General features: G+C 55.2%; 6 protein-coding genes across 14 annotated transcripts; 3 read left to right on the top strand and 3 right to left on the bottom strand.

Annotated features, from left to right (window-relative positions):
• Nucleotides 1-22,696: 22,696 nt before the first annotated feature.
• STK25 (serine/threonine kinase 25) lies at nt 22,697-32,525 on the top strand. 3 transcript variants are annotated; one of them, XM_061412932.1, is made up of 12 exons: nt 22,697-22,839; nt 23,286-23,409; nt 27,091-27,321; nt 27,857-27,913; nt 28,501-28,609; nt 29,100-29,257; nt 29,368-29,553; nt 30,006-30,151; nt 30,285-30,399; nt 30,573-30,644; nt 31,748-31,884; nt 32,012-32,525. In XM_061412932.1, the coding sequence occupies exons 2-12, from the start codon at nt 23,380-23,382 to the stop codon at nt 32,049-32,051; spliced, it is 1,281 nt and encodes a 426-aa protein (XP_061268916.1). In that variant the 5' UTR covers nt 22,697-22,839; nt 23,286-23,379; the 3' UTR covers nt 32,052-32,525. The 3 variants fall into 3 exon arrangements, with proteins under 3 accessions (XP_061268916.1, XP_061268917.1, XP_061268915.1); XM_061412931.1 differs by having other exon boundaries at nt 22,811-22,901; XM_061412933.1 differs by lacking the exon at nt 23,286-23,409 and having other exon boundaries at nt 22,778-22,839.
• Nucleotides 32,526-32,631: 106 nt separating this feature from the next.
• FARP2 (FERM, ARH/RhoGEF and pleckstrin domain protein 2) lies at nt 32,632-130,937 on the bottom strand. Of its 4 annotated transcripts, XM_061412926.1 has the most exons (28): nt 130,836-130,937; nt 117,455-117,668; nt 86,739-86,843; nt 85,356-85,398; nt 84,154-84,232; nt 81,909-82,006; nt 79,952-80,066; nt 73,055-73,202; nt 64,527-64,622; nt 62,711-62,874; nt 62,330-62,398; nt 61,713-61,770; nt 59,935-60,169; nt 52,350-52,513; nt 49,939-50,028; nt 49,239-49,372; nt 44,360-44,441; nt 43,129-43,378; nt 42,226-42,356; nt 39,238-39,306; nt 38,654-38,743; nt 35,774-35,794; nt 35,505-35,587; nt 34,733-34,845; nt 34,371-34,534; nt 33,582-33,689; nt 33,327-33,478; nt 32,632-33,117 (listed from the first exon to the last, which is right to left on the bottom strand). In XM_061412926.1, exons 2-28 carry the CDS (start codon nt 117,641-117,643, stop codon nt 33,048-33,050), a joined length of 3,120 nt encoding a protein of 1,039 aa, XP_061268910.1. In that variant the 5' UTR covers nt 117,644-117,668; nt 130,836-130,937; the 3' UTR covers nt 32,632-33,047. The 4 variants fall into 4 exon arrangements, with proteins under 4 accessions (XP_061268910.1, XP_061268912.1, XP_061268914.1 ...); XM_061412928.1 differs by lacking the exon at nt 35,774-35,794; XM_061412930.1 differs by lacking the exons at nt 117,455-117,668; nt 130,836-130,937 and adding an exon at nt 97,423-98,104.
• Nucleotides 130,938-132,304: 1,367 nt separating this feature from the next.
• SEPTIN2 (septin 2) lies at nt 132,305-161,582 on the bottom strand. 3 transcript variants are annotated; one of them, XM_061412936.1, is made up of 13 exons: nt 161,514-161,582; nt 153,469-153,498; nt 152,071-152,191; nt 144,182-144,268; nt 142,898-143,021; nt 141,853-141,987; nt 141,599-141,716; nt 139,372-139,473; nt 138,670-138,815; nt 138,110-138,193; nt 137,230-137,287; nt 136,407-136,509; nt 132,305-134,098 (listed from the first exon to the last, which is right to left on the bottom strand). In XM_061412936.1, exons 2-12 carry the CDS (start codon nt 153,475-153,477, stop codon nt 136,408-136,410), a joined length of 1,086 nt encoding a protein of 361 aa, XP_061268920.1. In that variant the 5' UTR covers nt 153,478-153,498; nt 161,514-161,582; the 3' UTR covers nt 132,305-134,098; nt 136,407. The 3 variants fall into 3 exon arrangements, with proteins under 3 accessions (XP_061268920.1, XP_061268919.1, XP_061268918.1); XM_061412935.1 differs by lacking the exon at nt 161,514-161,582 and adding an exon at nt 160,239-160,343; XM_061412934.1 differs by lacking the exon at nt 161,514-161,582 and adding an exon at nt 159,179-159,556.
• Nucleotides 159,192-190,331, top strand: LOC133245239 (collagen alpha-1(I) chain-like). The gene is made up of 13 exons (XM_061413186.1): nt 159,192-159,318; nt 159,546-159,927; nt 160,149-160,230; nt 160,796-160,931; nt 167,738-167,794; nt 168,012-168,245; nt 168,511-168,551; nt 168,926-169,163; nt 169,515-169,540; nt 170,401-170,612; nt 181,068-181,176; nt 189,424-189,698; nt 189,809-190,331. Exons 1-13 carry the CDS (start codon nt 159,192-159,194, stop codon nt 190,329-190,331), a joined length of 2,442 nt encoding a protein of 813 aa, XP_061269170.1.
• On the top strand, nt 160,454-218,892 carry HDLBP (high density lipoprotein binding protein). Of its 2 annotated transcripts, none has more exons than XM_061412924.1 (28): nt 160,454-160,621; nt 193,564-193,625; nt 194,691-194,803; nt 196,634-196,791; nt 197,532-197,747; nt 202,541-202,747; nt 202,994-203,209; nt 203,626-203,832; nt 203,955-204,062; nt 204,759-204,863; nt 205,138-205,216; nt 206,495-206,634; nt 207,280-207,384; nt 207,506-207,619; nt 208,346-208,432; nt 208,567-208,698; nt 210,760-210,978; nt 212,873-213,094; nt 213,177-213,395; nt 213,703-213,841; nt 214,761-214,915; nt 215,604-215,708; nt 215,877-216,011; nt 216,902-217,045; nt 217,611-217,796; nt 218,085-218,201; nt 218,303-218,431; nt 218,521-218,892. In XM_061412924.1, exons 3-28 carry the CDS (start codon nt 194,728-194,730, stop codon nt 218,605-218,607), a joined length of 3,807 nt encoding a protein of 1,268 aa, XP_061268908.1. In that variant the 5' UTR covers nt 160,454-160,621; nt 193,564-193,625; nt 194,691-194,727; the 3' UTR covers nt 218,608-218,892. The 2 variants fall into 2 exon arrangements, with proteins under 2 accessions (XP_061268908.1, XP_061268909.1); XM_061412925.1 differs by lacking the exon at nt 160,454-160,621 and adding an exon at nt 189,591-189,698.
• Nucleotides 218,893-222,641: 3,749 nt separating this feature from the next.
• On the bottom strand, nt 222,642-241,020 carry ANO7 (anoctamin 7; the record flags this gene model as incomplete). Its single annotated transcript, XM_061413185.1, is given in 39 exon segments — nt 222,642-222,694; nt 222,697-222,881; nt 222,987-223,179; nt 223,182-223,234; nt 223,516-223,547; nt 223,550-223,776; nt 223,779-223,937; nt 225,346-225,435; nt 225,438-225,498; nt 226,480-226,572; nt 228,089-228,143; nt 228,619-228,645; nt 228,647-228,723; nt 228,858-228,989; nt 229,115-229,205; nt 230,679-230,902; nt 230,985-231,072; nt 231,646-231,713; nt 231,715-231,789; nt 231,862-232,264; nt 232,702-232,781; nt 233,042-233,205; nt 233,208-233,322; nt 233,697-233,788; nt 235,010-235,105; nt 235,108-235,186; nt 235,440-235,507; nt 235,690-235,857; nt 235,983-236,091; nt 236,532-236,684; nt 237,674-237,786; nt 238,381-238,453; nt 238,676-238,756; nt 238,895-238,967; nt 239,274-239,410; nt 240,007-240,119; nt 240,497-240,608; nt 240,783-240,833; nt 240,835-241,020. Coding segments are annotated over 39 exon segments (4,449 nt in total), but the record flags the coding sequence as incomplete, so codon positions are not given.
• Between the last annotated feature and the right edge of the window lie 1,587 nt (nt 241,021-242,607).

Raw genomic sequence — 242,607 nt, 5'->3', positions numbered from 1 at the left:
TGTAGAGTAGAGAAAATAATAATACCTACATTGTGTGGATGGAGTCAGTTAATCCACGTAGGAAAGAACTTGTCATATAGTGACGGCTCAGGAAAGCAGCCCTGAATATGCATGGGAAGGACTGTGCTGAAGCTGAAGCTCCAATCCTTTGGCTGCCGAGCTGACTCATTTGAAAAGACCCCGATGCTGGGAACTACTGAAGACAGGAGGAGAAGGGGACGACAGAGGATGAGATGGCTGGATGGCATTACTGACTCAATGGACATGAGTTTGAGTAAGCTCCGGGAGATAGTGGAAGACAGGGAAGCCTGGTGTGCTGAAGTCCATGGGGTCAAAGAGTCGGACATGACTGAGTGACTGAGTACATAGTGATATTTGGGATTACCTGTATTTTATAGATGAAAATACGGAAGCTCAGAGCAGGAAGGGGACTTGCCAAGGCACCAGTGCAGGACTGAGCATAGCTGGACCGTGATCCCCGGGCCGATGGACTGGACCTTTGACCGGGAGGAACCAGTGCCTCCCCCAGCATGTGGCCTCGGGCAGCTTCCTGCTCTGCTCGAAGCCGTTTCCTCCTGCCAGAAATGGGATCCTGAGGAGGGACTCGGGCCCTGACCCGGGAGCTGTGGGCATGCCTGTGCAGCACGGCCCCTTCAGGACGGGGCCACGTGCCCGGGGATGGAGAAGCCCGACCCTGAGCCTGTTCACGCATCCTCGAACCCTGAGACTTAATCAATCACAGACGTGGGAGGCGTCAGCCCCCCCGCCTCTGACAGGGTCACCTCCACCCCACTGCCCCGCAGATCCAGCCCTCACCCGGGAGGCCTCTGAGAGCCTTGCAGGGGACACGCAGGGTTTCGGGTCAGAGTGGGCTGACTCTCAGGGGTCTCCTCTCGTGCCTCTGCGGCCCCCACCCACCCCAGGGACTAAAAGGTGGGAGCTGCAGCCTGGCTCCCATGCGGCTCCTGGTGTGCTGGGGGTTCTGCTGCTGATGCTGGGGGACCGGAACCCCCACTGTCCCCTCCTCAGAGCTGTGTGGGCACGGAGCGGGCCCTGCTCCTGAGGACGCTGCCTGGGGGGCGTCAGTCCCGCTTTCCGAGGGATTGGAAGGGCTGACAGCGATGGGGCTGCCCCTTGGTGCTGGGGCACCGGCAGCCCCTCCAGGCTTTGGGCTCGGGGGCAGGGGTTCCTGGGGGCATCAGCACCATCGGCTCAGAACCATCCAGGGCCAGCCCCACCCTCACCCTGTCTGTTTTCTGCCTGAAGCTCACTCTTCACTGGGAATCAACGCCCAGGCCAGAGGGTTTTGTATAAACTTGGAGGAGAGCGAGATAAACAGCGTAGGAGCCTGCAGCATACAGGGCAGAATGGCCAAGGGAGGGGTCCATGTGCCCGGCTTCCCAGTGCCCCCGCCGTGCGCAGGGGGCGCTGGCAGGGTGGGCTCCAGGGCGGTGTGGCCTACTGCCCCGGGCCCCCTGAACCAGCCATGCCGTGCCTGCCCCGTTCGGCAGCACCCTGGGGTAGTTGTAAGGTAAAGCCGTTTGTCTGCAGTGTGACAGGCGTCCTGTTCTGTGATGTGCTTGCAGGCCCCCAGCAGCCGGTGGGGCCCAGCACCTTCCCCTCCATCGCCCTTCTGAGCCTCAGGACTGCTCCCAGGAGGGGTTTTTCTCGGTTTCTCCAGCCTGACCGCTTTCTCTAGTTGGCTGGGCCCTGTCTTTTATTTTCTGGGTGTTAATCTCTTGCCTGCAAGTGTCCCCCACCCCCACCCCGCCTCCAGGGCTCCTAAGCCAGCCAGCCAGGCTTTGTTCCTGGCCTTCTGCTGTGCTTTTTAAAAATCCATTTTTGTGACTGTTAAAAAGACGCTTTTTCTTTTTCTTCCCCAAATCAGGCTGGCAGTTGGTCTTGCGTTTCCTGCTGGAGACGCCTGTGCTTTTCCAGGACTTGACCCCCGAGCTGAAGCGGTCTGTGTCCCAGACCTACCTGGCTTCAGGCCGCCACCCTTCCTATTACTTTATCATGTGAATCGACATCTGGCACAGGGATTTCAACTCCAGGCATTTCTGTGTGCATTTCTTGTGTCCATGATCGAAAGAATCCAGTGGTTGGGGGTGATCTTCCACGACCAGCAGGTGTCTGGAGACCACCTCCCAGGCGAGCACTTTGCAAATCAGGGCTCATCCAGGCACCTCCCGAGTGCCTCTGCTTCCACTGTCATTCCCCAGTGGGCGCCTTCGGGGCGGGGTGCAGGGTGGCGAAGGAACTAGCTCCCCCAGCCACACTCCTACTTCCTGGCCCCTAGCTTGAGTTCCCTGGAGGTCCAGTGGCTACGACTCCATGCTCCCCGTGCAGGGGCCCTGGGCTGAATCCCTGGGAACTAGACCCCACGGGCCACAACTAAGACCCATTGCAGCCAAATAGATGAAGAAATAGGTTTTAAGAATATTGGCGTAGAGCTGACGTGCAGTGTTCTCGTCTACACTCTCTTCCATCGCGGTGCAGCACAGCACGCCGCATCGCTCCCTGTGCTTTACGGTGGGACGCGCTTCTCCGTTCGCCACGTAATAGTTGGCACCTGCGGGTCCCACACTCCCACTCCACCCTCCAACCCCTGCCAACAGCAGTTTTTCTCCGTGCCTGTGAGTGTGTCTGCTTCGTAGGGGAGACCTTTTGTGTCATATTTTAGAGTCCTCATGTACGTGGTAGCGTAAGGTATTTCTTTCTTTGACTTACTTCACTTAGCTTGCGGCTACAGATGGCATTGCTTTTACGCTTTTTGAATGGATTAGTAACATTCCATTTTATATACATACATACATACATACAAACCGCATCTTGTTTATCCACCCATCTGTCGATGGACGTTTAAGTTGCACCTTTGTCTTGGCTGTTATAAATACTGCTGCTGTGAACCCTGGGATGTATGTTTCCTTTTGAATTATAGTTTTGTCCAGATACATGCCAGGCTTTCCTGGTGGTTCAGTGTAAAGAATATGCCTCCAGTGCAGAAGACCCGGGTTTGATCCCTGGGTCAGGAAGATCCTCTGAAGAAGAAAATGGCAACCCACTCCAGTATTCTTGCCTGGAGGATTCCATGTACAGAGGAGCCTGGCGGGCTGCACTCCCTGGGGTCACAAAGAGCTGGACACGATGCAGTGACTAACAAACAACCAACACGCCCCGGAGTGGAGCTGCTAGATCATATGGAAACTCTAGTTTGAGTTTTTTTGAGGAACTGTGCTCCATAGTGGGTGTACCAGTTTATATTCCCACCAACAGTGATTCCCTATTCTCCACACCCTCTCCAGCTTTTACTGTTTATAGACTTTTTAATGATGGCCATTCTCACCAGTGTGAGGGGGTAGCTCATTGCAGTTTTGATTTGCATTTCTTTAATCATTACCAATGTTGAGCATCTTTTCATTGGCATCCTGTTGGCCACCTGGATCCCTTCTTTGGAGAAATTCTGGTCAGGTCTTCTGCCCATTTTTCAATTGGGTTGTTTGTTTTTCTGTCACTGAGTCACATGCGCTATTTGTATATTTTGGAAATTAAGCCTTTGTTGGTCACATCCTTTGCAGTCATTTTCTCCCAGTCTGTAGGCTCTCCCTTTCTTTTGTTTATGGTTTCCTTTTCTTGTGCAGAAAAGGCAGAGGAACTAGAGATCAAATTGCCAACATCCGCTGGATCATGGAAAAAGGAAGAGAGTTCCAGAAAAATATTTATTTCTGCTTTATTGACTATGCCAAAGCCTTTGACTGTGTGGATCACAATAAACTGTGGAAAATTCTGAAAGAGATAGGAATACCAGACCACCTGACCTGCCTCTTGAGAAATTTGTATGCAGGTCAGGAAGCAACAGTTAGAACTGGACATGGAACAACAGACTGGTTCCAAATAGGAAAGGGAGTTCATCAAGGCTGTATACTGTCACCCTGTTTATTTAACTTATATGCAGAGTACATCATGAGAAACTCTGGACTGGAAGAAGCACAAGCTGGAATCAAGATTGTTGGGAGAAATCTCAATAACCTCAGATATGCAGATGACACCATCCTTATGGCAGAAAGTGAAGAGGAACTAAAAAGCCTCTTGATGAAAGTGAAAGTGAAAGTGGAGAGTGAAAAAGTTGGCTTAAAGCTCAACATTCAGAAAATGAAGATCATGGCATCTGGTCCCATCACTTCATGAGAAATAGATGGGGAAACAGTGGAAACAGTGTCAGACTTTATTTTTCTGGGCTCCAAAATCACTGCAGATGGTGACTGCAGCCATGAAATTAAAAGACGCTTACTCCTTGGAAGGAAAGTTATGACCAACCTAGATAGCATATTCAAAAGCAGAGACATTACTTTGCCAACAAAGGTCCATCTAGTCAAGGCTATGGTTTTTCCAGTGTTCATGTATGGATGTGAGAGTTGGACTGTGAAGAAGGCTGAGTACCGAAGAATTGATGCTTTTGAAATGTGGTGTTGGAGAAGACTCTTGAGAGTCCCTTGGACTGCAAGGAGATCCAACCAGTCCATTCTGAAGGAGATCAGCCCTGGGATTTCTTTGGAGGGAATGATGCTGAAGCTGAAACTCCGGTACTTTGGCCACCTGATGTGAAGAGTTGACTCATTGGAAAAGACTCTGATGCTGGGAGGGATGGGGGGCAGGAGGAGAAGGGGACGACAGAGGATGAGATGGCTGGATGGCACCACTGACTCGATGGACGTGAGTCTGAGTGAACTCCGGGAGTTGGTGATGGACAGGGAGGCCTGGCGTGCTGCGATTCATGGGGGCGTGAAGAGTCGGACACAACTGAGCGACTGATCTTTCTTGTGCAGAAGCTTGTGAGGTTGATTACTTTCAGTTGTTTGTTTCCTGCCTGTTTACTTTCGCTTTTATCTCTGCTGCCTTGGGCGGCTCAACTCAGACGGATTTCAGCATTTGGTAGATTTATGTCAGAGCATGTTTTGCCTGTGATCTCCTCTAGAGTTTTATGGTGTCTTGTCTTATATTTAAGGGATTTCCCTGGTGGCTCAGACGGTAAAGCGTGTGTCTACAATGTGAGAGACCTGGGTTCGATCCCTGGGTCGGGAAGTTCCCTGGAGAAGGAAATGGCAACCCACTCCAGTACTACTACTACTACTACTACTAAGTCACTTCAGTCGTGTCCGACTCTGTGCGACCCCACAGACGGCAGCCCACCAGGCTCCCCCGTCCCTGGGATTCTCCAGGCAAGAACACTGGAGTGGGTTGCCATTTCCTTCTCCAATGCATGAAAGTGAAAAGTGAGAGTGAAGTCGCTCAGTCGTATTCGACTCTTAGCGACCCCATGGACTGCAGCCCACCAGGCTCCTCCGTCCATGGGATTTTCCAGGCAAGAGTACTGGAGTGGGGTGCCATTGCCTTCTCCAACTCCAGTACTCTTGCCTAGAAAATCCCATGGACGGAGGAGCCTGGTGGGGTCGCAAAGAGTCGGACACGGCTAAGCGACTTCAGTTTCTTTCTTTCCTCTAGAGTTTTATGGTGTCCTGTCTTATATTTAAGCCTTTAACCCATTTTGAGTTTATTTTTGTGTATGGTGGGAGGGAATCACTCGTTCACATGCAGCTGTCCAGCTTTCCCAGCACCACTTGCTGAAGAGAAGGTCTTTTTCCTCTTGTATATTCTTGCCTGTTTGAGAAAGACTAGTTGTCTGTAGGTGTGTGGGTTTATTTCTGGTTGCTCTCTCTTTCTTTTTAAAATTGCCAGGTTCTTCTTTCCAGTAGGCTGCTGGAGGGTTCTGCTCTGTGTAATAGATTTGGAGTCATGCTCACAGTTCTAATTTTCTAGGGGCCTTCCACGCACCCCACAGTCCCCACAGGTGCGTCCGAGCACCCAGGCTTCCCAGGACTCAGGTGCTCCCCCCACAGATGACAATACCCAGCGTTCATGGGCCTTCATCCCACGGCCCCCTCACTCTCCCAGGACTCCCTCAGGACCACAGTGTTGTAGGCTGCTGTTACCCCATCGTGCTTTTTCCCCTAAGATTTATTTATGTGTGAATTTCTTGGCTGTGGTGGGTCTTACCTGATGCACAGGCTTTGTCTCTCTGTGGGGAGGGGAGGGCTGCTCTTCCTTGTCCTGAGGAGGCTTCTCGTTGCAGGGGCTTCTCCAGTGGAGCACGGGGCTTCTGGGCCTAGAGCACAGGCCTGTGGGGTCCTCCTGGAGCAGGGATCAGACTGGTAAGCCCGACTTGGAAGGCAAATGCTTAACCACTGGACCACCAGGGAAGCCCCTTATTCTGTCCGATGAAAGACAGGGAAACACGGAGCAAGCGTGTGCAATGGTGCTCTTTAATTATTCAGACTGAAGGTGTTCCTGGGACTGCAAGGGATCCAACCAGTCCATCCTAAAGGAGATCAGTCCTGAATATTCATTGGAAGGACTGATGCTGAAACTGAATCTCCAATACTTTGGCCACCTGATGCGAAGAACTGACTCATTGGAAAAGACCGGATGCTGGGAAAGACTGAAGGCTGGAGGAGAAGGGGACGACACAGGATGAGATGGTTGGATGGCATCACGGACCCGATGGACACGAGTCTGAGTAAACTCCAGGAGTTGGTGATGGACAGGGAGGCCCGGCGTGCTGCGATTCATGGGGTCGCAAAGAGTTGGACCCGACTGAGTGACTGATCTGAAGGTGACAGCCCCCACAGTGGGCGAGGATGGAGTCTCCCCACCCACCCCACGTCCCCTGTCCTCCCAGAGTGACCACGTCCCCGTGAGCCTTGGCTGCAGCCGTGTCTGTACTGTTCGCTGCTGAGTGGATTAGACGCGCGGAAGGGGTATAGTCGCTGCCTCCCCCTGCATCAGGCACATCACGGCCCTGCAGAAACATCTCAGCCGCTTTTCCAGATGGTCGGGCAGCGTCGCCTCCTGGAGGCCTCCCCCGCGCCTCCTCGCCGGTCCCCTGGCCTCTGACACCTCCTCCTACTCCTTGATTGCTGCCTCAGCAGAGGACCCTGGGCTCCATTTGGGGAACTCCGGGGACTGTGGCTCCAGGGGCTTGCCGCAGCTGGTGTCCAGGTCTCCTGCTTGGTCCCCGTTTCTCCAGCTCTTCTGTGTGATTTGGTCCCTCCCTTTGGGGGCAGGGGTGGCATCCTTGGCTGTGTTTCCACGAGAACAAGAGGGTGCAGCAGGTCCCCGTGGGGTCTGAGCAGAGCCTGGCGACTGGTGGCCTCTTCCTTGGGGTCCCTGAAAGGGGGTCCTCTTCCTGGGCAGCTCGAAAGCTTGTGGCTAGAGTGGACTCCGGAGCGCCCTCCGCTGGCTTCACACTCCAGGTGTGCCCACCAGCCTGACTTTTGTGCCCTCCCCCTCATGCCCACCCCCGCCCCGCCCTGCCCTTCACCCCTTCCTCAGCTTCACAGAGCCAACCCTGCTGGGTGAGAACAGCATACACCTGTCGTCCCCCAGGTCTGGAGACCAGACGTCCGAACAGCCAGGCATGCCAGGGCCGTGCCCCTATGGGCGGTGGGGCGGGGGTGTGCTGTGCCCGCTGCTGCGTCCTGGCACCAAATCACTGCCCTGTCTGCCTGGCTCATCCCGTGGCCCCTTGGCGTCCTCCTCATGAGCATGCCAGTCACTGTATTTAGGACATCAGGGCGACCCCATCCTAACTCGGTCACATCCGCAAAGTCTCCACTTCTGAATGAAGTCAGGCCCACTGGCGAGGGGGGCCTAGGGCTGCAGCTTCCTTGTCGGGGGTACAGCCTCCAATCCACAGCACCCATCTCCACTTTGTAAAGCGTTTCGGCCCAGCCGCCTGGCGCGTGGGATCTTAGTTCTCTGACCCCAGATCCAAGTCGTGCCGCTGTACTGGAAGGGCAGAGTCCCAACCCCTGGGCCTCCAGGGAAGCCCCCTCCTCCGTTTTGAGATTTGTCTTTATCTTTGGAGTTGTGACATTTTTCTATTGCATGTCAGGTCAAGAGTTTCTAACCTGAAGGCCCACATTTCCTTCAGTTTTGGGGCAGCTTCCCCCAGTGTGCTGGGGTGCTTCCCCGCCCCGTCCTTGCCCCTGGCCTCCTCCTGGAAGGACAGGCGCCTCCCCTCCGCAGCCCCTGACTGGGCTTCTCTGGGCTCTGCCTCCTGCAGCCCGGTGTGCTCACTGCAGAGCCACAGTCCCTTCCGCTGGGCTCTCCACCTCCCAGGGTCTCCCCTGGCTGCTCCTCAGTCATGTTTCCCAGGCTTGGGGAGCTGGTGTTTTCTGCCATCCTGGCCTCACTCCAGGGCAGAATGACACCCTGAGGGTGGACTTGTGCCAGTTCCTGAGACGCAACACCTCCCCCCACGGCCCCGAGCAGGCGGGGTTGAATGAAGGTCTGGAGTGGGAGAGCATCCTGATGTTCAGGTGGGCCCAGGGCCGTCGGGAGGCTCCTGTGACAGGGAGGAGGGGTCGGCTCAGAGGGCGGGAGGATGGGTGACAGAGACCCTGTCACAGGCGGGGGGAGGGCGCAAACCAGGGCACGCTGGCACTTCTAGAAGCTGGAAGAGGCAGTGAGCAGACTCTCCCCGAGTCTCCAGGAGGACTGACCCTGCTGACAGTTTTAAAGCCCCCAGGGCCGGGCCCCCCCACCGCCCCCCGCCGTGGACGGCTGTCTGATAAGCCTGGCTTGTCTTGGTCTGGAGCTGTTTGTGGTGATTTGCAGCCCCAGGACGTGCAGGAAACACGCGCCTGTGGTTTCATCTTGGTGTTTAGATGCTGCCGCTCTGCCGGTTCCTCAGCCTGCTGGGGGAGGGGGCTTAGAGCCCTGCACTGCAGCCTCCGACCCCAGGAGCTTAGTCATAAAACTCACACTGGTTCATTTGATACATTCTGGAAAATATAGAAAAAATGTTAAAACTTTGCACTGAAGACTCATGCTCTGGCTCAAGGGCAGCCACGGGAGGGGGAGGGGAGAGGGGCCAGGGGGAGGGGAGAGGGCCTGGGGGGAGGGGAGAGGGCCTAAGGGGAGGGGAGAGGGCCTGGGGGGAGGGGAGAGGGCCTAAGGGGGAGGGGAGAGGGCCTAAGGGGAGGGGAGAGGCCTGGGGGGAGGGGAGAGGGCCTGGGGGGAGGGGAGAGGGCCTAAGGGGAGGGGAGAGGGCCTAAGGGGAGGGGAGAGGCCTGGAGGGGGGAGGGGAGGGGCTTCCGCACCGTGTTCCGCTGGATGGGCCTTTTACTCCCTTAGTCACTTCACTGGGTTTTGAAGTTCGCATGTTTTCACGGTTGAGCTAAATTGTGCGTCTCTGGTCATTTTCTTGGCCTTGATGCCCAGCATCCCTGCACCAGCAGGAAGGGGCAATTTGAAAGCTCCGCCTCTGGGCCATGCTGTGGGACCCCCTGGGAGGTCTGTACCAGGATCTGAACCTAAACAGGGCCAGCAGGTGGGGCTCTGTCCAGCGGGCACGGGACAGTGGGCCCTCGGGCTGGAGCCCGACCATCTCTCTCCAGAGAGACAGTGCTGGCAGCGTTCAGGAGGCAGAGGCTGGTGCCAGTCAGGAGGCACCGGCTTCACCAAACTGAGTTTGACCATGTCCAAATATCCTTCAATGATTTGGCCACCTGATGCGAAGAGCCGACTCACTGGAAAAGACCCTGATGTTGCGAAAGATTGAGGGCAGGAGGAGAAGGGGGCGACAGAGGATGAGATGGTTGGATGGTGTCACCGCCTTAATAGACATGAATCTGAGCAAACTCTGGGAGATGATGAAGGACAGGGAAGCCTTGCGTGCTGCAGTCCATGGGGCCGCAGAGAGTCAGACACGACTTAGCGACTGAACAACAGCATTCTTCAGCATTGGAAGGTGAAGCTGGCCGCCTGAGGCTGGAGAAGGCGGGCCAGGCCCCGGGGACACCTGTGGAAATGGCTGTCGGCGCCGCTTGCCCCTTGGCTGTCCTGGCCGCTCGTCCTGACAGGTCTGCAGGCCGCCTGCCCGGGGCAGGACTCCCTGGGGTGCAGACTCAGGAGACACCGCGCACCCTCAACGCTCCAGACGCAGCGCCCACGTGGGCAGAAAGGAGCGAGGCTCAGTCCTGGTCGCCAGGAGGCCAGGTTGTCCCCCTGCACCCCACCCATCATCCAGCTTGTTCTGGGTGTCCACTCAGGGCCACCCTGGGCCCTGCAGGCTGGGTGCTGAGCTCCCACACGGCCTGGCTGACCTTTGGCCAGTGGACACTCATGGTTGAACGGCTCCTAGGAGAGGCCAGCTGAGGCAGGTGGGGGAGGGAAGACCTGCCCCTGGGACCCCGCCCGGCCCCAGTCTCAGAACGAGGACTCCAGGCTGCTGCGAGGCTGGGCCCAGGCTGAGCTCCAGAGAGAGAAATGGGCTGGCAGCCCTCAGGGGTGTCCGAAGGGTCAGGTCCCAACTCTGCCCACCTGCCCCGGGACTGGCTAGGGTGAGGAAGGGCTCTGGGAGGTGGGCAGGGGGCATCTGGTGACCTCTGCACCTCCTCAGGGAGGGTCAGAGGTGGGAGGAGGTGGGGCACCTGCAGAGTGGGAGGGGGCCCAGGGGTGGGCAGGCAGGCCCCCCAGGGCAGGGCTCTGCAGGGGGCAGGGACAGAGGCTGCCTCTCTCCCTTTCAAAGTTTCCACACTTGGGAGGATCCAGTGAAGAGGGGGCCCTGACCCCTCCACCCCCGGCTCCAGGGGCAGCAGGGCATGCTGGGGCCCCCCTCCTGCTGCCCAACCTCCTTGTGGAGCTGGAGACCAGGGCGCCCCCCTCCCCCACCCTGACCTTGACCCTGCAGCCAGCCTCACACCCGCTCCACCAAGGCCATAAACTGTGGATGACTTTCCTCTTGTCTGCGACAAACAAATTAACCACAGGTGTGGACCTGCCCGCCGGGCGCCAGCAGGGTGGACGGGTTGGGGGTAGCCCGCATGAGAAGCCCACCCCCGTGGGCCCAGGGGCAGCCAGGGGCCCCCGGCCCGCAGCTCACGCAGCGCAGAAAGCAGCAGGGTCCTCGGGCGGCCCCGGCGACAGGGGCAGGCGTCGAGGGCCAGACAATCACTGGGCCCTCTTCCTCCTCTCGGGACAATCCCTTTTCCCGACAGAAGTTCTTTTTCTTCCGTTTTTTCCCCCTTCCTGAGGTCTGGAGGCCCTCTTTATGCACAAATATGCTATTTTGAAGCGCTCTGCATTGTTCTGAGATTTCAAAGTCACGGCCAGCAGCCAAAGACAACATACTTTTCTGACTGTAACAGTGAATCCTGGTCAGTAAGTACACTTGGAAAACGAGCAAAGTGCAGAGAAAGAAAAGTTTCGCTTTATGCTGCTGTCAGAGACCAGGACTGATTTCGGCCCGCCCTCACTTCCAAGCAGCACACAGGCTCGCCAATGGCTCTGAAACCATGCTTTGCCCTCCGAGGGCCAGCTCCCCTGGCACCCCTTTACTGCCTGGAGGCTGTGGGCTTCCCGTCCCATAACCAGAGGCTCCTGCCTCACCCATGAGGCGAGCCTGCCTGGGAGACCCCTGCCTTTGCAGGCAGTGTCCCCCCAGCTCTGGGAGTTGGGGGGGGCATATCACACTTGGCAAGACCAGGTCTGCCCGGGCTCTAGACTTGAACCTGCTGCAGGGACGGGGCACTTGGGCTCCAAAGAGAGCTTTCTGGTCCCGGGGACCCACCGGGGTGTGTGTGGCTGGGAGACCTCTTCTCTTGGCCAGGGGCCCACTCACCGTCCCGGCTGGAGCGAGGGGAAGCTGAGGCTCAGCATGGGCGTGTGTGGGCAGCAGGGTCAGAGTCTGCAGGTGGGCAGCGACCCCAGGGTCCGCAGTGCCTGCAGGCCTGCGTGCTGGCCGGCCGGGGTCCCAGAAGCCCTCTGCCCCAAGGTGCCCGCTGCCTGGCTCCACCCTGCGCCCACCCGGTGCCACCCCAGGGTGGACAGCCCTGTGGACCCTGTGGCGCCGCCCATCGGCGCCACCGCTGCCCACTCACGCTGTGCTCTGCTCCCACAGCACCCACTCCTGCATCCCTGCATCCACGGGTGGTGCTGGGCGGACCCCGGGCGTGGCCCAGCCCTCTGCACCCCCTCCCAGGCCAGAGGGGCGGGTTCAGCCCCGGGAGAGGAGGCCAGGCCAGCCCCGCCACTGCCCGCCCAGCACGGCCTCTGCAGCCTCGCTGCCCCTTCTCCACAGGGCCCACCTCCAGGCTCAGCCCTAGGCCTGGCGGTTCCCCTCAGGGACCCGCTCCTGGGTCTGGGAGGCCCCACTGGGCAACTGTCCCCACTCAGGATGCATTGCTCCGACACCCCAAGGTGAGCCGGGCAGACCCCAGTGTGTCTGGAAGAGGCCACCCTGTGGATCAGAGGCAGGGCACCGACCCCACCCCGAGGCCCCAGACCCAGGGTCCCTGCAGAATTCTGACGCCAGCACCAGGCTCACCTGGCCGTTGGAGTCACGCAGGCCACGGCAGCCCAGACAGCCCAGGAAAGGGGGCAGGAACGGGAAGTACGGGGCCTCCCGGGCACCGCCAGGCTGGGCCTCGCCAAGGACAACATGAGGTCTGGTGGCAGAGAAGCCCCCGCCAAGAGGGCCAGCACTGGCATCTGCCCCGGGACCCCTCCCTGATGAGTGTAGCCTTGTGCGGAGGCCCGGGTGCTGTCTCAGCCTTCCGTGGAGTTCACGAAGACTCAGCAGCATTTTCCCACGCACAAGTTCGGAAGCTGCTAACTTCCAGATGCACAAGCTGGATTTAGAAAAGGCAGAGGAGCCAGAGATTAAATTGCCAGCATTCATTGAGTAAAAGCAAGAGAATTCCAGAAAAATACCTCCTTCTGTGTCACTGACTACGCTACAGCCTCTCACAGTGTGGATCACAGCAAACTGGAGAATCCTTCAAGAGGCGGGAATACCAGACCACCGGACCTGCCTCCTGAGAACTCTGTATGCAGGTCAAGAAGCAACAGTTAGAACCGGACATGGAACAACAGACTGTTTCCAAATAGGAAAAGGAGTTCGTCAAGGCTGTTTATTGTCACCCTGCTTATTTAACTTCTATGCAGAGTACATCATGAGAAACGCTGGGCTGGAAGAAGCACAAGCTGGAATCAAGATTGCTGGGAGAAATATCGACAAAGTTAGATATGCAGATGACACCACCTTAATGACAGAAAGTGAAGAGGAACTAAAGAGCCTCTTGATGAGGGTGAAAGAGGAGAGTGAAAAAGCTGACTTAAAAGCGAACATTGAAAAAACTAAGATCTTGGCATCCAGTCCCATCACTTCATGGCAAATAGATGTGGAAAAAATGAAAACAGTGACAGACTTTATTTTCTTGGGCTCCAAAATCACTGTGGTTGGTGACTGCAGCCATGAAATGAAAAGACGCTTGCTTCTTGGAAGGGAAGCTATGGCCAACCTAGGCAGCACATTAAAAAGCAGAGACGTCACTTTGCCGATAAAGATTCCCATGTAGTCAAGGCTGTGGTTTTTCCAGTACTCACATACAGGTACGAGAATTGGACTTTAAAGGAGGCTGAGTGCCGAAGAATTGATGCTTTCAAACTGTGGTGTTGGAGGAGACTCTTGAGAGTCCCTTGGACTGCAAGAAGGTCAAACCAGTGAATCCTAAAGGAAATCAACCCTGAATATTCACTGGAAGGACTGATGCTGAAGCTGAAACTCCAATACTTTGGCCACTTGATGTGAAGAGCTGACTCATTGGAAAAGACCCTGATACTGGGAAAGGTTGAAAGTGGGAGGAGAAGGGGACGATAGAGGATGAGATGGTTAGATGGCATCCTGACTCAATTGACATGAATTTGAGTAAACTCTGGGAGTTGGTGATGGACAGGGAGGCCTGGGTGCTGCAGTCCATGGGGCTGCAAAGAGTCGGACAGGAATAAGCTACTGAAGAACAACAGCAATCATTCTGACTCAGGGTCCTCCTGGTGGCGCAAGCATCAGCCAGACGGGAGTCCAGGGGAGGATCATGGGAGCTTGGTGGTCCCCTCCCTCTCTGGCCCCTCCCAGATTCTCCTGGTGAGTCCTCACAGGTCTTCCTATTGAGAGATGACTCAGGCCAGCAGGGCTGGCTGAAGCAGGTGGTTTCGGGTTTCAGCCAGTGGATCCCTACCAGTTCCCCATCGTGGGGCCTGGCAGTCTAGATGGCGGGGAGGAGACCCCACAGCACTTTCCCTGAGTGACCTCGCCGCGGGCTCAGGCCGTCCCCACGGGAGGCGCCCCTGCCCCTCCCCTGCCCTCCACGCCCGCCTGCCCGCCATTCCTCTAGAATCCTGTAGATGAAATTGTGCCCCCCAAGTTCTTATGTTGAACCCCAACGTGGCGGTGTTTGGAGCTGGGCCCGTGGAGGTAATGAGGGTTGGTGATGTCCCCAAGATGGGATTGGCACCCTTTAAGCAGAGACCCCAGAGGGCCCCAGCTCCATCTGTGTGCCTGTCCGTCGTGAGAACACAGCAGAAGCGGAGCCGCCTTCACGCTGAGAAGAGGGCTCTCCCGGGAAACGTCCTCCCAGCCTGGGCCCTGACCTGGCCGCCTAGCCGCCAGCTGTGGGACATACCCGTCCACCCTCTGAGCCACCCGGGCTGTGGGTCTGTCCTGTGAGCCTGGACTCTCCGTTTCCGCGTCACGGTCACCCAAGCGTGCCGTGTGCCCCAAACCAGAGGCTGAAGCCCGACCCCCAGGAGGGCCGGCTGGGCTCCAAGCTTCAGGTCCGCCCCTCCAAAATGTCGCCCCTGGGGGCCAGTGTGACAGCCCCGTGCTGACGCGCTCAGGACACAGACAACAGGAAAGTGGAGATGCGTTCTTGATGTACTCATTCTGAGTGTTTGCTTAGTTTTTCGTAACGACCGCATGTAATGCTCGGCTCAAAACTCCTGAAAATTGAAGGACAAGCTCTTGGGAGCTCCTCGGTATTTCCCAGCTTCCCCTGGAGGCTGGATCCCCAGCCTTGGGACGCACGTCCTCCACCCTCCCCCACCGTCCCCCGAGCTCTCGCCCTGGGGGTCTTCTAGCACCTTCTCCACCTCCCTCCGTGTGGCTGCAGAGAAGTGAGGCACAGGGTCGGCGCTGCAGGGATGGCACGGGCCCTGGACCACGCCCGGGGCCAGCCCCTCTCCCGTTGTGGGCATGCACTGTTTATGGTTTATGTGTGAGTCTGCTCCTTGGACAGAAGTGCAGGCTGAAGGACCAGGTAGGACCGGGCGGCTCCCGAGGTCTGGCCTTCCCCAGCCTGGGGTCCTGATCTCTGAGCTCGCGAGCATCACGCTGCCTGCCCTGAGGTCTGGCCCTGGACAAAGGTCCATCGGGAGGCTGGTTGCCTCAGAGCCAAGTGAGCAGGCCCAGGAGGCCGCCGGTCTGCCCTGAGCTGTGGCTCTGCTGACCTGAGGTCTGGGCGCAGGTGGGAGGGTCGTCCAGGGTCCAGGGCCCTGCACCCTGGCTTTGGGGCAGCCTTGCTTCCTCTGTCTCCACATCATCTTCTCCTCTAGTCTCTCAGGGTCCCACACGAGGAGGCCCCGGGGGTACAGCCTCCCCAGCCACACTTCTGCACCCCTTGGGGTACTGCCACGCGGCTGTGGTGGGGCTGGCTTGGGCGGTGCGGCAGGGCTGGGCATCTGGGGGGCTCCTCAGCACCCCAGGCTCCAGGACTTCCCAGAGGGACATGCTGGGTCCCCTCCACTTTGCGGAGGGGGGTGGGGTGGGTGTGCCATCTGATAAGGGTGACTCGCACCTGCTCACGGAAACCAGGGGCCTGGAGTCCCCCGTGAGGTCCCAGGAGGGGACAGTGGCAGGCAACGTCGGGGGGCAATCAGCAAAGTGCAGCTTGGGGGCCTCCATAGAACAAGGGGCCCCGGAACGGTGAAGGGAAAGGGAGACCAGAGACAGGGCATAAGGCAGGGGCCTCCCTGGAGCTTGATCTGAACAAACTGCGTGTGGTCACATACATGAAACCACATCATATGGTCACACACATGTCTGTGACATTTGAACACGGACTCTATATTTGATATTAAGGAGTCAGTGTAAAACATTTATCGGGGAAAACACGCTAGCGCGGTCTTTCTAATGTAGAGTTCTCCGTTCTCTGAGCTTCTCTTACGGACGTGAGTGTGGGTCTGGGTCCCCTCCAGCACAGGCAGGACGCCGAGCAGCCCCATGGCCCGGACCCGCCACTTGATGCTGCGCTGCCCAAGGGAGCCCTGCGCCTAACACTAACCCTAACCCTAATCCTAGCCCTCACCGGGCCTGCGGCCTTTCGCTGCCGGTCCCCTTCCCCCCCAGGATGCCCATCGCTCCCCACGGTGCTGAAGTACCAGCACTTCGTTCCTGCTTCTTGCCTGGATGCTCCACGGCGGGGATGGACCCCGGTCAACGCACTCACGCCATTGATCCATCTGGGTTGTTTCCAGTTTGGGCTGATTATGAACAGACATGCTGTAGACATTTACATACAAGTTTTTGCGTGGAAATAAGCTTTCATTTCTCCAAGATAAATACCCAGGAGTGGCAATCTGGATCATATGCAGAATCTCTGCTTGACTTTTTAAGAATTGCCACATGCTCTTTGGGGTGGCCGCACCATTTTGCATTCTCAGCATCGACGGCCTGAGTGACCGACCACCCTGCCTCCCCAGGACCTAGGAGTTTCCCGGGACAGGGGACTTCCAGTACTGGAACTGGGAAACCAAGGTGGTTGGCCACCCTATCTTTGTGAGCACTTGGTATTCTCAGTGATTTTTATTTTGTTGTTGCTGTTGTTGTTCAGTCAGTAAGTCATGTCCGACTCTTTGCGACCCCATGGACTGCAGCACGCCAGGCTTCCCTGTCCTTCACCATCTCTCGGAGTTCACTCAAACTCATGTCCATTGAGTCGCTGATGCCATCCAACCATCTCATCCTCTGTCACCCCCTTTTCCTTTTGCCTTCAGTCTTTCCCTTTCCCTTCATCAGGGCCTTTTCAAATGAGTCGGCTCTTTGAATCAGGTGGCCAAATTATTGGCGCTTCAGCTTCAGTTCTTTTGGGACTTCCCTGGTGGCTCAGATGGTAAAGCATCTGCCTACAATGCGGGAGACCTGAGTTCAACCCCTGGGTCAGGAAGATCCCCTGGAGAAGGAAATGGCAACCCGCTCCAATACTCTTGCCTGGAAAATCCCATGGATGGAGGATCCTGGTAGGCCCCAGTTCATGGGGTCGCAAAGAGTCCGACACAACTGAGAGACTTCACTTTCATTTTCAGCTTCAATACAGTCCTTCCAATGAATACTCAGGGTTGATTTCCTTTAGGATTGACTGGTTGGATCTCTTTGCAGTCCAAGGGACTCTCAAGAATCTTCTCCAGCACCACCGTTCAAAAGCATCAATTCTTCAGTGCTCAGCCTTCTTTATGGTCCAGTTCTCACATCCATATATGACCACTGGAAAAACCGTAGCTTTGACTACATGGACCTTTGTCAGCAGAGTGATGTCTCTGCTTTTTAATATGCTGTCTAGGTTTGTCATACTTTTCCTTCCAAGGAGCAAGCGTCTTTTAGTTTTGTGGCTGCAGTCACCATCCAGAGTGATTTTGGAGCCCAGGAAAATAAAGTCTGTCAGTGTCTCCATTTCCCCGCTTCTATTTGCCATGAGGTGATGGGACAGGACGCCACAATCTTAGTTTTTTGAATGTTGAGTTTTAAAGCAGCTTTTTCACTCTTCTCTTTCACCCTCATCAAGAGGCTCTTCAGTTCCTCTTCACTTTCTGCCACTGAAGTGGTATCATCTGCATATCCAAGGTTGTTGATATTTCTCCCTGCAATCTTTTTTTTTTTTTTTTTTTAATCCCAGCAATCTTGACTGAAGCTTGTGCTTCATCCAGCCTTGCATTTCGCATGATGTACTTTGCATATAAGTTGAATAAGCCGAGGGACAACATACAGCCTTGCCTACTCCTTTCTCAGTTTTGAACCGTTCATTGTTTCTTGTCACGTTGGTTCTTGACCTGCATACAGCTTTCTCAGGAGGCAGGTAAGGTGGTTTGGTGTTCCCATCTCTTTAAGGATTTTCCACAGTATGTTGTGATCCACACAGTGAAAGACTTTAGTGTAGTCAATGAAACAGAAGAAGATGCTTTTGTGGAATTCCCTTGCTTTTTCTACGATTCAATGAATGTTGACAATTTGATCTCTGGTTCCTCTGCCTTTTCTGAATCCAGCTTGTACATCTGGCAGTTCTCAGTTCACGTACTGCTGAAGCCTAGTATTTGAAGGATTTTGAGCATTACCTTACTAGCATGTGAAACGAGCAAAACTGTTCAAATGGTGGCTTGAACATTCTTTGGCATTTCCCTTCTTGGGGATTAGAATGAAAACTGATCTTCTGCAGTCTTGTGGCCATTACTGAGTTTTCCAAATTTGCTGACCTATTGTGTGCAGCACTTTAACAGCATCATCTTTTAGGATTTTAAACACCTCAGCTGGAATTCTATCACCTCCACTAGCTTTGCTCATAGTAACGCTTCTTAAGGCCCACTTGACTTCTTATTCTAGGACATCTGGTTCTAGGTGAATGACCATACTGTCATAGTTATTTGGGTCATTAAGACCTTTTTTTTTAAACAGTTCTTCTGTGCATTCTTGCCACCTCTTCTTTCTCTTCTGCTTCTGTTGAGTCCTTACCATTTCTGTCCTTTAGCATGCTCATCCTTGCATGAAATGTTCCCTTGATAGCTCTAATTTTTTTTTGAAGAGATCTCTAGTCTTTTCCATTATATTGTTTTCTCTCTTTGCTTTATTCATTTAAGAAGGTCTTCTTATCTCTCCTTGCTAGTCTCTGGAATTCTGCATTCAGTTGGGTATATCTTTTCCTTTCTCCTTGTCTTTCACTTCTCTTCTTTCCTCAGCTATTTGTAAAGCTTCCTCAGACAACCACCTAACCTTCTTGCATTTCTCCTTCTTTGGAATGATTTTGGTCATTGCTTCCTGGACAATGTTATAATCCTCCACACATAGTTCTTCAGGCACTCTGTCTACCAGATCTAATCCCTTGAATCTATTTGTCACCTCCGCTGGATAATCCCTATAGCTAAGATGGTAAAGAATCCGCCTGCAATGCAGAAGACCCAGGTTCAGTCCCTGGGTCGGGAAGATCCTCTGGAGAAGGGAATGCAATCCACTCCAATATTCTTGCCTGGAGAATCCCACGGACAGAGGAGCCTGGTGGGCCACAGTCCACTGGGGTCGCACAGAGTCGCACACGACTGGGTGACTGACTACCACCACTGTAGTTGTAAGGCATTTGATTTAGGTTGTACCTGAATAGCTAATAGTTTCCCCTACTTTTTTCAATTTAAGCCTGCATTTTTCAATAAGGAGCTCATGATCTGAGCCATAGTCAGTTCCAGGTCTGTTAAGAACAATATTGCATAGGAACCTGGAATGTTGGGTCCGTGCTTACGCGTATGCATGCGTGCCCAGTCGTGTCAGACTCTGCAGCCCCGTGGGTTGTAGCCCACCAGGCTCCTCTGTCCATGGGATGCTCCAGATAAGGACACTGGAGTGGTTGCCATTTCCTACTCTGGGGGATCTTCCTGACCCAAAGATCGAAGCTGCGTCTCTTGCATCCCCTGAACTGGCAGGGGATTTGCAAGGCTAATCATTCAACATCACAATACTCCAAGTTTATGCCCCAACCATTAATGTTGAATAACCTGAAGCTGAACAGTTCTATGAAGACTTACAACAACTTCTAGAACTGGCAATAACAACAAAAAATATGTCCTTTTCATCATAATGGATTGGGATGCAAAAGTTGAAGGCCAAGAGTTACCTGGAATAACAGGCAAGTTTGGTGTTGGAGTACAAAATGAAGCAGGGCAAAGGCTGATAGAGTTTTGCCAAGAGAACGCACTGGTCATGGCAAACACCCTCTTCCAACAACATAAGAGATGACTCTACACATGGACATCACCAGATGGTCAGTACTGAAATCAGATTGATTTTTATTTTACCCCTTCTAATATGTGAGTTGGAGAAGGCAATGGCATCCTACTCCAGTACTCTTGCCTGGAAAATCCCATTGACGGAGGAGCTATCTCATTATGGACTTAACTGCCATCTCCATGAGAGCTGTGATTTGAGCATCTGTTCATGTGCTATTTGCCATCCATGTATCTCCCTGGTGAAGTGTCTGCTCGACTACTCTCAATTTTTTCTTACTGGGTTTAAAAACGTGTGTACTGACTTGGCTGCCTTGGGTCCTAGCTGTGGCACGTGGAATTCGAGGGGGCACGGCCTCTCGCTAGCTGTGGTGTGCAGGCTCAGGAGCTGAGCGGCACGGGCTTGGGTGCTCCGAAGCATGTGGGGTCTTAGTTCCCTGACCAGGGATCAAACCCTTTCCCCTGCACTGCCCACTGGATTATTAACCACTGGACCGTGAGGGAAGTCCCATGGTTTTTTTAACTGTTGATTTTTGAGAGCTCTTTATATATTTTCAGTACATATAGTCAGATTTGATTTGCAAATTTTCTCTCACTCTATAGCTTGCCTTTACATTCTCTTAAAATGTTTTTCTGAAAGGAAAATTTAAGTTTTTGATGAAATCCAACTCATCATTGCTTTTTCAAAATTTGTGGTAAAATACAGATGACAAAAAATTTGTTGCTTTAACCGTTTTTAAGTGCACAATTCACTGACATTAAGTAAATTCACTATGTTGTGTAACCATGATCATTATCTATTTCCAGAATTGCGTCATCACTCCAAACAGAAACTCCGTACCCACTGGGCAGTATCTCCCCACTTCTGCATCCCCCAGCCCCTGGAAACTCAACTCCACTTTCTGTATCTTGGTCTGTTCTCGATACCTCACCTAAGTGGATGGATTAGGAAATGGCAACACATTCCAGTATTCCTGCTGGAATAATCCCATGGATAGAGGAGGCTGGTGGGATACGACCCACAGGATTGCAAAGAGTCGGGGACAACCGGGGGCACACGCCTGAACGGAGCCATGTGGCACTTGTCCCTTTGTAATGGGCTTGTTTCCTTTAGCGTGGCATTTTCAAGGTTCATCCATGTTGTAGTGTATGTTAGAACTTAATTTGTCTTTCATTTTTAGCTGTGGTAAAATGCAGATCAAATACCTCCTGAGAAATCTGTACACAGGTCAAGGAGCAAGTTAGAACTGGACATGGAACAACAGACTGGTTCCAAATTGGGAAAGGAGTACATCAGTGCTGTATATCGTCAACCTGCGTATTTAACGTATGTACAGAGTACATCACACAAAATGCCAGGCTGGATGAAGCACAGCTGGAATCAAGATTGCTGGGAGAAATATCAATAACCTCAGATATGCAGATGACACCACACTTATGGCAGAAAGTGAAGAGGAACTGAAAAGCCTCTTGATGAGAGGAGGGTGAAAAAATTGGCTTAAAACTCAGCATTCAGAAAACTAAGATCATGGCATCTGGTCCCATCACTTCATGGCAAATAGAAGGGGAAACAGTGGAAAAAGTGACAGACTTTATTTTGGGGGCTCCAAAATCACTGCAGATGGTGACTGCAGCCATGAAATTAAAAGACGCTTGCTCCGTGGAAGAAAAGTTATGAACAACCTAGACAGCATATTAAAAAGCAGAGACATTACTCTACCAACAAAGGTCTGTCTAGTCAAGGCTATGGTTTTTCCAGAGTCATGTATGGATGTGAGAGTTGAAATATAAAGAAAGTTGGATTGTTCCTTTTGAATTGTGGTGTTGGAGAAGACTCTTGAGAATCCCTTGCACTACAAGGAGATCCAAAGGAGTCTAACCAGGAGATCAGTCTTGGGTGTTCATTGGAAGGACTGATGTTGAAGCTAAAACTTCAATACTTGGCCATCTGATGTGAAGAACTAACTCATTGGAAAAGACCCCGATCCTGGGAAAGATTGAAGGCAGGAGGAGAAGGGGACGACAGAGGACGAGATGGTTAGATGGCATCACGAACTCAACGGACATGAGTTTGGATAAACTCCGGGAGTTGGCGATAGACAGGGAGGCCTGGTGTGCTGGAGTCCATGGGGTCGCAAAGAGTCGGACACAACTGAGCGACTGAACTGAAAGGAACAGATCACATAAAATTTACCATCCTAACTGTACATTTCAGCAGCGTGAAATACATTCTCACGGTTATGCAGCCCATCTCCAGATGTCTTTTCATCTTCCCAGACTGAAGCTCCGTCGCCTTTAAACACCCTTTCCCCCTACACTCATGCTTCGCCTTTCTGTCGATGAATCTGGCCACTCTGGGGACCTCATACAAGTGGAATCAAACCGCGTTTGTCCCTCTGGGTCTGCCTTCTGTCACGCAGTGCCACGTCGTCAAGGTCCACCCAGGCCGACCTGTGTCAAAAGCGTCTTCCTTTTTCAGACTTAGTAACATTCCAAGACACTTCCAGGCCCGGACGCCGCGGGAGTGAGGCCTGCAGGACCGGGCGGGAACCCGGGGCCAGGTCCGCCCAGGTGCGGACGGGCGGCGGGAGGGCGAAGCGGCTCCACCCGCGGCCGCCCCGCCCCGGCGCCGCCTGGCCCCGCCCTGCCCCGCGGCCTGCCGGGAGACGTAGGCCCGCGCCTCTCAGGAAGCCGGACTCCGAGTCCCAGCGCGCCCCGCGGCGCGCTTGCGGGCCTCCACTGCGCTCCAGCCCGTGGCCTGCCGGGATTTGCAGTCCGCCGCCCGCGAGCGCCCCGGCGCGGGGCGAGCGAGGGACTCGCTGTCCCAGAAAGCCCCGTGCTGGGCCGCGACGCCGCGTGCCCTCGCCGCCGCCGCCGCCGGGCTTTCTCCGGCCGCCACCGCCACTGCCGCTGCTTCGCGAGCTGAGGGCCTAGGCGTCCACGGGCGAGTGGAGGCTGCGGGTGGGAGCCCTCGCGGGCACCGCGGAGCGGGCCGGGGGAGGCCGGGATGGAGCCCCCCGGAGGTGGGCGCGCCGCCGGGCTGGCCCGCGCCTGGGCCGGTTGGGGAGGGGGCCGGGCGGCGCGGCCGTGGGGCGGGGCCGGGGGTGAGGCGGGGCGAGGCGCCCGGGGGGCGGGTAGGGGCGGCCCTGGCCGGGGTCCGGGGTCTGAGGACGGGTGGGGGCCGGGGAGGTGTGCGCGGCGTCGGGGAGCCGGGTGTCGGGGGGCTCCCCGGGGAGGCCTGAGGCAGGGTCGGGCGCGGAGGGTGCGCGGCGGAAGCCCTTCGGGGGACCCTTCTGACTCCAGCTGGTCCCCAGATGGTTGGAGGAGGGGGCTGCCGCCGGGCCCCGGGGGACGGGGAGCCCCGCGTACCCGGAACAGGGCCCCGAGCAGGTCTGCTCTCCCTCCAGTTGACTGAAGCGGCCTGAAGCGGGTTCCAGAGCCTCCAGGCAGGATCTCGGGGCCTCCCGGGGGCGCGGCGGATGGTCTGAGGGCCGTGCAGACATGGCTCACCTCAGGGGATTTGCCAACCAGGTAAGGGTGGGCGTCTGGGCGGTGCGCGGGTGTGCCCGCTGCCTGGGACGGAGCGCCGGCTGCAGAGTTCGAGAAAGGCCGTTTCACCAAGGACTGTCTTTTGAAAAGTGGTCCGGGGGTCTCAGAAGAGCAGCCCCTCTTAGGGCGAGTGTGGAGGAGGGGTGGAGGCCCCTGATCCGCAGCCCTGGGCAAAGCGGGAGCAGTCGCCAGGTGCTCAGACTCGGTGGGTGCAGGGCTGACTGGGGTCCGCCCGCTGGCAGCGTCCTGTGGGGCAGGAGTCCCCCAGCTTGTCAAAGCGTAGCCTCAGTGCAGGGTCAGCCGGAGGTGTGCAGAGACCGATGCTGGCACAGGGCTGGGCCGCAGGAACTGGGTCTGTGCACCTGGAGGGCCGCGGAAGGTCAGGGTACACGAGCACCTCGCCTGGCGGGACAGGGGCCTCGTCGGCCCTGGCCAGGCCTGAGGGGGACGAGGCGGCTGGGCGTGTCCGTGTGCAGGGAAGGCAGAGGACACGCCTGTGCATTTCTCTTGCTGGGTGCACAGGGCTGCCACTGGGCTGTCGGGGGCCTGCCTGGGAGATGCCCACTGTTTTTTGGCTGGTTGGTTCTCGAAATTACCAACCCCACAGCACTTTGAGGGGTCTGGCTCTGTGCAGTAACTGCCTGAGTCCAGGGGACCCTCCGCAGCATGCCCTGGGGCTGATGGCTGCAGTTAGGAGGGTCGGGGCAGCCGCCATCAGGGCTTGGGGGCCACACTGCCCCCCCCCTTCTGTTACTGCAAGGCAGGTGTGAGTGGAAGCTGCTGGGAAGCAAACGCCCCAGCTGGTGCGGAGGTCCTTTGTCTTAGCTGTTGGGTTTTGCTCTTCTTAACTGGTCAGCTCTGGTGCGGTTTAGGCTGAGGGCTGTGAGGTGGTGGGAGTGCCTCTCGAAGAGAATTGAGCCCCAAGGCTCACTCCCGTCAGCCCAGTTTGGGAGGACTGGGAGCCTGGGAGGAACAGGAAGTGTGTGTCCTCGCGGGGGAGGAGGAGCTGGAGACCAGTCGGCTCTAGACGCCTGGGCTCTTCCCAGAACCCCAGAACCCCAGGGCGCCGCGCCCGTGCCGCACGTGGGCCGCTGCCCAGGCCGCTGGGCTCACGCTCCCCTTGGACACCGGCGTCTTCCAAGTCCCTCGACTAAGATGCTGGGAGAGAAGTCTGGCTCGAAGTCAAGGGCTGTAGGAATGGCTCCCGTGTGCGGACGTGGAGCTGTGAGCGGCCCCTCACCTGGGTGCTGGTAGTGCTTGCAGCGGGGCCTGGGTGGCTGCGTCTTGGCCGGGGATGGAGCGGGGCTCAGAGGAGCTGAGGAAGGGACCCCAGAGGAAGGAAGCCCCTTTTGTCCTTTCAGGGGTGGAGACACTTGGTCTTTGTCAGTGACAGGAAGCCTGACAGGACGTTGTTTTCCTTGAGATGGTTGTCACCGTGGTCCTGCGAGGCGGTCCCTGTGTGCATGGGCCGGTGGCCTGCTCCCCGCGGGGGAGCCTTGGGCGTTGGGCCCCCGCCGGGCTGTGACTCCTGCCCAGGCCTGTGCGGCTGTGGAAGCACCCTATGCAGGTGACTGCCACCTGTCGTGGGGTGCATGGGGGCTGCTGGCCAGCCCTCACTTGGGGGCTTGATGCTAGCGGCGGGCGTGTTGCTAAGTGGATGTGCAGGCGGGTGAGCGGTGACCGCAGACCCAGCCGCCCCAGGGCAGGTTCAGAGCACGGCGGTCTGGGCTGAGCGAGCAGCCCAAGTGGCTGTCCAGACTCGGGGTCTTGGAAGGGCCGCCACAACCCGGCCCTGGGCCCTGTCTCTCCGCTCCCCCGCGGGGCTGCAAGCAGGCTGTCCCGGGATGCGCCGTGGGGGCTTCTGTCCATTCAGGTGCCCGGCCTGCAGCCATGGGGACCTGAAGAGACCGAGAGCTGGGCCAGGCTCCCTGCTCCCCTGCCGGGCCTGGCCTCTGGTTAGGGGTCTGCCCTGTGCCCCACTTCGAGGCTGTGGAGAGCTGGGCGCCCCCCCTGGGGCGTTTCTGGTCAGGACACTGAGGGACCGGACCCGACTCTGGCCCAGCCTGGGGGCAGGGGGTGTCACTGGCAGAGGCCCGAGGGTGGGAAGGGAAGGCCGAGGGAGCGCCGGGGGAGACAACAGTGCCCTTTAGTGCTGACAGGCCTGCCCGCCCCGCGTCTGCCCTGAGGCCACCTCGGAGGGAGAGGAGCCTGTCTTTGGAGCACAGGCTGGACCGGAGGTGTGCTCGCGGCTGAGACAGCGTGGGCTCGGGCAGCGCCAAGGGGGCCAGGAGGACGAGGGCGACAGGAGGTAGCTTCCTGGGCTCCCTGGCCCGGGTCTCTCTGGAGGCTGCTGCCTGTGCCCTCTCCCGCTCGCCTGGCACTCTGAGGTTGGGTGAGCTCTTCCCTGCTGGCGACAGCCCTGGGAAGGCAGCTCTTGGCCGTTTCAGGTTGACATGTCTTCTCGGTCTGGAGCCAGTGGGCCCTGAATTGTGCCCTGCCCTGGGGGAGGCCTGTGCCCCTGGACTCTGCTCAGAGCCTGTGAGCGGCCGCCCTGGTCTGGCCCCCTCAGCGCCAGGGCACTCACATGGACGGGTGGGTATGGTGCCATTGGGGTGCCCAGGTGCCCTCAGGGCGGTGCTGCGGTCTGGAGGGAGCTGTGTCTGGTGGACTTGCGGCCCAGTGCGCTTGGGAGACCCTCTCTGCCCCTGTGTGGACCAGATGCCAGGCTCCCCGCCAGCCTACCAGCACCACTGGGGTCCTGGGTCTCTAGCGCCTGCAGTAGGGGTGCAAGGTGACCTCGGCACCCAGGGGGCCACGCAGGTAGGGGTGAGGGATGCCCCACTGTCCTCCACGCAGCCCCACGCTGAGCTGTCTCAGGCCTGGACACTGAGGGTCAAGGTCGAAAGCCAGATTGCTCCGTGGACGCCCATGTGCTGCCGTGTCCTGGCACTGAACCTGTCTGAGGCTCCGCACCTTGTCGGGTGGGTCTGTGCTCCAGTCTGAGGCCCAGGTCGGGAGGGTGGTTTTCTGTCCATTTGAACGTCCAGGAGAGCGTGGGTTTCCAGCTCCGTGCTGGGGTGAGGGCGTCACTGTCTTGAGGACTCTCTGAAAGGGGTGTGGCTTCCAGGTGCGCAGGGAGAACTCAATACCTGTTATGTTTTTTTCCTTTGATGAATAGGCTTCACTTTTCAGAGCAGTTTTTGGTTTAGAAAGCTGAGTGAGAGAGCTCTTTGCACCCCGCAAGCCTTCCCTGGAGTTGGTTATGACTGCTGGCCCACCATGGTCAGGCTGTTGCCCACGAAGCCAGTGGCCTGCGAGGCTGGCCCCGTGTGCTCACAGCATCGCCCAGCGCCGTTGTCCAACTGCCCCCAGATCCCCGTGCTCCAACTCCTTGTTCCTCCTGATGCATGACTTGCCTCCCCGGGTCCTCCCCACGCCTGGGCTGTGGGCTTGGAGGGGTGAGCTGCATGGCCCATCTGCCTTCCTTGTGGCCCTGGTTTCTTGGCAAGAGCCTCGGTCTCTCAGTCCTCTCTGGGGACGTTTGCTCCTGTGTGGAGGTAACTTTAGGTTTTCTGAATAAAAAGGGACATAAGAAGTGTGGAAAGGATCAGGGGGGCTCCCTGGCCATCCGTCCCTGACCAGGCTGCTCGCCCACGTCCCCAGCACTCGCGAGTGGACCCCGAGGAGCTTTTCACCAAGCTGGACCGCATCGGCAAGGGCTCCTTCGGGGAGGTGTACAAGGGCATCGACAACCGCACCAAGGAGGTGGTGGCCATCAAGATCATAGACCTCGAGGAGGCGGAGGACGAGATCGAGGACATCCAGCAGGAGATCACCGTGCTCAGCCAGTGCGACAGCCCCTACATCACGCGCTACTTCGGCTCCTACCTGAAGGTGCCGCGGCCGGGCGGGGGCTCTGGCCCCCCCGAGACGGGCACCCCGCCCTCACAGAGGGGGCTGTGAAGCCCCCTGTGGCCAGAGTGGGGACTGGGCTGGCGGGCCCTGTCTGCTCAGGAGACCTGGCTGAGTCTGCCCTCCATGGGCCTGGTCTGCAGGGCAGGGGTCCCCACAGGAGGACCCATGGACTAGGCCCCCAGGGGTCGACCGTGCCCAGGGCCAAGGGCCCGGCCTTGTCCTGAGGGGAGCCCCGGGGTGGCAGGGCGTGAGCAGGCAGCGGCCGGCTCTGGAGTGGCCCGTCTGTGCCCCTACTGGGGCAGGGTGGGCCCCCTGGAGCCAGAGCCCTTCCCAGGGGCTTTGGACAGTGGGCTCGGCCTGTCTGCAGGGTCTGTGCAGGGGTTTGGTGGGGGGGGAGCCAGGTGGGCTGCCGCCACTGCTCCCAGTGGGCATCCTGGCTGAGTCAGTGCAGCTGAGCGCGTGTTGGGGCCCTACGCTGCCTGCTGCCACGTGCTGACTTGCTTCTCTGCCCCAGAGCACGAAGCTGTGGATCATCATGGAGTACCTGGGTGGCGGCTCCGCCTTGGACCTGGTGAGCTGGGGCCCCAGTGAGCTGGGGGACCCTGAGGGCTGGGGGGCCCAGGGGGCTGGGCAACCCGGTGGGCAGGGCCAGACTGAAGAAGTTGTCTGGGGGTTGCCTTGGACCCTGGGTTCCTGTGGCCTCCCTTCCTTCCCTATCTTGGTGATTGGTTGTTCCTCAGGACCCAGCTGGTGCTGAGGGGTCCGGGTCCTCTGCTGGCCTGTGGGGAGGAGGTTAGGCCCCCAGCAGGAGGCTCCGGAGTATGGCCAGCTCCCCCAGAGCCATCTAAAACTTTAATTTCAAAAGTGGGTGAAGAGGGCTTCCCTGGTGGTCCAGTGGCTAAGACTCCACGCTTCTAGTGGCCTGGGTTCAACCCCTGGTCCGGGAACTAGATCCCACGTGTTGCAACCAAGAGTTCACATGGTGTAACCGAGACCTGTGCAAAGCACAGTGGGTGAAGAAATAGGAGGCTCCCACGTCCAGGGGGCCCCCGGTGCCGAGGCGGGCGTGCTCAGGGTCAGTGCTGGGTCTTGGGTGGTGGGGAGGGGGCGTTTGGCTTCGTGGGGAGGCCTGAGGCCCTGCTGGCCCCTTGTCTGTAGCTGAAGCCGGGCCCCCTGGAGGAGACCTACATTGCCACCATCCTGCGGGAGATCCTGAAGGGCCTGGATTACCTGCACTCGGAGCGCAAGATCCACCGGGACATCAAAGGTGCCTCAGGGCACGTGGTGGCCTGGGCGTGGGGCCAGCTGTGCCCAGTGCTTACCGCAGCCCCAGAGACCTGGCAGTCCCGCTGTTCCCAGCGCAGTGTCCTTGTACACGGCAGAGCCGACTCTGCACGTAGGGTGGGGGCCCCTGCTTAGCCTGTGAACGTGAGGGGTGAGAGCGGCCGTGCTGCTGGACGTGAGTGGCCAGGCCAGCCTGCAGGGGCGTGACTGGCAGAGCAAGGGAAGTCAGGGTCCCCCTGCCTGTTGAGCGACCTGGTGGGGAGAGCGGTTCCTGTGCGCAGGGTCTTCAGTGGTGGTGGCTGCTGGGGGCGCTGGGGCCGGCTGAGGGCGCGTGTGCGCTGGGCCCACGGGCACCCGCCAGCAGTGTGCATGGCCTTGGGGCTGAGGGCGGACCTCCCTGGGAGACTGGCTGGAGGCTGGGGGGCACTTCCTTGGGCGGCGCAGAGGGTGACGCCCGCGGTCCTGTGTCGCAGCCGCCAACGTGCTGCTCTCGGAGCAGGGCGATGTGAAGCTGGCAGACTTCGGGGTGGCAGGGCAGCTGACAGACACGCAGATCAAGAGGAACACTTTCGTGGGCACCCCCTTCTGGATGGCGCCCGAGGTCATCAAGCAGTCGGCCTATGACTTCAAGGTGGGCTGGGTGGGGGGTGGCATGCAGGTGCCATGCGGGCGCCATGCAGGCGCGGGGGCCGTGGGGCTCGGGCGGCCTGCGCTGCAGCAGCTCCGTGGCTCTCTGTCCAGGCTGATATCTGGTCGCTGGGGATCACAGCCATCGAGCTGGCCAAGGGCGAGCCCCCCAACTCCGACCTGCACCCCATGCGCGTCCTGTTCCTGATCCCCAAGAACAGCCCGCCCACGCTTGAGGGCCACCACAGCAAGCCCTTCAAGGAGTTTGTGGAGGCCTGCCTCAACAAGGACCCCCGATTTGTAAGCACCTGCCCCAGCTCACGAGTGGTGAGGAGGCCTGCGTGGCTGAGTGTAGTTGGGGCCCCTGGAACTGGGCCCCAGAGGACAGCAGGGGTGTATGTGTGTGTGCGTGTGTGTGCACACATGCGTGCATGGAGGGGCATGCTGTCTGTCTGTAGTGGGAGCTCAGAGGTGGCAGGGCTGGAGGCCCCTCCGCTGTGCCAGGGCAGGCTCCTCTGTGACCCCGGCCCAGGCCAGGAGGGTCTGGAGGGAGGCCCTTCCGCTGGGGAGGACAGTGTGCAGCCACCCAGCCTCCTGGGCGCCCCTGCTACCTGGGGTTCCCTGACCAGGCTCCCAGTGGGGGCAGCGATGCTGAGGCCCGGCTCAGCCCAGGCCTCCTTGCTCCGAGCGCCAGGGATTCCCCAGGCAGCGCTCGGCTGCCGGCGCCTGGTGACCCGTGTCGTCCCCGGCAGCGGCCCACCGCCAAGGAGCTCCTGAAGCACAAGTTCATCACGCGCTACACCAAGAAGACCTCTTTCCTCACCGAGCTCATCGACCGCTACAAGCGCTGGAGGTCGGAGGGCCACGGCGAGGAGTCCAGCTCCGAGGACTCCGACATGTAGGGCCTGCTCTTCCCACGGGGCTGAGGCGGGCTCTCCGGGGCAGGGGTCGGCCTCTGGGGCCATGAACCAGTGAACCTCGGGGCCTTCCTGACCCCCAGGCCCCGTGTGACTTCCCACCGTCCCCTTCAGAGATGGAGACCCTGAGGATGGAGAGCAGGGGCCCATCTGGACGTTCCCCCCAACCATCCGGCCGAGCCCGCACGGCAAGCTGCACAAGGGGACGGCCCTGCACGGCCCCCAGAAGGTTGGCCTGGCCCCGGGTGTGCTGCAGGGAGCGGGCTGTGGGGGCACCTCCTGGGCATGCCCGCTCCCCTAGGGTGGCTCTTCAGGAGACCAGAACTGGGCAGGCGGGGGCTCGCAGCTGCCCGTGCCCCACTGCCTCTGCCCTGCTCACCTCCACACTCTCTGCGTTTGTAGTCGGCGGAGCCTGTCAAGAGGCAGCCGAGGTCGCAGTGCCTGTCCACGCTGGTCCGGCCCGTCTTTGGAGAGGTGAGGGCCTAGCTGGCACAGCACAGGGTGTCTGGGTCCCTCGGGGCTCGTGAGGTTCGCCCCTTGGACCCAGCGTTTTGAGCGGAAGGACGAGATGGCTGGGATCTCATGACCCTCGAGATCGTGAGCCAGACCCTCGAGATCTGGGGCCCCAGGGGGGCTTTGAGTATGAGCTGCTGTCCTGGGACTTTTTACCTTGACCCACAGACACGGGGTGATCCTCAGTCTAGAGAGAGCCTGGGAGATTTTTGTCTGGGCATCAGGCCCTGGACAGGGAGCCCTTAAGGGCCACTCCCCAGTGGTCACGTGACCCAGCGTCTGTGTCACTTGCTCAAGGGCAGTCGGTAGCATCCCCAGGAGTGAGTCACCAGCAGTGGGCTGTGGCCGGGTTCACACCCAGGGTGACGCTGGCTCTGGAGCCCGGGAGCAGGGGTGGATGTTGAGAGGAGGCAGCGGAGCCACGCCAAGGGAGGTGGGGGTGGGCAGGCTCCCACCCTGGGCGCGCAGTGCCCGGGAGGGGAAGGGGACCGGTTGGGGTGGGGGAGTTGGCAGGGGTGGGCTGTCCATGGGCATGTGGGGTCCTGGGGCTGGCACTTTTGGGGTGTGAGGTGGGTGGCAGGCGTGGCCACACCCTGGCTGGCTGGGCCCGCTTTGGGTTCCAGTTCTGTGGGCTGGCCTGTCAGGCTGCTGGGTGGGTGTCCAGGGAGGTATGTGCCCCTCGCCCCTTTGTTCTGTGTGCTGGGCGAGCAGGCTGACCCGTCTCCAGCCCCGCGGCCAGGCTGTCTCCTCCTGGGGCCTCCACAGCCAAGGGGTGCGAGTGGGCCCCTAGTCCCAGCGGCCAGGCTGGCGGGACTGGCCAGGCCGCTCACGCGCATCTGGGCTGTGGGCTTCCGGGACCGGGGTCAGGAGAAGGCTTGTGGTTGGAGGAGCGGGGCCCGGGGGGCAGGGCCGGCTGGGAGGCCCCCGCCAGTCCTGGGAGCCCCTGTTCGGCACTGGGAGGGGGGGCCTGGGGCAGCGCTGCCTCCTGCTGCGAGTCCCAGGTCGGGTGGGGTGGGGAGGCGCCCCCTTGGCCTCCAGTCAGGTGCCTGGGGGTGTCTGTGCAGCTCAAAGAGAAGCACAAGCAGAGCGGCGGGGGCGTGGGGGCGCTGGAGGAGCTGGAGAACGCCTTCAGCCTGGCTGAGGAGTCCTGCCCCGGCATCTCGGACAAGCTGATGGCCCACCTGGTGGAGCGGGTGCAGAGGTGAGGGCCTGGGGGCGGCGGGCTGCTGTGGGTCCTCCTCGCTGGGTGGGGCTCGGCTCTGCAGGTCCTGAGCCCCCGGCCTGGCCCGCGCCCAGGGTGGGGCAGTGACCAGGCCTCTGGTCTGCAGGTTTTCCCACAGCAGAAACCACCTGACCTCGACCCGCTGAAGCCGTCTCACCCGGGAGGAGGGTCTCCGTCTGGAGCCGTGTGGTTGGGACTGTGCTGACCAGGGCCCTGTGCCATCCTGGCCTCGCCCCGCGGGCCGCGCCTCCGCCCCGCAGAGGGCTGTCCCCTCCCATGTCCCCTCCCGGCTGGGCCGAGGCCGCAGAGGTGGCAGGCTTGGTCTCCTTGAGGCCGGGCTGGCCCCTGGGGCTCCGCTCGCTGCCAGAGGAGGGGCAGGGACACGCGCAGGGCAGACCTTCCGCCTCCCGCCTGGCCCGCCCGCCCTTGGAGGCCGTAGATTCGCCCTGTGCTGTTGGAGCAGGTACTGTGTCTTCTCATAAGTACTCGTGTCAGCCAGATTGTTGTTTTTTTAAGAAAATGAAACTTCCTTGCTTCCCTAGGTATTTTGAGGTTAAGGTGTTAGTTTTCATAGCATCTTGAGAGGCTCCTGCCACTTTCAATAAAGACCTGAACTGAGACGTGCTGGTGGTGGGCGGGGTGCTCAGGCTCCCGTGTCCTCCTCACCCAAGGTGAGCGCGTGTGGCCGCTGGCTGGAGAGCGGGCGGGGGGAGGCAGCACATGGGACCAGGGGAAACCCTTTATTCTCAGCCACTCGGTACGTCAGCACCATACACTCCTTGGGATGATAAATTAGTGGGGCTTGCTGTCTACTTTGCAGAAGTGTGGGCTGGGGGGCACCAGAGAGGCTTCTGTGCCTGGACCGCCCACATCACCCAGCCTGACGGGAGGTCCGGCCTGGGAGGAGGAGGGCAGGTGGGTGAGGGCGGGGCAGCGCCAGCCTTGCCCGCGCAGAGTGGGCCTGCTTTCCCTGCACGCTCTCCCGGCGCCCCGCAGAGCCCAGGTACAGGCTGTGTCCCAGGGCAGCACTCTGCCGGGTGTCGCTGGAGGCCCACCTGCCACCAGTCTCCTGGGGGACGAGCAGTTGTGGGGTGCGTGCTGGCCTTGCTTGCTCGGCTGTCTGCATCTGGGCAGGGTGGGCCTCAGGCCTCCTCTTCAGGGGTCCCGGCCCTCCCAGCTGAGGCGCTGGCTTTCTCTATCACCTCCATCCACCTGAGAGGAGGTGCAGAGGTCAGAGCACCCCACCAACTGCTCACCTGGGAGGCAGGGTGTGCTCCAGCCCTCAGATTGGCAGGCTTGTGCCCCAGCACCTTCCTAAGAACGACCCCAAGTCAAGAGGGAAGGGCGCCTTAAGCCCCAGCAGCAGCGCTCGGCAGCCCCTGCAGACCCAGGGAACGCGCGGCCGGTGCCTCTGCAGTTACCTCCGGAACATGTACTTGCTCTCAGCCCGGAAGAAGTAGACGTGGGACTTGAACTGGAGCTTGAAGACGTGCTCCTTATGGATGCCGTCCGTGTCCCTGGGCAGGCTCACACTGTAGCCCAGCAGCGGGAGGCTGGCCAGGGGGTGGTCGTCCTGGAAGGTGGCAGGGCGTGCTCAGTCAGCAGGCGCCCAGCCCCGCCCACCCAGAGGCGGGTTCTGTGAGGCCACAGCGCCCACAGGCGGAGCCCCCGCCTACCTGATGAGTTTTGTAGAAGAACAAGCAGAAATTGGTGAAGACCACCCAGAGCTTCTGCCAGCCACTGCTGTTCTTGAACTTTCTCAGCAGATATCCAGAAAGCTGGTTCTGAAAAGAAATGTCTGTGGACGTGTGTCCCAGGACCACCGGCCCCAGAGGGCCGCCTTCCTGGTTCCGTCCCGCAGGGTTGCCCCCAGGCTTCCCTGTGCTCTGCGGGGTGGTCAGGGCTTTAATGGTCCCAGCGCCTCCGGTGGCCCTGCCACTGTCATAAGTGTCCAGCGGGCGGGGAGAGGGTGGACGAGTGCGGCGCTCCTTGTCCCCAGTGTCCCGTGACAGACGCGGGGATTGGCCGAGGCTTCCGGATGAGGGCTGAGGCTCCACGGGACAGGCCCACAGTGGTGTCTGCCCGGCAGGCTGGGGGCGTGGGGCCTGCATGGCCTTCTGCGGCGCCCCTCGCGCTGCCTGCTGGCGCCCCATCCCTCTCTGGGCATTGCGAGCATGGCCCCCAGGCCTGAGCCCATGGATGGCACAGGCAGCTCCTCAGGCCGGGGCCCTGCACCTCTGACCCTGGGGCTGGCACAGATGGCAGAGGGGCACCCAGGTCCCCTCCTGTCCAGTGGGTCCCCGCGAGCTGGCCCGCTGCCTGCTCACTCCCCAGCCTGGCCCCCGTCTGTTCTGGGGGTGCGCCCACGGGCCTGGCAAGCCAGGCTGCATGCTGAGGGGCGCAGCAGCCAGCTGGGTGCTGCCGCAGGGAGGGATTAGAGGAGGGGCGCCCGTGCTCAGCCGCACCTCGACAGCTGCGCTGTGGTCGGCCCTGGACACGCTGCTCTGGCGGCACCAGCACACGTGCGCGGTGGTGCTGGCGCGGTGCCGGCCCGTTCCCGCCACGGAGCCCCGGGCCCCGCCAGCCTCGTCCTCGGACTCTGGCTCCAGGGAGGCCTCGTTGGGGGACCCTGGGGAGAGGCCAGCCCTGGCTGAGGACACGGGAACCCTTACCATGCGCTGCCCTGCCAGGTCGCCCACGCCCGCCACCCCCCAAACGTGCCCCATGGAAGGAGGGCGTGCGGGCGTAGTGGGTGGGCTGGCCAGGCGACCCCCAGCCCCACCCCCAGAAAGCCTCCTCGGTGTCCAGGGGTTCGGCTAGCACTCACCGCGGGGCAGGGGGCACAGCACGCGGGCCGGGGGCACCAGGGCGCTGCCAGTCTTGGCCGCGTTGATGGCCGCGTTCAGGTCATGCAGCCACTTGGCCTTCTCCAGCCGGGTGCTGTGGGCAGGTCTCAGGCTCAGCCGCTGGGCAGGGCCCCCTCCCGCGGTGGGGCAGGGAGTCGGGGCGCCTGCTCCACCCAGGCATCCTGTGCTGCGGGCCCTGAGGGCTGGCAGGGCTGCTGACGGCCCAGCCTGACCCACCGTGCTGGCTGGGGCTGGCCCACATTGTGGTATGTTCCTGAATCACGAGATTTTAAGGCTCTGGTACTGTGGTGCGGAAATGGGTGCCTGGAGCCTGGGTCACAGTTAAGCCGCCAAGGTCTCCTGGTGGGAGGCGAGTGCCCCGTCTTCTGACGCCAGCCAGGACCCCACAGGGTGCGGCAGGACCCAGGCCCTCCTCTGGGAGGCGTGAGGCTGGGCACAGCTCAGTGCCGATCCCCATGGAGGGCCCGCACAGGCCATCGGGAGCCTGGGTCTCCTTCCTGGGGATGGGACCTGGGGCAGGGAAACGTCCACTGGTCCTGCGCTGTGGCCCACGTGGCCTCTTGCTGCCCAGCCTGCGGTGCCAGGCAGTCCTGGGGATGGTCTCAGCAGCCACACGCTCCCACTGAGGGTGAAGCTGCTCCCCTAAAGCAGTGTTCACCGGGCCGTGTGTCCTGGTGACTGTGACATGCAGGGCACAGGGACCCACAAGCAGACGGGAAGGACGGCCCTCACCTGGCCGCCACCACGATGGTCTTCTGAGCCGCGTAGATGGTGAAACAGTGTGGCACAGACCACTCACTCTCCTGATCCTCCACCTGTGGGCGGAGAGGGGAGTCTGGACCAGGAGCGGGGTTGGCGGGACCCGAGCTTGCAGCTGGACACGGGTGTGCACCAGGCCCCCGCTGACTCTACCAGAGGCTACAGGGGGCACCGGGATGCCCACGGTGGAGCCCTGCCACCCAGGTGGACGACCTGAGGGCCACAGGCACCCGACTACTCACCGGTGGGTCCAGCACTATCAGCTGAAAATCAAGCACAGGAAGAGACGGTGAGCGTTTTGTTGAAAAGAGAGTCGGACAATTCATGATACAAAGTGGTACCAAAACCTAACAAAGACTCAAAGAAAAACCACACAGACTAACCGTGATGATAAGGGATTAAATAACTCCAGAAAAAAGTATTCCCTAATTGGACCTAAAGGCAGAGACAAGACATCATTCTATACCAAGCCAGGTGCTTCCAGAAATGCAGGACGGTTTGACGCAGGAAGCTGACTGAGAATCCACTGTGTCACAGAGACGGGGAAGAGTGGCTGTCCCCATTGCTGGAGCCTCTGCCCAAGCCCTGCGCGGCTGATGAGACCGCGCGGAGACCAGCAGAGGGCACTGTGCCGACAGGGAGAGACTCCACCGGCCAGGCCGCCAGCCTTCCCTCCAGTCAGGTGTGAGCGCGGTGTCTGTCCCCAGGACTAGCTGGTTACAGGTGACCGCCCCCCACCCCCACACACATGGGACGCCAACCAGGGTGCCCCACGCGGGATTTGCAGGTCAGAACCTAACACGAGCAGCGGCAGGCAGCAGGACAGCGTTTATCAGGATGGCATCTCCTCTCAGTTAAATATGGTTAATACAGTTCAACAGAAACCTCAGTTGTGTTCCTTGAAGGAATTCATCCAAATGATTCCAAAGTTGGCTTAGAAAAATTAGACGCTTGAGACTAGCAAAGAGCTTTTTAAAAGGACAGATACAAGAAGGAACTTGCCGATGCGGTGACTAACCAGTAATGAGAAGAGTGTAGACAGATGCAAGGACAGAGAGAAATGGAGCAGAACCTCCAGAAAGAACCCAAGTATAAAGACAGAAATGTTTTATATGATCAAGGCAGCCTTGGGGTCAGTGAAAAAATGAAGGACTCAACAAATAATGGGAAAGCTGACTACAAAAAGAAAATGTTACTTCTCAATCTAAAACAACAAATTTTAGGCAGATTAGTTAGAAAAATAAAACACTTCAGTGTACCAGGAAAGAAGCTGGCAACACAATCTTGGTGTGGGAAAGACTCTGAGCCCGTGGCAAGGACAGAAACCCCAGAGGAAAAGATGGACAGACAGCCTGACTGCAAACAGCGACCTTCACTCCTTCAACAAGTAGGGCCTCCGTGCCACGTGCGGTTCCAGATAAAGACAAACACGATCTCTCTGGATGGAGTTTAAATTCTCTGAGGTAAAACCAAACTGAAGACAGAGTGAAAGGAATGACTGACCTGGCGAGCACCCGAGGCCTGGAAGGGTTTAGAAACGCTCCACACTGTGGAAGGTGGGGCGATGCCCAGGGCTGGGGCAGAGGCACCTGGTAGGAAGGTTACCCAGCCAGCTGCTTCTGCAGCCGCGGAGCATTAACGGTCAAGAGTGGCCCTGGCTCACACAATTTATCTCGAGGATGTAACTAAGGATCTGTAGAAAGACAGAAACGGTGGTGCTGTTTCTCATCCTGAAAATCTAGACATTGCAAGGTGTCCAGTGCAGGGAACTTGTTAAATGAGCTGGGTCCTGGCTCCCTGGTCAGTGCTCAGGACTCCGGAGCCAGTGGTGAAAGCAGAGGCTGTTGAGATGAGCTGCCGAGCAGAGCCAGCACCAGTCACAGTCTGCGGCGCACACTCCCAGGTGACGGCCAGAGGCCCACAGAACTCCCTGCCGGGTAGCCCAGCAAGCAGTGATTTCCACTCAGCAGTTTCAACTTTTTTCTATAATGAAGACGTTTTATACTTTTATATTTCACTTTTATACTTCAGAAGAGGGGCTGTGCTTCTAGGGATGGCGGGTGAGATCATTGGAACTGACCCCTTCATGCTGAGAATTGGAAAAGCTGAACAAATGTCAGAGGTTCTAGCACTGTCTGGAAGGAGGTGTGTGCCTGGCACGCAGAGGGCGGCAAGAAGGGCCAGATGCCATGAGGGAGAGCATGGTGGAGGACAGAGCACACACCTGGGGACCTGGACCAACACAGGAGCCCACCCACCTCCCACAGCGGATGGGGCCTGGCGGGGCCGCAGCAAGAGGGGCTCGCTGCCCGACAGCATGTTCTCACGGCAGAAGCCTGAACTCGGCTGCCCACGTTTGCTGGTCCCAGGGTGGGTTCCAGGTTGGAGGGAGGTTCACACGGTAGGGAGTCAGTGTCTGCGGGGGTTTCTCACCACAAAAACCAGTGATCGCGGAGAGGACAGACTGCGTCATGCCAGGACGAGGCACCTTGCTCGTCAGACAGCGTCCACGCCCCATGCTGCCCTGTGACGGCGGGCATGCGGCGTGGACGCAGCACGCGGTGCGGCCCAGGCCCGTGACAGCACTGGGCGTGGGGCCTGTGCCTCGTCACCTGGCCGCGTGCAGGACTCGTGGGCGGCCACTCGGAGCGGCCCCGAGCCCAGTGCTGGCCTCGGCCCCCCCTTTCCACCCATCCAGGTGGTGGCATCTGTGTCACCACCTTAACACTGTGTCTGTGAAATAGCAGGTTATGGCGCCACAAGGAACCAAAATGGTCCGTTTGAGAGAAAAGATTTACGAATAAAATCAAGGAAGTAAAGCATGCAGCATCTTAGGGATGAGAGGTTTAGCTTTCTCCCTTAGACGCGGTGTCAGCCCCATCCCTCCAGCCGCGCTGTGGCCCCAGCGCCCGGCCCAGGCTTTCCATGGGCTTTCCGGCCAAAGGGCAGGACTCCTTGGGATTGGCAGGTGGAGTGCTGGAGGACCAGGCCTGGTCCTGCGGGTGCTGGTGGGCGTGATGGGGGGGTGCGGCCATGGATGCCCCGAGGACAGCAGCCACAGCGGGGTGAGGGGACCGAGAGGAGCGGCTGTGAGCCAGGCCCGCCCAGCGCCGCGCACTCACCAGCATGCCGCGCAGCGGGAGGAGGCCCCGGATCCGGAAGTGGCTGCTCCCCCCGGCGTCTCTGCTCGTGTACAGCAGCATGTCTGAGAACTGAGGGGCCAGAGCTTTAGGTGAGCAAGTTCTAAAAACAAGCATCCATAGTCAGACCAGCTCCACTCTGAGGGCTCGTGTGTGGTTATTCAGTTTGCTGGAGATTTTTTCTAAGAAGGGATTTTTTTTTGTTCCACTCCATTGTCATTTTGACCAGAGGTGACCAGTAGCCACGTGAACAGCAGGCCTCTTGGGCCAGCACCTGCTGTGCCAACGGAGGAGTGGGTTGGTGGTCCTGAGAGGCCCTCCCGCAGGAGAGGGCGAATCCACCGATCAGGCAAGAGAGAGGCGCTAGTCAGCGGGACCCGTTGGCAGGGACTCCCGGAGGCCTCAGGCCCTGCGGCTGTGTGGGTTTCTCTACCTTCCTGCTTTTGCTCAGCCTGCACACAGGTGCCCAGTGCCCAGAACCAGGAGGGGGGCTGGCCCAGGGCGTCCCCGCGTCCCTCATGGCCCCTGATGGCTCGGCCCCGCCCGGACGGTGCCTGCCGACCTACCAGGAAGAACATCCTCTGCTGCAGGCCCTTCCTGGAGAGCTTGTGGAGGCATCCCTCACGGATGAGCTCCTGGAAGACAGGGGGTCCTGAGTGCTGGCCCAGGGCACCTAGCAGATGGCTGCTCACCCTCCACGCTCCCCGAACCCCTCGCGGCCCCGCCGGCCCTTCCATGGTGCCCTCCTGCCCGGGAGCCCGCCTGCCGCTCCAGCCTCCTCCCTCCTGTCTGCTCCCCAGGGTCCCCTGCGTCCTGTCTGCTGCCGGCCAACCCAGTGTCCCATGCCTGAGCCGCCGCAGGTGGCTGTGCTGAGGGCTGGCACTGCTGTGCTTCTGGAAGGTTCTGCCATGGAGATGACCCGAATTCAGCTTTGGGGAAAGCTGGGCGGGGCAGCTAGAGAATGGCAGGGAGGAGCACGGGCCACCTGGTTCCCACCAAAGATCATGGGACTCGTGAACGGTCGCCCTGGGGCCTGACCAGAGGATTCCTCCATGAAGGCACCGTGGCTAGGGCAAGACCTTCCAGTGGTCCCGCAGCCCACTCCCCCAGGACTTGGGCCCCTCACCACCAGGCCAGGCCCACACCTGCCTCGGGGGCACAGGCATCAGACATCCCTGACTGCCTGCACCATGGCTGGAGGGTCGGCCTGGGGACCCTGGACGGTCGCTGTGGACTGTTTCTGGGGGCAGTGTGGGCTATGACCCGAGAACATCCTGAGGACTCCGGCCTCAGCAGCCCTCAGATGCACTGAGCAAGAGTGCAGGAAGGAGCCCTTGACCCAGAAACCCTGGCCCCAGCCAGAGGCCAGCCCCATGGAGGAGGAGGGGCCCCCAGCAGGCCTGCCGTCCTGCCTGCAGAGCAGCCCCGTCGCCCCTGAGGGCCCAGCAGCCTGTGTCCTGGCGCTGGCGGGCGGGCCCGCCGCAGTCCTGCGCCCTGGCACTTTGCGCACCCTGGGGCCTCATCAGCCACATCCAGCCCACAGCCTTGCTTCTCAGATAAGCGATGTGCTGTCCATCGGGGAGGCCAGGCACCCCAGTGTGAGGAGAGCAGGTCTCTGTCACAGCAGCAGGGAGCCCGCCTTCGCCCCTGCCCTGTGGGCTGTTCCTGTTCATGTGTCCGTCTAGTCAGTTTCTTGGGGGCATGCAAAGAAGCCCCAGGAACAAGAGCCCCAGCCCTGTGAGCAGCCCCGGGGAGCCGGGTGGCCTGTGTGTGTGTGTGGGAGGGAACAGCGTCCTGGCTGCAGTCACAGCCCGGCTCCAGGAGAGCAGGACCTTCCCTTTCAGCCTCAGTCCTTAGGTTCACGGTCCCACATTCTCAGGACCTTCTACCGAGGCTAACAGAAAACAGGACTTATACACCCATGCTCTCATGTGTGTGTGGAGGCAGAAAACACCCCCATGCAACCCTTGAACACTACTGTGAAGGTGAAAATCATGTCCGACTCTTTGCAACCCCATGGATTATACAGTCCATGGAATTCTCCAGGCCAGAATACTGAAGTGGTAACTCTCCCATTCTCCAGGGGATAGTCCCAACCCAGGAGTCAAACCTAGGTCTCCCACGTTGCAGGCAGATTCTTTACCAGCTGAGGCATGAGGGAAGCCCAAGAATACTGGAGTGGGCAGCCTATCCCTTCTCCAGCGGATCTTCCTGACCCAGGAATCGAACTGGGATCTCCTGCATTGCAGGCAAGTTCTTTCCAAAGCAAAAGCTATTAATGACAAAAAGTAAGCAGCCCAGTAGACATAGAGACCCATAGAATTAAACAGAAAGTTCAAAAATAAAGTCATTCCACGGCCCATTGATTTTTGACTAAGGTGTGGAGAGCGCTGGGACACCTGCACTCCCACCTGGGAGGGGTGAAGGGGGACCCCTATCTCACACCACATACACAAGTGAGCTCAAAATGGGTCACGTCTACATGCAAGAGCTAGAACATAGGCAACTGTTAGGAAAAACAGGTAAATCTTCATACCTTGGATTAGGCAATAGTTTCTTAGCTATGACACCTAAAGCACAAGCAACCAAATAAAAACAGAGAAATTAGATATCAGCTAAATAAAAACTTCCATGTTGTAAGTGATGCCATCAAGAAAGTGAAAAGATAACCCACAAAATGGGAGAACATATTTGGCAAGTCATATTCTGGTAAAGATCTGTCATTCAGAGATGAGAGGGAACCTCACAACAGTAAAGAGACAACCCAATTAAACAGTGGGCAAAGGACCTGGACAGGCACTTCTCCGAAGGAGGCACAGACATGGCGAGTGAACACGAGGAAAGATGCTTGTGTTAGCCATCAGGGGAATGCAGATCGAACCACGGGGAGATGCCACTGCGTACCGTCAGAACCATACGGCTAACTCAGAAAGACAAGATACGGAGGAATCAGAACCTTCACGTGCTCCTGGTGGGGGTGTAAAATGCTGCAGCCTCTGGGGACAACTTCGGCAATTTCTCAAAATGTTAAACACAGAGTGTTCATGACCACGTGACTTGGCACTTACACTCCTAGGTATATACATGTGTGCCCAGGAGAACTGAAAACACACGTTCACACAGGACTTGCACACGGTGTTCACAGAACCACAACGGCCAAAAAGTGGAAACAACCGAGGTGTCCATTAGCAGATGACAGAGAAACAAGCCGTGCCACCTCCAGAGACGGAGCACTGCTCCTCAGCCACAAGAAGAATGAGGCCACCACCCCCAACACGAATGAGCCTGAAGACACTGTGCTGAGAGAGAAGTGAGACGAAAGGCCACACACTGTGAGGCTCCTGAGGGGGGAGATCCAGAGACAGGAAGCCGGTTAGCTGCCGGACCAGGGATGGGGTTTCTTTCGGGGAATGAAAATGTCCTGGAATTTGTGGCGATGTGGCACAACCTCATGAATACACAAAAAACTAGGGAATCATACACTCTGAATTATGTCTCAGTCAAAAACAGTGAAGTAACCAGCTCAAAAAACGTTCTTAAACGAAGCCACTCACCCTGCCGGGAGCAACGAGACTCTCTATGCCCACCAAGTCCCGCTGCAGCTCCGTCAGCTTCTGCAGGTTCTCCAGCTGGACCAGGCTATGCTGGAGCATGGAGGTCACTTCCGTGATGGCCTGGAGGGCATCTGCGTGGAGAGGTCCCTCAGTACAAGCAGGGGCAAGTGGGCTGGGGTGGCAGGGACAAAACCCTCCCCCGACCAGCTTGTGACATTTTAAAGGTGGTTTTAATTCCAGGAACACTGCGCTCAAACTCCTCACAGGACTGCCAGGGAGAGCAAGTGTGGGTCCTGAAACCTGGACTCATGCAGCCCAAACTGCTCCGGGCCAACACCCAGGCTCGGTGAAGAGACAGGACAGTCTCTGGAAATAGCTCTTTAATGCTGTGGGTCCTCATCTGACATGGGCTCTTCTTTCACGGTTCCCTTAAGATGCTTAGAGCCATAGGAAAATCGTGTCCTCTCCTTTTTAGCAAAAACACAACACTTGCTCTCAGGAAGGAGAGGAAGGGCACTGTCCGCACCCTAGGGTCCGTTTTGTGCCTTGTACATCAGAAAGCATCTGTTCTGTCCTCAGGACGTGGGAGACCCGAGGAAGGACGGGCTGCCGAGCTCTCTCCAGCATGTCTGGTGACAGTGGTGACTTGACCTGAGAGGCAGGGATTTCCTGCTCTAAGTTTACCCTGCAACTGCGAGTCCTATTTGGAGGTCACAAGCATCAGGGTTTATTCTTTGGTCCTTTTAACAAGTGAGAAACGGCAGAGTCAACGGAGTCAGATGCTTCGGTCAGGAGCATGTTCCCCGAGTTTGTGGTTTAAAAGCAGCCGCCCTGCCCTCCCCTGCCCCGGCAGGCTCGAGAAGGGCCCCGCCGGCGAGGGCCGGGGCGTCAGGCGGCACTCACCGCGGAGGTCGGCGTGGTCCTGGCCGTGCGGGTCGGGGTGCCCGGGCACCGAGGCGCACAGGCGGCGCAGCAGCAGGCGGTAGTGGCGCAGGCGCTGCAGCGGCTTCAGCAGGAAGGCGTTGAGCGGCAGGTAGCAGACCTTCTGCAGCTCGAAGTCGCGGCGCAGCGCCTCCAGCCTCCGCAGGCGCCGGCTGGCCGCCTCCAGCTCCGTCAGGACCTCGTGCAGCCGCTGGAAGTGGCCGGTGAGCGCCTGCGGGCGGGATGGGCTGAGCGGCAGCGCGCGCCCCGGCTCCACCCGGTCAGCCCCTCGGAGCCGCGTCCCCGTGGGGGTTGCCCCTGAACCGGCGTCTCAGCGGACCGCACAGGCGGCCGCCGGGCCAGGTAAGCGCCACCAAACGGTGCGCGCGCGTGTGGGCCTAAGCTCACGCCGCCTCCGGACGCGCTCACAGCCCGCCCTGAGAACCGAAACCCGGGAGGCGCGTCCGGGGGAGACGCGCTCACCTTAAGCCTAAAAGGGGCGCCTGGGCCACTGCGGGGCGGGGCCTCAGGGGGCGGGGCGGAACCCGACGAGCCCGGAGGAGCCTCTGGGCCGGGCGGAGCCTCAGGGCGGGGCGGAGCCTCAGGGCGGGGCGGAGCCTCAGGGGCGGGGCAGGAAGCCTGGAGGAGGGGCACTTAGCGAGTCCCGCGAGAACCAGACTCCCAGCGCCGGGAGCGCGGGCGGCGCGGCCGGAGGTAAAGCTGGTGCCTCGGGCTCCCTGCATAGGGGCGCGAGCGCAGCGGAAGCAGCTGCACCGGCCCCACGGCTCTGAGGGGCGCGGCTGAGGAACCCTGGCCGGGCAGGAGGCAGCCCTGTGGGGCGCTGTTGATCCTGAGGGGCCTGTGTCCTGAAGAGAATGCCTTTGGGGTGGAGGAGGCAGCTCCGAGAGGACCTGGCCTGAAGGGAGCTCTGTTCTGTGGGGGCACTGACCTGAGGAAAGCCCATTCTGGTGGAAATAGCGCTCCTCCGGAGAGGAACACGGCTCAGAGGGCTCGTGTCCTGACCGAGAGGAACGCGGCTCAGAGGGGCTCGTGTCCTGACCGAGAGGAACGCGGCTCAGAAGGGCTCCTGTCCTGACCTGAGGGGAAGTCTGTCCTGCCTTTTGTCGTTCTAAGGAGAACACTGTCCTGAGGAGGAAGCTGGTGTCCTCGCCACCAGCTGCTAGGCCCAGAGCTTCTCACAAGCCCATGCTACCTTTAACTGAAGCATGTTCCTGAGCAGGATGTCCCCGATGCGCTGGTGACTGCCTGTGGCCTGGGTGCTAGAAGATTCCTCCCTGGAGCAGAGGGACAAATGAGGTCAAAACCTTGGACCGCTTGTGAGAAATGCTCCTCTCGCTGCTAGTGTGATGGTGAGTCCCCGGCTCAGAACAGCACCCAGAGGCTCTGAGGGGGAGGCCATGCTTAACAGAGACTGTTATCATATCTCGATCATATTTGAAATGGTAGTGACCAGGCAAAAAAGGATCATCTCCTGAGACTGGAGATCTCTTCAAGAAAATGAGAAACACCAAGGGAACATTTCATGCAAAGATGGGCACAATAAAGGACAGAAATGGTATGGACCTAACAGAAGCAGAAGCTATTAAGAAGAGGTGGCAAGAATACACAGAACTATGCAAAAAAGGTCTTCATGACCCAGATAACCACAATGGTGTGATCACTCACTTAGACCCAGACATCCTAGAGTGTGAAGTGAAGTGAGCCTTAGGAAGCGTCACTACAAACAAAGCTAGTGTAGGTGATGGAATTCCAGCTGAGCTATTTCAAGTCCTAAAAAATGATGCTATTTCAAGTCCTAAAAAATGATGCTGTGAAAGCATTGCACTCAACATGCCAGCAAATTTGGAAAACTCAGCAGTGGCCACAGGACAGGAAAAGCTCAGTTTTCATTCCAATCCCTAAGAAGGGGAATGCCAAAAAATGTTCAAACTACTACACAATTGTGCTCATTTTACATCCTAGCAAAGTAATGCTCAAAATCCTTCAAGCTAGGCTTCAATAGTACATGAACTGAGAACTTCCAGATACACAAGTTGGATTTAGAAAAGGCAGAGGAACCAGAGATCAAATTGCCAACATCCATTGAATCATAGGGCTTCCCAAGTTGTGCAGTGGTAAAGAATCTGCCTGCCAATGCAGGAGACACAGAGCTGTGGGTCAGGAAGATCCCCTGGAGAAGGAAATGGTAACCCACTCCAGTATTCTTGTCTGGAAAATTCCACGGCCAGAGGAGCCTGGCAGCCTACAGTCCACAGGGTCGCAAAGAGTCAGACATGACTGAGTATGCACCAAAGCATATAGTATACTATAAAATGTATAGTTGGATCATAGAAAAAGAAAGACAATTCCAGAAAAACAAATGCTTCACTGACTGTGCTAAAGCCTTTGACTGTGTGGATCACAACAACTGTGGAAAATTCTTAAAGAGATATGAATACCAGAGACCTTACCTGCTTCCTGTATGCAGGTCAAGAAGCAGCATTTAGAACTGGACTTAAAACTATAGACTGGTTCAGAATTGGGAAAGGAGTATGTCAAGGCTGTGTTGTATATTGTCACCCTGCTTATTTAACTTCTATGTAGAGTACATTATGTGAAATGCTGGGCTAGATGAAACACAAGCTTCAATCAAGATTGCTAGGAGACATATCAATAACCTCAGATATGCAGGTGACACCACCCTAATAGCAGAAAGTGAAGAGGAACTAAAGAGCCTCTTAATGAGGGTAAAAGAGGGGAGTGAAAAAGCTGGCTTAAAACTCAACATTAAAAAACTAAGATCATGGCTTCTGGTCCCATCACTTCATGGCAAAGAGATGGAGGAAAAATGGAAACACTGACAGACTATTTTCTTGGGCTCCAAAATCACTGTGGATGGTGGACTGCCACCATGAAATTAAAAGACGCTTTCTCCTTGAAAAAAAGCTATAATAAACCTAGACAGCATATTAAAAAGCTGAGACATCACGTTGTCAACAAGGTCTGTATCAATTTAGTCCCTGGGTCGTGTCTGATTCTGCAACCCCATGGACTGTAGCATGCCAGGCCTCCCTGTCCATTACCAACTCCCAGAGCTTGCTCAAACATGTCTGTCGAGTTGGTGATGCCATCCAGCAACTCATCCTCTGTCTTCCCCTTTTCCTCCCAGCTTCAATCATTCTCAGCATCAGGGTCTTTTCCAATGAGTCAGTTCTTTGCATCAGGTGGCCAAAGTATTGGAGCTTCAGCTTCAGCATCAGTCCCTCCAATGAACATCCAGGACTGATTTCCTTTAGGACGAACTGGTTGGATCTCCTTGCAGTCCAAGGGACTCTCAGGAGTCTTCTCCAACACCACAGTCCAAAAGCACCAGTTCTTTGGTGCTCAGCTTTCTTCATGGTCCAACTCTCACATCCATACATGACTACTGGAAAAACCATAGCTTTGACTAGATAAAATTTTGCCAGCAAAGTAATGTCTCTGCTTTTTAATATGCTGTCTAGGTTGGTCATAGCTTTTTTTCCAAGGAGCAAGCATCTTTTAATTTCATGGCTTCAGTCACCATCTGTAGTGATTTTGGAACCTAAGAAAATAAAAATTTCTATTGTTTCCCCATCTATTTGCCATGAAGTGATGAGACCAGATGCCATGATCTTCATTTTTTGAATGTTGAGTTTTAAGCCAGCTTTTTCACTCTCCTCTTTTACTTTCAAGAGGCTCTTTAGTTCCTTTTCATTTTCTGCCACTAGGGTGGTGTTACCTGCATATCTGAGGTTATTGATATTTCTCCCAGCAATCTTGATTGAAGCTTGTGCTTCATCCAGCCCAGCATTTCACATGATGTACTCTGGATAAAAGTTAAATAAGCAGGGTGACAATATACAACACAGCCTTGAGTACTCCTTTCCCAATTTGGAGCTAGTCCATTGATGCATGTCCAGGTTCTAGCTGTTGCTTCCTGACCTGCATACAGATTTCTCAGGAGGCAGGTAAGGCGGTCTGGTATTCACATCTCTTTAAGAATTTTCCACAGTTTGTTGTGATCCACACAGCTAAAGACTTTAGCATAGTCAATGAAGCAGAAGTAGATGTTTCCCTGGAATTCTCTTGCTTTTCCTGTGATCCAATCAATGTTGGCAATTTGATCTCTGGTGCCTCTGCTTTTTCTAAATCCACCATGTACATCTGGAAGTTCTCCGTTCACATATTGTTGAAGCCTGGCTTGGAGAATTTTGAACATTACTTTGCTAGCATGTGAGATGAGTGCAATTGTGCAGTAGTTTGAACATTCTTTGGCATGCCTTTCTTTAGGATTGGAATGAAAACTGACCTTTTCCAGTCCTGTGGCCACTGCTGAGTTTTCCAAATTTGCTGGCATGTTGAGTGCAACACTTTAACAGCATCATCTTTTAGGATTTGAAATAGCTCAGGTGGAATTCCATCACCTCCATTAGCTTTGTTTGTAGTGATGCTTCAAGGCCCCTTTGATTTTACACTATAGGATGTCTGGCTCTAGGTGAGTGATCACACCATCGTGGTTATCTGGGTCATGAAGATCTGTTTTGTATAGTTCTTCTGTGTATTCTTGCTACCTCTTCTTAATATCTTCTGCTTCTGTTAGGTCCATACCATATCTGTCCTTTATTGTGCCCATCTTTGCATGAAATGTTCCCTTGGTATCTCTAAGTTTTTGAGACCTCTAGTCTTTCCCATTCAACTGTTTTCCTCTATTTCTTTGCGTTGATCACTGAGGAAGGCTTTCTCATCTCTCCTTGGTATTCTTTGGAACTCTGCATTCAGATGGATATATCTTTCCTTTTCTCCTTTGCCTTTTACTTCTCTTCTTTTCTCAGCTATTTATAAGGCCTCCTCAGACTGCCATCTTGCCTTTTTGCATTTCTTTTTCTTGGGGATGGTCTTGATCACTGCCTCCTGTACAATGTCATGAACCTCTGTCCATAGTTCTTCAGGCACTCTATCAGATCTAATCCCTTGAATCTATTTGTCACTTCCATTGTATAATCGTAAGGGATTTAATTTAGGTCATATATGAATGGTCAAGTGGTTTTCCCTCCTTTCTTCAATTTAAGTCTGAATTTTGGAATAAGGAGTTCATGATCTGAGCCACAGTCAGCTCCCGGTCTTGTTTTTGCTGACCATATAGAGCTTCTTCATCTTTGGCTGCACAGAATGTAATCGATGTGGTTTGGTGTTGGCCATGTGGTGATGTCCGTGTGGTGATGTCCGTGTGGTGATGTCCGTGTGGTGATGTCCGTGTGGTGATGTCCACGTGTAGCATCATCTCTTGTTGGAAGACAGTGTTTGCTACGATCAGTGCGTTCTCTGTGCAAAACTCCGTTAGTCTTTGCCCTGCTGCATTCTGTACTCCAAGGCCAAACTTGCCTGTTACTCCAGGTATCTCTTGACTTCCTACTTTTGCATTCCAGTCCCTTATGATGAAAAGGGTATCATTTTGGTCTGTATAGTCAAAGCTATGGTTTTTCCAGTAGTCATGTATGGGTGTGAGAGTTGGACCATAAAGAAGGCTGAGCACTGAAGAATTGATGATTTCAAACTATGGTGCTGGAGAAGTCTCTTGAAGTCCTTTGGACAGCAAGAAGATCAAACCATTCAATTCTGAAGGAGATCAACCCTGAATAGTCACTGGAAAGACTGATGCTGAAGCTGAAGCTCCAATACTTTGACCTCCTGATGTGAATAGCTGACTCACTGGAAGAGATCCTGATGCTGGGAAAGATTAAGGTCATGAGGAGAAGGGGGTGACATATGATGAGATGATTGATAACATCACCGACTCGATGGACTGTGAGTTTGAGCAAACTCTGGGTGACGGTGAAGGACAGTATGCTGCAGTCCATGGGTTGTAAAGAGCTGGACACGACTGAGTGACTGAATAACAAAATTCTCTCTTCTGGAACGGGATAAATGAAGGCAACTTATGTATTTACTAACATCTGTTTCAATGAAATAATGACTCCTGTGAAATACTTCCCGGAGCTGGAAAGCTCCTGAGAGCAGTGATGATGGGAGGTGCCAGGGGAAGGGGGGGCGGGGGGTGTGCAGGGCATTACCAGAGTGCCAGCCTCTGCTCCACCTCACGAAGGAAGCCTCTGTGGAACTCGTAGATGGGGTCAATGTTGGAGAAGAGCAAGGTCATCAGGTCTGCAGGCATGGAGTCCGCCTTGACCACCGCGCTCCGGAACCACTGCCGGAAGAGCTCAGGGTGACCCAGGAACCTCACACCTTAGGACATGCGGCACTGACTGCAGAGCCCCCATGAGGACAGCTCAAATCAGTGCTATAGCCAACCTCTTGGCTGATCACCCCAGTTTTCACAATATAAGAAAACGGTTCTGGATGAAAAGCTTCCAAGGAATATGTTGCCAGGTTTACAAAGATTGGACCCAGTACTGACCTGACTAGAGATGTTTTAAGGCAAATATATTTAACAGAACATATATGGCTCAGCTGGTAAAGAATCCACTTGCAATGCAGAGACCTGGGTTCGATCCCTCAGTTGGGAAGATCCCTTGGAGAAGGGAACAGGCCAGTATCCTGGCCTGGAGAATTCCATGGACTGAATAGTCCATGGGGTCGCAAAGAGTTGGATATGACTGAGCAACTTTCACACTTTGCACACTTCACACACATAGACATGCATACACAGATTTCGTGACGGCCAAGAGCAGTTTATCAGGAGGGATTCTGTCTCTGACCTAGATTTAAGAAGTAGTCAGAAAATCAAAGTAACAAAGGATTTAGGTTTCATACCACGGTAATAACTTCTAAATCCTTCAGGTATGTTCGTTCCGTAGCGAGAATCTCCTTTGCTATGAAATATGCCTCGTCCGTGGGCACGCACTGCAAAAGGCGCAGAGAGTGTGAGTGAGCATCTGCGGCCATGTCACCGACGGTCCTAACACACCGTCTCTTCTGCTGACATTAACACTGTTGTGTGATCTTCACATGTAATTCCCGAGTCACTTCTGAGTAAAAATATAAGCCCAGTTTTATCTCCCTCACATGTTTTTCTCATATTATGTTATTCTTTTTGAGAAAATAATTGCTGCTTAAACAGTGGCATACCCTGAAACTAATTATTCATTTTGTGATGAGATTATTGTTCCGATATCACTGCCAGGACTGCAGCTGATTAACACACAAATATAGGCAAACCTCAGAGAAACTGTGGGTTGGGTTCCAGACCGCCACAACGCGGCAAACGTTACAGCAAAGTGGATCAAATAAATGTGCGGGGACAAGTCCACGGCGACGAACCCTCCCGAGCGGGGAGGGCAGGGCTGCACCCCAGAGCGGCCCAGGCCTCGTGCCCGCCTGGGCCGGGGGCTGTCTCGACCCTGCAGGGCCCCAGGCCGCCCCGAGCAAGCCAAGGTCTGCGTGGCGGCCCCCCTCCACGCTTCCCCCTTGGCGCTCACCCAGCCCACTCCGTCTCTGCATGTTCACCCTCTGCTCCTCCACCAGGCGGAGGACTTGGGGCTGTCCCTCCTGTGGCAAGCGTGGCCACAGGCACCTGGGGTGTGCCAAGTGCAGAGGCTCCTGCCCTTGAGTGCACAGCCTCCCGGAGGAAACAGGTAGGAAGCAACTCTAGCTACTGAGGAAGTGGCCCGTCTGGGCAGCAGAGTGCACAGGACGGGGAGCAGGTGGGGTGCAGGGTGGGCGGTCCGGGCCAGCTCAGAGGTCAAGGGTGGGGGCGGGTACAAGGTGAGAGAAGTGGTCGTCAGCAGGAAGGCAGGGTCTTTGGGGCCTATCTGAGCACATGATGGTGTGCTGGCCCCAAGGTGAGTCTGGGGGCTGGGGCTGCTCGGGAGGTGAGCCAGGGTGAGGGGGGGCCCACGCATTCTGAAGGTCCGGGCCCAGGCAGGTGGAGGAGGTGAAAGAGTGCGGGAAGGGTGAGAGTCCAAGGCTGCAGGCGATCAGCTTGGGGATGAAGTGTGGTGGGGTCTGAGGCGTGCTGGGAAAGGGAGGCTGGGGGCCGGGGCTTCTCCCTGGGGCCTGAGACCAGCTCCACTGCGGGCAGCGAGTCAGGACAAGAAAGCCTGCAGGGAACTGCCCTGTCTAGGAGGGAGCATTGCTGGGAGGTGGAGGTGCCCAGAAACAACCACGGCAGCATCACTGCCGAGGTCACAGCCGCACAGCAGGTGTCACCAGTTAGTGACAGGGGCTGCCAGCAGTAGGGCGTCAGCAGTGGCTCATGGATGCCAGCCTGGGTAGCCAGGGCCAGCCCCGGATTTCCAGATCAAAGACCAGCTTCTAGGAAACTCAGCGGGGAGAAAGCAAAACGTCGGCTCCTCTGCCAGCCATACCCCAAGGTCAGGGCCCAGGTCAGGGCAGAGGGAGAAGCCGAGCTTTGTTCCCACAGAGCCCGAGGGGAGCCCACCAACAGGCAGAGGAGCACCCGTTAGAAAGGGTGCGCCAGCTCCGTTTCAGGCCGTCCCAGCACTGTGGCGCCTCACCAGTTTCTGCAGTTAGTGGGAGACGCTGGTAGGGAAGGGGTTTCAGGCAGCAAGCTGGCACTGGGCTCCGGAGGAGGACTGGGCAGCTCCCCACCCCCACCCCAACCCGCGAGCTGGGCAGCCAGACGCTGATGCCAGAGCCCAAGGCCGGGCCGGTGGACACCAAGGCTCCCAGACCCTGCGTTCCACCGCGGGGCTAGGAACACGGAGGCGGCCCCAGCCCTGCCAAGGGGTCATCAGGGAAACTGGGGCTCCCTGCCTAAAGCTGGGGGCCCCAAGGCCAGGGTGCCCCTGCTTCAGGCCACGGCCTCGCTTGCGAGTGGCATCTCACCTCGGTCCCCGGCTCTGCCTGCCAACCTCGTGCCTGCCCGACACTTAACCTGCAGGCGGGGGACTCACCTTCCGCCACAGGCCCAGCCCCGGGACGCCCCTCCAGGACCACCTCAGCCACCAGCCCCTGCTCCCCTGACCCCCGGGCCTCCTTCTAGCCCCTCCACTGTTAAACTGAAGCCAGTGGTTCGGGGAGCAGCAGGCTGAGGTCTCCGGGATCCAGCCCCACACTCAGAACCGACCGATGCCAGGAACCATGAGAGCAGCGGGGAGGCCCATCATGGTGCCGAAGCCCCCGGAGGCAAGGGGAGGGTTTCAAGACGGGCACCCCCCCGCCCCCCTCCACTTCCCAGCAGCAAGGCCCCCGGGGGCGCCCACCTTGCGTTTCGGCTCCTCCCGGTCGTCCATCCCGGCTCCAGCAGCGTCACTGAGGACGGGGCCCAGGAGGGGGTTGGGGCCCTGCACAGCTGGGCCCTGGGGGCTCAGGCCCGGTGGGCTCCTCTGGGTGGAAGGAGAAGGCTGAGGACTCTCCACGGAAAGGCCTGGAAGTGAACGGGTGATGGGGGGCGATGAGGAAGGGTGGACCCGAGGGGCAGCACCGCCACCAGGCCCTTCTGGGGACTGCGGCGGCAGGCACGGCTCAGTGTGACCCCGCTTCCCCAGGGAGCCTCCAGGGCAGCCTGGCCTGGGGCTTGGGGTCCCGGGAGATCGGCCGCCACGGAGCAGGGAGGGGACTGCAGGTGGGCGAGGAGGACAGGTGTGCTGAGGCCGATTCACTGACCCCACACCAGAAAGCTGGGTCACTCGGAGTTACCCGCACGGTTTCTACATCCCTGAATTGTTCATTAATAAGGCCTTTAATCTGGCGTTCTAGAATTATATCACAAAAGCAGTTTCTTTCCCTTCTTCAAGTACTGTTTGCTCTTGATTACACTGAGGCCAAGTTTTCACCTCGTTCTATTTCATCCAACATTTTGTAATACAAAATTATCTTACCTATTTAAAAAAATCCTCAAAGGTTTATTTATAATGTTTTTCTATGAGAAATTAGTAACTATTAAATGCCAAATTTGACAATTACCTTAAAGCAGAATTTCAGAAAAGATATTTGACTGGAGATTAAGAGCAACTTAAGATATCCTAACAAGTGCAGTGTGCAGGAGGTGGGTGTAGAGAGCTCCCACTCCGCAGCCCCACAGCCCCACAGCCCTGCAGCCCCGCAGCCCGGCCCTCCTCCCAGCGGCCCGGTTTCACATTGACAAGCTCAGAGCCCTGGGGAGCCGGAGCCGGGACCTCACCCAGGGCTTCCCGGGACAGGCTCCCCAGGCCGGATGGTAGAGCTGACCTCTGGGCTGCTCACACCACATCGATTCAGACACGGACAAATGTTCACTAACATCGGAAAACCTACAGGACAACGTAGAACAGAAACAGCTAGAACCGGTTTATTAAAATCTGCTTTCATTACACGTTTAAAATCGGCTAAGCCACCTTAAAATAATGTGACTTCCCCACGTCCCCTCCCGCCACGCCAAGCCCACGAGGTCATGTCTGCCCAAACACGGCTGCTTCGACCGGAGAAGAGGCTCGCTCCCCAGACGAGCTGTGAGGATCACACGCCAGAGTCCCTTCTGTCCCTCCTTAGTCTGGAGCAGCATGATGAGACACCGTGACCCACTGAAAATTCAGAAAAGAGCATGCAAGCGGAGGCTCGAGAAGGAGGGGGTGCGTGAACGCTGACGGCTGATTCACGTCCTCATTCGGCAGAAACCAACAAGACGCCGTGAAGCAGCCGCTCTTCAATCAAAAGGAAAGAAAACGTGTGCAGTCTGCTCACAAGGTGTGTGCTGGTTCCCCAGGCCTGCGTTCCCGGACTGAGGGCCGGCGCTCACGCTCACTGGTCCTGAGAGCAGGTCCACGGGGCGACCCAGCACCCTCCCGCCCCACACAGCCTCCTCCACGAGGTCACCCCCAGGAAGCTCGTAGTGCAGTTTACCAGAAGGTCTCGCACAAAGGCTTTAAAAGCAGAAGGTGACAGGTGAGGAGCTGGTGGTGGCACTGACGCCTCCTACAGGCAGGCCAGGGTGGGCAGGGTGGGCTCGGCAGGGGCGCCGACGGGCGGGCAACGATAGCTCGGGGTGGGCTGCTCGTTTGGAATCCACTGTTTGGCTTCTGGGGGTGGTTAGAGCCACCATCTGGTATTGTCACTGTGGGCACAGCTGCCCTTCTATCTGTGGGCTCCACATCTGAGGGTTCAATCGGCGAGGACTGAATTTATTCAGGGGAAAACGTTCCAGAAAGCTCCGGAAAGCAGCATGTGAATGTACACTGTTACGCCTGTTCAGAGCACTGCCGGCGCAGCGGGGGCCGTGCCCACGGAGAGGCTTCCCTGTCCGGGTGCGCCGGGGGCGGGCGCCACGCCGTTTCTCGGAAGGGCCCTTCCTGCGGGGGGCGTGCTTTCTCGGGCCCTGGAGCCAGCTGTGTGACTGCCGGGCGACGGCTGTGCTTGCCATTCTGCAAACACCGCCCACGCGTCCTCTAGTGACCAGACTAACGGGCACCGCAACCTGGCGTTGGGCATTTATTCTCACTCAATCTGTCGGCCACAGTGAAACGCTGCAGTCACACCCACATCTGTTTTGTCAACTCAGATGCCAGGAGATGGGGCGGATGCATCTGTGGGGTGCTGCCCTCAGGCACGTGGCAGGAAGCGTGTAACCACCCACACTCGAAGCTCTGCAGCGTGCAGGCCACCGTCTCTGTCGTGGAGTTTCCGTGTGGGGCCGTGGCTCTGCCAGCCACTTCCAGGAGGGCCTGGCATGTGTGAGCACTGCTCTGGACCCGTGTGATGGCGTGACAAGCACTGACCATAGAGAGTCCTGTCCACGCAGACGACCTGCATTAGCACACAGGCTAACAGGCAGGCGGGCGGCTCAAGCATTTTTAAGGCGCCAAACGTCGCGTTTTAGGTTCCACAGAGGATGTGTGGCCCTACCTGGTGTGGTAAAGAACCTCACACGCCTGTTAACACCGACCCGTGTGCAAGGTCGTCTGCTGGCCGGGGCAGCGCAACTGGGTGGCAGGAGTCCTGCTCCAGGACCAACGCTCACACATGGGGTGCACTCCTGTCCCCTGCGGCCTCGGGGACCTCCAGGTCCTGCAGACGGGCCACGTCTGCAAATGGCGTGTTGTGGCAGGGTCCAAAAGCAAATGGCTGGAGCGGGCGGACAGCTGCTGTCCACCCAGAGGCCACGGCAGGCTCTGCTCTCCAAGCCGCAGGGCCAAGGCCTGAGTGTCTTCAGAAAAACCACTGAAAATGTAAAACTTTCATGTGAAACAGTCAGCAGGGAGCCGCTCTGGAAGAGTTTTCTCTGTGGCCTCTATTTCCAATTGTTCCTAAGAATCCTCTCACAGTGTCGACGCCGTCTGGAGAAGCGCAGTCGTCTTCCCCCGCGGCCTTGTCCTGACCGCCTGACAGGGTGACAAAAGAGAGACCTCACGTTTAGACGGGAAGCTCGGCTACTTTCATTTCATACCTTTAAATGCTCTCCTTCAAAACCCAGTAATAAAATTATCTGGAAACCTTGTGCCTAATAGTGGAACAAGAGTCGGCTCCGGTTTGGAAAAGTCAAGGTCGAGTCTGAAGGTTAAGATGCTGCAGGGTCCAAGCTGCAGCAGCGCCTCGGTGGCTAGAAGGGCGACCACTCGTCCCGAAGAGCAGGGGAGCGCCCGTCTCCCGACGGTCCAGCGAAACGGCCCTGGGGGCTGGCAGAAGCCAGGCCGGGCTCCACGTCTGGCCCAGGGTTTTCTGAGTCACTTTCATACAAAATGCGGCTCATGAAGTAAAAGCTGCTCTGAGGGGTCCAAGCGCCACTCCCCTTCCTCCTGCTCTGAGTCCATCCTTCTCCCGAGGCTGACACCGCAGTCCGCCCATGGCCCCGATACTCAGGGGTGACGTCTGTGTGCACGGCGTGTCCAGGGGCGTCTCCCGAGTTTCCTTCTAAGTAAATATGACTCTTTCCTTGTTGAGGGAAGCAAGCACCCCGACCTACAGCTCAGTCCCACTCTGGGCCGGCTGTCCGGCCAACGCCCGCTAGGTGTGGGGTCTTCTCTGTGGGACACTCCTGCCGGCCCAGGGAGCAGGCTCTAATAAATGACACCTTCTGTCTAAAGCTTGAGAAGCTGTGACTTAATGATCCTCTGGACCACTGGAGCACCGGACGCAAGGTCCCATACAGTAGGCGGTCTGCAGGGACGTCGTTGGGAGGAAGGTGCGGCCCGAGTGGACGCTCCTGGAGAGTGAGGCCACAGGGCTTTTACGCTCCCGACCGCTCACGCTGGGGACCGACCAGGCTAACCCCTGGGGGCGCTGGCACGGAGGCACCAGTCAGGGACAGGGCTGGAGTCACAGGAGGGACCCACGCCCCCGTGACCCACTGTCCTCTCCTCTGAGGGCCGTGACTGCCCGCCGCAGGCTCCCGGGGAGCGTGGGCCAACGGGGGCCGGTCCAGGGCTGCCAGGCGCCCCACCACCCCCACCACACTGGGTGCCAGGTGTCCCCAGACCCCGCAGAGGAGGCGCCCCTCCCCAAGGCCTGCGCTGCCGGGCACTCTCCTCAGCCGGCCCCCGGGAGCAGCTTCCCGGGATGCGGGGGCTGGAGAAGCGCAGAGAGCTCTTGGCGGCCAAGGGGGGCCCAGAATCTGAGCAGCTGCCTCACTTCGGCCCAAGGATTGTATTGGGTGGGGGTGCGTCTAGCTGACTGCGGGGAGGCAATAACGGCCTCATTTTCAGAAGACACCAACAGCATGTGTTCCATGCCCAAGGACCACGTGGTTCCTCCCCACGGTGGGGGCTCGTGCGGGCCCAGAGGGGCAGACCTCAGGCTCCCTGCACCCCCCATTACGTGCTGACCACAGGGCCACAGCAGGCCTGAGCGGGGCTGCTCAGGAAGGCAAGAGGCTCCCCGCTGGCCTCCTGTGGGGAATCGTCCCTCACGGCCACAGTGAGACAGTCCGAGGCCAGCGTGGGGCCGGCTGCCTGCAGTCACAGACGGACAGACATCGGTGGGACCAGAGGCCACACGGGCTGTCTCAGGGGTGGGCTCGGCACACGAGACGACCTTCAGTGCATGTAAATCAAAAACCACAGGCGAGCAGAGAACAGGAAGCTAAAAGGCACTAAAAGCTGTAGCAAACGCTCCCTTATTTTATTGAGTAAACAAAAGATTTCTGAGTCAGTACATATCTGCAAATGCATAAGTGGCAATTTCAGTGGGAAACATACTTTCAGGAACCACAAGCCAGGAAACGTCAACATGTCTTTAAAGAATAAGCAAGTTCAGATTCACAGGAAAACGCCAGCCCTTTCCTCCTCACTCCTGGGGACGTGGACGCGTTCATGCAAAAGGCGGCACCAGGGGATGAGGCCGGCAGGCACGAGCTCTGGCCTGGGGTGAGGCTGGCACGGCCTCGCGCGTCTCCACAGCCTTAAGAACAGATGTGAGAATGCCCGTGTCGGGCGCCGCCGGGGCTTGGCCGTGTCCCTCCCGTTCTAAGGTGGGTTTGGTGACTCTGTGAACCAGGTGGGCCCTGCAGATGCAGACCTGGTGTCCGCGTCACACACCGCTGGGTCACGGCCTGCATGCCCAGAGGATCAACTGCCGCCCACCGGGCGCTCAGCCACCCGCGCGGTCCCGCACGGTGTTGGGAGACATGTCTGCGCTGGAAACCGCCGCGACTTGGCCAAGATGACCGTGGGGACAGCGAAGGGCTTTCACAGCAGTCTGTCCGCACGGCTTTTACTGCTCACACCTCGATCATTACCAACCACAGCCTTAGAAACACGGGTTACCTGGGAAAAGGGCTGCGGGGATCCTCGTGACACGAGAAGGCACAGGGACGCACGGCACCCGCGTCTGCGCGGCCGGCCTGGCCAGCATGAGAACTGAGGGAAGGGAGCGTCCCCGGAAGCCGAGGCAGGGCCGCGCTCCCGGCAGGAGTGCGCAGGCAAAGCACCGACACGGCAGCAGAGGCTGCCGGACGGTGCCCACACCTGCAGAGAGGCCTGGGCAGCTCCTCACAGCACCGCCAACAGGCCCCTGCCCACGGCGCAGACTCGACTTTCAGAAGAAAGCTGGCCTGTAAACACAGCTGTTCCACCAGGTGCAGCCGGAAGGGAGCACAGATCTCAGCCACGTCCTCAGGGTCGGGGACACGGCCACCTCACCTGTCCACACACACGCCCGGCCGGGCCTCAGGACCGCGTCGGGGGTGGGCTCGGTCAGAACCGGAGCAGCTGTGTCCAGCATGCGCCTGGCCCGAGGGAGGAGCTGGCGTTTGTACAAAAGGTGGAGCCCCCACGGCTCAGCGAGGCCCTGGGCGCCAGGTCTCCACAGGGAGCAGGTGCCCGTCAGCCTTGGCTGCTGCGCCTGGTTCTGCCTTCCCTGAATGGATCACAGAGCGCCCCCAAGACAGGCGGAGAGGACACGGCCCCATCTCCATCACAGGCTAACCCACTGCCTCCCCCAGGCAGAGCAGCCCCGGGGTCAGAGTCACGAAGGTGACTCCCCGGGCACCAGGCACCCTGGGTCCTAAGGCTGCGGCACCCTTGCCCCAGGACCTGGGTCTCGGGGGGCTCCCTCAGGGTCTCGCACAGTCAGATCAGACGAAACCACGGCCTAATTAGTCCTGGGCAGCGTCTCAACTTACAAAGCAGCGACAGGCATAAGGCACGTGTCCACTAAAGGCCAACGCAAACCCGAACCAGCACCACCCGAAACGCACGGTTGGGCTGCATGAGAGCAAAGGCTGCGAAGACGGGCTGGTCCCCAGGGCTGGCTGCGGACACGCGTCCGTCCCACCTCTGCTGCACAGCCTTCAGCACCGTAACAAGCGCATCTTATAATTTCTTGGCGTTTAAAACAGAACAGAGAACCGGGGGGATGAAGAATACCCAGCCGTGACCACAAAATCACTTCCTATGCCAAAGCCGACCACCTGAGCCTTCGCCCCCGGAGCGGGCAGGGGTCGCCCCGGAAGGGAGTCCGGGAGCGCTCAGGGCAGGTTCTTATCAATTCGCTCTCCGGGAATCAAATTCTTCACGTTATTCTGCAAGTCAAAAATGACTCTGTCTGCCCTGGCCTGCGCAAAGGGGCTACTGAAGAACAGGCTCACGTCTAGGGGGACCGCGGCCTCGGAGCCCCACGAGTCTGTGTCCGAGCTGCTCGAGTCCTCAGCCGCTGTGGGCGGGTAGCTCAGCTGCTCTAACTGGTCCACGATGTCTGAGAACTGGAAGGCCGAGCTGGCCTCGGAGCGCACGGAGCAGGCGGGGAAGTTGGCCATGGAGCTGCCCCCGGACGGCGGGGCAGAGCCGGGCATGTGTGCGGACAGGCTGCTGGGCAGGGGCGCGTTGCTCAGTGAGCTGGCCTCGGACTGGTTGTTCCGGAGCGAGCTGGTGTCGGACGGGCTCAGTAGGCGCTGCATCAGGCTGGCCTGCGCCTTCACCTCCAGCAGCTCTGAGGTGTCCAAGGGGTGCGCGTCACCGAGGCTGCCCTCCTCAAACTCAAAGCCGCACCCCCCATCCCCGGGGGCCACCTCCGGGGAAGACCCCTCGGGGCTGGATGGGCCAGAGCCTGGGCTGAGGCCGCCATAGGGGAAGGAGAAAGCCTCCGAGCCCCCGGCAAAGAAGGAGATGTCTGCAGGATCGTCGTCTATGAATTCCTCAGACACCTGCAGCTGGGCGCTTGTCAATGTGAAAACCGGGCCCCCTCCATGGCCCGGTGGGCTGCACAGGTGCCCCCCCCTGGAGGAGGAGCCCCCGGTCAGGGGTCCCTCGCTGCGGTCACCACGCCCCGCAGCCGGGTGCCCCCTGCCCGCGCCCCCTGAATCTGGGCCTGAGGTGGGGCAGCTCCGCCCCTCAGGACTCCGGGGGCCACAGCTCTTTGCGCCCCAACCGAAGCCGGCACCTTGGTGAGGCTGGAGAGCAGGCAGCCGGAGGGGCTGGGCCGTGGCCATGGAGCTCCTCTCTGCAGCTGGGCGCCAGGCGCCGGGCGCGGGGGGCCCCGTCTCGGAGCTGCCGCTGCCGACCTGGAAATCACGTGAGCCCGGAGGAACTGAAGGGGACGCGGGGGCCGAGCAGAAGGAGGCAGTTGTGGGCGATGGCGTCACAGGAGTCCTCACACCCTCGGAGAATGCGATGCTCTGGGGCAGAATGAGAAGAAAGAAGGAGTGTGAGACGGCAGGTCACGTTGGAGAGTTGCACAGCTGGCCGGGCTCAGACGAGCGCACCACGTGCTCCTTTCACGGCTCCTACAGCAGTGACGTTCTTCTATGAATAACGGAACCGCAGCTCTATGAACACAGGTGCGGGCCGAAGTTGGCTCAGGACTGCCTGTTCGAGGCCCCTGTGACCCCACTGTTCTCTACGTGCTCGGCACCACGCCACTTCTGTCACTAAAGTCCCGGGCCTCCTTGGCACCCGGGTCACCCTGAAGTCCCCTGGGGCGTCTCTGGACACTGGCGTCCCCTGGGGCTGGGTGGCTGCAGATGGGCTGAGCCACCCCTCAGCTAGCAAGGTGCCCCCGACCCACCAGGGCTGCTGGGGGATGGGACGCGTGGGTGCATCCAAAGGTAAGTTCTTCTAATTTCCAAGATTTAAGAAGGAATTCCTAAATAGAAAACATACTCAGAAGAGTTAAAGAATGCTTTTATTTAAAAACCCAATTAAAAAAAATTTGGGACACAGAAGTGTTACTATATGAGGTACAACTGTAGCTCTGTAAATACTATTAGAGTATAAATGATAAATTTGCAACAAAAATGAACACTGTGCAGCAATAAAAAATTATAAATATCAAACTATACAGCTGCACACAGAATTATGAAATAATATCACATGAAAAGAGCAGGAGCCTACATAAAAACAGGCTCGCATGTGGCACTCAACACGCAGACGTGAAGGCAGGGAGAGACGCCCACAAAGCTGACCGACACACGGCGCCGGCGGCTCCCGGCCCGCGTCTGGCAGCGTGGCCACAGGTCTCCTGTGCAGCGCGTGTGGGGCCTGCGTGTGCCTGGGGTAGCGGCCGTGGTCACGCCACACTTGGTGCACGCATCTGCTCCTTGCCTTTTACCTTTAACGTTATGGCAAAACGTCCACGGCGTGAACACAGCTTCACGGAGCACATCGCCGCCCGCCCCCCTGCTGGCATTATCATCACTTCTCACTGCTATAAAAGTTGTATTTCTCAGCTGTTTTCCTGACAACAAAAAGCACCATGCCCACTGCGAAAACCAAGTCAAATGAGAAGCACGAGAAAATGAACACTGCCCGGGGCCCGGCTGCCAGGGATAATGCTCGCAGCTGTGAGGTTCAGTCCCGTGAGGAAGAGGGCTCTCCACCGGCCAGTGTCACTGCTAACGCTTCCTGAGCGTGTCCTGCTCGGGCTCCACTCTTCTGAAACGAGACTCTTAGTGGCTCTTGAGTCACCCGACAGGTGGCCACATGCAGACCAGCCCGGACGGCAGTCGCCGGGGCCTCCAGGATCACAAGCAGCACCGTGACATGTGGCCGCCCACAGAGCTTCCTCTTCACTCAGGACTCCTTTCTGCAAACAGGGTCCCAGGACTGGAATTGCCACGTAAATGATGAGACTAACTTTAGGACTCCTGCTGCAACCACGCCAGGCTATTCCCTAAAGGGGACCGGAGACTACGTCGGGCACATTTACGCAGAAGCACTCACCTGCCGTGGCAAGTCCACCTTGAGGGCGCGGAGAGACATCTGGGTCTTGCTGTGTCTCCTGCGAGCAGAGGACAGGCCGTGAGCCCCACGCCCTGCTTGCATGACCCCACTGCTTTTTTATTTCATCTTCAGTGCATTTTGATAAGAATCCCATCATCAGAGGAGCTCCTGGAGCACAGAGCATCAGGGTGCCGACTCCGTTTCGTAAGGAAGGACTCACATAAAAACGTGGCCAAGGGTTTTTGTAACATGCCTGGAGGCATCTAACTAGAAATGGCAGGATGACAGAAAACAAGACGGCAAACAAAAATACACGCCAGAAGAGGTGGCATTAAGGAAGAGTTTCACTCACAGAAACAGTTTCAGATCCAAAGTTTAATACTAGGAAACCCATGCTCTGTAGAACACCGTGTCTAAGTGGAGCGAGGCAAACTGGGAGCAAGAAGTGGCATCTGCATCTGAACAACTCAGATGACAGTAAAACGCAGACCTTCACCATTAAGTGAGACAGAAGACATTTACATAGCCGCAGTGCCTTTAATTCAGGCCAAGGCTGAGATACTTCAAATGCTGATTTAAATGCCCACACTCTGCATCATGAAGGTGAGAGAATTTACCTTTCATACGGAACCCTCTTCATCCCACCGTCTTTGACATAATCAGCAAGTTGTTTCTGAGTTCTTCCACTGCGAATAAAATTCAGATTTTACAGGAAAGAATAAACGGTAATACACAGCACTAATTTTTCACGAAGCAAAGGAAAAGTAAGACTTGCCCAGCCTCTGTCTTAAGTTTACACATGCATTTAAAAAGTATGCTTTGCATTAATAAGCATAACCAATGTTCCAAACCGTCGTTAGCAGGCCTCTTTCCCCACTGCTCTATTTGCTGAGCTTCTCCAGTGGTTCTGTGGCTGCAGCCTGAACCACCCTCGCCCTGACTGGACGTTTGGGTTCTCAGCGCCACAAGGCCAAGAGCTGCCGGGTGCGGCCACTCACCTGTATCTGAAGGACGAGCCTCTGCTGAAGAGGACAGCTTTAGCTTTTGGCTTCGGCTGATCTAAGAGTCTGAAGAAGGTGTGATGCTCCACACAGATCTTCCAGAAGTTCTTACATTCATCTCTGCTACCCAACACGAACTCCAGGGTGTCCTGGTAGGGCCCCTACGAGTGAAAAGGCAAGGGCTTGAGTGGCCACAGCAGGAAGAAAATTTAGGAAGGCCGCAGGCTACTCCGAAGTTAAAACCAGGGAGCTTTTCTTTCTGAAAGTTGTATATAAACTTCTGGTTCCATTTATAGTTGAGAGGAGAAAAATACAGTGGTATATTTCTTTTGTAGAAATATCAGAGAAGTGCGGTCATCTACATCACAAGGGCTAACATTTTCAAGTTTCTCTTTGAAACCTTTTCCCACGTTAGAGGGAGCCAAGGCGTCTTTTTGCTGCTGACACGCTCACCTGTCCTCGCCCACTCACTTCCCTGAGGGTTTTCTGAGGGCGTCTGGATGAGCAGGACACAGAGGTTTCCAGGCTCACAGACATCACCATGAAGAAGCTCCTGCCGCCTCTCAGGGTTACTGCTTAGGATAGATTCCTAGGAATGTCACACTGAACTCAAAAACAATGCACACTTTTGGACGTTGTGATGTTCATCACCAGATTACCTTCCAGAAGAGTATAATATCAACACTTGAACTCCTCTGTTTAATCCTAAAAATCTTAAGTGCTTAGGAATCGACATAAAACATAGCCTTGCCAGGCGCAGAAACAGACACAGTTCAGGATTTGCACTGATTCTCTTTTTTCCCTGTCTCTGTGGAATAACGGCCAAAACTTTTAACTTGTAGAGGAAAAAAACTAGCCTTTTACTTGCATTTTATATGTGTTCTTGGCATTCTTTACACTTCTCTTTCATTCTTAGAAGAAATATTTGAATAACAAACAATTAAGTCATCTGTCCACACTTTCCACACAAAATAAACAACTTGCAGGTCAGGTGACCCTGGCTGGACAAAGGCCCTGCTAATCCAGGGCCTCTGAGAAGCTTAGGGGTGGCCCCTCCAGGGACTGGCGTGAGGCTGAGCTGCGGCCCCCAGGCCCCCTCCCACGGCGGCTGGCTGATTCGTCTCCCAGCTCCCTGGCACAGTGGACGAGTAACACTGTGAACATCTTAGAATCGTCTCAAGTATTGGATTTTTCTTCCCATCAGACTGTACAGACATTTATGTTTGTCCCTTTTTACTAATTTCAGTAAATTTATATTTAATTATTAACTTATGGACTCACAAAGGAAAGGAACATTTATTTTCTGAAAGTCAAGGCTTCCTCAGAACCAATTTCAATTTCTGAGTCAAAGACACAGAATACTGGCAACACCCTCCGTTCCTGCTGGACAGAAGCCCCAGCACTGATGGGTTGCGGGGCTCCGGACCACAGCTAAACACTCTGTGCTTCAGCTTTGTCACCCAAAAGAGCGGCTGCAGTGAAGCTACGGTCCTCAGCAGCCCGGGAGCCCGTCAGCCGTGGACGCTCTCAGGCCACTCGGGCACCCCGGGCCGCCAGCACACCCTGAGGCGGGCCCCCTGGGCAGGTCCCCCCAGAGCCCATCCCCAGCCATCCATCCCGCTCTTACATTCTTTTTTTTTTTTTGGTGTTTTTGTTTCTTTCTTTTTTTTTTTTTATTTTATTTTTAAACTTTACATAATTGTATTACCGCTCTTACATTGTTGTGTGCATTGTGCTGAAACGATATACCAGTAATTAACAACTGAGCAGAGGGCACGCCCCTAACTTCGGGAGCTCTCGTGATAACACTCACATGGACCTCCGGGTGGAGTTTGATGAGGAACCTTTTCCTCTTGAAGCTGAGCTTTCGGAGCCTGGACCAGTTGAAAGTGTTGATTCTGGTGCTGCTCTAAAATCCAAGAGACAGACGCTGAGTAACGACACACGTGTAATCCAGACACGCACACACGCTTTCTCATGAAACAGAGGTTTGAGTTACAGCCTTGCTAGAAAGTGCAGCATTATACTCAGAAACAAATTATATTTAGAACTCATTATACAGATGTTACATTCAGAACGACTCAATTAAAATGTCAATACTAAACATACTAATCTGTTTTAGGAAGAGCACTTTGCTGCTCTGATACAGCTTTGATACAAACTTTTTTTTTTTGTCAGTGTTAACAGTGAACATTTGGCAGCCACCCCAGCAAGGACAGCGCTTGGGAGGGGCTTGAGGGTGGCTGGGCAGGGATGGAGCAGAGCTGTTTCTCAGCGAAGGAAAGAGAGGAGGATAGAGTGATCCCAGTGGTGCTGGACGGACCCGGAGCCAGGGCTGAACTCTGGACTCCCCAGACAGAGCGAGCGCTGGGGCCCGGACCGGCTTCTAAACACTCTTCACCTTGGAGACTGGGACTGGCTGCTCTCCCAGGGTGGGGCAGGCAGGGAACAAAGGGACCGGACCCTGTTTTTGTGTGAGAAAGTAAGTAAGTGCTCAGAAGGGACAGGGAGGTGCCGAGAGGCACAGAGTCACCTGAGAGGCGATTTAAAGATCAAAAGAAACTATGGCAGCAGACCAAACCTCAGATCACAGCCGGAATTACAGCTCAGTGACGGTAAGAGCAGGAGACAAGCCGGGTGTCCACAGAGAGGGAGTAAAACAGGTGAGAAAGCCCCTCCAGCAGCCTGAGTAACGGAATTTAAAGAGCGGCCTTTTGGCCACCCTGAGGGAAATTCAGTCTTAAAGTATCTCTCCACAAATACTAATTACAGAGGACAAAAGTCTCCTTGCGGGCTTCCCTGGTGGTGGAGTGGGTAAGAACCCCCCTGCCAGCGCAGGGCCGTGGGTTCCACCCCTGGTGTGGGAGGGTCGCATATGCCCCCGGGTAACTAAGCGCGCACCAGCACTCCCGAGCCTGGGCACAGTGGAGAGGAGCCCTGCTCACCACAGCCAGAGAAGCGCAGCGACAGAGACCCCGCGCAGCCAGCAAGCAAAGACACCGCTTGTGAAAAGTCAGAGGCCTGTCAGTGCCTTCCGAGCAGGTGCCGGATGCCGCATCCCGGCAGGGACAGATGGCTCCACAGGGCTGCGCCGGGCACAGCCTCGCACCCGTGACTTGCTGCCCAGGCAGCTTAGTCTCAGCAGCAGCCGGGCCGGGCAGGCCCATGTCACAAATGACTGGCCCAGAGCTTCCAGGGCACCGCGGCCGTGAGGACAAGGAGAGAAGTGAGACACTTCCCGCTGAGGATCCTGGGCAGACCCTGGCCGGGCGGAGCAGCTCAGCTTGGGTGGGAGCATCTGAAATCATGAGGTGGGCGTGCCTGGGGAACCTGGGTGGGGGTCCCCGGTGAAGGGGCTCACGGCACGCTCTTGTACTTCTCTGAACTTGAAAACTTTTCAGAATAAAAACTCTGAATGTATGGAAACACTCTCTGGCATTTTCTTTTCTGTCCTTGGTCTTCATGACCATTTACTCTTTTCCACAAACTCAGGATGGGGGAACAGCAAGATGAAGAATGCTTTCCATTCAAGATACTAAAGCCAAGCCCAGCACTTTAGCCGTAAGGAGGAAGGGGGCTTGGAAACACGCACAGCACGGACATGCTCTGAAACGAGGGGAAGCAGAGATGCCGCGGCCGGTCCTGGGGAGGGGCAGAGGAGGGGTGTTCGCGGACAGAGGCGTAGGGTCAGCGAAGCTGGGCAGGGCGGGCCCAGGGCCCGGGAGGGCGGCGTTGACGTTTTCTGGAATCGGGGCACCAGCTGCACGATTCTGCAAGTATATTAATACTGAAAACGCTGACTTATACTTCTGAAGGGTGGACTTCACGTTCTGTGAATTCCGTCTCAATTCTTTGCATTCCTGAGTTAAGAGATGTCCCTGAGATCCCGACTCAAACGTCAGCCCCCACCTCCCCGCGCGGCCGACACACCGTCATTCCACCTGAGGCTCAGAATGAGGCACTGGAGGCTTCTCAACTCCATCCTCAAAACCAGCAAACCTTAAAACATCAACAGAAGAAAAGGCCGCACCTCAGCTCCTGGCCCTGGACGCAGGGGCTCAAGGGAGTCGGGAAGAGGGCCTGTCCAACGACTGTGTGTCCACACAGCTGGCTCAGGCTGCTGTCTGCCTGGACTGCAGCCCACGGGCCCCCCAAATCTGACCTGTGCTGTTGATCATGTGAGTGCTGCTTGCAAACTGGGCAGGGGTGGATCGCAACTGCATTTTCCTCCTTTATCTGTAATTCTCCCAGAGTTACTAACTGCCTCTTTCCATCATTTTCTATGCACCCATCACTGGTTCAGCTCAAAACTTCCCTGCAGACCCTTAAAACTCTCCAGTGTGATCTCACCATGACATCACTGACTGGCTTTCTTTTTTGGTTGTGCCACAGGGCTTGCAGGATCTCAGTTCCCCGACCAGGGAATGAACCTGGGACCCAGGGGTCGAACAGGAGACGTGGGTTCAATCCCTGGAAGGGAAGATCCCCTGGAGGAGCAAATGCCAACCCACTCCAGTATTTTTGCCTGGAAAATCCCATGGACAGAGGAGCCTGGCGGGCTACAGTCCATGCGGACACAAAGAGTTGGACACAACTGAGCGTGCGCACACACACACACACACACACACACACACCCCCCACAGCAGCAAAGGCCTGAGTCCTAACCACTGGAGCCCCAGGGGACTCTCCGGTCAGGTCTGTTTCTTTCCTGGCAGTCTTCCCTGGAGCCCCTATGTCCTTCTGCTAACACAGGTTCTTCACATCCAAGCACGGCCACCCCCCAACACTTCCCAACACACTGCCCTGTGTTCTCGGCTCCCACCTTGGTCCTCTCCCGCACCTTCGGCCTTCAGAAGGCTGCGCGGGGACTGAGTTTTCTGAAAAGCAGCATGTCTGGAAATGCTTTTCCTTTCTTCTTGCGTAGCAATCTGGCTGCACAGACATGGAACTCTGGGCTGGAAATGACTTCTTTTCACATCTAGAACCTCCATCTCCCAGTGTCCAGCGCATTTCACGCCTCCGCGCCTCTCCCCAGGAAGCCCTCTGATCTTTTGTGTTCTGACATCTCAGAAGGACAAGTCCTGACGGATCTCCATTCACTAGGAATAAAGCCTGTGGGCACCTTCCATCTGGAAACCGGTGCCTGGAGGATTGGACGTTTCTCCTCCTGTAACGTCTGTAGCAATTCCTCCGCTGCCGTTTGGGTCCAGGCTCTAGAATCCTGGGATGCTGGGCCACCTGGGCGCTGCTGGAGTTCCCTCTGCTTCTCTCCCGTCTCTCACCCTTGTCTCTCTCTCTTCTTTGCGGAGCTCTCAGCCACGTCTCCCAGGCCTGCTGCCGCCAGCCTGCGCCTCTCTGGGCCCGTGTCCCTGTGCCTGCCCGGCTCTTGCTTCAAGGTGTGGGCTTTTCTCCTACTTCTGAGGCTTCTTCGAGAAGGTCTTACATACACACTGGAGGTTGGTGGCAACCCTGCTCTGAGCAAGTCTATGGGCACCGTTTTCCCAACAGCGTTCACTCACTTCTCTGTACCACGTTTTGGGAATTCTCACAATATTTCAGACCTCTTCATTATTATATTTGCTAAGGTATTTGTCATCAGTGATCTTTGACATTACTACTGCAAAGGGATTATGACTCTCTGAAGGCTCAGATAATGGTTAACACTTTTAGCAATAATGTACTTTTAAATTAAAAAAAGAAAGAACATGCAATATAGTAATATACTAACAAGGCACCAACATGAGTCCAGATTTAGCATTCCCCTCTCCCCTCTTCGTCTCCCTGGTGGCTCAGATGGTAAAGCCTCTGCCTACAGTGCGGGAGACCCAGGTTCAATCCCTGGGTCGGGAAGATCTCCTGGAGAAGGAAATGGCAACCCACTCCGGTATTCTTGCCTGGAGAATCCCATGGATGGAGGAACCTGGTGGGCTATGGTCCATGGGGTCACAAAGAGTCGGACATGACTGAGCGACTTCACTTTCACTTTCTTTCTCCCCTCTTCTGAAAGCCTGCTGACTCTAGTCACCATCTGAGGGGTGGCCAATGCCAGCTTTTCCGCAGGGAATAAATTGTGTCTTGTGATTTCCTCTCTTTTCCCCACAGGAGGCAGCAAGTCACACACACAGCTCTGAGTACTCTCTCCGTGTAGCAGCACATCTCAAAGACCGTCTCGTTTATTAGGACAGCGTCTGCATCCTCTGCAGAGGTGGCCAGTCACCCCGTAACATGAGTGCAGCACCGTTTGCATAACCAGCCTTCTAACAGTTAATTACCAATATTTTACTATGACAAACCAGGCCAGAATCAAAACTCACAAGAGAGAGTTTACGCTCATGCTGAAGCTGTGCCCTGTTCCTTGGTGACGAGGGATGGGGTAAAGAGGCTCTCCTGCTTTTGCACCTCCTCCAGCCCCGAGTTTCTGCTTTTCTGAGTCTCTTCTTCCCACAAGTTTGGCACCTGCCCTGCAAATACCATCTTCCTCGGAAAGAAGGCTTTCCTCAAGTTCCTGGTTCTCCCTGTCACCATCTAAGTTGAGCAGGAGGCCCCAGGTGTGCCTGAGTCAGGGACCATCTGGTAAACCCTGGCCAGGCACCGAGGGGACACTAGTCTACGGGCACTGGACAAGGCCCAGAGTCTCTCCAAGGACGCTTATCAGTTGAAAGAGAAAGACCAATAATGATGCAGGGGAAGAGCCAGAAAGCGCGGGGTCAGCTTTCGCGTCGCCAGGGAGGCCAGGCGGTGCCCCAGGTCATCCCCGAGGGGCACGTGTCCCCTGCATGCGGCCCAGCTGGGCACCGTCCCGACTCTAGCCACAGGAGAACAGCCCCCAGACTGGTCCAGTGTTCCTGATCGCAGGCGGCTGCAGCATGACAGCTGAATGTTATGGCTGCTTCTAGACTGGATCCTGTCCTGCAGGAAAACAAGAGCTGCATGGACACGACTGGCTAGGTGACATTGGGGACAGGCCCGTAGAGTCAAGAATCAGGGGCCTCAGTGACAGCTGCACAGCAGTCCCAACAGGGTGTGGCCTCTTCCCAGGGAGCACACAGACGCTCTCGGGGAAAGGGCCCTGCGAGGGCAGCGCACCTTCAAGGCTTCGGAGAAACGTGCGTGTGTGTCTGTGTATACATATGTGGCCTGTGTGTGTACGTGTGTGTCTCTGTATATATATGTGTCTCTCTGTGTATATGTGTACACACGTCTGTGTATGTGTGTGTCTGTGTCTATACATGTGTCTGTGTACATGTGTGTACACATCCTCTGTGTGTATGTGTGTGTCTCTGTGTATACATGTGTCTCTGTGTATATATGTGTGCACACGTCTCTCTGTGTGTGTCTCTCTGTGTGTATGTGTGTGTCTCTGTGTATACATGTGTCTCTCTGTGTATATGTGTGCACACGTCTCTGTGTGTGTATATGCGTGTGCCTGTGTTTATATATGTGTCTGTGCGTGTACAGCTTCCCAGGTAGTGTTAGTGGTAAAGAAACTGCCTGCCAATGCAGAAGACCTAAGAGATGTGGGCTTTAGTCCTGGGTTGGGAAGACCCCCTGGAGGAGGGCAGGGCAACCCACTCCAGCATTCTTACCTGGAGAATCCAATGGACAGAGGAGCCTGGCGGGCTACCGTCCATGGGGTTGTGAGGAGTCAGACATGACGGCAGTGACTTAGCACACGTGCACATACGTATATGTGCACGTGTGTGTGCATCTGTGTGTGGTGTGTGTCTGTGTGTGTATACGTCTCTCTTGTGTGTCTGTGCATATATGTGGTCTGTCCAGTGTGTCATTGTGCATGTGTCTCTGTGTGTGTGTGTACGTGTGTCTCTGTGTGTATGAGGTCTGTTTCTGTACATAGGTATCCCTGTACACGTGTGTGTCTCTGTGTATGTGTGGACTGTGTGTATACCTGTGTGTATATGTGTATCAGTATGTACGTGTGTATATGTGTATCAGTATGTACGTGTGTATATGTGTATCAGTATGTACGTGTGTATATGTGGTTTGTATGTCTGTGTGTTTATGTGTCTGTCTGTGTATCTGTAGATATGTCTGTGCATCTATGTATCTCTTTGTTTGTGTGACGGGCGGGCATGGTGGAGAGATCTGACAGAATGTGGTCCACTGGAGAAGGGAATGGCAAACCACTTCAGTATTCTTGCCTTGAGAACCCCACGAACAGTATGAAAAGGCAAAATGATAGGATACTGAAAGAGGAACTCCACAGGTCAGTAGGTGCCCAATATGCTACTGGACATCAGTGGAGAAATAACTCCAGAATGAGATGGCTGGATGGCATCACTGACTCGATGGACGTGTGTCTGGGTGAACTCAGGGAGTTGGTGATGGACAGGGAGGCCTGGCATGCTGCAGTTCATGGGGTCGCAAAGAGTCGGACACGACTGAGCGACTGAACTGATGTGTGTATATGTGTCTCTGTGTGTGAATGAGTGTGTGTGTATATGTGGTCTCTGTGTATATGTGTCTCTGTGTGTGTATATGTGTGTATGTGTATATGTGGTCTCTGTGTATATGTGTCTCTGTGTGTATGTGTGTATATGTGTCTCTCTGTGTGGATGTGTGTGTGTATATGTGGTCTATGTGTATGTGTGTCTCTGTGTGTGTATATATGTGGTCTCTGTGTATATGTGTCTCTCTGTGTGTGTATGTGTATATGTGGTCTCTGTGTATATATGTCTCTCTGTGTGTGTATGTGTGTGTGTGTATATGTGGTTTCTGTGTGTGGATGTGTGTGTGTGTGTATATGTGGTCTATGTGTATGTGTGTCTCTCTGTGTGTATGTATATGTGGTTTCTGTGTATATGTGTCTCTGTGTGTATGTGTGTGCGTGTATATGTGGTCTCTGTGTATATGTGTCTCTGTGTGTGGATGTGGTCTGTGTGTATATTTATGTGTCAGTGTGTGTATGTGTGTTCTGTATGTTTGTGTCTGTGTGCTGCTATTTGCACATGTGATCTGTGTGTGTGTGTGTGTGTGGAGGGGCAGGGAGTGAGAACACAGACCGGGGGGAACCCATGTGACGAGCACGTGGGACTCTGCGTGCTCTTCTGATTCTCAGTGCTTTCAGATCGTCTGCGATGAGTCTTTGAAGAGGCTGGCCGGCAGCTCCCAGGGCTGGAGTGGGGACCCCGGGGTCAGAGGCCCACTCGCAGGCACTGCCCTCCACCTCCAAGGGGAGGCCGTCTCCCGGGGGTAGCTAACTAACTGTCCTGCCTGGCCTGCCGGTCTCGGCCCCGCCCCTGCGCCCATCCCACTCGCCTTCCGAGCTCCCAATTCCGCTGACAGCCCTTGCTCTCTGTGGTCTCCTTTCCATTCTTGGTTCTTACTGATGTCAAGTTTAAAAAATTCCTTCACTGTTATTCCAGGGGGGATTCTGAGGGAGTGGAAATGGATTCAATCTGCCGCCTTTAACCCGAAGTCTCTAGTCCTTTGCTTTTGCAATTTCTTCTGGTCATAGGTGACCTGTCCTTTTCTGGAAGAGTAACAGCCTCAATTTAGGGCTGCGCTTGCTCTTGTGTGCCGGGCAGGAGCCGCCGGCAGAGGGCGCGCGAGTGGGGCCTGGGCACGGCAGGGCCTGGGCACTCCGGAGGAGGCCACACACCGACGCTGTAAGTGCAAGCCTGGCATTCTTTCTGACAGGAAACTGAAATTTGATGCCTGATTTTACAAGAGAAAGGAAGAGAAGGCGAAACTAAGTGTTCTTGGTCGGGGAGGCCGGGCTCAGACCGGCTGTCTGGGGGCTGCGTGAAGCCCGCTAGGGAGAGAGGGGAGGGAGGAGCTGCAGGCCACGTTCCCTGAGGTGCTGAGGTCCCGGGCAGGGCCCGCAGGCCCTGGAGCCCGGGCAGGCGTCCGCAGCTGCTTCCGGGCGCTTCACACCAGCCGGCCCAGCACGCAGACACGTCACCAGAAACACAGCTCGGGGCCCTTCATGTGTCTCCTCCCCTGCTCACATCCAGCGGGTGCAGACGGCCCCAGGACCACGGGCAACGCCCCAGAGGCTCTCCAGGTGGCTCAGGATCCTGCAGTCAGTGGGACTGTGGCTCGTGGCGGAGACCCCACGGGCAGCAGCCCCCAACCCCCGGGGGAGACGCCGCCCTGCAGAGTGCTCTGAGCCCCTGGGTGAGGTTCCGGGGAACGACCTTCCAAACAGCATTAGAAGGAAGAGCGGGCTCCGGGACAGAGTCCAGGACTAGGAAACGGCCTCTCTAAGGGGGATAGGCTGGACCGCACAGTCCAAACGTCTGCCTCCCCGTCTGAGGCGACTCAGAAGTTCTGGAAGTTCTCACTTCCCAGCGCAGTGAGGAGGGCACCCTGCACACCTACCTGGAACACCAGGACCCCCGTGTGCGAAACGGCCAGCTTGATCTTGGCCCCCTCCCGGTCAGAAGCTGAGTGAAACCTGATGCCGTACATGTCCAGCTTCCGGGCAATTTCCAGCACCTGGAAGTCTGACTCAGCAGGCGTCTGGCCCCTGCAATGAAAGACAGCAAGTTCACAGCGCTCCTGAGAGCAGAAACTCGGACAGAGAGACTGGGAAACCAGAATGGACACGCAAGCAGCTCAGGGGCTCCGGTCTCCCGGGGGCCGGCCCCTCCCCACAGATGTTTGCCCACAACAAAGGACACGGCACACAGGCCACAGCAACTGTCCCCTTCCTTCCGGCCTGTACTCCCCAGAGGGGCGGATATGTTCTTTGCACTCCTGAGATGCTCAGCCTTATAATTTTATCTTAATACAGACAAAGTGATGTGCAAACATTACAGGCAGAGACGAATACTAAAGACGGGACACACCACGTATTTAATGGTATTTAATGGTATCTCTGACTCGAGATGGACGGCATCACTGACTCGATGGATGTGAGTCTGAGTGAACTCTAGGAGTTGGTGATGGACAGGGAGGCCTGGTGTGCTGCAATTCATGGTGTCGCAAAGAGTCGGACACGACTAAGTGACTGAACCGAACTGAACTGAATGGTATCTAATGGACTTTCCTGGTGGCTCAGACGGTTAACTATTGCCTGGAAAATCCCATGGACAGAGGAGCCTGGTAGGCTACAGTCCATGGGGTTGGAAAGAGTCAGACACGACTGAGCGACTTCACTTTCATTAAACCCACTTCAAAACTTTAAAAGGTACAATGCTAACCATTAGAACATACCTTTATAAAAATTAAATTATGCAAATGAACAAAAATAGAATCACCAAAACAACTGGCATTATCCTCGCCTGGCACACGGTCCGCAGACAGTGAGCGGCTCCAGGGCAGGGCGCTCAGGACAGCCCAAAGCCTCCACGAGCAACTTCCATAAACAGCTCTTTTTCTTCTTGCTTCTGAAAGCCTCAGTTTTTGCATCTTTTAGGAATAACACAACTGCTTGGCTTACGCCATTCTTGGAATTTCCATTCTTTGACGAAAATGTCCATCCTTTGAAGCTGACTAGACGTTTGTCAACTGACACTCTAATAAGCCATCAGCAAGGCGATGACCCTGCTGCATGCACATGTCTCCTTTACATGCTCATCTCCCGACGGACACTGTGTTCTGGCCATCGTAAGGAACGCAGCTGTGAGCACGGGGGTGCGTGCATCTTTTCTCGTCAGGGTTTCTGTTCTCTTTCCATAAACACCCAGGAGTGGAATTTTTTATTTAATTTTAGATTTTTAATTGGAGTTGATTCACAGGGTGGTGCTAGTTTTTGGTGTAGAGCACAGTGGATCTGATACATACACACATCTACTCTTTTCTAGATTCTTCTCCCATGTAGGCCATCACAGGAGCCTCCACTTTGTTTTCCACAGCGGCTGCACCGATGTACGTCCCCACAACAGCGCACAAGGGCCCCCTCCTCTCCGCATCCTCACCAACACTCATCTCCTGTCTTTTTAAAAAAGGACACACAGCTGAGGTACAATATTATATAAGCTATAGGTGTGAAACAGGATTCATAAGTTTCAAAGGTTACATACTCCATTTATAGTTGTTATAAATACCAGCTATATATTTAGAAACCAGTGAACTAAAATGAACCAGAATGGGTGAATTTAATTCAGATGACCATTATATCTACTACAGTGGGCAAGAACCCTTCAGAAGAAATGGAGTAGCCCTCATAGTCAACAAGAGTCCGAAATGCAGTATTTGGGTACGATCTCAAAAGTGACAGAACGATCTCTGTTTGTTTCCAAGGTAAACATTCAATATCACAGTAATCCACGTCTATGCCCCAACCACTAATGCCAAAGAAGCTGAAATTGAACGGTCCTATAAAGACCTACAAGACCTTCTAGAACTAACACCAAAAAATCATGTCCTTTTCATCATAGGGGACTGGAATGCAAAAGTGGGAAGTCAAGAGATACCTGGAGTAACAGGCAAATTTGGCCTTGGAATACAGAATGAAGCAGGGCAAAGGCTAACGGTTTTGCCAAGAGAATGCATTGGTCATAGCAAACACCCTCTTCCAACAACACAAAAGACGACTCTACACATGGATATCACCAGATGGCCAACACTGAAATCAGATTGATTATATTCTTTGCAGCCAAAGATGGAGAAGTTCTATACAGTCAGCAAAAACAAGACCAGGAGCTGACTGTGACTCAGATCATGAACTCCTTATTGCCAAATTCAGACTTAAATTGAAGAAAGCAGGGAAAACCACTAGGCCATTCAGGTATGACCTAGATCAAATCCCTTACAATTATACAGTGAAAGTGACAAATAGATTCAAGGGACTAGATCTGATAGACAGAGTGCCTGATGAACTATGGACAGAGGTTCATGACATTGTACAGGAGACAGGGATCAAGACCATCCCCAAGAAAAAGAAATGCAGAAAAGCAAAATGGCTGTCTGAGGAGGCCTTACAAATAGCTTTGAAAAAAAGAGAAGTGAAAAGCAAAGGAGAAAAGGAAAGATATACCCATTTGAATGCAGAGTTCCAAAGAATAGCAAGGAGAGGTAAGAAAGCCTTCCTCAGTGATCAGTGCAAAGAAATAGAGGAAAATAATAGAATGGGAAAGACTAGAGATTCTTCCGGAGAAGGCAATGGCAACCCACTCCAGTGCTCTTGCCTGGAGAATCCCAGGGACAGAGGAGCCTGTTGGGCTGCCGTCTGTGGGGTCGCACAGAGTCAGACACGACTGACGCGACTTAGCAGCAGCATAGCAGCAGAGATTCTTCAAGAAAGTTAGAGATACCAAGGGAACATTTCATGCAAAGATGGGCTCAATAAAGGACAGAAATGGTATGCACCTAACAGAAGCAGAAGATAGTAAGAAGAGGTGACAAGAATACAAAGAACTATATAAAACAGATCTTCATGACCCAGATAGCCATGATGGTATGATCACTCACCTAGAGCTAGACATCCTCAGTGCAAAATCAAGTGGGCCTTAGGAAGTATCACTATGAACAAAGCTAGTGGAGGTGATGGAATTCCAGCTGAGGTTTTTCAAATCCTAAAAGATGATGTTGTGAAAGTACTGAACTCAATATGCTAGCAAATTTGGAAAACTCAGCAGTGGCCACAGGACTGAAAAAGGTCCGTTTTCATTCCAATCCCAAAGAAGGGCAATGCCAAAGAATGCTCAAACTACTGCACAATTGCACTCATTTCACACGCTAGTAAAGTAACGCTCAGAGTTCTCCATGCCAGGCTGCAAACGTGAACCAAGAACTTCCAGATGAGTCAAGCTGGATTTAGAAAAGGCAGAGGAACCAGAGATCAAATTGCCAACATCTGCTGGATCATAGAAAAAGCAAGAGAATTCCAGAAAAACATCTGCTGCATTGACTAAACTAAAGCTTTTGACTGTGTGGATCAGAGCAAACTGTGGAAAATTCTTCAACAGATGGAAATATCAGACCACCTTACCTGCCTCCTGAGAAATCTGTATGTAGGTCAAGAAGCAACAGTTAGAACCAGACACGGAACAATGGACTGGTTCAAAATTGGGAAAGGAGTATATCCAGGCTGTATACTGTCACCCTGCTTATATAACTTATATGCAGAGTTCAGTTCAGTTCACTTGCTCAGTCGTGTCTGACTCTGCAACATCATGGACTGCAGCACGCCAGGCCTCCCCGTCCATCACCAACTCCCAGAGCTTGCTCAAACTTATGCCCATTGAGTCAGTGATGCCATCCAAGCATCTCATCCTCTGTCTTCTCCTTCTCCTCCTGCCTTCAATCTTTGCCATCATCAAGGTCTTTTCTAATGAGGTGACTCTTTGCATCAGGTGGCCAAAGTCTTGGAGCTTCAGCTTCAGCATCAGTCTTTCCAATGAACATTCAGGACTGATTTCCTTAGGATGGACTGGTTGGATCTCCTTGCAGAGTACATCATGCGAAATGTCGGGCTGGGTGAAGCACAAGCTGGAATCAAGACTGCTGGGAGAAATATCAATAACCTCAGATACACAGATGACACCACCCCACTGGGAGAAAGTGAAGAAGAACTCAACAGCCTCTTGATGAAAGTGAAAGAGGAGAGTGAAGAAGCAGGCTTAAAAATCAACATTCAAAAAACTAAGATCACGGCGTCTCATCCCATCACTTCATGACAAACAGATGGGAAAACAATGGAAACCGTGTCAGACTTTATTTTCCTGGGCTCCAAAATCACTGCAGATGGTGACTGCAGCCATGAAATTAAAAGATGCTTGCTCCTTGGAAGAAAAGCTATGACCACCCTAGGGAGCACATTATTAATGTGTTTTTAAAGCAGAGACGTTACTTTGCTGACAAAGGTTCATCTAGTCAAACTACGGCTTTTCCAGTAGTCATATATGGATGTGAGAGTTGGACTATAAAGAAAACTGAGCACTGAAGAATTGATGCTTTTGAACTGTGGTGTTGGAGAAGACTCTTGAGAGTCTCTTGAATTGCAAGGAGATCCAACCAGTCCATCCTGAAGGAGATCAGTCCTGGGTGTTCATTGGGAGGACTGATGCTGAATCTGAAGCTCCAATACTAATACTTTGGCCACCTGATGTGAAGAGTCGACTCATTAGAAAAAGACTCTGACGTTGGGAAAGACTGAAGGCAGGAGGAGAAGGAGAAGACGAGATGGTTGCCTGGCATCACTGACTTGATGGACATGAGTTTGAACAAGCTCCAGAAGGTGGTGAAGGACAGGGAAGCCTGCCATCCACGGGGTCGCCAAGAGTCAGACGCGACTGAGCAGCTCCACAACTGGCTGCATCCCCTGTGACAGCACAGCCGGCAGCTAGCCTGGTGTATACACAGCAGCTGCAGCTCTTACTCCTCTGCCCTGTCCCCCCTTCCCCAGCCCTCTCCCCTGGTATCCCCTATATCACACGTCTATATCACGTGTCTGTTTCTGTCTTGTTCTATCCACTAGTTTGCTGCATTTCTAAGATTCTAAGATATGTAAGTGAAATCATGTAGAATTTGTTCTTCTCTGTCTGAGTTATTTCACTTGGCACAATACCCTCCAGGCCCATCCATAATGTTGCAAGTAACAGGGTTTCTTTCTTCCTGTGGCTGAGCAGTATTCCATTGTGTATGTGTATATACATGCACACACACGCACGCACGCACGCCCGCATCTTCTTTGTCCACTGCTCTGTTGATGTGTTTCTCGTCCTCTGTCGCAGCCTCTGGCAGGTGTGAGGCGGCGTCTCACCGTGGTTTTGATGTGTGTCTCCCTGCTGACTGGCGGCGCTGAGCATCTTTTCACGTGTCTGTGTTTCTTTAGAAAGATGTCTCTTCAGGTCCTCCGCTCAGTTTTCAATCAGGTTGGTTGTTTTTTCATGTTGATTTGTATGACTTCTGTGTGTATCTTGGATGCTGACTCTTTAACCAGACATATTTTCTCCTATTCAGTAGGTAGCCTTTGTTTTGTTGATAAGTCTCCTTTGCCGTGCAAAAGCCTTTTGGTTTTATTAGGTCCCATTTGTTAATTTCTGCTTGATCCCCTTGCCTGAGGAGACACATCCAGAATCACAGAGTTGACCCTTGAACAAATCGGGGGTTAGGGGCCCCAACCCTCTGCACACACCCGCCGTCGGCCCTCGGTATCCATGGTTCTACATCTGAGAATTCAACCCGCCTCGGACCACCCCATGTAGCATCTGCTACTGAAAACAGCCCGTGTGTGAGTGGACTTGCCCAGGTCGAGCCTGTGTTGTTAAGGGGTCTACTGTACTGCTAAAGTCCATGTCCAAGAACATACCGTCTGTTTTCTTCCAGGAGTTTCATGGTTTCAGGTTCTACAAGGCTTTTTCTGGCTCCACAGCTTAAACCAGGACTAGAGCCTTGGGTGCTGGCCGCCTGTACGGCCCCAGGCTGCTGGCTCGGGCGCATCCTTGTGGTTCATCCTTGTGGCTCATCTTTGCAGTTCATTCTTTTTTTTTTTTGTACGCGCGCGCACGCGGCACCCCAGCCTCGCGTCGCGCGGTTGCTGGAGGGCGGGCACGGCGCGCGCACGTACGCACGGACGTCCTCCGGAGGGAGGCCTGCAGTTCATTCTTGTCTCATTCATACTCGTGGTTCATCTTTGTGGTTCATTGTCGTGGCTCAACTTTGCGGTTCATCTTTGCGGTTCATCCTTGCAGTTCATTCTTGCGGTTCATCCTTGTGGTTCATCCTTGCAGCTCATCTTTGCAGTTCATTCTCGTCATTCATACTCGTGGCTCATCTTTGCGGTTCATCCTTGCAGTTCATTCTTGCAGTCCTCGCAGAGTGGGCTCCGCCCGTCACTCCAGCCCACAGGTCACAACTGACAGGTCTGGAAGCCAGTGCTGCCCGACCAGACACGCAGAAGGCCCCTGTGGCTGCGAGCAGAACACGTGGACAAGCACAGTCCTTCAGGAAGGGGAGGGGACCTTCAGTGGTCTGACCTGGGTCTGTGTCACTCAAACCCGCCCTCACCCCAAGCCCAAAGCAGGGCCTGCAGCGGAGCCTCACCGAAAGGGCATCGGTGCGTCTGCAGGCTCCCTCCCCGGGGCCAGGCCTCCAGGACCCTCCCCGCAAGTGGCTCCCCAGCCTGGCCCGGCCTCTCCATCTCTTAGTCCCTCTTTGGTCACCCTCACCTCACCCCAGGGCCGCGTCTCAGGGAGCTAGACGACAGGGCTGTGGCACAGGTGACCCCACCCCGGACCCCCGACCTGGCGTGGCCACCACAGGACCTGGTCTGCCCCAGGGAGGGGCAGGGGCGAGCGTCTCGCCCGAGCCTGACGATGCCCAACTCACGCGAGCTCACGGTGAAACGCCAGGATCCTGTGCAGGGCACGCTCCTGCTGTGGCACATACTCGTGGGCACGCAAGTGCTCCCTGTCCAGCGCCTCATCGTAGTCCCCGACTTCCGCTGAGGTGAGAGAGGAACAGTAGGCAATCTTAGTGCTTACGTAAAAATACAGGCATGTAAATGCATGAACTAAAAGCAAAAAGATTCTAATTCTGTAGTACGAGAATATACCCCTCAAACAAAATTCTGTACTAGATTTTCCTAAATATCTTATGCTATTAGAGGCAAACACACAGGTGAAGGGAATTTCTCCTGAGTCCTGAACAGGAAAGATGCTGGTGAGCAACTTGGGCGGCAAATCCCGAGCTGTGGTTGGCTACATTTTCATCCACGCTTTCTCTGTCAGCTATCTCAGGACCACTGCACCCAGGATAAGGTCCTGTGTTTTGTTTCGGGATAATGCATTTTAAATTGTTTTTTCCTTCAGTACTTCTCAAATTCTCAAAAAACAATGACAGTCTCCAGTTTCATGTATTTTAAGGCTATACTCATTTGAAAAACAGCGGTTAAAGCCCAGCACTTTTAAGCAATACACTCTGTTTGGAGACATTTCACTCTCACAGAAGGCCCGCAGGCACAGGGTCACACCTTGGCACAAGCGTGTAACAACAGGACCTGCCCCCCGACCCCGCACCCACCGCCCAGGTCAGGACCACCTGCTGCTGCGTGCTAGCTGCTGCATGGGTGTCTTGGCAGCTGCCTGACATGTCTCTGCAGCCAAGGGCCAGGTAGAACCCGACAGCACATCTAGCCGTGTGCATTTTCACCGGCCTCCAGTCTCTGCAGCACAGGCCTGAGGTGGACACGTCACTGAGGGACACCTGAGCTGCATGCACAGCCCTCAAGCAAGAGGCACCGCCAAATGGTGCTGTGCACTGAAGAGCCACCTTCCATCTGACACGACCTGGACAAACAAGAACTGAAAGAGTCCCGAGAGTCCCTCGGACTGCAAGGAGATCCAACCAGTCAATCCTAAAGGTAATCAGTCCTTAATACTCATTGGAAGGACTGATGCTGAAGCTGTTCTCCAATACTTGAGCCATCCGGTGAGAAGAGCAAACTCATTGGAAAAGACCCCGATGCTGAGAAAAACTGAAGGCAGGAGAAGAAGGGGATGACAGGGGATCAGACGGCTGGATGGCATCACCGACTCAATGGACATCAGTTTGAGCAAACTCTGGGAGATAGTGAAGGATAGGGAAGCCTGGTGTGCTGCAGTCCATGGGGTCACAAAGAGGCAGACACAACTTAACAACTGAACAACAATAAAGATGCTTCAACACTTGTGTTGCCAACCGTGAACAAGACCCACCTGGCAGGATGGCAAACCTCTGGGAACACTTGCCGTTTGGAGATGGTGTGTCAGGGACGGACCAAGGAAGGCCCATACCCTACGGTCCTAACATGCTGGGGCCTCTCTCTGCCCTGCTTCCTGCACCCACACTCCAGAGCGTCCACTCTACACAGAAGACGTGGTCCAGCGCCCACACTCCAGAGCGTCCACTCTACACAGAAGATGGGGTCCAGCCCAGGAGCCTTCCGGGCCTCCTCCTTTCTGTCCTGCACCGGGCAGCACACACCTGCTTCCCACAGCCTCCCCTCGTGCTCCTCCCAGCTCAAGTCTGAAGTCCACAATGCGCCGTGCTCTGAAGCATCACCCGCTGAGATGCTGGAGGGTCTCCTCTGTCCTTCAGGGACTGATGCCTGCCTTGCATGGGGGCTGTGATATCACCCCAGAGTCGGGGTACAGCCTGGAGCCCAAACTGGAGGTCTGAGGCCAAGGGAGACCGTTGGGGTCTCGCATGGCCTGTCTCCCTCCCAGGCAGGAAGCTAACTTTTAGCCCCTCAGAAAAACCTGGGCACAGCGGGTCCCGTGGGTGTGGGTCGCGTGGGGACACTCACCCTGCAGGAGGTGGGATGCCAGGAGGGCAGCTGTGGTGTCCGTGCAGGTCAGACGTTCCTCCAGAAGGTCTCTCTTAAGCTGCAGGGCAAACAAGTATCTAGGAGGAGACAGAAGCACACAAATCAGGCCCAAGGCTCCTGGGACACACGCCCCCCATGTCGCAGGAAGACACACAGCCCTGCCGCACTGAGCAGACGGTGCCAGGCGGCCTGGCCCCACAGAGCTCAGCATCCACATGGCGGCCGGCACACCACACGCTGGGCACCAGACCGCCCGGAGCTGCGCCTTCCAGGGGGCAGCTCACAAACTCACGCTCCTCGTGTCACACAGACAGAACCGCACGCACGGTTTTGTGGGAAGTAGCAGAAACAGCCAACAAGGACAGAACGTCAAGTGTGGCTGTGAGTCTCAAAGAGACGGATAATACCCGGTCTTGGCTGGAAGCTGAGACACAGGCACGCTGAATTAAGGGGTGAGAGTGTAGCAGGGGGTGGGTTGACACGACTTACACATTCACTCACTCCAGCAGTGAGCAGCCCCGAGCACACGGGTGCTGCAGGCGCAGGAGAGCAGGGGAGCAGCAGAGCCGCCCCGCCCTTCTCGGGGCTCCCACACCAGTGTCAGCACCAGGCCTACTGGGCTCACACCGGAAATGTGCGTCCCCCTCAAGCAATCCCACCCCGTGAACTTCTCTACAGAAATGTTTCCAGAGCTCACGAAGATGTGCGCAGAAGGACACTTAGCTGCAGCTCTGCAGCAGAGAACAGCCAGACACAACCCAGACTCGCCCCACATGAGGCTGGTTCACCAGAGCCGGAGGCAGCCACGCACACCGACGTGAAGGACGCCCAGGGCAGCAGCGGGCACGCAGGGAAGAGGAGACCCTCCCACGGCTGTGTGCGCAGTCTGACTCTGCTTTCTAAGACACTCATTTAAGGCCCCGGTCTGCCGGCGCGGGGACTCCACCTGGAGGACACGCCCCCGTGGCAGTCCTTCAGGGACCAGGGTGGCACGCAGTGAAGAGGTGTGCCGACTTTTTACTCCACGTAACTTTATTTTAAAGCTTTTTTTCTTTTACCACAGATATGTCGTTTTTAAATAAATTAAACAAAGACCTTCTGCATAAACTCGGCTTGGCCCCCGGACAGAATTAGGCTGACACTTCCTGTTGCTCACAGTTGTTAAGGCATATATATTTAAAAGTGGTTCCTGAAAAGGGACTTCATGGTAAATGTCAGGCATTTAATGCACCGTTAAGATAAGCTCACTCATATTTTCTGCTGTCCCTGGGGTCGGCCTCCCTCCTGTGAAGACTTGAGGCTGCAGCCACGTGGCCTAAGCTTCCCTGAAGCCCAGCCTGTGGCTCTGTGACAGTGGAACAGTCGGCAGAGACCCAGGCAGTGGGTCCAAGACCCAGAGGATCCGGGTACAAATCCATGTTGGGTCAGGGAGCTATTCTGTTACTACTGCATCGTCACTGTGGTCTTCTCTTCACTTGTATCCAACTCTGGGTTTTCACTTGATTTTTAGATTTTTTGCTTTATTCCTCATGATAAAGTTAGTACATAAAAGACAAGGGAAAAAACCACTTCCATAATCTTAATACCCAGGTGAAACAACTGCAAACACTTTCAATCATTTCTGCAAAGAATCAATCGTGAATTTAAAAAAGCAGCAAAAAGAGATCCCCTGAGGAGTTTCTGCTCCGTATACTCCTAAAGACATTCACACTTGGTCCTGCTCCCAGTTAAAGTCATTTTGTTGATAAAATAGTAAAGGAATGGGCAAAACTCTTACAAACTTCGTGCAAGCATGCTAAGTCGCTTCAGTCATGTCTGACTCTGTGAGACCCTATGGACTGCAGCCCACCAAGCTCCTCTGTCCATGGGATTCTCCAGGCAAGAATACTGGAGTGGGTTGCCATGTCCTTCTCCAAACTTTGTGCATACACACAAATCTAGGCTCATCTGGAGAATATCTGTTCAGCAGTACCCTAACATCCCACTTTTAATTCTCAAATTTGTACCACAAACTTTCTTCTAAATCCTATTTGCATTTGGGTCTGTGAGGAGTTAACTCCAACAATGCTTCTTTTAGCTGTGACATTCTGGTCCCAACTTGGACATGGACACTGGGCTGGTTCTCTGTGTGAAGGACCCTGACCAGGCGCCCAGGGGACGCGCAGGTGCTGCAGAGGGTGAGCGGGACCCGCTCGCGGTGGCTCCTGTCAGTCAGGCTCTTTACCGTGTATATTCTTCTTGCAGCTGACCCGGATCCGGTGGGAAGAACTTCACCGCCAGGCGGAGCACTGCATTCTTTGGTCCTATAGAAAGAAAGATTTACGGTCCACAAATAAGTCACTCTCTGTATTTGCTATCTCTCTGCATGTTCTGGCATAACTGAGCTGGTGCTTTCAAATGGACTGTTGGAGCAAGTCTTTTCAAGTAAGAGGATATTAAGACACTTCCGGTGCATGGAGTTATTAGTCCTAAGTACCAGTCACACATAGCAAAGAAAAAAAATGAAAACTTTTGTATAAAGCAGAGGTTACTGAAAGTTTGAAACCCTAAAAAAAAGATTGCACATTAAAATCTTAAAATATATTCTTTTTATTTTAGGAGTAAAAAAGTGTGTTTATACTAATAGTAGTAGCAATAATTTTAAAAGCCTGCAAGCTCCCAGGCGGCCTAGTGGCTATGATTCTGGGCTTTCACTGCCAGGGCCTGAGTTCAACTCCTGGTCAGGGAAAAGACATCCCATGAGCAGAGTGGCAAAGCCAAAAAGCAAAAATAAATAAAAAATTAAAAGGACATTATTCTTTAAATCCTTATATACTTTAGCGAAAGAAAAGTGTTATCATTCAATATACGAAACGAGGACAACCTGATTACTATAAAGGAAAAGCATAAGATATTAGCTCATCTGAGTATTTAAGCTTTACTGAAGTTTTATAATAACCCAGTCATGTAACTTTCACCAACAGAAAAGAGGAACTGCTTTGCTAAAATGCTATGGCAATTGAAATGGTCTTGGCTCTAAGTGAACAGAAGTTCCTTCCATAATCCTCTCCCCCTCAATTTAGTTCTAAAAATGTTACAGGTGAGTTCAAATGACTGGAGATGTCACCCTGAATGTCCTTTCATAATTAGAAGCTACACACTTATTTTGCATATTGGCCAAAACTGGAAGCAATATTGACCAGCATATCCTATTTCTCCCACAGGTGAGCCAGGTAACCAAGAACTATCTGAGTTAACTGATGGCCCACCCTCCACGCCCCATGCTTGAAGCTAACTGGCAGAGCGGCCTCCAGCTGCAGCTGCCGCGGGAGGCGCTTCAGTGCCACCCCGAGGTGACGACCAGGATCGTCTGCGCCTTGAATCCGAACAGTCAAGGAAAAGCATCTTAGGTGAACAGAACTTTAAAGAGTTAAAAAAACGACTTACTTCGTACTTGTCTAATGATGGGTTTCATAGGTTCAAGCCAGATCTAAAGAGAATTTAAGAAAAAATGTCAAATCATTAACTTACTACTCTATTTAATCAGTATATTACAAAACACAAAAATATTTATATTTAAGACAAATATTTAAAGGAGGAACATCCCCCCCATGTTGAATCTTGATACAACAGATGCCAAGTCCCACAGGGAGGGCTGCGTGTCCCACAGGCCATGGGGTGCACTGCCACGGGGCTGAGGGGACCCAGAGCTCTGCGTGTGTGTGTGTGCACAGAGGGGTGTGTGCGTGAGTGTGTACGGCATGTGGTGTGTGTATGTGCATGATGTGAGTGTGGTGTGTGTATGTGTGTGTGATGTGTGGTGTGAGTGTGGTGTGTGTGTAATGTGGTATGTGTGTGTGATGTCTGTGTGGTGTGTGTGTTTGTATGGCGTGTGGTGTGTGTGTGTCTATGTGTGGTGTGTGGTGTGTGTGTGTGGTGTGAGTGTGGTATGTGTGCATGGCGTGTGGCGTGTGTGTGATGTCTGTGTGGTGTGTGTGTGTGGCGAGTGTGGTGTGTGGGTGTGATGTGTGTGGTGTGTGGTGTGTGTGTGATGTCTGTGTGGTGTGTGTGTGTGGTATGTGTGGTGTGTGGTGTGAGTGTGGTATGTGTGCATGGCGTGTGGCGTGTGTGGTGTGATGTGGTGTTTGTGTATGTAGTGAGTATCTGCTAAGTCCAAACACATGTCAGGCACCCGCTGCCTCTGTAAACAGCAAGCTGGTGAGAGGACTGCTGTGCAGTGGGGTGGCCATGGCTCCATGATGCTGATGTGCTCCTGAACTAACAGGTCATTTGGTTTCCTATAAACACTAAAGCTCCACACTTTGACGGTTCATCTATTAAGTAAAATGAGCATAACCAGTTTAGTAAAGCAGTTTGCTCAAATCCACCCTCAAAATGACTAATTGGAAAAGACCCTGATGCTGGGAAAGACTAAAGGCAGGAGGGGAAGGGGACGACAGAGGATGAGAGGGTTGGATGGCATCGCCGACTCAATGGACATGAGTTTGAGCAAGCTCTGGGAGATGGTGAAGGACAGGGAGGCCTGGCGTGCTGCAGTCCACGGGGTTGCAAAGAGTCAGACACGACTGAGTGACTGAACAGCTCTTGAAACGAGTATCACAGAAGATGCGTGCCACTTGCTTTGGTGACTTGTGCAGGAGGGGCTCCCTTGTGGCTGTACAGAGGACGTTTTAACGGCGCCGTCTGAGGGTCACAGTGCGCCCTGCCGCACCGTGCCAGCAGGTCCTGGGGCACTGGCCCAGGAGCACCACCGGCTGCATCCCGCAGCTCATGTAGAGCCGCTTTTCAAAACCACACCGTGACACGTACCCAGCAGGACTGTGCGTTCTGGGACTCCAGGCCGAAGTAGTCACACTCTATCAGGTTCAAGCGCTCCCACACCTGCGTCAGCAACGCCTGGCCATCGCACTTCGGCTGTGATGAGATAGAGAAGACAGGAGGAGGATCAACCACAGGACCTTCAACAACACAGGTTTACCCCACAGGCAAAACTTCGTTGCGCTAAATTCTTGCTTCCCTCTCGCTTCTGTTGAGGTTCACAAACTGCCGCAGGGCTAACAAATGACACGGGCTCTGCCTTCCCAGAGACTGCCGCCCAGTGCAGCTGAAAGGCCTCCGTTTGGATTCTGAGTGTGCTGAGTTACAGTCTTTCATAACTTTAAGGTTGGAGGAACCATTTTTAGCCTCAGTAAACACTTCATCAAAGGATCCTGACATTTACTAAAAATGAGTCTCGAGTCCATGTCTGCAGGGGACCCCAGCGGCAACGCAGTGTCTGGCCGCCCCTCACACGGCCAGAGGGCAGCCCCCACTCTGCTCACAAAGATGAGCTCCAGCAGACCAAAGGCTGGAGGAGCACAGAGGAGGCTGGTCTGTGGCCTCCAGGCGAGGAGAGTCCCCTAAGCAGAGCACAGAGGAGACACAGATTCGATGAAACAAAAATAAACATTTTCTGAAAAGACAGACGCTGAGCAAAGTTACAATCCTGAACCACGCTGAAAAACTCGTGTCTCACGCTGCTCTGACGACCTGTGTGAAGAAACACGCATGGCTTCAGGCACACAAAGGAACTCAAGCCCTGTGGTGATAAAGAAACGAAAACAGCAAGGGATCCCTTTGCAACCATCAAACAGGTTATGATGATGCTGGCAGCGAGCGGCGTGGCTGTGGGGAGACCACATCACTGCCCGGACGACGTGAAAACAGCTCATACACACCTTTGCCCCAGCAACTTCACTTTAGCTTCCTTCGGCAGGTCACCCAGAACAGCTGCAGAGCTAACAGGCAAGGACAGACGGGCAAAGAACTGGAAGCAGAGCCCTGATGGACGCATCCGTAACAAGCCACACATCCCGCGAAAGAACACGGAACTGTGTGGACCATCGTGGAACAGAGGCAAGACAACAGTTCAGTCAAGAAAAGGAGTTTCTGTCTCCATACACTGTGACTCCCTTTCATAAAACACACGCTACTAACACACGACAGAGACAACACATGCTACCAACACACCAGAGAGACAGCGCACCCCACGGACACACCACAGAGAGAGCTCAGCCCACGAACGCACCACAGAGAGAGCTCACAACACGAACACACCACAGAGAGAGAGCTCACCCCACGGACACACCACAGAGAGAGCTCACCCCACCGACGCACCACAGACAGAGCGCACCCCACAAACGCACCACAGAGAGAGCTCACCCCACAAACGCACCACAGAGAGAGCGCACCCCACCAACGCACCACAGAGACAGCACACCCCACGAATGCACCACAGAGAGAGCGCACCCCCAACGCACCACAGAGAGAGCTCACCCCACGAACGCATCACAGAGAGAGCTCACCCCACCGACGCACCACAGACAGAGCGCACCCCACAAACGCACCACAGAGAGAGCTCACCCCACGAATGCACCACAGAGCTCACCCCACGAACGTACCACAGAGACAGCGCACCCCACGAACACACCACAGAGACAGCGCACCCCACCAACGCACCAGAGAGAGCGCACCCCACCAACGCACCACAGAGAGAACTCACCCCACAAGCGCACCACAGAGAGAGCGCACCCCACGAACGCACCACAGAGACAGCGCACCCCACGAACGCACCACAGAGAGAGCGCACCCCACGAACGCACCTCAGGGACGAGCCGAGAAGGCTGTGTGCTGCATCTTCCAGGGGCTGAGCGGAAGAGGGGGATCGGGCATGCCTTCCAGGCTCACCTCAGTTATTAACTGTCCTAGATGTTCAGGTCTAAATTTTCCATCAGCAGGCGTGTCATTTGTGTAGTTAAGATATAATACATATAAGTGCGGTGAGAGGGACACATCCACGTTTAACCACCAGATTTTTTCCCTGTGTTCTTGTGTGGTGCTGAGGCTTATAAAATGAGAACTGTTATTTGAAGGAATAAAAACCTGTCCTTCATCCTAGCAGGGATGCTCACGGAGAACCACGGAACGAGTACTTTGTCAGGACAGAAAGGTGAACTCAAAATGATCTTCCTGAAGATACAGTTCACAGAGAACACAGACGCAGGCCTTCCGGGCCAAGGTCCTGCGACGTCAGCCCTACGAGCTTCACGGCTCAACATCGACTAGAAAGGCTGCACAAGAGATGGGATTCGCATAGGAGATGAGGCAATCACTGTACAGATATCAGCGGCCTTTTCAGGACAGAGGCGAAGAGACAACCGCGTTTGGAAGAGCGATGAAAAAGCTGAAACATCTTGGAATAAACTTCCAATAAAAGATACCCTTATGGAGAAAAGCTTAAAAACATTTTTAGGGGATGGAATCGGGGCAGAGGTGGACAGCGTCCACCTTCCTGGAGAGATGCCTGCAAGGATGTCGGTTCTCCTTCCGCAGCCCCAGACTCCTGGCAGCCCTAAGAAAAGGACCAAGAGGGTTCTTCAAGGAAAGGATCGGCTCATTCCACAGCTGATATATTACTTTTTTTAGAATGCAAGAATGGTCAAGAAAATTCTGAAAAAGACAAGAGAGGATGAGGCTTAGCAGATAGTCAAATTGTTGAGAAACCATAGTAATGAAAACATCTGGTGCACGTCCACACAGATGAAGCCGAGGAACAGAGCGAGAGGTGAAGAAATAAACCCAAATACGTGAAACAGGCGAATGTCTGGTAACAGTGACATTTCAGGTCAACGAGTGGGAGGAAACAGACGATCCAATAAATGTTATTGGGTATCCATCTGGAGCAAGCTAGGTGTATCCTTATGTCACATACTAATTCCAAGATGAATAAAATATCTAAACACATAAGCACCTACCCACGGAAGGCCTGCAGTGAGATGAATCTGTTTGGCACTCCGCGTGGGAGAAGACCACTGCAGCAGCCCACAGCCGTCACAGGGGGACCAAGAGGCTGAACACTAACATAGAAACATCTGCACACAAGGAAACGCTGTAAAGTCAGAAGACTTCTTCAAAGACAGACAAGAAACTCTCAGAGCTCACATCACAAAGGGCTGCGGCTGCTGCTGCATCACTTCAGTCGTGTCCGACTCTGTGCGACCCCAGAGACAGCAGCCCACCAGGCTCCCCCGTCCCTGGGATTCTCCAGGCAAGAGCACTGGAGTGGGTTGCCATTTCCTTCTCCAGTGCATGAAAGTGAAAAGTGAAAGTGAAGTTGCTCAGTCGTGTCTGACTCTTCGCGACCCCATGGACTGCAGCCTACAAGGCTCTTCCATCCATGGGATTTTCCAGGCTAGAGTACTGGAGTAGACTGCCATTGCCTTCTCCGTGGAGGGGACTAAGATCCCGCAAGGTACACGGAGCAGCCCCAAAGTAAGTATTTCACATGCTGAGCTACGCACGTAGAGCACTGTCGTCACCACAGCGCTTCTCACAGCAGACGATTAATGCATCCGAAACTGCAGCACAGGCCAGGCTGCTACACCGCTCTCTGCACGGAAGTGAGAGGACCAAGGTGAACTGTGAGGAGACACAGCCAGCTGTAGAACGGCGCATGCGAGCCACTTCGAGGAGACACAGCCCCTGATACAATGCGTAGACACGTGCGGACTGCAGGGGAACGCAGACTGTCCTCCGGAGGGGCACGGGGGACTGAGAATGACCACTGTTCTGCAGAATTGAACCACGTGACACAAAAGACACTTAAACCACAGAAGAACGGCTGGATAAACGGACCACCTGAAAGCCAGACTTCCGTACATCAGAGGACACTGGCAAAGCATGAAAACGGCAAGTAATAAACTAGAAGATGTCTGCAACACAGAAGGCCCTCAAAGGTCCACAAGTCATAAGGGAAAGGCGGACAGTCCACCTAAAGAGAAGCGGGCAAGACATTTGAACAGGGACTTCAAAGGACATATTTAATGGCCGATGCACAGTAAGAAGGGGGCTTCCCAGGTGGCTCAGTGGTAAAGAGCCTGCCTGCCAACGCAGGAGATGCGGGTGCGATCCCTGGGTCGGGAAGACCTCCTGGAGGAGGGCATGGCAACCCCCTCCAGTATTCTTGCCTGGAGAATCCCATGGACAGAGGAGCTTGCTGGGCTACAGTCCATGGGGTCCCAAGGCGTCGGACACGACTGAGCACTAAACAACGTCAACGAAGAGAAGAGCTGCACTGCGTGACCCCAGGGTAGCCCACGCTACACCAGAGCCCCCAGGACCCTGAAAGCAAGAGGCCCGGTGGCGCCGGGACCAGCGAGGATGCACGGACGCATGGGTGAAGATGCGAGGCTGCGGGTCTCTTGGGGAAAGTGACTGCCAGGCTCCACTGAAGCCCCACACACGCCTGTGACTGCACGGTCAGCCCCGGGCACACACGCCACAGAACCGTCTGTCAGTGCAAACAGAAGACGTGAGCACGGATGTCCACAGCAGCTTTATTTACAGCAAAAATGGAGACATCAGACAGGGTGGATAAATATGTGGTTTTGTTCACACAATGAAATATGACCCAGTGATGAAACGACAGGAAATCGCTGCTTCGTGCAGCTGACTACTGAACACGCCAGTGCCGACGCTGCACGATCACACTTGCCGCAAACTGAGGATCTGCAAAACCGCTGTATGGTCTGAAAACCAAAGCAGTGGCTCTGCAGTGGCTGTAAGGGCACAACGGGGCCTCTGGCTGGCTCCCCGGGGAGGGGGACACGTGCACACGTGTCGGGCCACCAGGCTGCACTCCAAGGGCCGTGTGCCCAGCTGTGTAGGTGACTCCTCAGTGCAAAGGTCGCCACAGGGAAAGCAGGTGTAAACAGCTCCGGGAGCTCAGGGGAAGCGGCCTTTCACCTTTTACACTGATGCCTCCAGACACGCGCTGAGGCACCACTCCTGCCTGATGGCATCAGGACGCACGGCGCCTGAGGCACCCGGCTCCACTGCTGGACACTGGCTGGAACGACTTCCAGCCCTGGGCCCAAATACCTTTCCCTAAACCTTGCCCTTGGCGAAGGCAACGGCACCCACTCCAGTGCTCTTGCCTGGAAAATCCCACGGGCAGAGGAGCCTGGTGGGCTGCAGTTCATGGGGTCGCTAAGAGTCAGACACGACTGAGTGACTTCACTTTCCCTTTTCACTTTCATGCATTGGAGAAGGAAATGGCAACCCACTCCAGTGCTCTTGCCTGGAGAATCCCAGGGACGGGGGAGCCAGGTGGGCTGCCGTCTCTGGGGTCGCACAGAGTCGGACACGACTGAAGCGACTTAGCAGCAGCAGCAGCAGCAGCAAACCTTGCCCTGATCAATCTCCTCCAGTCAAGGGCCCTTTCAGAAAGGTGACCCAGAACATAGCACACCTGAGAAGCCCAGGTCCAGCGTGGTGCTCCACCTAGAACAGACTGCCCGGAGGCTGTGGCCTGAGCACACACGGGGCTCTGGGGGCAGGACGACGCCCAGGCACACGCTGGTCCCCTGCAGTCTGCAACCACCAATGCACCAAGGGCTCGACATGAGGGACAGAGGTTCCTTAGACCACAGGCTCGCAGAGAGCGGAAACCGCACCCAGAATCGTGCTCAGTAACAACTCACCACACATGCAGACTTTCAACACAACAGGCTCTCTTTGGGGACAAATGCTGGGTGGGTGGTTCCTGACACTTAATTTATAAAAGCATCGCCAGGGGGTTCTCTGTGCAGACTTATTTACATGACAGGAACTCAGATGTCTGTAAATGAATAAATCACATAACAACTGGGAAAACAGCTTCAGTTCAGTTCAGTCACTCAGTCGTGTCTGACTGCAGCACCTCGGACCGCAGCACGCCAGGCCTCCCTGTCCATCACCAACTCCCGGAGTTTATCCAAACTCACGTCCATTGACTCGGTGATGCCACCCAACCGTCTCATCCTCTCTCACCCCTTCTCCTCCTCCTTCAATCTTTCCCAACATCAGGGTCTTTTCCAATGAGTCAACTCTTCACATCAGGTGGCCAAAATATTGAAGTTTCAGCTTCGACATCGGTCCTACCAATGAACACCAAGGAGTAATTTCCTTTAGGATGAACTGGTTGGATCTCCTTGCAGTCCAAGGAACTTTAAAGAGTATTCTTCAACACGACACTTCAAAAGCATCAATTCTTCTTTGCTCAGCTTTCTTTATAGTCCAACTCTCACATCCATACATGACCACTGGAAAAACCATAGCCTTGACTAGATGGACCTTTCTTGACAAAGTAATATCTCTGCTTTTTAATATGCTGTCCAGGTTGGTCATAACTTTCCTTCCAAGGAGTAAGCGTCTTTCAATTTCATAGCTGCAGTCACCATCTGCAGTGATTCTGGAGCCCCACACCCCCACAAAAAAAATCAGCCACTGTTTCCACTGTTTCCCCATCTATTTGCCACGAAGTGATGGGACTGGATGCCATGATCCTAGTTTTCTGAATGTTGAGCTTTAAGCCAACTTTTTCACTCTCCACTTTCACTTTCATCAAGAGGCTCTTTAGTTCCTCTTCACTTTCTGCCATAAGGGTGGTGTTATCTGCATACCTGTTATTGATATTTCTCCCAACAATCTTGATTCCAGCTTGTGCTTCCTCCAGCCCAGCATTTCTCATGATGTACTCTGCATATAAGTTAAATAAGCAGGGTGAGAATATACAGCCTTGACGTACTCCTTTTCCTATTTGGAACCAGTCTGTTGTTCCATGTCCAGTTCTAACTGTTGCTTCCTGACCTGCATACTCAAACTCATGTCAATTGAGTCGGTGATGCCATCCAACCATCTAATCCTCTGTTGTCCCCTTCTCCTCCTGCCTTCAGTCTTTCCCAGCATCAGGGTCTTTTCCAGTGAGTCAGTTCTTCGCATCAGGTGGCCAAAGTATTGGAGCTTCAGCTTCAGTATCAGTCCCTCCAATGAATATTCAGGACCGATTTCCTTTAGGATTGACTGGTTTCATCTCCTTGCAGTCCAAGGGACTCTCGAGAGTCTTCTCCAACACCACAGTTCAAAAGCATCAATTCTTCTTTGCTCAGCTTTCTTCACGGTCCAACTCTCACATCCATACATGATCACTGGAAAAACCATAGCTTTGACTAGATGGACCTTTGTTGGCAAAGTAATATCTCTGCTTTTTAATACGCTATCTAGGTTGGTCATAGCTTTCCTTCCAAGGAGTAAGCGTCTTTTATGGCTGCAATCACCATCTGCAGTGATTCTGGAGCCCAGAAAAATAAAGTCTCTCACTGTTTACACTGTTTCCCCATCTATTTCCCATGAAGTGATGGGACCAGATGCCATGATCTTAGTTCTCTGAATGTTGAGCTTTAAGCCAACTTTTTTACTCTCTTCTTTCACTTTCATCAATAGGCTCTTTAGTTCCTCTTCACTTTCTGCCATAAGAGTGCTGTCATCTGCGTATCTGAGGTTATTGATATTTCTCCCGGCAATACTGATTCCAGCTTGTGCTTCTTCCAGCCTGGCATTTCACATGATGTACTCTGTATAGAAGTTAAATAAGAAGGGTGATAATATACAGCCTTGATGTACTCCTTTTCCTATTTGGAACCAGTCTGTTGTTCCTTGTCCAGTTCTAACTGTTGCTTCTTGACCTGCATACAGATTTCTAGAAGGCAGGTAAAGTAAGGTGGTCTGGTATTCCAATCTCTTTCAGAATTTTCCACAGCTTATTGTGATCTACACAGTCAAAGGCTTTGGCATAATAAATAAAGCAGAAGTAGATGTTTTTCTGGAATTCTCTTGCTTTTTCAACGATCCAGCGGATGTTGGCAATTTGATCTCTGGTTCCTCTGCCTTTTCTAAATCCAGCTTGACTCATCTGGAAGTTCATAGTTTATGTACTTGAAGCCTGGCCTGGAGAATTTTGAGCATTACTTTGTTAGCATGTGAGATGAGTGCAATTGTGCAGCAGTTTGAATATTCTTTGGCATTGCCTTTTTTTGGGATTGGGATGAAAACCAACCTTTTCCAGTCCTGTGGCCACTGTTGAGTTTTCCAAATTTGCTGGCATACTGAGTGCACACTTTCACAGCACTGTCTTTTAGGATGTGAAATAGCTCAACAGGAATTCCATCACCTCCACTAGCTTTGTTCATAGTGATGCTTCCAATGGCCCACTTGACTTCACATTCCAGAATGTCTGGCTCTAGGTGAGTGATCACACCATCGTGGTTATCTGGGTCATGAAGATCTTTTTTGTACTGTTCTGTGTATTCTTGCCACCTCTTCTTGATATCTTCTGCTTCTGTTAGGTCCATAGCATTTCTGTCCTTTATCGAGCCCATCTTTGCATGAAATGTTCCCTTGGTATCTCTAATTTTCTTGAAGAGATCTCTAGTCTTTCCCATTCTGTTGTTTTCTTCTATTTCTTTGCATTGATTGCTGAGGAAGGCTTTCTTATCTCTTCTTGCTATTCTTTGGAACTCTGTATTCAAACAGGTATATCTTTCCTTTTCTCCTTTGCTTTTCACTTCTCTTCTTTTCTCAGCTATTTGTAAGACCTCCTCAGACAGCCATTTTGCCTTTTTGCATTTCTTTTTCTTGAGGATGGTCTTGAACACGGCCTCCTGTACAATGTTATGAACCTCTGTCCATTGTTCTTCAGGCACTCTGTCTATCAGATCTAATCCCCTGAATCTATTTGTCACGTCCACTGTATCATCGTAAGGGATTTGGTTTACGTCATACCTGAATGGTCTAGTGGTTTTCCCTACTTTCTTTAAGTCTGAATTTGGCAATAAGGAGTTTGATGAGACGAGCTCTGAGCCACAGTCAGCTCCTGGTCTTGTTTTTGCTGACTCCATATAGCTTCTCCATTTTCAGCTGCAAAGAATATAATCAATCTGATTTCAGTACTGACCATCTGGTGATGTCCCTATGTAGAGTCATCTCGTGTTGTTGGAAGAGGGTATTTGCTATGACCAGTATGTTCTCTTGGCAAAACTCTGTTAGCCTTTGCCCTGCTTCATTCTGTAGTCCAAGGCCAAATTTGCCCATTACTCCAGGTATCTCTTGACTTCCTACTTTTGCATTCCAGTCCCCTATGATGAAAAGGACATCTTTTTTGGGTGTTAGTTCTAGAAGGTCTTATAGGTCTTCATAGAACCATTCAACTTCAGCTTCTTCAGCTTTACTGCTTGGGGCATACACTTGGATTACTGTGAAACTGAATGGCTTGCCTTGGAAACGAACAGAGATCATTCTGTCATTTTGATATTGTACTCAAGTACTGCATTTCAGACTCTTTTGTTGACTATGAGGGCTACTCCATTTCTTCTAAGGGATTCTTGCCCATAAGATATAATGGTCATCTGAATTAAATTCACCCATTCCAGTCCATTTTAGTTCACTGACTCCTAAAATGTTGATGTTTACTCTTGCCATCTTCTGTTTGACCACTTCTAATTTACCCTGATTCATGGACCTAACATTCCAGGTTCCTATGCAATATTGCTCTTTATAGCATTGGACTGTACTTTTGTCACCAGTCACATCCACAACTGGGTGTTGTTTTCACTTTGGCTCCGTCTCTTTATTCTTTCTGGAGTTATTTCTCCACTCTTCTCCAGTAGCATATTGGGCACCTACTAACCTGGGAAGTTCATCTTTCAGTGTCCTATCTTTTTGCCTTTTCATACTGTTCAGGGGGATCAGGAAGCTTCCATAAGCCTCTTATCCTTAACCATCAGAGGGCAGACAGAATGAAAAACACAATCACAGAAAAGTAATCAAACTGATCACATGGACCACAGCTTTGTCTAACTCAATGAAACTATTAGACAAGGCTTGTAGGCCCACCCGAGACGGACAAGTCATGGTGGAGAGTTCTGACAAAACGTGGTCCACTGGAGAAGGGAATGGCCAACCACTTCCATATTCTTGCGTTGAGAACCTTCCGTTTTAACCATAAATACTGACATCCAATCCAATGTCAATTGTTAAAAGATGGAGCGATCCACCACAAACAAGAGGACAAGAAGCGTGTGAGGGGCCACGAAGGCCGCACACAGATCGGGAAAGGGAGGCAGGAGGCAGGTCCCGGCGTCCAGGCCGCTCCCGGACGCCCGAGGGCCTTCCCTCCTGGCATCGACGGTCAAGACAATGAAAGGAAAAATGACTGGTGTGCTGCCGGACCAGCTCCGAAGGAGCAGCCAGCCCCCGACTCAGCAGTGCCCTCTCACGGCTGCCACACTCAGGGTTCACCTTCTGTTCCTAAAAATGCAGACACTGACCATCAGTCGGACTGCGGTCCCCAGGGTCTGTGCCCACAGGGGCGGTCAGAGGAACAGGCCTGTCTGACCATGTGGAGGCGCCCTGACAACCTGCGCCCCAACAGACACCACCGAGACTGACTTCACAGCCTGAACCAGGACTGGGATGCGAACGCCAAGCTGGAGAGACACGGCGCTAACAACATAATATAGAAAATACCGGTTACTAGTGTGTGGTGCGGTTTCCGTTTTTCCAGTTGGTCTCCACAGCAGAGCTCGTCTGCAAGCTTAGACATAAGCATATTGTTAAAAATTTACATCAACAAAAGTACCATTAAAGATTCTGTCTGGATGGAAACGGGCTACAGAAGCTTCACTAACAAAGTACTTCTTTATTCTTTGTCTGCGCAGTGTGGGAAAGTGCTTCTAGGAAGCGCTTGACTCCGTCCTTGCGCTTGTTTGTCCCTCGTGTCCTTTGCAGCTCGTTTGCCGAATGACAGGACCTCCATCTCTGCTCCTGTTAGCAAACCCACGTCTCCACGGTGAGCCCCAGGACGCATGGTTTTTCCGTCTAATAATTAGATCAGTCCCAGACTTCTGCTTGTGAATCACAGGGCACAGCCACAGTGACTTCGTGACCCAGAGGCAACTGGAGCCCCTCGCTCTGCAGACCCTCTGAAAGGCCAGCAGCGCTTCTGCCAGAAAGCACGTTCGAGCCGGAGGGTCTCCAGGTTCCTCGGGCGCCTGTGAGCAGGGCCCCTGCCCCCTGCGCTGACAGCTGCAGGCCTGGAGCCCCGCTGGAGCGCAAGGACAGGGCAGCTCCGCCTGCTCCTCAGGGAGGGAGTGTGTCTCTGAGGCCGGGAACACGTGTCCTCGGAGACCACCCCGAGAGCTCTCGAGCTCTCACGTCCGAGAGGGCGAGCCGGTACCCCGGCTCCTCCTCCGGCAGCTCCTCCAGCCACTCAGCGAGAGGGCCTCAGACCCCAGCCCCGTCCGTCAGTTCTGTCCCGGCCTCCCGATAGCTCCCAGCCTGCCCCCGCAGCCGCCGCCTGCGCTGTGACCCGGATGGACCTGCAGGCCCTGCCCTCTGACCCGCCGGGGGCCTCACGGGAAGAGCCGGCCAGCCCGCAGCTGGGGCCACGTGTGCGGGGCGGGGCGGGGCCGCCGTCTGCCCTGGGCTCTGCCTTGCGCCCTCCCCCTTCCCAGTTAGTCTCTGGTGCCAGTGAATCATCTCACGTCTCCCAGTTCAAACAGTGGACGGCGCCCGGACAGCACAGCCTAGAGCGGAGCGCTTAAACTGGGGGAAGCCAGATCCACAGCAAGCGCCTAAGTCCAAGTGCAGGCGTCAGCACGATGCTGCTGGCCCAGGCGAGGCTTAATTAAACCTAGCCCGCTCAGACGTCTGCTCCGCGGGTCCCTACTCCGGCCCAGCCACCTCCCAGCAGCTCCAGGACCAGGGGTGGGGCTGAGTGTCCTGACCGGTCCCCGAGGGCTGGGGGCTGCGGTGGGGGCAGGGAAGAGCAAGAGGGGAGCCCCTCTCCCCGCAGGAGGCGGGAAGGCCCGTCCCGCTCCCCCAGCAGCGCAGAGGCTCAGCACACAGTGGGGGGCGGTGAACGAGGCCCGTGCTTCCCCACGTCTTCACATGGTTATATCACTGGCGGCAGCCAAGGAAGCAACCTGCTGTCTCTCTGATGGGTTTCAGTCGCAGGGCGATCCACCCGCTATGTTTTTATTCCTTGTCTTTAACTCGGCAGCAGGGAAAATAAGACGGAGGGTGTACTTAGCTCAGCCGTGGATCTTCCTGCGCAGCGAGCCCCTTGGGTGCTCCTCCTCTTTCTTCCGCATCCACGGGAGGTCCAGCTGGTGTGCCTGTCCTGACGTGAGTGCACTTGGGGAGCTGGCCTGCTCCCCTGCTCACCCCGACAGCCCCGCAGAGCAGAGGCCTGCTTGCAATACCCAACTGCGGGCTTTAAAAACGTCACTGGAACTTACGCACGGACAACCAGGAATGAGCAGATGCTTAACGCCAAACTCCTGAAACAGGTGTGGACCGAGGAAGCAGGGAGACGAATCCCGGATGAACAGAGTGGAGGTGGCAACCAAACCCAGAACAACTTCACATAAAGAAAAAATGAAGATCCTCCAAAAGGTCAACGGAAGAAGTCAATGTATTTATAAAATGAGATTTCGAAGAAAAGAAAAACAACTAAAGAATAAAAGGGAAAATGAAAGCTCCCTCCAGGAATTAGAGATCAGCAGGCAGCCTGAACTGAGTGGCTGAGGCCCGCGTGGGCATCAGGTGGACGATAGACAGGCACTCCTGCCGACCTGGAATACAGCTCAGATTCAGGGCCACGTCCAGGAGGGGAAGGTGGGAAACCCTCTCCTGAGGACGGCAGAGCAGACGCATTTCCTCAGCCTCTTGCTGGAATTGCTGAAAATCAAGAAAGAAACGTCCTCTCACTGCCACAGTAGTAGTATTCCGAGCACAATTTTTTGAAGAAAACGAAGTCCAATTTATCTATTTTCCTTTTGTCACCTGTGATTTTGGTGACATGTCTGAGAAACGACTGTCTAACCTGAGGCTGTGAAAATTTACTTCTAGGTCTTCTCCCAAGAGTTTTACAGTTTTATTAGTAACTCTGACATTGAGGTCACTGAGCCATTTTGAGGATTTCTTGTGTGTGGTGAGGCAGAGGTCTGACTTCACGGAATGATTTATTTCTGGGCTCTCAATTCTATCCCACTGACTATGCCGTCGTCCCTGGTATCCACGGACCCTGTGGATCTGCAGATGCTCAAGGCCCCGAGGGGCCCTCCGGGTCTGCAGATTATGCGTCCATGGTTTGCCTGTGGTTGGGTGAATCTGCAGACACAGAGCGTGGCCTGGATTGCTGTCACAGCCCAGCCACTCGTGTGAGATCTCCAACTCTTCTTTTTCGAGGTTTTGTTGGTGTTCTAGGTCTCTGAATTCCCACATATGTTTTAAGACCAGCTTGTCAAATTCTGTGAAAGAGCGGGGGTTTCACAGGGTCACGTTCAACCTGCAGGCCATCGGTGGGTACTGCCCTGGTAACAGAAGTAAGTCAGCTGATCCACGAAGATGGAGCCTCTTCCCACTGGTTTGTTCGGGTGTCTCATTTCTTTCAGTGGCCTTACAGTTGTCAGTGCCCAAGGCTTTGTTTCGTTTTTAACTACCAGTTTCACTGCGGCTCCAATGCATTTGGGACTGAGCTGAGCTGGCCCTGGTGATCGTCAGGATTGGGTCACCCCAAAAAGGGATGGGTAACGGGGGGTGAGACACACGGCAGGACCTGGGCTCCCGCAGCTGAGCTGCAAGCTCCCTTTCACTGCCTTCGGCTAGAAGCACTTGCAAATAAGCAGTTACAAGACATTGTAATAAATACCATCCTATTAATACAATGCCAGTGAATATGTTCTCTAAACCAAATCTTTAATTTTAATCTTTAGCCATTCATTGAAGGGAAAAAGAAAACCCAGCTCAGTTCCTCCTGACATTTGATTCTGGCATTTAAAATTCATCTTTAAAGATCATGTTTTTCAGAGACACAGACTGGATTCATTGAATTTGTTTGTAGTTGCATGCAGGCATTTCCCGCCCCACAATTAATAGAGCTTTTCAGAGAAAGCTTCACTCTTGTTCTGTCACAAATCAGTACTTCTAGTAGACAAACACAGTGCAAATGGACAGAGTCAAATGTTTTAGGACGTTACACGTATTAATGTGTTTAGCTTTTAGGAAAAAAATGCAATGTTAAAAATGATGACTATTTTTATAGCTGGATTCAACATAAATGCCACTGTGATTTAAGTTTTAAAATAAAGGAAAATGGATAGATAATACAAAAGTGAGGATAATTTGACCATATAAATTAAAAAAAAAAATCACTGGATGGTAATTTAATTAGAAACCTATTGTGGAAAAAAAAAAAAAAAGAAACCTATTGTGCTTGAGAATTTGCAATTTTTTAAAAAATTTATTTAAAAACTTTTTTGCCACATCTGGTCTTCGTTGCTGCTCCTGGGCTTCCTCCAGTCATGGCAAGCAAGGGCTATTCTCTACCTCCGGTGTTCAGGCTTCTCACTGTGGTGGCTGCTCTCGTGGCCGAGCACAGTCTTCTAGAATGCTCAGACTTCAGCACGTGCAGCTCCAGGCTCAGGAGCGTGGGCTCAGGGGCTGTGGGGACTGAGCCTGGCTGCCCTGGAGCATGTGGAATCCAGACCAGGGGTCAAACCTGTGTCCCCTGCATCGGCAGGCAGATTCTTAACCGCTGGGCCACCAGGGCCCACCAGCCCCTCACTGGCTTTTCACAGCTTTTATTTTGTGGGTTAAAACTACAGATTTCCCCTTTAAGAAATTAGTAGTTGACCATCAAGGAGCACATAAGTTTTGAGATTCTTTTAATTTTTCCCCAAGAATTTTATTCTTTTTTGATACCATTGTAAATTCAACTGTTTTCTTAATTTTATTTTGGGATTGTTCATTGCTAATGTGTTGAAATATAATTGATCTCTATATATTGACCTTGTATCCTTCAGCCTTAATGAATTTGTTTAGCAGTTTTAAATAAAGAGAGTGAAAAAGCTGGCAGAAAACTAAGATCATGGCAGTGGTCCCATCACTTCATGGCAAATAAATGGGGAAACAATGGAAACTGTGACAAACTTTATTTTCCTTCGCTCCAAAATCACTGTGGAGGGTGACTGCAGCCATGAAATTTAAAGATGTTTGCTCCTTGGAAGAAAAGCTGTGACAAACCTAGACAGCATATTAAAAAGCAGAGACATCACTTTGCTGACAAAGGTCCACATAGTCAAAGCTATGGTTTTTCCAGTAGTCGTGTATGGATGTGTGAGCTGGAACATAAAGAAGGCTTAGCATGGATGAATTGATGCTTTTGAACTGTGGTATTGGAGAAGACTCTTGAGAGTCCCTTGGATTGCAAGGAGATCCAGCCAGACAATCCTAAAGGAAATCAATCATGAATATTCATTGGAGGGACTGATGCTTAAGCTGAAGTTCCAATACTCTGGCCACCTGATGAGAAGTACTGACTCCTTAGAAAACACCCTGATGCTGGGAAAGACTGAGGACAGGAGGAGAAGGGGATGACAGAGGACGAGATGGTTGGATGGCATCACCGACTCAATAGACATGAATTTGAGCAAACTCTGGGAGATGGTGAAGGACAGGGAAGCCTGGCGTGCTGCAGTCCGTGGGGTCACAGTTGGACATGACTGAGCAGCTGAACAAACAACAACAAATAGTTCTAATAGTTTTTTGGTAGATTCCTTAGAATTTTCCACATTAAAGATAATGTCATCTGTAAACAAGAGATGGTTTCACTTCCTTTCCAATATGGATTCCCTCACTTCATTTTTTCTTACTCTTTCCCTTGTTTTAATTGTCCTGGCTGGAACTCCCAGTACTGAGTAACTTAAAAATTCCCTGTATCTCAATTTCCTCAATTATAAAACAAAAACTAATAATAATCCTGCTAATGGTTAAGCGTGAACTTCCAGATGTTCAAGCTGGTTTTAGAAAAGGCAGAGGAACCAGAGATCAAATTGCCAACATCCGCTGGATCATTGAAAGAGCAAGAGAGTTCCAGAAAAACATCTATTTCTGCTTTATTGACTATGCCAAAGCCTTTGACTGTGTGGATTACAATAAACTGTGGAAAATTCTCAAAGAGATGGGAATACCAGACCACCTGACCTGCCTCTTGAGAAACCTATATGCAGGTCAGGAAGCAACAGTTAGAACTGGACATGGAACAACAGACTGGTTCCAAATCAGGAAGGAGTACGTCAAGGCTGTATATTGTCACCCTGCTTATTTAACTTATATGCAGAGTACATTATAAGAAACGCTGGGCTGGAAGAAGCACAAGCTGGAATCAAGATTGCCAGGAAAAATATCAATAACCTCAGATATGCAGATGACACCACCCTTATGGCAGAAAGTGAAGAGGAACTAAAAAGCATCTTGATGAAAGTGAAGGTGGAGAGTGAAAAAGTTGGCTTAAAGCTCAACATTCAGAAAACAAAGATCGTGGCATCTGGTCCCATCACTTCATGGGAAATTGATGGGGAAACAGTGGAAACAGTGTCAGACTTTATTTTTCTGGGCTCCAAAATCACTGCAGATGGTGACTGCAGCCATGAAATTAAAAGACACTTACTCCTTGGAAGGAAAGTTATGGCAAACTTAGATAGCATATTAAAAAGCAGAGACATTACTTTGCCAACAAAGGTCCTTCTAGTCAAGGCTATGGTTTTTCCTGTGGTCATGTATGGATGTGAGAGTTGGACTGTGAAGAAGGCTGAGCGCCGAAGAATTGATGCTTTTGAACTGTGGTGTTGGAGAAGACTCTTGAGAGTCCCTTGGACTTCAAGGAGATCCAACCAGTCCATTCTGAAGGAGGTCAGTCCTGGGTGTTCATTGGAAGGACTGATGCTAAAGCTGAAGCTCCAATACTTTGGCCACCTGATGTGAAGAGCTGACTCACTGGAAAAGACCCTGATGCTGGGAGGGATTGGGGGCAGGAGGAGAAGGGGACGAAAGAGGATGAGATGGCTGGATGGCATCACTGACTTGATGGACATGAGTTTGGGTGAACTCCGGGAGTTGGTGATGGACAGGGAGGCCTGGCGTGCTGCGATTCATGGGGTCGCAAAGAGTCAGACACGACTGAGCGACGTAACTGAACGGAACGGTCAAGCAGGAAATCGAATAATCCATGCAGAGTGCTTTAGAACACGCTCAGAGGTGGTGAACACTCAGTGTTGGCCATCAGATTGTGCATAAGAGAAACAGCAAAAGCAAATGATACAGAAAGGGTCAAAGTTAAAGAATGATATGGTTGCACCAGGAATATGGCAAATAACAACAAAAAGGACGGGAACGGGAACTTTACAGAATACATGGTTGAATTCAGGCCAAAACGGCGACTGAGACCAAAAATAAGTGTACATTTTATAAGAGGAAAACAGCGCTATGCCCATCAATATTCGTCACACAGAAACCTCAGGAGGTGAGAGGAGGAAGAGACATAAAGGTGAACACGGGAGATGCTGGTGGCCGGCGCGTGACGTCACGGTGAGCCCGCACACGCGCACACACACAGCTGACCACCTGGAAGGGGAAATGCGCAACAGGCCAAAGTGTCAAAGACATTATTTCTTGGTTGTAGGAGAAAAATACATTTAACTTTTTTCCCTCTGTACTGAACTGACTGAATTTTTTACAGTGAGCTTGTATTCATTTTATAATTTGAAAAAATATATATAAAAAACTTTCTGCAGTGGAAAATGCAAAAATAAAAAATGAAATATGAAACACTATTACTTTATAAATTCAGTTGACCTGCATAATTAAAAAATAAGAGCATTAATTCTAAACTGTAAACATTCACAGCGGTAAAGTTTGTTTTTTTCTGAAACAAGTTTGCCCTCCTCCAGCACTCCGAGGTCTCTTCCAATCTGATTCCATGAAATAAGGAAAAACTGAAGCCCATTTGCTGAACCTGTGTTCTCAGCAAGAGTACCAAAGTCTCTCAAGATGTCTTTTTTACTCTTTATGTTACTATGTTAACAAGTCTAACTTTATCTCGGTACTTATATATAATTTATAGTTTCATTTCATAATACAATTTGGATTCTTTGCTACATTTAGGATATGTTTCTAATTTTTTATACAGTTTTAGGATAGATGTACGATTGATGTAAATCTAAGCCAGGAGCAAACAGCTGTAAAGCTGACTCTCCTTGATTTAATATGCTTGATTTTAAAGGGGCCCATGTTCCAACATATTTTTCAGAAGGAAAGCAACATCTAGAGCCTTAAAGTCATTTTAAGCTGTCTTCACTGAAAATGACTGCAGCCATGAAATGAAAAGATGCTTGCTCCTTGGCAGGAAAGTTATGACTAACCTAGACAGCATATTAAAAAGCCGAGACATTACTTTGCCAACAAAGGTCCGTCTAGTCAAGGCTATGCTGTTTCCAGTGGTCATGTATGGATGTGAGAGTTGGACTATAAAGAAAGCTGAGCACCAAAGAATTGATGCTTTTGAACTGTGGTGTTGGAGAAGACTCTTGTGAGTCCCTTGGACTGCAAGGAGATCCAACCAGTCCATTCTGAAGGACATCAGCCCTGGGTGTTCATTGTAAGGACTGATGTTGAAGCTGAAATTCCAATACTTTGGCCACCTGATGCAAAGAGCTGACTCATTGGAAAAGACCCTGATGCTGAGAAAGACTGAAGGCAGGAGGAGAAGGGGACGACAGAGGATGAGATGGCTGGATGGCATCACCAACTCAATGGACGTGAGTCTGAGTGAACTCCGGGAGGTGGTGATGGATGAGGCCTGGAGTGCTTCAGTCAATGGGGTTGCAAAGAATTGGATAAAACTGAGCAACTGAACTGAACTTACTGAAAATTACTTCAACAGGGAAAAAAAAATAGGCTTTTCTGCTGCTACAAAAATCTAACTTCATCAGATTCAAATATCAAAATATGCAAAAAAGCACAAGGTCACATATTAGTGAATTAAACATATGCAAAAAATATCATTATGAGAAAACACTATAAATATCTAAAATTAGAACAGTAAGAAAGGATGTATTTTTCATAATTAGGAATGTTAGAGTTACTTTAAAGAAAGATATCTTAGGCTGGACAGTGAAACTGGGACGGAAGTCTACACAGAGGCTTTTGAAGAGAGCTCAACCCAGCAGGGGGTTTGGGACCGAGGGTTGAGCAAGAAAATGTCAGTTCGATTTTCACCAGAAAAAAGCCCTCGTGGGCTGGCTGGATCCTCACGGCCACGGTGGGAAAATCAAGTCGAGTTACATAAACTACACAATTACACGCACAAAACCACAACACGTGTGCAAAGAACACCCCAAGGCAGTCCAACAACAACAGTGTGGAGGCGCCTACGGATGTTCTTTATGTCTCTCTTTAATGACTAGTCAAAATCTCGCCCAAAATAAAAGCCCAGAATTACTGCAACCCAGGAGTCAAGGAGCAGCGGGGTTTAAAGCGGCCTCCGTGGCCCACAGCCCAGACACCTGCCCAACGTGCTTGCCTGTGCGGAGCCTGCGCGGAGCCGGGGCTGCCAGCACGGGTGGGCCGGGGCCTCCCCAGGGACCGCCCCCCCAGCGCCCGTGCACACCCCGTGCCGCACAGTGCTCGTCCGCCCCCAGGCCTTCCTGTCTAAGGGGGACCCGTACTCCTGCCCCATCCGCACCGTCTGTCTCCTGAGCAGAGGGCTCAGCTTCCCTGGTGTGTCTTTGAGCTGCTGCTGCAGCATAAGCAGCAAGCCTGGCTCACCGTCCACTGAGAGCCTGCGCTCGGGCTCCACAGCGTCCCCTCCCGAGTGCCAGGGCCCTGGGCGTGGCTCAGAGCCGCGCTGACGGCCGTGCAGGCGTCCGGTCCTGGTGTGGACATGCCGTGTGTGTCCTGTCCTTCACTCCTGCTTCTTCACTGTAAGCTGTCAGCTGCTGTGTCTCCAGCATCCCCTGACTTGTTCTTTTTACGTCAAATACAATATAGTTAGTATTTCCCCAACCCTCAAATTCCTGGTTTTTTTTTTTAACTTCTGATATGATGTAGAAAAATTTGCAAATCGCTTATTTGATAAGGGGTTAAGATCCAGGATATATAGAGAACCTTTAAACTCAACAACAAAAAACCAAACAACTCAATTAAAAAATGGGCAAAGGACTTGAATAGATATTTCTCCAAATAATATAATATATACACACACACAAATAATATATACACACACAAATAATATCATATCTACACACAGACAAATGGCCAATAAGCCCATGAAAAGATGTTCAGCATCTCTGATCATCAGGAAATGCAAACCAAAACCACAGTGCGATGCTGTCCCCGATCTGTCAGGATGGCTGCTATCAAGAAAGGAAGGAAGGAGGAGAGAAAGAATGAAAGGAAGAATTTGAAAGAAAAGAACAAGTGTTGGCACAGGCGTGCAGCACTGAGAAACCCTCTGCGCTGCGGCTGAGACAGCAGACGGTGCAGCCACTGTGGAGGCCAGTATAGAGGCCCCGCCGACGCTTCCCTATAGTTCACTGGGTAAAGCATCTGCCTGCAATGCAGGAGACCCCGGTTCAATTCCTGGGTCAGGAAGATCCCCTGGAGAAGGGAAAGGCTACCCACTCCAGTGTTCTTGGGCTTCCCTCATGGCTCAGCTGGTAAAGAACCCACCTGCAATGCGGGAGACCTGGGTTTGATCCCTGCGTTGGGAAGATCCCCTGGAGAAGGGAAAGGCTACCCACTACAGTATTCTGGCTGGAGAATTCCATGGACTGTATAGTCTCTGGGTTCACAAAGAGTGGACTGAGCAACTTTCATTTTCACTTTCCAATGATTACAATAGAACCACACGATCCAGCACTCCCAATATGAGGGAAACCCTCAAATGAAACAGAAGCAGCGTCTCGAGGAGATCAGAGCGGATAAAACATGGAAGCCGCCCAACTGTCCCTCAGCATCTGACCGGCTCAGCAAAGTGTGGTTCGTCCACACTGCGGGACACCATCAGCCCGGAAAGGAGCGAACCTTGACCCCACATGCTTGAGAACAAACATGTGATTCCACCCGCTCCGAGGTGCTCAGAGGAGAAGAGTCACCGATGGGGGAGTCGGGGTGTGTGAATGTTTCCTGGGGACAGAACTCCAGCGTCACAGGAGGAAGCGTGACGGGGGCGACAGTGGTGTGCGCAGCCCCGGCCCACCACGCTGTGCGCTGAAGAATGGCGGGCGTGCTGCGTCTCTGATGTATATGCATTTCACCGAAAAAACAGTGTTGACCACACACACCCACACACACAAAATCCCTCAAAACAAAAACCCAAATGGCTAAGCCTGATATAACTGTGTCTACAAACCTAACTTCTGCCTGTTAAACTGGAGATGGTATGAAAACCGTCGTGGGCACCCGCCGCTGGGCAGGGCTGTGTGAGGGGCCACACATCCCCGGCTGACGCAGAACCCCCACTCCAGACACCTGTCTAAAGGGAAAGCGCGGAGTGTGCATGAAGATTCATTAAAGACACTGAAAGCCAGAAAGCTCCAAAGGCATTAACCTTCAGGAGAAGTTACACAGAAACACGCCTGTAGTGTGTTGTGGTCCGATGCCAGGCGTGCGGAGCTAAGGCATGGGAAGAGGCTGGCGGACACGTGGGACCGGGGCGACCCTTGGCCGTGGGCCTGTCAACATCCTTTATTGTTCTACGATGAACACATATGACTTGCATGAACTTGGTGTCGGCTGTGACCCAAACAGGCAGCGTCAGGAACCCCGCGTGCCACCCTGGCTGGTCTCCAAGGTGCCAGCTATAAGCGCTTCACTGGGCCGAGGCTGGGGTTCAAGGTTAATCCTGGGGGACACGCTGGTAGGGAAACAGTGAGATGAACTGGAAAACCACAGGCTGTGAGCACGGGACGAGCGGAGAGCCAGCGTGCCCTCTGTGAGAGGGCACGGACAGCTGCCGCCTGCACTCAGCTTTCTGGAGAGCCTCGGTGACGTCCTTCAACTGAAAGGGGGCAGTGACTCAGTTAGGTCCCTTAAGACAGAACACGAATCATGGGCCCAGTATGACCTAGAAAATCCAAGAAGCAGAGCTTGAGGAACACTGCACCTTCCTGGGGAGGGGGAGGGGTGGTGGTGGTTGTTCAGTCGCTCAGTGGTGTCTGACTCTGTGACACCATGAACCGCAGCACGCCAGGCCTCCCTGTCCATCACCAATTCCCAGAGTCCACCCAAACCCACGTGCATTGAGTCGGTGATGCCATCCAAGCATCTCATCCTCTGTCGTCCCCTTCTCCTCCCACCTTCAATCTTTCCCAGTATCAGGGTCTTTTCCAACGAGTCAGTTCTTCGCATCAGGTGGCCAAAGAATTGGAGTTTCAGCTTCAGCATCAGTCTCTCTAATGAACATTTAGGACTGATGTCCTTTAGAATGGACTGGTTGGATCTCCTTGCAGTCCAAGGGACTCTCAAGAGTCTTTTCCAACACCGCAGTTCAAAAGCATCAATTCTTTGGCGCTCAGCTTTCTTTATAGTCCAACCCTCACATCCTTACATGACTACAGAAAGGGAGGACAGGGAATGGGGAAGGAGGCTGTGCTTGTTTTGTTCAGGGACTGAATGAATGGGCACAGGGAGGAAGGCAGGTCAGGAAGGATGGATCCGCAGAGGGTGCCCACTCGGGAGGGCGCACATTCCAGAACCTGGGGCTCTTCTCCAAGCTGCTGGCCGCTCATCCTGCCCAGAGTCACCTGAGGACTCCTCAGCAACATAGCAGGTTTTAAAGGTGCCCTTGGTGACCTGGATGTGCCAGAGGTGAGCAGGGCCCACTGGAGGCTGGGTGGGGGAGCAGGAGCGTGGCAGAGCTCTCAGCAGAGATGGCCTGGCCGGGGGCAGAAGCAGGACGAGCAGGCGGGAGACGGCCCGCCCCACCAGCAGCCTGCATTGGCAGCAGCCCCGTGCGTGCAGCAGCAGGACAGCCAGAGACCCAGAGGACGGTTGGGCAGCGCCTGTGTAGCCGGCGGCAAGGGGAACAGGCTAGCCCACTCCCAGAGCATTTACGGACCTGGGCAGGGCGGAGACGGGCATGCCCCTCAGCCACAGGGGCCACACTGGGGACACCTGCACACGTGTGTGCAACACACACAAGAATTTCCGCAGCAGCCCTGCTTCTAACATCCAGACTGTTCACCATGAGCAGAGCAGGCTCTAGCTCAGATGGGGGCAGGAGAGGGTGCTGGGCGGTTGAGCAGAGGCCTGCGGGGAGACCCCGGGCCTTCCTGCCCCAGCCAGTCCGCGTGGCCCCCACAGGAGCAGACAGGCGCCCACATGTCAGGACGGGCCCTGAGCAGAGCTGCGCCCACACTCGGAACACACGCTGCCTTGAGCCACCCAGGCTGAGACCTACCACTTGATCCCAAGCTGCCCGACCCGGCGTCCTTAGGGAGAGAGAAGGCAGCTCGCCCCCCTTAGGGAAAGGGAACTGCGGGGGGGCAAGCTGCAGGCCAGGTGACCCCGCGGAGGCCCGGGTGGCCGGGGCACCCCCGCCACACGGGCAGGGCCTCCACGCAGGCAGCTGGGGAGGGCAGGGTGGAGGCTGAACAGGGCGGCAACTCGGAGAGCAATCTGGAACCGTGTCAGCTCAGCTCTCCTGGGCTCCCCCGAACAGAGGGCATCGGACTCTTCCTGGTCAGAAGTGAGAGTGCCACGTGGGGAGAGCGAGGGTTCTGGGGGCAGCGTGCAGAGCCGGGGTGGGGCTCACGGGCCAGACGCGCCGCCGACGGCCCACTCCACCTCTGCTGCCCATCTCCTGCCAGGGCGGCCAGGGACACGGGCCCACCGGCTGTCTCAGGTTCTCAGGGATGGCTCCCAGGTGCAGACCACCTGTCAGCACGTGTCCTTCCTAGGACCCTCTGCTGAGACCCCGAGACAGCGGCTGTCCTCCACCACGCGGGGACGGGTTTCCCTGGGTGCCATTTCCTGATTCTCTTCCCTTTGTCATCGGTCGTCCTCGCTGGCTCATCCAACAGAATGCACATGCCAACCCACAGGCGTGCGCGTGTGCAGGCGTGTACGTGCGTGTGCGCTGACGCTTCGATGCCACAGCTGGGGAAACATCCACACCCTGGCCCATCTCATCCTGCCACATTCCTGGGCTTCAGGGTCAAAAACGGAGAGCAACTTTCTAAAACCAGATGACAGGTTTCCAGAGCTGGCAGGACCACGCGGAGGCTGCGTGGGCTGGAGACGCAGGGCTCTGGGTGAAGCCTGCACTATGCCCACCTCAGAAGCTGAATTACTGGCTTCTCCTAAGATCAGACCAAAATAAGTTCTGAGGCAGTTTCTCTGCCGTATTTAGGGTGTTCGTGTGGGACCGGTGACAGACATCTGCTGTGATACTTTCTGGAATTCTGGCTGTGTCTTCCTGGCCAGAAAGAAAACATTAAGTTTTTACTGGAACAGCAACTTCAAGTCTCGCAGAATGGGACTTCACGACCAGCGTCTGTCCTCCTACTTGTCCCATATTCAAGCCAAAGCTTTTGCAATTCACAGAAAAGAAAAGGAAGCCCATTCTGGAATTTCTGAGTGTGTTAGGAAACAGGGAACATGCACAAGCTTCGTGTTCACTGGGCCCCCACCCCCACCTGGCAGCAAAGGCGGGCACTCACTCCGGGAAGAGGTCCCCCTGCCCAGCCACACCCCAGACGGTTCTTTCAGTCACCAAGTAGCACTCTGTCCACAGACCAGGTAACAGGGAAGTGACAGCTGACTGCAGTCCCCGACCAGCCAGCAAAGGACCTGCTCTGTGCCCCCTCCCTGACGCTGCGCTCTCGGCCCAGGGGAGGCCTCTCGAGGGCACAGGCCTGGCACAGCCCCGTGGGGCGCCCACCGACAGGGCAGGGAGCTGGACACTGTCCACTGCCCGCCTCTGTGTGCAGGGCCAGGGGGCTGGCACAGCCTCCAGACGGCTTCTCTCACGGATCAGAGCAAAGACTTTCGGGAGCTGAGGCCAGATCTCTAATTTAAAAACCATGAAATTCATTTAATTAGCTGAAAACAAATAATGGCTTTGCTAGATCAAAAACCCGGCTGCTGACCGGCCAGGGAGCTAAGAATGCTATTGATAAATGCCTGACATCACTTAAAATAAGTCACAGCTGAAGCTCCACCCTGCATCCATCAGACAGACTTCTGCCTCCTCTGCCCACCCTTCCACACAAAACAGAGGTGTTTGAACTAGTGACCAGTAAGAACCATAAAGTACATCTTGCTCCATCATCTTGCTGCTGCTGCTGCTAAGTCGCTTCAGTCGCGTCCGACTCTGTGCGACCCCATAGATGGCAGCCCACCAGGCTCCCCCGTCCCTGGGATTCTGCAGGCAAGAACACTGGAGTGGGTTGCCATTTCCTTCTCCAGTGCATAAAAGTGAAAAGTGAAAGTGAAGTCACTCAGTCGTGTCCGACTCCTAGCGACCCCATGGACTGCAGCCTACCGGGCTCCTCCGTTCATGGGATTTTCTGGGCAAGAGTACTGGAGTAGGTTGCCATTGCCTTCTCCTCCATCATCTTACCTGACCGTAATAAGCTTAAGTTTGCTGCACAAATGAGCGTCATGTGTGAAGCTACTCACAGATACTGGCACCTATTACTCATAATAAGACGCATGAGCTGAAAATACAGTGTCAGTAAACGGTCCTACTTCTATAAACGTGCACGACCACGCTGAATGGAACTTCAGTGTTTTCAGAGATCACCCAAAGCGGCCCCGCTGTCTGCCAGCCTCAGCGCCCAGGCCTGCAGGCCCTGTCTCTGGCCTGCTTCCCCCGCGGTCCTCACCACTCTGGGGTGTAGAGCCGCTCACTCCACGTGAGGTCATGGGCTCAGCAAGACGCTGAGCTTCACAATGACTCACCGTCAATCCAAGGAACCACCCCCAAAGGGGACTTTTTAATGGTACAATTCTCAGATTTGGGGCTCAAAACCTTCCTTTCTTAAGCGATTAAGAATTTTAAAAATTTTAGCTGAAACCACAATGAGACACCACTTCAAACCCACCAGGACAGCTAGACTCAAAAAGTCAGGTAATAGTCAATGCAGGTGAGAACATGGAGAAACTGGAGGCCTAGCTGGTGGGAGGGAGACAGGGAGCCCCCCTGGAAGGCAGTGGGCCCCCGAGCGCTCACACACGGGTGTCGGCCCAGACACACGGACACGCGTGCCCCCAAGACGTGCACAGGGCCGTTCACAGCAGCAGTGTCTGCCGCAGCCCTGGGGGAACAGCCCCAGCTGACGGTGGAGGAGAAAACGGGTGTGTTGGTACCGTCCCACTGTTCACATGGTTCACTGAAGCCATGGTGGGCAAGGCGCGAGCGGGGAAACGGGAAGAAAAGTCGAGGGGCCACAGGGAAGGCAGACACTCTGCATGCTCTCGTGGCTGAGCAGCGGACATGGCTGCAAGGCAATGCAGGGCTCCTCAGGCAGGGCTTACACGTGTTTACAGAGCAAACGTGACCCGTGGCCAAGCGAGGAGGCGGTGACACGCACGCACAGGGGCAGCGGGCTCAGCTGTCACATAACCGTGGCTTTACAAACGGCAGGCGGGAGCAAGACGCTGTGCGGCCAGAGGGCCTGACCGTTGCCGTTTGGCTGATTTTCTCTCTCCCCACAGGCACCGCGGAGTGTGACTCCAGCAGCAGAAGGGAGACGGTACTGCTCACTATGCCCACGAGGAAACCCTGACGCACCACGCCTCGGGGAGCCAGCCACAGAGGACCTGCACAGTCCCTCGGAGGGAAGCCCACGGTGCTCACGACTGGGGGGCAGGACGCAGGTCCCAGACACTCAGAGGCAGGGCCGAGGGTGGAGCACACTGGCGGGGTGGGGGCGACAGCTGAAGGGCGTGGGGGTCCCCGTGAGGATGGGACATCGGGGAGCTGACTGCAGTGACGGTGTGCACGTCTGTGACCACGACAGAGCCGCCGCCGCCGCTACGCTCCACATGGGTGGCCACGTGGCCACGTGTGTCACACCTCAGTAAAGCTGCTCCGCGTGTGCAACGCTGCTCTGGAAAAAGCGGGCCCAGCTTCGGAGAGGCTGACTGTGGGGCGCCCGGGCGGCAGCGTGGGGTCTGGGGATATGAAGGGGCCCGTGGGTGGTGGGCGGAGCCAGGTCTCCAGGGGGATGGGACGAGCTGGGGCCGGGGGGGGGGGGGGGGGCAGGGGGCGGGGCAGGGGCTGCCCGTGAGACTCGGCCCGGGGGGCTTCTCACAGAGGCAGAGACAACACTTCAAAAGTAACCAAACTGCCAACTGCATCCTTGGCCCCTGAGACAGAACCTTCAGCGTCCCTGTGGGTCTTGCCCCTCTGCTCCACCGTCTGCACCAGGAGGGAAGGTCAGCACATCAGCCCTGCGGGCCCACAGACACGTCCGTGGGACACTCAGTGGGAAGTAAACCAAATGAGCACACGCGGGAGGCGTGGGCGGCCAGAGAGCGCCCCCCACAGACCGCAGGTGAGTCCCTAAGGCCAGAGGACGCTGCGCAGGGTGAGAAACAAAGACCCCCCGGGAGAGAGCACACGCCCTGCCCAGCTCATCTGTGCCCCGCCTGGCCCTGGGCCACACTGGGCCACATGTGGACGCAGCCTCGCTGCCCTGACCTGCCTTCAGCAGCAGAGCCTGGCTCCAGGCCCACGAGACCTCCTCTGAGCTACCAAGAGAGGCCAGTGGCCAGGGACCTCCCGCCAGGCACCCACGTCCACACCAGCCCCCAGCGCGGAACAACCAGAGGGCCACAGTGGGCCTCTCAGGGCCAGCCTGCTGGGCGGGGGGGTGGTGCCAGCGGGGGCACAGGGGGTGGTGATGGGGGGCAGGGAGGGGGCCCGGGCGGAAGCCAGCCTCGACCCTGGGTCCTGGACCCACGGGGGGAGGGGGCAGGTGGGCACACCTTCTCTGCAGCCCTTCCCGAGGAGCCCAAGAGGTGTGTCAGCAGCCAAGACACCAACACCAGAGCTCCGGGACACTTTCTTCACAGAGACCGCAGTCCTGACCGCTAGCAACAGCTGCTGGGAAAGCCTCACGCGTGCTCCCCACCCCGCACACCTCCCCGCCCTGCACACCTCCCCATCTCCCCGCCCCGGATCCCGGCTGGCTGGTGGCCTGCTTGAGCAGGGGGACACAGCGGAAGCCGCAGGGGTGAACCCCAGCTGGGACTTCCCGGCTCCCACCCCGAGCACACGCCCATCCCCACGCCAACACAGCCACACCAGCTCGCTGGAGGGCGAGGGCCACATGCAGACAGCTTCTGGCTGGGCCCAGACTCAGGAGCGAGGTCGTGCTACTCCTTGGCCAGGCCAAGACAGAAGACCCTCCAAGCCAATGCTCAGACTGCAGGAAGCATGAAAGCTTCACTCGGGTTATCAAGTCTGGGGGTGGTTTGTTACTCAGCAAAGCTAACTGACACAGTTGTGAAGGATAGGGCACTAAGGATACAACTAATTTACAAAAATATATGTTGAGTTTTAGCTTCTCCTAAAAGGCAGATTTGAGTGACCACATGCACAACTTAAAAAGTACCCTATCCAATTCATGATACGCAACAGCAACTTGACTCTTTCAATTTCTGGACTCCGCCAAGTATCTCAAAATACCAAGCACGATGGTTCTATCTGACTAAAGGAAACAGCAATTTCAATTTATTAAAACTTTGACAAGTTCAATATATTCTGAACCTTTATACAACGGTGTCTCTGATTTACAAGTGAATTTCCCAGAGAAGAATTACATCTTATTTGTGACTCAGCAATAAATGTCTGCTTTCCTCCTTTTTTGAGCTTAGGTTTAGTTGATAAAGACCATTCTATTAACCAGGACCAAAAGAGATGCTCCAAAGTGAACCCTAAATAACGCACAATTCTCTTCTTTCTCTTCTTCCTTCCTTCTTTCCTTTCTTTCAAGCAGTCTACAGCTCTTCTAAGCCTGCGTGCGTGCTAAGTAGCTTCAGTCGTGTCCTACTCTTTGTGCCCTTACAGACTGTTGCTCACCGGGCTCCTCCATCCACGGGATTCTCCAGCAAGAATCCTGGAGTGGGTAGCCATGCCCTCCTCCAGGGCACCTTCCTGACCCAAGGATCCAACCTGCGTCTCCAGCACTGGCGGGCGGGCTTCTCACCACTAAGCACCTGGGAGCCCCGTCTGAAGCCTGGACCACAGCAAGTGTGTTCACCACACGGCAGCTTCATGGTGGAGATTCTTCCAAACATTGGGCTGGAAGAGACCTGGGAGCCCAACTAATTCCCACACTTTAACCAGTTCCTCCAGGTGACTCATCGGAGGATGGTGAGAAGGTGAGAGGGAACAGAGCCGCCCGCTCCCCGGGGCGCAAAGGTGCCTGCTCCAGACTCCCTGTCCTGCAAAGGCGGCCTCTTGCAACACAGGAGTGTCACTGAAGGCGGACGGGCAGGTCCTGCCAGTTTCAGTTACCTGCCTGATTAAGTGATACTTGCTTTCTTCCTCAGGTGAGACCCAAGAACCTGCAGGGTCCTTGAGTCCAGACACTAGGGACCCAGGCACCGGATTCCTGCCACAGAACATGCGAGCAAGAGAGGCCGGGGCTCCGAGCTGGGGTGGGGGCGCCTGCCTCCTCCCCGTGCTCAGCTCCTTCCTCACCTCTGCTCTCACAGCACTTTCTGCAGGCAGGCTCCAGCTTCCTCTAGCCCCTCACGCCTGCCCACCTTCTGTGCGGCCCCTGACCTCCCCCCAAGCACAAGCCAGCCTTTGCTCAAAGTAGAGTTCATTCTTGCTCTAGTTTGTCACATTAAGAGCAGGGGAACGCAGTCAAAAGTATTACCTTAAACTAATAAAAAATATTAGAAAAAATAATTTATTTCTGCATTCCGTGGTAGCTCAGCTGGGAATCTACCTGCAATGCAGGAGACCCCAGTTTGATTCCTAGAAGATCCCCTGGGAAAGGGATAGGCTACCTACTCCAGTATTCATGGCCTTCCCTGGTGGCCCAGACAGTAAAGAGTCCGCCTGCAATGTGGGAGACCTGGGTTTGATCCCTGGGTCGGGAAGATCCCCTGGAGGAAGGCATGGCAACCCCCTCCAGTATTCTTGCCTGAAGAATCCCATGGACAGAGGAGCCTGGCAGGCTACAGTCCACGGGGTTGCAAAGAGTCAGACAACTGAGCGACTAAGCACACACACACTTATGAAAATGAGCAATTTTTTAAAAGACCATTCATTCTAATGCTATTTAGAAAATCAGAAAAAAATGTTTTCAAACGTTTGCTATATTCAGTTGTTTTTGCCAATATTATCAGTGCAAGCTACTACAGGGAATTTTCAAAGTAAAAGTGTTCTTATTGCTGACTCAGAAAAATGAGGTCTGTGTCAGGCTCTTCATATGCAAGGGCTCAGCCCTCACCCAGCCACCCTGAGAAGCAGGGCCTGGAGTTACCCCCACATGCAGACAAGGAAGTGGACACACGGCGATGCTGAGGGGCGCCTCTCAGCCAGCCGCTCGGCCACCAAGACTCGGGAGTGGGCAAGCTGGTTCCCGCCCGCACCACACAGCACTCAGCCAGCCTCCCGAACGCCCACATTGCGTCAGAAGCTTAAAGGAAAGTCAGGAGAAGTCACTCTCCAGGCTCACTGTTTCCAAGCATTTTGTTACCCAGCTACTCGAGACAACGTGATAAACAGGCAAAGTCTACCAGCAACGTGGAATTCGGCCCCTGACTTTCAGCAAGCATGAGGCATAGGCCCCCGGGCTTCTTACCTCGATGTCAAACACCTCGACGGAGTCGTCCAGCAGCTGCACGCGGATGTGCGTCCGGGCCGCTGGCCGTGCCGCCCGTGCCGGGGGGCCCTGACCGGGCTCCAGGGTGCTGACGCCCACGGGGGTCGCGGTGCCCAGGCGTGCCCCCGGGGTCTGCAGGACTCTGTATGTTCCTTCCAGCTCCCCCATTCCTCAGCAGCTGAGAAGGAGTGTGCTAAAACAAACAGAAAGCCCCAATTATCTTCAGTTACTCAATTGAAACAACGTAAGAAGATCACTGGGCAGACCGGGATTGTCGGCGCTCATTTCGCACCTCTGCGAGTCAGTGAGGAGGATTATCTTCTCCTCATACACAGGCAGGTAGAGCACAGATGCCAGCCAGCGGCAGCCCTGGGACCAATGTCTCCGGGGTGTGTAGGCCGGGCAGTGCCAGCTGACCCGCAGGCCATCCAAAGGGGCCCCCTGGGGTGGGGCAGCCCACAGCCACCTGCCTCTCCTTCCCAGCCACCTCCTCCCGCCCCCGGCCCAGAGGTTCAGGTGCTGCCCACACGCTGTGTGCACGGCCCAGGGCCTTCTAGCAAAGGTAGGTGGGTGCACACGACTTGGGTCATGGGTCCCCATGGGTCCCCACCCCGCCGACACGGAGGGGACAGTGCAAGGAAGGTGGATGGAGATGCTGGGGCTGCCTTTTGCCGGCCCTGCAAGCCCTGGTCTCTCAGCTGCATCTCCAGGCTGCAGAGGCATCACTGGGGGTTCGGAGGAGACTCTAGACCCGGCGCCAGACAGCAGCGTGGCACACGCTGTGGGGAGCCCCTGCCCCAGACGGCAGCGTGGCATATGCACGGGGAGCCCCTGCCCCAGACGGCAGCGTGGCACATGCCGTGGGGAGCCCCCGCCTCTGCTGTTGCCTACACTGCCCTGCCCCACCCCCACAATAACCTCGTTGTCATCTCTGTCCCCCGAGCCCTCCTCACCGATGACGCTGAGGGTCTGAGAGGGTCAGAGGTGCCCCGGGAGGTGCCTGTACCCTTCCAACCCTCCTTGCTGTGTGGGGAAAGGTTTCCAGCTCTAAGCTATTAAGTTTAAAAGAGCCCATCTCATCATTGTGTTTAACAATGAAAGAATAGGCTAAGTGTCTGCTAGAATCCAGTAATACAGGCTTGCTTTCATTCGCCCTTATTAATAAAGTTACCTTCTACTTATGGCAAATTCCCTTTTTAAGTATGCCTATTTGTGTATAAGTCAACTTAAAGCAATACACTTAATGGTTAAACATGGTAAGACAAAAACAAATGCCAGATGTTAATCAAGAAAGAATGCAGATGCCACAAAAATTATTTTAGTTTGCTTAATCATCTTCGAAAAGTCTTCGACTAGCTTGCAGTAAATATTTTGGAGAATTAACCTCACTAGATTCCTGGTCCACTCCGTTTCATGCCAACTTCACTGCTGAGTTCCCTGGCCTTCTTTCTTTCAAGCTAATTTTGTTATCAAGACAAACTAACTCACGAACTTTTTATGTCTTGAATTAAGATCGAAAAGCTTCTCAGTGGCCTGCTGCCTCCTGCTTAAGCCCTACTCAGCTAAGGCCTTCCCAACCGTCTGGCTGAGAACTGACTTGCATGTCTGGTTTATCAACAAGCAAACAGAAAATGAGCCAAGACCGCTGGGAAAGTGAGACGTGCACTGCACGAGCAGAGCGACGAGGCAGCTGGTCACCCTGCAGGACGCAGCTCCCAGCCGGCCTCCGACACAAGCCAACGGCTGACCCTGTGTTTGGACCCAGCTGAGCTGCAAGGGCGGTTCAGGCTGGCAGTCACCAGCTGTCTTCAGAGCTTGCCCTCCAGGCTGCATGGCCCTGGGAGAAGTAATTCTTACTGTGGTTAACGCCACGTCAAAGAACATGCACTGCGTCAGGACACGAGGCACTGCACAGGCCAGGGGCTCGATCAACGTGGCAGAAACCTGCTTCCACATCACTGAGTGTGAGATCCATGAGGTGCTGAGAACCATAAATGCAAGCGCTTTCATTCCAGCTTCACAAACGTGAGAGGCTACTGCGGAAGCAAGGGTGTGGAGGGAGATGAGCCCACTTGCCAGCTGCCCAGGTGTGCAGACAGGTGAGAGGGAGACGCGGTGGGCTCACAGCGCTCACCCACCGCCAGAAGAGGCCCTTCTGAAACAAGTGGCGGGCACCAAGCGATCCTTTCCCTTTTAAGTGAAGCTGCAGCTCTGAAGTAATAGGCACAACCAAGGTGTTGTTTGAATCACTTCTGCTGTGTGTTCCATTTTATGATCCTCATTTATATTTGTTCATATAAAAGTTTGCTGCTGCTGCGTCGCTTCAGTCGTGTCCGACTCTGTGTGACCCCATAGATGGCAGCCCACCAGGCTTCCCGTCCCTGGGATTCTCCAGGCAAGAACACTGGAGTGGGTTGCCATTTCCTCCTCCAATGCACGAAAGTGAAAAGTGAAAGTGAAGTCGCTCAGTCGTGTCCGACTCTAGCGACCCCCTGGACTGCAGCCTACCAGGCTCCTCCGTCCATGGGATTTTCTGGGCAAAAGTACTGGAGTGGGGTGCCATTGCATGGAAAAAATTTCAGGTTCTTCCCTTTGACTACTTCTCAAAAAAAAAAAAAAAAAAAAACCGACAAAAAACCCAAATCAAGCAAGACTAAGCTACTGTACTCATTCAGGTGAGAAACAGCAAGAAGAACATGTAGGGAGGCTATCCCAGAAGAGTCGGGGCTGGGGTCCCCTTGAGGGGCTGCCCTGGGGTGGGCACAGCGGAGGGGCTGCAGGTGTGGCCAGCACAGCTCCACGGCCCGACTGGACACTGTCCACTCAGCTCATCCAGCTGTGCATTTGATTCATGCAGTTTTAACAGCACACTGTTAATCAACCGCTGTTTATCTCTCCTAACAAAACACACGTTAGATAAATGGAAAAACACTTTTCCTGGATCAAGGAATTCTAAAACATGGCCTCTGCACGTTTATGTCTTCTGAGCAGCAAGCTTCTGTCCCAGTCATTGCCACCTGGTCAAAGGAAGACACCCACCCGGCTGAAGCCGAGACGGAGGACCAGAAGACACCCTCACACCTGGAGGCTCATCTGGGGAGGACGACTCTCCTGAGAGGACCCGAGCCCACAGGCACCCTCCTGAGGATGCTCCAGGAGAGGACTCTCCTGAGAGGACCCGAGCTCCCGGGCACCCTCCCGAGGATGCTCCAGGAGAGCTCTGCTTGCTATCACACATCGGCAATGCGCACATCCTCCTGTTTAATGACTACTCATCTTTTAGCTTAAGAAAGTTCAGGAAGGAACGAACTCAGAAAATCAGCTGGAACCGCTGAGTTGTAAACAGCAGTCGACCTTGGTCTCACTCTGGAGTGAGTAGCAGTGACAGAACCCCCCCTGCAGGAACAGGAAGTTGCTTGTTCAACATTCTCGCCTCAGCCCGACTGCTTCCTCTAGCCTGACCACGGGAAGAAAGGAAAAATGTATGCACTGAATCTGCTTTACATAAATTACAGCCTAACAGAAATTACTTTGTTTTGCTCTGTGTGCTTATAAATAAACATTAAAAAGGCAAGAGTATGCAAACTAGATGAGACACACAGCAAGCGCTTCCCAGTCCTGCGGGCTCTAAAGGGCAGAGAGCAGCTCCTCTGCTGCCAGAGACCTCTCCAGAGACCCTCTCCAGGGAGATCTCTCCGGAGACCCTCGCCAGAGGGACCTCTTCAGGGAGATCTCTCCAGAGGCCCTCTCCAGGGAGACCATTCCAGGGGGACCCCCTCCAGAGGGATCAGGGGAACCTCCTCAGGGCGACCCTCTCCAGAGACCTGGAGGGAATCAATCAAAACCCAGGGACTGATGAGGGACTCCGGTTCACTTTCCCTTCATCCTCTAATTGAACAAAATGTTCTGCAGTCTTATTCCTAAAACTATTTCTGGTGGCCGGATACAATTTCCACCACTGACGTCTAGTGTTACGAACTTGGCTCTTATATATTCTCATTTAATAAAAAAAAAACTTCAAAACCACCTTGTGATGTGTAATTTCCATTCTAAAGTTGGAACAATTCAGCTCAAGAGTCTGCCGAAGCTCTGGGTGATGACGTGTCAACTCAGGTTTGTAACAGAGGCACCACTGGGGTGGGGCAGTGACGATGGAGAAGGCTGTGCCTGTCTAGAGTGGGGGGCATATGAGAAATCTGTGGAACTTCCACTGGAGTTTCTGTGAACTTCAAATTGCTCTAAAAAAGTCCATGTAGTTAAAAAAAAAGGTCTGCTCCCCAGTTGCCTCCCCCTTGGCTGGAAAATGAGCACGTGGCTCAGTAGCAAGCACAGCCCTCTGTCCACAGCACAGGATGCTGCTGAAATTTCTATCATGAGAAGAAGGTCTCTATGGGCTTCTCTGATGTGAAAGTGGATACAAGCCAGGTGCAAAGCGGGTGCGTGGCACATGAGTTCTGGTTAAGAGGAGGACCATGAACACACGCATTTGCTTCCGTTCAAACAAGCACGCTGGAGGATAAATTACCCAAACAACCGCCTCTGGCAGGGCGCTAGTGCTGGGAGGGCAGCTGTTTCTGGAATCTGCAGTGCTCATGTCTCAGGTCAACTAGGGAACCTCGTCAATGGTCTCACATTTGCAAAGCACTTTTGCCACATAACATAACCTGTTCTCAGAAGTAACACTGGGGGTGATGGCCTGAGGGGACAAAGTTCTGCCGACCACAAGGTCTTTGTCCAGTAATTCCAATATCCGCATCATCTGAGCTGTAGCCTGTCTTCTCTCCTGTGAGCTGGTATTTCCCTGGTTCTATGCATGTCATGGCAAGAATACACAGAACAACTGTACAAAAAGATCTTCACGGCCCAGATAATCACGATGGTGTGATCACTGAGCTAGAGCCAGATATCCTGGAACGTGAAGTCAAGTGGGCCTTAGAAAGCATCACTACGAACAAAGCTAGTGGAGGTGATAGAATTCCAGTTGAGCTCTTCCAAATCATGAAAGATGATGCTGTGAAAGTGCTGCACTCAATATGCCAGCACATTTGGAAAACTCAGCAGTGGCCACAGGACTGGAAAAGGTCAGTTTTCATTCCAATCCCAAAGAAAGGCAATGCCAAAGAATGCTCAGACTACCGCACAATTGCACTCATCTCACACACTAGTAAAGTAATGCTCAAAATTCTCCAAGCCAGGCTTCAGCAATGTGAACCGTGAACCTCCTGATGTTCAAGCTGGTTTTAGAAAAGGCAGAGGAACCAGAGATCAAATTGCCAACATCCGCTGGATCATGGAAAAAGCAAGAGAGTTCCAGAAAAGCATCTATTTCTGCTTTATTGACTATGCCAAAGCCTTTGACTGTGTGGATCACAATAAACTGTGGAAAATTCTGAAAGAGATGGGAATACCAGACCACCTGACCTGCCTCTTGAGAAATCTGTATGCAGGTCAGGAAGCAACAGTTAGAACTGGACATGGAACAACAGACTGGTTCCAAATTCGTCAAGGCTGTATATTGTCACCCTGTTTATTTGACTTATATGCAGAGTACATCATGAGAAACACTGGACTGGAAGAAACACAAGTTGGAATCAAGATTACCGGGAGAAATATCAATAACCTCAGATATGCAGATGACACCACCCTTATGGCAGAAAGTGAAGAGGAACTAAAAAGCATCTTGATGAAAGTGAAGGTGGAGAGTGAAAAAGTTGGCTTAAAGCTCAGCATTCAGAAAACAAAGATCATGACATCTGGTCCCATCACTTCATGGGAAATTGATGGGGAAACAGTGGAAACAGTGTCAGACTTTATTTTTCTGGGCTCCAAAATCACTGCAGATGGTGACTGCAGCCATGAAATTAAAAGACGCTTACTCCTTGGAAGGAAAGTTATGACTAACCTAGATAGCATATTCAAAAGCAGAGACATTACTTTGCCAACAAAGGTTCGTCTAGTCAAGGCTATGGTTTTTCCTGTGGTCATGTATGGATGTGAGAGTTGGACTGTGAAGAAGGCTGAGCACCAAAGAATTGATGCTTTTGAACTGTGGTGTTGGAGAAGACTCTTGAGAGTCCCTTGGACTGCAAGGAGATCCAACCAGTCCATTCTGAAGGAGATCAGCCCTGGGATTTCTTTGGAAGGAATGATGCTAAAACTGAAGCTCCAGAACTTTGGCCACCTGATGTGAAGAGCTGACTCATTGGAAAAGACTCTGATGCTGGGAGGGATTGGGGGCAAGAGGAGAAGGGGACGACAGAGGATGAGATGGCTGGATGGCATCACTGACTCAATGGATATGAGTCTCAGTGAACTCCGGGAGTTGGTGATGGACAGGGAGGCCTGGCGTGCTGCAATTCATGGGGTCACAAACAGTCAGACACGACTGAGTGACTGATCTGATCTGACGTGATGCATGTCAGGTAATTTTGGATTGTATCCTGGAGTTAAAATACTGTGTTGGACTTACCTGGTGATGCAGTGGGCAAGAATCCACCTGCCAGTGCAGGGCACCTGGGTTTGATCCCTGGTCCAGGAAGATTCTACATGTCACAGAGCAATTAAGCCCATGAGCCATTACTACTGAGCCTGCACGCTCCGGGACCCACAGGCTGCAAGGTCTGAAGCCTGAGCATCTGCAGCCTGTGCTCTGCAACAAGAGAAGCCCCTGCAGCGAGAAAACCACACACCATGACGAACAACAGCCCCTGTTCACCCAAACCAGAGACCCTGAGCAGCAACGAAGAGCCAGTATCAACACAAATAAATACAATACACCAAACACAGCACTGCGAGCCTCTGGCATCACTTAAATCCCACGAGAACGGGTCATCTCTGTTTAGCTGCACTGGCCTTGCCAGGGCCGGGTGGAGGCCTCAGCATCAGCCCCACCTGCAGAGGCTCCACCCTCCCTGGGCACCATCCCTGGCACCCGCCGGGCTGTGGGCCCCCCCTTAGCCGAGTTCCTGCAGGCAAGCGGTGCAGAGTCAGCCCCGTGTAGACACAGCTCAGCACTGGGCCCACAAATTCATCAGCAACTCTGGGGTCACCCCCTCAGGCCCCTTCTCCACAGGCATTACCCCCTTGCCCCCCTCTACTAGGCTCACCCCCTCTCCACGGGCATCACCCCCTTGCCCCCCCTCCACTAGGCTCACCCCCTCTCCACGGGCATCACCCCCTTGCCCCCCCTCCACTAGGCTCACCCCCTCTCCACAGGGGTCACCCCCTCAGGGCCCCCTCCACTAGGCTCACCCCCTCTCCACAGGGGTCACCCCCTCAGGGCCCCCTCCATTAGGCTCACCCCCTTTCCACAGGCATCACCCCCTCTGCCCCTCTCCACTAGGGTCACCCCCTCTCCATGGGCGTCACCCCCTCGGCCCCCTGTCCACAGCTCCCTGGCTTACTCCTCAGTTCTCCAGCCAGAAGCCTGCAGCTGACGCCCTGCTCGCTGGGGGCTTCCCCAGCTGCAGGAGAGAGTAGAGTGCCCTGCTGCCACAGGCCTGGCTGGAGGACAGGGAGAGGGAGGGGGGTACGGTGGCTGTCTCCCCGTCTCTCTGGAACCCAAACTGGGCAGCTCCTCCTGCAGCCCTCCTGGTTTGCACCTGGAGCCCACCTCTGGGTTCTGGCTGCACTGGGAGCAGTCTGGGGAGGCTGGGGGAGGTGGAGGAGGAACAGGAGCCTCACTGCTCGTGTGGCCGTGCTGGCTGCCGTTTCCTCACGGCTGCTCCGCGCAGCTGTGCAGCCCTGCAGCCAGGGTGGTGGGTGAGCTGGGGCAGAGGGGGCTTATGTCTCTTCCCAGAAAACAGAACTCAACCTCCAGGCATCTAGAGCGCGTCTGCATGGTGCTCTTTGGGAAGACAGTTAATTTCTATTTCCTCCCTTCCGAGGGTCTGTCGTTTGGAGTTGCCTCCAGGGATGAACACGTGTTACATCTGAAATCAGCTGGCTTCTGGGTGGAGGACAGCGGGGGTCTTACAGTGGAGCACGGCTCACCTTCAAGGAGAAAGAAGGGAACCTACCTGTGTCTCCTCCTCAAACAGTTCAGTTAAAGTAAAAATGATCATTTTTAAACAGTCTCTGGAATGGGTTTCTTGTTCAGAGAGTGAGACTTGTTCCCCCAACATGCATCTCCTTAACTGTCACCAATGCAGCCAGGATCTGAAGGCCGCAGGAGACAGAAGAACTCCAGTGATTTGTAAGACACCCAGAGCTGCTTCCTCCTTCCAAACACACCCAGCAGCTGGCAGAGGCGGCGCCGACCAACATGCATCTCCTTAACTGTCACCAATGCAGCCAGGATCTGAAGGCCGCAGGAGACAGAGAACTCCAGTGATTTGTAAGACGACCCAGAGCTGCTTCCTCCCTCCAAACATGCCCAGCAGCTGGCAGAGGCGGCTCCGAGCACCCTTACCGCCTGTGCCCCAGGCGCCCTCAAGGTGCTGACCATGCCCTGCCCTTGTCTGGCCTCGTGACTCTGACGCCCATCTGCCTTGTTTCTGGGCTCCTCGCTGGCATGGCCCCTTCCAAGGTCCTAAGGAGGGGCCCTTGGCGAAGCCATCTAGAAAGTTCGCACACATATTCCAATGGCAATTGACTGAGCCTGCTGCCCCTTCCACCCTGACCCTGCCTGCGTTCTCCTTCCCCAGGTCATGTGGCTCAAGACAGGACCCAGCTGCCTGCACAAGGAGCAGGAGACATGCTGAGTTCAGGTTTAACGGGACACGTTTCAGTTTTCACACCGAGCTTACCACCAGCCATCACGCCGCAGGCCTGGCTCCGGGAGCGTCGCTGCCGCCCAGGGTGCTTCGGCCCGGGGCTGGGGAACCAAGTGCAGGCCGGACCCCATGGCAACACCAACAGCCCCAGCAGCGCCAGGGGCAGGGGGCGTGTGGGCCTGGGAAGGAGCAAGGCTGGCAGTGCAGGGGGCCAGACACCGGAGAGTCATCCCCAGGCACGTGAAAAGGCAAGCAGAGCTCGGCACTCAGCGGCCAAAACCGCACTGCCCGCCGTCAGAAAAAAGAATTTACACTGCAGCAGTATACTTATAAATATGCCATAGATTCACAACTTTTTTGAATGGAGTTCTGCAAAACAGAATTTATCAGGACTCCTGCTGTTCCAAAACACAATCTGTAGCTGTGCTAGAAACAGCAAGCGTGAAACCGTTTTATATCTCCTAACAGTCAACAATAAAGGTTTCTGATCAACCATGCTAGAGGAGTCGCTGCACTCATTCTATTCTCTGTCACACTAATTAAAAAGTACACGGCCAAATGAAAAGTGGTACAGAGCTGTGTCGAGGGCTCAAGACGACAACACCCAACTCTTATCTGCTGCCGCTGCTGTTAACTTGCTCACTTGTGTCCGATTCTTTGTGACCCCATGGACTGTAGCCCACCAGGCTCCTCTGTTCATGGAATTTTCCACGCAAAACTTCTGGAGTGGGTTTCCATTTCCTTCTCCAGGGGACCTTCCTGGCCCAGGGATTGAACCTGGGTCTCCTGCGTGGCAGGCGGGTTCTTTACCACTGAGCCGCTGGGAAACAGAGGTGTGTCAGGCAATTAGCAAATACACTATTTTTCTGGATTGTTCTGACTGTTACATTAATGGTCAGCTTTCTCAACTCTGTAACGTATTTACTTTTTCTCATTCTAAATAAATATTTGCACTCCAAGTTAATTTTTATTTCTAACACTGTGTTTCTTAAAGAGGTCTCCTCCCCCACACTGGGTAAATCTCAGGTCCCATAAAAACTGCCATCCACTCTGCCCCAATGAAACCTGACTCGTCCAAATGTTCAGCGAGCACCTTGCTTCTGAACAGAGCAAGTCCAAGTTCCTAAAAGCACAGGAGCCTCTGAGAAGAGAAACACTGCCCCCCCCCCCGCCACCCCAACCACTGCCCCCCCCCCCCCCGCCCCATCACAGCGGGGAAGACACAGGAGCCAGTCTCCTAAGTGCTGGTAAGAGCCGCGAGGAGTTAAGCCAGAAGCCAGAAGCCGCTAGGGATCTGGTGGGTGGAGAGGGAGGGAGGAGGCCTCAGCGAAAGGCGCGTGTCTGCGTCAGACCCCCCAAGAGTCCTGAGTGGCCGCCAGGCCCGCCCCTGGCTCAAAACCCTTGCCACACAAAACAAGGAATCCAGGCTCAGAAAGGTTAGTGACCTCAGCCTTTCCCCACCCCCGACCTCAGGGTGTGCCATCCCCTCTTGGGCTTAAGGGACCCCACGTGCCGAGTGTGGGATGAGCCAGAAGGGGAGACGCCTGTGGAAGTGGCCGGGACCACACTTTGGGAGCACTCAGGAGGGGCCGTGGCTGGCCTTGCCGGGCGGCTCTCCAGCACAGAGTGGAGCTGGGCCCACCGGGCAATGGAGGGCTGGCTGGGCAGAACAGTGCACACCAGCAGGGCCCTGAGGGCGCCCACGGCCGGGCGGTGGGGGTCCTCAGAGCCCACCTCGGAGGCCTGGGTGGGATTTCTCCTAGCTAGGAGAGATGGGTGAAGACAGGCTCATCACTGCGTCTGGCAGCGTCAGCGGGCCTTTCCGCTCTTGGATTTTAAAACGACTGTAAACTGGAGAACAGTCCTGTGACCCTAAAATAAAACTACTTTCATCACTCCATCTTCTCCTCCGATCCTTGTCCACATCCTCGAATATTTTTAAATCAGTGTAATTGCTGTGTACAAACTGCTTCGCTTTTTTGGTTAAGATGTCTTTTTGAACGTATTTCCAGGGATCACAATGGTTCCAATTCTGTTGGGCGGGAAGGGTGAGAAGGGGACTGCCGGAGCGCGTCTGTGGGCTGCGGAGTGCTCCACCACTCTTACACGCGGTGTGTACCCGAGTTTGTTTTCAAAACCGGGATTCCAAAATCAAAACCTTTTATCACTTATTGCTAGCTGCTCTCCATAAAGATTAGACCAATTTACAGAATCACCAGAAATCCATCACATTCTGGCCTCTGTATCCTTAAGCTCTGTGGAGCCCTCACCTTTGACACCCTGTTGCCAAGGTGAAGCCTAGAGCTGACAAATATGCTGCAGCCCAAGGATGCTCCACACACGGGGTCTCAGAGAGCAGGACGGGGCGACCGCGGCTCCGCACTCAGCTTTACAGGGCTCTTCCTGCACAGAACGCAGAGCCGCGTGCAGGAAACTTGTGACCCACTGAGCAAAAGGGGAGGTGGCGGGCTTACAAGAGAGCGGGTGAAGGAAAAGCGGGAACAGACCTGAGAGGAACAGCGGCAGGAACAGCCATCCGCTACCTTCTCAGGACAGAGGACGCACTGCTGTGCTGAGAGGCAAGGTGTTTGGAAAGGAGAGGAGGGGCCTGATGGATTTAAAAGCACATGCACAGAACTATCCATGCCTCCATCTTTGCTTTGTCAATGCAGGGCACACGCCCTTCTCCCAAACAGGACAACTCTGCTTAAATACTGCCTTCTTTTCTCTGGACTGTGTGCTCAGACTGCTCTTCTACCAGATAACATGATGGCTAACACTGATTAAGCACTTAGTGGGTTCCAGGCATCTAGCTACTGACGCCTGATCCTCACAACAAGTCTATGAGGCACGTAAACTGCAACCTCATTTGTTGATAAGGAACTCAAGGAGAGATACGTGAATGTATCATATAAACTCCCCTTTTGGGAAAGGAATTAGTATAGACGGAAGCAGGAAGCCTACCAGGAGGGGAGGTCCAAGCAGGTAATGAGCCAGCAAACTTCTGCAGCTCTTGCAGCTTCTGGTCCAGATAGCTCAGTGCTCACTGAGGCTCGGCAAGAAAGCAGGAGTCCCGCCCCAGGAAGCAGGTCCGGGCGTGATCCAGCACCGGCCACCCACTCTGCTTCCTACTGGGGCCAGGGCCTGGCCACGTCATCTCTGCAGATTTTGAGACAACTTGACTGCAGTCATGAAATTATGACGCTTACTCCTTAGAAAGAAAGCTATGACAAACCTAGACAGCATATTAAAAAGCAGAGACATCACTTTGCTGACAAAGGTCTGCAAAATCAAAGCTATGGTTTTTCCAGTGGTCATGTATGGATGTGAGAGATGGACCATAAAAAAGGCTGAGCCCTGAAGAATTGATGCTTCAAACTGTGGTGTTGGAGAGGATTCTTGAGAGTCCATTAGGCTGAAAGGAGATCAAACCAGTCAACCCTAAAGGAAATCAACCCTGAATATTCATTGGAAGGACTGATGCTGAAGCTCCAATACTTTGGCCACCTGATGCGAAGAACCGATTCATTGGAAAGATTGAGGGAGAGGAGAAGGGCGCGAGAGGAAGAGACGGTTGGATGACAACAGTCCCTCAATGGACATAAGTTTGAGCAAACTCCAGGAGACAGTGGAGGACAGAGGAGCCTGGTGTGCCACGGTCCATGGGGTTGCAAAGAGACATGACTTAGTCTTAGAGGCTGAACAACAACAAAACAAAATACGAACACCAGGTGTGAAGCGCTCCCTAACCCTCAGAGAGTTAAGTCCCGTGGTGTAAGGAGCTCACAGAACTGTCAAAGAGCAGCCCATACAGATGAGCATTAGATCTGCCTGCAGGCCAAGGCCACTCCAGGCCTGCCCAGCTGCCAGGTGCGCCGCCGCCCCTCCACACCATCAGCCCTCTGGCGCTGTGCCCCTGACGGCCATCAAGCTCTCCAGAGTGCTCGGCCCAAAGCTCCCGCACAGAAACAGCAAAGGCGCAGGGAAAAGCCAGCCCGAGATGTAAATCTTTCCTTTCACTATGGGCTCAGGCTGTTTCCTTCAGTGCCCTCCTGGGAATTTCTGTTTTCACGGCAATTACGACCGACCAGCATGTGGAAGGCCTCCGGAGGCCGTGGCCACCAGGGTGGGTGTGGACCCCGGCCTGAGCGATCACTGGGTATGGCCGGGTCCCAGCTATCAGGGCGGCCTTTGGAAGGCTCTCATTGCCTGAGGAGCCCTTCCAGGTTTCCCGGAGTAAAAGCATTAACACCTAATACCAGCCTCAAGATCATTTAAAGAAAGGCCAAAAAGGGTATGGCCACAAGTCGCCCAAGCTTCCACTTGTGGTTCTGCCCAGGCCTCACGCGGGGCCCTCCCTGCCCATCCCGGGGCCCCTACGCGGAGCCCTCACGCCCACCCGGGATCCCACGCGGGGTCCTCACGCGCACCCAGGGCCCCCAGCGGGCAGGCTCCCCATACAGCGCCCTCCTCACACGCGGCCCGCCGCCTGAAGGCCTTCCCAGGCCGGGAGCCGAGTCCTCTGGCCGCTCACTCTCCGGAGGCGCCCGCCCTGCCTCGGGCTTCGGCCCGCGGCCTCCGCCGCCCGCCCCCGAGGCGTAGCCTGGCTCCCGCTCGCCCGCTGCCGCGCGGCCCCGCACCCTCACCGGCTGCCCAGCCCGAGCTGTCGCCCGCAGCGGCCTCCGAGTCCGCGCCGGCTCCGCCCGCTCCCTACTGCCCGCGGGCCGCCCCCGCGCCCCGCGCCCCTTCCCCGCCCCCCCAGGGTCCCGCCCTCGCCCCGCGGATGCGCCGCCGATTGGTCTGACGGCCCCTGGGGCGGGGGCTCCGCGGCCGTAGCCTGGAAGCGCGGCACAGAACTCTGATTGGTGGATTTGTAGGGCGAGAAGGCACGCGCAGAGTCGGATGTAATTCGGCCAGCTCGGCTCGCAGGGCCGCGGGCGGTTGTGGGCGGGGCGTCAGATCAGTGCTCGGGGCGTGGTTACGGCTCGGGGAGGGGCGGGGCGTCGGCTCGGGGGGCGGGGCGCGACTCCGGCCCAGATCCGTCTGCAGTCTCGTGCTGCCCTGGACCGTGGCCGCCTGCGTGTTACTAGATCCTCTTCTCCTGGGGCTACCGGGGTCGGCTTAGGGGCGCCGAGGGCCAGGCGAAGGTGTGCTGCAGAGGAAATGGGCCGTGCTGGGAGCCCAGCGGCCCCCTAGCCTTCGCGGCTCCCCACCGGGGAATGGAAACGTGGCACCATCTCCGGAGCCCCCAGGCCCACGATTTGCAGGAGCACACGCCCCTTCTTCGAACAGTTGAGTGAGCTCCTATGCATTCTTGGACACCCGGCTCAACTTGCCCCGGTCCTGCCCCCGCCGCGGCCCCCGTGAGCAGGCCAGGGGCGCCCCCGCGCGGCTATCTAGGGAATAAGTCCCAAACCATCCTGGAAAATCCTGGTTGGTTGGCCTCCGGGCACATCTCACACGAGGAGGAATATCTGCTTTCCGCGGGGCTGCCTCAGAAGGGCACTCTTGCCCCCGTCGTTCCCGCCGGGTTTTTTCTCTTACCGGCCCCCAGCGCAGAACCCCGCACCCCTCCCCACCGAGGCACAAAACCCCCGACAAGTACACACTGCCAGGGAGATTACGCAGGGAGACCCTGGTCAGAGCGGCGGGGGACCCAGTAGAGGCTGCGGAGAGTAACCTGGAAGGAACACCCGAGGGAGGGACGGGCCTGGGGAGAACTACAGAAGGAAAGGGGCCCAGGCGGTCCTGGGTGGAGGGGCCAGGGGACTGGCTGCCACCCCCAGGTCAGGTTTCCAGCATTCCTCCTGATCAGTCAGTCGTTGTCCCTACTGTGAATGAGACCTTGCTTCTCTCACGTCTTCTACCCGGTGGGCAGACATCATCGAGCTCCCATTAGAGCTCTTTTATCAGTTCCCCTGTAAATCCTTTCTTCCCAGGCTTCGTGGCTCCCTCTTTCCAGACGGGATGGCCAGTACAGAGCTATTATGTACTGATGTTCATGCGAATAATTCCTCCCCCATTTCTTATACACAGGAAATGCAGAACTTTCTCTGAATCTTTCCGAGATCTTACACCTTTACCTTGTAAAGAGCCAATAATGAGAACTACTCACTTAATATCTAAACAATAGTGCTTTATTGGTAAAAGGTTAGTTTCAGTGGATACAAAATTGCTGTGTAAAGTAAGTTTTCAAAATACATTTTTATAGGTAAAGTTTTATCTCTTAGTAACTAAAGAGCAATTATCTATTAGCAGAAGTATTTAGATTGGGGCAGCAAAACAAAAGGGGATCTGGAAGTGTAGGCCCAGCCACACCCATGCAGCCGTTAGGTGGCAGCTGGCACTAAGTAGACCATACTGGGCTTATTACGTCTAGAATACTAGATGAATTACTAGAAAGCTTAGTACGCTTTCAAGTACTGCCACCCCACCCCCTTTTAAAAAACAGCTTTTACTAGCATAGTTGATAAATGCCAAAATGGAACACTTCTTGGTAAAAACTGTACAAGGCACCTAAACCTACAGCTCTTGACCGCTTGCCATCAGGCAGCAGTGAAGGGCAGTCGGGAGAACACCGGGCGGCCTTCTGCCGCGCACCCGGCTGACGCTGTCATCTCCCTTCCTTCTGGGGTGGCCTCAGCCCTGGAGCCCAGCGCTTCTCCACGTCCGCCCCCCCCGGTGCTCCAGTGGGATGCGAACGCTGAGCCAGCACCCACTCCCTCCAGTCTCCTTCCACGTGTCACTTCTGGGGACCCATCAACCGCAGGGCAAGGAAACCAGCCAGTGTGGCACCCACGCTGGCACCGTCAGCCAGCCCACAGAGCAAGTCTGAAAGAGCCTTCACTCTCAAGCCACCTGTGGACAAGTCTGTGTAACATGTAAGGAAGGAAACCATGGCGGCTAAAAATGGACGGGACAGGCCACACACTGCTATCTGCCTGAAAACCATTGAGAACGGGATCAGTCCAAGTGAAGCCAAACCAGAACTGCGCTGGGAACCGTGATGGCACTGCCCAGATACATTTCCGCACTGCAGTCACAGAAAACACGCCAAGTGCAGTATAAAAAGGCAGACTTCTGCACAGATCAACTGTTAATTTCCCTTAAAAAGTTATGCTATAAATCTAGTTGAGTACAAACAGTTTACTGACTCTCGCCACATAGGTAAGAATCTTAGCTGTGACATGGAAATTGCAGCTCATGGGTTTTCGTGGCAAACTCTATAGAACGTGGTTTGTGCTGAGTTCTCTGCATAGTGGTTAAAAAAATGACCTCACAATTCAAAGACTTGTTTAAAAACTCACCCCTAACAGCCTGTTTGTAAAAAAGCTATTTAAGTATAAACATGTATCTAATTAGATATCTTTTCATTTGGTAAACAGATAATGTGCAGATGAATTAACAGTATGGAGTTATAGCAGCAAAACTGGTTTTGGATGCTATGGTCAAACAAAAGCAAGGCAGGGAAGCAGGTGCCATGGCTTGGTGAGAACGGCCTGGCACCCGGGCAGCTCGTCCTTCTGCGCTCAGGTCTCTACTGCTCAGGAACGTTCTCGGCAATCCGAATGTTCTAGAAGTAAATCACGATTAGTCGGTTAGGCCAGTCAAATGGAATTCCACTATTAACTATACGTGCTGACTGGTCCCTGGGAATCAGTTCTAGCGTTAGTGGTTACTTGAAGTGGAAGAAGAAGGAAAATGGACAGTTCACCTCACAGAATATAAGTATAACATAACAATGAAATGCAAAGGTTAAGGTACTTCATACAAAATAGCACATTGAAAGTTTTTAAAAAATTAAATTCTTAGGCACAGGTACTGTGAAATGTGGACAGGCACCCCTCCAACAGTCTTGAAAACACGCAGCTGTGTTACTCATCGGAATATTCATCTTGCAAAGTGTTTCCTGGAAAAACAAAACACAAGACGTTTATGTGGGAGTCCTGCCCTGCCCACCGCTCAGAGCACGACCAGCAGGATTTTTCTGTGTAATAACAAAGGGCAAAGGTTGAGCAGACGGTGGGCCCCGAGGACCACAGTGTCTACTAAAGGCAAAACCTCACTTACAAAGTTCTTGGAAACCGGGATGAAAAGTACGCAGAAATGTACCGGTTTTATACCCAAAGTGGAATTTTCATAATTCTGTAAAGCTTCAGAAAGAGGAGCAGCAGAACAGAGAAGTGAGCCAACACCCATGGCCCCCTCCCGCCCCAGGGGAGCCCTGGCGCTCCGCGGCCCCTCTCCCTCCCACCGCTTCCCAGCAGGCGCAAACCTGCCTGGGCAGTGCTGCCCTGGCGTCAGAAGGCCCACCAGCTGACAAGGGCCAGCGTCCTCACTGCTGAAGTGGGACCTCCACACTCACTCAGAAAGGCCCCCGGACCTTGTGACACAACGACGAAGGAGAAGCAGTCACACCTGACCCAGGTGGGCTCCCTGGACGCTCCCTCTAAAAGTGAGTGCTCGTACCTTCCTACCTACTTGTGTCTTCCTCTCCAGCGATTTCACAACTAAAACCTCTCCCAATCAGCCACCAAGGGCAAGGGCTTTATTCGGTGACCAGCGCCCCCAGCCTGGCCCCGCCCAGGTCCTTCGTCAGCTGTGTGTCATGGAGACCTCTGACAGGTGCCCAGCCTCAGGGCCCCTCGCCTTCTGTCTCACTGCTCCAGCAATGTGGCAGCTCAGCCCGCAGCTGCTCACGTCATCACAGCATGTGAGTGACGCCTCTACAGTTCCCGGCCCCTAACCACACTGGAGACCCTGTGCCCAGATCCCGGCTTCTCCCTAGAGCTGGGCGGGCGGGCACTGCCTGGCCCCGGGCAGCTCCTCCGGGGAGCAGGCCAGCCTCCACCCTGACCCCACGTTCTCCTCCTCCTCTGGGCTCTGACTTTACCTTCCGCTCCCTCTGCTTGGAGCTAGTTAGCCACTGCCTGGACAGCTCTGAGCGTCCCCTGTCCAAGGGGCAGGGAGAGGGCACTTCGGGGAGGCAGCACAGCCTGGCCCGACCCCCGGACCCACCAAGGACGAGCAGTCAGGGCGGAGCTGCGCCGAGGGGCCAGACCAGCAGTCTCCCTCTAGGGGACCCCTCAGCCCACCTCTACTTCTGCTCTGCCTGAGTCGTTCCAATTACATTAAGCTCCCTTTGGCTCTTTCCTCCACCATCCTACGTGTGATTGAATTTGCTCCTCACCATGTCTTCTCATAAAACTTTTAGGATCAAGAGATTCCTGGCCAAGAAACAAGAGCAGAGTTGTCCCATTCCTCAACGGATTCGAGTGAAAACTGCTAAAAAACTCGGGTGCACCTCTGAGAACAGACCCTGGAGGAGAGCCAAGCTGGGTCCGTTAGGGCCTCACACGGGAGCTGCACGCTGCACACGGTCACGCCACCCAACCTGGCAGTGAGAGTGTCACTGCCGCTCAGCAGCTCATGGGAGGCGGGTGCTTGGCTCCTGGAGCTTCCTGTTTTCTCATTAGCGGTCCACGCGGCTCAGCGAGAAACACAGGAAAGCTTTTATTGGAAAAAATTCTCTCTGTAAAGATACTTTGAGCCTTAATCAATTTCAAATTGTATAACCAACAAAAGCTACTTTAATATACAATTTTTCTTCCATTGTCGAGATATTAAATCTCTAAAGTAGGAGTCTAGAGAGTTTTCGGGGGTGAATCCACCCCACCAGGAAGGTGACAGACCCAGCTCCTCGGGGACAGAAGTTCTGCACTCGTCTCGGGCCTCACCCTGTAGGGCTCGTCGTCTGTGTACTGTATTTTACCCTCAATAAATGTGATCTAGGAAGTCGGACGTTTTCCTGTAGGGGTGTGGGCATTGGAACCTCTACCCTCTGCCAGTCCGTCAGAGTGCAGTTGACAACCTCAACTTGTGACTGGCATCTGAAGTGGGGGCAGACTGGTGCCCAGTCTGGGACTGAGCCCCATCCTGCAGGGTTGGACGTGAGCTCCAGGTGGCAGGCGTGGGGACTTGCATGCATCTGGGAGCAGGAGTGAGGTGTCCCAGGTGGGAGGAGACACAGGAGGGAAGAGCGGCCTTCTTCCCTACACAGGAAGGACCGGCTCGGCTTCCCACTCCAGCTGCGGACCACGCTTCCAGGCTGGGAAGCTGCGAGAACACGGCCGCCCTCGCTGGACGGGGGTGGGAAGCGGTCTCCCGGGAGCCGCCCTCCCCTCGGGGCCGGGGCCGCTCCCCAGGCCGGGCCTCACCTCACACGTGCTGCCCGTGGACCCCGCTGTCGCCGTCGCCGCCCTGCAGCTGCAGCTGCATCTGCGCCTGCATCCGCGCAATCATCTCCTGCATGCGGCGGAGCTGCGGACACGAGAGGGGCATATGAGCCCGGGGCCCTCACGGGGCCGTGACTGCGGCCCCACGAGCTGACCCTCGCCGACTCTGACGAGCCAGTGAAAGGACCAAGGTCTCAACAGAACACCGAGCACACAATAAGAAAAGGCCATTCAAATGAAAAATAAAATGACCAAGAAACAGAAGAAATAAGAAAGGAAAGACAGCATGAGAGAGTTTGACCTAGAGAGGCGGGAAACAGCTGCTGCCCTGCCGTGGGGGCTGCCCTCGAGGGGCCCGAGGCCCAGCTGCTCCCGCAGTGACTGTCCCCGTCCCCTCACAAGCGCCCTGCGCCTCCACACCCGGCCGCTCTCCAGGACGGCAGTCGCCCCGTCACGGGCTCTCAGGGGACTCGGCAGACAGGCTCTGCAGGGAGTGCGCTGCGCTAGAGACCGAGGTCCTCGCCTGCACCCTGCCTCCTAGAGCTTCCTGTCGGTTCAAACTCTGAACGCACTTCTCAGGGCAGCTTTCTCTAGTTTCATCCCCTGTGTAAGTCATACGTATTCCTTAAATTTCTCTTAATGACAGTGATTGACAATTTCTGTCGTTATATTTTCATTGTCTGTGTATATGAAAACTACTGATTTTTAAACCTTATACAAATCAGCCATGTCACTAAACTCTATTTCCAACTTTTCCCATTAACTTGCTATTGAAGATTAAAAACTACAATACTTTTCTACTTACCTCAGCTTCCTTCTCCAGCAGTATCTGGTCTTTATTCATGTCCTCATTTTCTACTTTCCTAAGAGTTGAAAGAAATTACAAGTATAACATTACGACAAATTACGGCTGGTCATTTCTGATGAGAGATACCCAAAGTAGTAAAATTTCACTTTACAACTTCTCAGAAATACAATTTCTGAGAAAAATCTATTGGAAATCATATAAACTTACTATTTTTCGGACTAACAACATGAATGAATAAGAAAAGAAAAAATGATCAAAAAGAAAACACAAAATGGAAAATTCAAGATATTGTTCTTACTCTAAGCTGGGGGGGTGGGTGGATGTAACACTTCCAACTTTACTCAAAAAATGGCAGATTTTATCTGAAGAGTAGGTTTCTAAGATAAGTTCTGAACAAAGACTATAGCCATCATACTGTAAAAGGAACACGTTGTAAATGTCCAGGCAGAGAAGCGGGCGTGGAGGCCTCTGAGCCCACAGACGCAGCTTGACATGGCTGCTGCATGGCACCACAGCCTGACGGTCCTCGGACAGCATGGTCTTGCTGCCTCTAAATCCCTTCTTAACCTCTGGTCCCCAAATTAACAACACCTAAAGTGATCTCCAAAGTGCACCTCATACGTGGGTACAAAGGACCTTGTATGGAAAAAGGACCCAACACAAGTCTGCGGCCTTTCTACTACAACTGTTCTTGATATAAACGATTAGAGACGCCTTTCAACAGGCAAAACGGATCAAAAACACACCCGGCCCCACGAGCGATTAAACTAGCAACAAGTGTGTGGAGATAGCTCTAGGCAGGACACCGAACGCTGATGCTGGCGGCCAGCTGAGCTGGGCACAGGAGCAGAGGGGATGGCACGGCTTGGGCAATGACCTGCCGCCTCTCTTGAGCCTCTCGGACCGGAAGTTCTCATAGTGCAGGTCCTGGGTCACCTCCTGGAGATCCTGCATGTGAGTGCTGCAAGACAAGAGATGCACCGGGGTTGGGCGACACGCGCCTGCCACTCGCGGGGGGGCACCTGGTCATGCACACGCAGCACACGCCAGGAACGAGACCCGGGGCACCTCCCACAGGAGACCACCGCCCATGGTCAGAGGAAGAGCCACTAGGAGAGCCACCAAGGGGAGCGCTGCCTAAAACAGAACACGCTCCTCTGAAGGGACTTATGAGAACACTCAGTTCAGACGTTCGTGACTCTGCAAGCTTAACCTTTATACCAGAGGGAGCCTGTCACGGTCACCTGCAGAAAAAACCATCAGGGTGTCCAAGCCTGAGGAGGAGCACAGGCCCCAGCGGGAGAGACCAGTCTGCGGCAGCCAGAAGCGGGCGGGCCTCTGCACGGAGCTGGACCGCCCGCTGCAGGGGTGCAGGGAAGCCCCGCTTGGAAGCCCCGCTTTCCCGGCCGGGCACCACCACAGGGAGACGGGACTCACATGAGCATCGTCCTCAGCTTCAGAAAGTCGTTGTGCTCCGGGTTCTCCACCTCCACGACGCCCCAAGGGTAGAGGCGGCCTCTGACCTTCTTGCCTTTGGCTTCAATCAGCTGATTGGATCCAACCACAGAGAAAGGGATGCTGGCCTAGAAGGAGACACACGGGGTAGACTGGCTCTACACGGGGAACCCCAACTTTCACTGCAAACAGGGACATGAGCAGAGAACGTGCACACTGCCGCCGACCACAGGGCTCACTGCAAAAGCGTAGGCGCACATCCCACTCGCAGGTGGCGGCAGGAGACAGCTGTGCCAAAACGTGCCGGAAGCAACAGCACCAGCGTAACTGCACCTGCCCGGGCAACCCCAGAGGCCAAGCCTCTAGACACCTGGCCCTCACCAGCTCTTTCCAAGTTAAATACACTGACTGCAAGAAGCGGGGCTTCCCGGGTGGCACCAGCAGTAAAGAATCTGCCCGTCAATGCAGCAGACCCGGGTTCAACCCCGGGGTCGGGAAGATCCCCTGGAGGAGGAAGCGGCCACCCACTCCAGTATCTTGTCTGGGAAATCCCAAGGACAGAGGAGTCTGGTGGGCTACAGTCCAAGGGGTCACAAAGAGCTGGACCCAACTTAGTGACTAAATAGCAACAGCCACAGGAAGGCGGAGTGACCAACCCTGTGCGTCCGCGGGCACGGCACCCACCTTGAGAAGTCGAGTCTGCTCTTTAAAATCTTCATCTTCATCGGACTCTGCGTCAGGTAAGTGATAGATTTTGATGTTATGTTCCTCAATTTCATCCAGAATCTGAAAGAATGACCACGCCAGGAGCAACTGTAGCAAACTGTGTGCTGACTGTTTCAGTCAAGTGTGACCCGTCATATTAGAAACACACCAGAACTATCCAAGTCTCAGTAAGGAATCCTACTGATTAAAACCATTTTTTTTTCCTTTCGTTTCATACATGATATTTTACATGTTTCAATGCCATTCTCCCAAATTAAAACCATTTTCAAATGATCTTACAAACCACTCAAAAGGCTGGCGTGCACTCCAAGGGGTCCTCCAGCCAGAATAACAACAGGAATGCACCCCCCCGGCCCTGCCGAGGCCACGGACCAACGGCTGTCCCCGAGCAGCCGCAGAGGGCACTGCACACAAGCAGGCCAGCAAGGGGCCGCTCGGCAGGGCCAGGAGGGGCCAGGGGGACACCTGCCAGTGGCCAGAGGGCAACAAGGAATCCAGGAGGGCTGGGAGGCAGGGCCGAGTGTGACTGGGGCTGACAAGTGGACAGCTCCCCAATGTCAGGAAGGGATCGAGGGTCTCGATTTCATCTAATAGGCCAAGCGTGCTGAACCAAGTGGCAGAGTTGCCTAGACGGGAAAAAACTGGGCTGGAGTGGAACTAGCATGCATTCACCCGTCAGTCTACCAGAAACCCAGCCCCCAAGCCCCTACACGTGCTGGGCACTCCACCACGTCTGGGGCAGGCTGGCCCTCTGCTTACCCTCACGCTAGAATCTGGGCCCTCAACGGAAGAGAAAAGACAGGCCAAGGCAGCAGGAAGCAGCTCTGCTTCAAACCTGCTCCCAAACTTGCTCCTCCTTAATGTGACTAGGGTCTCGCGTGGTCAAAGATCTCGGATGAATTCACTGTCCACACTATGTCATGATCTAAGAAAAAGCCCTCCCTGCATCCTGGCCCTGGCAAGCTGACCTTGGTCTGCTCAGGACTGCTCACTCCCTCCCTGCTGAGATGGAGAAGCTGAGCAGGGAGCAGGAAGCTGCTCTGTCCCCTGCCCTGCAAGACAAGGCTTACACTGGGGACGAGGACAGAGCAAAGCTAGTAACTAGGCCACCCAGAACTGGAAGAGAGGAGTAAGAAAGCGACAGATCAACACTAACCGCGCGTGCTCAGTCTGGGTACGACAAGAACCACGGGATCGTTCTGAGAGGGAGGGAGGGGCGGACAGAGGTCTGGGGACAGATGTTCTTAGATGAGGAAAGGAGCATGTAGACAGGCACAGGAGAGAAGCCAGATAAGAGGAAAGGCCCAGGATTTCATTTCATTTCAGACTCTGAGATCAAGACCTATGAGCTCTGTACACGTAATCAGAGATGGATACAGAGCATTCTAACCCTGACAGCTCTCTCCACTGCATGTCTGAAATGTACCCCTATTAAGGTGAAGTCCCCATAAGTATGAGCTGCTCAACTGTTTCCTGTCAGGGACAAAAGTGCCCGAGTTCTCAGGTGCTCTTCCAAGGGCCTGCATGTTTTTTAAAAAACTGGCAGCATTTATGACAATAAAGGAGAAGGCTGACAGAAGACATCAGGAGAAACACAAAACCAGAAAGGTCACAGCAGGTGAAATCTTTTACAACACGGTAATCAGCGTCTAAAAATACAGCAGTATCTACGAGTAGGTAAAAACGCAGTCGAGCAGCAAGGCTCTCAAACCCGGAAAAATACAGCAACGGGGTTCAAGTGCCTGGAAGAGAATCGGACCAGCGACCGGGCGAAGGCAGCCTGAGACGGGGCGCCGTGCCCCACGCCTCAGAAGACAGCTACCCTAAACACGGCAAGGGTCCAGAGCCGGCCCAGGCGCGGGGAGGCCCACACCCAGGCTCCAGAGAGTCAGACAGTTACCAACTGTGTTTGAGGAAAACACAGGCTCTTTCAAAGTACAGTGCACATCGATTTCCTCCTAAGCTTACACGACGGTGAGACACAGATATGCGCTGATGCTGGCAGCACCAGCACCAGGGAGGCCTGCTGGGAGGCCCCTCCCCTCCCCTCCCAGGCCCGCCCCCCGCCCCCCCCAGGCCTGCTCGGTGCCCCCTCCCCTCCCAGGCCCGCCCCCCCCAACCCAGGCCTGCTGGGAGGCCCCTCCCCTCCCCTCCCAGGCCCGCCCCCCAGGAGCCCAGCACGCACCCTTTTCTTCAGGCGCTCCCGCTCCTTCAGGGTGAGCGTGTCGGCTTTCGCGATGACAGGCACGATATTCACCTTGTTGTGGATCGCCTTCATGAACGCAACATCCAGTGGCTTCAGTCTAAAAGTCGTGTTTAAGGGAAAAATTTTTCTCTCAATCACTTCAGCTCTCACAGCGAATCATGCACATGTGGGGGACTGTAAGGCGCAGGCGCAGCGGCCGCCCTCGCGCGCGCGCCCGGGGCGCAGGCGCTCACCCATGCCCGAAGGGGGAGATGAAGTAGAAGCAGCAGTGCACCCTGTTGTCGATGATGTGCCGCCTGTTCAGGCCGCTCTCGTCGTGCAGGTACCGCTCGAACTGCTCGTCGATGTAGCAGATGATGGTTTTAAAGCTGAGAGACAAATACCAATCATCACGGGTTACAAGAGGCAGCACTCCTGACTACAAAGACAAACGGGTTTCTCTAGCCCCTGCCCCTCTAGCAGATGTGATTTAACAACCCAACTGCAGGATGGAAACGGAAAACCGACTCCTAGGTTTGGCAACATGGTGGCTTTTGGAAACTGCTGAGAATCATTTCCTCTAAGTATTGAAGGTCGAAAGCCCGGATGCAATAGGTTACAAAGAGCCTGAGCGGACTGCCAGGAGACAGACAGGAGCGGGGGCAGGGAGTGGAGCAGGACTCCCACAAGTGAGCTGCAGCAGTGGCTGCAGGAGGGAGGGAGCCCAGGAGAAGGAGAAAGACAAGGGAAGCCCTCTGCCCCTCCGCCCTCTCCCCGTGAGTGCTGGAAAGCTGCTGCCTTGGGTTTGTGGGATTAGAACCCAGAAAGGCTGTACGGTGACGTGGTGCTCTCTCCAGGCGGCACGGCCCAGACTGCACTCACAGTCCACCTCCTCGCTTCCTCACTGTGCAGAGTCACCAATAAGCAGCCAACGACAGACACTCGGTCTGGAGCAAGTCTCTTCAGAGACCTCATCTTCTTGAATATGCAAAGGAGGAAGACTACCGTGGTATCTTGTTCACTAGCCACGGTCCAAATCAAGGTGCTTTATTTATGTTAGCATTTGCTGTTTCGTTGGCTTTGTGATATTAGATCTCACTAGAGTGCTCTTAAAATACTCATTCATTGTGAAATTCCTCATTAAAAACGCTATAGTGAGAATGATTTAAATTGTCTTATCATTCTGTCACACACAGCTACCCCAAACCCAGCAATCGTGAGTGACCATGACGGACTGAAACACACAGAGACACGCTTGGCAGGGGCACAGCCTCACCACCGAGGGCCCTGGGGACGTACCAGTCCCTGCAGTTGATGGCGTCCCCATAGCCCGGGGTGTCCACCACCGTCAGACGCAGCTTCACCCCGCGCTCTTCAATCTCAACAGTGGAAGCCTCAATCTGGACGGTTCTTTCAATTTTCTCTGAAACAGAAGCAACCTTGTTACTTTCTTCTTATTAAATAAGTGACTCAGAAGTAGCTGTTTCTCTTTAAGGACAGTTCTCAGAAGGTAACATGAAGATTGTATAAAAATGATCCCAGGGTCAGTAAAAGAAACACTGTAGCTGAGATTAAAGGGCTGTTTCCAGGTAAAAAAATGTCAATATTGAAAATTGCAACTTCTCTTCCTGGGACAGGAAGAACAATGAATGAATCATTTAAAGACTATCCAGGGACTGCAGCCCTATTGTGCGGGCCTAGACTTCACTTTGCCAACAAAGGTCCATCTAGTCAAGGCTATGGTTTTTCCTGTGGTCATGTATGGATGTGAGAGTTGGACTGTGAAGGAGGCTGAGCACAGAATTGATGCTTTTGAACTGTGGTGTTGGAGAAGACTCTTGAGAGTCCCTTGGACTGCAAGGAGATCCAACCAGTCCATTCTGAAGGACATTAGCCCTGGGTATTCTTTGGAAGGAATGATGCTAAAGCTGAAACTCCAGTACTTTGGCCACCTCATGCGAAGAGTTGACTCATTGGAAAAGACTCTGATGCTGGGACGGATTGGGGGCAGGAGGAGAAGAGGACGACAGAGATGAGATGGCTGGATGGCATCACCGACTCAATGGATGTGAGACTGAGTGAACTCCGTTGGGAGTTGGTGATGGACAGGGAGGCCTGGCATGCTGCAATTCATGGGGTCGCAAAGAGTTGGACACGACTGAGTGACTGAACTGATTGACTGAGGGCCCACGCTGATGGATTCACAGCCCACTCAGCGGCCTCATGAAGCCCAGTGTCAGTGCTGGACACACACCCCAGGGAAAGGGGTCAGATGATACCTATGCCCACAGTAACTTTCTCCGTATGCAGGTTTTTTCATGAGCAAACATTTTCACTGATCCTCATCAAACATATAACACAGGCAGGAACTATTACACCCTGTAGATAATCAAGCAATCAAGCTGGGGGAGACGGGCCACGGGCCGTCCAAGCACCAGGTACAGCACCCCTCTCCCTACTCGACAGCTGTGTCCTGTGTCCAGAGTCACACGAAACAAACAGCTTGGCTGAGGCACAAGATCCTGACTTCGCGCTGCAGTCCCGGCCACACTGAGCTGTCACTGCAGTGTGGGAACTTCGTACCTGCAGCTCCAGGGATGACTCTTTCTGGGTAGAGGTCGGTCAAGAAGAGGCTGTTGATGAGCGTCGATTTTCCGAGCCCCGATTCACCTTGAAATGAAAAGGAATGTGATGTCATGGCGTTACCTGCGCAACACAGTCAAGCCTGCTGAGTGCTGACGTGAGGCCTGGCCCTGGACTAAGCACCTCACAAGCATCCTTCTCTGCATCCCGTGTGACCACAATGGATTTGGCACAAGCCCCCTGGTCCCACTGATGGGAACAGGGGCTCTGAGGTCACTAGCCTGCATGCTCGGGCTGCTGTCCAGAACAAGGCCTCAGTTGGAATCCAGAGAAATCTGGAGAAATCATAAGACCATAATTCCATATGTGGTGGTTTACTCGCTAAGTCGTGTCCGACCCCTGTGACCCCCACGGACTGTAGTCTTCCAGGCTCCTCTGTCCGTGAGATTTTCCAGACAAGAATACTGGGGTGGGTTGCCAATTCCTTCTCTAGGGGATCTTCCCGATGCAGGAATCAAACCAGAGTCTCCTGCATTGCAGGCAGATTCTTTACTGACTGACCTACAAGGGAAACCCAACTCCATCTGACCTTTTGCCAAATGTGTGGAATGGACTTGAGGTGGCTCCTTATTTTTTGATAAACAGAATGCACTGTAGATTTTTAGGTATGGGCTCTGCTAACTTTTAGACTTACCACATTTCAGAAAGCTGAACAGACACAACAGTGTCAAAGGCACCCAGCTTCCCGAGCTGTGGGGGTGGGGCGGGGATGCAGGGACACCCAAGACTCCCGTCACGTGACGAGTCACGTGACCGGCCGGCCAGCAAGGCGGGAGCAGGCCCCCTCCCCCTTCCTGTTTCCCTCACAGCCCCACACCCCGCCCTCCCGCCCCGACCCCACACTGGCGGCCTCCACAGGCAGGGCAGGCAGCCTCCCGCTCCTCTGTAGTGTCACACCCCACAGCAGGCAGCACATGTTCCCTCAAGCAGTTAGCGAGTTAGAAACTGCTCTTCAATACTGTAAAGTAGCCTCCAATTAAAATAAATAAATTTAATAAAAAAACATTAAAAAAATTCCTCTTCAACCACTAACTACGTATTCTGAATATTTGAAACTTCAAAGAAGATGTAGGATACCAAAAAACTGAAATGTATGTTCCAAAGAAGAACAGACAGACGCCATCGCCTTGCTGGAGGTCGTCACCTAAGGCCTGCTTGGGCATGTGCTGGTCTGACTGCCCCTGGGCACCTCAGCTCCACCACCTCTCTCTTATGTCCTGCACAGTCAAGGAAGGAGCACACATCTGATTTGAAAATTACCTCTGGGAATATCAAGAACAAAAAATTGAATCTGAAATTGGCAGACATGTAATTCGGACTGTACTTTAACTAGACTGAAATTGGCAGACATGTAATTTGGACTGTACTTCAACTAGACTGCAGTTTTCATAGATGCGAAGTAACATTAAAGGGGCAAAACCAGAATCACATATTGAACCTTTCCCAATATGAGAGAGTAAGAATATGACTAAATACATGCTCTCGTGGTAAGTTACCCTTTTAATAAAGTGTCCAGCGACGCCCATTCACTACAGGTGCAAAGGCCTTGACCAGTATGCACCACGCCCTCTCCAAGCGCCTGCACAGGTGCATGTGGGGAAACAACGGCGAGTCCCTGGCCCCACGTGGCTCTGCAGTCCAGCGGGGGAGGTGACGGACAAACAAAGCCACCCTGTTACCAAGTGAGTGGCGACGGCTCTGAGTAATCCAGCTGAAAGGGGACCCAGGCCAGAAGACAACTCAGCAAAGGCGTCTGAGCGGAGACGGCCGATTCTAAATCATGAGTCTCAGCTTTTAGAGTGTAAGTGACTGTTTCACTTGGAATCGTTTTTGGGTGACATCCACAACCTGCTCATTAGCTCAGCAGACGAGGCCGCCCAGGGCTGATTTCTGAGCACACCCAGCCCTGCTCTGCTCTGCGTTCACTAGCATCTCCACCTCTGCTGGAAGCTTCTGTAATAGGTACCTGGTGATGGGCAGACGAGACACACACACGAGGTGTGGGCCAGCATGAATCCATTGCCACCCACACACCTGAACGCAATGCACAGGACGCACTGCGCTGTCCGGCTTGCGCACAGCACACGCTTGGCTCTGGAGGCTGCTTGTTGCCGCCACCTCTACTAGCAGCCCATTTCTCTGCACTGTCAAGCAATGTTCCAACCCGCATGGTGTGGAGAGACGCCTGCGTGTGTCCAGAGAAGCGGACACAAGCATTCACCCAGTCTGTAATGTGCCATCGGTCCTCTCGGGCACACACCTGTGAGTGCGCGGCTGTGAAGAAAGCCCACGCTTGAGCACGGCGCCCGCAGTGAGGCGGCTCCAGCTGCTCCACCGCCCGCCCAGCGCAGCAGCCGGGCCGTCTGGTGGGCGCGCGGGACCAGCCAATTGTGGTTTTAGGGGCGCTTCCCTGAAGACCCAAGAAGACGACACCCTCGTGCGTTCGCTGGCCATCTGCTTATTCCCCGTGAAGCGTCTGTTCACCCCTTTGACTCTGCAACGGGGCCACTTGTCTTCCTTCTTGCTGAGCCTGCGGGAGTCTTTTATATTCCAGATACGAGTCCTGTGTCACGTATGCTACCAGCGCTTTCTCGGTCTATGACCCACTTTCTTATCCGTGCCCTTTGAGGAAAGCAAATCTTGAATGAAGCACAATGTATCAGCTCCTTTTGTGATAGTGTTCCTCATGTCCTCAGCAATCTGCTACTCCAAAGTCATAAACCTTTTTAAAGCTGTTTTTTTTAGACTTTGTTTTTAGACTTGTTTTCGTCTAGACTTTTTATAGCTTTCCAACTAGGTCAACAACTCGTTTTGACTGAATAGGTGATGTTCAGTATGAAGGAGAGGTTGGAGTTCATTTTCTCCCAATCATGCAGTTGTTACAGCACTATTTGTGAAAAAGATTAACCTGTCCCCACACCAAATGACCCTGGCGCTGTGTCCACTGGGAGCTGAGCACCTGAGCCTGCCCTGCACGCTGTGCGGATGCTGCTGGAAGCCAGATGGTCTCTGTCATGCTCCGGGCCCTCTCATTTACAATTGCATTTCAGAGTCAAATGGCTCATTCCTGTTGTCAAAAGTTGCTGCAAATTTGGCTGGGACTGTACTGACTACGGATGCATCTGGGGAGGGTGGACACCCGCAGAGCCCAGCACAGCAGGGCAGGGCTGAGGGTCCACACCTCCTCAGCCTCCCCAGTTCCTCCCAGCAGCGCTTTCACACTGTCAGTGTAGCTCTTCACACGCTCTGTTAAATCATCCCTAAGCAGCGTGTTGGAGAAGGAAGTGGCAGCCCACTCCAGTGTTCTTGCCTGGAGAATCCCAGGGACGGGGAGCCTGGTGGGCTGCCGTCTATGGGGTCGCACAGGTTGGACACAACTGAAGCGACTTAGCAGCAGCAGCATGTACCTCTTTTGTTACTGTAAATGGTACTGTCTTTTAAAAATATTTTTTAATGTAATTATCTTTGATATTATATTTTTAAGTTTGTTGTTAAACTACTTGTTGGTAACATAAGAAATAAAGCTGATTTTTGTATACTCACTGGGAACCTGCAACCTTGCTAAACTATTTTGATCTAGTAACTATGTAGTTTTCTTATGATTTTAATATACACAAATACGTCATTTGTAATTGAGGAGAGTTTACTTCCTTCTCTCAGTTTTTTATCAGTAAGAGTGCTGCTAACTACAGGTATTTCCCCTTCAGAACCAGCACCTACCTTCCCATGTTAAACCACGCATTCCCGCGATAAAGCCCCTTTGTTTAGGAAGTACAGTCAGTCTTGCTATATGACATTTGCTTTGAAACTGACAATCTGTTCCAACACAACAGATATATTAGGGAACAATTTCGACACAATACAAACCTCACAATTTCTTACGGGTGATGAGAAACCAAGTCCAGCCAGCAGAACCAGCCTGAGGAGCGCTCCCACGGCCCCAGCCCAGCCGCTTCCCGGGGCCGCAGGCAGCACCCCTCCTCACAGCAACACGCGAGCTGTACCCGGCCGAGGCCCACTTCCCACCTCGGGCTCAGGCGCTGTCTGGTGTGGTGCTTCTGCCGTCTTAGCCACTTCACGCGTAAACGCAGGTGGTTCTCGCTACTGTTCTACTGCGCAGTAGAGGAAGGCTCTGGGTGGGCCCGCTTCCCCACAAGCTGCGTGGCCGCACAGCGTGACCGCTGAAGAAGACGCATATGCCGCGTCACACTGGACTGACTGCAATAAGCCATTCCATACGCAGGACCTGCGACCACCTCAGGAAGGTGTCAAGTCCACACTCCTGAGGGAGTCAGTCTACTTCTCTAGTCATCTGTAACGGGGCAGCGCTTGGCCTGACGCTCTCACCACGAGAGCGTCTCTGCGGAACGTTCCATGTGCATTCAAAGAATGTCTGCCCTGCAGCTGTTCAGCACTCCTGGCAGCTGCGCCACAGTTTGATGTACAATTTAAACATTCTACATGACAGACTTTCTATTTGCTTCCTCAGTTACTGTGAGGAGTGTTGGAAACTCTTGTTGGTATCTCTCTCATCAGATCCTGCATCAGGCTTATTTAAGATGGTGCCGTTCTGAACAGACCCCTTTCTCATTAGGATATGACGTTCCTCATGTCTGGGATTACTCGGGGGCAGACTTAGAGTCTGCTTTGTCCGACAGGAACGCAGGCACCTCAGCTTTCTTGCGATTGGGGCGTGTGTGGTAAGGCCCCGTTCCTTTATGTCTTGCTCGTTTCTGCACACAAGGGCCTTCCCGGGCCGCGGGACTCCGCCTGCGGCCCTGCCTCTCACTCGCCGTCCACGTGCACATGCCGCCCTGCTTCGTCTCATCTAGCGTTCATCCTTCTCCACTCTCTTTTGGACTAAATACTTGTTTACATTCTGTTTTAACAAACCTACTGGCTGCCAGCCAGATCTTCATTTTTCCAGTGGCTGCTCTGACGTTCACACCATGCACGGTTAACTCAGAGTCTCCCTTTTGAGCACTTTCTGTCACCTCACCCATCGTGGAAGCTCACAGGCGCACGCTTTTATCCACTCCCTGCCCGCTGTGTGATCCTGCTCATCTGACCCGTGCACGTTTCACACTATCGATTATCTCTGAAAGAAACAAAAAGCACATAGTCCTCTACTTACCAACCCCAGCTATCATTCCCAGCGCTCCCCTTCCTCCACCAACCGGAAACTACATCATCTTTCTTATGATGTAGTCTGATACTCATCAACTCCTTCCACTAGTTTACAAGAAAACGTCTTTATCTTCTCTTTCCAGCTTCCACTTTTAAGGGTGATTTTTGATGAACACAGAACTCTCGGCTGTTTTAGGAACTTTAAGCCGCCCTCCTGCAGGGCTTCCATCACTCCCGACGAGCCGTCAGTGGCCTCTCTTATCTCTGGTCCTCTGTGTGTGCTGGTTTTCCTTTTTCTGGCTACCTGTGAGACTGTCCCATCTATCAGTGGTTCTCACCTTCTGACCCTGGGTCCTGGTGCACTTTTGTATTTACTCTGCTGGGTTCTTTGGATGCTTTCCATTACCCCCTTTCTTCTGCCCATCGGTTAAGCCCGTCAAAAAATTTTTCATCTCAGGTGCTGTATATATTTTAATCTTTACAAGTTCCATTTTCTTCTTTTCTGGATCTATTTCCACTGCTTGATCTCTCTCCTGGTTACGGGCTACTTTCTTCTCCCTTCTCTGCAGATCCAACAACTTTTTGCAGGATGCTCAGCACTGTGAGTTATACTGCAGATGTCTAGACATCGACGTCCTTCTTTAATAAGTCATAGGCTTTGTCCTAACAAGTAGTTAAATCATTTGTAAATAAACTTTATCCTTTTAAGGTTCATTTAGAAGTTTTGATAGGGAGGGTGTAGACCAGCCTTTACATGAGTTTACCCCTGCTCCCACGCAAGGACTCTCCTCACTGTCGCGGGCGCCCTCGCCCCTGCCAGGGCTCTCCTCACTGTCACGGGCACCCTCGCCCCTGCCAGGACTCTCCTCAGCGTCGCAGGCGCTCTCGCCCCAGCTGGCTGAATTCCACTGCCTCCAAATGCCCCTCCAGGCAGCCTCCAGCTCTGCTCTGCTCCCTCCTGGCGGCTCTGTTCTGCTGGACTTCCTGGAAGCTCCCCACCCTCTACCCGCTCGCGGACCACCGTGCAGCCCCAGGCAAGAGGGAGCCCCGCGCAGACACGCGGAGGGAGGCGGTCTTGCCTCGGAACTCTGCCGGGGCCTCAGCCCCTGAACGGTGCTCTTCCTCCACTGAGACCACTTGCTCTGCTAGGTTCACTCCCCTGGGAAGGGCAGGTGGCTGGCAGCAAGTTGGGGTAACTTTACACTTCATATAATTCTTTCCTTCTCTCAAAGATCCAAGTCCTGCATTTCTGTTCAAAGTCTTACAAGGGCTGTTTGATACATCTTGCCCAGCCATCTGGTTATTCACACCAGGAGGACTGGTCTGGTATAGTCATTTCAGGGTTCAGCAAACTACAGTGCTCCAACAAATGCAGCTCACTAGCTCAAAAACAAAACAGCTTCACCAAAAGCTGTAAGGCTCACAGTGCCTTAAATACTCACTATCTGACCCTTTGCAGAAAGTCTGTCAACCCCTGAGTTATTCCATCAGGGCCGGAAATACAAGTAACGGTCTGACTTGAAGCAAAGGAACCGTGTCGCAGGCTGCACTGCATCTCTCTTCCTGCTAGAGACCCGAGTCTGCACAATCGTCATCATCAGGCAATTACGCTCCTCAAATTACGCCCAGGGTCCCACACTTCTTTTTCCATCTCAGATTTGTGAACTATTTAACCCAGGAAACAACTGCTGGCCCCATTCACGCGTGACCACCCCATCAAGCTCTTCCAGTGGCATCTTAGCATTTGGGGAGAATTCTGCAGCTATCGAGATTGTAATAAAATGTGATACAGTAAGGAGAATTAACTTCATCAACTTAACTTTGTTATGGACACACTAACCCGATACACATGCCATAACCATGATAAAATGCGTCTGACATAACAGGAAGACATTTCAGGGAAGCGCTCGATTTCAAAGGACTATAAGCACTCATTTAAAAATGTGTGTGCAGTAAGGATTGTCCCTTGTTCAAAATATATCTACAAAAAACTGAAGAGTTATTTTTATGAGTATTAAATAAACACACTTCTAGTTAAATACAAGTTACCCTTAACGTACAACAAGTCACTGTAAAATTCAGAAGCCTGCACCAACCACAGACACTCATCGTCTCACGGACCCTCCGGGTTGGAGGTTCGGGCGTACCTAAGGTGGGCCCCTATGGCCTGAGGGTCTCTCTGTGGTCACAGTGATGTCAGCCAGGAATGGCGGTCACCAGCAGGCCTAACTGTGGCGAGGACGTTTCTGAGATGGGGGCCTCAGTGCCTTGCCTGTGGACTTCTCCATAAGGTACTGACTGTCCCCCCAAGGACTGCTTCAGAGAAAGCGAGGCACAGGCCACAGTCTCTCTAGGTCATGTGTCTTCATCTGGCAACGACCCATTGGCTGCCCGGGGAAGCCCTGCCCCGTGGGGGAGGGACCAGAAACGCCTTGGGCACCAGGCAGCAAGGATGGGGTGGGGGCACCTCAGAGGCTGTCACAGTGAGCTCACCCTCTCATTGCACAAACAAGGAAATGACAGGTCAGCTTTCCTGTTGTACTCCAGGAGAATCCTCTAGAGAATTTCCCCAAATTCGCGAGGTGTTTGACTCTGTCCACGGAGGAATCCCGTGGCTCCGGAGCCCACACTGTCACATCCAAGGGTGGCAAAGGGAGGCACCCACAGATTCAACAACCCGAGGGCACAAGTGAGTCTCTTACCAACCACCATCAGTGTGAATTCAAAACCTTTTTTCACTGATTTTCGGTGAACTTGATTGGGAAGATTTGCAAATCCAACATATCCAGGAGTTTCTGGATTTATAAACTGAGTTTGTTGTTGCTAAAAAAAGAACAATTAAACACCTTATTAGTTGCTTTTAACATATTATTAAACCTGTGACAAACATAGATATCATTAGTTTTCACAAATCAAAAAAGTATACACATAAATCAATACTTCCAAACAGTCACTGCTGTCAGAAAGCTTAAAACCATTTAAAAAACCAATCCAATGTCATTTCATGCCTACACGCCGACCTAAAATAACATTTCTGTTAAGCAATTAAGCAACACACCGAAGATACATTAACTCATCTCAGTACAATTTCAATCTTGATGTGAGAAACTGTCTATAGAGTGAAAGCAAAGTCAGTCAAACTTACAAAGTAAGGCCCAACTGAAAGTGGTTTAATCCATCAAACTCAGCTAAAGAGCAGCTTCAGGAGAAGCAGCAAACAGCCCTGCCTCCTGCGGTGGCCCAGCTCCCCAGAGCGGAGCCCTGGGTGAGGCAGGCCGCCAAGGGGCGTCATGCTGGGAATCCCACCTCCCAGACGGAGAGAAAGAAGACCGAGGGCCCCTCGACAGCGACTCAAGGGGACGCCACACCGCGAGGGCGCTAACGCTGAGGAGTCTAGGCTCTGGCTTACCGAACGTGACACGAAATCAAGACACAGCAATCGAGACTTATTAAACGTAGAAGGCAAGATTTAGAATGGTATTTCCTTTGAGATATATTAACATATTCACATGTGCATGCACACAGGTATAAAAACAATATTCACAAATGTTACAAGTGGTTATTCTGAATAAAGGAATTATGGCTAATTTTTATTTTCTTTTTCGCTTATCAAAGATCCACACTGATGCCTATATAAAAAATTAAAATTACTATGATGTTCCTGTATCGCAGTAACAAACACCCGAAGACTTAAAAATAAAAGGCAAAGAGAAACAATAATCTTGCAACGTTAACCACAAACTCTGCTTTTCTCAGCGTGTCTTTTAGAATCCACTTCTTTCAGGGCTCTGGGCTAATTTGTAAGAGCTGAATAAGCCAATTTATCAAGTTTGAGAACCCAATCAATTCCATCATGATAAATTATTGCAATTTTAAAATGATTATTTTAATGGTCTGCTAGGGATAATCTAAGGAGGCTAAACAGATCATCATTAATGCTGTTAGAAACAAATTGAAAATCTGAAGAAAGAAACCTCAAGCTTTTTAGGATGACAGTTAAACTATGAATCAAATATTAGTTATACAATGACTATAAAAGGTTTGAAAACAAAGCAGTTTCTCCTTATGCTGTGGATACGTAATGAAGTACGATCTCTTACCTTAGACATCTTTAGTGAAGTTTCGCCAATCTGTTAAAAAAAAAAGTACATTCATACATACACACACATATTTAATACAGTATGAACTGATATGCAATTACACGTGAGGCGCCAACAGCTTGTTTCACTCAGCTTCTTATAACATCAAATACTTCCCCAGAAATGATGAGATTTTCACCTCTCACTATAAATTAGGTATAAAAACTAAGCTAACGAAAGTGACCACTCACACGCACGTATACATAAATACGTATATATCCCACATTCCCAACAATACCTTTTTTAGTACTGCTTATACATCAGGCACTAGACATGCAGTAGGAAAAAAAGACAAATTCCCACAACCTCTGGAATTGTGTAATTTCCTTTCTCTCTCTGAAAACTTTGCACACGGAAGAGATTCCTGTAAGAGCCTGTCTGTCTGCTGCCTGCTGGGGAGGGTTCCTGAGCTCCGCAGACTAGACTCTGACCCTGGGGCACACAGAGCCAGCAGCTAAGCTTATAAGAAAAGGAGAAAGGACCGAAGGTGCCTGAGGGTTTGAACCCTGGGAGACATGGAGTGTGCTGGCCAGCCTTGGTAAAAAGTCAGAGATGTGAATGCCTTCACATCTGATTCTTTCCGGCACTTAGAAAACTCCTTTCACTTTCCCGACTCTCCATATCCCCCAGATGGATACATTCATTCCTGAATACCACACAGTTTCCTTTTTGAATGGAAATAGTCCTAACCAGCCCCCAAAAAATGGTTAAGTGAGGTTAGGGCCGTTAGAATTTGTAACTCTAATTCCCTGGCACGATGTCATAGAAGACAAGGGCAGAGCCTGGCTTCTCCCTTCCAGGTGCCTTGAAAAGTCAACCAGAGGGGAGGAGGGGGCTGGAAGGTGCTTCTTCCCGGGGCAGATCATCACTGAGAGTGGGGGGAGTGCTGAGTGAACCGAGCACAGGAAGGACCACTACTGACCAAGGAGACAGGTAAAGCTCCATCCAGGCTGCCCAAAACGCGTCAGCCAAGGCAGCACAACTAACGGAACCTACAAGACAGCAGGAATGCTGGGCAAGCAGAGAAGCAGGAGATGAAGGGCTCCTTGGAATCAAGAACCAGAAAGGAATCGTCGAAGAGCCTGGGAACAGATCGTGGCTGTGAGGACTCCAGGGTAAGACGGGGCCCCCGTAAGCATGCCCCCTTTCCCGGCCTCCAGGATGAGCTTAACAGGGAGAACAATCTGAACCGAGAAAGCCACAGCACTGTGATGAAGATGCAAGTTGCTGTTCAGTCACTGCGTTATATCCGACTCTGCCTCCCTGTGGACTGTAGCACGCCAGGCTCCTCCGTCTCCCGGAGCCTGCTCCAACTCCTGTCCATTGAGTCGGGGATGCCATCCAACCACCTCATCCTGTTGCCCATTTCTCCTCCCGCCCTCAGTCTCTTCAGTCTTCCCCAGTATCAGTGTCTTTTCCACTGAATCGGCTCCTTCATCTGCTGGCCAAAGTTTTGGAGCTTCAAATTACAGTATTCCAAATAACACTTTCTGGACCTAAAATCCATGATTTTCAAACTCAAACTGTGGTAGCTGAACTGATGAAAGGTCACAGTAGAGACTTGAAACGTGACACGGAAGATCAGGTATAAGACACCTTAGAGCACGAGGCAAATGCGAGAGAGAGAGAGAGAGAGAGAGAGAGAGAGAGAGAGAGAGAGAGATCGTGGGTAGAGGACAGCCTCAGAGGAAACAGCAAGGAAATGTACTTGTTAGCAGCAAGACTTCCTCCTGTGACTAAAAGGGACCAATGGAGGAGAAGAAAACAGTAGTAACAGAAGAAAAGCTTCCCAAGAAGAGCAAGCCCAGGGTCTACCTGGAGTTGTGTAACACCCGAGTGAATCAAGATCTCTTGAATAAAAGGGGCGTCCTAGGGGAATACTGTTCATAGTCCAGAATTTTAAATATGAAACTTCTGCAGCAAAACCTAAGAGTTGGGGGCAGAAGTAAGACCAGAGAGCTGAAATCTTTAAGGGGGAGAAGGGAGCAGTCAGATGGAATTCAGATGGTCCTGGCAGAAGAAGCAGCGGACACCTTGCTTTAGATAATAAAGAGATAAGCATCTGACAATGAAAGAAAAGGGAAGGCAGCCATTAAAAAAAACTTACTTCCAAATTAAGAGAAAAATATGAAAGAGCAACTTGATCAAACCAGTAAAAATATGGAAAAGAAACAGAAAAATTCAAGAGTATCAGTCATCAGTTTAAATGTGAATTCTCTCCTTAAAAGAGGGGACAGGTTGAGGTGGGGTGGCGGGGAGGGACACCAGAAAACCAGGGTACATTACATGGAAGAAACACGCTTCAAAAAAAGTAGCTTAAAAAAAAATGTTGAAAACAAAGAAAGAGATACGAAGCTAGTGCAAACACAAAGAACAGGGAGAGATACTGTTAGTATTAACCAGGGTGGGATTTAAAGGCAAGTGTGGCATTTATAACAGGAACAGTTTATAAAAATAAAACATTCATAAACCTGTACCCATGAACACTTACATCAGATAAATACATAGAACAAAGGCTAGGAAAAATACTATGCGAACTGAATGGAAGTACAGTTCAGGTGGAAGGCTTTAGCAGCTTCCCTCAGACTTGGACAGACTCTAGAAACACAGTGCAAGCAAGGCAAGGACTGTTCCTTTTGGTCAGTGTTCACAGATCACCCTCTGCTAAAACAAGGACAAAAGGGACTCCTAGTTATTCAGAACATTCCTGGATAACCCTTGGGTCAAAGAGGGTAACAAAAGCAAAGCCCTAAGTCATCTAGAAAGCCATGGAAAGAAGATAAATGCAAAAGGAACGGGACACAGCACAGGCTCTCACAGGCTCAGATGAGATTCGGGTTTTATGTATTTTCATTATTGAAGAACAATGAAAATAAAGAACTGGAAAATAACCCAACAGAACAGTAAACAAATCCGAAGTTGGTTCTCTCTGAAACAAATTCCTCACAAGTTCCATTAAGGAAAAAAAATTACTGCAAAGAAGGTATAATCACAGTCACAGGGGCCACAGGTATGAAGATGGCCACAAACTTGAAAACCCAAAGAAATGCGTGATTTCTTAGACACTGTGAATGACCGAAACTGAACCAAGGACTGAAAACCTGACGAGACAAATATCGCTGAACAGCAGAATAAAGACTACCAGTGAAAGAGGGCCACGCCTGGACAGAACTGGCGCTCAGTTTCATCCACACCTGAGCAGATAAGCGCCTGCGTGACCTAGACCCAAGCCACCATGGAAGAAGAGGAAGCGTTCCAGTTTATTTATGAAGACAGCACAACTCCAGTAACAGACCCAGATGAAGAAACGGTGAGCAAGCGGGCTGGCTGCCGGTCAATCTCACTCAAGAATATGAATGCAAATCCTCCATGGAATACTTGCTAGCAATTATAACCCAGAAATGGACCCAAAGCAGCTATCGGTGCAAGCTGTTACAACAAATTAGAGAAAACCATGTGTGAATACGTGCTGAAGACTCAGCAACCAACTCTAATAAAAACACTAAGTGAGGAAGCTACTTAAACACCTTTCAGAAACCAATGGCAAATGTTATTCTCTAAACAATAGATGCTAAATTATTTAAATTACAACCACTAATTAGGAAGGGATGGCGGTTACCACCATAGTTATCTTAAAACACTTATAAAAAAATTCCAAACATATACAAAAATAGAACAAAACCCCACATAACACCCTCAAATATCCCCTCAGCCACTGTTCCCACCCTTGATTATGAATACTAGATAGTTCTAAAAAGTTCTATTCTGTACTAGCGAGGAATACCAGGAAATGGAAATGGCAGGGGGAGGGGAATGCCATTTATAATCGAGTAGAATCAAAAGAAATGTAGGGACAACTTTAGGGAGAAAACAGGCCTCACAAAATTAATTCATTTCTATTTTTCTAAATTAGTACGTAAACGTGGTCTAACCCCAGACGGACTTCCTAATGATGTTTTTTTCCTTTAAGGACTGGATAAAATGACTTTCAAGTTCACCTGAAGAATAAACGCGAAGACAGATAGGAAGGCCAGCTGTCACAGACGTCTGCTTCAAGCCAGCCTGGAGTGGCCGAGGACAGTGCCCAGTCTCTCTGGAGCTTCTGCATGCCCGTCCTCACTGAATTCGGGGCCCCTGCCTGTGCTCTGACCAGCTTCAAGGGAGCACCCTGATAACAATGGACCTGGAGCACACGTGCGCCCAGGACTGGGGCTGCCCACAGGCAAGAAGGGGACCATCACCCCTACCAGCTACCTCCCACTAAGACCCATCTTGATGGACACACATGGGGAAAACGAGACGACCACTATCTGGAACAGGATGTGAATTATTGAAAAACACTTGTCTAATTTTTAATCCTACCAAGTTTATCTTATCACAATGCATTTCTTTCATACAATACTAAGGATTTTTTTCCCCTGAAATATAATTTGGATGCACTATGATTTTCCAACAGTTTAAGTTATTAACTGATTACTCTAAGATGAAAGAAATTCAACATTCTTCTGTTGAACTTAACTACCTGCTTATCAGTCAGAAAGTCTCAATCCAGTAACACAAAAAAATGCCAAGCACTGTGATTAGTTTAAACCTTGGAAGAAGATCAATCAGATCCCCAAATCTCAGAAATTCAGTTAAAGGAAAACTTTATGCACTCAGGTTGTACTCATCCTAAATAACACAAATTTCTTAAAGTTCTTCTCTCCTGGACCAACGGCTTCCTTCTTCCAGACAGCAATAGCACGCCAAAACACAGAAGTCAACTCTTCTAAAGCAAATGGAGACAGAGAACAGATGGCTAAAACTCGATTCTTGGCAACATAAACTTGCTTTGCTTAGTGGCATTTATGTGTGTCCATGGACCACCGCAAACCTCCCTTCACTGACATGTCATCCTTGAAGTTCCATACAGTATCCTAACATACAAACAATCCTGTAGTGTAGGACCTCAGGGTCTGTGATCCCTCACGCAGAGCCCCTGGAACACTTAGCATTCAGCCTTTGGGTCTGACAGGACACCACAAACGCTCCTCACAGCAGAACGGCAGCACGCCACCATCAAATGCCCTTTCTCTAGTGACAGTGACTATCAGCACAAAACCAGACAACTAAGACTATAAAAATGGCTTCATCCCAATTCTGCCTCCAAATGACTTTTCACATTCTTTTCTCTCTGGGGAAAAAAAAAAAACAACCAACTTTTTCTTTTCCAGCAGTTTTTGGTTTTCGAGTTGGGTACAAAAAGGGCCTGAATCACATTTATTAAAGACCACACAGAGAGGTTCGTGCTTCTGGGTCCTATCCCATTTCCGTAGGTCACTCTGCTAGTTTAAGAACTGTCAGAATGCAAACTGGACAGAAAAATGAAAAAAATATAATAAAAATTAGGATAAAGTTAATGTGGAGAAGATCACTGCCAAGGTTCATGGACAGTTAGGAGGCTGCATGATGCAAAGAAAGCCTGAGTGGGAGCTACCAAACCCGGAAAGAACAGAACCTCAGACTACAAACAGGAGGAGAGGGCCTGCACGACCCCACACCATCGCTATCATCTCTCCTGAGGACGGGGGGGCGGGGGGCTACTTTGGGCCCTGACTTGGTCTGGAGGTATCGTGAGGATCTGAGTAGTTCGAAAGAGCTCCGAAAGTCGGCTACATGTGGGTCACCATACCAGGCAACGAGTAATGCTGGGCAGGTCCGCGCCCCTGCCCCTCGCAGGACGGCGACACACGGAGCAGCAGAGGCTGACATCGGGCCAACACCTCCTTCGGGGAAAGTCTAATCCGGGCCGAGTCCGGGGCAACAAAACCAGTACCAGGCAGCGAACGCTGGAGACAAGCGGCCCCAGACTCGAGGCAAGCTCTGGACCAGGGCAGACAAGGACCACCGCAGCTGGAACTAACAACTCAGCGTGGAGGGGCCCGTGTCCACGTCTGGGGGACCCAGACAAGGTGGGGGAGGCGAAAACTGGGCAGAAAGCCAACCGGCGGTCCTTGGGCCTTACGGAGACACAGGTCGGCCCCACCTCGGGCCTGCAGGAGAACGGACACCCGCACCCCCCCTCCCCCGCCGGCGCTCCCACCCGCCCCCGGAGTCCGCGCTGCACGGGCCTCCTCCCCCCACCCCCGAGTGCTGCCCACCGCCGAGCGGAGGGGCGGCCGGGGCCCCGCGCGCTTCCTCTCGGTCCCGGCGGGTAGGAGGGGGAAGCGCCCACGTCGGCCCGACCCGCACCGTCCCTTCCGGACCACGTCCGCCTGCGAGCGCCCGGCGCCCCGGCCCCACTGCTGACCACGCCCCGCACAATTCCCCCGGGGTTAGCCAGAGCCACTCGGCTTGCCCGCGGACACACCCCGCCGCCTCCACCCGCGCCAGGGCCCCGGGGGCGGGAAGGGCCGGGGACTCGCACCGGCTAGGGGAGAGGTGAGCGGGGAGGCCCGGGGAGCGGGAGAGGGCCGGGGAGGGGGGAAGACCCGAGAGTGGGGAAGGCCTGGGGAGATCCGGGGAGCGGGGGGAGGCCCAGGGGGATCCAGGAAGCGGGGGGAGATCCGGGAAGGCCCGGGGAGGTGGGCGGAGGCCGGGGGGTCGAGAGGGCCCAGGAGCCCAGGCCGGCCGCCCCTCCTCTGCCCGCGTGTCTCCCGGAGCGACCACGGTCCGGAGCGGGCGCCGGCCCAGCGCCGTCTGCCCCCAGCTCGCGCCTCCAAGGCAGCCGGGCCCAACGGGGACGTACTTACCGCCGACTTGCCGAAGAACTGAGACCAACCGACCGCCCTGCCGACCCGCCCAGCGCCAGCCGCGCGCTCGCGGCCCGCCCCGCCCCGCCGTGCGCGCGGGCGGATTGAGTCATCACGCCGCCCCGCCTTCTTGCCAACGCTTTCCTCCCCGCCCCTCCCCGCCAGCTCCCAAGTGCGCAGGCGCAGCCTCGGCGCCTCCCCCGTTTCCGCCTCTGCGCAGGCGCCGTGCCCCTCCCACGGCGGTTGGCCATATAGAGGCTGGGGGGTGGGGGGGGAGGTCAAGCGTAGCCTCTTCTCCTTTACCAAGATGGCGGCTCGTCCCTGTTTCGCCACAGTTCCTACCTTATGAGCTTGATTTCCTTACACTGATAAGAGAGGAACAGGTAATGTAACACTTTGCCTTGTGGATAACTAGAATGAGGGGAAGAGAGTTTCTTTAGATGGAGCTTAATGACCAGGGAGGAGGAGAGAGGCGGACGGGGGGAGGGCAGGTGGCAGTAAGAGTTCGGAACGACCACGGGGAGGGGGGACATTTCGCATCTGAGTCTCTCCTCCAGGAAGATGGCGGCAGCACCGAGCAGGGAATGCCGGAGCTGGGCCGGGGAGGGACGGCGAGCGGCCCGGCGGGGCTGCTCTATCCCCAGGCCGCCGTCGTCTCGGTGGTCGGGCCCTCGTCTCCATTGGCTGCCGCGGGTCACGTGGGCCTGCGGCTCCTACGCGGACCATAGAGTTGGGCGCCCGTCCCCGGGGACGTGGCCTTCTTGAGCCCAGGGCTGGGGCCGGCTCCTGACGGGAGGGAGGGTGGGTGGGCGGCCCCCGTCTTTCGCTAGGTGAGGCCTGGGGGCTTCTCCAAGCCCACTGCGGCTGCGCGGCTCGGGGCGGGAGGGCCACGTGCCCGGCGGGGGCCGGCCGTGTCTGGCCGGTTTGCCCCGGCTCCCGCGACCTGCAGGCCTGGCACCTGGCCGGGAGGCTGGGCGCGAATGCCTCGACTGTCAGTAAACACGACTCTGGAGTTTCCACTAGGCGCCCGCGCGGTGCGGGGAGCCGGAAGGTGCTTGTGCCCGAAGGGTGTCCTGACGAGGCGTCTTTGGAAAGTGAAGAGCTCAGGGCCGGGCGTCCCCTCCCGGTCCACCCAGGGGACGGGAAGGGCAGCCCCTGCGTGGCGTCCTGGCGCCCCGTAAAGCCGGTGGAAAGCCGGCCTCTGTGTCTTACTAAGCACCGTCCGACGGAATGTAGATGAGTCCTAGCGGAATCCTCAGGAACAGGGTGGTTTACCCTTGAGGTCCTCGGTTCGTGTCCTCGGCTGCCCTCAGGATCGCCTGCACCCGCGGCGGTGTCCGCAGCAGGACACGACGGGACGGGCGCTTCCTCTGCAGGTGGTTTCTGAGGCCCTGTTACGACGGGGTGCGTCACAGTTAGGATTTTGTCTGAGGCAGCAGGTAGTGCTCTTCTGCAGAACAAGCTCCATGTGGGTTTCTGGGAACAACCTGGGCTAATGAGACGTTGGACGAAGTCTAGTGCTCAAGGTGGTGTTTGATGCCTCTGAGCATGAAGCACCCCCACGCTAAGCTCAAGAAGTACGGTTTATATTAGAGTCCTAAAGTAGTTGAGAAGGTATTTGGTTCAGAATGACTTCCGTTGTTTGAACTCCCAGTTCTCCGGATCTGAGACATCAACCACCCGCTTATCACGAGAGTTTTAGGTTTGGAGAAAACTGAGCGTACCCCGTCAAGTCTTGAAGGACATTTGAAAGCCATTGGAAACACTGAAGATGAAACTTGCATGTAACTGCTGTTAGTTCCACTCTGTGTCACGCCCTTTCGGGGCTTGCTGCTGCTGCTAAGTCGCTTCAGTCGTGTCCGACTCTGTGGGACCCCATAGACGGCAGCCCACCAGGCTCCGCCATCCCTGGGATTCTCCAGGCAAGAACACTGGAGTGGGTTGCCATTTCCTTCTCCCTTTCGGGGCTTATCTCCTCTCTAATCAGGCTGAGGTCACCTCAATGAAGGAAAGTGCTCCTAAGATGTCGCTGGCCCTCATTCCTGGGCACTCGAGACCCCGCTGGATCCATGTCACAGCGTGCCCTCCAAGGGGCCAGGCTGACCTCTCAGTGTCTTGATGGGAGAATTTCTTCTTGAATCATCAAGTATTTTGTTTCTCCTTGGGTTTTGTTGTTTGGGGTTTCTGGTGGTCTGACTTTCACCTCATGACTACTTAAAGGGTAGAAAATATTTTAAGAAAACTTACTGGAAATGGCACTGTACCATACTCTTAAGGTTTCTGAGGATGCGTAGGTACGGAGGACATAGACATTTTGTTTTTTTCTTTTCCTCAGGCAGTTTGCGGTCTAATAGGGGAGATTGCCTTGTAAAGGAGTAGGTTCCAGTGTTCTAAGTGCAGCAATGCAAGTATGTACAAGGTATGGAATAGGAAAGGGGCTTCCCTGCTGGCTCAGACAGTAAAGAATCTGCCTGCAATGCAGGAGAGCCGGGTTCTATCCCTGGGTCAGGAAGATCCCCTGGAGGAGGGCATGGCAACCCACTCCAGTATTCTTGCCTGGAGAATTCCATGGACAGTGCAGTCCATATAGGGTCATAAAGAGTTGGACACAACGGAGCAACAAGCACTTTCACTTTTGTGGAGTAGGAAAAGGGGGCAGGGATTGCCTGTTGGAAAATCTTCACAAAGAACCTTGTCCTGAAACTGGGGTTTAGAAGATGAATAGGAGTTTTTCCAGGTGGACTATGCTAGAAGGGATTAGCTTATGCAAAGGGGACAAGCAACTGGTATTAGAGGTGGCATACTCTCAAGAGGTTGAGAATTTGGTATACTGCTGGTTTTAACACTCTGACTTGGTGTCACAGGGTTGGTGAACACTCTGACTTGGACAGGATTTCAGCTGATTAGTGTCCACCAAGATGACCTGGTGATGTTTAGTCACAAGCGGATCACATAGATTCACTGTTAGTGACCGAGAACCCTTTATAGCCCTTATATATTTGGTGTGGCCCATTCAGCACACATTCATCTCACAGGGCTAACGATCAGAGAAAGGTTCTTCCTCTTCCTATGAAGAAATAACCTGGCTCCTGGAAGAAGCAGAGCACACAGCTCAAGTCCAGTTGCTGACTTGGTAGCAAAAAGTCCAAGGTACATGTTGTACAACTTTTTGATTAAGTATAGATAGAACCTTAATGTATCTTTTCTCTTGAATTATAAAAGTGCCACAACATCGAACATTTGAAGACTAAGAAAAGAACTAAACTTTTATGTATATGCCATTTTAAAACTTGATTATATAAGTTGTTTCGATTTCTTTTTACCTTTTTGTATTTTAATATCAGAGATATTTTAGGGATGATACTTCTTGTCAGCTGCCGTGTACCAGGCGAGGTAACGTTCCTTGACAGCACTGGACGAGCCAGACTCGTCTGGGCATACTGTTGTGTTAGTCGTCTTGTTGATGCCTGCTGCTAGTTTGACAGTAATGCACTGGCCTTTCATGCTCTCCCTTAATGCTGTTTATTGGCACTCATGGTGTTTAAAGTTAAAAATTAATTTTACTTCAAACCAGGATTATATCTTCATGCACCTTTTAAAAGATCAAATAAACCTGGAAAGACTTGAAAGAAAGAAAAACTATCATTTTTGTTCCTCTGATCACGTGTCCTCCCTGCAGAACACCTGTCTTTTCATTTTTTTAATTTACTTTTATTTGGAGGATAATTGCTTTACAGTGTTGTTGGTTTCTGCCGTACAATAGCAGCAGCGTGAGTCAGTCATAAGTGAGTATACCTGTAACCCCTGCCCCTTGAGCCTCCCTCCCCTGCCCTCATGCACCCCTCCAGGTTGTCACAAAGCACAGGGTTGAGCTCCCTGTGTCACACAGCAACTTCCCACGAGCTATTTTTGTTGTTCAGTCGCACGTCCATCTCTTAGCGAACTTCATGGACTGCAGCACGCCCAGCTTCCCTGTCTTTCACCATCTCCTGGAGCTTCCTCAAACTCATGTCCATGGAATCGGTGATGCCATCCAACCATCTCATCCTCTGTCATCCCCTTCTCCTCCTACCTACAATCCTTCCTGGCATCAGGGTCTTTTCTAATGAGTCGGCTCTTCACATCAGGTGGCCAAAGTATTGGAACTTCAGCTTTAGCATCAGTCCTTTCCATAAATATTCAGGTTTCTTTTCTTTAGGATTGACTTGTTTGATCTCCTTGCAGTCCAATGGACTCTCAAGAGTCTTCTCCAACACCACAGTTCCAAAGCATCAATTCATCAGCTTTCTTTATGGTCCAACTCTTACATCCATACATGACTAATGGAAAAACCATAGCTTTGACTATACGGACGTCTGTTGGCAAATTCATGTTGGCAAACTAGCTGTCTAACATATAGTGTATATCTCAGCGCTCCTCTCTGCCCTGCCCACTGCTCCCCACCCCCAGTGCCCACAAGCCTATTCTCTACCTCTGTGTGTCTGTTCCTGCCCTGCAAATAGGCTCATTAGAACCGTTTTCCTAGATTCTGTATATGTGTGTGTAAATATAAAATATATGTTTTTGTCTTTCTGACTTGATGTTACTGTGTATAACAGGCTCTAGATTCATCTACCTCATTTCAACTGCCTCATATTCCAGGACATCTGTCTTTGATGCCATCTCATATCCGTGCCTGACTTGCTCGCTCACTCCTCTTCCCTCCCTGTCCCACACATCGTCTTCACTTGACAGGAGACGCAGCATTTCTTGTTCTCACTCGCCCCTCTGCCTTTGCTGCACAAATGCCCACAGGAGGTGCGCCTTTAATTTGCTTGTTGGCCATTAGTATTTGTGACTGCTGGTATGCTGTTAGCAGCTGTGCCAGATGGTGTGATGGGACTTCTGGAGTTTTTGTTTTCCCTAAAGTTCATATGAGTGGTTTTGGTTGTTTTCTTAGTTTTCTATGTATTTGCTGCTAAAATTCAATCCCTAGTTCACCAGTTGTCTAAATCTTCTTCAAGAGACTCCGTCTGTGATCTGATCAGGCTCTGTTGGCCCAGGCCTCCTACCTGCTGGAACCTCACTGCAGGCCTCACTGCTTTGGGTTTCCTGGAACCCCTGTCTTTCTCATTCTTGATTTTTTCCCCCCCTTTCATTTTGATGGAGCACTTCCTCAAGGAATTGCTTGGCAAACAAAATTTTGAGAGCCTGGATATCTGCAGTGCACTGTTCAGCCCTTGTACTCAAGGGAGAGGTTGAACATCGGTTCCCCCATTTTCCGTTTCTCAGTGTTATCCTTGACGTGTCAGCAGTTCTGATTCTTGAGCCTTTATGTCTGACTGTGTTTTCTTCTTTGAGGCTCGCAGGATTTTGTGTGAAATGCAAAATACCCAGTGCAGTGATATCCCTTGGAGTCTGTTTTCATCCAATGTCTTGCCGGCCCTTTGGGCTCCTTTATTTTGGAAACTTCTGATCTTCGGTGCGGGGTGTTTTTCTTGACGTATTTGATTTCTTTCTGTTCTCTCTCCTCTTTCTAGAATTCAACTATTGGACCTTCTGGATTGGCAGTGTGATTTCTTTAGGCTTCCCACTTCTTTCTGGAAACATTCTTGTAGCCCTCCTGTTGAGCTCTTCTCGCTTTATTTCTTAACGCTTCTCTCCATCTTTCTGTGTCTCATAGCCCCTCCTGTGTTTGCTTCCTGGATGTACTGTCTCCTCTGATCTCTCTGAGGACGTTGGAGAGTTTTCTCTGAAGTCGCCGCTTGCTTCTGGTTGCTTTTTGTGCTGGGGTTCTGGCTTTCAGGGGCTCAGAGCCTTTTCCAGGCTCTCCAGTGAAGTTTGCTTGCCTGCTTACATGTTAGAGGGACCCTGGCCTCGTGGTTGGTTGGGCCCTGCCCACTGTGACACTTGCTGTGGAGGCGCCTGGCTGGGCCATTCTGTACAGCACCCTTTTGGCTTCTTTGGGTCTCTTTGGATTCTCCAGAAGAATGCCTCCCAGACTCTTGCCTGGCTTCCTGTCTTTGAGGGGCCTCCAGTGAGAGGAGAAGGCCAGGACCTTAGCAGTGGCTGTGCAGGAACTACGTTCCGCTGCCTGCAGAGTGGCTTACCGACACTCTGCTGGTACTGGCGTCCCCAGGGCAGGACTTCAGGTTCTCTTTTCCAGAGGGGGAAAAAACCACTGCCTTCGGCCAAGAGGCCCGACAGGCAAAACAAAACAAAAAACGGTCTTTTTTGATCGTGTTTTCTTACTACTTTTGTCTGGGCACACTTTAGCAACGTGATTTTAGCTTACAACCTGAGTTTTGTTTATATTCCTTATTCTTCTGTTTGCTCCATTGTTTGTAGCCCAGCTTGCATTTTACTTTGTTTTAAACGTGTGCTCAGGCACCCTGGTAGGAAGTGGATGGAGGTTGTGAATAGGTCAGTCTTCACAGTCAAGAAGTTCACGTGGCAAAGTGCAGAGCAAGAGTTCAGTTGCTCATGATTGAAGATGACGTTAAAATCATATTTCCCCTACGGATGGGGAAAATAAACGTGGACATTTGAGTTGATGAGGGTGAGGGGTACAGGTACACCCAGATGTCGTGGGGTGTTTCAGTAGCTCGGTTCAGTTCAGTCGCTCAGTTGTGTCTGACTCTTTGCGACCCCATGGACTGCAGCATGCCAGGCTTCCCTGTCCATCACCAACTCCCGGAGCTTGCTCAAACCCATGTTCATCGAGTCGGTGATGCCATCCAACCATTTCATCCTCTGTTGTCCCCTTCTCCTCCCTCCTTCAGTCTTTCCCAGCATCAGGGTCTTTTCCAGGGAGTCAGTTCTTCACATCAGGTGGCCAAAGTATTGGAGTTTCAGCTTCAGCATCAGTCCTTCCAATGAACACCCAGGGCTGATCTCCTTCAGAATGGACTGGTTGGATCTCCTTGCAGTCCAAGGGACTCTCCAGAGCCTTCTCCAACACCACAGTTCAAAAGCATCCATTCTTCGGTGTTCAGCCTTCTTTATGGTCCAACTCTCACATCCGTACATGACCACAGGAAAACCTCAGCCTTGACTGTAGGAACCTTTGTTGGCAAAGTAATGTCTCTGCTTTTTAACGTGCTGTCAGGTTTTTCAGTCGAGAGAGGAGCCTGGGGGTTGAAGCCCCTGGCAAGAGTGACTGAATTAAAAAAAAAAAAAGATTAACAAAATAAATAAAAAGAAATTAGAAAAAAGAAGACGGAAGCGTGGCTGAGTTAAGGCCACGCCGTGTGCTCGGCCGGAGTCCTGCTGTCACCGCCAGCAAGGAGGCCCTGGTAACAGAAAATCCACCAGCTTGCTCTGCCAGGCTGGGTTAAGCGTTCCACGCGTGAGCGCCCGTCATCCTCGCAGTGACACCAGAGGCAGGTACTGGTTCCAGTCCCTGTGCAGGCCAGGGATGGTCACACCGCAGGGATTTGGGGTCTGCCTTGGTCTTCACTCTCAGAAGTTTGCACGCTTAAAGATTCACCCTTGACAACTTACCTGGTGTTTCCTCTCAGGGTCTCCAGAGGTGATAGAGCGTTCAGGGCTGGGGCCAGCCAGGCCTCTGCAGCGAGGTAGCCATTCTACTTCGAAGGAGACACTGGGAAATTGTCCTGTGCCCTTTAGAATTTTGATTATCATCGAGTCCATCATCAGGCATTTATTTTTCACAAAGTGCATACCCGTCAGTAGATTTTCTGGGAGGAAGTGAACAAATCAGGGTGCCCAGGGCTGAAGCCGCTGAGCGCACGGGGCCTGCGCCTGCAGTGACACGCAGTCCCGTCTGGTCAGCTCTCTCTGCTGGACTCGTCTTCCCACCACCTGTGGCTGCCGCCCGGCTCCACCACTCGTGGCTGCCCCGCAGCGTCACCTTAGGACCCCACAGGCTCCGGGGTGGCCGCCTCTTGGTTTTCCCCGCCCCCAGCCTCATCTGGGCTGCAGGAGAAGCCGCTGCTAGGCTTGTGCTCGTTGTGGCCCTGGTGGTGGCTGGGGCCTGTGTGCTCGGAGGGGACCTGATGGAGGACAGTGTGGCTTCTGCGCCGTGTCCGTGACTCATTTTGCTGAGCTGCAGGGCCTGCTGCAGCCGTGGCAGCTTTCTAGGCTTGCAGGCACCGCCGCCCCTGGTGGCGCTGGCATGGGCTCTGCCTGCACAGAAGGGTTCGGAGCAGCCTCCTCGGCCTTCTGTGTGGCGAGTCAGCTCACGCCCGGGCCACTGGAGCCCGGGAAGCCAAGTGTCCTGCAGCCTGATTTCTGTGCTTCCCACCTTTATCTTTCTCTCTGTTTCTGGCAGCTGATTTGGGTGGGGCTGAGCGTGGGGACCAAGCTCCCAAGGTGGGGCAGTAGCCTCGGCCCAAATGGTCAGGGAGGGCCCTGTGTCTCAGCAGCGGCCGCTCTCTTGGCGGGCAGGGTGCACTGTCTGCTCACCTCAGCTCAGCACCCCTGCTCACAGCTTCTGGACAGGACGGACTGGCCCAGGCTACTTCTGGTTTCTTTGTGGAGGGAGGAAACGACTTTGGTCAGAAGCTGTCTGCGTGCAGCGTTGGCTCTGCTGCATAAACCGGTGTGTGCCCTGGGGAAGTTCCGTTGCACAGATGCGGAGGTGCGCCCCTCCCGCCCCCCGGGTACCATGTGGCCTGGGCGGCTGGGGTTAGAGAAGGGGCCTGGGAGGGAGGGCTCTGCCCCGGCCCGCTGCGTCTGTCCTGCAGACCCTGGGCGTGTGCTCCTGGGGCGAGCAGAGAGCTCGCAGGCACCTGGGGAGCACCGCCTGCCTGGCAACGTCCCTGCCCCTCGGGAGGCCCCCCGGGCCCCTGGAGAGCGCTGCTGTCAGGGTTGCCACAGCAGACGGCTTGGGGGAGATGGCCCAGCGCAGCACTTGCTGCCCCCAGAAGGGCCCGGCCCCTCAGCGCCAGGAGAGGCCAGAGCGGGAGAGCCAGCCGTGCAAGTGTAGAGTTAGAAACCAGTTTTGAAAAGGTGGTGTGCGTTGGCAGTTTCTGCTGCTCTTGAGACTCTGGTTGAGGTGAGTGACGTCTGAGAAGCGGTTCTGCCCCTCAGGGCTCCCTTCTTAGCAGACGGGGTGTGGGTTCTGATGCCTTGAGAACGCATCGTCCTTGCTTTAACTCTCTCTCTCTAAATTAAGGAAGAATAGAGGAGGATAAGGTGCTCTGCTCTTCCTGCCTTTTTGATGTGCTCTTCTGACAGTTAGGAGCCGTGCTTCCCTCGGTGGTGTCCTGTCGCTTATGAACAGGAGGCCGTGGACTTTGTTGGGACTGTAAACTCACTCTTCACCGCTGTCAGGTGGCGCCCTGAGCCTTGGACGTAAGGTGTGAGGTGATGCCAGTTTGGGGTGGACCCCCAGCTTTTGCTGGCCACTGTGAGCAAAATCAGTGCGTTACCCTAATCAGTTTTATTGTGTATGTGTTACTGCTTCCCTGGTGGCTCAGTGGTAGAGAATCTGCCTGCCAGTACAGAAGATGCAGGTTTGATCCATGGTCTGAGAAGATCCCCTGGAGAAGGAAATGGCAACCCACTCCAGTATTCTTGCCGGAAGAGCCCCTTGGACGGAGGAGCCTGGAGGGCTACAGGCCATGCGGTTGCAGAGAGTCAGACACAACTTAGTGACTCAACCGCAGCTATTCATTTCACTGTTACGTGGTAGCTTTCTCATTTCATTGGTACTTAGCTCATTTATAAATACTTTCAGATGGAATTGCTGAATTATATTGGCAGTTTTGACTTTTTCTCCTGAGTATGAGATTAGTTAGGTGGTCCTGTCGCCCTGGCTTGAATCAGTGTGTGTGAGATCAACTTGAAGAATAGTTTTTTTCCTTTAGAAACAAGGCTTCTATTTTGACACGTTTGCTTTTGCTTGGAGCTGACTCTCCCGCCCCTGAGACCAAAGTTCTGTGTTGGCTTTGTCACCGCAGCAGTGAGCTCAGCAGAGCTGCCAGGCTGCCTGTGACCCACACTCAGCCTGGCAGTTTCTGCAGCGTCCAGGCCGGATCCCACTGCAGGCAGAGTGACCTCAGACTTGCTGCTGTTGGGGGCCGTCCCCTCATTTCACAGGCGCTGGAGGTGAGCGTCGTGTTCCCTTGCGATTGGTGCGCGCGGCTCTTTCTGAAAGATGGGGCAGAGGCGATAGGACGGTGCTACTGGGAGAGGCAGCTTTCTGTGGTCTTTGAAGGCACACTCGGCTCCCCGGCCCGGGAACCGCGTCGCTCCTGGAGCGGCGGGGCGTGGCGGCCTCTCGCGCTCCGCGGCTGGGCTTCAGGTGTGCCGCCTGCCGGCGCGCCGTGGGCTGGAGGGCCTGGGCGCGAGCCGCAGCCCTGACTCCTCTGGACGGCTCCACACTGTGTGTGCGTCGTGTCGGGACTGGACCTCCGAGGGAGACATGGCGTGAGAGGACTTCCTGTCCAGTCTCACGTGCATAGTTACTAGGTTACTGTTATCAGTTAGTCTGTGGCTTCGCTGAAGGTGTATGGTTTTTGTTTCAGCATATTAGGAACTTACTCATGTGCATTAGGAGGCTTCTTACAGGGTGCTTTTCATTCCAGTGTCTCTTTTCTTGTCTGCCCGTCTCCTCACCCCAGTCCTGCAGTGGTGGTGCCGTGTGTCTCCTCTCTTTTAGCCGTTGCTGATGGGGTGGGCGGCCTCCTAGCCCAGCCTGAATGTCGCCGCGCTCTCCCTGGGTGGTGTCCGCTTCATGCAGCGTGGCTGGCCCAGTACTGCCTGCTCAGTTCTGCTTCTTGGTCAGAGAGCAGCCTGTCGTGGCTGGCTCCGAGGGCGCATCCTTCCCGGACGTGGTGTCTGAAAAGCTCTGAGAGTGCCTCTGGACTCCGTCAGGCCTCCTGCCGCCTCTAGGGGCGCGCCCCGGGAGCCCCCGTGGGGACCCTGGCGCTGTCTGAGGTGTGCTGCTCAGCACCTGGACATGCACTGTGAGCAGCTTCCCTGGCGCGGTCTGATGGTTAAAAGGCGGCTTTCGGGAGCTCTGAGCAGATAGCGTGTAACAGGCTCTAGCATTGTCACGGTGTATCACGTTCAGCTAGAAACGCTGTCAGGCGACATAGACTGGGTGAAAAGTGCGCTGATCTAAATAGTGAACTCCGTTGTCGTTCATTCACTGTGGTGTCCGACTCTGTGCCACACCGTGGACTGTAGCTCGCCGGGCTCCTCTGTCCTCCACTGTCTCCCGGACCTTGCTCAAACTCACGTCCATCGAGTCAGTGATGCCATCCAACCATCTCGACCTCTGTTGCCCCCTTCTCCTCCTGCCCTCAGTCTTTCCCAGCATCAAGGTCTTTTCCAGTGAGTCAGCTCTTCGCATCAGGTGGCCAAGGTATTGCAGTTTCAGCTTTAGCATCATTCCTTCCAAAGAAATCCCAGGGCTGATCTCCTTCAGAATGGACTGGTTGGATCTCCTTGCAGTCCAAGGGACTCTCAAGAGTCTCCTCCAGCACCCCAGTCTGAAAGCATCAATTGTTCGGCGCTCAGCCTTCTTTATGTGTCAACCCTCACATCCGTACATGACCACTGGAAAAACCACAGCCTTGCCTAGATGGACCTTTGTTGGTGGAGTGAACGCAGAGTTCACCAGATGTGATTAGAATTGGGTTTTGACTCTGAGTTGAATTGTCAGTGTCATGTGCAGCCCTGTCCTACGTCAGTGTGTTTGTTTCCAAATTAAGCTGTTTATTTTTTCTAATCACAAAGGTAGTGCTATCCTCCATTTAGATATTTAAGAAAAAAAATTCTAGCACGTACTTTCCGAGCAGTTGCAGCCATGGTGCAGGGCAGATGTTTCTGCGCCACCGGCAGGTGGCTGGGGCCGTGAAGCCCTGGCGGTGCCGGTGTGTGTCCTGCAGACGGGACACTCGGCGCAGCCGCCACCGTGCATCCTTAGCACCTGCAGGCCGGTTCGCATTGGCTCCGCCTTACCGTGGCTTTCCTGGCTGTGACGCTTAATGGTCACAAGCAGTTCTTTCGCTAGTGTCTCTGAGTGGGCTTGTGGGTTTTCTTTGGGTTAGATCAGGTTTCGCGCCTTCGGCTGGAATGGCACAGGTGTGCTGGGCCTTCTTGGCCTTGGGTCCCCCCAGGACACAGTTTCAGTTTGTCTGCTCTGGGATGGGTCACTTGAAGGTAGAGTCTGCACACTTGGCAGCTGTGAAGTCTTTGTGGTTAACGACTGTGTGGGGGGAGGTGGTTTTGAAACTAAGTATCTGTTGCTTCAGGTCTTCTCAGTCACTCTAGGCTAAGAGTTTCCCATTTTATTCAGCTGGTTGTCATTTTTTATTGTTATTTATTTTGGTGTTCCTATGGTCCTGGGTTTGGCCACTGGAAGCCCCTTAAGGCCCGTCCTGTGTCCTGGCTCGGGGGAGTCCCCACCGCTCGCGTGCAGCCCCTGCTGTATGGTCAGCCCTGCACGCCGTCACGTGGACCCGGTCCCCGCTTTGAAGGCAGCCTTCTGTGCTCTCCGTGCGCCCTCCTGAGGCTGCTCCGGAGCCCACTTCATGGGCGGTGACGCCTGCCGTATGGTGTCGGCGCGTCGCTGTGCAGTCCGTGACCACCTTCCCTCTGGTGCACACGTGTCTTTCTCATTCTCGGCGTGTCACGGCGCTCCTCTGAGCCTCCTTACACCTGTGTGCGGTGCTGCTGCTTCTGGTGAGCAGCTTCTTTGGATGTTACCACTGAATTGGATTGTGTGTGTTTGTTGTTTGTTAAATGTTTTTAAATTGCTTCTAATGTTACACATCCTCAGTGATCAGGAGCCTGTTTTCCTCACCGTTTCAGAACTGGTTGCATGACTTTTGCTCATCTTTGTTGACCTCATAGTATGAGGACTAAATGAGGATGAACACACGAATTCCTGTGTTTATGCAGTGTGTGTTAGTTTCCTGTGAACTATGTGTTGAGATGTTTTCCAGCCAGAGGAGAACTCCGTGTACCCTGACTTCTGCATTAGGTCGCCTTCAGTGTGAAACTAAAGCTCTCGTAGACTCGAGTGCGTCTGTATCTTCCTTGGTGGCCTCTAGTCTGGATCATCAGTTGGCTGTCCTCCCCAGTCTTCCTGTCTCTTCACCCTCAGGTTTCTAACCCAGCTGAAATGTACTTTGGTTTCTGTTGTGAGGTGGGGATCAGTCTTTATGTTTTTCAAAATGGCTTGCAAGTGGGCCCAGCTCTGTTGATTGTCTAGACCCGCCTTCCTTGCTGACTTGAAGTGGCGTTTGTTTCAAATGCTAAACTCACGGATACACCTGAGTTTGCTTCATTTATCCATTTTCCTCTTCCTTAGCCGAAACCCCAAGTACTAATGACTTGCTTTATGGTGTGCTTTGCTAATTTTAGGTTGAATCCCCCACTTTTTTCTTTTTTTCAAATAACCTAGGACAGTTTTATTTTTAGGTGAATCTAGGAAAACCACCCCCCCGCCTTTTTTTTTGACAGTACATATATATTTTTTTTAAAAACCTACTGGGACCTTGTGTTACGTTTCCTATGGCTGCCAAAATAAATTATGACAAATGTAATAGCTTAAAACAACAGAAATTTCTTCTCTCAGTTCTGGAGCTGGAATCTGACACCTGGCCGTCTGCTCTCCCTCTGGCGCTCCTGCCTCCAGCCTCTCGTGGCTGCCCCTGTGTCCCGCCTCTGCCTCCATCTTCATGATACCCTGACCTCTGTGTGGTCTCTTCCTCTCTTTCAGAAGGACCCACTCAGATAATTCAGGGTAGTCTTCACTCACTTCTGGAAAGACTTTTTTTTCCAGGTAGAGTAATGTTTAAATTCCAAATAGCAGGACCTGGTATCTTTGGGTGGCTGTAGCTCTGCTGACCACAGATGTCATTCGGCATTTCTCTGAGGGTGTAGGTGGACTTAGGGGAAGACAGACATCTCGGAGGTCAGTCTCCCCGAGAGTGGCGCTGCTCTGCGACTCAGGCATCTCGCATGGGCTTTGTTTTGGCAACACCGAGCCTCCCTTCAGCTTCCTAACTCTTCACTGTAACAGAGGGGTTTTCTAAACAGAGGGCCATCCACAGGTACTGGCGTTTGTCTCTTAGCTTCATTATTTCTCCTTAAGTTGCATGTTTGACAGTCTTTGACCATGGTATCAATAGACATCTTTGCTGGTTTGTTACTTAATAGGATAATTTTGGCTTTTCACTAAATGTGGTATGTTTTTCTTCTGGGAAATGTTCTTCATGTGGCCATTTCCTTCTGTTCCTGAAATTATATTCCATAGGAAGTAAGGAATAGGTGCTGAGTTTCATCAGCCAGATGGGCTTTTTTAAATGGCATCTTTCAGTTCTGCATATATGTTTGTGCACCTTCTCTGGGCTCTGTGTGTGAGATTACATTACCTAATAACGAGTCCTCACTGCGTCCCTCGCACAGACCTGCTTACTCATGGTGCCTTGTTCTCTGAGTTCAGAGTGGATTTATCGGGCTGGTGTTTTAACTTTGTAAACTAGTGTGTAGTTGATCGTCTTTTCTCTGCAGCTCCCTCGCATTGTTTGGGGAGCCACCCTTGCCACCGTGTGCAGGCCGTGTGTTGGGGATGAAGCGGCCCAGCTTGTGGGAGCACCCTGATTAACTGTGGCTAACAGACATACTCCATCCCCTTGGCCCCTGACGGGCTCAGAACCCAACCAGTGCCAGTGAGACTCAAAATAATCCCTGGAGCTCTCATGGGGCAAAGAAGCTCTTACATCTTTGGGAGCTACCAGAAGATAAATTACTGCCATTTATCACCCCGTTCTTACCTTCGGCACCAGGTGCCCAGAGCCCCATCCCTGTGCGCTTGTGTTTTCCATGTGCTCTTCCCTTGTCTGACAGGCTTGAAAGAGTTAATTGCTTTTTTCAGAGAAATTGATTTTAGTTATGTTTTTTTCTGATTTTGGTTTTGATTTACCAAATCAGCTGTATTTTGGTTGTTTTTGTTTTCTATTTCACCAATTCTTTATTTATTCCATGTACTTTCTTTGATTTTTCTGTTTTCCGTCTTAAATGCTTATTGGCTCGTTTATCTTCATTTCTCCTTGTAAAATTTATAAAATTTGCAAGTTTGATTCATCCTCCGAGGATAGCTTTGTACACCCTGCTAAGCAGTGCTCTTTGATCTTTTCCTTTTCTGAACCCCTTATTGTTAGAAAAACCTTCAAACATAGCCAGATAGGAGAGGATATGGATACTTCATACACCTGTCACACAGCTCCAACAGTGGTCAGAGTTTTGCCATTTTTATTCATCTTCCCTGCTTGTTCCACACTGGTCATAGTTTGAACGTTGAGTATTTTAAGGCAAAGCCCACTTCATGTCACTTGTGAATACTTTAGCATGTATCTTCAGTAGGTGAGGGCTTTAAAGAAATTATACCTAACAAAATTAGCTACATTTTGTTACTATCACCCAGTATCTGTTCTGTGTTCCATTTTCTCCAAATGTCAGAGGATATGTTTTTCAAGTCTCCATGGTCTGGACTGGGTCAGTTGTTTGTGATGGTGGCGCGTCCACTGATCCTCATTATTTCCTGTAAACTGGTAGCTACATCTGGATGCTTAGTTCGTTGGGGAGGGGTGTTTCGGGTTTGGGGGTTTTGTTTGTTTTTGCCAAGAAGGAGTAGGGAGGGTGTCAAGAACACGGCCTAGATTGTGCTGGGTCGGGCATGTGCATTCTGCCAGGAGGCGCGGTGTCTGGCTGTCTTGCTGTTGGCTGTGTTACAATCGATCAGTGAATGTAGTGCCAGCAGGCTGCCTCTGCCCCTTATAAAGTTTTGCATTGCCCGTTATCTCGTGGGCTCAGCAGGCCTTTTGCTTCTTTCCCCTGTGTGGTTGGTGTATTAGTTTCCTGTTGCTGATGTAACGAGTCACCAGGAACTTGGCTGAAGTCAGCCTCCGTGGGGTCAGGTTGAGGTGTCAGCAAGACTCCCTTCAGGGGTTCTGGAAAGAATCCAGTTCTTGCTTTTCACAGCTTCTTGCACCCCCTGTGAGCGTGAGTGCCCCTCTTACATAGTCTCCCATCTCGTGGTCTGACCTAGTTCACGGTTCACGCTCACAGGCTCCAGGGCTGCGCACACGGATGCCTTTGGGGCCATGATTTAGCCTACAGTAGACAGTTGCAAAATGAGGACTTCTCTAGTTTTGTTTGTACATTTACTTATTGGCATTTTTGTATGAAGGTTTCTCTTACTAATTCTGATTACTTTGAAATACAGTTCCTATTGGAGAGAAAAGAGAAATTATTTCTTTTCATTTATTCATGTTTAGAGTATATTTGGACTAGCAACTTCTGAAGCAACAATGCATTTTTGTTACTCCCCCCCAGTACTATGAACTTGTAGATAGATAGATATATATGTATAATATATATAGGTGTCTTGCAACCCCCTGAAGCAGTTTTTTCTGGAATTACCTTTCATTGGGGTTTTCTCTGGTGTGGCACACAGGCTTAGTTGCTTTGCACATATGGGATCTTGCTGGCTGCTCCTGCTGCTAAGTTGCTTCAGTCATGTCTGACTCTGTGCGACCCCATAGACGGCAGCCCACCAGGCTTCTCTGTCCCTGGGATTCTGCAGGCAAGGACACTGGAGTGGGTTGCCATTTCCTTCTCCAATGCATGAAAGTGAAAAGTGAAAGTGAAGTTGCTCAGTCGTGTCCGACTCGTAGCAACCCCATGGACTGCAGCCTACTGGGCTCCTCCGTCCATGGGATTTTCCAGGCAAGAGGACTGGAGTGGGGTGCCGTTTTCTTCTCCAGTGCATGCATGCATGCATGCATGCTAAGTCGCTTCAGTTGTGTCCGACTGTACGCCCCTATGGACAGCAGCCCTCCAGGCTCCTCTGGCCGCAGGATTTTCCAAGCAAGAATACTGGAGTGGGTTGCCATTTCCTTCTCCTGGGATCTTGCCAGACCACGGATTAAACCCGTGTCCCCTGCATTTCCCACTGTACTACCAGCGAAGACCTGAAACAGTTCTTTTGATAGTCCAGATTGTTCCTGCAAGTTGACTTCTGCATTCTTTGGAGGTGACCCCTTTTGCCTATGACTGCATCCTTGCTCCCTGCTGCAACACGACATCCCATCTTGTGGCCGGGGTGCAGCCGTCTTCTCTCACGGTGGGGAGTGGCCAGGGTGCAGCCGTCTCCTCTCACGGTGGGGAATGGTGTCCACGGCCACGGTCTGTGTGCTCAGACAACACATTGCTTTCCTAGCAGATAGGCCTGGGAAGCAGCCATGAATATCAGATCAGATCAGATCAGTCGCTCAGTCGTGTCCGACTCTTTGCGACCCCATGAATCGCAGCACGCCAGGCCTCCCTGTCTATCACCAACTCCCGGAGTTCACTCAGACTCACGTCCATAGAGTCAGCGATGCCATCCAGCCATCTCATCCTCTGTCGTCCCCTTCTCCTCCTGCCCCCAATCCCTCCCAGCATCAGAGTCTTTTCCAGTGAGTCAACTCTTCGCATGAGGTGGCCAAAATACTGGAGTTTCAGCTTTACCATCCTTCCTTCCAAAGAAATCCCAGGGCTGATCTCCTTCAGAATGGACTGGTTGGATCTCCTTGCAGTCCAAGGGACTCTCAAGAGTCTTCTCCAACACCACAGTTCAAAAGCATCAATTCTTTGGCACTCAGCCTTCTTCACTGTCCAACTCTCACATCCATACATGACCACAGGAAAAACCATAGCCTTGACTAGATGAACCTTTGTTGGCAAAGTAATGTCTCTGCTTTTGAATATGCTCTCTAGGTTAGTCATAACTTTCCTTCCAAGGAGTAAGCGTCTTTTAATTTCATGGCTATGAATATAGGTGTTTCCAATTCAGGTAACTATCTGCATGGTTTTTACTTATGCTGAAAATTGGTTTTTAAGGATGATAACCTGATCCAACAATGTAGAATAGTTTTAGAATGACAGTAACTAATGTTTCTAGGTTTATCCCACTTGGAATACACCGTCAAGTTACTGTGTTTTAAAGTGTTTTCTCTGATGCTTATGCCATGTTGTGACATTTTTATTTAGGTTGCTTTCCAATTTTTTTACTAAAACTGTTAATGAGGTATAGTAAACATATAGAGAACTATGCAAATCCTTAGTGAAGATTGAGCCATAAACAGTAACTGAACCTCCCATATAACCAGCATCAAGATAAAGAAGCAGGACTTAATTGTTTTTAGAGTTTATTTTTCTTTGATTTATATGGTTCTAGAGGCAAAGGGTCCATACAGTCAAAGCTATAGTTCTTCCACTAGTCATGTACGGATGTGAGAGTTGGACCGTAAAGAAGGCTGAGCGCCAAAGAATTGATGCTTTCAAATTGTGGTGTTGGAGAAGACTCTTGAGAGTCCCTTGGACAGCAAGGGAATCAAACCAGTCAATCCTAAAGGAAATCAGTCCTGAATAGTCATTGGAAGGACTGATGCTGAAGCTGAAGCTCCAGTGCTTTGGCCACCTGGTATGAAGAGCTGACTCTGGAAAGAACCCTGATGCTGGGAAAGATTGAGGGCAAGATGAGAAGAGGGATGACAGAGAATGAGATGGTTGGATGGCATCACCAAGTCAGTGGACATGAATTTGAGCAGACTCTGGGAGATAGTGAAAGACAGGGAAGCCTGGTGTGCCGCAGTCCACGGGGCTGCACGGGGTCGGACACGACCGAGCTGCTGACACCAGCAGAGGCACAGGGAGCCGTGGGGCTGGTCGGCCACACGGTCGGCGCGCTGCTCCCACGTGACGACTCGAGCGGCGCGTGGTTGTCGTCAGCTTCATTTGGAACAGCTGGCAGGTTCTACTGGGACAGCTGTCCTTTCAACGTGCATTTAAAAAACCAAAATTGGTGAATTTCTGTGTAGTCGTTTTAATATTGAAGATGGAAGAAAAACAATATTTTTGCCATATTGTGCTTTATTATTTAAAGAAATGGTAAAAACACAACTGAAACACACAAAAAAGATTTGTGCAGTGTATGGAGAAGGTGCTGTCACGAATGAAATGTATCAAAGTGGTTTTTGAAATTTTGTGCTGGAGAGTCTCTCTGGACGATGCTCCATGGTCGAGTAAACCAGTTGAAGTTGACAGCAGTCAAATCAAGACATTAATTGAAAACAGTCAATGTTATACCACACTGGAGATGGCTGACATACTTAAACATCCAAATCAAGCATTGAAAATCATTTGCACCATTTGATGTTTTGGGTTCGCTATAAATGGGGAAAAAAAAAACCACCTTTTTCATCATATTGCTGCAGGCAGTTCTCTACTTAAATGTAACAAAAATTCTCCATTTTTGAAACACACTTTGAAGGGCAGTGAAAAGTGGATATGGTACAATAATGTGGAACGGAAGAGCTCGCGGGCAAGTGAGAAGGACCACCAGCCACGCCACAGGCCAACCCTCATCCAATGAAGGTGGTGTGTGTGTGGTGGGATTGGAAGCTGCCAAGTCGCTCAGTCATGTCAGACTCTGTGCGACGCTATGGACTGCAGCCTACTGCAGCGTCCATGGGATTTTCCAGGCCACAGTACTGGAGTGGGTGCCATCGCCTGCTCCTAGGGATTGGAAGGGAGCCTCTATTATGAGCTGCTTCTGGAAAACCAAACGATTAATTCCAACAAGTCCTGCTCAAAGTAAACCAGCTGAAAGCACCACCTGATGAGACGCGTCCAGCATAAATCTTCCGTCAGGATAACCAAGACTGCACGCTCCTTTGATGACCAGGCAGTAACTGTTTCAGCCTGACTGGGAAGTTCTGATTCATCCACGTATCCACCAGACATTGCACCTTCAGATTTCCATTTATTTCAGGTTTGACAGAATTCTCCATCTCCTCCTGACAGAGGAAACATGGCCTTTGAAGAGGTGGGTGAGCCCAGGGTCGCCAAGCAGACAAGAGCCCACCGAGGCTCCTGCTGGAGAGAAGAAAATCTGAAGACCAGGTGTTTCTGCTCCTTCCGCTGTAGAAGAGCATTCCGTTTCTGTTTGGACAGGACTGGTTCTAATTCTTAAATATTCAAGTGTAGGTTTACCTAGCTCTATATTCATAGCAAAGTTTCTTATAAACTTGAGCTAAGCTCATTCTAACTCGTGGAACTTTTGTATGTAAATTGCAGGAAGAAAAACATCTCCAAGTATATTGCCCTAGGTCAGATTTGGGGTTATTTTGTTTCTTGTGGGTTAATCGCAGGACTTGGGGGGAGCCTGCCTGAGCCCTCCTGACGCGGCCTTCCTCGTCCTGTTTTTCCAGACAGTCCACAAGCCTGTGTGTGGAGGGCTGCTCTGAAGCGTGGCCTGCACCTGGAAGCAGGTGTTGCTTTCTCTAATGACACAATCAAAGACAGAGCGCAGAGGAGTCCTCTGATGGAGACAGCCGCCCAGTGAGGCGCGGGGAGGCTTCCCGGTCTCCGGTGGGAAGGGATCTGCCCGGGTTTCCAGGCGCGAGGCCCCGAAGGCGTGGCCCGAGGCGGAGGGAGTCTGTGCTCCCCGATTGTGCTGCTGGCAGGGCTCGGCCTCTGCGTCTTCCAGACGCCGAGAGACTGTGCGCCGGTGCGTCTGGATCCCGAGGCTTCACGCGGTTAGGGGAGAGCCGTGTCCTCTCTAGCCCGTCACCCAGACACCACCGCGGAGAAGGCTTGTTGCTGTAAACGTGGTCTAAGACCACATGAGAAAGGCCTGTGACCCTGGCTTCTGCTCGTCGTAGCCGACCGGCTTCAGACGAAGAGCCCCTCCGTCTCCTCCAGGCGGGGGTCTGCGCTGGAGAGAGGCGCGCAGTGTGGTCTCGCCTGCGTGCTCAGCCCGGCCCGCCCACCATCTGGAAGAGGCGTGTGGACTGCGCGCTTTTCTGTGCGCTCCGCTCCCAGAGCCGTAAACCTGCTGTCCTTTCACGTCAGTGAGAGCGCTCCTCCGTCGCTCGGGCGCTGCCACCGCTCGGTGTCCGACCGTGCGCCGGGCCTGGTCTCCCTGGCCCAGGTGCCCTAGAGGTGCTTCATGCGGACAGACGTGCCTCTGACACAACTGGGCACGTAGCATCAGCACAGTGGAGAGCGGCCCCTCTGCCGCGCGGACGCTGACCAGGCCTCTGCTGCATAACCCCGTCCTACACGAACCAGACTCCCGACGCATCGTCCGTTTCTCTTTGCTTTTATTTCCTTGTTTGGTGTTATTTTTACGTTACGTGATTAAATGAGAAGCAAGCCTTGCGTGAGCGTGGTTGGGGGGGGGGGGGGCGGTGGCGGGGCGTGCGTGCAGTGTCGCAGGCGGGGCTGGGGTCAGGGCGTCCGTGGGCACAGTGGCGTCAGGCATAGTTGCTGGGAGAAAGGAGACTTGGACGTGTGTGGACGTCGGTCAAGAGGGTACAGTTCTCTTCCTGCTAAGAACAACACAGGCGGCCAGCCTTTCGCTCCTATGAGAATGCAAACAGTACCTGTATCTTTGGGTATGTTGAAAATTCTGAAAGAGATGGGAATACCAGACCACCTGACCTGCCTCTTGAGAAACCTATATGTAGGTCAGGAAGCAACAGAACTGGACATGGAACAACAGACTGGTTCCAAATAAGAAAACGAGTACGTCAAGGCTGTATATAGTCACCCTGCTTATTTAACTTTTATGCAGAGTACATCATGAGAAACGCTGGGCTGGAAGAAGCACAAGCTGGAATCAAGATTGCCAGGAGAAACATCAATAACCTCAGATATGCAGATGACACCACCCTTATGGCAGAAAGTGAAGAGGAAATAAAAAGCCTCTTGATGAAAGTGAAAGAGAAGAGTCAAAAAGTTGGCTTAAAGCTCAACATTCAGAAAACTAAGATCGTGGCATCTGGTCCCATCACTTCATGGCAAATAGATGGGGAAACAGTGTCAGACTTTATTTTGGGGGCTCCAAAATCACTGCAGATAGTGATTGCAGCCATGAAATTAAAAGACGCTTGCTCCTTGGAAGAAAAGCTATGACCAACCTAGATAGCATATTCAAAAGCAGAGACGTTATTTTGCCAACAAAGGCCCGTCTAGTCAAGGCTATGGTTTTTCCAGTAGTCATGTATGGATGTGAGAGTTGAACTCTAAAGAAAGCTGAGCGCAGAAGAATTGATGCTTTTGAACTGTGGTGTTGGAAAAGACTCTTGAGACTCCCTTGGACTGCAAGGAGATCCAACCAGTCCATTCTAAAGGAGATCAGTCCTGGGTGTTCTTTGGAAGAATTGATGCTAAAGCTGAAACTCCAGTACTTTGGCCACCTCATGCAAAGAGTTGACTCATTAGAAGAGACCCTGATGCTGGGAGGGATTGGGGGCAGGAGGAGAAGGGGACGACAGAGGATGAGATGGCTGGATGGCATCACTGACTCAATGGACATGAGTTTGGATGAACTCCGGGAGTTGGTGATGAACACGGAGGCTTGGCGTGCTGCAATTCATGGGGTTGCAAAGAGTCGGACACGACTCAGCAACTGAACTGAACTGAATGAGTATATATATGGAAGCTCTAAGAAGAAGGGAAATTGTACCTAAAGTACAGTGTATAATCATACTGGTCCTCAGAGAGGCCACTCAGTCCTCCTCCCAGCCACAGCAGCACGCTCATACCATTGCTGTCCTCAAGGTTTTTTTTTCCTTGCCAATTTGAGAGGTGAAATATAGACTCTCATCCTACCTTCAAACCTTTTTTTAAATTACAAATGAAATGTTTCCTGCATGTCTGTGAAAGATCTTTGTATCTTGCCTTTGTTTTTTAATGGGTTTATTAGAGTGGAAGAAAGACTGTACACCACGTGGTCACTTGTCTCTAAGGTCTTTGAGACCATGTCCTCTGCCCTCAGGTGCTTGTGGGAGAGGAGAGATTTTCGTGACTGAGACAAATGAAGTTATGAAGTTTATTAATAAGAAGAATACTTTGTCAGGTTACGTTTCTTTCTGGCTTGGTTTGGAAAACCCACTGTGCAGCACTGCTGTTGAGGAAGAGCTACAGACATAATTTAAAATTTTCTAGTACCCACTCTAAAAATGTAAAAAGAAGCAAGTGAAATTTAAGTTTGATAATGTATTGTTTAACCTAATGCAAAACACTACCATTTCCACATGTGATCAACATAAAGTCATTGATAAGATGTTTTACACTGTGTTTATTGTACTGCCTCCAAAAACTGTATTTTAGACTTTGCAAAATTGTATATATGTACATATTTTATGGTAGTTATAAAATATTTATGTACATATATATAGAAATACTGTATAAATGAAAATTATATAAACTCTGATTACAGAATTATACACACATGCACATACATGGCCCGCTTGGGATTTAAGTAGTGTTTGCACTGAATTTCTATGCAAAAAAATAGAAATTATTTTTCTAGTTATTCTCCCTAACTAGAGAATTGCAGTTTGTATGTTTAATTTAGCTTTACTGTATAGATGAGTAGGTCATTTCTCCATTTATTTTGTTTTTTTCTGTATTTTGACAAAGGTTTTTACAGTATTCTCCATAAAACCTACTTTCTTACTAGATTTATTCCTAACAGTCTGTTGGTGACATTTTAGAACATGATTGATTTTGTGTGCTGATCTTGTTTCCAGAAAACTTACTGAGTTCCTGGTTTAATTCTAACAGTGTGTTCATAAAGACCTTCCTGGATCTTGTACTTACAACTGTACTGTCTGGCACTGGCAGCCTTATGTCCAGTCATGCCTGCTATCTTCCTGCCGTACTGCCCTGGTTAGATTCCCTCTGCAGGCTTGAATAGAAAAAGCTCAACAGCCTGTTTCCTCGTGACCCCGAGACGAGCGCCTCTGCTGAGGTGCCCATCACTGAGTTAGGGAATGGGTCCCTGTCTCCTCGTGACCCCAGGACGAGCGCCTCTGCTGAGGTGCCCATCGCTGAGTTGGGGAATGGGTCCTTGCATTTCTAGTTGGTATCAGGAGCGGGCAGACTGTCTCTTTATTCTTTATCCTCAAGTAAACCACATTCTTTATTTGAATGGTTTGAGATGATAAAATCATTCCTGCTTCAGTGCTAATAATGTGGTGAATTATTTTAATCTATTTTCCTGATACTTAGCACCTTGCATAATTGGATTAAACTTGACTTTATCATTATATATTACACATTTGTTTTTACATCTTTGAATCCGTTGGCTAGATTATTTTAGGCTTTTGTTTTTAAGTACCTAATGAAATTCACACATTCTCTCTCCTCACCTGGGAGGTACTGAAGCCCCCTGGCTTCGTGAGTAAGTTGGGAAGACAATTTCTTGGGGCCTCCTTACGGAAGCACCTGGGTCTGCCTTTTTGTTGTGACTTTTATGTTTGTTTCTTCAAATATTGGAGCGTGTTATTTAAACTTTCTTTTCCTTACAGATTCAGTTTGGGTAACTTATTTTCCTAAAAATTACCCATTTAATGTAAGTTTTTGATATTTCAGAGTCTCTATTGTAGTTGCAGCTTTTGCCACCCCCCTCTCCCTTTGAATTCTTCCACCAGCTTCCCTGGTGGCTCAGATGGTAAAGCATCTGCCTGCAATGTGGGAGATCCAGGTTCAGTCCCTGAGTTGGGACAATCCCCTGGAGAAGGAAATGGCAACCCACTCCAGTATTCTTGCCTGGAAAATCCCATGGACAGAGAAGCCTGGTAGGCTACAGCCCATAGGGCCGCAAAGAGTCGGACACGACTGAGCGACTTCACTTTGAATTCTTCAGTCACTTCAGTTCATTCAGTCGCTCAGTGGTGTCTGACTCTGTGGCCCCATGGACTGCAGCACCCCAGGCCTCCCTGTCCATCACCACCTCCCGGAATTTACTCAGACTCAAGTCCATTGAGTCGGTGATGCCATCCAACCATCTCATCTTCTGTCGTCCCCTTCTCTTCCTGCCCTCAATCTTTCCCAGCACCAGGGTCTTTTCCAGCAAGTCAGCTCTTCGCATCAGGTGGCCAAAGTATTGGAGTTTCAGCTTCAGCATCAGTCCTTCCAATGAACACCCAGGACTGATCTCCTTTAGGATGGACTGCCTGGATCTGCTTGCAGTCTAAGGAACTCTCGAGTCTTCTCCAACACCACAGTTCAAAAGTATCAATTGTTTGGCACTCAGCTTTCTATATAGTCCAAGTTTCACATCCATACATGAATACTGGAAAAACCATAGCTTTGACTAGATGGGCCTTTGTTGGCAATGTAATCTCTGCTTTTTAATATGCTGCCTAGGTTGGTCATACGTCTTTTAATTTCATGGTTGCAATCACCATCTGCAGTGATTCTGGAACCCCAAAAAAACAGTCTCTCACCGTTTCCACTGTTTGCCTATCTATTTGCCATGAAGTGATGGGACCAGACACCATGATCTGAGTTTTCTGAATGTTGAGTTTTAAGCCAACTTTTTCATTCTCCTCTTTCACTTTCATCAAGAGTCTCTTTCGTTTTTATTTGCTAAAATAATCTAGCAAACTGAATTCTTTGAATTCTTAGTATCGCCTATTCTTGCCTATTCTGTTTTTTTCACTGATTGTTTTTGCTGGAGATCCAACGAGTTCTTTTACATTTAGCTCAGTCTGTTCTCTGTGCTGTGTGTCCTTAACTTCATTGATTTCTTTATTTTTATTTCCTTTAGGTTTATTGTTTTTCTAATATTAGAAGAGGTTAACTAGCTAGTTTTTACATTTTCCTCTTCACTAGTATGATGGCTAAGATACTATTTTCAGATCTTCTTGGATCCATGAGTTATTTAGGAGCAAGTTTTAAAACTTCTAGGCTTTCAAACATTTTAACTTCTAATTAATTGTGTTGTGGTCACAGAATATCTAATTTTTTGGCCATTTGTTGAAAAAAAAAAAAAAGTTGGCCTTAGCTCCTGGTCAATTTTGTAAAAGTTAAATGTGTTCTTGGAAAGAATGTGCTTTCTAATCATTGGGCAAAGGATTATATAAGTCCAATAAAGTAGGTTTTAACTGCATTGTTTTAACTTTCTGTGCATTTTTAATCTCCATAATCTGTTACCAAGAGTTGTCAGTCTTCCTTTATAATCTTGGCTGTATCAATTTATAATAAGCTTCAGCTTTTACTTAATATACTTTGTAGCTACAACTGGATACATACAGAATCAGAGCTGACTTTATTCTTGAGCGTCTTTGTTGTCAGTACTGCTTATCCTACAGTCTGTTGTATCTGAAGACGACACAGGTTGCCCAGCTTCAGTGTGTCAGTAGTTGCCTGGGCACTTCTTCCACCTCCATCTTTTCACACTAAGTGTCTGTGTCCTTGTAGCTTGGGGTTCTTAAATAGCGCATAGCTGGACTTTGTAACTGGGTAGTTAGTATATACTAACATCAGATTATTTCCACATCTGGATTCATTTCTTCCACTGCATTTTGTGCTTTATTTATCTTGCTTTTAAATTGCTTCTTTTTTTTACTTCTCTTGCTTCCCAGTGTTGTGTTTTTTCTCTTTTACTTGATAATTAGTAATACAAAATAACAACCCTGAACCTACAGTCTGATACAAGTTCTAGAACATTGCCAATGACTTCCTGGTGCCTCAGATGGTGAAGAATCTGCCTACAATGCAGGAGATGCAGGTTCAATCCTTGGGTCGGGATGATTCCCTGGTGTAGGAAATGGCAACCCCTCCATGCATTGGAGAAGGAAATGGCAACCCACTCCAGTGTTCTTGCCTGGAGAATCCCAGGGACGTGGGAGCCTGGTGGGCTGCCGTCTTCGGGGTCGCACAGAGTCGGACACGACTGAAGCGACTTAGCAGCAGCAGCAGCACCAGCAGCCAGTACTCTTGCCAGAAGAATTCCATGGATAGAGGAGCCTGGCGGGCTACAGTCCATGGGGCCGTAAAGAGTCAGACACAACGGAAGCTACTTAGCAGCAGCAGCAGCAGCTTTCTTTATAGTCCAACTCTCATATCCATACATGACTACTGGAAAAACCATAGCTTTGACTAGCTGGACCTTTGGCAAAGTAATGTCTCCGCTTTTTAATATGCTATCTAGGAGAAGGCAATGGCACCCCACTCCAGTACTGTTGCCCGGAAAATCCCATGGATGGAGGAGCCTGGTAGGCTGCAGTCCATGGTGTCACTAAGAGTCAGACACAACTGAGCGACTTCACTTTCACTTTCCACTTTCATGCATTGGAGAAGGAAATGGCAACCCACTCCAGTCTTCTTGCCTGGAGAATCCCATGGATGGAGAAGCCTGGTAGGCTGCAGTCCATGGGGTCGCACAGAGTCGGACACGACTGAAGCGACTTAGCAGCAGCAGCAGCAGGTTGGTCATAGCTTTTCTTCCAAGGGGTAAGCATCTTTTAATTTCATGGCTGCAGTCACCATCTGCAGTGATTTTGGAGCCCCCCCAAAATAAAGTCTCTCACTGTTTCCCCATCTATTTGCCATGCAGTGATGGGACTGGACGCCATGATCTGAGTTTTTTGAATGTTGAGTTTTAAGCCAAGTTTTTCACTCTCCTCTTTCACGTTCATCAAGAGGCTCTTTAGTTCTTCGCTCTCTGCCGTAAGGGTGGTGTCATCTGCGTGTCTGGGGTTATTGATATTTCTCACTGGTTGCTTTTAAAATCTACTCTTGTCTTGGGCGTTTTTGAGGTTTCACTGTTCTATACCAAAACACTGCTGGCCCCCTGTTCTCTTTCAAGGAGGGAAGGGAAATATAATACCTTTACATTCTAGATTTTTTCCCAGTATTTTCCCAATATTTCTTTGTCCTTTGTATTTTCCTCTTGTGGAGTGCGTATTAGACATGTGTTGGGCTTCCTCATCCTCCTATCTGAAGTTCTTAACCTCTTTGATTTGTTCCATCTCTTGATTTTTTTTTTAACTTGCAGTCTTCTACCCGCTGCCCAGGTGCTATCCCGGTGACTCAGGGTGCAGCTCCAGGGACCATGCCCTCAGCTCTGTGGCTCTTCCCCTCTGATGTCCCGCAGTGCCAAAGGGTGCTGTCAGCCGTGCTGGCTTTCTCCCTGGCCTTCGCCTTGCATATGCAGTTGCCTACTTAGGTCCCCACTTGGCCCTCCAGTGGGCATGTCAGACATTGTATCCAAGTTTTTGCATCACAGTTCCCCTTACCAGTGTAGACATTCAAGCTCTCCATCTCAGTGAGTGCACCCAAGAGCCTCCCTGCCTTTCTTGACTTCTGTTGATGGCCTTCTCCAGTTAATAGGGAATTTCTGGTGCTACTGTCCGAATCTGTCCGCTCAGTGCATTCTCCATTGCCAGTGATAATGGAAAGCCGTAGTCACCTTTAGACTGAATGAATAACTGCTGTGAGGACCCCCCCCCCCCCCGCCCCATTCTGTATATACTGACAGAGTTCCACGGGAAAAAGTACCTCTGGGCCTGCCTGCCCCTCCTCTGCCACAGGCTTCCCTCTTCCTGAGCAGCACCTGTGTCTTGCCTGCTGAGGAGGGCCCTGGCCCAGGGCCGCGGGCACTGACCTGCCTCCCCTGCCCTGCCCCCGGTGCTGCTGGTGCCTTCCCTCATCTCCAGGAGGATTTTGCTTGATCTCCTTGCATGTCCCTCCCTCTAGGCCTGGAGTGAAAGTGTCTCGGTCCTGTCCAGCTCTTTGCGACCCCATGGATTATAGAGTCCATGGAATTCTCCAGGCCAAAATCCTGGAGTGGGTAGCCTCTCCTTCTCCAGGGGATCTTCCCAACCCAGGTCTTCTGCGTTGCAGGCAAATTCTTTACCATCTGAGCCACAAGGGAAGCCAGAGCCTTGACTAAAAGAAGCCGTTGTGGAGGCATATTACAGAGGAGTGCAGACCTGGCTGCTCCCTCAGCCCCTGCGTGGAAGCCCCCGAAGGGAGGGACTCTGTTCTCCTGTTTGTTGTTTAAGGCTGGGCGCCTCGCAGGCAGGCCCCTTCTTACCTGTGAGACGGGCAGAGATACCTGGGGGTAGAGTCCTTAAAGGAAAGATGGTCTGCATTTCTGTAGGGAATTAAATGAGTAGCCAAGGAACTGAGGAGGGATATCTTATACAAGTGCAGGGCAGACGAAGAGTGTTTGGGCTCCAGACTTCAGGGGGTGGGCTGTTCTCGGGAGTTGGTCAGGCTCGCCCGCGCTCCACCTTCGGAAGTTGTGAATGGCTGCGGCCGGCGGCTCGTTCCCTTTGTGTTGTCCCTCGAGGTGTCCTGTTTCTTTCTTGGGTGTGGGGGCGGTGTTGGGGGCCCCGCTGCCAGAAGCGGCTGCCCCTGCCCGCGCTTTGCGCAGGTGGCGGCCGTGCCCGACCCCGACGCCCCTCCGGAGCAGGGCAGCCTGCGGGCGCGGAGCGCGGCGGGCGGGGCGGCGCTGGCCGGCGGCGGGCGGGGCGGCCGCGGTCTGACGTGTCCGGGCGCGATTGGAGCCGCCGCCCTATATAGCCGTGGGGGCCCGGGCGCCGGCCGGAGGAGCCTGCCTGCGGGAGCGGCGAGCGAGCGGGGGTCCCGGCCTCTCCCGAGGCGAGCAGACGGACGCACGGACGGACGGACGGGCAGGCGCCGCGCAGGGTGAGCAGGCCGGGCGTGGGGCCGGGGCTGCACGGGGACGTTGGGACGCCCGGGTGCCGACGTGGAGCACCGGGCGGGGGAGGCGGGGGACCCTGGCAGCGGCCGCACAGTGGGCGCCCCCCCCCACGCCCGGCTCGGCCCCGGGCCCCGCGGGGCGCCCCCCTGCCGGCCGGGGAGGGGCGGCTACGTGTCACCAGTGCGCATGGGCCGCGGCGCTGGCACCGGCCGAGCAAGAAAGTTTCCCGAGTCCCGCGGCGCCAGCCCGCTGCCCCCCGCCCGCCGCCCACCCCCCGCGCGTGTGGTCGGGTCTGGTCCCTGCGTCCCGGCCCGGGAGCCGCGGGGCGCCCGGACCTGCGCCAGGCCGGTGACGTGGGCGGCCCGCCGCCCCCTCCCCCGCCGCTCGCGCCGGCGCGCCCCTCCCCCAGCCCGGCGGCGGCGGGGGCGGCGGGCCGGGGCCGGGACGCGCCGCCTCACCTCCACCTGCGGCCGCCGGCCTGCGCGGCCGGGCGCGCCGCTCCCCTGGCGGCCGGATCGCCGCTCGGACGCGCCCCGGGGCCCGCGGACGAGAAGGACCGCACGGAAAAGTACCGAACCCGGGCGGGATTCAGAGCGGCCGGCGCGCTGCCCCTTTAAGCCTGTCCCCGCCCGCGGGCCCGCGTGGCCGGTGGGAGGGCCGTGCTGAGGTGGCATTTGCGAGTCCCTCCCGCGGCCGTGCGAGCCGGGCTGCTTCCTCTCAAGTTTGCTCTGTCTCCTGAAAGCGCTCTGAAAAGCCTCGTCCTTACAAGCTTGCTGTGGGGATCAGAGCAAAGAATCGTAACTTTGCAGGAGGAGGACCGAAGTCCTGGGTGTCCCGGGTTTCCTGGTGCCTCCGCTCTCAGTCCTGCCCAGGAGGTACAGGAAGCGCTGAGGTCGCATTCGCTGGCTGAGAAAAAGTTCTTTCTGGACTACCGCTCCTGAGTTCCCTTTGCAGAAGACTTTCTTTTGAATGTGTAATTGAAAATATACAAGGGGATCAGCTTATATTTTCTTGGTTACAAGCAAAAAAAATCTTTCTCTTAAAGATTTGTCTGTTGTACCTTCATTAGGACCAAACCTATGTGACATCTTCACATATGCCATGACTTCCCGTGGGGAGGTGGGTGCCTGCCCATCCATCCTGTGGGAGTGCTAGCCCACTCTGGGCAGGGGGTAGCAGAGAGAGCAATCTGCTTCTGTCTAGCCTTCTTTATTTGGCTCTAGTTCTGCTTCTTACAAAGTTCCATTTTGAAATGTGGCTTTTTGCTATGGGTATTTATACTCTGAGAAACAAGACTAAAGTCCAGGCTAAGGGTGGTTTGAGATCTGCATTGGGTGGGCCTGAATGCTTCCCGTGGGGAAACTCATTGAGAGCACCCACAGTGATGGAGGGACGGGGCGTTTTGGAGGCGTTGAGAGCACCCCAGTGATGAATGGAGTCATAGCTGGGGAATGAACTGGCTTCCCGTGCCTGAAGGAGTCTGGTGGGGAAGGTGGGCCTGTTCTCTGGGGGAAGAAGCAGACGGAGTGTTCTGACAGCTCCAAGGGGAGCACGGCGGCCCAGCCGCCCCCAGCATTGCTCAGATACGAGGGTCCCTTTCAGTCCTGATTGGAGTGGCAGCATGCAGCCCAGTGAGGAGCTGCAACCGCTATGTTTGGCTTCTGCGCCTCATTAAGGTTTTCTGGGACTTGGGATGGCCAGTGAGGGCACCCAGGTAGAGGCGTCACCCGCCAGGAAGGCTCAGAGGGGGTTGAAAGACCTCCGGGGATGGGCATCGTTTTGCAGGGGACAGTTTCTTGGGAGGGGGCATAGCAGGAGGGCTGGTGATGGCCCAGCGCCTCAGGGCTGAGGTCTGCACACGGTTCATCAGGTCAGCTCTAAGGTGAATTCTTTAAAGACGGGATCTTGAGACGTTTATAAGAAAAACAACAGCCTGCTTTGTTGGGATCAGACCTGATGTTCACCTGAGGCTCACTGTGGTCCATTCACCACCAGCTGTAACAACCACCGCTCGAAATGCACAGACTAGAGACCAGTGTATCCTGTCAAACCAGCTTGGAGTTTTCTGTGGGTCCACTCTGCGCTTGACTGCCCGAGAGCCTGTGCACATGTGAGGGCATTAGGGGCTCTGATAGGCTGTCCCTCCTTGAGCCTCGTGGACTGAGGATCAGTAGGGCAGCTGGCTGGGACGAGCACGAGCGGCCTCCACAGCGAGCCGCAGGAGTGGCCTGGTGTGTGACTCCAGGTGTGGGGTGGGGCTGGCGCTGCCCTGTGGCTCGAGCGGACGTGGCGGTGGCCACCCCGCTGCGCAGCCTGCCCTGTCCGGGAAGGCAGGGGCTGGTCGGCGGCAGGCCAGGAGGCTGGCCTGGCATCGGGGCGGCCTCGAGGGCGAACCCGCCTCTCAGAGGGCAGGTGTGAGTGGGTTTTGAGACGCTGTCGGCGCCGGGTGTGGGAGGCTCTTCAGGTGGAAAGTCAGGAAGCTCAGGGCTGCCTGGAGAGTGGGTGGGCCCCGGGTCCCGGTGTCAGTGGCGCTTCCCAGAGCACCCGTGTCCTGGTCTGGGTGGGCTCTGCGTGGGCTGACAGGGCCCGGGGGGCCCAGGGCAGCTCACCTTTCACCTCTGCCAGAGGCCGGTGTGGGTGAGTGTCTCTGTCAGTGTGATTTAATGGAAAGGTTTTCTTTCTTCCTTGCCTTAGTCATTGAGACCTGCCGGTTAGAATTTGTCTGTAAATAAAATGGCCTCGGTCATTTTGTATCCACCCTCCCCCCTTGAGGGCCACGTGTCGTGTGTGTCTGATGGGACTGGGCCTGCAGAGAGGGGCTGGCCTCTGGCTCACAGAACTTCCCCCATGTGACTCAAGTCCTTACGTTTAAAGGATTTTTGGTTTTTGTAGTTTTTAAATCCTGAAATACCACAGGTCTGTGTCCCCAGCTGGGACACTGAGACCTTTTAAATCCAGAGTCACTGGCGCAACCCCAGCGGCTGTGCACCGGCTTCCCAGCTCCTGAGCACACCTGTGTTATGAGTGAGTTTGGAGGTGCTCCTCTTCAGCTCGGCAGGCACTCTTGTCACTGCTGTTAACGCCCCCGTTCTGGACCGTGCCCGCCCACGCCATAAAGGCCACCTTGTCAAGTGAATGCGGCCTGCGCAGAGCGGCCAGCCACCTACCTGGCAGCCTCGCCATCCTGAAGTCCCCCGCGGCAAGGTGACCCACACCCTCCTTCCTCACTGAGCAGTTTTGGGTCCTCCCAGGATGGCCTTTAAAGGTTCTTTCTAGCCCTGCTGTTTTATGGCCTGGTTTCTAAATCCCCAGTGGATTATAAGGGACTCAAGGACTTTTACAGGGTAACAGCAAGAACAAAGTAACCACCAAAGACACCTGCGCCCTTAGATAGTAGCCCTCGGTCTCCCTGAGGAGCGCCTCGGCCCGGCGCGCTCACTCCGTCAGGACGGTGTTACAGATCCTTTCCCTTCTGGCTCAGCGGAGCCGAGCAAGAGGAGGACAGGGGAACAAACAGCAGTTTTTTGAGAGTTTTACTTCGAAATGGTTACATGTAAAAGTTGAGGTACTAAAGGGATCACTCTCTGGGTCCTGGGAAGTCACCTCTGCAGCTCTAGCTCAGGCTTCACTCCTGTGTCTGTCTGAAGCGCATGGCCTAATGGAAGGGCTTCTTCCTTTTTTTTTTTTTTTTTTGCCCCAAGAAATTTTCCTAGTATTAGTTAGTAGCCAAAGTGCAAATAAATAACACCTCGCCCTATTGTGGTTGCGAGGAAAGGATCTGGGTGTCGGGTGCGGATCAGTAACTTGCCCCCTCCTTGCCGTCTCCCCCTTCCTGCCCCACCCCGGCAGAAGCTGGCAGGCTGACAGAGGCGACCTCAGGACGGACCTCCTGGCTACCGACCGTTTTGCTGGTGAGTGTGTCCTGCCTCCAGGCCTCCTGGCCCTGGGCTGTGAGAGTGCCCTTTCACTGTGTACCGTACTGAAGCTTCCAGCCTTCTTCAGAGAGGAGCCCTGTTGCTCACCTCCCCGTGTAGAGCGGAGCGTACACTTGTGCCCTTCTGGTGGATGGGCCATCTGGTTTCCATCGACTTTCAATCTTTTCTCCTTTTGGGTTTGCTGAGAGTATCTGATTTTGGACCTTGCTTCCAGAGCTTAATTTTTTTTTAATTTGGGGAGGGGTCTTACTGAATTGTAAAAAGGATGGGAAAAAACTCACTAAAAATGACTTGACCCTGTTACATGTTTTGCCTCAGTGGCGCAGAAGCCCTGGGGGCGCGATTTGTGAGCAAGGGTGCTCCTCTCTGTGCATTAGTGTTGGGGGCGCAGGTGGAGTTGGGGAGGGGCTCCCCCACGCCACTGAGCCCCTTTTCCGCACAGGCGCTGTGGCTCTGAGAGCCGTGTGCCCAGGTCCCGGGGCCGCTCCAGGTGGGGTCTGGAGGCCGACTGCGGGGCTCCTGCCCGACGGCAGAGCTGTGTGCCCTTGGCTGGCCTCTCCGCCGCCGCCTGAGTCCCCCCACCGCTGGGAGGTGTCCACGCTGCCACACTTGTCCCCAGAGCAGGGAGGCTGCGCTCTCGAGGCTCCTTGTAGCTCCTGTCCTACCGTGCATTTCATAAGCATCAGGAGGTGTGGCGACAGCAGATTAACCAAGTAACTGAGACTGCTGTTACCAGAGCCCCTGGGGTGGATCTGGGGCTGGGGCCAGGGGGGGGCCCATGTGGGGCGGGGGTTCAGACGGGGTCTCTGCGGCCCACGGGGTCCTGTGCTGAACCTGTCAGCCAGAGCCTGCATCTGCTCCATCCCAGGCAGGGAGCCAGTTCTCCATTCTGTCCCCCGGTCGTAGTCTGGGAGCCCCTCAGGTTGGCCTTGCTGGCTCAGGAAGCTGGGTGTCCCCTGCTGGTGAAGCGATGCTGTCCTTGGCTGCGCACGCCCCTGGGTGGACACCCCAGGCCTGCCTCTGACCCCCCTCCCCCCGCAGTGGCTCACCCGGATCAAGTGGCGGCCTGAGACCAACCATGAGCTCCGTTGCAGTTCTGACCCAGGAGAGCTTTGCTGAACACCGCAGTGGACTGGTTCCGCAACAAATCAAAGGTGAGGCGCCTCCTCACTCTGCTGGTAACTGTGGGGCCTCTGCAGAGGTGTTTTGCGCCCTGTGCTGTGGGCAGACCTGGGCCCAGCAGTGCTGTGGGCTGTTTGCACTGCCCTTGTCTGCAGAGTGAGATGGCCATGGGTGGCGGACGGATCGACGGCAGATTCCAAACGTGGCCAGTGTGGCAGCCAGGGGTCTGCCCTTCGTGCTCTTTCAGCATTCTTCTCGCCCTCGTGTTGAGCTGGGCCCGGGGCGGCGGCAGAGATGGACGCCAGGCTGTCAGGAGACGCGGGCGGGACACACGGGCCATGGGTCTCAGTGTCTCTAGTGTAGCCTCGCAAACGCCTGCCTGACAGTCTTTTCTGTCCCTTCAGAATCTGATGCGTATTTATGGCTGCAGGACAACTTGATTTGAGGGCTCCGTGTTCATTCAAAGCCCTTCACCTGGACTTAGTTTTTATAAAATTTTCAGTTGAAAGAGTAGTTTGTTCTACTCTTTGTTGTTCCTGCTGCTGCTGCTAAGTCGCTTCAGTCGTGTCCGACTCTGTGCGACCCCATAGACGGCAGCCCACCAGGCTCCCCCGTCCCTGGGATTCTCCAGGCAAGAGCACTGGAGTGGGGTGCCCTTTCCTTCTCCAATGCATGAAAGTGAAAAGTGAAAGTGAAGTCGCTCAGTCGTGTCCGACTCTTAGCGACCCCATGGACTGCAGCCCACCAGGCTCCTCCGTCCATGGGATTTTCCAGGCAAGAGTCCTGGAGTGGGGTGCCATTGCCTTCTCCGTTGTTGTTCCTAACACTCCTTAAAAGTTTTCCAGTAATGGGATTGAGTATCAGTTCTAAAGTTTAATAAAAGTAAAGATGTATTTCGTCAGTCACAGCAACTGCATTTCGAGCCGCTCGTCTCCAGGCAGTGGAGGCCAGAACCGGCCGCTTGCTTGGTCCTCGGTGCCTGCAGGCTGGGTCTGCCGTGTGATCAAAGACCCTGTGGGGTCCGAATCTGCCCGGGGAGGGAGCAGGCCCTGCCGGGCTCCAGCAGCTGCTCACATGGAGCCTTTCCTGACCCCCAGGGCAGCCTGGCCGCATGGCTGGGAGTGGTGACCTCAGAGTCAGACACAGGCCTGCCTGACCCCAGAGGTCATCCCTCTGCTGTTGGCCCCTGCCGTTGCTAGACACCGCCCAGCCCGGGACCTCCGGGCGTCACCCAGACAGGCACATTCCCGCTGGCGTGGAGGTGTTGGTGGGTCAGCATGTGGACGGGAGGGCCTGTGGGTGGAGCGGGTGGTGCAGGGGCCCTGATTCCGCCCCCAGGTATTCCCTGTGGATGGCGGGGGCGCAGAGACAGCTGTTCCCTCGAGAGCCCTTCCAACATCGCCTATGGCGCTGGGCGCTGGCTGGAGTCTGCCTCGGGGTCCTTGCGGGCAGTCGGAGCCGCAGACTTGTTTTCTCCTGCAGGTTTAAGAGCTGGCCATGTGCCAGGTGTTGGGGGGGATGGGATTTGTTTTTAAGAATACAAGATTAGAATACTCTTGAGGGATGAAAAATCTGTGCCAAGGCCTGCCTTCCAGGAGCTCACCCCACAGGGAGTTGTGGGGCCCAGGGTCTGAGCTGAGACTCCCGGTGAGGCTGTGCAGGGGCAGGGGTGCCCTCAGGTTCAGAGTGGCCCGGCCAGTGCACACGCTGACCTTGAGGGTGCTGAGCCTGCCAGCCTTGGGCGCCTGCCCTGTGGCTGAGTGAGGGGTCGTTGTCAGCCGCTAGTGCTGTCTCTTTTTGACATTAAAGCGCTCCTGGTGTTTTCTCCGTCTAATACTCTTGATCTGTGTTGGCTGGTCCAGTTGCCACTTTAACTTCTGAAGAGGAGAGCGACCCTCCAACCTACAAGGATGCCTTCCCCCCACTGCCCGAGAAAGCAGCCTGCCTGGAAAATGCCCAGGAGCCTGCTGGCGCCTGGAGTAACAAGATCCGGCCCATCAAGGCTTCCGTCATCACTCAGGTAGATGCTCTATCCCACTTCACCTGCCGCTCCAAGTAGGAAGCCGTAGCAGCTGAGGGGAAGCAGTTTGGTTGGTTTTGGTTTTGGCCAAGAGGCTTGCAGCTTCCTCATTCCCTGACCAGGGTTGAACCCGGGCCTTTGGCAGTGAAAGCAGAGAAGCCTGACCGCTGGACCACCAGAGAGATCCCAAGAGGGTTCTTGAACATCAAATGAGATTGCTTTGGGTGTGAAAAGGGGCCTCTGGGTTCAGTCAGTCTCCCCCAACCCTGCGCCCAGCCCAGGACGTGGGTCAGAACACGTCCTCCTGTGGAGCCTGCGCCGTCTTCTCGTCCTACCCCAGGGTGGGCAGGGGCCCGCGCCCGCTGTCCCCGCTGCTCCCCCACTGCACACGCCCCTCCTCCATTTGGCGCCCTCCGACGTGGCCGGCCAGGCCCTCCCTGTCGCCCACGCTCCTAGCCTGCCCACCTCCCAGTTCACTGCCTCCGCTGACCTTGCCCCCTGCTGCGTGATGTCCCCTGTCTTTATTTGTACTTGGGGTGGGGGGTTTCCACTTCACTGAGACAGCAGCCCCCCGCCCTTGGGCACTTCCTGTTGGTCTCTTGACTTTCCTCCTAGACCTTGGAGCAGTAAGGAGGGGTTACAGTGACTAAACAGACCCGTGTTCTTTACTCCGTATATTCGGTTCCTAGACACTTTTTCTGTCCCCTCTTAACCTTTCCTTTTTGACCTTTTCTGAGCAGGTGTTCCATGTACCACTGGAGGAGAGGAAATACAAGGACATGAACCAGTTTGGAGAAGGTGAACAAGCAAAAATCTGCCTTGAGATCATGCAGAGAACCGGCGCTCACCTGGAGCTGTCTCTCGCCAAAGACCAGGGCCTGTCCATCATGGTCTCAGGGAAGCTGGACGCCGTCATGAAAGCCCGGAAGGACATCGTGGCCCGACTGCAGACTCAGGTGCGCTCCCGGCAGGCCTCCCAGGACGGCGTCCGGACTGTGCGCACGGCTCCGGCCCATCGCACTCTCCCCCGCTGGGCAGGGCTGGAGGGGCTGGGGTAGGACAGCAGCATTCGGAGCCTCCTGACTCTGCTAGTGGAAACCCAGTGGCCCACTCGGGCCCAGGACACCACCGGCTCTGCTCTGCAGGTGCAGGAGCTAACAGCTAAAGGCCCAGACGGTGGGCTGAGGACACGCATGTGTAGATGAGCCAGCTGAGCCAGTTCTGGCTCTGAGGGCCAGCAAATGTGTCTGCTGCTTAAACACACACTCCCCATCCCGGGCTTGGGAGATCACCAGTGCCGTAGTCCTCAGCCATCTGATACCAGAACTTGGAATTGATTGGAGAACTATTGTCATAAAGAAGTAAATCAGGGATTGATGAGTTTTTCCCTTAACTGAGGTGAATGCAGAGAATGTGTATTACAGTGTGTGGCGGAGCTTTGGGTGGGCTCAGTTAGAAATGAGGGTTATTCCTACCTGTTGCTGAGTCTCTTGAGCTTTGGGGGAGCTGGTCTCGGTGTAGGGGTTCAGAGATGGGAGGCTGATGCATGGGGGGCTTAGTGGGGGCACTGCGCTGTGGAACCCTGGGCTCTCACACTCAAAGCTGAAAGGCACCTTCAGGGAGTCTGTCACCTGTTCGGTGTAGGGAGTGGAAAATGTGTCTGCGTTGCTGCACGTTGTGGCTGGTGCCGGCGGCTCTGCCGGCTGGTGAGTGTTGAGGTGGGTTTTGATTGAGCATCTGAGGCGTTCCTCTGGCCCTGCTCCCTCCTGCCCCCCACTTTTACTTTACAGCAGATCCCAGACACATTCTCCTGCAAATACTTCTGTGTGGGCTCCCTCTCTTCTTGTGTTTCACTGAATATAACACGTCATTAACTCACGTCTAAAAGTCGATGGTAGTTTCCTGATGTCCCCACGTCAGCCCCGGCGGTGCGAGTGCTGCCCGCTTCATCTCAGATGCTCCTTCCCCGCTGGGTTTTTCCTCCGTGTCCAGCTGAGGCTGCCCGCGTGCTCATAGCTCAGCAGGCCTCCTCACCTCTTCTTCGTGCTGCTGGTTTGTTTTGGGGGCCGCACAGATGTTGTTCCACTGCCCCCCATTTTTCCTGTGCAGTGGGGGCAGATCTGGGGGCTTGGCTGCTTCCATGTGCACCCTGTACGGCAAGAAAGCACATGGGTGGTGCCTCTGTGGTGCCCCTGCCAGTCCTCAGATGGCCTGGCATCCTCTCGTCTAGTCGTTCTGCCAGCCTTGCTCGTTGCTACCCAGCTTCACGCGGCTCAGAGACCTTGGCTCCCACATCGCTGGGACAGGACTTTGAGGTGGGCAGGCACGGTCTGCCGTTGGTCCTCTTCCCTGCTTTTAGACCACCGTGGCGCTCCGGCGTCTGCACCGGTGGCCTGTGCATCTTTTTGGTGTCTTCTGGCCTGTGCATCTTTTTGGTGAACTTCTGGTGTGTTGATTAGTTGTGTTTTCTGCAGGACTTGCCTCGTCTCTGACCTGTGGGAACTCCTTCAGTGGGCACCCTGCCGCTTTCTGACGTATCCATTCATCTGAACCACTTCCTTATTTCTAACCCAGAGATGTGTGACCCGATCTTCACTGCCGCTCCCACAGGCCTGAATATCCCAGAGCCCTGGAGCTTCACAGTGGGAAGCTGCAGGAGTTCAAACTCAAGTGTCTATTTAAGATGGAAGATGTTTGGGCCTTGAGATCACTGGAGTAATTCTCTATCAAGGTTATGCTATCATCTTGATACATAGATTGTGCTTTTATCTGGATACATAGTTAGGTTCATTTGTTTTTAGTTTATTTTCATTTTTTAAGCGTGTATGCTCAGTTGTGCCTGACTCTCTGACCTCATGGATTGTAGCCAGCCAGGCTCCTCTGTCCATGGGATTCTCCAGGCAAGAATACTGGAGTGGGCTGCTGTTTGCTACTCCAGGGGATTGCCCAACCCAAGGATTGAATTCACGCGTCCTGGGTCTTCTGCATTGGCGGGCAGATTGTTTTTTTATTTACCCATTGAGCCACCTGGGAAGCTTTCAGTTTTTTCTAAAGTACTTAAACCTGTGATTGCCAAGTCAGCACCGTATAAGGCCCCCTGGCCCTGTTCACCCTGCTGGGTGGCCATGCTGGGTCTTTGTGGGTGTGTCCTTCCTCTGAGGCAGGAGGCTGCTTCCCGGTGCAGCGGGTCCCGTGGCGCTCACAGCGGCGGGCCGTGGCTTCTGCCGCCAGACCGCTGCCGGGCCTGGGTATGCCGGGGTACACGCGGGCGCATGGGCCCAGGCGTGCCGGGGTGTGCGCGGGCGTGCCAGGGTGCGCGCGGGCGCGTGGGCCCGGGTGTGCCGGGGTGCGCGCAAGCGCGTGGCGCTGGGTCCCAGTCAAGCAGTGCGTGCACGTGCGGTTTGCTGTTTTGCCCACCGTGTCTCGGGGGAGCTTTCCCAGCAGTGAGAGGCCGGCCCAGAGGGTACCTTCGTCTGGAGTTTTGCTGAAGCAGCCAGACGCCCCTCTCCTCGGCGCTGTGTGCGTGTCCTCCGTTGGCCTGCCCACAGCCTTGCTGGGGCTGCCCGGTGCTCCGGCTTTGGGCACTGAAGGAAGGCTGCGAGTGCTCTTAGTTCCCCTTTTCTCTGTGCGCGATCTGTCCTCCTCCCCCTGCCGTCAAGTTCGAGTTGTCCATCTGGCCGGGCATGCTCCGGAAGCCCTTCATCAGAAATGTATGTTACCAGCGGTGTCCTGTTTGCCGTCTGTGTTTTGATCTTGGTATGTTTTGCTGTGTGAGTTTCATTCTTATGTGGTCAAATTCATTAAGTTTTTTTTTTTTTTAGTTGTTGCTAGGAAGGTTTCCCGGAGAAGGCAATGGCACCCCACTCCAGTACTCTTGCCTGGAAAATCCCAGAGATGGAGGAGCCTGGTGGGCTGCAGTCCATGGGGTCGCGAAGAGTCGGACACGACTGAGCGACTTCACTTTCACTTTTCACTTTCGTGCATTGCAGAAGGAAATGGCAACCCACTCCAGTGCTCTTGCCTGGAGAATCCCAGGGACAGGGAAGCCTGGTGGGCTGCCGTCTGTGGGGTCGCACAGAGTCGGACGCGACTGAAGCGACTCAGCAGCAGCAGCAGGGAGGTTTCCTTTTACTTTAGGGTTGTAAGGAAGTTTATCCTTATTTTTTAGATGACTATAAAGACGTTGCTATGTTTCCCTTCCTGATCTGTGTGGAATTTGTGTGGATGAACAGCTCTCCCACAGTGGCAGGTCTCATCGCGCCCTGCGCTTCCGTGCCGCCCTGGGCCTGTCCCTGGATCTTGCGCTGGCCCGTCTCTCCGCGCACTGGTGGTGTTTACATCAGTGGCGGTGGTTGTAGACGGCAGCGTTGGGGGCAGCTACTGGGTGCTTCCAGGATGTCCTGTCCTTTCTGTCCCCTTCTGTTCTGCCCTGCGAGCATGCTCATCGGCTCTCTGCTCCAAGCGGTGGTAGACTCCCCAGGGCTGTGCCCTGACCTGGGGGGCACACATCCCGCCGCCTCTGTTCTGTGCCCGACCGCTGAGACGGGTGGTCTTCCTGTCGCGTCTTCTAACCACGTGTTGTCAGTGTGAGTTAGAGCTAATTTTTCTTCCTGTCCCAGCCAGTCAGGTGAGGTCGTGGTTCCTTCCGCCTTCCCTCGTGCGCAGTCTTGCGCCTCTTCCTGTCCAGCCTGCATCTGCTCTGCTTTCTCATGTCTCCTCTCGAGGGAAACACTGGGCAGGGGGTGGGCATGCAGGCCTTGACACACACGTCTCCCCCAAGCACAGCTTCAGGGTTGAGCGTGCGTGTGTGCTTTGTGTTAAAAATAGATATTCTTTGGTTTCTGTTTTTATGCAAATTTTTGTCACGGAAGGATTTAAATTTTTTAGACTTGATTGGTTTTTCTCTTCTTAGATCTAGAAACACAATGAATGATATAAACTGATTTCCTAATATTGAGCCATTTTTAGAATAAACCTCATTTGCTCACCACCTTCTGTGCCATTTGCGAAGTGAGGATCTTGTTATTGCCTGTGATAGAGTCCAGCGCTCCTTTTGCGAGTGCTGCACACTCTGCTCTGAGATGCAGCCCCTGGAGGAGCAGGAAGGCTGGCTGCTCTGGGGTTTCCTGCTGCTCCAGTGTCGGGAGCCCTACACCGCGCTTCTCCTTCTTTCTTTTTCACAGTCCTCTTGATTGATGACTGCTTTCGGTATAGATAGGGAAAGGGTGGCCACCTCTGTCTCCTCCCAGAGTTTCCCTTGACCTCAGAAAGCTGCTGAACTTCTGGCAGTTTGAGGATTTCGATTATTTTCGTTTTCTTTCCCCACATGAGTTGTCTGTTTTAACCGGTTGTGAGAGAGAGGGAGGAAGAGTGTATAACTACATGCAGGGCTCATGTCTGACAGAAAGAGCGTCCTGCTGCAGAAACAGCAGCTAACCTGGTTAGTCAGCATGTGCCTGCTCTCTGGCCACGTCCTGCCTGGCGTGTGGCGCCACCGTGACGGAAACAGGCTCGGGGCTGGGCCGGGTAGAGAATCAACAGCTGAAGCTGGGAGGCCGGTTGTGTTCACACTCCCTGGGGCCCGCTGCCCAGAGGTGACACTTCAGCTGAGCCTGTTCTCAAGCAGGGCCTGAGGCCGGGGAGGCGGGAGGCGGTGGGACGGGCATCCCTACACGGGAGAGTGCCGTGGAAAAGCCGCTTTTCGGGAGCCTCCAAGTGTTTTTTTTCTTTGGTCCTTTTCCTGCCGTAGGCTTCAGCAACCGTTGCCATTCCCAAAGAGCACCATCGCTTTGTAATTGGCAAAAATGGAGAGAAACTGCAAGACTTGGAGCTAAAAACTGCAACCAAGATCCAGATCCCGCGCCCGGATGACGCCAGCAATCAGATCAGGATCACGGGCACCAAGGAGGGCATCGAGAAGGCACGCCACGAGGTGCTGCTCATCTCTGCAGAGCAGGTGAGGCCGGCCTGTTCGTGTGCTGTGCGCGCATCAGTGTGGGCGAGATCCCAGCGAGCCCTCGCCAGGCGCTCACACCTGCCCTTCCCGCCTGTGTGTGAGCAGCGCGTGTATCACGGTGTGGGCATGATCCCAGCGACCCCTAGCTGGGTGTTCACGCCTGCCCTTCCCGCCTGTGCGTGTTAGAGAGAGACCCCACCCCCCCCTACTCCCAGGCGGGCCCTCATGTCTGCCCCTCCCACCCAGGACAAGCGTGCTGTGGAGCGGCTCGAGGTGGAGAAGGCCTTCCACCCCTTCATCGCAGGGCCTTACAACCGGCTGGTGAGCGAGATCATGCAGGAGACGGGGACACGCATCAACATCCCGCCGCCCAGCGTCAGCCGCACCGAGATCGTCTTCACGGGCGAGAAGGAGCAGCTGGCTCAGGCCGTGGCTCGCGTCAAGAAGATTTACGAGGAGAAGGTAGCCTGCCGGGCAGGGAGAGACCAGACCCGCCCTGTCCATGGCCTTTTCGAGATGACCCGCTTCCCAGGGGTCAGCTCCGCCTGTGCTCCCCTGCCCTGCCTGCGGCGGACACCCTGCCCCCAGCTGACCGGGCCTCTGAGGGAGCAGGGAGCCTGGGACGGTGGGCTCTGGGGTCTGAAACTGGCTCCTTGCTTTGGAAAGAGGACGTGGCCTATTGGTCTCTGCCTGGTTGCTGTGGTTAGTCAGCTTGATGTAAACTCTGCAGCCACCTTCCCGAGGCGAGGACCCGGGCAGTGACAAGCAGCTCCCGGGGCTGGGCTGGCGCCACCCTCGCACAGGGCTCAGTCGCTGCACTCGGGGCCCTGTGTCCTGTCCACTGCGCTGACACCCTTGTGCACACTGCTCCTCCTCAGAAAAAGAAGACTACGACCATCGCAGTGGAGGTGAAGAAGTCCCAGCACAAGTACGTCATCGGTCCAAAGGGCAACTCCCTGCAGGAGATCCTGGAGAGAACCGGGGTCTCCGTGGAGATCCCACCCTCGGACAGCGCCTCCGAGACGGTGATACTGCGAGGCGAGCCCGAGAAGCTGGGGCAGGCACTGACTGAAGTCTACGCCAAGGTGACCTCTCGGGGGTCAGAGGACCAGGGCGGGAAGGGGGCGCTCACCCTGGCAAGCCCCCCAGCCTGGTGCGCATGGGAGCAGACTCCGCAGACTCATGGCTTTGTTTCCTGGTTCCCTAGGCCAACAGTTTCACCGTCTCCTCCGTCTCTGCTCCCTCCTGGCTCCACCGTTTCATCATCGGCAAGAAAGGGCAGAACCTGGCCAAAATCACTCAGCAGATGCCAAAGGTGAGGGGCCGGTCTCTTCCGTGCCAGGTGGGTGGGGTCGTCCCCTCTCTGGCACTCGCTTTGTCCTGGGTGCCTCTGAAGACCACTGGCGGCTTTTAGAGAGGAGCTGTTGTGTGATTGTCAGCTGGCCCACGGTCACCAGGGAGAGCACAACACATTTTTTTTCAAATGTCCATGTTCCTTTGGGAGAGTGTCTCAAGAAGCACCTCATTTAGCTGTGACAGTGTCGTGATTGTGAGTAGTTACGTCTGAGAAGCCTATGGCGCAGAGCGGGTGCTTGGGCTGTGGAGGGGGCGGAGGAGGCCCCTCCTTTCCCAGTGCCCGGGGAAGCCCCTCGGTGCTCCAGTCCCAGTGCTCCGGGGGCTGCAGTAGATGTAGTGGCCCTGGCAGGGGTCCTGTGCGTGGCGTCTCGTTCCTGTCTTGCTCAGAGTCCTGGTCCCCGCTGGCCAGGGGGCGTGGGTGGGTGGCTTGAGCAGTGTGGTGTTGGGGTGCTTCTGCAGTGGTTCTGGTGACACGCAGGGGGCCTTGCTGTTGGCACAGGGTGGTTCCTGCCAAAGCCACAGTAGTCCCCACACCCCCCTCCCCCAACCTGTTCTGGAGCCTGTGGGTGGGCCACGGACCCCGAGGGCAGCCTGGGCTCCGGAGGGGCTTCTGCGCCGTGCTGTCCTCACAGCTGGACGCATGTTGGTGCTGCAGGTCCACATCGAGTTCACGGAGGGTGAGGACAGGATCACACTGGAAGGCCCCACGGAGGATGTCAGCGTGGCCCAGGAGCAGATCGAGGCCATGGTCAAGGACCTGGTAAGGGGTCCCCAGCCGCACCCCGAGTGCCGGCCGAGCAGGCACAGCCATCAAGGCCTCGGAGGGCCGGGGAGGGCCCGGAGTTCAGGACGGCCCAGGGAGAGGGCCCGCGCCCAGAAGGAGGATGTGTTGGGGGCCCTGCAGCTGAGGGAGCAGGGCAGTGGCAGCCGCTGGCCTCCAGACTTGGGTCATGGCGGCCTGCCTATCTGTGGGGAGATCTGGGCGCGTGTCATGGACTCAGTCTCCACAGCCTTGCTCTGTGTGCCCCCTGCAGATTAACCGGATGGATTACGTGGAGATCAACATTGACCACAAGTTCCACAGACATCTCATTGGGAAGAGCGGAGCCAACAGTGAGTGAGGGGGCGCTCCAGGTTGCCGGGGGGGTCCCGTGCAGAGCCTTGGACAGGGCCCCCCGAGGCTAGCGCTGAAGGTGCCTGGGGCCGTGTCGTCACGTTGAGCCAGACCTGCAGGGCTGGGCTCTGCCCACCAGGGCCCTCGAAGGCGCCACTTGACCACACGCCTGCTGGGCGGACAGCCTCAGCTGAGGACCGAGCCCTGAGTGGGCCAGCGGGCAGCCGCCGAGAGAGCGGTCTGCCCGCGTCCACGGGTGTTGGGCACGGTTCAAAACCCACGCCTCCCCTCAGTGTGACTGCGCGGCCCCACGGTGCTCTCCAGCCCTGAGCAGCTTGCCCCTGGCTGTGACCCCTGCTGCAGGTGGAGAGGGGGCACCCCGTGAACCTGCCCTCCTGAACTCTGCCTTGTACGGTCCTGGCTTGCTCAGAGTCCGCAGGGGCGAGTCGCTGCTGCCCGGCCCATGCACTCACCTTCACAGAAGGTGGGGGCAGGTCCTGACGCTGACTCCTGGTTTCTGTTCCCGGAAGGACAGGCCACTGCGGTGTCTGCCCTGCTTTCTCCTGGTTCACTTGCTCACCTTGATTTTATTTCATGTAAACTCTGCTGCTTGTCTGCTGTGTCCTTGGTTCTTGTCCTGCGAGGACCAGCCTAGAGCAGCCCCGCCCCACAGAGACCGCCCCGAGCGGGCAGCTCCCGGGGGTGTCTGCGTGTGCACAGCCCCTGCTTGGCGCCCCTTTGAGGAGCTTGGTTTCCCTTGACTATCCAGCGTGCAGAACGCTGACCCCGTTTCCTGGTGGGCGAGCTTGGGCCTCTGTTGACGGGGTGACAGGAGGGCTGAACAATCCACTGGTTTTGCAGACAGTGAGGGCTGAAGTCTGTCTAGACAGCGTGGCCCCCATGTGGCTCCATGGGGATCAATGAGGGTGCTCTTATCTTCAGGTACTGTGGACTCCTCTGGGTTTCATGGCTTGTTTTTTACTGTGTCTTTTTGAGAGTAATTTTTTCTAAGCTGTGGAGTATGAGCTGCCACAGTGGTCTCTGTCCACATTAGCGACGCCCCAGCCACGCCCAGCCCAGCATGCTTGGGTGCTGGGCGGCCCTCGCCCTGGGCATGGAACGCTCTCAGGGAGGCAGCAGCGTGTGGTCCCTCTGGGTGGTGGCCAGTCAGGGCTCCTCGTGGGGCACGGGAAGGCCTCCCGCCCTTGTGCCTGTGGATAGTGGCTTGGGTCGGGGCAGGGTGGCTCTGCGCCCAGTGGTGTCTGCCGTGTCCCCAGTAAACAGGATCAAGGACCAGTGCAAGGTGTCCGTGCGCATCCCTCCCGACAGCGAGAAGAGCAGCCTGATCCGCATCGAGGGCGACCCGCAGGGCGTGCGGCAGGCCAAGCGGGAGCTGCTGGAGCTCGCCTCCCGCATGGTAAGCCCGGCTAGCCCGCGCTGCACCCCTGCGGCAGGTCCGTGGCCTTCCCTGATGCAGCGCCCAGCGGCAGGGGCGTGCTGGCACCCCACTGGTTCCCACGTGCAGCTGCTGTTGAGGCTCACGGCCTGCGTTGTCTGCACAGCGGGCAGGGGGGAATGTCTCTCCCCTCCCCCAGACCAAGCTGCAGCCTCCACGCAGGAGCAGACAGGTGTCTCCCTGCTCTACATGTCTGATCCGGAACCCCGGTGTTGTGGACAGGGGCTGCTTGGCTGGTGGCGTGTCCCCACGTCCCAGCTCTGCTCGCTCCTCTGTGCAGTGTTTCCCCTGACGGGGGAGCCAGCCCCTAGAGGAGGCTGTGGGCCGCGGGGCTTGCAGCCTCTCCCGTGCTTGTCCATGCAGGGGAACGTCTGAGCCACTCTCTGCAGGAGGCCCGGCTCCCAACCGCAGGCAGATGCGCTGGCTGAGTGCTGCGGGCTCGCTGCTGGGTAGAGGGCCCCGCTCAGCTTTGTGCTGTGCCTGGCTCCCGCGAGAGCGTGCGCTGCAGCCGCTGGTGGAGACCACGGGGGCCCTGTGGGGCGCTCTGCCCGGAGCGACACCCGGGGCTGCACCTGGGCCCCTCAGTGTGCTCTCTCGTGTGTTTAGGAGAACGAGCGTACCAAGGACCTAATCATCGAGCAGAGATTTCATCGCACAATCATCGGGCAGAAGGGTGAACGGATCCGTGAAATTCGGGACAAATTCCCGGAGGTAAAGTGTCCCCAGCGGCGCCCTTCACCGCCGTCTAATCGGCAGTTGGAAAAGGGGCTCCGTATTGTGGGGTCCAGTCCTTGCTGATTATCGAACTTGACCTCCCGATCATTTGTTCTAGGTTATCATCAACTTTCCAGACCCAGCACAAAAAAGCGATATTGTTCAACTCAGAGGGCCCAAGAATGAGGTGGAGAAATGCACAAAATACATGCAGAAGATGGTGGCAGACCTGGTAAGGGGCACTTCCATCTTTTGTCGGAACAGCGTCTCGGGTGGTGTGGGGCCGGGGGTCCCCCGCACCCGCTTCAGGGAGCACGCTTGGGTGCTGGGGCAGCCCGCCCTCAGCGTTCAGACCGGCAGAAAGGGTTGTGACCTCCGTGTCCGGTGGGGGTCAGTGGGGGACCACCTTGCCGTGCAGGTTACTTTGTTTCCTGGGGGGTCCTCAGATACCCGGTAAGCAGAGGGGTCTGCTTAGTTGCACGAGGCATCGTTTACTGATTGGTCGTTTTTCTGAAAACTTGGACCATGAGGAAGTGGTTTGGAAAGTGCTGAGGGGGCGGGCGGCCAGTGCCTGGGGGCTCCCGGCGGTTTTCTGGGGCTCAGCTTGACCCCCTCAGGAGGCGCTGCCGGGTGGCGGGAAGTCCCGCGACCCTCCTTCGTGTGTGCCGCGCTCACACCTGGGCTTGAGTTGTGGCCTCTGGGCCTGTCCAGGCTGTGAGCCGTGGGTGTGAGGGCGCCTTCCCCGGGCGTGGGGGCCTCTGACCAGGCCCTGCAGCAGCCGGACAGGCACACTGGTTAGTCAGTCAGCTGTGGGCTCAGTTGCCTCCTGGCAGACCTTGGGGTCGGACAGGGAGGGGAGTGGGCCCTGGCCTGTCCGCGTCACAGGAGCCTGTCCTCTGGCCTTCGGGCCTGGGAGGGTCGCTTCACTCGACCTATTGTGCCATCCTTGGTTTTTAAGGTGGAAAACAGCTACTCGATTTCTGTTCCGATCTTCAAGCAATTCCACAAGAACATCATCGGGAAGGGAGGCGCAAACATTAAAAAGGTGACCGCCGGCACATCTGCCCACGCCTCACCTCTGCCCGCCCTGCCCCGAGCCCTGCCCTGAGCTGGCCTAGGTTTTAATGTGGGACCAGGGGGGAGGTGGCATCAGCTCCTCACAGGCCTCTCTCCTTGCAGATTCGAGAAGAAAGCAACACCAAAATCGACCTTCCAGCAGAGAACAGCAACTCGGAGACCATCGTCATCACTGGCAAGCGGGCCAACTGTGAGGCCGCCCGCAGCCGCATCCTGTCCATCCAGAAGGACCTGGTAAGGGGCGGGCGCGGGCGGGCCAGCAGCCTGCCGCCTGTCCCCGGCACCGGGAAGCCCACACTTTCTTTCTCTTTGGGGGTTTTTTGAGAGAGTGAGAGGCAAGAAAAGGCCGGTGTAGAGAGTGCAGTTTGAGTTTTACCGTGTGTCTGCTCCTAGGGGTCCCCGCCACAGCACCCTTGGGGGTCCAGTGTGTGCACTGTCCTTCTGCACACACCCCTGCCCCCGCGCCCCGTTCTTTTGGCGACGCCCTGCCACGTGCTGGGAGCTGCTGCTGTCTGCCGTCTCTGTGCCATCTGTGTCATTTCCTTCGGCCCCCTTTCGACCGGTGTTTCGTGGCTCCAGCCCCCCCTTCGGGCCTGTGGCTGGGGTTTCGTGGCTCCACCCCCCGCTTCGGGCCTGTGGCTGGGGTTTCGTGGCTCTGTTTCCCTCTTTGGGCCTGTCTGTTTTCCTGTGTGATGTCAGTGGTTGCTCCAGGGGTTGGGGCGTCTTCGGCTGACTCAGTGCTGCTTGGAATGCAGGGTGAGGGCCTGAGAACGGTGGGCACACCACCGCTGTGCTGTCCGCACGCTGTAAGCCCACACGCTTCCTTACCTTTTGTGTTTAAATGTCCAGTTATCTTTTAGAAGGGTCGAATAATACGAAACGTCCGGACGCACGTACTTGGCACGTAGACGTACCTCCGGCTCCAGCCGCCCACCACTTCCCTCTCGAGCCCACGCGGCCCCTGAGCCTCCGCTGGCCCCACGGTCGGCCTTCCCAGAACGTCACACAGCTGGGATGCCGTGTGGCCGTTTCCAGTTGACCTCTCTCACTTGGTGATAGGATGGCTGTGTGGTGTGACAGCGCGCATTTCTGTAAGAAGCGCCTTCTGTGGTGGCGGCACCTCCTGGCGTCCCCGGCAGCCTCCACACCTCAGGCCGGGGGCAGCGTCCTGTCCTGTGCCTGCGTGTCTCCCGTGTGGCTCATAAGACAGCTAGTGTCGCCCTGCCGTTTCTGCTCTGCTGGCTTGTCTGACGATGATCCCAGTCTCTAGCAAGTTCTCATGTGTCTTAGTGTCATTTCATTCGTGTTTCTTTGCTTGGAGTTTCTCAGACTTCTTGGATATGTGAGTTTAGAGTTGTCCTGAAATGCGGAAAGATTTGGGGACTTCCCTGGTGGTGCTAAGACTGCACTGCAAGCACAAAGGGAGCAGGCCCAGTCCCTGGTTGGGGCATGTAGATAAGACCCCACATGCCGTGCAGGATGGCCAAGAAAGAAAACCCGACCAGAGAAACCAGCAATCAGTAGGATTTATGTCACTTTGCACGTGTCGTCCTCCCCTCCGCAAGTTCAGCTTCGACCCTTTGTTTTTATGCCTGACACCATCAGCCTTGCCTTTGGCTTCTGGACCACGTGCAGCGTCGTGGAAATAGCTGTTCAGTGTCCTGGGCCACTGGCTCTGTCTCATTTCGGGCTGTTTTCCATTGTTCATCCCCGTGATGGCTCGTTTTTTCTCATTTCTTTTCATGCCCAGTTTTTCTGTTTGTTTTTATGGGATGCCAGATCTTACGAAGTTTACTTTGGTGTATAATAGGTGTTTTCTGCGTTCCTGTGACGCGTCTTCAGGCTTTGTTATTTCACAGCACTTTGCTCCTTTTGGGCTTGGTGTTTAGACTTGTCAGGTGGGGTCACAGTGCCGAGTCGAGAGCCAGTGGCTTCCCCAGCGCAGCCAGGCTCCCTGCACATCCCGCCGTGAGCCTGCAGTGCTCCGGCTGCCCACCCCCTGCGCATCCCACCGTGAGCCTGCAGGGCCCCCTGGACAGTCGGCGTTGCGTCCTTGGTGTGGGACTTGCCCGGGAGCAGGGCCAGGTGTGGGCTGCTGGCTCCGCCTCCAGCATCTCACCATGTGCCCGGAGGAGGAGAGCGCAGTCCCGCCTTGACTCGGGGCAGGGTCCTGGCTTACAGGGTGCTCGGGCAGGCCGGCCCTGGGGCTCTGTGATGGGCGGGCCGGCCCTGGGGCCCTGCAACGGGCCTGCCCTTCTGGCCTCACAGGCTCCCTCGTGTTGCATGTGATTCCAGGCCAACATCGCCGAGGTGGAGGTGTCCATCCCCGCACGACTGCACAACTCGCTCATTGGCACCAAGGGCCGCCTCATCCGCTCCATCATGGAGGAGTGCGGCGGGGTCCACATCCACTTCCCCGTGGAGGGCTCAGGCAGCGACACTGTGGTCATCAGGGGCCCGTCCTCGGACGTGGAGAAGGCCCGGAAGCAGCTGCTGCACCTGGCAGAGGAGAAGGTGAGCGCCGAGCGTGGCGGTCTGCCCTCGCGTCCCTCTGGGGGCCTGCACAGCCTGTCTCTGCGGCAGGTGGGAGCACATCTGTGCACACGCGCGTGTCTCCTGAAGGGCCTCTCCAGGCCGGAGGCCTGCATGTTCAGTGGAGAAAACTTGCTGTTGGGCTCGTTATTTGGGGCTTTTCCCTCCTGAGTATGATTTGCGTACAGGAAGTCTCCGCGTGTAGTTCTGGGTTAATGGCCCACGTTCGTGGGACCCCCACTCAGAAATGTCCTTCGCCAGGCACCGCCTCCCGGCCTCCGCTGGCCCGGGCGCGCTGCCCCTCTGTCTCAGCACCCCTGCGGCTGTTTCTGGCCTCCGCTGTCTCAGCAGCGCGCCAGGGGGTGACTGCCGCAAGGTAGCTCAGGGCCCTCAGCATTGTGCTTGTTGAAACTGCCCCGGCTCCTCCGAGCTCCCTGCCTTCCCGTGTGCGTTGGAACCAGGCTGTCAGTGTCTTGGGCAAGTCTGTCTTGGATCCCGACTGGAGCTGTGTTGAGTCTGAAGATCAGATCCCGGAGGACTGCCACCCCGACAGTTTGGGTCCTCCAGGGTTTACACTGCTTGATTTTTCACTGGTGCTGTGTCATTCTTAGCATGAAAATCTTGTTCATTGTGTTTGGCTTGTCTTTTTTGATTTTTAGTGGAATTATAAATGGTGCTGTTTTACCCGTTTCCGTTTGTGGCGCTTATAGGCGTAGACTGGAGTTCTGCATTCGGGCCGTGCTTCTGGTCTGCAGCCCGCTTGTTAGTGCCAGCGCCTTTCCTTGTGGATGCTGGCGCGTCTCTGTGGAGCGCACCGTCTGTGGATGGCGTTGCAGCCCTCCTTGCTGGTGCGCGCCTGCGTGTCTCCTGTGATGGTGCCGCTTGTGCCCGTGTGCTGTTGGGCAGCGTGGCGAGCAGACAGCCTGGCTGGCTGGCCGCGCCGTGAGGCGGGCTGGGTCTTTGGCAGCTCTTCCAGCTGAGGAAGTCCCTTCTGTGCTTGGTTTGCAGAGAGTCTTTATCAGGAATAGGTATGGGATCTGTTGAGATGCTTGCCTGGTTTTTCTTTCTCTGGTATAAATACAAGCTGGTTTAGTGTCTGACCACCCTGGAGTTTCTAGGGTGGGCCTGCTTGGGGATGATGCACCCTTTTATCACGTTGCAGGGATGGGCTCCCTGACTCTTAGATTTTTTTAAATGCTGCTGTTTAAGTGTCTGAAAAGTTGAAGATTTTCAGTGGTGTTTTGTGAAACCAGCACTTACAGATAACAATTCAGTTATTTGCTGTTCAGCTTGGGGGCTGGTTTCACGACAAGAAAAAGGAAAGAGTGCCCACTGTGGGCTTGTCTGCCTGGGGGAGTGTCCTCTTGAGTTCTGCAGACCCCCTGCCAGAGGATCACTCAGCAAGGTCACTGGTCCGGGACTTCTCCTGGGCTCTGGTTCCATGGTCAGATACGGCCTTGGTTGGCTTGGCTGTCTCTGAGCTGGGTGCATGGGTCACCTGGAGCCCTGGGAGTGAGCACTGGATGAGGCGCTGTCGGCTGGGGTCAGGCGGTGTGGGGCTGCCCAGGCCTGGAGATGTTCTGGGCAGGCTGTGGGCTTCCTGCTATGCGGGTGCAGCCCTCCCCGCAACGTCCCCTTGCAGAGGGAGGTGGGAACAGCTTTCAGAGGCGCAGGCTGCTGTTGGGGGCAGGACTGGGGTTCTCGTTCGTGCAGGGAAGGGAAGGCACATGCTGCCTGGTCTGGGTGTCCGCGGTGAGACCTGAGCAGCCCCGTTTGGAAGGTCGTTGGTGGCAGTGTGAGGAGAACTCCCCCACCCTGCTGTCCCTGGGGCCGCATAGGCGGCACCAGGCCAACGAAGCTGGATTGGTTTGTGCAGCAAACCAAAAGCTTCACAGTTGACATCCGCGCCAAGCCCGAGTACCACAAGTTCCTCATCGGCAAAGGGGGCGGGAAGATCCGCAAGGTGCGGGACAGCACCGGGGCGCGCATTGTCTTCCCGGCGGCCGAGGACCGCGAGCAGGACCTGATCACCATCATCGGGAAGGAGGATGCTGTCAGGGAGGCCCAGCGGGAGCTGGAGGCGCTCATCCAGAACCTGGTGAGCTGGGCGGGCGGGGCTGGGCCGGGAGGCGGGCGGCGGGCGGGCGGGGGCTCATGCCGCACCCTTCCCAACGCCCCAGGACAACGTGGTTGAAGACTGCATGCTGGTGGACCCCAAGCACCACCGCCACTTCGTCATCCGGAGAGGCCAGGTGCTGCGGGAGATCGCCGAGGAGTACGGCGGGGTGATGGTCAGCTTCCCGCGCTCCGGCACGCAGAGCGACAAGGTCACCCTTAAGGGCGCCAAGGACTGCGTGGAGGCGGCCAAGAAGCGCATCCAGGAGATCATCGAGGACCTGGTGGGCCCCCAGCGTGGCGGGCTCAGGCCCTGACGGGCAGTTGCTCCCTGCCCTCACAGGCCCAGCCCCTGCCTGCCCCCTCCTGGGTGGGGAGTCAGACCCAGGGAAAAGGCGCAGCAGGGCAGACAGAGCCCAGCCTCTGAGGGCCCCTGGCTGTGCGGCGGGGCGGGGGCCTCCCTGTGGCCCTACCCCGGGCCACTGCGACCAGTGGCCTTGGGGGAGGGAGGCAGAAGTGGTGTGGCTGTGAACTTGGCCCTGAGCAACTGACCTTGGCTTTACTTCTCTTTTTTGCTCTGTCTCCTCCCAGGAAGCCCAGGTGACCATAGAATGCACCATACCCCAGAAATTCCATCGATCGGTCATGGGCCCTAAAGGTTCCAAGATCCAGCAGATCACCCGGGACTATAACGTTCAAATTAAATTCCCAGACAGAGAAGAGAACCCAGGTGGGTCCTGGCTGGGGGAGGCGGGGGCTGTCGGCTGTCCGGGGGCTTCCAGCGGCTCAGGGTCGCTCTGGCCTGTCGGAGCAGGCGGTGTTGTGGTTGCAGGGAGATGAAGGGCCCTTTGGACGTCCTCAGGGTTCCCAGCGGCTAGTGACCTGGCCCGGGAGAGCCTCCCGCGCGGGAGGAGGTGAATCTCCTGTCTTCCTCAGAAGAGCTTGGGCTACAAGTTCAACCATATTTGTTGCGTTTACGTTTTCCACTCGAATGTTCACTAATTTTGAAACAACCTCACGTTAAAGAAGAGCTGCACAGGAAGGTGTAGAGATGAGTCTGCGCTCACCACCTGGCTTACACACGGCACGCTTTTTCTTTCTGAGTCGTCTGTGTGTCCGCTTCAGGCCCACCCCTCACCCACGCGGCTTCCTCGCGAGGACGAGGACTCGAGGGGCGTCGGGGAGCCTGGCTCATGCGACCCGTGCGCTCAGAGCCGTGTGCCCCTGTGTCCTCTCGCGGGCTCCGCCCGCCCGGTCGCTGCTGCCTTGGGCGGCTGCGTCTGTGTTCCTGTCTCCTGGACGCTGTCTTGCTCCACGAGTGTCCTTTGGTTGTTTTGGTCACATCTGGTTCCCATGTGGAACCCCTGGACCCCGCCAGCCGCTGTCAGCCCCAGCGTGCTTGCACTGTGCGTGCTGTCCTCCTGACGTGAGGGGCAGGCGTTACCGCGTCCCCATTCGGTCCTGTTCTCAAGCCACCTCCGCCCGGCGGTGGTCTCCTCCCTTCTCAGCGGGCCCTGCTCCGCCTCCCCCTGCAGCCCCTGAGGCAGGTGTGGAGGCCCGGCCCCCCACCCCATCCCGTCCTCCCGAGGCACCTTGGGGGTGCTGGGCCCTGGGCGTGCGCGGCCTGAGCTGCTCCTCCATGTCCCTAGGGCACAGCGTGGAGCCTGCTGTCCACGAGAACGGCGAGGACGCCGCAGAGGGGAGAGAGGGCAAGGAGGCTGAGCCTGGCTCCCCCAGAAGGTGCGACATCATCGTCATTTCCGGCCGGAAGGAGAAGTGCGAGGCGGCCAAGGAAGCCCTGGAGGTGGGCTTGGACCCCACTCAGCCCCGCCCCCAGCCCTTAGCAGGGAGCTGGCGCAGATCTGAGACCTGAGCACCTGGGCTCGCGTTAGGGGCGGAGCTGCTGGCCTGGGGCCACAGACAAGCAGAGCTGGTGGGGCTCGGGCACCGCCCTGCCCCCGGCCCCCTCCCCTGGCCCCTCCCCGCAGTGTGCAGGGTCCCGAGGGGCAGCACTCAGTGAGCCCCAGCGCCGTGGACGGGATTGAGGGTCCTGTCGTGATGCGAGGACAAGCGGGAAACAGACGGGTTCCCAGGGCGGGCAGGCTGCAGAGATGACAGGGGTCTTAAGCGCTGCACCAGGAGGGGGCCGTGGTCCCGGGCGGAGTCCCGTCGCTCTGACCGTCTCTAGGGTCTCTGAGGCCAGGATCAGGGTGCGCCTCTGTGTGGCCCCAGCCCCTCTGTGGGCTGGCTCCCAGACCCCGAGGTCCTGGGCTTGCACAGCTCTGCTTCTCCTAGGGGCTGCTGCACCCCCCACCCTTTCCCGTGTCCCTTCACATGGAGAGTGGCGCTCTGCCCAGCTGGGGCAGCATGGAAGGTTCTAGAGAGCATCTCATTCCCACAGGGCTCTTCCCCTGTGCCCCTGGGAGGCCTGCTGCTGAGCCCATGAGCTCCCCACCCCCAGCCTCAGGCCTGACCCCAGCCCTGTCCTGCAGGCGCTGGTTCCAGTCACCATTGAAGTGGAGGTGCCCTTTGACCTTCACCGCTACATCATTGGCCAGAAGGGAAGTGGGATACGCAAGATGATGGACGAGTTTGAGGTAAAGCCGCTCTGCAGGTTGTCTCCCCGGAGGCCGGGTGCTGGGAGGGGGTGCAGTGCTCCTGCCTGCTCCCCGAGCTGAGCTCTTCCCCCCACCCTCCCCATCCCGAGGCTGAGCTGTGTCCCCAGGGACGCCCTCTGCAGCAGGCCTGCCCCCGTCTCCACGCAGGTGAACATTCACGTCCCGGCGCCTGAGCTGCAGTCTGACATCATCGCCATCACGGGCCTGGCTGCGCACCTGGACCGGGCCAAGGCGGGGCTGCTGGAGCGGGTCAAGGAGCTGCAGGCCGAGCAGGAGGACCGGGTGAGGGCCGGGCGTCCCGGGGCCGAGCCCCTCGCACCCAGGCCGGCCCTCAGCCGGGCTTCGGGCGGCCAAGACAGTGCCGGCTGACCCTGCGTCGCAGCCCAGGGTCCTGCGGGCCGGGAGCTCCCACTGAGGGTGGTGACGGGGGCCTGGCCCTCTTTTACGAAGACAGCAGCAGTTGGACTTCGTGTCGTTAGCTGTGTGTTAAATAAATATGAAGACCTTTGCCAGCCTTCCAGGGAGGGTTCAGCTGCGGAGGCCCGGGTGCCAGGAGAGGCCCCAGCGTGTGCCCGTGGTCCCGGCAGCCCTGCCAGCACCCGGGGTGCCGTCTCCTTGCTGACGGGGACGCGAGAAGCCCCTGTGCCTCTGGAGCTGGCGTGGCGCCAGGCGGGTCCTGTGCAGCCCGAAGCCCCTTGCGGATAGTGTGGGGGTGACAGGAGCTCACACACCTCAGGTCGGCCTCGAACGCGGTGCCGGCCTTGGGGTCCCCTCTGCCCAGAGCGCAGCCTGAACTTCTGGCTGTGGACATCCTTGTGCACTTTAGTTCCCTTCTGTGGGTCCGCTCTTCTGGTTTGGTTTGGGGATTTGGGGCCTGCTCGTGTCCCACCACCCTGAAAGCCCAGCTTGCACACTCGCTGCGTCTCAAACTCAGGAGGTGGAGCCGGGCGGGCGCTGTGCCCGGTCCGCCTGAAGGCCTGTGCTCGCGGTAGCGGCGTCCTCGGGCCTTTGGTTCGGTTGCTGAGGGGCGGGCCACAGAGCTCAGCTGCAAAGCCAAGCCTTATTCTTGGTGCAGAGTGATGCGATGCCCGCGGGCAGAGGATGGAGGGGCGACGACGGTGAGGGCCGGGGTGGAAGCGCTCCTGCCTCACTGAGCCTTGTCTCATCGGCAGGCTTTACGGAGCTTTAAGCTGAGTGTCACTGTGGACCCCAAATACCACCCCAAGATCATCGGGAGGAAGGGGGCGGTGATCACCCAGATCCGCCTGGAGCATGACGTGAACATCCAGTTTCCTGATAAGGACGATGGGAGCCAGGTAGGGGGCCGGGGGCCTGCCCTGCTGTGGCCTGGCGGCGTCTCTCTCCCGGGCAGCTCTCAGTTCCTGCTCCTGTCTAGCGCCCAGATGTTCATCGTCGTGCTCGGGTCCTTGGCACTGTGGCGTGTCCTTCTCTGGGTCATAGTATTTTTTCCTGTTCTGAGGGGCATGGCCTCAAGTTGGAGTTTCTTGTCTCCTCCTTTCTGCTTTGAGTCCTCCCTTTCTCTGCTGGTGTTCTCGGGTCTGGCGTCTCACGTTGGCTGAGGGTGGGGTGCCAGCTGCAGCGTCTGCACCTACTCTCCAGGCCTCAGTCTCCAGTGGAGGGCCTTCCCTACACCCTGGCCGTCCGGCGTCTGCTCGTCTGTGCCCGCGCCCTCAGCCCGTGGTGGCGACTGTCCTTGTCGGGGGAGGCGGGGGTGCTGCCACCCTGCCCAGCCGCCGGTCTCCCCTTCAGGCGCAGCCCGCCGTGAGCACCTGCTCCTCGTGGCACCCTCGTGGTGCATGCCCCTGGTGCTCGCGGTCAGGTGTCCCTGGGGTGCCCTCTTCTGACCAGATCCTCTCTCAGCCCCAGGACCAAATCACCATCACAGGCTACGAGAAGAACACAGAGGCTGCCCGGGACGCCATCCTGAAGATCGTGGGTGAGCTTGAACAGATGGTTTCTGAGGACGTCCCGCTAGACCACCGCGTTCACGCCCGCATCATCGGTGCCCGTGGCAAAGCCATCCGCAAAATCATGGATGAGTTCAAGGTGAGTCCCTAAGGTGAGCCTGGAGTGCAGCTCATCCTCAGAGCAGGCGGGGAGATGGGCCGCACACCCCCAAACCGTCGGAGACCCAAGGCTCAGGTGGTGAGGTGCTGTGGGGTCACAGCGGGGACAGCTGGCACTTGTGGGCAGTGAGCGGCGGGCTCTGCGTCCGGAGGAGCGTGAACTCTGAATGGCAGGCGCCCCCGGAGCGGGGGGCCCTCCACTAGAAGGGGGCCGTGCGCTCACGCACGGCGGGGCCTCGCCCACCCTGGCTGTGTGCACTCCTTCCAGGTGGACATCCGCTTCCCGCAGAGTGGGGCGCCCGACCCCAACTGCGTGACCGTGACGGGGCTCCCAGAGAACGTGGAGGAAGCCATCGACCACATCCTCAACCTGGAGGAGGAATACGTGAGTCTTGCGGGGGCGGCTGGCCCCGACGGCCCGGGGTGATGGGCCCCCGGGCCGGGATGGGCTCCCCTGCCGCAAACTGACGCCGCCTGTGCCCCCAGCTGGCCGACGTGGTGGACAGTGAGGCGCTGCAGCTGTACCTGAAGCCCCCAGCCCACGAGGAGTCCAAGGCGCCGTCCAAGGGCTTTGTCGTTCGCGACGCCCCCTGGACCGCCAGCAGCAGCGAGAAGGTGAGGCCTTGGCCCCGGCGTCCCGCGCTTGTGCTGTCCCGGGCGCTGCTGTGGGGCGGCTGTCCCTGAAGCCGTGTGCTCCCCGACAGGCTCCCGACATGAGCAGCTCCGAGGAGTTCCCCAGCTTCGGGGCTCAGGTGGCCCCCAAGACCCTGCCTTGGGGCCCCAAGCGATAATGACCAAGGAGCAGCACCTGCCCCGCGAGGGTCCGTCTCACTCTGATCCAGCGGCTGGACCCTGCGTATGTGTCGATCCCGCCCGCCCTGAGGTCTCACAGCGAAGCCAGCAGCCCCGGCCCGGCCCTGCGCTCGGCACCTCGTGAACACTAAGGAGGCCGTGGTTCGGAGTCACCCCGCTCAGCGGCCAAGCTCCCGCCCGCCGGGAGAGCCCGCAGCTGCGGCCGCACCTGCTTCCTGTCATGACCTCAGGAAATAAATTTCCTTGACTTTATAAAAGCCAAACGTTTGCCCTCGTCCTTTCCCACCTCTCTCTCCCCTGCCTGCCGCAGACGTCCTCCGCGAGGACCACCCGCCTCTTCCAGCTGCTGGAAAGCCTGCTGACCCAGACCCCGGGGTCGAGGGGAGGCCCCGTGTGCACACTGGGTGTCACTGGCCCAAGCGAGAGCCCGGGGCCGCCCGAGGACCAGGAGGCCGGTGGGGGCGGCTCTCAGACGGCCTGGCCTCCACGTCGGGCGTCCACCCCAGACCGCCCAGCCCCACAGGCAGAGCCGAGGCCGCAGGGCAGGGCTCTGAGGAACGCAGGCGGGGGTGAGGGAGCTGGGACCCCCACCCCTCCACTGAGGCCCCCCTCCCTGCAGCAGGCCTGTTTGCTCTTCTGCACCACCTTCAGCTTCCCGCGCCCACCAGCCCCCGGCTCCACCACCCTCCCCGCCCCCGGCCCCCCCAGTCCACTGGGTTCCAGGCCTCGCCCTCCCTGACCCCTGCAGTCCAGAGTGGGGAGTGCGCAGGCCACCCCCCAGACGTCCTCAGACGCATGTACGAGAGGTAAGCGGCTGGCCCTGGGGTGCAGAGGCTGTCCTAGCCGGCGGAGGACCGGATCCTTCTCAGGAGTCTGGTGGGCTGGTCCAGGCGGCGGCCCCAGGTCTCCGCAGGGCAGGCTGCTTGGTGAAGGGGAAGGTGGGGCCCTGGGCCCTGGGCCATCTGTCTCCCGGAGGTGACGGGCCACTCTGAGTTGTCCGGTCCGTGGTCTCCGACCTCCTGGAGAAGCTGACTGTGTCCTCAGGAGGGTCACCACTGCTTAGCCCACCTTCTGCCCCACCCCCACCCCATGGGGGGTTTTTGTCTCATTTATTAACTCAGGCTCAGTCACCTTGACTGCAATTCCTGAACAGACCAAGAGTAGTCTCCCCACTGCAAGTCCCCGCTGGCCCACGTGGCCTTGAACATGCCCGTCCGTAAAGTGGGGCCGACGGGGCCTGTGTGCGGCCCCAGACGAGGCGGAGCCGATGGCCGGGGAGGGCAGAAGGGTGCCCTCCCGCCTCCCCAGGGGTGCCTGTCCCTGGGAGCCCCTCCTCTGTCCGCAGGGTCTCGGGGCCTCTCCCGGGTCGGCTCCCTTCCCATGAGAGACTTGGCGCGTGTGCGTTTGTTGCGAAGCCCCGGCCCTCACTGTGCCTGGGCTGATGGTGGTCGAAGGTCACATGGTGACTGACCCGGCCTGTGCCCTGCGGCCTCCGGGGCTGCGAGCACCTGACGTGTGTCCAGCTCCTCTTCGAATGTCTTCCGTGTCACATGTGTCCGTAACTACCATCCATCCCTTGGCCTTAGCTTTGAAATCTGGAGATAATATGCAAACGTGTGTGAAGGCTCGTGAATATGGATGACACTGGAATTTTATAAATCCTAAAATAAAACCCAAACTGGATACAGTGTGCTGAGACTCGTCTTATCACGCCCTGCCGAGCTCAGTCTCAGGGAACCAGGCGTGTCTGGCATGCTCTGGAGGGTCACTAGGCACCCACAGATGCTTGGTGCGGCCCCCCAGCTGGCACAGGGTCCTCAGTCCTGAACCAACGGCTTCGCAGGAGCCAGGGCACTGGGAGGCGTCACAGTTGGGGGCAGACGGTGACCCGACACCTTCCAGGGCACCAGGGGGTGGGGACGAGAGTTTGATGGCAGCCAGGTAGGATGGCTAAGTGGTCTTCATTCAGGGGGCATCACACAGCAGAGTGCTGTCAGGAAGGCTCATGGTGGTGTACCCCCAGAAGAGGTCACACCTAGGGGTCCCGACCCTGAGGCCAAGGTGTGACCACTTCAGGCAGGAAAGGAAGGCGGTGGGGGCAGGCCCTGCCAGGCACCACACCCCCGTGACCAGGACTGTATCTTTGTATGAATGCTGGTTACGCTGGTGTGCTCACTTCATGCAAGCCCAAGATTTCTTACGTCTCCGTAAGTGAAAGAAAGTGGAGTCGCTCAGTCGTGTCCGACTCTGCGACCCCGTGGACTGCAGCCCACCAGGCTCCTCTGTCCATGGGATTTTCCAGGCAATAGTACTGGAGTGGATTGCCATTTCCTTCTCCAGGGGATCTTTCCAACCCAGGGATCGAACCCAGGTCTCCCGCATTGTAGACGCTTTACCGTCTGAGCCACCGGGGAGGTAGACGTCTCCAGAAGTTTACTTTTGAAAGTCTGAAACAGCAGAAACCACCACCTGGGAGAAAACGCCTGTGGGTCTTGTAACAAGGACACGTGCGCAGCCCACCGCCCACACACAGGAGGCGGCTGGCTTTCTGGACCCTGTGTGAGCAAGCAGCTGCCCCTAGTCTCAACCCCCTCCCTGCTCAGGAAATAGTTGGTGCTGCCTGAGGCCCGGACCTGTGGGTTTTATGAAGGCGTCGACTGGCAGTTCTGGGGAGGAGCTCGGCGGACTGCAGTGCGTCCAAGCAGTTTAAAAACCACGTGTCCGTTTTCACAGTGCTGTGCGCCCTGAGGAGCGCTCCCCTGAGGGAGTCGCAAGTGGACACTGTCTCCTGGCGTCTGTGCCGCGGGGCTTGCAGCCAGAGAGCAGAGGACAGTGAGCAGCCGGCAAGGCTGGGGGTGCTGTGTGATCGGCGCTCAGAGGAGGCAGACGCAGGGCGCTCACGAAGACAGGCGGTGGGTGAAGTCCAGCTGCAGGTGCCGTGAAGCTCCCCGTCCTGAAGACAACCCCATGCAGACAGACGGGAAGACTTGGAGAAGGAGATCTACCAACACGGGAGTGAATGTCCTTTCCTCCGATTGCTTCAAGGAATAAAGTTCAGTCTCCCTCCAAACCTTCCCCATCGAGGCACTCGCCACCGCGAGGCTGCTGCTGGCCCCAGGCTGGCAGGAGCCCGGTGCTGCCACAGAAAGCGCTGGAAGGGCTGCTCAGAGGCTGTGGACAGGCTGGAAGGGAAAGGCGCCCGAACTGCAGGCCTTGTCAGAGGAGGGGACTGCAGGGGCCCTGGGGCGGGGTGAGCAGACTCAGCTGTGGCCCAGAACAGTCTGGGTTGGGGCTGCCAGCTGGGGTATGTGAGGGGCAGGCCAGACAGCCGGGCTGGCGGGAGAGGGGACACCACCGTTTGAGAGGCAGCAGATACAGGGAGGGCCATACGGAAGACCCCAAGTCCATCAGCTTGAGGGGAGATGAGCCCCATTCAGGGCTGAGGGGGGCAGACGTGTGAAGCCGGTGGAGGCCACCTCCTGTGCCTACAAGGCCAGGGATGGGGGAGGGGGGCAGGTGAAGGCGGGAGAGGCCAGTGAAGGGTGGGGGCACGATGTGAGGGGGGCAGCACCTTAGCTTTGGAGCCATCCTGCCTGGGTGAGGGGGGAGGTGAGGCTGGGCGGGAGATGGCAGGGAAAGCTGCCCCTAGGCACCACGTGCCCGCCTCCAGGTGCCCTGGCTGGAGACAGTGGGCCATGGGGCCAACTCATGCCAGGGCCTGGGAGGCAGAGGGGCCGGGAGGGGGCGGTGGCCTCTGAGGTGGGAAGCCTTTGACAGCATCACCCTCCACCCCTCCTCCAGGGCCCTAAGCCGCCTCCTGTGGGGCGAGCTGTGACTCCAGCTCCTGGCAACCTAGGCTCTGGGCCCGGACTCATCTCTGAGCCCAAGGCTTGGTTCTCTTTTGCTCCAGTTGTTCCAAAAAGAGCCTGTTTTCAGGAAAGGGCAGAGGAGGAGCATCGTGATTAGGCTCTGACCAGGCAGAGTGCGGGCGGGGACGCGGGTGGGGGCTCACCTAGCTCTCAGCCAGCGTCTGCTTGGCACTGTAGTTCTCCCGCTTCACCTGCTCGCCACAGATTCAGGGGTGTCGGTTTCCATGAGATCGGGGAGCCGCCAGTGCAGAACACCACGTGCTGGGTGGGAGCAGCGGTGTTGTGGGGTGGCCACGCACCCCCACCCCTTGGCACAAGTCCCAGGGTGGGGCCAGAGGTGGGAAAGGGCTCCGCAGGCGTGGGCTGAGCTGGACAGCAAGCTTCAGTGCAGGAAAGGAAACTCCAGGAAGAGGCAGAGGCCGCAAGGCAGACCACCCCAGCTTCCACGGACCCTTCAGTGCCCAGGGCCCTCTGGACAGAGGCCAGGCCGGGAGGCGAAGACGCAGAGGGCCGCTGTCTGCCCGCGGGGGTGCAGCAGGGGCGCCGACCCCGCGGCCTCCGCCGCGCCCACCCCGCGGACCACGCGCTGACCTTGGGTGGAGCCCTGGGGTAGCAGCGGGGCCCAGCATCCTGCGGCCCTCGGCACCACGAACACCGTGACGAAGGCCGAACAGATGGCCCTAGAGTCCAGTAGGTCCGGGAATAATGTCCATCATCCTCCCCGAAGGCCTGGTACCTGCGGGAGCCACGCGGCGGTGGGGGGCAGGCTGAGGTGCCAACGCCCTTCTCAGCCTGCCACCCGCTCCCCGTCGCCGGGCTCAGCCCGCGGGCGCCGGGAGCTCCGACCCCGCCCCGGCTGATCCCCTCCCGCAGAGCAGCTCCGGAGGCGGGAGTGAGGGGCGCCAGGCCCTCCCAGCCTGGCCCCTCCGGCCGTCGCTCCGCCCCTCCGGCCGTCGCCCCGCCCCTCCCGATGCCGCCCCGCCCCTCCCGTGGGAGCCCCGCCCCCGGCGCCCTCACCGGCAAGGGCGGCTGCTTGCAACGCTCAAGGCGGGCTGGGTGGCGCCAGCGTGAAGCCGGCGAAGCGGCGCAGGTCGCTGGCCGGGCTCCACTGGTAGTGGGCGCGCGGCAGGAAGGGGGCCGAGAAGGCCAGCAGGAACGCCCGGGCCGCCGGCGAGTGAGCGCGCGGCCGCGCGCCCCGGCCGGCCCGCTCTCCCGGGTGACCGCCCCCGCCGCGCCCCGAGCTCACGTTGCTGATGCCCGCCAGGTGCGGGATGCCTCCAGCATGCGGAACCAGATGCCCATGTCCAGCGCGCGCTCGGCCACCCGGCGGATGAACTGGCGCGCGTCCAGGTGGATCTCCACCCAATTGCTGAGCAGCACGAAGAGCGGCGCGAGCGGGCAGGCGGCCCCGAAGGTGGTAACGAAGCCGAACTGCAGGACTGCGGGGATAAGGGTCACCGTCAGGCCCTCCGGTGGCCACGGCGCGCTACCCTGACTTCCGCCCGCCGGGTTTCATCCGGTGATAAGGACCACGCGCACCTGAGACCAGTGGCCAGACACTGCCCACCGTAAACCCTTCACCACGCCCTTCAGGGAGGCGTGGGACCACCCCTGCCTGTGCCCACAGTCCCTGCTTTTACTCACCCCACAGGCTCCAAGGCATGGCCCCCTTCTCCCGGAAGCCTCCCCGGAATGCTCTCACAGAGCTGGGTGTGTTTCTGGCTGGTCCCCGGCCTCCCCCTGCCGCCTGTGGTCTGGGACTTTAACTGTCCTTCCCGGGCTGTGCCCGCCCTGTGGACTCGTGGCAAGATTCTAGGAAGGGGCTCCTTGAAAGGGGCTCCTTGCTCTTATGTAAGATTCCTAAGGAGAGCCTGGGGCCCGGCGGCCTTCTGTCCAGTGGTCGCCCGCTCACGTTATGAAGCATGTCCCTCCCTGTGTGCCTTCTGCCCTCTTCCTCCGCAGAACAAAGCCACTGGCGTCAACCCTGTTGCTCTGGCCGCCGGAGGCTCAGAGCAATGCCTTGCTCAGATGCAGCACTTTTGACTGTGCAGCGGTTCTCCCCTCTGTCATCAAACAGAAGGGCTGCGTGAGACACAGACCCTGGCCTCAAAAAGTGCAGCCACCCCATCCATTCGGGGGATAAACCCCGAACACAGGCCCCCTCCTGGCAAGGGCACTGGAGGGTCCAGCAAAGAGTGTGGGCATCGAAAAGCTGTCCAGAGAAGCCCAGTTCCCCAGTGCTGCCTCCGTGCAACCTCGCCCCGGCCAGAGCACCCTCACTGCTCTCCTCACGCCCTGCGCAGGGCTCTGGCCCCGGTGTTCAGGGGCGGGAGGAGATGAAGGCCACTCCAAGTGAGCCCCATCGGGGGCCCCAGGTCCTCTCTGAGTCCCTGGACCTGGGGCGCTGCCCCTCCTGCCCTCAGCCAGCCTTTCTTGAGTGCTCCCCGCCATGGCCCCCACCATTCGTTTCCTGATCTCTCCAGGCCTGACTCCATCAGGGCCCCCCTGTCATACCCATCCTTACATTGTGTTTCAAGGCAGCTGCAGACAGGAATGCTGAGGCTGGCAGGCCCTTTGGTGGTGCAGTTACCCTTCCCCATGTCGCTGGTGGTCATGGCACCTACCGTGGCCCCTGCCTATCTCGAAGAAGTGAAGTGAAGTTGCTCAGTAGGGTCCGACTCTTTGCGACCCCATGGACTGTAGCCTACCAGGCTCCTCCATCCATGGGATTTTCCAAGCAGTAGTACTGGAGTGGGTTGCCATTTCCTTCTCCAGGGGATCTTCCTGACCCAGGGATTGAACCCAGGTCTCCCGCATTGTAGACAGACGCTTTACCGTCTGAGCCACCAGGGAAGTCCGTCTCGAGGTACCTGTCAAATAGGCCCTCGAAGGGCAAAATCTGGTAGTCCACCTCCCAGGGCTCCTGCCGGCCTCCAGGGAAACCCCTGCCTTCTTCTTCTGGGAGCAGAGCCGGAACCCTTGCCAGCAGCCTTTGGCTTCCTGGAGACAGAAACACCAGGAAGACGGCCCTGAGGGCGTCTGAGCCCACCCCTGGGGCCCAGGGTGGGCAGAGCGAGGGGCAGGCCTTCGGCACCCGTGTCCCCCTGGTGGGGCAGCGTGCCAGCCTCCCCCTAATCTCCCTGAGGCAAGTCAGCGCTGCTCAGAGGAGGCGGCAGGAGCTACGTCAGGAGGGAGCGGATGAGGACCCCAGGATGCGAGTGTGTGGGCACTTCGCTGCCCACACTTGCACTCGTCCAGCTACACCCTGTCTGCTGTAATCTTGAATTCAGCTTCCCAGCACCGCCTGCCCTGAGAGTCAGGGCCACACCACAGAGGGCACGTGGCTGGGCTAAGGTCTGACAGCGTGGTTTGTGGTGCCCAGGAGTCTCCAGGGAGATGAGGTGTGCAGGGGATGGTGAGGGTCCAGCTTGGGTCCAGCCTTGGGCCGGATGTGAGGCATCCCTGGGCGGTCAGTGCAAGGGCTCTGGCCTGGGCAGGGCTGCGGTCCCAGGTGCCTTGATTGCGGCCACAGTAGTGCCAGTGGGTGGAACCGGGGGATGGGACTCCAGTGTCCCCATTAGGGCACCGGAATCCTGGGGCCTCCCCTTGCTCCTCCCTCCCCGAAGAATGCCTGGCCCAGCCCCAGTGGGCTACACACAGGATGGACCAGTGGTTGGGGCAGCACCCAGGAACCCAGGCCTCCTGCCCTCCAGAGGCAGTTCTGGGGCAAGAGACCCCAGTAAGAGCCTGCAGCAGCAACACAGGGTGGGGGCATCGGAGAGCCTATGGGCCAGTAGCTGGGTGGAGCCTCCCCTGCATGTGCCCGAGTCGCTGGGGTCCAGGTGGGCTGGACCTGCCTTCCCCACAACCTCTTCTCCCAGCGGGGCTGGCTACCCCAGCCACTCCTGGGTCCCACGGTCCCTGGATGATTTCCAGGCAGATGGGGTGGGGTGGGAGACTCACCCCGGGGAGCAGAGGTACAGGAATCTCACGGATGGTGTTGATGACCTGTTTGTCCACCAGGATGACCAGGAGATCCTGGGCCAGCTCGGCGAGGCAGCCCCCAGCTGCACACTGTGGTGCCCGCCCTTCAGGTTAGCTTGTGGGAGGGACCAGCCTCAAGGCACCTGTACACTTCCGGGCCTCCAAGGTGGCCCCTGCCACGCCCTCACGTTCCTTTCAGACAGGCCAGGGGCACCTTGAGGCCTACAGAGACCCTCCTTCCCTTCCTTCCCCATCCTGACCTCATTCAAGCCTCCGCAGTCTTCCCCAGGTCTAGCGGGTAGATGTTATGGGACATCAGAGGCATGGCCGTGTGGCACCCTGGGCTCTTTGGGGAACCACGTGGAGTCACATGGGGTTGACCCTAGCCTGTGGATCCGAGGCAGACCCAGGATGCAGGCAGGCCTCACCAAGCAGGGACCTGATGACGCCAGTGAGAGGCGGGTCCCGGGGCTCTTAGGGGGAACCTGTGGGACAACATGCCTTGTGCTGGGTATTAAGCTAGAGGATGTTGTCTTGGGCTCTTGGGACGTCAGCCCACACTGCAAGATGTCTTCCCTACCAGAAGAGGAGAATCTGCCTGAAGAATCTGCCTGAAAACACAGCCAGTGCTGGGAAAGCAGTGCAAAATTGTTCAAACACCTGGTTCCAGTCAGCCCTGAGCTCACAGAGCCTCCTGTGTTTTCGATAGAGGAGCCCACGAAACTGCATTTTTTTGCTGGAACCATTTTGAGTTGGGAACTTTTCCTGTTGGTAACTGCAGGCTGCTTGCCTGCAGTGTGCCATGCGCAGTCCTGCCCTGAGTCTCAGCCCATCTGCCCTGTCTCCCCAACATGTGAGCCTGGAGAGGGCTCCTTAGGGACAGCCCCTTCGCAGGGAGCTGTCAGACTGGGTCGCAGCTCTGACCCATGGAAAGTTGCTGTTCTCCCTCCTCCTCCAACAAATGGGAGCAGAGGGGCTTTCAGGGGAGGTGTTCCACGGCAACTCCTGGACCCCTACCTGTGCCTCCTTGGCCCTCAGCCAGGAAGGGACCAGATGGTCATCTTGAGGGTTTTTCTACAATGTCTCAGGCGGGTTGGGGCAGGGTTGAGCTCACAAGCCCACAAGCCCACAAGCTCACAGGTGGTGACCCCCTCTGGAGTGCTCCTAGGAGCACCTCCTTCTGCACAGCCCTTGTCCCCTGTGTGCTTCCCAGGGTGACATCCGCACCCGTGAACTGATCCTGGGCCTTTCCTTGGGGTCTGCTCTTGGGGACCCCGCACAACAGCAAGGCTTCATCCTGCAGGAAACCAGCTTCCGCTATCCAGAAAACAGTTCCCTGTCTCTCAAAGCTGCAGGTGAGCCCGCTTGTGCTGACGTGGGGGCGGGGGCGCCTTGGGGAGAAGCCCCGTGGGGGGCCGTCAGCCTCTGCACCTCCAGCTTGCTGACCGAGCTTGCGGCAGCGACGGCGGCTCACGGCCCATGCCAGTGACTGGGGCTGGGTTCGGGTGCGAATCGGGTGCCAACGGGGACAGGCGGATTGTGAGCTTCTGAGGACAGCTGTCTGAGTGGGGCCCAGGGAGGGCCACCGCCGGCTCTCCGCGCTCACCTCCTCGTTGCGGACCCCGAGCAAGGTGTAGCAGTTGCCGGGGTAGCCGCCGAACCTGGGGAGAGCCAAGCCTCCGTTCCCCCGGCCGCCCGCCGCCCAGCTGGCGGAACCACAAGGTGGGCACGGCGGGCATCGGGGAGCGACCCCTGTGCCAGCCCACCTCTCCCGAGCGTCTGGGCGGTGTCAGGGCCACAGGGGGCGGGGCGCGGGCGTGACCGCCGTGTGAGGCGTGGCCGGGCCACGCGTGGTAGGGCGGGGCCAGGGCTAAGGAGGGGCGGGGGCCAGTTTGGGAGCGGGCGGGGCCGGGACGGGCTGAGGAGGGGCGGGCCAGTAGGGAGTAGGCGGGGCTTGGGTGGGGCGGGCTGAGGCGGAACGGGGGCGTGACCAGGGCGGCCCCCCAGTGGGCGTGGCGAGCTGAGGGGCGGGGCTAACTTGGCGTGGGCGTGACCTGGGCGGGGACGTGGGCGTGGCGGGCCCGGATGGGCGGGGTATGGGCGGGGCGGGCAGGTGTGGCCGGCGCAGGCGCTAACCGGCTCTTGCAGAAAGCGGTGTAGAAGCGGCGAGTAGAAACTGAGGAACTGTAAGATGGACACCCTGCGGGTGAAAGCGCCCTCGGACTCGACCTGGGCGTCCCTCTAGGGCACAGCGAGTGCCTGCGTCAGACACCTCCCCGGCGCAGGGAGTGAGGAAAGGGCCTGCCCCCGGGCGTTCAAAGAGATCCGTTCAGGAAAGAAGGGAGGGCGCGTTTCCGAAGCTCCGACTTCAGGACCTTCTGGAAGCGCTCCGCGGGTAGAGGAGGAGCCAGGCAAGTGCCGGTAAGAATTAATACGTTGTGGCTCCGGAAAGCGGGCTGGGCACGGGTCTGGGGCGCTGGGCGCCGGAGGTGCCTGGTAAGGAGGCGCTGAGACGGAGGCGGGCCCCAAGAGGCCGGCTGGAGGACACTCCCAGGCCCCGCCGTTGCAGGGACACTGTGGGCGGTTCCCCAGGGCTCTGTCCCTGGCCTCCCGCACGCTGTCTGCCCCGCACTCTGCCCCAGTCTCCCCGGTGTGCGCCGGGCTCTGTCCCGTCCCGAGACCAGGGCTGCAATTCGTGCAGCTCGTGGACGGATGAATTTGTCCTTAGGAAACGGAAGCGGGTCACAGAAGAGGGGGCGCCCCGCCCCCCGCCGAGGCCCCGCCTGCCGGGAGCAGGAGCTCCGCCCCTGGCAAAGGTCATGAGGAAGGAGGCTGGGCATACGCAAAGGTGGGATCGAGCCTCAGGAGTCCCCCTGGAAATTCTCGAGCATCTGCCCCCCAAACCAGAGTCTGCCTACTTTCTGCTTTGTGCTCTCACCTACACCTCTGACTTTACGGGGGGCTGTCCCCCACTACCTCTCTCTGAAAAAGGAGTTAACTTATACCTCCAGTTAATAAAGTTCCTGCGTGTGATAGTGTTTCAACCTACAAACTCCTTTGGAAATCCTCTAGCCTGCCTGAATAGGTTTTTCCGGCCACATGTGATTGCTCAGAGCCTCCCGACTGTGAGAGGCATGAGATGTTCTAAACTGTCTAAATACAGAGTCCTTTGAGCAGTTAGAAGATTGATTAGAAATTGTATCGGTGAAGGGTTTTTCACTTATTGGGCCAATGTTTGCTGCTAAGTCTCCATACCCCTTACCTACTGTGTCCTTGGCAGTGTATTGATTGATATAATGGGTGTATAGAAATGTAAGTAGTAGCCTCAATGTTTGTAACCTTGGACCCTTGAGTTAATTCTTTTCTTGATTGAGCCCACCTCACCTTTGCCCTATAGGAACGCAGCTTTGTCCAATGCTTTTTGGAGGCTGGCGCCTGACTTTAGAATAATCACCTTTAGAGAAAAATAAGTTTCTTAAAATGTTAACAGGCCTCCTGGCCAGAAGATGATGCAATTCACCTGAACTCTTGCATGTGATAAGTTTGAAAGCCTGGCTTTGATTAGGACCAGGAACTGCTGTCCTTGCATGACTCCACCCCTTTCCCCATTATCCTCTATGCACAACTTAAGGTATAAAAACTACTTTGGAAAATAAAGTGCGGGCCTTGTTCACCGAAACTTGGTCTCCCCATGTCGCTCTCTCTCTCAAATTCTGGCTGAGTCTCCATCTGGAGCGCGGAACCCGCCACGCTTACTAATTATGCCTGGGCTTCTAAGATCCGACTGAGGAGGCCTCAGTGTCTCCTCTCCTTCGGGAGAACGGAAGGACGCCTGCGGCCTACGTAAGTGGTGCCAACTTCTTGTCTTGAAGTTTTATTGGTCTCCCGCGTAAACCAAGCTACTCAGCCTCTTTTCTCCACTGAATTTCCCCACTGAGCTATCCTCATTCTATTACTCTTTATATCTTTGATAAATATTTAAATGAATAGGTCGCCTACGCCGTCTCTCCTTCGAATACCCTGGATCAGCCGGGGCTGGACCCCGGCACCCGCCCACTGCCGTTTAAGGGGCTTGGGGGGAGGACGGGACACGTCCCAGCGGCGCCTCACTGGATCAGCCGGGGCTGGACCCCGGCACCTGCCCACTGCCGTTTAAGGGGCTTGGGGGGAGGACGGGACACGTCCCAGCGGCGCCTCACTGGATCAGCCGGGGCTGGACCCCGGCACCCGCCCACTGCCGTTTAAGGGGCTTGCGGGAGGACGGGACACGTCCCAGCGGTGCCTCACTGGCCAGCGCCCAGTGCTCTCGGCACTCACCCCGTCTCGTCAGGACGTGCGCCCGGGCCACGTAGATCTTGGAGAGCATGAGGATGAAGACGAGGTGCACCGTGGACCCCGTGAGGCTGGTGATGCGCGAAGCCTATGGGGGACGGCAGGGTGATGGAGGAGGGAACCAGAGCCCACCACCCAGCCAGCCAGCAGGAGCAAGGATGGAAGCTCACCCAGGCTGCGAGGATGCTGTTGTCTGGCCCGGACACCAGGATGGCCGTGAGGGCCCGGTACACAGTGATGGGCACCAGGCACAGAGCACCATGGCCACATGTGGGGCAGCGGGTGCATGAGCCTTGCGGCTTCAGCCTGACACCCCAGCACCCTCAGGGCACAGCCGCATGCTGTCCCACTCCCAGACCAGGCTGTGCGCCCGGCCTCTCCTGGCGGGTTGCTGGGCAGCGAGTGGTGGCCGGCAGGGAGAGGAGGGGTGGGCAGTTCCTTAGAGTTAGAGGTGGGCGACTCAGCGACCTCTGGGCAGCACAGGGGCCTCTGTGTCTTGTTGTCAGCCAACCCCCATCTCACTAGCTGAAACTGGGAATTCTTGAGATCTCCGAAGGGGGTCAGTTAGGAAGTCCCTCTGACTAGAGGGCAAGACAGGGTGAGGGGACCTGTGCTTGAAGGATGGCCCAGGCCCCTGCCCCACACGCACCTGCCTCTTATGGCCCAGATTCCTAGCTCAGCCCCTCCCTGGAGCCCAGGAACACCGTGGCCTTTCTGAGGACAGCGAGGGCCTCCTGGGTCCCAGAGACAATATCACGCCCTGCCCCACAGCGGGGAGTGGGGGCTACTGCTCACTGAGGACAGCGGCCTGATGGGCAGCGCCCGGCAGCGGGGATCCTCACCCTTGGCAGGACCACCACGGAGCTGGCCAGCACCTGGCGCAGGCGGCTCCTCTCAGGGCAAGTAGGGCTCGTCCTCAGCGGTGGTGGGATTCAGTATTGTGGGAGCTGAGGCGGAAAACTGGGGCCGCGGCCGCTCCCAGCGGGGGAGGGGGAGTGCTCAGCGGGGTGCATGCTGGGGGCGGGGCCTCGTCGGGGCACCGCCCACCTCGAGGTCCCCGGAGTTCCAGCAGCCTCGGCTGTAGGCCAGCGGGCGCTCATCCGCTTCCAGGAGCTGCACGGCCCACAGCGCCGTGAACAGACTCAAGAAGACCGTGGCTCCGTGGCCAGGGAGCTGGCCGGCCTGGACGGGGCAGCGGGGCTCCCCCGGGCTTGGGACTGGGCCCTTTTCTCCCTCCTGCCCCGCCCTCGAGGAATGCCCCCCAGCCCCGTCCCTCGCCTGCCCACCGTTGTACCCTGGAGGCGGTGACCGTCTGGTGCGCAGGAGGCAGCGGTGTTGCCCCAGAACCTCCCCCACCCCCGACTCAGGATGAGATGAGCCTGGGGACTCGGGTTGACGCTGCAGTGGGTGACACTTTGGGGCACTGGGTTGGGGGTGACTGTATTTTGCTCATGGGGGCCAGAGGGTGGACTGTAGTGGCTTGAACTGTGCTCCTGAAAAGATACATCCTCCTGTACATACGTTCTGATGGGAAGGCTATCAGAATACAGCCTTCCTTGGAATAAAGGCCTTTGCATGTGTAATTAGGATAAGGAGCCCCCGATGAGAGCACCTGGATTAGGGGGACCTGGAACCAGCGACAAGCCCTTGTAGGAGGAGGAGAGACAGACGTGGCCTGCACAGAGGGAGAGGCCACATGAAGACGGGGGAGATGGGAGCGGCGCGGCCACAAGCCAGCGGCGTCAGAGCCCCAGAGCCACTGGACACTCGCACCTTCTCCAGAAGGAACCAGCTGCCACACCGGCAGTACTGGATCCTGCCTGCAGAACCGTGAGAAAAGCAGCTTGTTGTTTGAATGCCCATTTGTGGTCATTTGTTAGGGCAGACCTAGGACACTGGCACAGACAGGTTCCCAGCAGGGTGCTGAAGACGTGTCTGTCTGTGGGTCCGTCCTGGGCCCCGAAGCTCTGGCCCAAGGAGTGTGGGTGCAGGCCTCGCAGCTGCGCTCAGGGAAGAGCTGACCCACCCTGGAAGTGTAAAGGCTGAGGAAACCGGCAGCCTGAGGACTCTGTGCCTGAGGTCTGTGTGCTCGGGGTCCTGCGCTTGACCTTCCTGGCTGCCATTCCTAATAGCAGGAGGAACAGGAGGAGCTCCCATAGCGTCTCCCGCCCAGCTGCTCCGCTGAGCACTGCGGGCTGGGGGCCAGCCGGCCTCAGCCGGTGGGGACGCTGCCTCCTGGGTGAGTAACGCACAGGGTGCTCAACCTTGCATGGTGCCGAGCGGGGCTCCCCAGAGGGGTGTGGCCGGACCAGTGAGCAGGGGACTGCCCTCCACCCTCGCCTGCCCACCCTCCTCTCTGGACCAGGGCGCAGGTGAGGGAGAGCAGCCAGAGGGGCAGACCGGGCAGAGGGGGCACAGCTCCAAGCTGTCTCCACCACTCACGCGCCTGCCTTCACCCCAGCCCTGCCCTCTGTCTCCCCGCTGTCTTTGCCAGGCCCAGCATTTCTTTTAAAAGTGTATGCAATGATAATTCTTGAGATAACTTTTTGACATTTCAACTGTATATTAAGATAAAAGCTAGCCTCTGTCACTTGCTCACAATAAGAAACGTTGACACTATTGTGAGAAACGAGGGCACGTGCCAATACAATTGATGGAAGGACACACCTGCCCACTTGTGTCTGCCCGGGAGCACACGTATCTACCTGCCAGTCTTCCAGCCCAGTCCCGGGGCCCTCCGTGACCCCTGGGGGCTGGGGGGGCTCCATGCTCACCTCTACCCCCAGCTCTGCCCTGGGCCTGGCACCTGGGAGCCCCTCCAACCACACACCCACCTCAGGAGACACGGGGCCAGCCTGCGAGCGGAGGGCAGAGGACGCTTACGTGGGTGTGTCTGAGGACACCATGATGCAGCCCACCAGGGACATCCGCGTGCCCACCACTGCCGCTGGCAGGAGCCAACCTGCGTAGAACCCTCAGGGGATACTGGCGTCGCCTCTGGGTGGTCTGGGTGGGCCTGGTCTCCATGGCTGGGCTGAGCCCTGGAGAGGTCTGCACAGCCGCACGACCTGCAGGGAGCCCCGCAGGGGTGGGGTGGGGGTGTTGCAGGGCCTTCTGGGAGGAGGCCGCAAGGGGATGGCCCCCAGGCAGTGCTCCTGGCAGCTCTGGGCAGCTCCGTCCCCGTGCCCTCGCGCCCCGACTCTGGACCTTTCCCCCTGTTGACCTTGGCTGCTGACCCCCAGGCTCCCGCGCCTCCTGGAACCCCCTTTCCTGAAGCCTCAGTCACTTCCCATCTACACGCCAGGGATGGGGCCCCTCCTGGAGAGGCACCCTGCTGAGCAAACTCCAGTCCTGGAGGCTGGGGTCGTTCTTGACGCCTCCGGCTCTGCACCCAGCCCGCCGCAGCCAGGTCCTTTACGAGCACCCCGTCCGCCTCCCACAGGTCACCCCCAGGCCCGCCCCAGCCTGGCGTCTGGCCTCCCCTGCATTGGCCAGAGTGACCTCTGAGATGCAAGTCTGTCGAGAACCCAGAGGAGGCCCTTCCCATTGTGCCCCAGGGCCCTTGCCCTCCTGGGACCCTACCTGCCCAATGCCCTGTCCCCTGCCCGGGTCCACTGTGACCATGGGTGGCCTCTCCTCTGTGTCCCCCAGTCAGTGTACAAGGCAGGCACAGCTCCCCAGCATGGCTCGCACACTTGCTGTCCTTGAGGCAAGAAAGGGCTTCAGCAGCTGGGACGGTGGGAGCATGGCTGTGCGGGGCAGGGTAGAGTCGTAAGCAGAAGGAGGAGCCCGGGTGCCTGGGGCAGACAGCCAACCCCAGGGTGCCAGCCTGTCTGCAGGAGGCAAGGGGGCTGCTCTCCCCGGGCCCCGGGCAGGGGTGACCTCCTCCGGGGCGGGAGTTCCTGGGGTGGCCCCAGGCTTCTCGAGACATGCCTGGTGGGCTGGGGCATTGGCAGTCGAAAGGGGGGCCCCCCAGAACACCCATGGTGAGGGTTTACCAATGCACGGTTTATGGTGCAGGGAAGCGGCTGGGCAGGGCGGAGCTTGGCCAGGGCGCCCTGGCCTTGGAGGAGTCAGCCTGGCCGCTGGCTGAACCCCCAGGCATGGCTCGTCCCTGGGGGCACCGATTAGCAGATGTCACCCTGAAGGCCAAGTCGGGCCCAGGAGGCCCTGAGGGCGTGGGCACGGGACTCACCGAGCCAGGCGAAGTGGAAGGCCACCTTCTCGCCAAAAGCCCTGCGCACGCGGCCCACGGGCTGCTGCTTGCCCCACCTGCCCCGGCGGGCCCAGTCCGGAGCAGAACCTGCCGCTGGCTGAGGCCCGGGGCCTGCGGGTCCTGCGGGGGTGTCGCCAGGGCGCTGGGGACGAGGAGCTGTCAGGTGGGGAGACTGCAGGCAGGTGGAGGCGCCCTCCCCACACCAGGCTGGGGTCTAGGTGCGGGGGCTTCAGGGCTGGGTGAGCCCCACAGGCCCCCCTGCCGTGGTGGACAGAGGGCGGACACCGCAGGGAGCAGGATTGCTGCTCCAGGGCAGGAGGCCCTTTGGGGTGAGCCGTCCAGCAGGGCCTCTCTGAGGAGGGCCTCTGTCCTGGGGCTGCCGGGGTCCAGTAACGGGCAGAGGAGGTACCTGGAGTGGCGGCCCTGGGGAGCCAGTGACTGCGATCTGAGCAGGCTCCCTGTCTCTGGGCGGGGGTCCTGCCGCCCAAGTGTGCAGACCGGCCAGAAGCAGGAGAGGTGCTCCCCAGCACAGTGGGCAGACCCCCAGGTCACACGGCAGGTGGCAGGCCCCCAGGTCACACGGAGGGGGGCAGACCCCCAGGTCACACGGAGGGGGGCAGACCCCCAGGTCACACGGAGCGGGGCAGACCCCCGCCCACCTCCTGACCAGGCAGTGGACTCTTTGTCAGGGCTGGTGATAAGGTGGTTGAGTCTTGTCCAGCGGCAGCTGGTGTGGTGAGCGCCCCCAACCCGGCAATGCCCCGGTGACCTGGCTTTGTGAGGGGCGCGGGCAGCCTCCCGAAGGGGAAGCTGCCCAAGGAGCCAGACTGTCCCATCATAGGGGTGTCACAGCTGCCCCATGTCCCCAGGGCAGGACCTGGGGTCCTCCTCGCCTGGAAGCTCCCCCTCTAGCTCCTGCCCCCTACTCCTGCCTCCAGCCCCCAGGACTCACATCGTTCAGGGGAGGCTGCGCTGAAGACCCCTGCCCCCGGCAGCCAGTCGATCCCAAACAGGCTTTTCCTCTTGTGGCCCAGAGAGGCCTTGGCCAGGATCTCGCGCAGCTGGGAGTGGAGTGGGAGGCCTGTCACAGGTCGTGTGACCGTGCAGCAGGGACTCGCAGGTCCTCCGGGCTGAGCCCACGACAGCCTCCTGGGGCCCGGTGATAGCGGTGAGGACAAGCCCCACCTGGCTCCCCGGGCACCGGCCTCCCCACTCCTGCCCTGCTCCCCGGGCACCGGCCCCGGAGATGGTGTTCTCACACTTGGCAGGCCTTGGCCTTGGCTGGGAGGCTGGGCTCGTGGCGTTTGGCCTGGGTTTGACCTCACACCCCTGCCAAGCACAGCCCCTGTGCTGGCCCCTCGGTCTGGGCAGCCGTTCCCCCAACAGGAGGCCTGTGTCGGGAGGGGGGCCCAGGCCCTGCTGGGAAGTCCACATGGCCCTGCTCTTTGGTCTGCAGGGGCCAGTTCTCCTGGGCAGACCCATCCCAGCCCTCCCCCCACACCGGCCGGCCCTGCCCGCGGTTCTCAGGGACGCTGCCGCCGTGGGCCTTGGCCTCTGTCCTCACTGACCCACTGGACCCATACCTGCCCAGGCCCCATGGCCTTGGCAAGTCCTGCCAGTCCTTGAAAGTGACATCCACTGGGGCCCTGCGGGCCTGTGGGCCCCAAGCACGAGGTGGAGACAGGTTCCCAGCCACGGGGCCTCGCTGCTCTGGACAGCACAGGCCAGCCTTCCCGTGTCCACAGAGGCCTCTGCTGCCCGCTGGGGGCCCTGGGTCTGAGCCACAGGCTCTGAGCCAGGTTGGGACCCCCACTCACCATCTGGTGCCCGTGGCGCTGGGGAAGAAGGGGGCCTGGCTGTCCCCGCTACGGACCTGCAGGTGTGAAGAGCTCCCTGGGCCTCCGTCAGGCCTGCAGGGCGGCCTTGCCCCCAGCCACACGGGCGGCTCCCACGTGGGGCTCTTCCTCTCCTGAGGTCACGGCAAGTGCTTGGGTGGCACAGATACCCCCAGGGCAGGGTAGTGGCAGTGCTTGGGCAGATGAGTCCACGGCAGTCTGCATGCCCGGGGGCTCTGAGCGCGGCACCCAAGGCCTCTCTCTGGGCGGTGTCTGGCCAGTGGCTGACCGCAGGGCCTGCCCTGGACCCAGAATCTCGAGAAGCCCTGCGGAGGGGGCATGACTCTGCCCCCCAGCCCAGAAGGGAGGTGTCCTCAGCGCGGGGGTCTCTGTGCTAATCCAGGCCTGGGTGCCGCCGTAACCTGCATGCTGGGTGAGGCTGTGACTGGCTTTGGGGAGTCACGTGCCAAGGGAAGGACTCCAGGAACAGTGTGGACCGGCTTCTTGCATTTTGTGTGTGAGAGCCCCGGGGCACCTGCCCACCCACCGCTATCATGGAGCTGGGTGGGCGTGGGCCTAACATCCAGGCCCTGGGGTCGGAGATGAGCCCCCAGCACAGTTTCCCTGTTTGACTGATGCAGATGACATGGGCGGAAGCCCGCCCGCCTGAGACTCGCCCCCGGTCTGAGGGGAGAGTTTGGGGAGAGCGGCAGGTTTTGTTCTCCTGCTTGGTGATTCTCTCACCTTCCCTGGGCCCGCCTGAGGCTGTTGGGGCCGGAGGAGCCCCCTTACTGGACAGTTGGCTCACTGAACCGGCAGGAGTGTGACTCCAGGGCACGTCGGGCACGGCCTCAGCAGGCTGTTGGATGCCCAGCCGCTGCAGCAGGCCAGCCAGCCGGTTGGAGGCCCGGTTGGCATCTCCTGGAAGGGATGGTCACTTGCCCCCCAACCCTGAGGGGACGTGGACGCCAGCGCTGTGGGGGTGTGTGGGTTTGCTCCCGCCCGCCGTGGCCCGGCTGTGGACCCTGTGTAGACCAGGTGAGGCCCCTCCCTCTCCGGGCCCTGGGCTCCAGGGCTGCTCTTCAGTCCCTTTGAGGCCCAGAGCCATCTCGGCAGGAAGGGGCAAGAGAGCGGTGGCCTCCCCTTGTCCACCCCCACATCACGACGGTCCAGGGCCACCCACAGCCTGGGCCGCAGAGCAGCCCCAGGCCTGCCCTCCCGAGGCTGGCCAGGAGCTGCGCCCCTCCCGGAGCCCCGCTGGCCGGGCCAGCCCTCAGCGGGAGGCCTGGGGGCTCCGGTCCGGGGGTCCAGGTGGCCTTGGCTGCTGCACACACTGCCCACCCCTCCCGAGTCCTGCCTCGGGGGGGACCGCCCCTCCCCCGACTTGGCAGCAGGGCTTCTGGGAGCACCGTGGAGCCGGGGGGGGGGTGGGTCACAGGCACTCTCAAGGACACGGAGCGGGAGCCCCCAGGCTTGTGAACAGCAGCGTGGAGCGCAGTCACAGGCGTCCCGTACCCGCAAGGGCAGCTTCCGACTTAGGTCCTCCGCATGGTAGCAGCGCACGGCCCGGGGGCACGCGGTCCTCGTCCTGGACGTCAGGCGGCACGGACCACGGGCTCCATGAGAGCCTGGGGTGCACACGTGTGTGCGCAGGTGTGTGTGCCTGTGGCACGTGCGGGCGTCTTTGCGTGTGTGAGTGCACACGTGTGCATGCCTGTTGTGTGGGTGCGCTGTGTGTGTGCATGGGCGTATGTGTGTATCCATTCACACTGAGCAAAGAGATATTTCTGCAGCTGAGGTAGAAACTCACCAGCGCCGTTTCAAACGTACGTGGTAAATAGCAGCGGGACCTGTGGACCTGCCTCTGGGAGCTGCCGAACTGTGACGGTCCCTGCAAGGCCAGCGGGGCCACCAGCGCTCCTGAGCTCATGGGCAAGAACAGCTTCCGTGGGTAATGACCGCACGGCTGTACCTTCGACAAGCCACGGGGCATCTGTTGACATCACGCACGCGCAACAGAAGTGCGCACACGGGCTGTGTGCGAACGGGAGGGTGTGGCCATGGCCGCGCGCACGCACGCGCAGCAGAAGTGCGCACACGGGCTGTGTGCGAACGGGAGGGTGTGGCCATGGCCGCGCGCAGAGGGGTCCCACGCGCTCCTGGAGCCCTGAGCTGGGCACCTTCCACCCCAGGGCCCCACATCCCTTCTGAGCACCCCGGCTGTCCCACACGGCCCCCTCAGTGAGTCTCAACTGCAGCTCCCGTCACAGCCCTCACAGCTCCCCCGAGGTCGAGGCTGAGGCCCAGCCCGGCCAGGCGCCCAGAGGTGGGCACACGCGTCCCCGCTGGCTGAGACGTGTGCTGAGGCTGAGGCCCCGCCCGGGCCAGGCGCCTGGAGGTGGGCACACTCATGCCCGCTGGCTGAGACGCGTGCCGAGAGCCAAGGCCCCATCTGCTTTGAGGGCTGAGGGTGCTGGGCAGTGGGTGGCGGAAGCCACTCGTGCTGCCCCCGCGGGGTGCCCCGCACCCACTTGGGGCAACAGGTCTGGAGGGAGGTCCGGCAAAGTCACACCTGTGCGCCATCTGTTTCCATGACACAGGGCGGCTTTTCATGCCCTCTCTTCATTGGACTGTCGAGAGGGTCCCGATCACCAGGGGGAGTCCTGGCCCCAGTCCCCCGTGCGTGTCTGCTGGCTTCTACGTGGCTCTGGAAGGGAGCGCGGCCAGCCGGGGGCAGGGGGCAGGGGGCGGCGGCAGTGGGCGCACCCTTCCTGTTCCAGAGGGCGGGAAATGGAACCCGAGGCGGAGGGGACCCACGCGGTCCATCAGCCAGGACGCTGCAATGCTGGTGCCCAGGACGGCCAGGCCGGAAGCGCCCAGGACACCAGCATCCAGTGTTGATGAGGACAATGTGGATAGCCCAGCAGCACAGGTACAGATGAGACAAGAAGGCTGTTCACGCCTGGGGACACGCAGAGCCCGCGCGTGTGCAGAAACGTCGCGCGTCTTTAGGAATCGGGGCGACGCGGATGCGGACCGCACCTCCGTTCCCTCGGCAGACTGTGGAGCCTGAGGCCACCAAGTGTCCACAGGGGTTCCCGTTGACGGCGGAGCGTGCCCTGCACACGCGTGCGCACTCACAGCAGCCCCGCCGGGAGGAGGTCGGACGTCCCCGCACACGAGGACAGAGGGAGACGGAGGCGCCTCACCCAGGGCCGCGGGCGAGCGCAGCCACTCCAGCGACGCGCGTGGGCCTCGCGGCCACCGTGTCAGGAGGCGTGGCCCCAAGTCCTTCCGTCAGGCTCAAGCAGACAAAGCTGGCTGTGTTGTTTGGTGGCGTGAAATGTGTGCAGAGACGCCCGAGAAACGGATGTGACTGACCTCAGGACCAGTGACCCTGACGGCAGAGCCGGCCCCAGGGACCGGAGGCCGGTGGTCGGAAAGGAGGGCAGAGGACCGGGGGGCGGCCCAGGGGGTCGGGGCAGAGGACGTGAGGGGAGGGCGCTGCCTCCACCCGGCTGGAGCATCCAAGTGACACCGACTGTTACAGCCGACAGACTGCACGGGAATGAGTGTCTGTGAACAGAGAGAGTCAGGGTGACATGTTGCGTCTACACCCAAACTTTAACACCGGAGGTGGAGTGGGTGAACGCAGGGTGGCTCCTGAGTTTCCAGGGACCACGGGCTCTGGCTTCCCCGAGGAACTTGGCCTCCTGCAACAGGTAGGGGTTGATTACACCGGCCTGTGGTCAGGGGTTCCGCAGCCACCGGGGCTCACTGAGGGCCGGGCCTCCAGTGAGGCGCTGAGGCTTGATCTGACCCGTGGCTCTGGGCACCGTGCCCGCAGGCCTGTGGGGTGAGGTCGGAGGTCACGGAATGAAGGCTGAGCCTGGGCTCCACAGCCACCCCCCTGGCACTGGGTCCACGTGTAGTCCGGCTGCACGAAGGCTGCCCAGGAAGCTGTCTGTCCCTCCAGGCCCTGTGTGTGCCGGTCTTGTCGTGGGTGGCGTCCAGCGGCCGACCCTGCTTCAGGTCCTCCTCCCAAATGAGGACAGAGTGTGCTGGAACCGACAGGTATGGGCCGTCTGGGGGACGCCAGCCCAGGGAGGAATCCTCCCTGGCTCCTGAGCGCTGGGCTCCTCCTCGGTTTCCTTTTCAGCCTCCACTCGGGGCAGGAGGGCTTGAGGAGAGCTTCTGGAACAGCCCTGCAGCTGCCGAGGGGGACAGGGAGGCCTGCGGAGGGTCTGGGGTCGCTCTCAGCAGCCCCTGTGGCTCCCACCCCTGCAGGCGTAGCCCCCGCCCTTCTGGAGTCTACCAGCCCCTCAAACGCTCCGTGTGTGAGACATTCCAGCCTTAGCTCCCTCCCTGGAAACTGGAAAGGCTGGACAAAGCAGTCCCATGGTTAGCACTCTGCTCGTCCACTTCTGGGGGCCTGGGTTCAATCCCTGGCTGGGGAGCCCAGGCCTTCGAGAGGAGGGACCCTTGTGAGGTGAGCCCTGCGTTCACTTCTGCTCTCTCCCAAAGGGCGCTTTCCAAATTGCGGGGCAGGGCAGCAGAGCCCGAGGGAGCAGAGGGCTTGCTGGGTGGGGAATGGAGGTCAGACTTCGGGGCTGCTGAGGGGCCTCGGGCTTGAGGGGACCCCTGGGTGCTCGGACCTCCTGAGCTGGTCACGCCCAGAGGCAGCTGCCAGAGGCACGGGGCTGACAGAACCTCAGGAGGAGCTCAGAGCGGCAGCTCCTCCAGGGAGGGGGTGATCGGTGGGCCTCCCGGCCTCCCAGCTGAGGCCGCTGGGCAACACCGTGGGAGTAAGGACCTCACGGCAAGGGTGAGAAGCGCCCCTTGGTGAGGAGTGCAGAACCGCAGTGGGCCTGAGCTGACGCCTGACACCGCGCTCGGGCAGATCCAGGGCACCTCCTGCCCAAACAAAACTGAACGCTGTACAAAAGGTGACGGAGTCAGAGACAGACTCAGAGACGAGCCGCACGGTGGGGCTGGCAGAGAACGGTGACATCATGACAACCGTGGAGCTAAAAGACGAAAAAGAGGGAAGGATGGACAAAAGGTCTGATTAGCAAACAAGAATTCTTTATGCAGCGGAAGTGTTCTTCAGAAATGAGACAGAAAGAACTGAAATCTGAGAGAGTCAGTCCCACGCACATGCTCCACAGGAGACCCACAGGGAATTCTCCGGGCTGAGGGAGACCCTCAGGTGGAAGTGCAGATGAGCAAGAATGGACAGACAGCCCAGGAAGGCGAAATGAATAGGTAAATACAAACAGGACGCTGTCTCTGTCTACAGATGGCGTAATCTGTATATAAAACATCCAAAGGAAGTCACTACAAAACTATTAGAACTGATCTCCGTTTTGGCAAGATTGGAAAGTCAACATACAAACACCTGCATCTCTACACATGAGCAGGAAGCAAGCTGAAAATAAAACAGAGAAAAATAATTCCCCTTACAGCAGTGCGAAAATGAAACTCAAATAAATTTAACAAAAGAAAGTGCAAGACTTAGACGCTGAGAAGTGCCGAATGCTGTTGAAATAAGCTGAAGAGCTCCAGACAAAGGCAGAAACGTTCCATGTGCAGAAACTCAAAGACAACACGGGGGAGGCAGCAACAGCCCCCAACTGGTGCACAGATTCAACACAGCTCTCACTAAGATTCTAGCTGGCTTTTTTTTTTTTCCGGAAATTGACAAGTTCAAAATTCACATGGAAATACATGAGACCCAGAATA

The sequence above is a fragment of the Bos javanicus genome, chromosome 3 (genome assembly GCF_032452875.1).
Source record: "Bos javanicus breed banteng chromosome 3, ARS-OSU_banteng_1.0, whole genome shotgun sequence".
Taxonomy (NCBI): Eukaryota; Metazoa; Chordata; class Mammalia; order Artiodactyla; family Bovidae; genus Bos; species Bos javanicus.
The sequence above is the reverse complement of the archived record's forward strand: the minus strand, read 5'-3'. Positions and strand labels throughout refer to the sequence as shown.

Bases quoted from the DNA above. Each gene is read 5' to 3' on its own strand.
- STK25 (XM_061412932.1), top strand. From the start codon at position 23,380: ATGGCTCACCTCAGGGGATTTGCCAACCAG. The intron at 23,410-27,090 runs GTAAGGGTGGGC...CCACGTCCCCAG, and splicing joins TCAGGGGATTTGCCAACCAG to CACTCGCGAGTGGACCCCGA. The intron at 31,885-32,011 runs GTGAGGGCCTGG...TCTGGTCTGCAG, and splicing joins CTGGTGGAGCGGGTGCAGAG to GTTTTCCCACAGCAGAAACC.
- SEPTIN2 (XM_061412936.1), bottom strand. The intron at 141,717-141,852 runs GTGAGCGCCTGC...CACGACTTTTAG, and splicing joins ATCTCCCCCTTCGGGCATGG to ACTGAAGCCACTGGATGTTG. The intron at 136,510-137,229 runs GTAAGTAGAAAA...TCGTGTCCGCAG, and splicing joins TGCTGGAGAAGGAAGCTGAG to CTCCGCCGCATGCAGGAGAT.
- LOC133245239 (XM_061413186.1), top strand. From the start codon at position 159,192: ATGCTGGGCAGGTCCGCGCCCCTGCCCCTCGCAGGACGGCGACACACG. The intron at 159,319-159,545 runs GTACCAGGCAGC...TCGGGCCTGCAG, and splicing joins AGTCCGGGGCAACAAAACCA to GAGAACGGACACCCGCACCC. The intron at 159,928-160,148 runs GTGAGCGGGGAG...TGTCTCCCGGAG, and splicing joins TCGCACCGGCTAGGGGAGAG to CGACCACGGTCCGGAGCGGG.
- FARP2 (XM_061412926.1), bottom strand. From the start codon at position 117,643: ATGGGGGAGCTGGAAGGAACATACAGAGTCCTGCAGACCCCGGGGGCA. The intron at 60,170-61,712 runs GTGAGTGCTTCT...ATTCTGCCCCAG, and splicing joins AGGTGGACTTGCCACGGCAG to AGCATCGCATTCTCCGAGGG. The intron at 35,588-35,773 runs GTGAGTAGTCGG...CTCCGCCCACAG, and splicing joins TGATAGTGCTGGACCCACCG to GTGGAGGATCAGGAGAGTGA.
- HDLBP (XM_061412924.1), top strand. From the start codon at position 194,728: ATGAGCTCCGTTGCAGTTCTGACCCAGGAGAGCTTTGCTGAACACCGC. The intron at 205,217-206,494 runs GTGAGTGAGGGG...CCGTGTCCCCAG, and splicing joins TGGGAAGAGCGGAGCCAACA to TAAACAGGATCAAGGACCAG. The intron at 206,635-207,279 runs GTAAGCCCGGCT...TCGTGTGTTTAG, and splicing joins TGGAGCTCGCCTCCCGCATG to GAGAACGAGCGTACCAAGGA.